General features: G+C 40.3%; 2 protein-coding genes, 1 long non-coding RNA gene and 1 pseudogene across 3 annotated transcripts; 1 reads left to right on the forward strand and 3 right to left on the reverse strand.

Annotated features, from left to right (window-relative positions):
• SMARCA5 (SWI/SNF related, matrix associated, actin dependent regulator of chromatin, subfamily a, member 5) lies at positions 14,780–50,522 on the forward strand. The gene is made up of 24 exons (XM_018061569.1): positions 14,780–15,414; positions 19,219–19,293; positions 22,673–22,839; positions 24,868–24,968; positions 26,693–26,793; positions 27,565–27,744; positions 29,024–29,179; positions 29,278–29,409; positions 31,119–31,187; positions 33,902–34,011; positions 35,729–35,955; positions 37,504–37,625; positions 37,703–37,855; positions 39,071–39,203; positions 42,136–42,284; positions 42,476–42,595; positions 43,393–43,503; positions 43,832–43,945; positions 44,124–44,246; positions 44,997–45,129; positions 46,106–46,224; positions 46,637–46,849; positions 48,364–48,471; positions 49,247–50,522. Exons 1-24 carry the CDS (start codon positions 15,238–15,240, stop codon positions 49,310–49,312), a joined length of 3,159 nt encoding a protein of 1,052 aa, XP_017917058.1. The 5' UTR covers positions 14,780–15,237; the 3' UTR covers positions 49,313–50,522.
• Positions 54,420–153,880, reverse strand: FREM3 (FRAS1 related extracellular matrix 3). The gene is made up of 8 exons (XM_005691247.2): positions 148,600–153,880; positions 146,968–147,057; positions 99,408–99,554; positions 92,389–92,619; positions 89,181–89,306; positions 73,236–73,487; positions 60,986–61,135; positions 54,420–54,814 (listed from the first exon to the last, which is right to left on the reverse strand). Exons 1-8 carry the CDS (start codon positions 153,776–153,778, stop codon positions 54,573–54,575), a joined length of 6,417 nt encoding a protein of 2,138 aa, XP_005691304.2. The 5' UTR covers positions 153,779–153,880; the 3' UTR covers positions 54,420–54,572.
• LOC102189058 lies at positions 58,650–59,126 on the reverse strand (annotated as a pseudogene).
• On the reverse strand, positions 241,922–247,059 carry LOC106503014. The gene is made up of 2 exons (XR_001296694.2): positions 247,019–247,059; positions 241,922–243,233 (listed from the first exon to the last, which is right to left on the reverse strand). It is a non-coding gene; the product is annotated as an uncharacterized LOC106503014 (long non-coding RNA).

Below are 288,358 nucleotides of genomic sequence, written 5' to 3' on the forward strand. Positions count from 1 at the left end.
GGTCTCTGTGTGACTTTAATAGCCTTCCGAGCAGTACGTACAGAACACTAGCTTCTCTCAGCTCCTTGAACTCTAATGACCTTTTCCCTCCACCTCCTTCAGCCATCCAGCGCCAAGTTTCCACCCGAGGGCTTACGGAATCAGACCAATTTACCAAATGAACAATTGGCAGAATCGACTTAATTCTCGCTGCTATTAATAAAGTTTACAATCATGTGCCATATTGGATGGGGCAGATTGAATAGCCTTTAATGACTTCCTGTGACATTTTAGTTTTACTTGGCTTTAAGTCTGTTCTAACTCCCTGCCTTTGTAGCTGCAGGAAGACAGAGCAGAGCAGAGATTGAGAAAAGCTGCAGAAGGGAGTGCGCAGCCCATGAAGACTAAATGGCAGGGAGGTGGGGGGCTGGGAAACAGACTCGGGAAGAGAGAGGTGCTGCTGACAACATTCGTTTTATCAATGCACGTTCTGTGATGTTTTGACTGTGAGGAATTCTTCTCAAACATTTTAAAACCCCTCAGTCTTTTCTCTCTACTCAATACACTAAATTCTCCTCTTTCGTTAGTCCATTGTCTTCTCTTCTGCTCCTGCGTTTTTTTCTCACCTGGCTCCTCTTAACTCTAGTTAGAACTCTATTCGGCCTGTCTGGCGCCTTATTTTTGTGTTTGTTTTTGTACTGAAGTATAGTTTTTGTGGGCCTCCCAGATGACACTAGTGGTAAAGAACCCAGCTGCCAATGCAGGAAACATAAGAGACTCAGGTTCAATCCCTGGGTTGGGGAAGATCCCCTGGAAGAAGGCATGGCAACCCATTCCAGTATTCTCGCCTGGAGAATCCCATGGACAGAGGAGCCTGGCGGGCTACAGTCCATAGAGTTACAAAGAATTGGAAATGACTGCAGCAATTTAGCAAGCACACATAGTTTCTGTACAATATGGAGTACAGCATAGTGATTCATAATGTTTTAAGGTTATATAGTATTTATAGTTATCCTAAAATATTGGCTATATTCCCTGTGCAATACAGTATATCCTTGAAGCTGATTTATTTTATACATAATTGTGTCTCTTAATCCGTTCCCCCTATGTTGCATCTTTCTGCTTCTTTCACTTGTAACCACTGGTTTGTTCTCTATATCTGGGAATCTATTTCTTTTTCATTGCATTCGCTAGTTTATTGAATCTTTCTGATTCCACATATAAATGACATCGTACAGAGTGTGTCTTATTCTGTCTGGCTTATTCCACTTAGCATAATGCTCTATGGGTCTATCCATGTTGTTCCAAATGGCAAAATTTCATTCCTTTTTATAGCTGAGAAGTATTCCAGTGTATATAGACATATATCAATCACATCTTCTTTATCCATTCATCTGTCGATGGACACCTAGGTTGCTTCCATATCTTGGCAACTGTGAATAACGCTGCCATAAACATTGGGGGGCATGCATAATTTCAAATTGGTGTTTTTTTATGTCTTTCAGATATATACCCAGGAGTGGAATTACTGGGTCATATGGTAGTTCTAATTTTAGTTTTTTGAGAAGCCTCCATACTGCTTTCTGCTGTGTTTGCACCAATTTACATTCCTAGCAACAGTGTACGAGGCTTTCCTTTTCTCCGCATCCTTACCAACATTTGGTATTTGTAGTCTTTTTGATGATGGCCATTCTGATTCGAGGTGCATCTCATTGTGATGGACAGTCTACTGAACGTGATAAAATCTGAGGGAGTGGATGAAAGATATATATAGGCTTCCCAGGTGGCTCAGTGGTAAAGAATCCGCCTGCCAATGTAGGAGACACAAAAGACTCAGGTTGGATACCTGGATTGGGAAGATGGACTGCAAAAGGAAGTGGTAACCCACGCCAGTATTCTCACCTGGGAAATCCCATGGACAGAGGAGCCTGGCAGGCTACAGTACGTGGTCTCACAAAGAGTCGGACACGACGGCACACACACACACACACACATAAAGATGTATGGTAGGGAGGCCTCACAGTATAGATGTATACAGAATCCTGGAAATGGACGAATACCTGGGGAGAATGTGCAGTTAGAAAAGAGAGTTGATTGCATGACTAAGTCCAACACGTAGACATCAAGCGGAGGATAAGGAGTCAGCAAAGGAGACTGAGAAAGAATGGATAGGAAAGCGGGAAGGAAACGGGGAGTTTGTAGTCTTATGAACACAGAATATTTCAGGGAAAAGGGAGTGATCACAAATGTGAACTCCTACTGAGAGGTATAAGAACAGAGAAACAGGCATTTGATTTGGTGCCATGAAAATCCTTGATAGACACAAGCACTTTCAGTACAGTGCTGGAGAGAGAGTGTGATTAGGGCAGTCCAGATGGTGCCGAAGTACAGACTTCAATCAGTATAACAGCCCTTTCAAGGAATGTTTCTATCAAAAGACTAAAAAAAATATGGAGGAGGGATGTAATACCAAAGATATTAGAGAGGATAGTTGTGTGTGTGTGTGTGTGTGTGTTTATAGAGTATCAGGCACTAACTCATGTTTACATGCTGGTGGCAAAGATCTAATAGAGTAGGAAAAAAAATTCTATGATACAGAGAAGAGAAGCTTTAACTGGGGACTTCCCTGGTGGTCCTGGAGGAGTAGCTAAGACTCTTCCAATGCAGGGGGCACAGGTTCAATCTCTGGTCAGGGAATTAGGTTCCACATGCCACAACCAAGAGTTTACATGCTGCAACTAAAGATGCTTCGTGCTGCAGTGAAGATCGAGGATCCCAAGTGCCAAAACTAAGGCTCGGCGCAACCAAATAAATACATTTTTTTTTTTTAAAAAAAAAGGACTAACTGTAGGAGTAAACTCCTTGAAATGGATACAGATGGAATTCGGAGCTCAAGAAGACTTTAATAGGAACAGGAATACTTCACACAAACAGAAAACTATTCAAAATTTCTATCTGTCCTTTTGTCAGTTTGAGATTTCATATTTTTCTAGAAATTTGTCCTTTTCAAAAAAATTCAAATTCTTAGAAAAATGTTCATAATAGGGTTTTATTGTCTTTTAAATGCCAGGTGACTCTGTAGTAATGCTGTTTTTCGTTCTTGTTATTTTACTGGGCTTTTCACTTTTCTTGCTCGGCCTTTCCAGGGATTTGTCAATTTTATTAGTCTTTCCAAAGAGGCAGTTTTTGGCAATGCTGATACTTACTGTACATCTCTTTTCTCTTTCATTAATGTCTAATATTACTTTCAGTATATTCTTCCTTTCAGCATGAATTTAATTTGTTGAGTTTTTTTTGTAATTTACAGAGATGAATACTTGGTGGATCATTGATTCTGGCTTTAGCTATTATTCTACAATTTTGGAATGTTGTATTTTTATTACCATTTAGTTCAAATATTTTGTAATTTCCATTTTTACTTTTTCAGAGTTACACTGACTAGTTACTGAACATGAGAGACTGATAGTAATTTTTAAATTACTGATTTCTAGCTCAATTCCTATATGATCAGAGAAAATGCTTTTGATTTCAAGTATTTGAAATTTATTAACACTTGCTTTATGACTCAGCATAGCCTCAAATTTGGCAAATGTGCTCCTGAAAAGAATGAGTACCTATGGTGGCAGGTGCAATTTTATACTTATATTAATTAGGTCAAGCTAGATATCAGTTTTACATCTATCCATACTGACATTTTTTGCTGCTTGTTGTATCAGTTTCTCACATAAGAATGTGGAATTTCCCACTTGATGATAGATTTCTCTAATTATTTTGCTTTGTGTATTTTGAGGCTTTGTCAATAGATGCATACAAAGAGAATTTTTATGTTTTCCTGCTAAATTGCTTCTTTCATCTCTATGAAGTATCCCTTTTTATTTCTAGTAATGCTTCTTGTTATTATAATGATACGTTTTCTCTGGGTAAGTATTTGCAAGGACTATCTTTTTCTATCTCTATTTTCAATCTTATAAGAATCCTTATTTTAACATGTGTCTCTTATAGTGGCATTTAGGCTAGTTATGTTGCATTATCCAATCTGACAATCTTTTCTTTCAGTTGGGCTATTTAGTCCCTTTCTTGATATCTCCCTTGGAGCTGAGTTGACATGCCCCTGGGGATATGCTTAGCTTTGAGTATTGCTCTTCTGAAACTGTATTTTCCATCTCCTCATTCCTGAGTTTGAATTTTTCCCTCACCAGAGAGCTGGGCACACAGGTTCCCTGTGTGTGTGTGTGTGTGTGTGTGTGTGTGTGTGTGTGTGTGGTGCTGTGTAGCAGGCAGGATAAGAACGTACCACTATAAAGCTTTTCCACTCCGCCTAGAGCAAGTGATGGCTGTGAACTTCCGTGGTATCGTCAGCTCTGAATAAATAACTTGTTTGTTCTCATTTGTGTAGTCTTCCCTGATTTCCACACTCATAATAAGCTACCAGCCTTGAACTATAGAGCTGCCTCTTTTACTCTGACGTAATTTGGTCTAACTTATCTGCCGTATCACACATTGGCTACACAATATATAAACCACTTTACCTTCTATGTCTGTTTCTCTCTCTGCAGAAGGGGAACAAGTATTACCCTTTCTCAAGGGCTAATGTGATCCCATGGACAGAGGAGGAGCCTGACGGGCTACAGTCTATAACTCAGCAACTAAACAACAACAATAACAGTGTGAGGGCCAAATAAGTAAATACTGTATTAATTAAACACTTGGACCAGCACTTGGCACAACACAGGTAGCTAACACATAAGCATTAGGCATCATCTTCATCAAAGTACAAACCTCCTTTCATCTAAATTTTACCTTCCTTTGAGTACCTGGGATCACTGTAAGTCCAAACTAAATGTTCGAGAATAAGTTGATGTTTTATTTTTCTACACTGAAGATTGTGTGTTTGTGTGTATGTCTGTGCTCTGATGGAAGATTACAGGCATGCTAAGTTGCTTTAGTTGTGTCCGACTCTGCGACCCTATGAACTGTAGCTCACCAGGCTCCTCTGTCCAAGGGATTCTCTGGGCAAGAATACTGGAGTGGGTTGCCATGCCCTCCTCCAGGGGATCTTCCCAACCCAGGGATTGAAACCCCATGTTTCTTGGGTCTCCTGCATTGGCAGGTGAATTCTTACCACTAGCACCAGCTGGGAAGCCCCACGTATGTGTATATTTGTGTGTATAAATTCATTTGAAATTAAGTAAAATTGGAAGACGCATTTATTAGAAGTGTATCTTTCTCTTTCTAAAACATGTCATATATGTTTGTGGCCAATGCTAGGGAAGAAAAAGATGTTCTTTCTACCATCCGAAGTTCTCTGCCTGGGGCCCTACAATATTAGACTGACAAAAGCTTAACAAGAGAAAAATTAAACAGCTTATTAATGTGTTGTGTACATAATGCAGGAGAAACCTCAATGAAGAGTAATTCTAAGGGAGTGCTTAGAACTTGAGCTTCTGCAGTATCTTAACAAAAGAACAGTACATTTCCTGAGAAGTGACAAGACAAAGGACTAGCTTTTAGGCTTTCAGGGGCTGCAAAATGTAGGAAAGTAAATATATGCAGGGAAAGAATGGACTAGGGTTTGTGTAGGTTCATTTTGGTGCTGACTTTCTGTTTTATTTTTTTAATTTTTACTGGAGTATAGTTGCTTTACAATGTTGTATTAGTACAGGAAAGTGAATCATCATGCGTATACATATTTCTCCTCTTCTTTGGATTTCCTTCCCATTTAGGTCACCTCAGAGTCTTCCCTGTGCTACAGTAAGTTCTCATTAGTTATATATTTTGTCAATATACATAGTATCAATAGTGTGTATATGTTGCCTTTCTGTCTTCCTCCTAGCTATAAAACTTCCCAGGGAGGGGGAAGTCATGGCTTTCTTCATTTTCAGAAGTTTCTGCTTTCAGCTCTAGGAAGGCTTCTTTCTGTATCTGTTGGTTCTGATTCTCATTTGCCTCCAGATCACAATAATAATCATGCCAAACCAGCATATTTTGGAGTGACAGCTACTGGTTCAACATCATGAAACTACCATGTGCTTCAAAGGTAGCCTCAGTGACTGCCCATCAAGGTCCACCTCCCTGATCCCCCGCTTATCACCCTCACCCCTCAAAACACCTCCAAACTACTCACCCCTGTGCTGCTGTGTACTCTTGCAGTCTGTCCAAACAGGCATTGGTATTAGAATAGGAGCATTAGCATGCAGCTTGCACTTATCTAACAGGAGACCGTGGCTTAAAAACTCCCCATCAGCCTGGCCGCCATCTTTCTTAGAGCTCTGCTGAAAACTGAGCGTCTTCCTTCCCAGTCCTCCATTCACAAGTGTTCACAAGTGTTCCCGCTGCATCTCTGAAGGTACTCCCCGCCTGCTCCTGCTTTCCCCCTTTATCCTTAACAGGTGTTTCTACCCAGTAAACCTTTTGTATGTGTCTGCTGCTATAAGGACAGTACGTCAAGGCTGTACATTGTCACCCTGCTTATTTAACTTATATGCAGAGTACATCGTGAGAAACGCTGGACTGGAAGAAACACAAGCTGGAATCAAGATTGCTGGGAGAAATATCAATAACCTCAGATATGCAGATGACACCACTCTTATGGCAGAAAGTGAAGAGGAGCTAAAAAGCCTCTTGATGAAAGTGAAAGAGGAGAGTGAAAAAGTTGGCTTAAAGCTCAACATTCAGAAAACTAAGATCATGGCATCTGGTCCCATCACTTCATGGCAAATAGATGGGGAAACAGTGGAAACAGTGTCAGACTTTATTTTTTGGGGTTCCAAAATCACTGCAGATGGTGACTGCAGCCATGAAATTAAAAGACGCTTACTCCTTGGAAGGAAAGCTATGATCAACCTAGATAGCATATTCAAAAGTAGAGACATTACTTTGACGACTAAGGTCTGTCTAGTCAAGGCTATGGTTTTTCCTGTGGTCATGTATGGATGTAAGAGTTGGACTGTGAAGAAGGCTGAGCGCCGAAGAATTGATGCTTTTGAAGTGTGGTGTTGGAGAAGACTCTTGAGAGTCCCTTGGACTGCAAGGAGATCCAACCAGTCCATTCTGAAAGAGATCAGCCCTGGGATTTCTTTGGAAGGAATGATGCTAAAGCTGAAACTCCAGTACTTTGGCCACCTCATGCGAAGAGTTGACTCATTGGAAAAGACTTTGATGCTGGGACGGATTGGGGGCAGGCGGAGAAGGGGACAACAGAGGATGAGATGGCTGGATGGCATCACTGACTGGATGGACGTGAATCTGAGTGAACTCCGGGAGATGGTGATGGAGAGGGAGGCCTGGCGTGCTGTGATTCATGGGGTCGCAAAGAGTCGGACACAACTGAGCGGCTGAACTGGACTGACCTTATGTAAATAAAATGCCAACTAGCTGGAAGATACAATTACAATCACTGTTTCTACCTTAAGGTTCTGGTTGGAATTCAAGTTGCATAAGATTTACCAGTTTCATAAAGGAAATTACAGCATCGTGAAAAAAAGCACATCATTGAGAGTTTAATCCAGAATTAAAATTTGGACTATTAGTTGGGAGAGTAGCATTGACTTATACACAATACCATGTGTAAAATAAATAGTTAGTGGGAACCTGCTGTATAGCACAAGGAGCTCAATTCTATGCTCTGTGATGATCTAGAGGGGTGGGGTGGGGAGGTGGGGTGAGAGGGAGGCTCAGGAGGGAGAAGATATATATATACATATAACTGTTTCCTGTTTCTGTACATCAGAAATTAACACGACATTGTAAAGCAATTATCGTCCAATAATAAAAATTTTAAAATATATGCAAAAACATTCAGACTATTTCCAAATATCAGTGGTCCATCAATTCAAAGTGCTGAAAGGACTATAGAAGAAGAAAATTCAATGGTAAAAGAGTTCAGATTTTAAGTGTGCACCAAAAAGGGTGATGAAAATGACAAGCAGGAATGGCCTGCAAAGGCTAGAGAGTCTTACAAACTTCTTTTAAAGTCCATAATTCCTGCTTCTCTTACAAAATAGTGAATGGATGCCCTCTTTGACTTCCCACCTTCTCTCTAACATCTGAATGTGAGACTTACATCATCTCCACTTCCTTCCTCTAGCTAGGCTCTGAAGTAGTCCATCTTCCCAGGACAGAACCAAAAGTGATGCTATTTTAAGAATGCAACTCAGTGGTCTCCTGACTCGTAACCAAGTGACAGGAATTCCCCCTCCCAAGCCCTCTGGGGCATTTACTGTGCACAGAAGATTACCTTCAACACTTGTGAAGAGCATCTATTTTGAGAGAGGTTGAAAGCTGATGAAGGAAGTTTTAGAACTGACAAGATACTAAGTTTATATCTGTTTTTATGAAGATCTCCTGGAGAAGCAAATTGCAACCTACTCCAGTATTCTTGCCTGGAAAATTCCATGGACAGAGGAGTCTGGCGTTCTACAGTCCATGGGGTCACAAAGAGTCGGACATGACTGGGCACACGCACACACACATACGCATACACATACCTAAAGAGCTCAGATATGAAATTAAAGCTCTCACAAAACATATTTCAAATACAATTTAGCTGAATGTACTTCAAATGCAATTGAGCTTAGAACTGATACCTTTGATGGAATTTAAACCGTGAATGAAAATTTAAAGAATCATAGTGCTTGAATGGGAACACGAGTAGATTTCTTTTTTAATAAAAATCCTAATTTTCTGTGACGCATATAGACTGCAAACATATGCTGGAGATGCCAGTCAATGGTTTGCATCTCCAACCCTTCTTCTTAAGAGAACCTGCCTCCCATCCTGGCTCCTGCTCAAGAGGCAGACCTGGGTAACTATATTTGTATCTAGCAGCTGGACCCCTTTTCACACCTAATAGATCTGGAATGAGCATCTGATCTGAGCTGGGTTAGTCCATTTCCCAACACTAGGAATTTGAAATTGAAACACTAATAGTAAATCTATGAAGTACCACAATGCACAACCAATTGGAAACTGGGACAAACCAAATACATTGTACTTAATCAAGAGCAGAGGAACCAAGAGAAAGTGGAGAAAGCCATTCTAGAGAGACATGCTGGAAAATGAATAAAAATATATCCCACAGTGGTTACCAGCAGGGACTTGAGTTGAATTCCAGCCAAAATGAATTATTATTCTGATTTTCAATAGAAGCTACTACATTTTACAGTATGTTAGCTTAAGGATAATTTACTTAGATAACTTAATATCTTAGACTTGTAACAAACTGATTCCCAGATATTCCTTGGATACCTAAATCATTTCTAAGATATGACATTGAAACATTGATCACTAAGCATAATTTTCTGTGTATACCATTTCACTTTGTATTTTAAACGCTATAAAGAGACTATTTATTTGTGTCTGTTAAATGAATATGCTTACTTTTGCCACTTTGAGAAGCCTTATAAAGGATGTGTGTGGCTGCAGAAAGTTGTGTTCTGTGTATTCATAAGCTCTGATAGTTTGCTAAAATGTAGATCATACAGTTCACAATGACTTACCCTTTAGTTTTCTGGAAAATAAAATTTCTTTGGTTAAAAGTTACGATTAAAGCAAATGCTTGGGATCACATACTTAGGAGCAATAGTTTCAGAGAAATACAACTATGCACATGCTTTTGTTTTTTGAGGAAAATGGTTTTTTCCTAAAGCACCCATTCTCAGGGTTTTAGGTCTACGAGTTCCTTAGCACCACATTTCCACCAGCAACGTATGACTGATTCATCTTCTTGGTATGCTCACTGGCATTTGATGTCATTGTTTTCAATTGTAGCCATTCTGTTAGGTATGAAGTAATACCTCATTGTGGTTTTAATTTGCACTTTCCTATGACTAATGCTTTTGAACATCTTTAATGTGCTAATTTGCCGTCTGTATGCCTTCTTCAGAGAAATGTCTCTTCATTTATTTTTCCCATGTTTTCCATAGACCGCTTGCTTTTTTTCCTGTTGAACTTTGAGAGTTCTTTATATATTCGATACTCATCCTTTGTTTGACATGTGTTTGTAAATATTTTTCTCCCACTCTGCAACTTGTCATCTCCTTGACAGTCTCTTACAGAGCAAAAGCTTTTAATTTTTTATTCAATTGACTAATTTTTCCTTCTACTGATCATGCGTTTGGTGTCAAAGATAAAGAACTATATGCCCAACCCTAGATCCCTAGCATTTTCCCCTATTTTTCTCTAAAATTTTTTAGTTTTCTGTTTTACATTAAGTCTACTATCTATTTTGAGTTAATTTCTGCACAAAGTGTGGACTTAGGTCAAGGTTGCTTCTCCCCCCACCCCATGGAGATTTCTCCAGGACCATTTGTTGAAAAACCTCTGCACTGAGTCCCCATGTTCATTGTTAATTCGTAGAAATAGTTGACTTTTGAATGCTTATTCTTTACCTTGAAAACTTTCAGAATCCACTTATTAGGCCTTTGGATTTTTCTGGCAGATTTCTTGCAATTTTCTATGTAGATAATCGTGTCATTGGCAAATGGAGAGTTTTATTTTTCCTTTCCAGCACTCACACAGGGTGTGAGCAGGATCTTTGCCTGTTCCTGATCTTAGAGGAAAAACATTCAGTCTCACGAAGTATCATGTTGGGTTGTAGGTATTTCAGATGTTCTTTATCAAGTGGAGGAAGTCTCCCTATATACTTTTTTTTTTTTTGCGAGTTTTTATTATGAAAAGATGTTGAAACTTTCTCAAATGCTTTCTCTGCATTGCTTGATATAACCAAGTGAGTTTTCTTCTCTAACCTGTTAATATGTCAGATAACATCAATTTTCAAATATTGAACTATTTTTTTCATCTCTGGAATAAATTATATTTGCACAGTTCTTTTTACACATTGCATAATTGTATTTGTTAATATTTTGTTAAGGATATTTACATCTATATTCATTAAGATATTGGTCTTTCATTTTCTTTTATACAATATCCTTGGTTTGGTATGAGGGTTACAGTAGCTTTGTAAAATGATTTGGGAAGTGCATCCTTTTCTATATTTTGGGAGGAGATTGTATAAAATTTCTGTAGAATTGTGTAGAAATATATGATAGAAATCACCAATGAAACCATCTGGGTTTGGATATTTCTTTTGGGGAGCTTTTAGGTTATGAATTTAATTTCCTAAATAGTTGTAACACTATTCAAATTATCTACTTCATATTGTCTGTTATTTTTCAAAAAAGTGGTATTTAATTTGTCAAATTTATGCTTGTAGTATTCCCTTTATCTTTTTGATGTTTTCAATGTCAGTAACCATGGGTTCTGTTTAATTCCTAATATTGATGATTTGTGTTTTCTTTGTTAGTTTTCCAAACATTTTGTCAATTTTATCCTGCCAAGAACCAGTTCCTTGTCTTATTTTGTCTAAGTTTTTCTGATTTTAATTTCAGTGATTTCTGTTCTTGCCTTTATTTTTTTCCTTTCTTCTGCTTACTTTGAATTTATTTTGCTCTTCTTTTTCTAGGCTTCTGAAATGGAAGCTTAGATTTGAGACTATTCCCCTTTTATGAAAGTAAGCATTCAAGTGAGCAGAAAATTTTTTTTTTTTTTTTTTTACCAGGGAGGAAATGCACAGAGAACTTGAATTTTTAACTTGTAAATAGCAGGGGTGGGGGGAAAGGCAATTTTAAATGATGGCATAAATACATGTACAAACACCAAGCAGACACAGAGTCACCCACTGATATGACCTGGTGACCAAACATGAGGGAGATGCATTGGAACTTTACTTAATACTTTTCTTTAATTGAAATGCCCTCATGTGGCAAATGACCTAAGTAAGAGAACTCTGAAAAAGATGTATATGTGATCATCGGTATCTAGTGTTGGAAACGCCCATTCTTAAGATACTCACAAACGCAATACTGTTTTATTGTTGTCATGTAGTAACCAGACTTACTTTCCTAGGCTTTCACAAAATCAAATGAGCATGGGATAAAGACAGGCTCAGCATATTCCTCCTGTGTTCTTGATAAACCTAATAAAATCCTTTTTGTTACCATTCAAGGCCAAAATGTTGAAAAAATCCTAGCTCTTTGGCATCGATTGTCCTCTGGTAAGTATCTGTTTGCTCCACTCTGTTCAGCACAGCACATACCGTTCTAGCACACTAAATCCAGGAGAGAGAATTTTCGGTGTAGACAACAGGTATTTGCATATTTGAGATAAACTATCATGACGTTACATTATAGTATTTATTTCTGGGAACATGTTTAAAGAAGTATTTCCTTCTAGTGTTTTCATGACACTATTCCCTTTACCCTCCTCCTTATTTAAAAAAAAACACACAGTGGATGATCCTTCTCTGACCCTTAGGCTTATGATCCTTCAGTATCAGAATACCTAACACTTGAACGCAGAGCTCAGTATCTACCAGGCACTGTATTAAACACCCTGCATACTCGATCTCATTTAATTCTTATGACATTATTATGTTATAATTAGGTTAATATAACTATTATCTTATGATTATTGTTATAATTATTATAGTTCTTTCAACATTATTATAAGAATGTCATCCAAATATAAAGTTTGAATAATATAATAAAAAGATGAGGAAAAGACTGATTTCAAAGAAGTTAAGTAATTTGCCTGAATTCACACAAATATTAAGTTCTCGTACCTACATGAAATTCCAGACTTGCCTGACTCTCCATCCTACTCTAACTACACTAATCTTATATAATGCTATCAATTTCAGAACCAGCTGGAAGTTTTAGCCCGTCAGCATTTGAAGAACACTAGACCTTTGTCCCTTGGCCACTAAGTGGGCACTACTGTCTGCCACTCAGTTAATGTTCCTATACCTCAGTTTTCAAACATTGTCTTTTCTGTAGTTCCTCGCTTCCTTCCTTCCTGCTCCTAGACCTTGCTCAAAATGTTTTTCTGTCCCTGTGGTTAGATTACTGGGTTCAAAAATTCTGTTTCCTCTTCCTCCTTTCTTTTAAGTATCTTTCCTCCATAATTACCTCCACAGGATTCTCATACAGCTTTCATATGCTCACATGAGAAACTCACTCATAGTATAAAGTCTATGTTAAGAAAGACAGGTGTAATTTTAGAGGTAATTTTATTGTTTGTCTTGCTACTTGTTTTTCTTAAATTATTGTCAGCCTTCAAGATTCATCTATTTACATATTCAGTATATTTTTAGGGTTTCTAAACCAAGATCCAAGATATTTACCTGTAGAGTGAAGAAATACTCTGAATATTAAATAAATGTTATATGCTTTCTTCTTAATGTCAATATTAAATATCTGTTCATAAGTATTTGTTCAGTGTCTGTATGTCAGTGTCTGTTACCCTAGACATTAACTTTTTACTTCCACATCATCTTTTTCTGGTAAAAGTGTTTTTTAAATATAAAAAATAAGTTTCTTGATATAGTAATACAGAGATTCACTTTAGAAAAAAATAAAAATACAAACTAAAAAGAATTAGGAAATATATACCAACAACAATCACTTTCAATACTTTTATGATTATCCTTCCAATGTTTCATTCATGTTTTTCAACTTAAGTTTTTTCAGTTAACACTATATAATAAACACTCTTCTGCATTAATGGTTGTTGAAGATAAATAATAGTTCACTGTGTGGCTGTACAACAGCTTTAAAATCACACTTTCTATGTTGGACTCACTACTGCTGGCTTTTTGCAGTAACAGGTGAAGACCACAACAAACCTCATTTGTGTATTTTTCTGTTCATATATCCTTAGATGGTTCCTTATAGTCTCACAAACAGTATTTCTAATGGGCTGGGGGGCATTTTTCCAGATCTCAACTTAAAAATTATCATGTGATCAGTTAAAAGTTTGCAGACTATAGATTCAAAGGAGAGCTCTTCTGTTTGAAATTCAACAAAATCAACAGTTTGCACAAATCTTAACTCTTGAAAAGTGTGTCTCCGCTATTCAATACATACTGATAGAATACTGGATATGGGGATACAAAGATGAATAAGAGCCTGTGCAGGGCAGATAACAATTCACAGCAGTACGATTTTCTATTGAGTAGAACACGATGTTCTTGATAACCTGCAGCAGATCCGTGCGCAAGACCCACAGGCTATGTTGAGGACAGTGGAAGGCGTAACCACTGGAGATTATTCGAAGTATTTCTTAAGGAGAAAGAAATGCACAGCAGTCGGTACATTTTAATATTTAGTGGTAGAGCAAAAGATACAGCCCATGGCCTCTCTTATCTACCGATTATCTATGACTCTTATCTATGACTCTCATTCACATGGTGATGGGCAGTTTGCTTGTTTAGCATGTAAATTCAGAGAAAATATCGTTTAACTCTGTAAGAGAAGTAGAAGGAATTTAGAAATGATTCTTATAGCTAACGTGTAGACAAAAAAATATTACACTAACGGGCCCTTTTGTTTAGACAACAAAACATAAGAGACGTCAACTGGGATAACTAAACCATCTTCAACACATTGGCGTCACACCTATGAGCGGCGGCAGCGAAAGTGTTAAGGCCTGCACAGGCCTCTATACTGCAGTAGGCGGCGCAAAACCTGGGCAAGTTTTCTCGGAGTGCCGCAGATCCCTGCCAAGCAGAGCAGACCAGGCGCCGGTGGACCCTGAGCCGTTAAGAACGCCTGGAAGACAGCGCTCGCGTCATGCCGGGAAGCCGACGCACAAACCTACGTCTCCAATCTCTCCCTCGAGGCCCCGCCCATTCCTTACCCAAGAGCTCTCTGGGGCCTCGAAGGAGGCGTGGCCCAGGGCAAAGAGGGAGAATGCGCATGCGCACTCGGAGCCCAGTCATGTAGCCAACTATCAATCTCGCGAGTGTTGATAGTCGGTGGCGTAGGTAGCAGACCTGAGTGCTGGCGAGATAGATGATATCTACCAGAGGAAGAAGAGGAGGCAGCTAAGCCAGTTCCCAGTCTCTGTCCCTCCTTTGCTTTCCTTTCTTTTTCCCTCAACCCTCCGCCCTCCTGTGAATCAGCCAGCCTTCCCTGACCTCAGTGACCCGAGTGGCCCCGCCCACTCTCGTCGACGTGATTCCCGCCGTGGGGTAAAGCGCCGGTCGAACCCGGAGCCCCGCGGAAGAGGAGGGCGACCAGAGGGGGAGGTTGCTGGGCCTGGTTTGGGCTCGTCGCCGAGCCGCGGCGCAGGGGGCTTTCAGGTAGTCCTCTCGCTTCTCCATCTGCTCGTTGCGACGCAGCCACCCAGGCCTAGGCCTCCTCCTCCTCCTCCCTGCCGGACCCGGCCTCTGGCAGCAGCGGGTGACGCAGACGGAACATCATGTCGTCCGCGGCCGACCCTCCGCCACCCCCGCCTCCCGAGAGCGCGCCTTCCAAGCCCGCAGCCTCGGCCGCCGGCAGCGGGAGCAACAGCAGCAACAAAGGCGGCCCCGAGGGCGTCGCAGCCCAGGCGGCTCCCTCCGTGGCCAGTGCCGGCCCCGCGGACTCGGAGATGGAGGTGAGGGCGGCTCGTGGTGTGGAAAGAGGGCAGGATGGGGAGGAGGAACTGGTTCCCTCGCCTCTGTGCTAGTGATGAGACGCAGAGCCAAACTTCACCCCTTCGCACTCCAACTCGGCCTCAGACCGTTTGGGTCGGAAATGATGCTCTCACCCTTGGGCTTAAGCTATCCAGGCAACCTCAAGTGGATTTCTGGCACTTCACGTTTATATTATTTGTCTCTTTGGCGAACCTTGCCAAATCCTCGAACGCTCTTATTAGACACATGTTCTTGATTACTGAGGCCGAGTGAGGATCTACCCTTTTTTTTTTAAGCTGGACTCCCATAATTCCCTCGCTCATCTCTGAATCTCGATTTTACTTTCCGCTAAACTTGGGGAGAGGGCGAGGGAAATTTCCCTCTATGTACGGGGGTAGACAGGCGGGGTGGGGAAGGCATTTAAAAGCAGCGCATCCGAGGACTTGGGCCTCCTTTTCTTCATCCCGTTCTTTGCGGGGGCGGTATCTGTTTCGCAGAAACAATGGCGAGGGCTGGATGGCCGAGGGCGCAGTGGGGATAAGCGGGGCACAGCTGCTCCCTCGGAGGGAGAGGAGGCTCCTCCCAGGCACTGTTCCGTGGGGAAGGGAAGCGACCAAGGCGGCGGCAGCTGTCTTGAACCCCCATTTCATTTTGTGGGGGGAGTGATGGATGGATGGATGAATAAATTAGTGAGTGAGGGGCGGTTAGTTTGCTTACAGACCAGCGCATTTCCTCTTTGGGGGCCTTGGCCTTATTTTGAAAATTGGTACCGTTCTCTATGGCTCCCTACTTTCTGGGCTGGGGCTAGTGGGTCAGGGAATGGTAACAGTACTGCGAGGGTGGAGAGATTGGGGAACTGCCAGGCGGGTCTTTTGGGTGTGCTCCAAGGTTTTGCGATGTCTGGGAACAAAGTGTTGCTTGCTCCTTCCAATTTTATTCTTGGCCTTCGATCTGTTTTGAGATATTTTATAGTCGCAACCCAGAGATTTCTGGAATTTTTCCATCCTTGGATAGATTGAGCAAAGGTAATACTGCTCTGAAAGGGAATGTTGCTGCAGAATTAACACGATAAGGAAATGGTAGGGCAGTTTACCATAGAGCGTTTGGCTCAGTAGTTTTATTTGGGTGCTGTACTAGGTCATAAGTCAGTTCAGTGGAGTCCTACTCTGTGTAAACCAGCGGCCTTATCTAGGGTGAGGTAATGTGTTATTAGTTTTTGAAAGAACTTTAAAGGTAAGGGTGGGTTTTGGTGGAATAGGACCTCTGGTATTCAAATTTCAGCGACTTGAAATTTGTTTTCAGTTCATGTCAGTGTTGCTTGTTTTCTTTTTCTTTAGGTTTTAAATGATTGTTTTGAATTGCTAGGGTTAACTTGGATTCCCGCTTCCTTGTTTAAGGGGGTTTGAAAGTTTGACACTGAAAGCAGTTGTGTTAATACGCAGTTCTCAGGGCTTCCCAGGTGGCGCTAGCGGTAAAGAACCCGCCTGCCAGTGCAAGAGACAAGAGAGACGCGGGTTCGATCCCTGGGTTGGGAAGATCCCCTGGAGGGGAGGCATGGCAACCCACTCCAGTGTTCTTGCCTGAAGAATCCCATGGACGGAAGAGCCTGGCGCGCTACAAAGAGCCTGGCGAGGTGGCAGAGTCAGACAAAGCTGAAGCGACTGAGCACGCACGGCACTTCTTTGCAAATTGCTGTCCACTGTTGTCAGCCTCTCGAAAGAGGCTATCATTCGAATTTTGGAGTAGCAACCAAAGTCTCAGTCTCACTAGAAGTGTTAAGGAAATATCAGAAAGCGGAATAATTTAAAGCCTAAACTAAATGTTTTGCCTTTCAGTTGCTGTTTTTAAGGTAAAGTGGAATTAGAGTTTAACTATGAATAGTAATGTTGTAACAAGTACCGGCTGTCAGTAGTATTTTTTCCAGATGGGGAAATTGAGTCTTGTAAGTAGAATCTGTGATAGAACCCACATCTGGCTCTGAAGCTGACCCTTCCCGGAATATCTTTCCCTGTCATATTTTTACCAAAAATGTGTTGTTTAACAATTTCATTTATTGAAAAATGGCTTCATTATTTTTCTTCTTCTCAGGATAGTAACATCAGTGATTTTATCTTTTACCAGTCTTTTCACTGACTAGTTTTTGTTTTTTTCCTTCATATTATAGTATGGTTTTTTTGTTTGTTTGTTTTTAAGCTGCATTTTTCCAAAATCATTTATTTTCTGACAAAGCCCACTTTCCTTGGAACATTAGTTAGCTTTCCTATGTATTAGGTTATTTTTTTTTTTTGCTTGGTATTGGTAGGTCATGGGAGCAGTCACATTTTTTAATTAGTATGATCTTTTTGGCAACCTGAATGGGGCCTGTCTTGGTTCATTCTCATTTCTCATACCTACCTGGACTGATAGGTAGGTACACTATATACCAATAGCCATATGACCTTAAGAGTCCTAAACCCAAATCTATTGCCTGTTTTAGTTAAGACTGTGAAAGAAATAATGACTGCTATTGGAAAGCACATCTTGACTCTGTTTAGAATATATTCGACTTTTCATAGTATCCCAGTACCATTTTGTGAATTATTCTAGGTAGGTGGCTTTGTCACTTTTACTCTGGAGACCAGAGATTGTGATGAGCTTAAGGTTACACAAGTTCGTAAAGGTCTTAGCACTGAAGATAGACTTAAATTTGGGTCATTTGATCTCTTATATTAGTGCTGTACCAGGCCCACCCCTCAGCTTTTTAATCATAGGTAAGAGATCCAACCAGTCCATTCTGAAGGAGATCAGCAGTGGGATTTCTTTGGAAGGAATGATGCTAAAGCTGAAACTCCAGTATCTTGGCCACCTCATGGCGAAAAGTTGACTCACTGGAAAAGACTCTGATTCTGGGAGGGATTGGGGGCAGGAGGAGAAGGGGACGACAGAGGATGAGATGGCTGGATGGCATCACTGACTCGATGGACGTGAGTCTGAGTGAACTCCGGGAGTTGGTGATGGACAGGGAGGCCTGGCGTGCTGCAATTCGTGGGGTTGCAAAGAGTCGGGCATGACTGAGCGACTGAACTGAACTGAACTTTGTTACAGTATGTAGCACCACAGATCACTACATCTTTAATGAAAATTGTACTTTTCACCAGCTGTTCTTGTGTTCTTTTAATGGATGAGCGAACTTTGCAGTGAAGTTGGTGCTGTTTTTTTGGTTTTTGTGACTTTCTGAATGTCAGGGTGAATAAATTTGTAAAAATAGCACATTTATTATCAGTTGAGTATCAATTGATTACCTTGATTATCAAGGAATCAAACTGTAGTTAAAGTATTCACTTTAGAGTGCATGATGAATTTTTTTAATGTTTTAGAAGATGGAAATCAGGGGGACTGTGTGACTTCCCAGGTGTACATTTGGGTAGTACTACAGTAGATACTGCAGTTTTATTAAAAGGGAACATTTCCTTCACAGTTTATATTGTTCAATTTGGCTTTATAATTTTTGATTAGAAAACAAAACATTTGCTTTAAGTATTTTTGTTCTAGGATGTTGGAGATAATAACCTTGTGCTTTAATCTTGGCAGTGGGCATGAGGTTTATGTATTTGGGTTAAGTGAATTGTTATTATTGTCGTATTTTGCATCAAGGTTTCCTATCAGATAGGATGGCAGCCATTTAGGTATCTAGGAAGTTCAGGACAGGAGTGTATTACTTTGAATGTGTTTTGGGCTGAAATCAGTGTAATAATGATATGTTGAGTATTCTTGAAGAACAAACCGTGGTTTTTCCCTCTTACCAGGAAGTATTTGACAATGCATCTCCTGGAAAGCAAAAAGAAATCCAAGAACCAGATCCCACCTATGAAGAAAAAATGGTATGTTCTAGGTATATGAATAGAGTCATAATAGCTTTTTATTAGGTGATTAAATTTACTAAAGTTGAGGCACAGATATCTAATTTAAATATGTGTACTATGGAGTACTGTAACTTTTTTAATCTTACTCGACTTACTTGATTAAAGCAAATGCAGATGTATTTCATGAATTCACGTAATATGTAAATATGTGGATTATATTAATACTCCTTTTTAGATTTAGCATTGGGAGTGAGATGAGTTAAAAGACCAGAGAAGTAACTATTCAACATGTGTTTATTCTTCATCTGTCTAGCATTGTACTCTACTGTTTATAAAGCGAGTAATGCATGTATAATTTATAATAACATATACAATATATTATGAGCTTCCCAGGTGGTTCAGTGGGTAAAGAATCTATCTGCAATGCAGGAGACACAGATTCGATTGCTGGTTAGGGAACATCCCCTGGAAGAGAGCATGGCAACCCACTCGGGTGATCTTGCCTGGAGAATCTCATGGACAGAGGAGCCGACAGACCATAGGGTTGCAGAGTCTGACATGACTGAAGCAACTGAGCACGCTCTCATGCACATATGCATACAATATATAATACAAAAATATATAGTAATAGTATTTCTTGCCCAACAAAAGAGAATATGAATATTATACTTGCAAAAGATCCAGCTCACATTTCACATCCTCTTGGGAATCTTTATTTTACTATGAGTTAACCAGTACCTACAAAGAGCTTTGAATTTAAGTTTAGATTAAATAATAATGACTAACAGTGAATGAATAGTATGTACTGGGCCTTGTTCTGTGTGCTTTATATAGATTAAACTTACTTAATTTTTTTTAAATCTTAAAAAGTTAAAGTGTAAGAATATCATCACTGCACAATACAGTATCCTCCTTAAGAGTGGAAACAGTGTCTTAGTCTCTCTGTCTTCAGCATCCAGAATAGTATCTGGCACATAGAATACTGATTTTAACAAGTATTACGTTCCCCTTGTTCTTTGACTTTCTCATCAATATCAGCAAATATTTTTGAAATTTCTAAAATGGCTTCAAAGTCCTGAAAGTTTGCATATATGTATCTGTATACACATATATAATGTGCATAATGTATATTGTAATATGTAAAGTATAAGTGATGTATTACTCTATGATTTCTGTTATGTTTTGTATATATACATTTTGTGTACATCTGTAACTATCCTGTCACCTTTCTTTGCTGTCACTCTTATTTGAAGAAAAGATGTTTTTCCATTTTTACTTTTCCCATTCATTCTTCTAAGCCTTCACAGCTTAGATTCTGTCATTAACACTATATTAGTGATTCTCTACTGATCTTAGCCAAAAGGCTGAGAAGTGATGCACTAGTAACTTTAATGGACAATTCTTTGGCTTAGTTTTAGTTTCATTCTCCTTATTCATACTTGTATTTGACCCCATTGGCCACTCCACAAATTTTTTTCTTGCCTTCAGAGACCTTTTTGCTTTGATGATACCTTATTTGATTATTCATTTGTCCTTCATTACATTTTGAATATTTGTTCTTGGACAGTTAGCCTTGTCACTGGTTTTCATCTGCCACTTTTAAATGAGTACTTCTGAATATTTATCTCTAGCTCAGATGCCTCCAATCATTGTATTTTCATTTGCTTGTTGAACATTTAAATCCCTTTGGTAAGTCTTATTTAGGAGTATCCGAAGTTGAATTCATTATCTGTTTCCCACACAGTTATTTAGTGTTCTCTCAATGAATGGAAATTTTTCTTAATAAATACCCAAGCTGTTTATAACAGTGTGTCATAGTCTTGGCAGATTTAACTTCATAAATATTTTTTTTATCTTTTACCCGCCACTCTAGTTCATTATTCTTCTGTTGCATGAATTATTTCATTGGCATCTTCATTTGGCTTGTTTCTCATGATCTAGCTTCTTTCTGATCTGTGTTTTTGTAAAGTCTATGACACTGATCTGATTATATAATGGAGGTTTTCAGTGGTTCTTTACAGTGCTTCTCATCTCCACAGCTCCCTTTATTGCAATTTTTTTCTCACTTCTTACAAATTTTTCAGTCTCCTGCTTTAATTTCCTTTTTCAAAATCATGACCTTGACAAGCAGTTTTCTTCTGAGCAGACTCCTTATCATCTGTTAGATCCTATTCATAAGTAAGTCTTAGAATACCTATGATCCTATTCATAGGTAAGTCAGTGAGAAAATCAGTGAGAGAATTTTGGAAATTATGAAATCTTCTGTAGAGCTTTCGTGAAGTTTATACTTCGTTCTTTAAGGTAGTAGTCTCAGACTTGACCTTGTAGAAGATAACAAAGATTTTGGATATTTCTGATCTAATGGATCATGAACCACAGTTTGACATCTAGAACCATTAAAGGATCTTGAGCACTAGAGAGGTGTGGTCACCGTGTGCCTTCAGTGTCAAATTGGGCTTCAGTTTTACACTGGTGTGATGTTTAGAAATTATGTTTTCATTTAAAAAGCACATTAGACTACCTCTGGTGTTTGCTAGGTAAAATGTTTTGTGATTCATTGTAAAGTTGACATTTTAAACATTTATGGGTAGAGATACTGAGTAACAGGCTTCTCTGTTTATTGAACTCTTGTCTTCTTGTTTCTGCTTATTTAAAATCAAAGTATTGATGTGTCTGTAAAAAATCTGTTGTCTAAAGGCTGTAGATTTCTATTGTTCTTTTTTATAAGAACTTGATTTCAAGGTCTTAAGTTTTTTTGGTCTTCTGTTCTTTTTGTGTGATAATAGGAAACACTCAAAGCCACAGATGTTAGATATAAAAATAAGAAATGGTATTAAGAACTACATAGGGTTAATGAATATTTCATGAACTTAATAGATGTTTTTCAAGCCTGATAGCTTTTTAAAATTTGTCACAACATTTTTCCCTCTTCTGAATAAGTATACCTGTATTGCAGTGTCTTTATTTTTTTATTTGATATTTTTTCTTCAACTACATTCAAGTATCACTGACACACAGTAGTTTTATGTTTTTAATTCAGTGAGTTTTGGCAAATAGTTGAGGCCGTTTAGACACCGTACAGTCACAGTGTAGACCAGTTCTGTCATCCCCCAGACATTTGCTCGTCCTCTCATCCCTGACACTTCAGCTCCCCTTTCTGAGACATCACTACTTAGAATTTCATATAGAAAATCACTGTTTGGAATTTGGATCGTATAGTGTGTAGTTGCATGCTTGCTTGCTTTCACATAGTATCATACTTTTGAATCTCATCTATGTTGTAGCATGTAGCAGGAGTTCCTTTTTATTGCTGAGATTGTTGTATGGAGACGTTGAAATTTTGATTTCTGAATTTGTATTGATACTTTGATAAAATGTGTTTTCATATTTCTTCCAGCAAACTGACCGGGCAAATAGGTTTGAGTATTTATTAAAGCAGACAGAACTGTTTGCACATTTCATTCAGCCTGCTGCTCAGAAGACTCCAACCTCACCTTTGAAGATGAAACCAGGGCGCCCACGAATAAAAAAGGATGAGAAACAGAACTTGCTATCAGTTGGCGAGTGAGTAATAGTTGATACTTAACAGCTGAACCAGAATTATTTTAGATAGTCTTCATTAGAAGCACAAAATCATTTTATTAAAAAAATAGTTAGAGTGCTGTTACTTATTTGGCCCAGTTGGCTTGGTAGGATATAGCCATACATGTATAAATAAATAAAAATAGGCATAATGCTTTATTTTTATATAGATTGAGTAGGGAATTCAGATGTTACCTTCTCCTTGGAGTGGAAACAAACGCAAAGGTTAAGTGGCCTACTTAATATCGTCTAGAAGGAATTAGAACAATCTGACTTTGAACTTAGATCTGACTTGGGGCATTCTCTAGTCTCCTAAACCACATACGTGGATTGGGAGTACTGCTGTTATCTGAAGTCTGTGCTTGTTTATAGATAATATGATTTATGTCATGGTAGTCTACTTAAAATTTTTGTTAAAAACTTAGTTTCTTTATATAAAAGGAAATGTCAAGTTGTATGATGCCATTGTTAGGTGGTGGTGCAAAATTTGTAAAGTAATTCTTACATGTTGAATTTATAGATTCTTTCTTAGAATTTGTGCTGGTTGGATAACTTAAGATGTTTGGTGGTGGTTTAGTTGCTAAGTTGTGTCCTACTCTTGGGATCGTATGAACTGTAGCCTGCCAGGCTCCTTTCTGTCCATGGGGTTTTCCAGGCAAGAATGCTGGAGTGGGTTGCCATTTCCTTCTCCAGGGGATCTTCCCAACCTAGGACTCGAACCTGGGTCTCCTGCATTGCAGGTGTATTCTTTACCAACTGAGCCATGAGGGAAGCCCTAACTAAGATGTTTGGTTAGTAATAATGAATTTAGGGCAACCTCGTTGCTTGAAAGTAACCATTAATTGAAGTAACAAAGCATATGCCAACTTTTATCTTTAGTTTAACAACCGTAATAATCAGTCATCTTGATAGTATATTATGAAGGAGATTTTATTTTTAAAAAAAAGAGCAAAGTTAAGTTTCTCTCTTGGTTTATGGAGAGTAACTTGAGGTTGAGGGGTAGATTTTTGAATTAAGTTTTTGTAAGATTGGAATGCAGAGAAACACAAGAAGTAAACACATATGACCAGCAAGAAGGGACTTCCCGGGTAGTCCAGTGGCCAAGACTCCACACCCCTGGTGCAGAGGGCCTGGGGTCCACTCCTGGTCAGGAAACTAGATCCCATATGCCGCACTAAGAGTTTGCGTGCCACAGCAAAGATCAGAGGTCCTACGTGCCACAGCCAAGATCCGGTGCGGCCAGATAAATATGAAAAAAAAAACTACTAAAAAAAAAAATCCTTGGATTTTTATTGCCTTCACTTTCATTTCTGAGGAATGTTTCTCTATCTGGGAAGGCTGATTATCTTTCCCACAAAGCATGTTGTTTTAATAGAAATCAAGCAATAATTTAGATATAGAGATCACAACAGTGGAATATAATCTACTGTTTTCTAATTTAAATGAAAGTATTTGCTGAAAGTAAACAAGTATAAGTGGAAACTTGAAAACTGGGGAGTAAGTAGTTTTACTAACCTGAGTCCTTAGAGATTAAGAAATCTGGCAATATTATACCTACAAAAAATTAGTTTTTAAGAGACTGTATCTGACTTGGTTGGGATGTAAAATCTGGGCATGCATATTTAAAAAGCTTCAAGTAATTCTGATGAATCTCTAGTTAAAGAGTCATTGCCTTAAGCCCTAAGTCTCTGTTCTGCAAATTCTGCAGCTTTTGGTGAAAGTTGTAGTTTTTAAAATGTGATTTCTGGGGGAACTATTTTTGGGGTGGGAGCAAAATACTTCACATTAAAATATAAACTATGAGGTTTTTCTTACTGCATATTTCATTGAAATTAGATTATCACATTTATGTTTATCAGGTTCTGGTTAACCTAAGGTATTACTCTATAGTCTTAATTTACATGCCTCTTAAGATACTGTGAAATATTGGTCAGCCTCTTGACTACTATGTTGAAAGCTGGTAGTTAAAGCCAAGACTCAAATCGCTTGATTTTCTTTTACACTTGGCAGCTATCGACACCGAAGAACAGAGCAAGAAGAAGATGAAGAATTATTAACAGAAAGCTCCAAAGCAACCAATGTTTGCACTCGGTTTGAAGACTCTCCATCATGTATGTTATATATATTTAATTACTTAATCTTTAAAACATCTACTTGTAGCCTTTGGTTAATGTTGGGGTTTTTCTTGGCTATAATTTATAAAGGGAATTTTAAGTAATCTTTGAAATTTATTGATTGTGAAATGAACTTCAGATACTTTTTTGGCTAGAAGTGATAGTATATCATTATGATAGTGATGCTGTATTTCAGAAGGGCATAAATCACCATTGTGCTTGATGTTTCCTGAATGTATATGTAAAAATGGGAATGGAATTTGCCATATATTTGCCCTAGAGAAGAAAGATGTGTAGGAAAAGGTAGTTATTAAAGACTTTGTTACTCATCTCCTGATTTTGTCTTTGTTTTAAAGTTTATAAATGGTTTCCCAAAAGAAAACATGGTTAACCAGGTTTAGGTTTTACTTATATAATCTCGGGTTTCCCGAGTGGCTTTAGTGGTAGAGTCTGCCTGCCAGTGCAAGAGACTGGCCCATGGGCTCGATCCCTGGGTCAGGAGATCCCCTGGAGGAGGTCATGGCAACCACTCTGGTATTCTTGCCTGGAGAGTCCCACGGACAGAGGACAGTCCATGTAGCCGTGTCAGGCTGCAGTCCATGAAGTTGCAGAGTCGGATATGACTGAAGCGACGTAGCATGCGTGCATGTATAATCTTGGTTGTCTGGTGGCACAGTTCTTTTACTGAGCCCAGTAATTTTTTTTCCCCTGATCGTTCTCTTTCTCACTTGGTGACAAGTTTGTACGATCATAGTAGTTGTGAGGAAAAGAAAAATTTATAGTAGTACAGGATTTATAATTTGGATTGGATGTTTTAATAATTAACTGTCATCTTGAACTCTTAGCAGACTAAACTTCAAGGAGGGTAGGATCTGGTTAGAAATGCATTAGTCTGGTTAAAGTGGTATCTCCAGATTTTTTTTTTCTTTTGGCTACAGAGTACCCAGTTTTCACTTCTTATTATGAAGCTAGAGGCCAGAGCCAGATTTGTGGTGCAGAGAGAAAGGAAATTTGAAGTATTTGAGTTGACTCTTTCTCACATTCTTACGGTGTAACCAGTTTTCCTAGTGTTGACTAACATTTCGTCTCAGAGCAGTGTTTTCAAAAGGGATGGAATATAGAATATACATGTATTTTTTTTTAAGTTGGGTTATTTGTGATCCATATACTTAGTAATTATTCTGGGATGGGAAATGTAAACCCTGAAAGATACCATTTCTCTTTGTAGGATCTCTTGGAAAAGCAAAGTAAGGAAGGGTAAAGGAAAAACAATCTTTTATTAATAATTTTTATTTATTTCCCCTTTGTTAAGAGAAAAACACAGGCCCCAGCAAACCTCTGTTTTGGTCATCAGGGAAGGTGAAAACTCTTGGTTAGAAACACTTGCGCTGACATTGAGAAAGGAAATAGGCCGGAGAGTCTCTAGAACCGATACATGATAACATAAGGACTGAGCGGCTGGGGGCCTCAGATGCCTTCCCCCTTCTGTCGTGTTTCTTGTCTTCCATATCCATCTGCTCCTTCTCCGCGCCACACCACAGCAGCTACCTTTCCTGACTTGGAACTTGCCACATTCCCGTTCTTAAAATCTAATGAACAAGGCACAGTCAAAATAAACGTGTGTAGGCCCAAGTTAAACCTCTGAGTGTCAAATGAAGGAGGGGCTGCCCACCTGTATTCTTGTCTTTAAAATGTGCATGTCATTTTTCTTTTGTTCTTAGATGTCAAATGGGGTAAACTGAGAGATTATCAAGTCCGAGGATTAAATTGGCTCATTTCTTTGTATGAGAATGGCATCAATGGTATCCTTGCAGATGAAATGGTATGTGTTTGATAGCTTTTGTAGAAGTCCACGTTTTATAATTTAAAACCTTGTATACCATTTAGATTTATAAAAGTTAAGACTTGTAAGATATAGTTTATTGATTATACTGTAGACTGTTAGCAAGCTAATCCTGTGTCAGACTAATAATTAGCTCACTTTAGTTGCCTAAGTGGAATCTAAATCTATACTTCAATTGTGAGGAATTATTATCTCTGAAAGTGTAATAAATTTAAAAATACTACGTTTTGAGAAGCATGCCTTTGGTTGACTTTTGTAATATGATTTGGCCATCTCCCGTCGCTCCCCCCACTTCTCTGAGACACAGGGGGGATTAGTTGGACGTCATCAGTAAATATTTTCTCTGTGATGGCACCTTGTACCATTCTATCTTGTAAAATATTGTATCTTGTTTCCTATTTACTAGTTATATAGTGAATGTTTTAAGTTTCTCTATAGCTACAGTGCTAAGGCACTTGCTTGGAGAAAGTAATGGAGTCAGAAGAAATTGGTTCTGGTTCTAGCTCTGCTGGGTGACCCTGGGAAAGCTTATATCTGAGCTTTGGGGGGTTGGTAATGGTACATCCTTCACAGACTGGTGAAGGTTAAATGCCGTAACACTTGTCCACTTGACACAGGTCAAGTTTCTGCTATTTGTTAGGTGTATATACAGCTTTTCTTTTAAATGTTTCTGTACCAGTCAGGAAATAATAAATACGGGAGTCTGTTTTGTTCCGTGTTTTATAGCGTTGTGGTTATTGTCTCTTTCAGGGCCTGGGAAAGACGCTTCAAACAATTTCTCTTCTTGGGTACATGAAACACTATCGAAACATTCCTGGTCCTCACATGGTTTTGGTGCCTAAGTCTACGTTACACAACTGGATGAGTGAATTCAAGAGATGGGTGCCAACACTTAGGTCTGTTTGTTTAATAGGCGATAAAGAACAGAGGGTAAGTTTCATATTTTGTTACATTGTTGATATTAAAAGAATTTGAATTTAGTTTTGGGGAAAGGGGATAACTAGAGGAGGGATAAAAGAAGAGAAAGGGTCCCAATAATAAGCCTGGTCTTCATAAATATCAGTAATTTGTAAGTGGAATATTATCTTGATGGCTAAGATTCATACTGGGGAAAAGAATTGTAGACTGTAGAAAGCTATAAGAGTATAGTTTGTTCCACCTGCTTTTAGGGGGTGGTTATAAAATTGAAGGCTTTATTCCCATTCTAGAGCAGTTTCTTCATAATAATGTAAGTAGTAGAAATGTAAATAGTAACTTGACAAGTTGGTATCATATCTATCAAAATAAGTTAAAATATTGATCAGTTGACACATCCTTTGGGGGAGAGGAAATGGAAGTAATGAGGGCTTCCCTAGTGGCACAGTGGTAAAGAATCTGCCTGTCTATGCAGGAGACATGGGTTGATCCTTGAGTCAGGAAGATGCCCTGGAGAAGGAAATGGCAACCCACTCCATATGCTTGCCTTGGAGATCCTGTGGACAGAGGAGCCTTGTGGGTTACAGTCCATGGAGTCACAAAATCAGGCAACTTAGTGACTAAAATAGCACCACCAACAATGGAAATAATTGACACTATTAAGAATATAAAATTTGGATTAAAAAATGGACTCATACTGTGTTGAAGGACTGTGTATTAAGTTTTGTTTTCCCTTCATTCCGCTATCAGTACGACTCTAGATTCCTTTTCTCCCTTTTTAGCTACTTCGGGTATTTTAAGTTTCAGAATCCTTACTATGCTTTGAAACCCAGTGGTTTAACCAGTCTTTGCTTTAGTTTCTTCACCTGTAAAATGAGAAAATTCATAGCAATGTCTTAAAAGATCTGTAAACTTAAAATGAATGAAAATGCTTACTGCAAACTAGTCCTTAGTCCTTATCTATCTTTATGTCAGAAAACTCTTTATCCTTTTCTAAACCTGTGTCCAAAAAATTTCAACACTTAGTGGAATTGTGGAAAGAAGACATTTTAAGAATTCGTCTATCAACTTTTGCACCAAATAATTTTGTCAGTTATTTATTACATGGCTGTGACATAGGATTAATGAAGTTACTTTGAGCTAGTTGTAGCTGCTTGTGTACTATAGGTAACTCTTAATTCTTTTTTAGTATTCCGCCCTCCCTCCCGCCCCCCCGCCTATGCTCTTGTTATCAATAAATTTAATGTATAGTTTATTTCTGCATGATAGAATTTTTTTTTCTTTTGTTAAACAGGCTGCTTTTGTCAGAGATGTTTTGTTACCAGGAGAATGGGATGTATGTGTAACTTCTTATGAAATGCTTATTAAAGAGAAGTCTGTTTTCAAAAAATTTAATTGGAGATACTTGGTTATTGATGAAGCTCACAGGATCAAAAATGAAAAATCCAAGGTAATTTGATATTTAGATTTGAAAATCATTTGTGCCTTCATTTAGAATTTGATCCATATGTAGACTACTCATTCTAATGGTGAATTTGGTTCTTTCAGTTGTCAGAAATAGTGAGGGAATTCAAGACTACAAATCGACTATTATTAACTGGAACACCTCTTCAAAACAACTTGCATGAACTTTGGTCACTTCTTAATTTTTTGTTACCAGATGTCTTTAATTCAGCTGATGTAAGTACTTCTTACTATTTTCTGGTTGGAGTAGTTTTTTGATACTTAATATTTTTGTAATAGAACTGGCCTGCTTCAAGAAACATACAAACTTATATAGAAAGAGATGAGAATTTCGGTAACCAGAGGTGGGAACCAGGGGAGAAGCAGAACTGGATGAAGGCAGTTAAAGGGTGCAGAGTTTATTGTACTTATTTACCTTCCACTTACAAGATTATTAAGTATTTAAGATGTGCAGCATGATAAATGTAACACTGCTGCATGTTGGATATGAAGATTGTTAAGAGTAAATAATGACTAAAAGTAAGTAACAGTAAATCCTGAAGTTCTCTTCACAATATTTTTTCTGTTTATCAAAAATGGTATATCTGTATTAAGTGATGGATGTTCTTTAAACATTGTCATTGCGCTGTACACTTCAAACCTCATCCAGAGCTGTCAGTTTATCTCAGTAAAACCAGAAAAATTAAAGGATTTGGCCTACCTTTTCGTACTGCTTGAGATAATCGTCACTTTTCACACTTTTAGGTAGTTAGCTGCCTGTAACCTACCAAGTTTCGTTTGCATCCTGAGAATTTACTTTTGTGCCTTTGATTTCAGTCTCATTTTTGAAATCATGGCTTGTTCTCTCTGGAATGTCGTAAATTCACATTCTTATTGAGTGGTCACGTTGGCGTGACACTGCTGTAGGTGGACTGCTTAAGTTCTTAAGGTGGTGCTCAGGTTATTCCCCAAGGGAATTTGGGGACTTCTGTTGCCTGAGTTTTAAGTCCCCAGGATGGCCTCTTCCCAGGATGGCCTTCAAATTTGGTGAAGTCTGTCTAGCCATATTTTCTGTGGTCAAGCATAGAGACTAATCCTTACTTTTGATAGGTTATTTGTGGTGATAGAAATGGTTAATTAATTGAACTCTTGGTTGTATTTAGCAAAATGTACATTATGTCGACAGTCTATGCAATTAGTAATTTTGGTTTTCTGTCAGGCTCGACTTCATTTTTGAACCTTTGCTCCCATTTCTGGAGTGTGTGAGTGTGTGTGTGTGTATGGCTTTGAAGAGCTTATTCAAATAAGTTCCCAAAAGGTGTTAATTTTGATTGGGTGTGTTATGTAAGGATCATTTTAAGAGTAGATTTTATTATTTTTACGTTTTAAAGTCTTTTGAGAAGATTGTATTATTGAAAGGCAATTTAATCAGTGTCAGCTAGCTACTTTAGTTCTGTTTTTAATGCTTGAACAATAGAAGTGGGTGGGTCCACATGCATGGTGGTCTTAGCAAACCGTAAAGTGGTTTTAACTTAAGATTTTCTGAAACTGAAGCATATTTTTTTTTTCAGGAATATTGATTTTCATATCTCCAAAACTGTCTCCAATTATTTTCTGTTCACTTTGAAACTTGTCATCTTGATGTTTAGGAAATACATGATTCTAAAATGAATTGCTAACAATAACACATTAAAAGGAACTAAATGATTTTTGCAGTTCACAGTTCAAATATTAAATTAATTTAGAAGTTGTTATATGCTATATAACCTAGCATAATAAGGTATTTGCAGTTACTATTATGGCTGTGAATTTGAGCGAACCGGGAGGTAGTGAAGGCCAGGAGGCTTGACGTGCTGCCGACCATGGGATCACAAAGAGCTGGACATGCCTTAGCGACTGAACACACATAAAATTAATCTTAATGTATTTTTTGTTTGTTAATCTAGGACTTCGATTCCTGGTTTGATACAAATAATTGCCTTGGGGATCAAAAGCTAGTTGAGAGGCTTCATATGGTAAGTATTTTGGAGTAGGGTTAAAAAAGCATGTTTCTAATGGGAAAAATGATACAGATTAGTAGATTATTTTTCTGTTAACAAAAAGCACAGTGGCTTTAGAGTCAAATCTGTTTGAATCTGCCCACTTTAGTACTTATTCTTATGATGCGAGGAGGTGGTAATGTATGGCAGTTTTAGTCTTAGAGCCTAGGGTGAAATTGTAACTTAGTGAATTAATTAATTAATCCCTTAGGGTTAACATACAGTGGGGGGAAGAAGAGTTGCCTAAGAACTTAAATATGAACAAGTTTTGGAAGCTTTAGTTCTGTTTACCTGCCATAGGAGAATCTAACAGATTTGCTTCCGAAAGGCTAAAGGTCCATCTGTTGTTCTTAAATCAATTGATTGTGTACAAGCAACTGCTAATAGTGCAATGTGAGCAGAGTTGATGTTTTTGCTGTGAAATATAGCTTTGTTCCTTCCTGTGAAGATTCACAAGGAAAGTTGGTAGGAAGATAGAAATTTCTCTAACAGACCCCAGGTTATAATACCCTGACCAGCAGGATAGAGCATGTAAGCATGACATACAAGGCCTTTCATAACCTAACTCAGGGTTTCTCAACTTGTGTTGACATGTTGGTGCAGTTTTTGGAGGATGGGGAAGGTGGTTCTCTTGTTCAGTAGCAGCATCCTGGACACTTCTGCTCACTCTGTGCCAGTAGTATGCCCTCATTTGTGACAGAAATGTTTCAAGGCCCTAGAAACATGTCCTGTGGGACAGAATCTCTCCTCCAAAGAGTTAATGTTTCTGTTAATAGTGTTCTCCAACTTCTGTCTCACTTCTTAGTCAAGCTTTACTTTGCTAAAATTGCTGACCCCACTGTCAGTTTTCTGTAACCACTGTGCTCATTTCAGTGTCTTTGCTTGTCTTTTCTTCCACATCTAGTATTCTCTTTCTTGCCTTTATGAATAATACTTCAGCCAAGACTCAGTGGCGATGTCACCTTCTCCATGAGTACCCAGGCCGAGGCCAGCCTAGAGACTGCTCTCTAGCCTGTCTTTAATAATCCAACATTCTAACATTGTGGGACTTTGCACAGGCTACTGAAATGACCCCCTTACAAACGCTTTCCCTCTGGATTGTAAGCACAAAGGCAGGATGTGTCTTACATTTGCCTTTGTATCCCTAGCGTAATGCCTGGCTCAAAGTGCATATTCGATTAAGGGGACAAATTTAAAAACTTTGGAGTGTTCAGATACTTGTATATAAATTAATTTTAAGGTTCTCAAAATTCTGTGTACTGAAATTGTATTTTGTACATATTTGAAGATAATGGTCTCCTAGACACCTTGTTTCATTTTAGATGGGGTTTAAACATGTAAGCACTCAATTTAGATTTATTTGTTCAGAGGGTTGTGGGGTATGTATGTGTAGACTTTGCTTAATAAATAGATAGGTGCATGTAGGTAAAGCATACTAAAGCACAACAGAATACCGGTTTTGGCATTTGTTTATTTTACTTAGCTAGCAGCATGAAGATGCTTCTCAAATCAGGGGATACAGGTCCGGTAGCTGCCTCGCCACGCTGTCCTGAGATTCCCACCATAGCTCCTGTGTCTTGTAATGAAAGAGTGTGTTCACAATCAACATGGTGTACTTGGGCATGAGAAAATTCTTTAAATGAGTTTTCTTTAGTTGCAAAAAATCCCACACCAAAGCCTAACTTGTGTATATTTTTAATAACCCCAAAATTTATAAGTTGGCTGAGTGAGTTCTTTGCTGGATTTACCCAGCTGCATGTACACAGATAGTTCTGGAAGAGGGCCAGGGGGGTTGAAGGTCCTCGCTCACATGGCTGGCAGTTGGTGCCAGCTTTTGGTTGGGCTCCACTAAGCTTCCTTATGTGATGATATTCGAGTGTTGTTTATTGTTTTTCTCATCAACTTTTGCTGTTTGATCACATTTTTATAAGCTAGTGGTAAATAGAACAAAGGAAGATAAAAATAAAAGGATATCTTTTGCTTTATAGCTGTCTTACAATTATTTTATGAAAATTAATTACCTATATACAACAGGGATATGCCTCATAAATATAATATTGTGTAAAAAAAACAGATATAAATTGGGCATATACTATGAATCTTTGTATATAAATAAAGTTAAAAACCATCAAAACTGATGTATGACGTTAAAAACTGAATATTGCTTACCTTTGGGAAGGAAGGTGGGGGGATAGTGACTGGGAAGGTTACAGAAGGATTTATGGGATGTTTATCTAGAAGATGGTTACATGGCTATGTTTACTTGATTAAAATGTATTGAGCTATATATTTACAGTGTGTATACTTTATATTTGTCTACTTGCATAAGAAAAAGATAAATTAGGGAACAGTAACCACGATGACATCATAATGTGGACATAGCCTTTTCTTAAATAGTTTTAAATTTGAAAGGCAGTGAATGTTGAAAATATCATCTTTAAAATTTACTGTTGTTTTTTACACTTTATGACAAGTGAATCAAGTGTTTACTTATTATATTGAATAGTCATCTTAACATACTCTTTAGGAAGTCTGTAATAATAAATTATATATTTGGAAGGGAGAAGTCCTAAGAATCTTTTCATATTCAAGAAGGCACATTTCTGTGTATTTAATGGACGCTTTTGAGATCCTGAAATATTACTTATGTTACCGATAAGGTCATCTCCATTTCTTTCTGCTCTTTTCAGGTTTTGCGTCCATTCCTCCTTCGTCGAATTAAGGCTGATGTTGAAAAGAGTTTACCTCCAAAGAAGGAAGTAAAAATCTATGTGGGTCTTAGCAAAATGCAAAGGGAATGGTATGTGTTTTGAGATGTTTTTGAAATAATTCTTAATTCTTCACTAACTTTCATTTGTATTTTGCTTTTGTACTTGTATTGTCAAGGAACTCAGTTTGCTGGTTTGCACTCAGCCTGAACAGTTTCCCAGGTGTAGAACCTAGGACTTCCTAATCAAATTTATGATACAAAGTATTTGTTAAAGATGAAAGAATCAGCTTGGGAAGTTTAAGAATTCAAAAGTTAAACTTGGCATTTAACAGAGATGGATGTAAAGCCCTCTACATGGGTTTTTAAAAAAGAAACTCTGGTGGCACAGACGTGAGACATGTGGTTAACCTGCTGGGTCATAAATACTGGCCCATGGGCTCATGCTAGTCCCTGATAAAGTCGGAGATGGTAGAGGTCTGAGAAAACTTAAGTGCTCTCTCCTATCTCAGAACGCTATATTTATTTAGTTTATAAGTCCATTTTGAGCTGATGTTTTATTTTAGGCAAGATTAAAATGTCCTTTTGTGAAATTGCAGTAACGACACATGATAGCTATTTTAAGGCCCCTAAATAGAGCATACTAAGAAAGGTGAAAACCTTGTAAATTCCTGTTGTTTTTGTTTTTTCTGTTTTCCTTTTTTAAAAGTTTTATGGGTGTATGAATCTTAGAAACTGCTGGCTTAAGTGTTCAGAGGAGGGAAATAATTAGCCACTCTGTTCTTACTGCATCTCAAGTATGTTCAGTTCAGTGCTCAGCATAATAAGTATTTTTTCAAGGGGCTGGAGTTGTTGGTAAAAGGACAGAAAAGATAAAAGGCAAAGAAATGGGCAAAAAGTAGCCCTTTCTAAATGTCCTCAAAAATTTTGAAAGGTCTTAATAAGAGTAGCAAAGAGTTCGGCTTGTCTTATATGGCTCTAAAATACAGAATTAAGACTTGAATCAGTACTGAGGTAAAGCAAATTTTTTTTTAGTTTATAACCACATTGGTGAATTTTACATTAGAATTATGCTGGAAAGGTCTGCCTTGAATATTTTGTGCCTACTAATTGGAGTTGTTAAGCATAGATGGCTTTGGTTATTTAAGTTGTTGCTCAGAGGATTCAGGGTCCTGAAACTTTGGTATTTGGAAAGATTACTCTTTCCTTTAGGATAATGTCTTGTCTTTTTAGTGTATACAGTCAAGGCTTTTCATAATCCAGCCTTAGCTTAACTACCCGCTTCTCTCCCCTCAGCCCATGTACTTTAACTTACACTTAAAGCTGTTGTATTAATTGTTTTCTCATCATCATGCCTATGCTCTCATAATTCTTGTTTCCTACCCAAATGCTGCCCTGGCCACATTGAATAGTAATGGAATAGTAGCATTCTTCTTTTGGGAAAGACTACAGATTAAAATTATGTTTAAAACTTACTTTTAAAGTTTGGCTTTATTACTTAAAAATGTTGTATCATTATAGTTTTGTTTCAGTTCATCCAAAGAAGGTGAATTTACTCTTTTGGGCCTCTAAACCCAAGTGTTGTAGGTGCACATTAGAACACTGAGGGTGGGGAAGGGGAAGGCAGTAAAGAGAAATAAGAAAAAAGAAGTTCGGGCGATACGCTCCTAAGCGCACATTAGAAGTTGATGGGTGGTTTCGTATGGGTATTCTGGGGTTGAGATGGGATTAAGTATATAAAATGGCAGGGACCCATCCAGGAACATTTGAGCCATCAACTTTTTCTTTAGAATGTTTTTCTTTTCACTAGGTATACTCGGATATTAATGAAGGATATAGATATACTGAACTCTGCAGGGAAGATGGACAAAATGCGGCTGCTGAACATTCTGATGCAGTTGCGGAAATGCTGTAACCACCCCTATCTCTTTGATGGGGCTGAACCGGGTCCACCTTACACAACGGACATGCATCTGGTTACCAACAGTGGCAAAATGGTGGTGTTAGACAAACTGCTCCCTAAATTAAAAGAACAAGGTACCTCTTTACTGGTATCAAATGGAGAAGTAGTGGAAACTTTTAAGATTCTGATGTTAAAGTGAGGGAGCTCCCCTGCATTGGCACTTTGTAAAGTTGAAGTTTGGGACATTGAAACACTCCTATCCGTTAATCTGAGCCTCACACCCCACCCTGCCAGCCTCCCAGTTTTAAGCCTCAAATTTTTTAGAAAGCAAGCTGTAGTTAGGGCAGTCAAACGCACTGGATTTTGAGGGGAAATTCTCATTTTCTATACACTTTCCTAGAAATACCATTTTTTTGGTTATAATATGCCAAGAGTGCCCTTCCCACTCATAGACAGTTCACAAAGCCTTTAATAGACAGTGGTGGTGTGTTCAGGCTGGTGGTCTTCAGTTATTTATGTGTAGTTTTAATTTAATTAAACATTATATGCATTGACCCAAAACAATTTCATTCATAATATGCTGACTTTTTGTATGAAAGTGTGTGTGTGTACAGATTTGTTTAAAGTACATGAGTGTAGAGCGAGTTTAGCATGAAGCCAGTTTCAGCAACTATCAGCTAGTGGCAAAGCTTGCCTTCATCTGTATTGTACCTATTTCCTCCTTTCAGACTTTTGAACCATATCCCAGATACCAAGGCATTTCATGAACAAATTATTCATTCTGTAAAATGAAGTACGCAGGCTTCAAATTTCTCCATTTGTGTTTCTCTGTATATTTTGATAAGAATGATAATTGTACCAGTAGATGACTCTGTTTTAGGATATTAACTGTTGAAAACATTGTTAGAGTTGTCAGTGAATTTTTCTTTTTATGCCTTTCTTGGGAAATGTATTTTCTAAAATGCTTTCCTTGAAAGTTGAGTAATTGAAGAAACTAAGTGTGCCGGGAAGGGTGGCAAGAACTTGCCAGGACACTCCTGAGCATCCTTGCGCATTTAGGGCATGAGAACATGGGACACGAGCAGAGTATCAGCCTCAGATTCTGAGACAAGGCAGTTTCATAATTATTTTCCAAAGTGATCCACTAGTCATCTTATATCCTACTGAAGGCATTGTGCAGCTGGCTAAAGAAATGGAGGAATTGGAAATTTGCATTGTGGCCTAAATGAAGGATGATGGTGCAGGTGTTAGGCACACCTGGATGGTCCTTCCATCTGGAGTGGGTCTTCAGAACTTGTGTGAAGTCAGGGTACTGGGTGTGTGTCAAGGGATGCCTGGGCCTTGTACAGGGAAGGGTGGTTGTGGTGGAGGGTTATTTTTAAGTATGTGGGATATAAAGATGTCTTTGGGATGGCAAGATTTCCCAGGCCAGAGGCAGATAGCCCTTCTTGTTTACCTTAGTGTGTTTTATAAATACTACCCTTTTCTGTTTGTGCCTTGATGGGAAAAATGTGGGGAGTGACTGACTTAAATAATAAACAATGTGTAGTTTTATTCTTGTAACTACATTACCTGGAATTAAGGGGTAATTGGTTAGTCTTGGTTTTGGTTAGTTGTAAATTTAAATAAATTTCTTTTTACTTCTGAAGCTTCTGACAATGGTCTGTTACATTTGCCAACAGGTTCGCGAGTACTGATCTTCAGTCAGATGACCAGGGTATTGGATATTTTGGAAGATTATTGCATGTGGAGGAATTATGAGTACTGTAGGTTGGATGGACAGACACCCCATGATGAGAGACAAGTGAGTAAAATCTGGGGAGGGGAGATTACAAAATTATCAGGTAAAATACTTTTCTAACTTTTATTTTATTTCATTAGGAGTCCATCAATGCGTACAATGAACCAAACAGCACAAAGTTTGTTTTTATGTTAAGCACACGAGCTGGTGGTCTTGGCATCAATCTTGCTACTGCTGATGTTGTGATTTTGTATGACTCAGATTGGAATCCCCAAGTAGATCTTCAGGCTATGGTAAGAGATAACAGATATACTCTGTGCTTAATAGATGTTTCAGTTAAAGTGAGCTAATGGGCAGTCTACAAATGTCGGTGACTGAATCCAATAGAATTGTATTTTTTCTGACCTGATAGTTCACTGAGGGTGTTTTGCAGGTGATCATCCATCTAAATCAGGGTATTTCCATCTTATATCTGCCATGTCTTAGGACCTTAGAGTCCTGTTATATCCTTTCCATCAGGAGAGAAAACTGGGGATTGCCCAGGGAGTTTTTCATGGGTCAGAACTGACAGTGTCCCCACTGTGATTGGCCAGCACTCAGTCACATAGTGTAACTGACTGCATAGAAGTGGGTAACTGATAGTATAGTATTGTGTCCTGGGAGGCACGGTAAACAGGTTTGGGGAGCTGCTAATGCCTGCCACATTTGATGTTTTAAAATCTTAGGCCCATGTATCTTGAGTATCTTGGCCAGATCAAGAGAATCGTTCTTATGTTGAGAAAACTTACGGATCTATAGAGTAATAGAAAAACATAAAAGTTTGTACGTTAGTACTGCTAATAACTTGGCCTGTGGTGTTTATATCTCCTTGTTGGCGACTTTCATCCTGCAGCTCTTTGTAAAGGTGGCTGGGAAAATCAATCAATTAGAAATAGGGATCTTTATAAGAGTGTGTTTTCTGAACTTAACAGAAGTGAAACGGAAAATGGAATTGAGATTAGTTTGACTTCTTATATGTAGTCGATTGGGTACTGTTTAGACTAGGATTTTTATATTGGTTGTGGAGTTTGTTTATATCACTTTTCCTCCCTGAATATAGTGAAAATTTAGATTTGATTTAGTAGAAAAACATTTTGAATTTAAACTTAAAAAAATATTTAAAAAATAGTTTCATTGTTATACTTAAAGATTATAATTTTGTCTGTTGTCTGAAGACATTATGTGTATTTTATTTCCATTAACCTAATAAAATTAACATGGTAAGTTTTTCACAGATTCAACATGTTCTATGCTTCTGGAAGGATTTCTTGTGAGATAACTGATTAATTTGATTGAAACTGAGACTTTAAGAACTGTTAATGAAATGTTAATGAATATGAATTCATCAGTGTTTTGTTTCATATTTTTAAAACCATCTTGTACTTGAGAATGTTTTCGTTTTGTTTCTCAAGATACACATTCAGATGTCATGTATGTGAATTTTCAAAGTAAACTAGCTGTTTTCCTAGGACCGAGCACATAGAATTGGACAGACCAAGACAGTCAGAGTGTTCCGCTTCATAACCGACAACACTGTAGAAGAAAGAATAGTGGAGCGTGCCGAGATGAAGCTCAGACTGGATTCCATCGTCATCCAGCAGGGTGAGCCTTAGGACTTTAAACATTTACCAAGTTGAATTTATAACACTTTCCCCCTGGATATTCGAGTTCAGAATTATTTATTGAACAGCCACGGATGCCAGGCATTGTTCTCAGTGCTGAGAATACAAAGGTGACTGAAACCAACCGGTGTTCTTACTTTCAAGGCGTTTATAACTGAGTGAGAGTGAGACACAGAATAAACGTTTATGTAAGGAGGACCAGAAGGTGAGAGTAAGATTTTATTTTGAATGAATGGAAGGGAACTTCAGGTTCTTGTGCCAGATAAGCTTTCAAGGAAGACATTTGTGTTTTCATGAAGCTTAAGGTAGATCTTTTAGTGATGGGATATGTAAAATGAAAAAGTGAAAAACAAAACAAACCCTCAACCTTTCGCCCATGTTGGTGTCTTTCCCTCGCAAATTGTGTTGTGACCAAATACATTTTCTCTGTCCCTGAAGCTAAGAGGTTACTGTCGTGTTCTTGTGTTAGTCGCTCAGTCTTGTCCAGCTCTTTGAGACCCCATGGACTGTAACCCACCAGGCCCTCTGCCCTTGGAGTCTCCAGGCAAGAATACTGGAGTGGGTAGCCTTCTCCAGGGGATCTTCCCAACCTAGGGATCCAACCTGACTCTCCTGCACTTCAGGCAGACTCTTTACTGTCTGAGCTACCAGGGAAGTCCAGATGGACTTTGTTGAAATTAGAACATTCTGTACGTCAGAACTTTTTTTCCTTTGGCCATGTAGTTTGTGGAGTCTCAGTTCCCCGACCAGGGACTGAGCCCAGGCCACAGAAGAGAAAGCCCAGAACGCTAACTCTGGGCTGCCGGGGGGCTGTGTGTTCTCCATTGGTGGCTCCATTTGTGTGTTCGGTTTCGTCAGCCAGGGTCTTAGGTGCCTTGTAAAGAAGGGAGTGTTACATTTCTTTGATATCCCTTAATGCGCCATCACTTCATGGCAGATAGGTGGGGAAACAGTGAGAGACTTTATTTTCTTGGGCTCCAAAATTACTGCAGATGGTGACTGCAGCCATGAATTTAAAAGATGCTTACTCCTTGGAAGAAAAGCAATGACAAACCTAGACAGCATGTTAAAAAGCAGAGACATTACTTTGCCAACAAGTCTGTCTAGTCAAAGCTATGGTTTTTCCAGTGGTCATGTGTGGATGTGAGAGTGAGAGTTGGACTGTATAAAGAAGGCTGAGTGCCGAAGAACTGATGCTTTTGAGCTGTGGTGTTGGAGAGGACTCTTGAAGAGTCCCTTGGACTGCAAGGAGATCCAACCAGTCCGTTCCAAAGGAAATCAGTCCTGGATGTTCACTGGAAGGACTGATGGTAAAGCTGGAACTCCAGTACTTTGGCCACCTCATGCGAAGAGCTGACTCATTGGAAAAGCCCCTGATGCTGAGAAAGATGGAAGGCAGGAAGAGAAGGGGACGACAGAGGATGAGATGGTTGGATGGCATCAGCGACTCAATGGACATGAATTTGAGTAAACTCTGGGAATTAGTGATGGACAGAGAGGCCTGGTGTGCTGCAGTCGTTGGGGTCACAAGAGTCGTACATGACTGGACTGAACTGAATTGAATGCCATCCATAGAGTTACCCATATGTCGTATACATAAAGACAATACATGATTGAATACTGTTAGTTATTTTTGTTAATAGTTGCTCAGCAGGCTTATTTTGTACCAGGCGATGTGCTCGGTATTTAAATACAGAGTATTATCTTTAGTCTTCATGCCAGCTGGAGGTTGGCATCAGAGATAGAAGTGAGTTGCTTGTCTATCATGTGTACAGCTAGGAAGTGACTCACCTAGGGTATCAAAAGCTGTATAAATTATTACAGTGAATGTTTAATTAGGAAAGTCTCTGAGGACTTCTGGGGCCTGCCAAACAGTGAAATTTCTCATGAGCGATGTAGTGGTCCTCACATTCATCCATGGTTTTAGAAAGACATCTGCCTTGTGGTTCTTGTTGGCAGTTATTTTCATCTCTGAAACACCTTTTTTTTTTTTTTCCTTTTTTTAAAGGTTAAAAAGCTAATTCTTTTACAATCAGCTGAGAAAAACAGTCTTTTGACTTTGGGTTTTTCTAGGGCAAATTTTGGAACAAACTTGTGCTAGTAGCTTTGTTAATCCCATTTATAGACATACTAGTCAAACAGCAAGCCTTCGGTGTATGCCTCTGGGTTACGTTTGGTGTACTAAGGGGTATAATAAAAAATATGGGAATATATAGAAGTACTTACGTCTGAAAAGTTTCTTTCCACCAACAGGAAAGTAATTCCTGTAAGCCTAAGAACATTTTTGTAGCATTGAGATAGCTTTCAAGAATCATATTCTTTGTATTGAAGATGTGTCTTAACTTTGAAAGTCACAGATATTTGATGGTGTATTCTGTGGGGGACCTAAAACCATGATACAAGGATTTAAGGTCCCAGAAAACAACTTGTATCTTTATCCACTCGTTACAAGTTGGTTGAAGTAGAAAAATTGAAACACAAGTATATGTGAATAACTCTTAAAGTTTGGCAGTGTGAAGGTTTTTGCACTTCATTTTCTAAGTAGAAAAGGCTGATTTGGGATTATTAGTAATAATACTAATTAGTTTCTGCTTATCAGAAACTTGCTGTGTTTATAATACTCTCATCTAAGGTTTGGTAATTTGATTTTCAAATATCCGAAATTACTGTTATTCTCACATGAGAATATATTTTATTGAGATGGTATTCAGTAGACTTTATTACCTAACATGTAAGCTTTAAGAAATATTTTAAATATTAACTTAAAATTTGGCATTTTATGTAAAAGTGAAAATTATCAAATGTGAATAAACAGAAATGATTATTGTTTGAGGTAAAATTATGTGGGCTTATATCTAACATTTAAAATTCCAGAAGTTTAATTAATATTACACATCAACATCTTTTTTCAGGAAGACTTGTGGATCAGAATCTGAACAAAATTGGGAAAGATGAGATGCTTCAAATGATAAGGCATGGGGCAACACATGTATTTGCTTCAAAGGAGAGTGAGATTACTGATGAGGATATTGATGGTATTTTGGAAAGAGGTGCAAAGAAGGTGAGATGCAGATTAAATGATTATTTCTAGTATATAAAATACTTTAAAGCAGAACTGAGGAAATAGCTATCTAAGTTACACTTTTACTTCCAAAGAAGTTATGTACTATAAAGTCCAATTCATTTTGACTATAGTTCTCGTGCTTTTATAGAATTCTCAAATCTAAAAAGATGTTTCTTTTGTTTCCTTAGACTGCAGAGATGAATGAAAAGCTCTCCAAGATGGGTGAAAGCTCACTTAGAAATTTTACAATGGATACAGAGTCAAGCGTTTATAACTTTGAAGGAGAAGATTACAGAGAAAAACAAAAGGTAATTTAGAAAGAGATTTTGGTTATTTTAAGACTTAATATTTTACTTGAAAATTGGAATTTAAGTCTTAGGTGTGATGCCTTATCTCAAACAGCAGTCATTTCTGTTTACTCATGTCTGAATTATTTTCATTTTTGTGTTAAATTTAATGCCAAATTTTCAGTTGGTAAATGCTGAAATGTTTTAAAAATTTTTGTATACTTTTACAGTAAAGTATATTGTGTGGGGTGATTATAGTAATTAGGGATATTTGGAAATTAAAACTATTGCCAAAAGTAAAATTTATCACAACATTATTAGATTTTTTTTTTCCCTAAGCAGAATTGGCTATTAATAATTAAAGGGATGAACTTGCTAATTTCTAGATTGCTATTTCCTTCCTAATTAGTATTATATAGAGAAATTAGAAAATACCTGCAGGGCAGAAGGAAAATAATTCTACCTAATGATTTCCGTTTTAACATTTAGACATTTATATCCTCTGAATTTCTTCTAGTCTAAATATTTATCTACATTTCTCTCCTAATTTTAGTTCTAACATACCATCTGTAGCATTTCTTTTTTCACCCAATTATCATTAATTTGGTCAGGAAATAATTACTGAATGTTTTATGCTATTCACTAGACATCCTCTTGTGTGTTAATTGCATTAGTCCCTAGCCTCATATAGTCTAGGGTGTTATGAATATCTGCATTTATAAATAAGTCATATTGAGGTAACAGTAGGAGTCGCATTCATGTAAGATTTGTGGCTGTGTAATAAAAGTTGCTGATTTGAACTGTTTCCCATGGGCTAGATTGCATTCACAGAGTGGATTGAGCCTCCTAAACGAGAAAGAAAAGCCAACTATGCTGTCGATGCCTATTTCAGGGAAGCTCTTCGCGTCAGTGAACCTAAAGCACCCAAGGTGAGCTGACAGAGCACAAATATCTAAAAATATTGGAAATGAAAATTATTTTTCTTATATTCTTGCAGTAAAATCAGATTGAGAATTAAATTTTGTGTGGTTTCTTCCAGTGTACCTCCTTCAGCTTTTGTTGAAAGTTTCTAAAAGTTAATTTTAAATGTAAGCATTTAAAATTTGCTTGATGTTTGTTAAATTTTATGGAAGATGCATTCAGTTGCTTGGAGAATTGACTGTCATGGTCTTATCGAGTGCAAAAAGATTTCAGATAGATTTAAAGCAAAATTGTTTGTTTGTTTGTTTTTATAAACAATGCCTTTTTTTTTTTTAGGCTCCTCGACCTCCAAAACAACCCAATGTTCAGGATTTCCAGTTTTTTCCTCCACGTCTATTTGAATTATTGGAAAAAGAAATTCTGTATTACAGAAAAACAATTGGTTATAAGGTAACAGAAGTAAAACTTTGTAACTAATTTCATTTGTTTTGACTTACTAAATGCATATCAATATATTTTCTTGGATTAAAACTTGTAAAATTTCATGTAGTTGGTTAAGAGTTTAGTTCATCACATATTTCCTGAAATATATTGGCTGATGACATAGAAAAAATATGTATATTTTTAGGTCCCTCGAAATCCTGACCTACCAAATGCAGCACAGGCACAGAAGGAAGAACAGCTTAAAATTGATGAAGCTGAACCCCTTAATGATGAAGAGTTAGAGGAAAAAGAGAAGCTTCTGACGCAGGTACAGCTTTCGATCAAAACCAGGTTTAGTAATGGTTATTTTGTAAGGTACCCCGTTAGGTTCTGTGGGGATAAACAAAAGAAGTAAAGTTTTTGCTTTCAGAAGTGGAATGATTGGAGTTGATGAAGCATGGGCATATGGGTGTACACTGTGTTGTGATTGTCATTAGTTGTGGAGGTAGAAGAGAAGAGGATAGATTTGCACCAAGTCTATTGTTGTAGAGTCAGTATCTTTGATCACCTTTCTTCCAGTGCTCCCGCCTTCCCTTTCCTGTGGATCTTCTCATTTTTACTATGTCGTCATTCTCAATTACAAGTATCTGCTTGGTACTTTTTTAAAACATCCTTTAGGATTCAGTCAAGGCCTTTGAGAATCTAGCTTTAACCTACCTTTAAAGCTTTATTATTACTTTATTCTGCCGCTTGGTGTATATGTTTGCTCTTTACGTTCATTCTGCCTCTTTATGTCCATTCCTCCTGACAATTTCCCCTTGAAAGCGCAGTGAAAATGTCACTTTGTTGTGCAGCATTTCTCACTCTCCCACTCAGACTTAGTTGCTTGGCTGCCTGAGTAATGTATATGATGTATTGCCAGAGTGCACATCTATGCATATGAATAGTTACCACTTTAAAATAACTTAGAACTCAGAGCAACTGAAATTTTTCTATAATACTTAGCAAGATTGGTAAAGTCTTAATAGCTTTTCCCCCAAGCTCAGTGATTATATGCTTTGTTTCCTTTGCTTTGAAGGGATTTACCAATTGGAATAAGAGAGATTTTAACCAGTTTATCAAAGCTAATGAGAAGTGGGGTCGTGATGATATTGAAAATATAGCAAGAGAAGTAGAGGGAAAAACTCCAGAAGAAGTCATTGAATACTCAGGTACTTCTGTTATTTTAGTAGGTGTAAGAATGTTCTCAGGCTTCTGGAGGGCTGTTGGAAAGTTGAGATTTTCTTACTCTGAATGATGTATTTGTTTTCTTAATTAAAAAAAAATTTTTGGCCATACATGTGGCATGTGGGCTTCCCTGGTGGCTCAGATGGTAAAGAATCTGCCTGCAGTGTGGAAGACCTAGGTTCGATCCCTGGGTTGGGAAGATCTCCTGGAGGAGGGCATGGCAGCCCACTCTAGTACTCTTGCCTGGAGAATCACCATGGGCAGAGGAGCCTGCGGGCTACAGTCCACGGGTCACACAGAGGTAGACACAAAGGAGAGACTAAGCACAGCACACACGTGGCATATGGAGTCTTAGCTCCCTGGCCAGGGATCGAATCCACACCTCCTGGGCCGGAAGCATAGAGTCTTAACCTCTCACCAGGAAAGTCCGTGAACGATGTTTTGATAAACTAAAATTTGCCACAACTTAGTATCTTGTTTTGTTTTTTAAAAATTGAGTTGGAAAAGCTCCCCTTCTTTAAAATGGCATCATTAATTTTTCTTTTTTTACCCTTGTTAACTAACTGTAACCAAGAAAACAAGAATAGGTCACTGAATAATTGTGCTTTCTTTTTACCTCATTTCACTTGATAACTTTTCAAATACTATATAATTCTGTGTTTCTTGAAGTCTGTTGGGTTGACAAGTGGATATGTGTAGTTGTGCTTCGGTGATTGCTGAAAATTTCAAAAGAGCAGAGAATTAGGTGTTGGGAGATGCTTAAATCATGCCGTTCACCTTTTTTTTTTTTTACAGTTAAGGAAACAGATAATTGTGTGACTTACTATATTAGATGTGGGAAGAAGGGAAACATTTCTTAATCCTTAGCAAATGAAATAGATCAGAGCATTTATAGAAACAAGTTACTTACATTTCTTCCCTTTCTCTACCTCTCCCGTTTGCCCAATCTTACTCCTACAGCTGTGTTCTGGGAACGATGCAATGAGCTGCAGGACATAGAAAAGATTATGGCTCAGATCGAGAGAGGAGAGGCGAGAATTCAGAGGAGAATTAGCATCAAAAAAGCACTTGACACGAAGGTACTTTGAATAGTAATAAGTATTGTAATTAATAAAATAACTCCTGTAAGTATAAGAGTTAAAGTAACTTTTTAAAAGGAAAAGAAATGAGTTAAAATTAAAAATTTCTTCAGAGAACAACATTGAAAATTCATGGGCATTTTCAACAGAATTTACCTCAGTATTTCAGTTGGTATATGTGAGTCAGTGTCTCTGTGATTTAGCTCTTTGCTACATAGTACTAGAAAGTCTGAGTCTGTATTTATTTTTATAATAATAAAGACCAGTTGTTTCAGAACAAAGGTGATACAGTGGAAGTGCGTTGGATAAAAAATGGATATGAAATACAACATTTATAGCCAACTTTACTGAGTTTGAAATATAGGTTCTATGGGATTTGTATTTTGTATAATGTGAAATCCGGTTTTCATAGATCGGACGGTACAAAGCACCTTTTCATCAGCTGAGAATATCTTATGGTACTAACAAAGGGAAAAACTACACTGAAGAGGAAGACCGCTTCCTGATCTGTATGCTTCACAAGCTTGGATTCGACAAGGAAAATGTGTATGATGAGCTGCGGCAGTGTATTCGCAACTCTCCTCAGTTCAGATTCGACTGGTTTCTAAAGTCCAGAACCGCAATGGTGAGTACTGGGGCCTTTTTGTGGACTGAAGCAAACAATTCAGACGAAGTAGATAATGTAGTATTGTTTAAGGTACCTTTTAAATTTTTATTAAGAGAAAATTTGTGTATCTTTGAAGTAAATTTTTGTTAGATTGCTGTTTGTATCAAAGGTTAAAGTAGTTCCTTAAGAAACAGTTCACCTCCACAGTTACAAACCTGATGTCATGAGTCACTTACAAAGTTTATTTTTTCCATCGTTTGATAGCACTTCTTTTAACATCACTATATACAGTAGGATTAGTTTTTTGTGTAAATTTTAATCTAGCTTTAAGTAGAAGAAAAAGTCGCATCAGTTTTAACTTGTGAATAAGATGATCACAATTTAAAATTTGACTTTTGCTTTTGTAAATATACACATTTTTATAAAGAAAGGACTTCTACTCATGCATCTGCCCATCAGAATACTGTATTTCCAGTTAATTAAAAAGAGCTTAGTGTGGTAAAATACTGTACTGTTTTAATGCTAGGTTCTGATCAGCAAGTTCCATTTTTATGACGTAAAATTAGAATTCATAAAAATTTAGCTTTGATGAATTGTTCTTCCCTTATGTATTTTGCCACCTTTGAATTTTTAGCTTCATCTTGCGTTCTTCAGGATGATATTAATGCCAAAAAAAGTTCTGTAGTCTTAATTTTGAGATATACTGGGGTAGCAAAGTTTAAACAATATTATAATAATAAACTTTCTCTCAGTATATTTAAAATACATTGTTGCTCTTCAAGATGGGGGATAGTTTACAGTCTTGTAAGTGTTTGACCACTGAAGGTTTTTTTTCCCATTAAATGTCACTGGAGGCTGGTGTTTTATGAAACTCTAGGTTGGGAAATGTTGCACTATAAATGCATTATAAATATACAATGAGAGGAGACTGATTCAGGTGCCATAAGCTCTGTATTATATCTTTTAAAGTAGGAACAGCTACTTCATAGTTAGTAAGGGAAACAAGATGCAGTGCCACCTTAATTTACTGGTGCTGTACCAGGGCCTAAAACTTGTTACTTCCTAATGTGGTTCATGTTAAGGCACACATACAAAGTGATAATATGTGTATTGCCCCTTCCCCTTGTGCTGGAACAGTTGAGGCGTGATCTTTGTCTATAAGCCAGGCAGATTCATACCATAGCACATCTCTAAAACGTTCTGGTGTATGTATCTCAGTAAATTCAGAACTTGGATGTAGCGTACTACCTTCTCTCTGTATGTACTGTTGCAGATATTTCCTGGCTGTGTCCTGTATGGTAGTATGGCCTATAATGAAGTGAAAGATGCACACATATCTTATTTTAATCCCCCTGGCATGGATTGTGTATGAAAATTAGTAGGTTTTTGCTTTAAAAAACTTGAATATATTTGGAGGGGGGTGTAAGTGATGATATGCTATTAAAACGTACCTTTGGTTTTGAAATTGTATTCATGAAACCTTATAGATGGAGAATACAGATTTATCATGTAAAGTTGTGTTTATAACTCAGGAACTCCAGAGGAGGTGTAACACCTTAATTACCTTGATTGAAAGAGAAAATATGGAACTAGAAGAAAAGGAGAAGGCAGAGAAGAAGAAAAGAGGACCCAAACCTTCAGTGAGTACTGATGAAAGTGTAAATGTCCTCTTGGGGGGCTTAACTGTTTTCAAGAATTTGAACATTACTTGGCTTATCACTGATGCATTAGTCTTTTTTTTTTTTGCTAGATCGTATAACATTAAATTGCTTAAAAAGTATAAACAAACCTGATTGCATTGTGTGGGGAAAATCATGTTATGATGGTAGTTCACAGTGTGAGGATTGGTAAAAATTTGGTAAGCTCTGTCTTGTGAGTGCCAAGAGCCTACACTTGACTTTGAGAATACAGGTTAAAATATTAGAATATTTAAATAAATATTAGGAAAGCAGTGACTTTTACAACCTTTACTGTTCACTTCTAAACTTTGGTTTCTTTCCCCAGTGATCTCTTAGCATTGTGAAGGCAAAAATTATGAGAGAGAAAAAGTCATTTTGTTATTTAGTAATAACTTACAGGGTCATGAGTAAATGAATGTCTGCAGAAAGTCTGGTGTTCATGTAACCTCACAAAGTATTTCTCATTACCGCTATTTCAAATACAAAGCATGTGTTTGGTGTATTGACTTACTGTTGTTAATTGTGAATTACTCATTACTTCATTAATAGCAGTAAATTCTTTGTGTTATTAAAATACGTAGATAAGATTATTTAGAGAATTAAGGTTCTTTGGGTTAAGAAAATTAATACCTGTTACCAGGTGGCAGTTATTAGTAAAGTGCTATCATGTATCTTCCAGTATATTTCATGTCAATATTACTCTTGTGATGAAGGAAACCCTTTTGTTTGTTTCTAGACACAGAAACGTAAAATGGATGGAGCACCTGATGGCCGAGGAAGGAAAAAGAAGCTGAAACTATGAATACATATTTGTTTCATAATCACTAACTTTAAACCAGTAGTTCTTTAATTTACGGGTCTTCATAAGATGTACTGTACAATGCTCAATTGTTATGTCATTCAACGACATCAGGTTCATCTGTTTACCGAGCTAGAGACATAGTATGTAGTTTCACTTTTTTAAATGCAACAGCTGTGCTGAAATTTTTTTATCATTAACACTTGAAGTAATAAAATAGGCTTCATTTATTAATAAATGTTTCATTTGATTTATTTTTCTATTATAGTTCCATTTGTGAGGATCGTGACTTTGTTTATGAGCTATAATTTCTATACCTGTGACGCTTAAAAGGAAGCAAACAAGTTAAAAAAAGAAAATTGCAGATAACACTTGTCCCTTCAGTCTTCACTTAGTTGTGTAATTGTTTTAATTCACTTTGCCTTTGCAGAAGTTTGGGTATCTTCTTTGTAGTGCTATTGAGTTTCATCCAGGAAGATTATGTACATTGCATTCTCCTTGCTTATATTATGGGTAGAATGGGAAAAAAAGGCAAGACAAATTCTCATTAAATTCTATGCATATTTCTGTTGCGCTGTTTCTATAGTTCTGAGGTGATGAATATGCCCTATTCTGTTTGGAAGAATGGCCTTTTAGTTGTATAGCCAAAGACATTTAGTATTTTCTGGTTCCTTAAGGTGTTATTGTACCATTTTGTAAAAGGATATTATTATTATTATTTTTAATTGTTTGGTAAATATTTTTGACAAATTACTTCTGAAGCAGCCACAACTTGGAAAGATAATGTCAAAACTTACGATGATTTTTTTCTTTTTTTCAAAAGACCCAGCCAAAATAAGGTGTCAATTTGTCATACTGTTAAATTGAAATTGGTAACAAAATGTATCCCCTTCGGGTTTAACCTTTTTTGGGTTTTAGAGTAATTGAAAATTTTATTTTATTATATTTAAAATAATTTCTAAGTGTGAACAGCAAGAATGACTTAATTCCAGTTTTTATTTTCTATGGACAGACTTGATAAACTGGAGACCCTGAAGCAGGATTACCCAAATTGTAGTGTCAGGATTTTAGCTGTACCAGAGGCCTTTATGTGCTACACATAATTTGTATAAAGTTTTATATGTGCAAATTGGGTACATAAATAGTTCTCCATTTTTCTAAGGGAATGCAATAAATGTAGCATCGTGAATAAATATAACTTTTATAATCCTTAAGTGGTCTTTTCTTTCCATTTCTTTAATTTTCTTTTCTCATTTGATTTTTATTCACTTTTTTCCCTTAGGATGCTATCTTTTTTCCTTAGATTTCCTCCGCATATCAGTTGCTTTTATCAGCCCACACATAATTGAGATTTCTATTTATAATGCTGGTTTCTATAATATTACTAATACTGTTTACTTCTAAAAAGTGGGGTTGTTGCCATCGGTGTCAAGCAAAATGCAGTGTTTATAGCAGTTTGTGGAGTGATTTGAGTGTGTTTTGTGACCCCGCCCCCCATTGACTTAACACCTAGGATTCAATTACGGATCTAATGTATGCAAAATTGAGGAATGGTTAATCTTTCCATGTAAAAAGCTATTAAGAGTGGTGGCCTTATTTTGAAAGAAAAGGGAAAATACAAGGTTGAAGAAGACTTTACAGAGATCACAGAAGTGTTTTCAAGTCAAAAACAGCCTAATAGTCCTTCAGAACTCAGGGACACTGGGACCTACCTACATGTGTAGACACTTGAAAAAAGCATGAAAAGAAACAATTTATCAGAATTTAGCATTGTGGATCACAGGTCAGTTAGGATATCACTGTTGCATGGTTATCTAGAATAAAGCCAAGTTTTTCTTTATACTGCTCCTTAAGGAAAAATGATGACTTAAGCCCAACCAACTATTTTAAAACAGGAATTGGTGGTAGAGTAGACTCAAAATTGGAACCGATTTGATTTCCTCAATTTACAGTTGAGGAATAGAAAGTTTAAATGGGTGGAATGAATGGTCCTAAAGCCAGCTTAGAAGAGGCTGGGTGTTTACCTAGGTGACCACAGGGTCTCAGTCAGTTGTTAGATTATTTCATTTAATAGATAATTATGTATTACTCTGTTGGGAAGATTATATTTTATTGGGAAGGTGTCCAGTAAAACTTCAGTATTTTAAATATTAATGTAACCTTGGAGGAAAAAATGGAAAATTTTCCAATAGCAAATTTTTCAAATTTCAAATTCATATAGTAGACTTAAAGTGTGTGCTTTAATTTTATTGCAGGGCTTACATGTACTCATTATAATGTGTTAATCTGAACTCAGTACCCTAATTTAGGGTAGTGGCATTTATGGATAGATATCTAGATGTTGGTCTTTGTGGAACATTCAGTGTCAAATGTGACAGGTACATGATAGACAATAAAGAGGGTCAATATGTTAATATTAAACCAGCTAATACCAATTTGTTGGTTTTAAGTAATTATTTCAAATGTGATTATGCTTTATAATATTTGACTGTGTACATGTGTTTTTTAAAAATTGTTAAAGATTCACGTGTCCTTAGTGTTGTGGATAAATTCAGTTGTAGTAACATTTTAAGGAACATACATAAATCCCATTTCTGAGAAACCACCAGTCCTTAACACTGGTGGACACTGTTCTGTCACTTTCCCTGGGGGAATTAACTCAGTGGACAGGCAGGTTCAAATTGGGAAAAGTATGAAGAGACAATGAAGTCCAAAATAATGCACTTGTTTCAGGCATAGAACACAGTTATCCTGGTTCCTGTAACCATTTTAAAGGCAGGTGCAGCAGCTGGTAAAGAATCTGCCTGCAATGTGGGAGACCTGGGTTCAATCCCTGGGTTGGGAAGACTCCTTGGAGAAGGGAAAGGCTACCCACTCCAGTATTCTGGCCTGGAGAATTCCATGGACTGTAAAATTCATGGGGTCACAAAGAGTTGGACACGAGTGAGCGACTTTCACAGCTCTTTGTAAAAATCATAGCATAACATGCGTGCTGCAATTCATGGGGTTACAAAGAGTCAGACATGACTGAGCGACTGAACTGAACTGAACCTATCTCAGTCTGTCTGAAGCCACAATACAGCATGGCCCTCACACTGTAAGTTTAAAGTACTGCGTGTGTTTAGGCAGTCACTCTGAACATTGGTGAACCTTGACAGCAGAAGCAATCAGGTTAGCTTTCTGCTATCCTCACCACGAATACCTCTCTCTGAAGCCACTCTTCTGCTTGTGTCTCAGGTATCAGTACTGCAAGCTTCACTTGGAAAAATGTATCAGCCTGAATCTGATGTATTTTGAAAACGAACATAGTCATCTTTGTATTTTCAGTGATAGACTAAAACCTTCACACGGGAGCTTGTTAGAAATGCAGAATCGAAGGCCTCATGTCAGATCTGCTGCTCTAGAATCTGCATTTTAATACGATGCTCAAAGGTATCTCATGCACAGGACAATTTGAAAAGGACTGCTTTAAACACATTTTACCAAAACAAAATAATGAAACCTTAATAGTATCTTCATATTAACATGAAGATTAACAGCAACAGGGTAACATTTTTAGTTTAGGTGAGGAAGATCAATATTATTTCAGAGTGTGCTAAGTTGCTTCAGTCATGCCCGACTCTGCAACCCTCTGAACTGTAGCTCGCCAGGCTCCTCTGTCTGTGGGATTCTGTAGGCATGAATACTGGAGTGAGTTGCCATGCCCTTCAGGGGATCTTCCTGACCGAGGGATCGAACCCACATCTTCATGTCTCCTGCAGTGGTGTTGAATTTTGGATCTGCAGATAATTTTAGAAGAGATTTTTCTGGTGAGTTGTCATGTACTAGCATCAAAATCATTGCCTCTCAGTTACTTTGGGACCGTTGTGTGGTTGGAGGAACAGCAGCAGTGGCACCACCTGGGAGCTTGTTAAAATTACAGATGATCAGATCATCCTCCATTTTACTGAACTGAAATCTGGTGGGGAAGCTTTGCATTTCTGTCTCAAGCCCTCCCGGTGATACTTAACAAAGTTTGAGATGCACTGGGTTAGTACCTTTCACTATACTTGCTGGTTTCCCTTTCCTTTACATGGAACAAATGTTACGTAACTTTGGATTGTGACTTGCTTTTTTCTACTCAATTTTATAAACCCAGTTATGAAACTATAAAAGGCAGCATGCTGAGTGTATGGGTCATTAAATGAATGATGGCTGAGTCTTCTCATTTTTATAGTGAAGATGAGATGTTCATTGGTAGAGCAATAAACACCTCTCCTTATAGGGATGATGTGATGGATTGACAGTGGTCAGCTGGACTCGGTGACAGGATGATTTTAGTTGATTGTGTCATCTTTCACAGAAGGGACCATTTTTTTTTACATGGAAAATTATTCTCTGCACATTTTTCTGGTGTGTTTTCACTTTGGAGACATGATTGATCTGGTTTGAAGTCAGAAGCATGTCCCCATGTTGATGCACAGACAATATCTCCTTCTAGGGATGGTCAAGGTCAACTTGGAGAGAAGACCTTTCACATTGCAACACAGTGTGCACTGACTTCTGAGAGTTGCCGACGCTACCAAGTGGAGTTCCTGTCTGGTTGCTGTTAGAGCAGCTTACAGATAGGTCATTTTCTGTGGCTTACGTCTGAGTAGAAGGGAGGCCAGTAACATGAGGCAGCTCAAGAGCAGGAGCCCAGATGCACCCCACAAATGGACGTGGTGCTGCCTGAAGGATCCAAACCTCCAGTTTTCATTCCTATTTGCTAGTGAGCTGCACCACCTGGGAAGCAGTCTGGAAGTCTGGCTTTTTTTGAATGGTTTAGGGTGATATGCTGAGTGTGAGTGCCCTTGTTTTTATCAGCTCCTATATCTGGAGAGAGAGTCAGGAGCGAGTGCTAAGGGCACTCAGCACTATAACCTGAAAAACGGGAAGAGGATGAAGGCATCACTGTAGTTGGAATCTGCTTGTCCAGCATCAGTGGACAAAGAAAGGTTGAGCCTTTTGTTCTTCACTGTTGACTTAATTGACGACTGGGTTTCATAGGCCTTGGTGACAAAGGAAAAGGAAAAAGGAAAAAGCAGAGCACAGTCTAATAATCCTTTCTAGGCTTATTCTTCCTCTTTATATTTTCATACAGTTGCGTAAACTACACTTGCACATATCACCGGAATGTATGTAACACCAATGACAATACAATACCATTGATACACCAGGGTTGCAGTGATCCAGAAACTTGTTAGGAGAACTGCTTTGGCTGCTTCCTCTCCTTTAAAGTCTTTCAACCGAAAGGAGGACAAGCACTCTGCTTACAGTCAGTGACGGTGTCATTGATGAAAATGGTGGTTTTATTGGGTTCTCCAAGTGCTGCACCCAGCGGCATCTGAAGAAGTAATTCAAACCGCTCTGAACCCTCAAAGATGGGCTGTCCCAGGTCAGCAAGGATTGTCACTCGGAACATCTGAACACGTACTCCTGGAGCGAAGTTCAGTGTTTGGCTGACGCCAATGTAGTCTAATCCAGCTAGTGGGAAAGAAAAGGCCAAGAGTAAGATGCGGGAGTCACTACCCACAGTTTCCCTTCAGAGAAAGGTGGCTGGTCCTTAGCATTTTCCTACGTATATGGCACCCTCAAACTCATATTTTGGCTTGATCCTCAGAAAGGGGAAATTTCCACGTTCCACAAAATGCCACAACCACCACACATCCGTCACCACGTGCAATCCCCACCAATGCTTCCAAGCACTTCCACAAAAATCCCACCGATACACTGAAGGCTCTCAAGGCAACTTCAGTTTTAATGAAGGCATTTCCCTTGTTCTATTTGGAACTGTTAAGACCACGATTGTGACTTTCGTTTTGACCAGGTTTCAATCATTCACCTTTCCCAGACATTTAGTTTAACCTTAGAATATTCTGCTCAGTTTTACTGGGCCATGAAGTTCCTGCCATTTTCTCAATTCTTAATCATTTTGTAAGCTGGCTCACCTCATTGTATCACTTCTTTGCTATTTATTTAAAAAGTCATCCAATGTCATGACAAATTATAATCAAAGAGAATAGAACAAGAAACCCTGAGTAATGTATGTAAATAAATGGAAGAATAGAATATTTATGTTGTCTCATTATCTCCCCATAAAAGACTTCTTGGGGGCTACCTCAGATGGTAAAGAATCTGCCTGTAATGTGGGAGACCTGGGTTTGATCCCTGGGTTGGGAAGATCCCCTGGAGAAGGGAATGGCAACCCACTCCAGAATTCTTGCCCAGAGAATCGCATGTACAGAAGAGCCTGGCAGGTCCATGCGGCTGCAAAGAATTGGATGCAACTGAGCAACTAACACAAAAAGACTTCTTAATTACAAAGGAAGAAAAGTAACTTCATAGTAAAGAAACCTGGCACATAGCAGCTTAACCACGTGAACAAAGTTAATATCACCAACAGCGGGATAAGTTGCAATTGTGTCCCATTGGCTAGAAGGCAGTGAAAAGGCAGTACCATTTCTGTGATATTCGTTCTGAAGATGCAGAGCCTGAATCTAATTATGAGGAAAATCAGACAAGCCCAACCTGGTGGGTATTTTACAAGACTAATTTGTAATATTTCTTTAAAATTTTTATTTTATATTGGAGTATAGTATAGTTGTATCTGACTCTGTGACCCCATGGACAGAGGAGCTGGGTGGGTTACAGCAGCCCACCCGACTCTTCTGTCCATGGGATTCTCTAGGCAAGACTACTGGAGTGGTTGCCATTCCTTTCTCCAGGGGGTCTTCCTGACCCAAGGATTGAACCCAGGTTTCCTGCAATGCAGGTAGACTCCTTACTGTCTGAGCTCCCAGGGAAGCCCCCCTAGTTGACTGACAATGCTGTGTTCATTTCAGGTGTACAGCAGGACATTTCAGTTACACATATATGCATATCTATTCGCTCTCAAAGTCTTTTCCCATTTAGGTTATTTCAAGACTATTAAGTACAATTCTTTGTGCTATACAGTAGGTCCTTGTTGATTACTTATTTTTATATATAGTAGTGTCCATCTGTTAATCCCAAACTCCTAATTTATCCCTCCCCCTGGTTTATAATCTTGAAAAATATAAGTCATGAAAGTCAAAGAAAGCCCAGAAACTGTCCAGATGGTACACAAAACCAAACGACACGGTACTACATAGAATGTGATTTTGAACTGAGCTTTTTCGCTTTAAGAATGATCTGGGGGACAGCTGGTAGAATTTGAATGAGGTCTGAAGATGAGAGTGTAGTCATGTATCAGTACCCTGATTTCAAGCTTGTATTGTGGGTACACAGGAAAATGTCTCTATAGGTGTTGGCCTCCACATTTTTGAAGAGATGGTTCCAGATTTATCGGCAACCTGCTCTCAATGGTTCCAGAAAAACTAAGTGTTTTTCTTTTCTTTTCTTTTCTTTTTACTGTACTTATTACTTTTCTGTAAGTTTGAGATAATTACATTATGAAAAAAATAAGCTGATGTTGGAAAAGCACCAAGGCAGGAGAGTAAAGGAAAGGGGATTTGGGATCTTATGAGTCTGGGTTCACATGTTAATTCTGCTGTTTACTTGTATAAACTATTTCGTTGTTTGAGTCTCAATTTCTTTAACATCAAAATGGAGAAGATTATTGCTGTTTTCCAAAGTTGTTGTGAAGATAAGAGATAATACAGCAAGGATGCTAGCACAGAGTCTGTCAAATAGCAAGCATTCAGTACATAGAAATTATAATTTTTATGTCATAAATAATGATGAAATACATATGGATACATCATCATTATTGTTAATTCACCAAACTGAGCAGATGTCAAGTGTTTTCTAGACTCTAGAGATTATCAAGTCTAAACTGTTACCTCTGCATAGCTCCTGTTCAAACCCATGAGTCATGACCTCAAGCATAGATCACTTCTATCTGTCCATCCCTCCCTGAGGGCTAGCAGAGGGTCATTATTGGTATGAAAAGGAGTTCACCTAAATAAAATTTTTTTTTGAGGTGCTTTATTTGATGCTATACATAAACCACACTAAAATGCCTTTCATTAGGTAAAAGGCTAAATTTTAGACAGAGAATTTTAATTAAATTGGCATAAAGTGGACTTTGTCAGTGATTTTCAGTCCTTGCCTTAACAGGCTAATGAACACAACTTGAAGCACACGTGAATCCTCTTCTGTTCTATGAGACAGTGAAGGGACCTTTTCAGTATTTAAATATATTAATATAACCAGCTCAGTTCAGTCGCTCAGTCGTGTCCGACTGTTTGCGACCCCATGAATCGCAGCACGCCAGGCCTCTCTGTTCATCACCAACTCCCGGAGTTCACCCAGACTCGCGTCCATCGAGTCAGTGATTCCATCCAGCCATCTCATCCTCGGTCGTCCCCTTTTCCTCCTGCCCCCAGTCCCTCCCAGCATCAGAGTCTTTTCCAATGAGTCAACTCTTCGCATGAGGTGGCCAAAGTACTGGAGTTTCAGCTTTAGCATCAGTTCCTCCAAAGAAATCCCAGGGCTGATCTCCTTCAGAATGGACTGGTTGGATCTTCTTGCAGTCCAAGGGACTCTCAAGAGTCTTCTCCAACACCACAGTTCAAAAGCATCAATTCTTTGGTGCTCAGCCTTCTTCACAGTCCAACTCTCACATCCATACATGACCACAGGAAAAACCATAGCCTTGACTAGACGGACCTCAGTCAGCAAAGTAATGTCTCTGCTTTTGAATATGCTATCTAGGTTGGTCATAACTTTCCTTCCAAGGAGTAAGCGTCTTTTAATTTCATGGCTGCAATCACCATCTGCAGTGATTTTGGAGCCCCCCAAAATAAAGTCTGACACTGTTTCCACTGTTTCTCCATCTATTTCCCATGGAGTGATGGGACCGGATGCCGTGATCTTCGTTTTCTGGATGTTGAGCTTTAAGCCAACTTTTTCACTCTCCTCTTTTACTTTCATCAAGAGGCTCTTTAGTTCTTCTTCGCTTTCTGCCATAAGGGTGGTGTCATCTGCATATCTGAGGTGATTGATATTTCTCCCGGCAATCTTGATTCCAGCCTGTGTTTCTTCCAGTCCAGCGTTTCTCATGATGTACTCTGCATATAAGCTAAATAAGCAGGGTGACAATATACAGCCTTGACGTACTCCATTTCCTATTTGGAACCAGCCTGTCGTTCCATGTAACCAGTTATAGAAATCTAAATATGAAGCCAGTCTCTCATAGGCTTTGAGAAGGAATGCACCATCTCCCTGAAAAGTTTAATGTTCCTTATTCAAGTTCAATCATCTCTCTAGAAAGGGAAAGTGATAGTACTTGTTGAACCGTAATTACTATCAAAATTAAAAAGGCTGACTGTATTCGTTTAGCCACAAACCAATCTTATTTAAATCAGGACTGTCCAACAGAATTATTCCATCAGCCGTTCATGATCTGAATTCTAGTGTATGAGAGCAATTTAAATATGGTACACGTAAAAAGTCATGAGACACTTCTGTTTCATAATAAATAAGGCAGTGGCCAACTATTACTCACTGGTAGCTTTTTGGGATAAGCTATCAAGTCCTCCCTCTCTCCCTTCTTCTTAATGCCAGCAAAGATCATCTTGGTTCCAGGGATGTACTTCTTGGGATTCTCCAAGTACTCCATCAGCGCCTCCTCTCCCCAGGTGAAACCTTTGTTCTTGTTGGCATCTGTGTAAGAGAATCCAGCAGCCTGACCCGTCTTTCATCCAAACAGACCATGGAGGTTTGGCCCAGCCTTGTGCTCACTTCCCTTTTCCACAGTATGGCACTGGGCACACTTCTGAACAAAAATCTTCTTGCCCTTCTCAACATTACCCATTTTTAAAGCGTTCTTTCTCTGTGCGCGACCGAGAAGTTCCCACGCACAAGCCGAACGTCCCGCTTTCTCCACCTAAATAAATTTTAATTCTTTTCCCCAACCATAAAAAGAGTCCAAGGAGCCAACTGGTCTATAAACTTATGGCTTCACAAATATATATAGAGTGAGAAAGAGCCTGGCCTGAAAATTGAGCAAAGAGGGAGGGAAGAAAGAAAAGCCAAAAAAAAAAAAAATAATAAAGCAAGACAACAAAAGAACTCAGAAGGAGTACCACTGGTGTCGTGTACAGTATGATGGGACATATTCACTGACGTGTTATAATATGGTAATTCTCCCAAGAGCAAGTTGTCTTCAGTTTCCTTAACTGTTTCTTGGGTACAGGATGAATCCGGGTGCACATTTCCATAGACACATTTTCTCTTCATGTCCTGTCAGTTCCTGTAGGTTTTCAGATTGCTGAGTTTTATTTGCAGGATTTGTGCTTTTACTTGGTTTCTATCTTAACATATCCTCATGTGTCTTGGACTGTACCATACTAATCCTGAATTATGCTGCTTGTCACATCCCAGGAGATTAAGGTCCCTGTTTAGCAATGAAACAAATGTGGATTTCAATGCAGATGGAAATTTCCCTTTCTCTTCCTGAATCCTACTATGTGTGTGTGTGTGTGTTTTTCTTTATTTGCTTTGGCTTCAACACAGAGAAAGTGATGTTCAGAACCATTTAACTATACTGCTAGCCAGGCTTTGCTTGTCCACATCAAGAAAGGCAAAGGGGAGTGGGATGTGAGAACATGCTGATTGGAGCCGAGGAAAATGCTGGAGAGTCAGAAGTGAGAGCCTCCTACCCTCCCAGGGGGCCAGTAGGTGCCTGGATTCTCCCAGGAGCTGAAATACCTGCTCAGTCATCTCAGGTACGCTTTGGTATGACATAGTGTTTATGAGCATCTTCAAGTCTCTACAAATGTTCTTTTTCGAATTAGTTAATTATTTTGGCCCTTGTCACTCTGCGTGAGCTCTCTCTAGTTGCGGGGAACGGGCTGCTCGCTGTGTGGCTCCTCTCGCTGGGGAGCGCGGGCTCCAGGGCACGTGGGCTCAGTAGTCATGACACGGGCTTAGCTGCCCTGCAGCGTGTGCAGTCTCCCCGGCCCAGAGATGGAACCTATGTCCCCTGCCCTGGCAGGTGGGTTCTTATCTGCTGGGTCACCAGGGAAGTCCTACAAATATTCCTTTTTTAAAAAATTTATTTATTTTTAATTGGAGTGTAATTGCTTCACAATATTGTGTTGTTATATGCCAGTACATCAACATGGATATCCTTCTGTCCCCTCCCTCTTGAGTCTCCCTCCACTTCCCACCCCATTCTACCTTCCCCCTAGGTTGTCATAGTGAATATTCTTAACTTCAGAAGGTTAATTTGGACCCAAGCAAGCAGTTAATGGGACTTCCCTGGTGGCTCAGATGGTAAAGCATCTGCCTACAATGCAAGAGACCCGGGTTCAATCCGTGGGTAGGGAAGATCTCCTGGAGAAGGAAATGGCAACCCGCTCTAGTATGCTTGCCTGGAAAATCCCATAGACGGAGGAACCTGGTAGGCTACAGTCCATGGAGTTGCAAAGAGTCGGACACAACTGAGCGACTTCACTTTCCTAAGCAGTTAATGAATCAACAAATCATAAGGCCACTACTCGAATATTCCGTCTCTTCCGTAAACAGCAGAAGTCATTCTATACAGCCAGGGAGGAGAAAATTTAAATCAGAGCCTCTCCACAAAGACTTGGCAAGCTACACTTGAACAGACTAGACCTCACCCTATATGAATGTCAGGATGGTGACACATTTTAAAAATGGGCTGCTTACCTTCTGCTGAGGCCGGCTCTGTTCTCTTGGAGCGCACGGTGACAGAGGACGCTTGGGAAAGGTCCGTGCCTGTCCTCCGGACGCAAACCTCCACGGAGCCAGCACTTTCCTCAACGTGATATTCAGCATCTCCAAAGTGCAGGGCAGGCTCTGGGGAGACAGGAAGGGACAGATTAAGAATGCTGCTGCCTTCCAAGACCCTCATTTCCTCTGGCCCCACGGGAGCCTGGGCATTTGTCTCCGTCACCAGACTTGGCAGGTCCCATGGGCTTGAGAGGAAACAGGCAAAGCACACAAATGACCACATCAAGGAGTCTTATGCCATGATGGCTTAGATTCCAGGAAGGGCAGTGAGAGAAAATCAGAATTCTATTCATTTTCCTCCTTTAAGAGAGATCTGTTGTGCAAAGAATTTTCCCAGTTGGGGAAAACTGGTCAACTAGCTGTAACTCCGGCAAGCCAGCTATCATTTGGGAAAAGATGGTGGGGAACTAGGGAGGCTTTTTTCTCAAGGGAGAAGGGCCCTTCATGCCGAGGCATAGTCCAGCCAGGGGTCTGAACTCAGCATCTGCTGCTGCACCTTATCCCATATGTTTCTTTGTCACAAAGACAGACAGAAATTAGAGGCAAAAAAAGGGGTCCCCTAGAATAGAAGGCTGAGGGCAGCCAGGGTGGGCATCAGACTCTGAGAGCAGGTGAAAGTGACTGTGTTAGTTGCTGAGTCATGGCCGGCTCTGTGTGACCCCATGGGCTGTGGCCCACCAGGCTCCTCTGTCCGTGGGAATTCTCCAGGCAAGAGTACTGGAATGGGTAGCCATTTCTGTCTCCAGGGGATCTTTCCCACCCAGGGATCAAACCCAGGTCTCCTGAATTGCAGGCAGATCCTTTACCATCTGAGCCGCCAGGGAAGCCTGAAAGCAGGGGGAAGAGAGGAATGCATCTAATGGGGGGAAAATCTGCCAAGTCAAGACTTGTCCAAGCAGACATACTCGTCCACTTCCAGTTCTCTAAGTTCTAAAAAGCAGCCTATGACTCTTCAAAGCTTATCCAAGTTTCAGCTGTTACACTTGACATGATAAAAGTCAGAAACGAATGCTTTCCCTCAGACTGTGACATTCAGAGGCAAAAAGATATCCATACCAGGCAGCAGCTTCACCACAGAGGCATGACCACTGAGCTGGTAAATGGAAAACGGTAAATCAGCACCACAGAGACGAAACCTCTGCAAGTACAATACAACACAGAAGCATATCAGAATGGAATTGGGATTTTGGAAGGTAGAAATCCACTGTAATAAACAGTATTTGCCCAGGATGTATTTTAGCAGATCTCTCCATGCTGCAGAGTTTTACCAAACGTTTCACGGTGGTGTGCCAGAGCTCTCATAATCTGACTAGCGTCCGTTCTTTCCGGAGTCTTCACGCACCGTTCCTGACCCTGTGCCCTGTTACACAGAACATCTCTCCAGGCAGCCAGCACAGCACGTGGTCAGGGCCTCCATCTCCACTGGTGATGCCCTCGGAGCTGAAACGCCCTCCTCAACATGCTAACCTCACACACTCCTTTTGTAAGACTTTGGCTGAGTGACCTGCTCTGGGAGGTCATGTGCGTGTCTGCATGCTAAGTCACTCGGTCGTGCCCGACTCTTTGCAGTCCTACGGACTGTGTGGCCCGCCAGGCTCCTCGGTCCATGGGATTCTCCAGGCAAGAATACTGGATTGGGTTGCCATGCTCTCTTCCTGACCCAGGGACCGAACCCGTGTCTCTTATGTCTCCAAGCCCCGGGAAGCCATATATATGCCCTTAAGGGGGAAGCTGTTCCTTATCCCGTGCTCCCCTGACACTTTGCACAGCTCACTAGTTGCAGTGATGGGTCATTCTTGCTATTTGCTGTCCTCAGATGCGTCGCAGGTGGGGGTCTGCACTCAGAAAAGGGTGTGGGGAGGTCATTCTCTCTTAAACATTTTTATTTCTATTTTTGGCTGCACCGGGTCTTGGTTGTGGCAAGCAGGATCTTCAGTTGCTGCAGGTGGGATCTAGTTCCCTGACCAGGGGTGGAGACCAGGCCCCCAGTGCTGGAAACACGCCAAGTCTTAGCCACTTAGACCAGTGAAGTCCCCATCCTCTCTTTTTGACTCAGAAGTTTCACTCCACCTCCCCATTGTTGCTGGCGGATGTTTTGGATACCTCTAAGCTTGGACAGGAAACAGGGTGGACAAGAGAAGCAGACAAGATCTTGATGGGTTTTATCACGGTGACTGCACTCTTGGGTCTTAGAAGATTGGAAGAGAGCAGATTCTGTTTCTCACGGGCACTTTGGTGTGTTCTTTGGAGATCTCTCATTCCCATGGCTGAGTACTTCTCATCTGCAATCCCTTTGATAAGGATGTGTGCGTGCTAAGGCCTTTCAGAATGCACCCCTATCCTGGCTGATCATCAATCCTTCCTCATGTATCAGCATTTGGCGATGCTTCTGTGGGGATTGTTCCTCCCTCTAGATGGCGCTATTGGACAAGGCCTAAGACGGGTCCATTCTGGATCTCTTCTGCGAGGGTGGCTCTCATCTGGTCCAGGACAAGCCTCCCGCATCCTTTGCTTGATACACCCTAGGGATACTGCCTCATCCTAATGCACTCCCTCTTGTTTGATCATTTTTCAGAGCAGCTAATCAGCATATCTCCTACACTGAGGTTTTCCAGATAGAGCCAGTTTCCTCCACACCATAGGTGACACACTTTACCCTTATCGTGGTCTCATGGTTTAGCACCTCTTTAAAGAGTTAAAATGTTAAAGCCACCATTTCTTATACACTGTTCTGTGTTATCAGAGCCTTACCAATACCTCAAGACCAGCGACCGCATTCCACATCCCCTTAGAAACAGTTTGGTTGGTGTGTTATATTCAAGAATGTGTCGAGTGGCTAATTTTAATTTCCTTCTGATATACTTTGAACTTACTACAAATTATATTTTTTTAAAGTTGAGACTAATGGATCTGCTTATTTAGCACAGAATTTCCTCTGTGTGGTATTAGGGAAGGAAGAAAGGTAAGATAAAAAAAATTGAGTTATGTCACTGTTCAGAAAAAAAAAAAGTAAGAATCAAGCTTCTCCGAATACCTTAAGATACAGGATGTAAGAAGAGGACAGTGTCACTTAGAAGAAAAAGCACTAAATTCTTCTGGGATGCTGTGTATACTGAGCATAAGGAGATTTGTTCAAATAGAGGAAAGAGATGCTCTGTGCAGCCCAGTGGTATCTCTAAGTAGTTGTCACTCAAGATCTGTTTAAAAAATTGAGATGCTGGCAATGATTCTTATGGGTGGGCAGTTATGAGAGTAGAATGTTTTGACCACTTATGTTAAATGGATTCTACAACCATAGCTGTGTTTTTCTTTCCTTTAAAAGAAAATGACCTTTAAATGGAAATAAGAAAAAGAAATATGACAAAGTAGAAAGGGAAACTTTCGAGAGAGGTATGACCATCATTTAAAAATGAGTTCACTGTGCAGATTCAGAGAAATTTCATACCAAGGTCCAAAGAGGACTTACCGGGGAAGGCACAGACACACTGTTGTGAAACTTTGCCAAACCACCCTGAACAGGAGAGAGGCCGAGAGATGGAAGACTGGGAGATGTTTTCTCAGTTATCTCGGAAGACAAAATAGATTCTGGAGACAAGAGGGAAGGCTTAATCACTAGAAAAACTCTGGACCCGTGTATTTCAACAGTTTCTGGATCTTTAGAAAAGGAAGAAGCAATGCCGATGAGTCAGCATCAGGTTCTTAACATCTGGTTTCATGAAGTTAAGTTTAATGTTTTTCAGTTCAGCTGAACAGACATCTTTTGAGCATCCTCTATATAGTCTAACTATGGGGCAGCCACTCTGATGCCCATCAGCTGACCCTGAGTGCGCTGACAAAAGAAGGGACCACCTCAAGGCTCAGAAGGAGGAGTTTTGGAAGAAAATTACTGTGCTAGCCTCAAAGAATGAATGAGAATTGATCCACGAGAACAGTGGAAGAATATCCCTAACAGAGTGGCTCATATGAAAAAGGAAGGCCCAGAAGCATGACAAAGCCTCGGGTTTGGGAAGGAATAAAAAAGGGCGTTTCTTGGAAACGTTTAAGGTGAGAGTAGATGAACGAGGGGATGAGTTTTGAGAGGAAGGGAGAAATCAGAGCCTACAGAAACTTGGATCCACTTTAACTAGATAGGACTTCACTTTCTAGACTCTCCTTAGAATATAGGGGCCAATTAAAAAAAAATTTTTTTTAATTTTATTTATTTTAATTGGAGGCTAATTACTTTACAATATTGTAGTGGTTTTGCCATACATTGACATGGATCTGCATGGGTGTACATGTGTTCCCCTTCCTGAACCCCCTTCCCACCTCCCTCCCCATACCATCCCTCTGGGTCATCCCAGTGCACCAGCCCCGAGCATCCTGTATCATGCATCAAACCTGGACTGGTGATTCATTTCACATATGATAATATACATGTTTCAATGCCATTCTCCCATATCATCCCACCCTCGCCCTCTCCCACAGAGTCCAAAAGACTGTTCTATACATCTGCGTCTCTTTTGCTGTCTCGCATACAGGGTTATCGTTATCATCTTTTTAAATTCCATATATATGTGTTAGTATACTGTACTGGTGTTTTTCTTTTTGGCTTACTTCACTCTGTAAGTGGAAATCCAGTTTCATCCATCTCATTAGAACTGATTCAAATGTATTCTTTTTAATTGCTGAGTTATACTCCATTGTGTATATGTACCACAGCTTTCTTATCCATTCATCTGCTGATGGACATTTAGGTTGCTTCCATGTCCTGGCTATTATAAACAGTGCTGTGATCAGCATTGGGGTACACATGTCCCTTCCTTTTTTTTTTCCTTTTTTGCTCAACTTTTTTTTTTGTATCTTTTGATTCTGGTTTCCTTGGTGTGAGAATGGTTTGAAATAGTCACTGGTGTATATACTAGTAATAGAGTGGGAGATGATGATGGTATGGGAGAGATGGATGTAGTTAGTGTCCTGACCAGCATCCAGGGATTGGACGTAGGTGGCTTCTAGGATGCCCTGCCAGTGTGGGGATGGGATCATCATAAACTCAGTTGGGAAGATAAGAGGGGAAACAGTCTTGGCTAGGGGTGGAAAGGCGTTAATGTGTGAATCTGGAGTTCGAGAATCAAGTCAGGGCTGGAGATTTAGGAGTCGCTAGTGTACAAGTTTAGAGAAGGCAGTGGCACCCCACTCCAGTATTCTTGCCTGGCAAATCCCATGGGTGGAGGAGCCTGGTAGGCTGCAGTCCATGGGGTCGCTAAGAGTCAGATATGACTGAGCGACTTCACTTTGACTTTTCACATTCATGCGTTGCAGAAGGAAATGGCACCCCACTCCAGTGTTCTTGCCTGGAGAATCTCAGGGACGGGGGAGCCTGGTGGGCTGCCATCTATGGGGTCGCACAGAGTCGGACATGACTGAAGCGACGCAGCAGCAGCAGCAGCAGCAGCAGCAGCAGTGTACAAGTTGTGGACAATCCTGTATTATTTTAGAGGGTATGATCATCCAGTGTGAATGAGTAAAGAGAATGGTTGTTGAGGTGTCAACCACCAGGGAGACTGGCAGAGGGGAAGAAATGCAAAAAAATAGAGACAGAGAAAGAGTGACAGAGAGAAGAGTGGATCCAGGAAAATTGATAGAGTAGAAACAATTGAGAAATATAAGTGACCACAATGCAGCAAGTATACGCAGAAAGATGTGTGCAAGCCACCAGTGCTAATCAGTGGCACAACAACCAAAATACACTTAGTAAACTTCCAACTGTGTCAAGTGAGCTATAATGCCTAAAATAAGAACCGAAATAAAACTTTTTCTGCATTTAAAACTGTTAACAACTGTGTTATCATATGACTAACCTTCTAAAGCATAGTGTTACTCTTCCTTCCGAACAGTTTTCTGGTTTTTACAGTACAGCAATGTGTCTTTCAAGTTTTAAAAACATTTTGTGTTGAAGTTTATCTTGGCCCATAGCAATAGTATTAAGCATATTGAAAAAAAATTGGATGTAATTTCACCAAAATAACACTTTGTTTTTGTGCAAGTTTTCCTTACAGAGTTTTCTTAAATCTGTCATTATTCTGTTAAATGCCCATTACTGATAAGACCCTCATCTAGCTGGCAATCTTTACAGGCAAATTTAAACTTTTTTTTTTTTTTTTTGTATTGGGGTATTGGATTGGGGGCAGGAGGAAAAGGGGACGACAAAGGATGAGATGGCTGGATGGCATCACCGACTCGATGGACATGAGTCTGAGTGAACTCCGGGATATGGTGATGGACAGGGAGGCCTGGCGTGCTGCGATTCATGGGGTCGCAAAGAGTCGGACACGACTGAACGACTGCACTGAACTGAACTGACTGATAGCCAATTAACAATGCTGTGATAGTTTCAGGTAAAGAGCAAACGAACTCAGCCATGTATATAAATGTATCTATTCTTCACCAAACTCCCCTCCCATACAGGCAAATTTTATGCATGTTATACAAATCTTATTACCTCAGGACAAAACTAAGAACCATCTGAAATTGGACAGCAATTCTTTTTTGTGACAGATACAAGAATTTCCAAATGGCATGTTAGAAGTGCAGTGTCCAGCAGATAGGTGGAGACCTGCTATAACGTATTAACAAACAGAACAGACACATTGTGCTGATTAACCAGGGTCTTTAGTTTCATCTTGGCCTTGTTAAGTGCAAGTAGCAGCTAAAGTCTTTAGTAGGTGAACGCACAGGAAGCGCACTGTGCATCAGTTCAGTGAACATTTACTGGCCATATTCTGTGGCCTCTGTGCATGGAGCTGGCGTATCGGGGTTTTCCTGTCAGTGTGGGCCAGGGGCTTGAGTTGTTAGACTGTCTTTGCTCCTGTGCAATTTTTTTGCTTAGCATCACCCCACAGTAGTTGCCTTTACAAATACATTCCTGCAGGTGACCCATCTGATGAGGGGATAGTTGATCTCTATTTAAGGAAGCTAAACATTTCCCAGAGTCTAGCTGCTGAGTCACTTCAGTCGTGTCTGACTCTGTGTGACCCCATAGACGGCGGCCCACTAGGCTCCCCCATCCCTGGGATTCTCCAGGCAAGAACACTGGAGTGGGGTGCCATTTCCTTCTCCAATGTATGAAAGTGAAAAGTGAAAATTGAAAGTGAAGCCGCTCAGTCGTGTCCAACTCGCAGCGACCCCAGGGACTGCAACCTACGAGGCTCCACTGTCCATAGGATTTTCCAGGCCAGAGTACTGGAGTGGGTTGCCATTGCATTTCATCCCAGCTCTAACTCTTGAGCTGCTTGGCTACATCTTTATGTTGCTATATATCGTGTCATCACTTGGCCTAAAGGAAAACAAGCTTTTGCTATAAGATGATGGACTTGATACTTCTGAAGAAAGGAAGCATTACTGGTATTTAACATGCGCTCAGACTGGCCTACTAGACACAAATGCTAACCCTGGAAAATGAGTATGGACTTTTCCCAATTTCTTTCAAGTAGTCAGTTTTGTAGGACACATGTTTTCATTCCTGGCTGAAAGGGCAATGGAACTACTTCCTGAGATGTGATAGAATTTGATCAATGTTTTTGCTTAAACGCTGAATTAGGAGACTTGTCATTTCGCAAAAGTAGTCCAAAAGATTATCATCATATAGTAGGTGTGCTAGTAATCACTGTGGTTGTTTCCTCAAGGCCAAATTATGATGGCACCATTCAAAGGAACCATTGGTATCATGAATGGCAAAATTTGTTCTTGGTAGACAGTCCCTAATATCTCTTTGGTTTCACAGGGAATATAATAGAAATTCTAAATTTCAGCATACTGAAAATTGAGTATACTGAGCAATATTCCATTGTATGTATATACACACCACATCTTTATCCCCTCATCTGCTGATGGACGTTTAGGTTGCTTCCATGTCTTGGCTACTGTAAACAGTGCTGCAGTCAACACTGGGAAGCATGTATCTTTTCGAATTACAATTTTCTCCGGATACATAGTCAGAAGTAGGAATGCAGGATCCTATGACAACTGTGCTTTTGAATTCTTAAGAGACCTCCATACTGTTCTCCAAAGTGGCTACACCAATTTACATTCCCACCAACGGTACAGGATGGCTTCTTTTTCTCCACATCCTCTCTAGCATTTATTAGTTGTAGGCTTTTTGATGATGGTTGTTCTGACTGGAGTGAGGTGATGTCTCATTGCAGTTTTGACTTGCCATTTCTAATAGTGATGTTGAGCACTTTTTCATGTCTTTATTGGCCATTGGTATGTCTTCTTTGGAGAAATGTCTATTTAGATCTTCTGCTTATTTTTTGATTGAGTTGTTAGCATTTTTTATATTGAACTGTCATATGCATTATTTTAAGAAAAACAATAGTTATCTTTATTCTAAGGGGGCCCTTTTTGAAAAGAAATGATACAATGAAGAATGCATAGACATCAGAAGTGAAGTGAAGTCACTTAGTCGAGTCTGACTCTTTGCGACCCCATGGACTGTAGCCCACCAGGCTCCTCGGTCCATGGGATTTCTGTAGGCTTGAATACTGGAGTGGGTTGCCATTTCCTTCTCCAGGGGATCTTCCTGACCCAGGGATCGAACCCAGGTCTCCTGCATTGTAGGCAGACGCTTTACCATCTGAGCTACCAGGGAAGTCCTGGTATAGACATCAGAGTCTATACTTATTCTTCTCTCTTGAGACTTGTGAAAATATATTTGGGAACTGAACTTAGTCCCTGGCAACTTTTTTTCTTTTTTGAGTAGAGCATTCTGAGATTTTGTCCACAGGATATAATATCAACAAACAAAATTTAGGAGACAAAACAAAGAAAAACCAAACCAACTTTAATCTCACTCATATTTTCCTTTGTCCTAGAACAATAGGACCCCTTGGACTGTAGCCCTCCAGGCTCCACTGTCTGTGGGATTTCCCAGGCTAAAATACTGTAGTGGGCTGTTATTTCCTCTTTCAGGGGATCTTCCTGACTCAGGGATCAAACCTGGGTCTCCTGCTTTGCAGACAGATTCTTTACCATCTGAGCCATCAGGGAAGCCCAGAATGATATGTTCAGTTGCTCAGTCATGTCCAACTCTTTGCAACCCCATGAATTGCAGCACGCCAGGCCTCCTTGTCCATCACCATCTCCCGGAGTTCACTCAGACTCACGTCCATCGAGTCCGTGATGCCATCCAGCCATCTCATCCTCGGTCATGCCCTTCTCCTCCTGCCCCCAATCTCTCCCAGCATCAGAGTCTTTTCCAATGAGTCAACTCTTCGCATGAGGTGACCAAAGTACTGGAGTTTCAGCTTTAGCATCATTCCTTCCAAAGAAATCCCAGAGTTGATCTCCTTCAGAATGGACTGGTTGGATCTCCTTGCAGTCCAAGGGACTCTCAAGAGTCTTCTCCAACACCACAGTTCAAAAGCATCAATTCTTCGGCGCTCAGCCTTCTTCACAGTCCATCTCTCACATCCATACATGACCACAGGTAAAACCATAGCCTTGACTAGACGGACCTTAGTCAGCAAAGTAATGTCTCTGCTTTTGAATATACTATCCAGGTTGGTCATAACTTTTCTTCCAAGGAGTAAGCATCTTTTAATTTCATGGCTGCAGTCACCATCTGCAGTGCTTTTGGAGCCCCAAACAATAAAGTCTGACACTGTTTCCATTGTTTCCCCATCTATTTCCCATGAAGTGATGGGACCGGATGCCATGATCTTCGTTTTCTGAATGTTGAGCCTTACGCCAACTTTTTCACTCTCCTCTTTCACTTTCATCAAGAGGCTTTTTAGGTCCTCTTCACTTTCTGCCATAAGGGTGGTGTCATCTGCAGATCTGAGGTTATTGATATTTCTCCCGGCAATCTTGATTCCAGCTTGTGTTTCTTCCAGTCCAGTGTTTCTCATGATGTACTCTACATATAAGTTAAATAAGCAGGGTGACAATATACAGCCTTGACGTACTCCTTTTCCTATTTGGAACCAGTCTGTTGTTCCATGTCCAGTTCTAAGTGTTGCTTCCTGACCTGCATACAGATTTCTCAAGAGGCAGGTTAGGTGGTCTGGTATTGCCATCTCTTTCAGAATTTTCCACAGTTTATTGTGAAACACACAGTCAAAGGCTTTGGCATAGTCAATCAAACAGAAATAGATGTTTTTCTGGAACTCTCTTGCTTTTTCGATGATCCAGCAGATGTTGGCAGTTTGATCTCTGGTTCCTCTGCCTTTTCTAAAACCAGCTTGAACATCAGGAAGTTCACCGTTCACATATTGTTGAAGCCTGGCTTGGAGAATTTTGGGCATTACTTTACTAGCATGTGAGATGAGTGCAATTGTTCGGTAGTTTGAGCATTCTTTGGCATTGCCTTTTTTGGGATTGGAATGAAAACTGACCTTTTCCAGTCCTGCGGCCACTGCTGAGTTTTCCAAATTTGCTGGCATATTGAGTGCAGCACTTTCACAGCATCATCTTTCAGGATTTGAAATAGCTCCACTGGAATTCCATCACCTCCACTAGCTTTGTTCGTAGTGATGCTTTCGAAGGCCCACTTGACTTCACATTCCAGGATGTCTGGCTCTAGATTAGTGATCACATCATCATGATTATCTGGGTCATGAAGATCTTTTTTGTACAGTTCTTCCGTGTATTCTTGCCACCTCTTCTTAATATCTTCTGCTTCTGTTAGGTCCATACCATTTCTGTCCTTTACCGAGCCCATCTTTGCATGAAATGTTCCCTTGGTATCTCTAATTATCTTCAAGAGATCTCTAGTCTTTCCCATTCTGTTGTTTTCCTCTATTTCTTTGCATTGATCGCTGAAGAAGGCTTTCTTATCTCTTTTTGCTATTCTTTGGAACTCTGCATTCAGATATTTATATCTTTCCTTTTCTCCTTTGCTTTTCGCCTCTCTTCTTTTCACAGCTATTTGTAAGGCCTCCCCAGACAGCCATTTTGCTTTTTTGCATTTCTTTTCCATGGGGATGGTCTTCATCCCTGTCTCCTGTACAGTGTCACAAACCTCACTCCATAGTTCATCAGGCACTCTATCTATTTAAGATCTAGGCCCTTAAATCTATTTTTCACTTCCACTGTATAATCATAAGGGATTTGATTTAGGTCATACCTGAATGGTCTAGCGGTTTTCTGTACTTTCTTCAATTTAAGTCTGAATTTGGCAATAAGGAGTTCATGACCTGAGCCACAATCAGCTCCTGGTCTTGTTTTTGCTGACTGTATAGAGCTTCTCCATCTTTGGCTGCAAAGAATATAATCAATCTGATTTTGGTGTTGACCATCTGTTGATGTCCATGTGTAGAGTCTTCTCTTGTGTCTGGTTTATCTCTTGACATGGCTCTCAGTTTCACGGAAGCCCTGCACTGTATCTATGCATTCACACAAATTTTGAGTCTGTGATAGCTGCCCAGTCTGATCCTATTTAGATCTGAACACAGCAACTCACAGCCACTCAAATCCTGACAGAGGTATATTTGAGAGATGAAGTGGTCAATCAAATTTGAGACTCATAATAAAATAGTCAGATGCTGGCCTTGTCTTTATCAATATTTTCTCTTAAAAGTGTCTCTTGTAGAAAGAGCAATTAGTAAGAAAGTAATACTGGGCTTGGTATTGGGAGTCGGGGGTTGGGAGGGGTTGGTTTTGAGGAGTGAAGAGCATCCTATTCTTTCCTGTCTCTGTGCTTCAGCTGGGACTAGAGCCAAACTCCCAGGCGGGTAGGGCTGGGAAAAGAGATCTGGATGGCCACACATGGGAGCTTCATGGCACCCTTGTACCACTTGTAGACCTCATGTTCCTATTGTTGGGAGGGAGGCTCCTTGGACTGCTAAGATGAGTGTCCTGTGGGGCAGTCCTGGTTGAGTGATCAGACATTTAACCTAGGTCCTCTTCTTGGCTTCCTTAAAGTCTTAGGTCACTTGCTTGGGATGTGCTTTTTAAAAATAATTTAACACACTCACACACAAATGTTTAATCTTTCTGCATCGCTGCCTTGTTCTCGGTATTGGTGATAATTATGTATCTGAAAAGCCACTCAGAGGTGTTAGAGAGGGAGCAACATCAACAATTTCTTTCATAGGTCACTTGAGCTTGATTTATCTTTCAACTGTTGAGGGAAAGGATGAGAAGAAAGCAGCCATAACCAAGAGTGGAAAACAGAAAATAGGCTTACCATCATCACGATCAGCCAGAATAATCACCTTGGCGGTGGGGAATTTGGCCCCCAGATGTCCTCCCTTTGGCAGGCTCAGTGAAATGCTGAAGGATTCTTCCTCTTCATAAAGAGAGTCATTGATGATCACGACCCGGCAGGTGTTCTCAGCCTCATCCTCGTCAAAGTGGAGGATGCTGGTGTGGTCTTTTGGACGTGAGATGTAGTCAGAGAAGGATAACTCTGCAGAAGAAATGGTGCCTATGGCAGAGCCTATGTAAACAGGAAATAGAACAGAGCAAGTAAGAAGAAACAATTCTAAGCAGGTAACCTGTTCCCCATGGGGTCTTCAAACTATTTTTAGATAATAGAGAATGAGAATAGTTGCTGTCGTGTTTGACTGGTGTTAGACTGTAGCCCGCCAGACTCCTTCGTCCGTGGAATTCTCCAGGCGAGAATACTGGGTATTCTTGGGGTAACCATTCCCTTCTCCAGGGGATCTTCCTGACCCATGGATTGAATCCAGGACTCCTGCATTGCACGCAGATTCTTTATTGTCTGAGCCACCAGGAAATGGCATTTTAAAAATAACAGCTCTCTGAATTATAAGGCACACTTGTCTCTTACTTGTCTCTCATGAGTAGCCATCATGGTCAACAAAAGTCCGAAATGCAGTACTTGGATGCAGTCTCAAAAATGACAGAATGATCTCTGTCAGTTTCCAAGGCAAACCATTCAATATCACTGTAATCCAAGTCTATGCCCCAAGCAGTAACGCTGAAGAAGCTGAAGTTGAATGGTTCTATGAAGACCTACAAGACCTTTTAGAACTAACACCCAAAAAGGATGTCCTTTTCATTATACAGGACTGGAATGCAAAAGTAGAAAGTCAAGATACACCTGCAGTAACAGGCAAATTTGGCCTTGGAATGCAGAATAAAGCAGGGCAAAGACTAATAGAGTTTTGCCAAGAAAAAGCACTGGTCATAGCAAACACTCTCTTCCAACAACACAAGAGAAGACTCTACACATGGACATCAACAGATGGTCAACACCAAAATCAGATTGATTATATTCTTTGCAGCCAAAGATGGAGAAGCTCTATACAGTCAGCAAAAACAAGACCAGGAGCTGATTGTGGCTCAGATCATGAACTCCTTATTGCCAAATTCAGACTTAAATTGAAGAAAGTACAGAAAACCGCTAGACCATTCAGGTATGACCTAAATCAAATCCCTTATGATTATACAGTGGAAGTGAGAAATAGATTTAAGGGCCTAGATCTGATAGATAGAGTGCCTGATGAACTATGGAATGAGGTTCGTGACGTTGTACAGGAGACAGGGATGAAGACCATCCCCATGGAAAAGAAATGCAAAAAAGCAAAATGGCTGTCTGGGGAGGCCTTACAAATAGCTGTGAAAAGAAGAGAGGCGAAAAGCAAAGGAGAAAAGGAAAGATATAAGTATCTGAATGCAGAGTTCCAAAGAATAGCAAGAAGAGACAAGAAAGCCTTCTTCAGCGATCAATGCAAAGAAATAGAGGAAAACCACAGAATGGGAAAGACTAGAGATCTCTTGAAGAAAATTAGAGATACCAAGGGAACATTTCATGCAAAGATGGGCTTGATAAAGGGCAGAAATGGTATGGACCTAACAGAAGCAGAAGATGGCAAGAACACACAGAAGAACTGTACAAAAAAGATCTTCACGACCCGGATAATCACAATGGTGTGATCACTAATCTAGAGCCAGACATCTTGGAATGCGAAGTCAAGTGGGCCTTCGAAAGCATCACTACGAACAAAGCTAGTGGAGGTGATGGAATTCCAGTGGAGCTATTTCAAATCCTGAAAGATGATGCTGTGAAAGTGCTGCACTCAATATGCCAGCAAATTTGGAAAACTCAGCAGTGGCCGCAGGACTGGAAAAGGTTAGTTTTCATTCCAATCCCAAAAAAGGCAATGCCAAAGAATGCTCAAACTACCGAACAATTGCACTCATCTCACATGCTAGTAAAGTAATGCCCAAAATTCTCCAAGCCAGGCTTCAACAATATGTGAACGGTGAACTTCCTGATGTTCAAGCTGGTTTTAGAAAAGGCAGAGGAACCAGAGATCAAACTGCCAACATCTGCTGGATCATCGAAAAAGCAAGAGAGTTCCAGAAAAACATCTATTTCTGCTTGATTGACTATGCCAAGCCTTTGACTGTGTGTTTCACAATAAACTGCGGAAAATTCTGAAAGAGAAGGGAATACAAGACCACCTAACCTGCCCCTTGAGAAATCTGTATGCAGGTCAGGAAGCAACTGTTAGAACTGGACATGGAACAACAGACTGGTTCCAAATAGGAAAAGGAGTATGTCAAGGCTGTATATCGTCACCCTGCTTATTTAACTTCTATGCAGAGTACATCATGAGAAACACTGGACTGGAAGAAACACAAGCTGGAATCAAGATTGCCGGGAGAAATATCAATAATCTCAGATATGCAGATGACACCACCCTGATGGCAGAAAGTGAAGAGGAGCTAAAAAGCCTCTTGATGAAAGTGAAAGAGGAGAGTGAAATAGTTGGCATAAAGCTCAACATTCAGAAAACTAAGATCATGGCATCTGGTCCCATCACTTCATGGGAAATAGATGGGGAAACAGTGGAAACAGTGTCAGACTTTATTGTTTGGGGCTCCAAAAGCACTGCAGATGGTGACTGCAGCCATGAAATTAAAAGACGCTTACTCCTTGGAAGAAAAGTTATGACCAACCTAGATAGTATATTCAAAAGCAGAGACATTACTTTGCTGACTGAGGTCCATCTAGTCAAAGCTATGGTTTTACCTGTGGTCATGTATGGATGTGAGAGTTGGACTGTGTAGAAGGCTGAGTGCCAAAGAATTGATGCTTTTGATCTGTGGTGTTGGAGAAGACTCTTGAGAGTCCCTTGGACTGCAAAGAGATCCAGCCAGTCCATTCTGAAGGAGATCAACCCTGGGATTTCTTTGGAAGGAATAATGCTAAACCTGAAACTCCAGTACTTTGGTCACCTCATGCGAAGAGTTGACTGATTGGAAAAGACTCTGATGCTGGAAGGGATTGGGGGCAGGAGGGGAAGGGGACGACAGAGGATGAGATGGCTGGATGGCATCACGGACTCGATGGATGTGAGTCTGGGTGAACTCCAGGAGTTGGTGATGGACAGGAAGGCCTGGCGTGCTGCGATTCATGGGGTTGTAAAGAATTGGACACGACTGAGCAACTGAACTGAACTGAACTGTCTCTTACAGTCATGAATATTAATATGGTAATTAGAAGACTTTGAAAACAGCCCCGGGTATTTTGGCGCGATTCACAGTTAGTGGTCTTTGAACTGTTGTTGCTGTTCAGTTGCTCAGTCATGTCCGACTCTTTGTGACCACATGGACTGCAGCATGCCAGGCTTCCCTGTCCTTCAACATCTTCCAGAGTTTTGCTCAAACTCACGTCCATTAAGTCGGTAATCCCATCCAACTGTCTCATCCTTTGTCGCTCCTTTCTCTTCCTGCCCTCAGTCTTTCCCAGCATCAGGATCTTTGAAAAGGATATATACTGAATAAGTTTTGTTTAGATTAGGGACTAAATAAACTGAGGGATCATAGGGTGGTTTAGCTTAATTTGTTCATATTATAGACTGGAAGACTGAAGAACAGATAAATTATGACCAGAGAATCTATACCATGATAATGCATGGATTTGCTACCTCCCCTACCCTTCCCGTGGCAGCTTAAGTTGTCACTCACGTTCCGTCTCTAAGTTGTGTCTGATTTTGCAACTCCATGAACTGTAGCATGCCAGGCTTCCCTGTCCTTCACTCTCTCCCTGAGTTTGCTCAAACTCTTATTCATTGAGTCAGTGATGCCATCCAACCATCTCGTACTCTGTTGCCTCCCTCTTCTCTTGCCCTCATTTTTTCCCACCATCAGGGTCTTTTCCAATGAGTCACATCTCAGTACTCTGACCCTCACGCCCTAGGTAGAGTTCTTTGTGTGATACTAAAATATAGCCATGGAATTACTTGCTATTTTATAAAGAATATAAGATTGACTGAATTTCAGTTTAGAGACAGTGCATTTAAAATTTTAATTATAGTAATTTATACATGTCAAGATTCCCTAATTTAAATGCACTATTTGATGAGTTTTAACAAATACATATAATCATGCAACCATTACCACAAGCGTAGTATAGAACATTTTTTATCCACCAACACATGTACCTCTGGTAATCCATCTTCTTCCTTGTCTCCAAGCCCTGGAAACCACTCATCCATTTTCTTGTCACTACAGATTTATTTGCTTTATGAGAATTCCGTGTAAGTAAAATCACGCAGTTATTAGTCTTTTGCATCTGATTTGTTTCATTTAGCATAATGCATTTAAGATTCATCAGTGTGTCAGGATTTTGTTCCTTCTTACTCTTGAATAGGGTTCTCTATCGTGTGGCTACATCACAATTTGTTTTTCCATTTACCGGTTGATAATTTAGGTTAGTTCCCAGTTTTTTAGCTATTCTGAATAACGCTGCCACGGATATTCAAATTCAGGTTTTTGAGTCAGTATGTCATGTTTATTTCTCTTGAGTAAATACTTAGGACTGGGGTTTCTGGGATCGAGTGCATTATTTTCCTTGTGATAAAATAAATATAACCTAAATGTACCGTCTTAACTATTCTTAAGTGTATCTGTTCATGTTATTGAACAGATCTTCATACCTTTTTTCATCTTACAAAAAACCTGAAAGTATGTACCCATTAAATACTTCGCCCCTCCTTCCTGCCCTGTCTCTGGCAGCCACCTTTCTACATTTTGTCTCTATGAATCTGTCTACTCTGGGTACTTCAGTTAAGTGGAATCTTACAGTACTTGTCTTTTTGTTACTGGCTTATTTCACTTAGCATAATGTCCTCCAGTTTCATCTATATTGCAAGAATCTTCCTTCTTTCTTAAGGTTGAACAAAGTTTCATCACATGGATATACCACATTTTGTTTATCCATTCATCCAGTCAGGGATACTTGGGTGGTTTAACCTCTTGGTTATTATGAATAATGTTGCTACAAACACAGGTGCAAATATATTGTGACCTTGCTTTTAATTTTTCTGGATATATACCTGGTTGTATAGGTATATGTTGGGTTTCCCTGGTGGCTCAGCTGGTAAAGAATCCACCTAAAGCATGGGAGACTGGGTTTGATCCTTGGTTTGGGAAGATCCCCTGGAGAAGGGAATATATATTCCCTCCAGTATTCTGGCCTGGAGAACTCCATGGACTGTATGGTGTAGGCCATGGGGTTGCAAAGAGTCAGACACGACTGAGCAATTTTCACTCACCTGGATGTAGGATTGTTGGACCATGAAAGTGAAAGTCATTCGATTGTGTCCGACTCTCAGGACCCCATGGATTATACAGTCCATGGAATTCTCCAGGCCAGAATACTGGAGTGGGTAGCCTTTCCCTTCTCTAGAGGATCTTCCCAACCCACGGATCAAACCCTGGTCTCCCACATTGCAGGTGGATTTCTTTACCAGCTGAGCCACAAGGGAAGCCCAGGAATACTGGAGTGGGTAGCCTAACCCTTCTCCAGCAGATCTTCCTGACCCAGGAATCAAATTGGGATCTCCTGCATTGAAGGCAGATTCTTTACCAACTGAGCTATCAGGGAAGCCATATGGTAGGTCTATTTTTAATTTTTTGAGGCCCCTTTGTAGTGTTTTCCATAGCAATTAGATATCATGTCACAATCCCACCAACAGCGCAATTTAATGCATTTTTTTTTTTTTTGGTGTTAAAAACATAGTAACACACAAGTATAGAGCTAAAAGAGTAAAGAGTAGTCACAGTAATTGAAATCATTTAGACAGAACAGTTTTAGGAGACAAAGACTCTTTAAAATAACTCTATAGGGACTTCCTTGGTGGTCCAGTGGTTAAGACTCCATGCTTCTGCTGCAGGGGGCACAGTTTTGAATTTTGGCTGGGAAATTAAGATCCCACATGCTGTGTGTGGGGAGAGGGAGTGAGTGGGGAGACTCTGACACCAGAATATACAGTGAACTCTTACAATCCAATATCAAAACTGGAAACACCCATTTAAGAAAAAAAAAACTCAATATATCAAATAAGCGATTTTTGTAAAGCACAGTTATTTCCCATCACACTTCTTAACAAGAAGCAATGGGGATATGACAGTGAGCTTCTAGATGGGACATTCGAGGTCCTGCAAGGGTCTGTCTTGCTTATAGCTAAGGTAAATGCATATATACATGCTGACGCCAATATCCACCTTCTTCTTGCTAATATGAATCAACACACGTACAAGTTGATGTCTATGAGCGTGCACTATACATATAAATATAGCTTGTTAAAACATAAGAATTGTTTCCAAATTGACTTCAGAGGACTTGCCCAGAAGAGCACTGACTCACAAAGTGTCTCAGGATGATTTTTCAATGGAACAAATTTTAGAATTAATAGGAAGCAACAAATTAACTGGTTTGTTGTTCCAGGAACCTAGAAAAGATTAGAGCTGGAAAAATCAATGAGCATAAAACATATTGGCTAGGGCAGAGAGAGAAACTGTTAGAAATGGATGGCTTACAAGGGGGATTATCACTTGGTGAGGAACTTCCAGGGCCAGCCTGTGCTTTGGCAGCGGTCCATGGGGTCACTGAGAGTCGGACACGACTGAGCGACTTCACTTTCACTTTTCACTTTCATGCATTGGAGAAGGAAATGGCAACCCACTCCAGTGTTCTTGCCTGGAGAATCCCAGGGACGGGGGAGCCTGGTGGGCTGCCATCTGTGGGGTCGCACAGAGTCGGACACGACTGAAGCAACTTAGCAGCAGCAGCATGGAACAGTCAAGAACATGGAATACTGGTATTTATTTTAGTTATAAAAAAGGCTCTATTTTATTGATAGCAAGTTAAGAATCCCCAAGAGTTAGAGGAGAAAGTTTTGTTTCCAAAACATAAAATGTGACTTGAGATATACACTGAGGTCTCTCGCTATGATCTGGACAAATCCCTTAAATAGAGTCTCCAAGGAGTACTGAGGTGTCATTTCCAAGTTGCTTTCATAAAGACACTTTAGCAGCTGGCTCTCAAGCTGTAAGGGAAGCTTCCCAGGTGGCTCTGGTAGCAAAGAATCCACCTGCCAATGCAGGACATGCAGGAGAAATGGGTTCGGTCCCTGGGTCGGGAAGATCCCCTGGAGGAGGAAATGGCAACCCACTCCAGCATTCTTGGCTGGAGAATCCCATGGACGGGGAAGTCTGGTGGGCTACAGTCTGAAGGGTCCTAAAGAGTTGGACATGACTGAGTGACTAAGCATGCAGGGCATTTTATCAATGAAGAAACTAAGGCAGAGAACACCCCAGTGTCTTGTCCAGGAGTCAAAGATTCATCTTCCGATTAGAGCATTTTTTAACTTCCCCACTTTGTCTTATTATATTACTTGATTATACCTTCTTGATTATACATGATACATTCTTTTAAGCATACAAATTTCCTTTAATATGTATTTTTAATAGGGCAGTGAGACAAGAAATCACCTTTCTTTAAAAGCACAGCATCTAATTCCTGATTAAATCAGACAGTGTCAGAAGCCCCCGGCACAGTTCATTTCATGCCTAGAAAGGTCCATGACTTGGGGGAGGGGGACAGGGTTGGAGCAGCGTGGGACTGTCTATCTAGAAGAGTCTTTGAGACTTCTGTTCCCAGCAATTTGGCTGGCTAGGTATTCTGAGATGCTCTCCCACTACAAAATATCTAGAAGAACTAATTACTCCATCTTTTCTGGGCTCATAGGAAGTAAGAGAAATCATCAAAGGGGAAAACAAAACAAAAATAATATCCTAAAACCACCGAGCCCTAACCCCTCTATAGCTAGAGAAGCAAATCCCACTCTAGCTGGAAGTCAGAGTCGACACTGAAGGGAGACTGGGCTGTGGCCCATCAGGGAGCTGAGCCTGAGACTCTGGGATCTGGTTCAGGATGCAGGGGAGCAAGAGTGTTTCTGGGTCAACATTGTTCTCAGATGCCAGGAGAGGCAATGCAAATCCTCCTTGGAGAAAAACTTCTTCAAGGAAAGTCCCCAGATCTTCCACAGATTCAGATCAAATCATGTGAGAAATAACTTAAATGCACAGAAAAGATAGTTCATTACAAAGATGACTTTCAGACTAAGAGCAGACTTCTTGACAAGACGATGGAAGCTGGAAGACAATGGAATAATAACTTCAAAGTGCTTTGAGATAGTAACTGTCAATCTAGAGTTTCAAGAGTGAGGTTGAAATAAAGACATGTTTTGATATGCAAGAGCATTTACCCTCAGTAGACCTAGAGTCAAGGAGCTTTTAAATCATCCAAAGAACTCCTCTGAGGTGCAAAGTAAAACTTCTCTAACTTAACATACACAACTATGACCAAATAAATAAACAGATTTTTTTTAAAGGAAAGAAAAAAGAAAGTCTTTTGCTGAATGTGCTTGGAAACTGCTTTTCATCTCCTCCTTAACTTTACCCAGAGAAACAACCAATCAGAGAAGTGGGGTGACACATGACTGTGGCTGACCACACCATCCCTTTCAACTGGATAAAGCTGATTATTTAAAAGCCTCAGCATGTTTGACTTGGGGTTGACCAAAACCACAGGATGATTCAATACTGTTCCTGTTCTCTTGGTTTTACATCCTGTGGTTTGCTCTTCATTGGCTGTCTTTCCAATAAAGAACAATTTCCTAATAAGAAAGTGACTAATGAGAAGAAAAAGACAGATGACATTTATCTTGAGAATAATACAGGGCTAGGAAGTGTCTAATTTGCATGTCCTTTTCCAACATAGCCAATGAGGGACAATTTATTCCTCTAGCCCTTTTCCTCTGCCAACCGTTTTTTTTTTTTTTTTTAATATAATACCTCTACATCATTGTCTGAGGACACATGACATTTTGGGACCTTGCGGTTCCCGTGAAATCAGAGCATAAAACTAGTTACTTCTTTCACCTGCTTGTAAGTGGAATACATGTTTAGCATCCGTAAATTATTATTAATGTACAAAGAATGAGTCTGCTTTCCATTCAACTGTTTACACATCAGCTTATACTTATTTTATTCATGAGAATAAGTAATTGGTAAGCATTTATTTTAGCAAGACTTTCAGAAAGGATTAAATAACCAAATTAAACTTTTATGTACTGAGATATTTAAGCATCTATGGAGAGTAGGTGACGACGAATACCACAATGCTGCTTGAATGCACATGCAAATTGTACAAGTTTTTGCTGTCTTATAATCTCACAGAGGTGTAGAAGAATCAGGATGCGACTGTGCACGCCCTGGTTTCATACTCTAGGTAAGGACTCTGACTCTGTCATACTGCCTCTCTTTAAACTTTTTGCTGCAAGCATGAGAACGAGAACAATCCTTAGTGTGAGGAATCAAAGGGTAAAGCTCAGGGGCCAAGCAGTCTGAGCTGCGTGTGTCAGCTATGCAGGGAGTTTTCTGGAACACCAGCTCTTTTGAACCTAATGCCCTTGCCGGGAGGTGAGTTTGGGTGTAACTTTTCCCACTTGAGGTGGAGACATCTCCATATCACACTGTCAGACCTTTTGAGCTCTCTATTTCCTCTGCTTGTCATTCCACAGGGTAGCTCTTTCCAGAGGCAGAGGGGTGGCCTCTCCCATTTTAGCAATTATATACCATCTTCCAAATTGGATTGTTTATCACTTTATTTCTCCCATGCATAGAATCATTGTCCTCCAGACACTCTGCTTGGGGACAGAAAATATGCCACCAGTACCGGAAGTAGCCCAGCAGGAATCCTGAGCAGAGGATGAGAGCACTTCCTCCATCAGTGGCTCCGCCCACCTGTGGCCACGGCCCCAAAGATCCAGGCCCTTGTTCCTCTGCAAAGACTCCAACTAAAGCTCTGTGTGGACGTGGGAGAGAGGGCTGGCACGTTCTTCTGGGGATCAACTAGCTAAGAAGTCCTCAAGGACTACCTCACCTTGTTTTTCTTCTTGCTGCTTTTCCCACATGGGGTAAAACCAGGGAAGAAGTTGAGTCATCCTGGAGTGTGAAGTCAAGTGGGCCTTAGGAAGCATTACTACAAACAAAGCTACTGGAAGTAATGGAATTCCAGCTGAGCTATTTAAAATCCTAAAAGATGATGCTGTTAAAGTGCTGCATTCAATACACCAGCAAATTTGGAAAACTCAGCAGTAGCTACAGGACTAGAAAAGCTCAGTTTTCATTCCAGTCTCAAAGGAATGCCAAGGAACATGTCAAGGAATGTTCAAACTACGGGGCAATTGCACTCATTTCACATGCTAGCAAGGTTAAGCTCAAAATTCTTCAGGATAGGCTTTAACAGTGCATAACCGAGAACTTCCAGATGTACAAGCTGGGTTTCAAAGAGGCGGAGAAACCAGAGATGAAATTGCCAGCATTTGTTGGATCATGGGGAAAGCAAGGGAGTTGCAGAAAAACACCTACTTTTGCTTCATTGATTACACTAAAGCTTTGACTGTGTGAGTCACAAAAAACTGTGGAAAATTCTTAAAGAGATGGGAATACCAGACCACCTTACTTGTCTCCTGAGAAACCTATATGGAGACCAAGAAAGAACAGTTAGAACAGGACATGGAACAATTGAGTGATTCCAAATTGGGAAAGTAGTATGACAAGGCTGTGTATTGTCACCCTGCTTAGTTAACGTCTGTGCAGAGTATGTCCTGTGAAATGCCAGGCTGCATGATTCACAAGCTGGAATCAAGATTGCTGGGAGATTTATCAACAATCTCAGATATGCAGATGATAACAATTCAATGACAGAAAGTGAAGAAGAACTAAAGAGTCTCTTGATGAGGGTGAAAGAGAAGAATGAAAAAGTTGGCTAAAAACTCAACTTCAAAAAACCAAGATCATGGCATCCAATCCCATCAATTCATGGGGGCAAATAGATGGGGAAACAATGGTAACAGTGACAGATTTCATTTTCCTGGGCTCCGAAATCACTGTGGCTTGTGATTGCAGCCACAAAATTAAAAGACACTTGCTTTTTGCAAGGAAAGCTATGACAAGCCTAAACAGCATATTAAAAAGTAGAGACATTACTTTGCCAATAAAGATCCATATAGTCAAGCTATGGGTTTTCCAGTAGTCATGTATGGATGTGAGAGTTGAACCATAAAGAAAGCTGAGCACCAAAGAATTGATGCTTTTGAACTGTGGTGCTGGAGAAGACTCTTGAGAGTCCCTTGGATAGCAAGGAGATCAAACCAGTCAATCCTAAAATAAAGCAACCCTGAATATTCATTGGAAGGACTGATGCTAAAGCTCCAATACGTTAGCCACCTGATGTGAAACGCCAACTCATTGGAAAAGACTGGATGCGGGGTGAGATTGAGGGCAAGAGGAAAAGCGGTGGCAGAGGATGAGATGGTTGGATGGCATCACCAACTCAATGGACATGAATTTGGGAAAACTCTGGGAGATAGTGAAGGATGGGGAAGCCTGGCATGCTGCAGTCCATGGGGTTGCAGAGAATTGGACACAACTTAGCAGCTGAACAACAGCAACAAAACTTGAGTTGCTGAAGGTACAGGTAGTTGGCATATCTGGTGCCTTTGCAAGGGGAGCAGATTACAGGACTTCCCAACTCTAAATATAGCCAAACATGAACATCGTGCTACAAGGCCTTGTCCTTGTATTTGGTTATGTCCTATGCAATAACGTAATAGTCATGAAACAGTGCAGGACCCTATGGTCCTTACCTCCCCACCATGTCCTTTACCTGCCTTTTATCTGAGGAAAACTTAAGTCAAAAAAATAAATAAATAAACGTAATCGGAGAGGTGAGAAATGCAGAAACAAAGGAAAACAGTCAAAGCAGACAGAATATCAAGGATGAGGTCATGAAGCATAGTCAGGGGCCTTTGGATCTTTCTCAAGGGCATAGACAATAGTTTGAGCCGTAGCCTATCAATGGTCTTACATATTAGAACACCAGGGTGAAGAAGCTGACTACACGATGACCAGACTGTACTCATGACATAAGCTGCCACAATTCTGAGAACTGGCCTCAAGAAATGGGAACAAACAGATCCTGGAACTGAAGATTAACTGTGCCTTAAACAGTCAAGATGATGCTGGTCAGACCACCAACAACCAGTCTGAAGATGACTGTCAGAGCTGACTGGCTATTTCTGCAGGTAGCCCCCTCTGTCTGTCTATAAAAGCTCTTGTCACTCTGGACACCAGTTGGGGCAGAGCAGGCCTTTGGACAGATGTCTGCCATCCATCCACCCCAGTTGCCAGCATCTGAAATAAAGCAAACTTTCTCTTCCACCGACCTGACTTGTCTTGCGGCTTTTGAGTGACAAGCACCCGGACTCCACCTCACTCTTTCAGTAACAGCTGGTATTTCAAAATGAATTCCTGACTTACTGCCCAATCCCCTGTCCCCTGGGGCAGAGGAGAATTCATTCCTATTTCTCTTCTCAACTTTGGCACCACTGATATTTTAGACACCAGCAGTGTTAGTTTCTCAGTTATGTGCAACTTTTTGTGAACCCCGTGGACTGTAGCCTATTAGGCTCCTCTGTCCATGGGATTCTCCAGGCCAGAATACTGTATTGGGTTGCCTTTCCCTTCTTCAGGGGATCTTCCCAACCCAGGGATCGAAGCTGGGTCTCCTGCATTGCAGGCAGATTCTTTACTGTATGAGCCAAAGGGAAGTCCCTGTATTTTAGATAGATAATTGTTTATTGTTGTGGCTATGCTGTGTGTTGTCAAGTGTTTAGCGAGTGTAAGCATAGATTCTGACAGCCTGGACATATGGAAGGTCAGATCATGTATAAAAATAGAACTCTGACACACAACCTGCAGCAACTAGCTGCTGCTAAGTCACTTCAGTGTCAAACCGCAACCGCTATTAATCATTTATCCCAAACTGTCAGAACTTAATCAATAACCCCCAGCTTTTCTGATTCATGCCTGGCTTCCAATTTGGGAGCAACCAGAGAAAGCCAACTATGCTCCCCTGTCCATCCACAGGCTGCCTCCAGTTTATCCAAGATGACAGCGTCTAATCAGGGCACACCCTTTCTTCACTATAAAGCTTCCCACTCCTCTGCCTGCCTTTGCCATTACGGCTGTTCAACCCCTAAGGCTCCTCTGTCCTTCACCATCTCCTGGAACTTGCTCAAACTCCTATGTCCATTGAGTCGGTGATTCCATCCCACCATCTCATCCTCTGTCACCCGCTTCTCCTCCTGCCTTCAGGCTTTCCCAGCATCAGGGTCTTTTCCAATGAGTCAGCTCTTTGCAACAGGTGGTCAAAGTATTTGAGCTTCAGCTTCAGCATCAGTCCTTCCAACGAATATTCAGAGTTGATTTCCTTTAGGAGTCTCTGGCTCTGATCTTCTTGCTGTTCAGGAGATTATCAAGAGTCTTCTCTAGCACCACAATTCAAAAGCATCTGTTCTTCAGCACTCAGTCTTCTTTATGGCCCAACTCACACCTGTATATGACTACTGGAAAAACTGTAGCTTTCGCTGTATGGACTTTGTTGGCAAAGTGATGTCTCTGCTTTTTAATATGTTGTCTAATCTTGTCATACCTTTTCTTGCAAGGAACAAGTGTGTTTTAATTTGATGGCTGCGGTCACCGTCCACATTGATTTTGAAATTCAAGAAAATGAAATCTGTCACTGTTTCCACTTTTCCCGGTCTATTTGCATGAAGTGATGCCTGCCTTTGAGTCTCTGCCAAATGCAGTGATGGTGGTTGACCCTCTTGCTGTGGTGAACTCTGAATAAATTAGCTTGTGATATAATAAAGTTTTGGATTTTGTCCTCATTTCCTAACACGCAGCTCCTAAGTCTTTGAAGCCAGGTACCTTCTCTATGCTAATGGGCTTACCTTGTGGCTCAGGAGTAAAGAATCTGCCTTTCAATGCAGGAGACATTGGTTCAATCCCTGGGTCAGGAAGATCCCCTGGAGAAGGAAAGAGCAACCCACTCCAGTGTATTCTGGCCTAGGAAATCCCGTGGACAGAGGAGCCTAGCAGGCTACAATCCATGGAGTGGCAAAAGAATCATGACTTAGTGACTGAAAACAAACAATGACTGGTAGCTGGTGCTCTCAGGGAGCCATCAGATGGGGACTGGTTGCCAGGGAAACTAACCAGGCGACAGTTGTAACTTTCAGTCCCACTCCCTGACCTCCAGGGAGAGGAAGGGCTGGAGGTTGAGTTAATCACCAATCATGCCTAAGTAATGAAGTCTCCATAAAATAGTCCTAGTCAAGGAGTTCAGAGAGCTTCTAGATTGCTGGGAGGGTGACTTACTCAGAGGACGTGAAAGTTCTGTGTCCCTTCCACCCTCCTTAGCTTATGTGTCTCTTCCTTCTCCCCGTACTGAGGTTCCTCTGCCCATGGGATTCTCCAGGCAAGAATGCTGGAGTGGGTAGCCATTCCCTTCTCCAGAGGATCTTCCTGACCCAGGAAACAAACCCAGGTCTCCTGTACTGTAGGCAGATTTTTTACCGTCTGAGCCACCAGGGAAGCTCATCCTTTCTGATAAACCTGTAGTCTAATAAGTGATCTGTTTTCCCGGGTTATGTTAGCTGTTCTAGAAAATCACTGGACCCAAAGAAGAGGTGGTGGGAACCTCCACTTTATACCCCATCAATTAGAAGCACAGGTGACAACTTGGACTTGCTTTTGGCATCTGAAGTGGGAGCAGTCTTGTGGGACCGAGTTCTTAAACTGTGGGTTCTCTGTTATCTCTGGGCAGATAGTGTCAGAATTGAATAGAATTTTAGAACACCCACTCGGAGTCTGCATAAACCGGAGAATTATTTGGTGTGGGAAAAACGTGCACACATCTGATGTCAGCAGTGACATGAGTACAGAAGAGTGTAGCTAACTTTTATAGAATCTGCATGTGGCTCCGTCATTTTTGCCCATCACATAATTCTAATGAGCTAGAAACATGACCTTTAGGGAGTGGACACAGCTACATTCTGACTGTATAGCAGTGGTGAGGTCAGAAAGAATAGGGCATTGTGGCCTATTATAATTGGGGGGCATTTTTAGTTGTTGGTGGGGCTGGAGGAAGGAGAAGAAAGAGATTGAGTATATAGAGACTATTTCACATTGTCTCCAAGATGCAAACATGACTATTAAAAATAAGAATCCTTACTATATTTTTCACCAGCATATATAAACTAGTCTCATTTGACCCTCACAAAATTTTGTGGGTAGTCACAACAGAAGTTTTTTATTACTGTTATCATCACCGGCTGCACTGGGTCTTTGCTGTGATAAGCAGGCTTCTATGCTTGTGGCCCATGGGCTTAGTAGCTCTACAGCACATGGGATCTTATTAATAGTTCCCTGACCAGGAATCGAACCTGCATCCCTGGCATTAGAAGCTCAGAGTCTTAACAACTAGAGCACCGTGGAAATCTCACAACAGAGGGGCTTATTTTTAAAATTATTTTGCTTTGCAATATTGTGATGGTTTTTGCCATGCACCAGTATGCATTAGCCATAGGCACACATGTGTCCCCCACATTCTGGACCCCCACGCCCACCCCCCACCTCCCTCCTCACCCAATCTCTCCAGGTTGTCACAGAGCAGCTGCTTTGGGTGTCTGGCACCCTACATCACACTTCCACTGGCTATCTATTTTACATATGGTAGTGCAATGTAATTCTGATTTTGAATACGATTTTATCCCTAATCTAGGAGACCAGGGCAGAGGAGTTAGGATACCTTCACGGGGTTGCACGGGAGTCACCGTGAATGGTCCAGGCTTCCCTGTCCTCCCCAGCATTTGACTCACCACCCAGCCACTCCCAGCATCACCGCAGTCCTGTGCTAAGGGCCCTATTCCTGGATATCAGTACCAGCAAAGTCCCATACCTTGATGTGTCGAGCAAATGACCGTGAGTTCCTGGCTTATGTCTCCAGACCGTCTTACAGGAATCAAAAGCTCCCCAGCATCCTCCTCTATTTTGTATTCTGCCTCTGGAATATAAACTGTCGATTCTAGAAAAGAGGATAGATAACATTTTAGCAAGACTTAAGTTTGATTGGTGATACTGGTGATATTTCAACCCGAGTGGAAATGTACATAACCTTGACCTCTATATATTCCAGCTCTACGGAATATAGTAAGAATAGGAAATATCTGTCATTAAGTGGAGTTGGAGAGGTAGTGAAATTAAGTTTAGGAGGTTCCTTTTGAAATGTTAAAAGGGTTATCCAGCACTGAAATGGGAAGGAATATCAGCAATTTGGTTTCTTTTTTGGACGTCACATTTTAGGTTTTCTAAATAAAGATCACAGATTTCCATGTTTTACTTTTAATTTTTTTTTAATGCTTTTAACAATCAGGTCATCTATTCATGAGTGTAAAGAAATGTTTTTGCTTTATTCAGCAAACATTTGATTCAACACTTATCAAGCAGACACCATGGGTAAGACACAGGGCTGAGAAAAATAAGCTACTCATATTGCTCTTAATTCTTAAAATAATATTCCCATTGAAATTTTCTGAGCTGGATGTGTGTGTGTGCACATCTGTTACATTACCGTTCTCTGTCATGCAGTTTGGGATGTAAAAACACACACATAGGCATCATCAGAACAGTGGCGGCAATATGAGTATGAATACTGGTCATTTCTTGATGTGTACTATTTTTCTTGGGGTTGTTCAATGTTTTCCAAGGCTTCTCATTAAGAATGCAATGTATAGTTGAAATACATGTGTTTGTTTTAAAAAAATAAAAATTTGAAGTGGATTGTTTCCACTCATAGAGTCAAGTGGCGAACTGAAGTGACTTTCTGAATCAAACCGCATTTAATAGACTGAAATCTCTCCTCTGTATGATATATACATATATATTTATATTATATACATATATTTATATATACACAAACAGTGCTCAGTCCGCTCAGTCATCTCCGACTCTTAGAGACCTCATGGACTGTAGCCCACCAGGCACTTCTGTCCATAGGATTCTCCAGGCCAGAGTACTGGAGAGGGTTGCCACGCCCTCCTCCAGGGGATCTTCCTGACTCAGGGATCGATCCTGCCTCTCTTGGCAGGCGGATTCTTTACCACTGCGCCATACGCACATAAACAAATTGTTCCTCTTGACATTGGATGCATGAGGAAAAATACTGTAGTTCACCATCCATTCTTCTTTTGAAAATACTACTAAGAGTTTGGGCTTCCCTTGTGGCTCAGGTAAAGAATCTGCCTGCAATGCGGGAGATCTGAGTTCAGTCCCTGGGTTGGGAAGATCCCCCACCCACTCGAGTATTCTGGCCTGGAGAATTCCACGGATTGAATAGTCCACAGGGTCGCAAAGAGTCGGACATGACTGGGTGACTTTCACTTCACTTCACTACAAGTTTACCCAGAATTCAATGTTGAATTATCTAGTTATCATATGTTAATTTTTTTCTCCTTTATTTTCCTGCCTAAAATGATCTCAACAGATACTGGTGTCAGTCTTTAGAAAACACTGGTCCCGATTACAGAGGGAAAAGACAGGTGATCGTTTTCATTCTGCCATTTTAACCCCCTGTGGTATTCTACTGTCTGGACGCCTCTTGATTCAAAAGACTGTTATCATGGAAGAAGCTAAAAGTAATGTTATTAATGTTAAGTGAAAAAAACTGATACACTGGGACTCAGTTATCTAGTCATGTTCTCTGTTTTCCCATTCTGAAAAGCCTGCTCCTATCCATCTATGAATCCAAATCCCATTTTATTCTTCAAGCCTCAGCTGGAATCCTGCCTACTACAAAAAGCTTAATAGTTGCAAATGGTGGTGATCTTTCTACTTTCTTAGCTCAGAACACTGGTTTTGGCATGTACCCTCACATGCAGCTTTCTTAATTGATTAATGTGTTTAAGTGTTTTTAATCACAAAACTAATGAAATACCTCTTCATTGGGTGGTGAGGGCAGTGTTTTCTACTTTTGTCTACTGGAGTGCCAAGCACGTGAAAAACAGTATTTCTCAAACTGTGTTTCAAGAAAATTAGAACTGAAAGATTTCAAAAGATATTTCTTGGGTACAACAAATTAAAAAAATATCTATATTCTAATTTGAGAAAACTGGTTAAACAAAGTTAAACAGATTTCTTTTTTACTTTAATTGAGATATAATTTATTTGCAATGTTGCATTAGTTTAAACAGATTTCTTTGTAGAAGCGTTTTCTCAGGAACCTAATAAGCTAGTGTGAATTATGATGCTTCAAAGGAGATATTTGAAAAGCTTCCTAGATTTCTTTGGTCCATGGAAAGTTTACTGACCGTATTGTATAAATTGTATTCTATTTTCTGCTCTGCAGTTTGGGACATGCTGATAGGGGGGATTCTTCAGCGATTCTTATGGCATTTAACTAAGACTTCCTTCCTGATAGTTAAGTCACCCACTTCTAGGGGATACGCAAATTCTTTCAGTTCTCATGATAATTGATATGTCTAATTAACATTCAGATGTGAACACTAAAATCCTCTATTAGGGCCTATTTTTCTACTTTCACAAAAAGGAGCAGGAAAAACGTGACAATCATTGGCTAATTACTTTTCTTTTTTAATTTCTCTGGGGAGATATTTGCTGAATGAATGAACCAATAATGAACTGATGAATTCAAGACTGTTATGCAGAGCTATAACAGAACTTTGTGGAATGCACGCTAAGGTGAACCAGTTGGCTGATTCCCAGCAGCCGCATCTAGAGTGAGGGATATATGAGGTCCCCACCTGATCTGGTGGGGAGCTCCCAGAAAATTGTGAGAAGATGGAGCAAGCCCTGAGGATTAGCCATTTGGGGTCAAAGCTGTGCCATACTGAGTATGCAGAGTACTGAGAGTGAGGACTTGGGCATTTGTTAAAGTAACCTTGGCAAAGTCCTGTGTTTCACTCTCTTGTATCCCTGAATATACAAAGATCCTAAACACAAAGAAAATTCCTGCACTGAGGTGGTTTACTGAATTTGAAATCCAAAGTGATATGAATGTGTCCAGTGGCGTATGGAGCTTGGCGGAGGAATAAATACCTGAAATGAACCCAGGAACCCATGAATAGATTGTACCAATAGGAATCACGTACCGTCTTCAGGGTCCACAATTTCCACAGTTGCCACTTCTGGAAACTCCAGTACAGCCTCGACAGGGTTTGTCAGAATGATCTGGAAGGTCTCTGAAGCCTCATATTCATAGTCTGATAGAATTCTCACTTTCCACGTGGCTGTAGTCTGCCCGGGACTGAACTGGACTTGTTTCTGGGCCTTTCCTTTAAAATCTTTATCTTTTTTTGCAGTTTCATCTTTGGTTACAACGCCTAAACAAAAATCAGGAAACTATGAATATAAAGCCAAGTAACTGAAGGGAGTTTTTTCACAGTGGGTTCTACTGCTGATGAAATGCTAACAGCGCAGAAATTGCTGCTTTTAATGTTCCCAGCAGACACTTATAAGCTAAATATATATTTTGGCTGTGTGGCATGTGAAATCCCAGATCCCTAACCAGGGACTGAACCTAGGTCATAGCAGTGAAAGTCTGGAATCCTAACCACAAAGCCACCAGAAACTGCCCCTTTTGTGATTTTTTTTTTGATTGAAATATAGTGGATTTACAATATTGTGTTAGTTTCCCATGTATAGCAAAGTGGTTCAGTTACATGTATCTATAATATATATTTCAGATTATTTCTGATTAAATGTTCTTATGAGGTATGGAATATGGTTTCCTGTGATATACAGTAACTCCTTGTTGCTAGTCTAGTTTATGTAGAGTTGCTTGTATCTGTTAATCCCATACTCCTAACTTATTCCTCCTCACTCCCTTCCTCCTTTGGTAACTATAAAGTTACTTTCTGTATCTGTGAGCCTGCTTCTATTTTATATATAGTTTCATTATTTTTTAGATTTATTATTTATATATATATTTCATTATTTTTTAGATTCTATACATAAATGATATAATACAGTATTTGTCTTTCTCTGTCTGACTTACTCAACCAAATACAATATTCTCTAGGTTCATTCACATGGCTGAAAATGGCATTATTTCATTCTTTTTTAGTGGCTGAGTAATATTGTATATACACGTACTCACATATATGTATGTACTACATTCTTTTAATCCAATTGTCTTTTGATAGGGACTTGGGCTGTTTCCACATCTTGGATATTGTAGATGGTGCTGCTAGCAACACTGGGGTACATGCATCTTTTCGAATTAGAGTTATAAACTACCTTTGGCCAAAAGAGTGTGTCTAAGCAGAGAGGCACACAAAAAGAGCAGTGACAGAGAAAGGGAATAGGCATTCACTTCCTTATTTTAGCAAATGTCTACTGAGAGCATCCGAAGTGCCACACTCTGCCGGTTGCCTGGGATTCAGAAATGAGTAAGAAACTGCCCCAGCTCCAGAAAGCTCAGAGTCTCTGTGAGCGAGGAGAGGAACAGGCTGAGCTGACTCCATCTGGAAAAAGAAGGAAAGTCGATCTTGCACTTTCAGTGAGCTTTAGACTATGTGCCTGGTAGCCGTGGGGATAAAATACCTAGAGCCGAACTGGCCTCCCGGACTGATAAACACCAGATTCCATACCAGGATTTTCCGTTGCCAAAAAGAATGTAATAATCCCCTATGCAGGCAATCACCTTTGTAATCTTTATGGCACCCATTGGTGTAGGCTACAATGTATAACCAGCTGACCCTTCTGATTGTGAATCATGGTTATAACCTAATTGTATCTCCCTTTAACACTTTCCAGGCTAGGTTTAAGGAATCTGGGGATGTGGGCTTGAGCAGTACACTTAAGGTATATAAGGTTTTCACAAAAGTCGGTCGGGGTCCTTGGCTAAAAGGAGACTCTGCCTTGGGCCCTCCGCTGTAATAAACTGCATTCCACTGTCTGCATCGTCCTTCTGAGTGAGTTGTTTGCCAGAACGCATGGCTATAACATCTGGACTCCAGAATGTGAACCCCATGGAGGTGGAGACCTTGGGCTGTTTGTTTCACTGGAGGACTCCTGGTAACTGCAACAGTGCTGGGCATCTTTGAGTTAATATTTTGGATTTGATCATTTCTGCAGTCTCTAGGAGTATTTATTGTTTAGTCTCTAAGTTGAGTCTGGCTCTGTGACTCCATGGACCATATCCCGCCAGACACCTCTGTCCATGGGATTTCCCAGGCAAGAATACTGGAATGGTTGCCATTGCCTTCTCTAGGGGATCTTCTGACCCAGGGATTGAATGTACATCTCCTGCATTGCAGGCAAATTCTTTACCACTGAGTCACTAGGGAAGCCCTTCTGGGAGGATAACTATAGGTTATTTTCTCAGACAGACACACAGTGGCTTGACTTTTCATGTATTTACTGTTTTTTTTTTGTCTTTATCTACTGATGTGTTTCTTTTGTGTGGGATTAAAAAGAAAGTTTGTAGTCATATTTTTTTTTAAGAAAAACTTTATTTTTACTTATTTATTTATTTGGGATCTTAGTTCCCTGACCAGGGATCGAACTCATGTCCCTGCAGTGGAAGTGCAGAGCCCTATCACACTCACTAGACTGCCAAGGATTTCCCCTATGTGTGACTTTTTAACCATTTAAAAAATCGAAGCATAGTTACTTTACAGTGTTGTGTGCTTACTGATTTTTGATGGTAAGAAAATTGTTAGTAATTTTCCAGACAATTAGGGCACCGTTGGTGGAGATGGAAAGCTGGGAATAGATTTCAGCAATGTTAGGAAATAGAAATTAATAAATTACTGAAGCAAATGAACAACACCACAGTAGTGTTAAAAATGCCCACTGTGAGTGGTTAAGACTCCACCTTTCAATACAGGGAACATGGGTTTGATCCCTGTTCAGGGAACTAAGATCCAACATGTGGCAGGAGGCAGCCAAAAATAAATAAATAAATACATTAAAACAAAAAACCAAGGGGGTTCCCTGGTGGCTCGGTGGTAAAGAATCTGTGAGCCGATGGAGGAGACGTGGGTTCGATCCCTGGTCCGGGAAGATGCCACATGACGCAGAGCAGCTGGGGTGGTGTGCTACCACTGTTGAGCCTGTGCTCCAGAGCCTAGGGGCCACAAATCCTGAGCCCACGTGCTGCAACTACAGAAGCCCATGCACGCTTGAGCCTGGGCGCCACAAAAAGAGAAGCCACCACAGTGAGATGCTGGCCTATGGCAGCTAGAGAGTAGCCCTCACTAGCCACAGCTAGAGGAAAGCCCGAGCAGCAGTGAACACCCAGCACAGCCAAAAGTAAATAATTTTTTTAAAAATCAAGAAAACTATTTATTGTGAGATACAAGGGTGGCAGATGGTAGTCCCTCAAGACTGAATTGATCCTCCCCTCTCCACAGAATGTTCAAGAAGTATTCTAGTATTACTTGGCTTTGATTTGATACCCCAATGAGTACCCAGTGGAGCGCAAACACCCATGTCTCACCACTTCAGGCCTCATTATAAGGTTTAGACTCTGCAGTTGTTTGAATGTGTGAAATCAGATATCATGACCTGACACCAGTTATCACGAACAAGCTTTACATAAAATGAGACTCATAGCCCCTTGTGCCATTGTCTCTGTCTCATTCTCAGAGAATCTGATGTCACGTAAAAGACACCCAAAGCTCTAACGCGTGAAAATAATTTCCAGGATAGAAGAGCTGGAGTTGACTTTTCAAAAGCGTTGAAGAAAGTCTGCATTAATCCTAGTTTGGTGACTGAGAATGGATGTCCAGTTTTGAAGCGCCTCCTTTGGTCCCATGTTGAGGTGAAGATATGGAAGAGGGGTGTATCCTTGGCTACACTTTATTTTTCTCATTTTTAAAAATTGGAGTATAATTGTTGTACAATATTATATAGGTTACATATGTACAATGTACATGTGCAAAATAGTCACAACTTTTAAAGGTTATTCTCCATTTATAGTTATTATAAAATATTGGCTACATTCCCCATGTTGTCCAGTATATCCTTTTAGCTTGTTTTACATGTAATAGTTTGTATCTCTTACTCCTCTATCCCTATACTGCTCCAACCCCTACAGATAACCTACTAGTTTGTTCTCTGTATCAGAGTTGTTTCTTTTCTGTTATATTCACTAACTTGTCTATATATATAGTGTCTACACACACACATACACACACATGTACACACAATACATCTTTACCCACTCATCTTTTGATGGACGCTTTGCTTGCTTCCATGTCTTGGCAATTGTAAATAATGCTGCTAAGAACATTGGGGTGCGTGTATCTTTTTGAATTAGAGTTTTTGTTTTCTAGATACATACTCAAAAGTAGAATTGCTAGGTCATGTGGTAGCTCTATTTTTAGTTTTCCGAGAAACTTCCATGCTGTTTTGTCAGTGTTCAGCCAGAGTTTAAACAGAGCTAGTGAGCACTGCTATATACATCGTGCAGGCAGGTGGCTGCTTACTTAATTTTGGGTGGGTACTGGCTACCAGGTGCTAAGGGTGTAACGCTGAATCAGGTCCAGCCGCCACTACCGCTGAGGGGTCTACAAGTCTGTGGGGGAGATAAAGAGGTGATTTCACCTCTGATGTATGAAAGCCATGAGAGAATAATGGCAGGTAATATTATTGAGTATTCCATGTGTGCTAGGGACCAGGCAAGGTCAGGGACCTTTGGTTCCTTCTCAAGGGGTCTAGATAATATTCTAACCCATGTCCTGGGAGCTGCCTTATAGACACTGCCAGATGGAGGAAGTTAACAAGCATGGCATAAGGTGCCACTAGACACTGCCAGACGGAGGAAGTTAACAACAAGCTGGCCAGACAGTAGACATGGCATAAGGTGCCACAGTTCTGAGAAGTGGCCTCAAGAACTGGAAACAAATCCATTCTGGAACTGACGATTGAAGTGAATGAAGTCGCTCAGTCGTGTCCGACTCTTTGTGACCCCATGGACAGTAGCCTACCAGGCTCCGCCGTCCATGGGATTTTCTAGGCAATAGTACTGGAGTGGGCTGCCATTTCCTTCTCCAGGGGATCTTCCCAACCCAGGGATCGAACCTGGGTCTCCTGCATTGCAGACAGACGCTTTACTGTTTGAGCCACCAGGGAAGCCCCAGTTGAAGATTAACTGTACCTAAAACAATCAAGACGATGCTGGTCAGACCACTGATGACCAATTTCAAGAAGACAGTCAGAGCCGACTGGGCTGTTTCTTCCTGTCGCCCCCTCCCTCTATCTATAAAAGCTCTTGTCCCCAGATTGTCAGGGGGGTGTTGGCCTCTGGACAGGCATCAGCACCTCCTCCCACCTCCACTATTGCTGGCGTCGAAAATAAAGCAAACCTTCCTTTTCACTCCCCTGGCCTCTTTATTGACTTTTGAGTGGTGAGCAGCCAGACCCTGCGTTCAGTAACAGATTTTGGCACTCTGCTAACGTTTAGACTACTAACTCCAGCATCAGACAGGGTAAGGGGATTAGGAGGGCTTCCTAGAGCCCTGAGTAAGGTATTTTATCGGTTCTCTTCTGTGGTTTGACATGTTTGTTTTTAGTATTTATTTATTTAATTTTTTGGCTGCATCGCATCTTAGTTACATGTGGACTCTAGTTACTTGACCAGGGATCAAACCCAGGTCCCCCACATTGGGAGTGTGGAGTCTTAGCCACTGGGGCACCAGGGAAGTCCCTGATGTCATTTTAGGTGGCATTTTAGAGGACAAAAGAGCTGATTGTAGTTTGCATAACAACAAATATTAGGTGACTACCATATGTCCTAGGCTGTTTTGAGGATTGGCCATCACCCAAGATGTTGTTCCTGCCCTTTTGGAGCTGGAAATCTGCTGAGGGAAGCAGAGGGCAGTTGGACCTGAGATGCCCGTCAGGGGTGGTTAGTGCTCTGAAGAAGCAACGAGCAGGGCACGGAGACAGTGTATAAAGAGGTGCCGAATCAGATAGGAAGACCTTTGCACCTCTCTGAGGAGTTTAGTTCCTCTACAAATATTCAAATGACTCTGGGAAGATGGACAGTGTTTTCCCCCTGAGTCATACAGGATATGAAAATACCTCTTGACATAAAAACCCAAATCTTTGCCTATAAGAAATGCCCAAGATAAAGAATTGTGGAGACAGAGCCCTACAAGAGAAGGGAAGCGTGTTTCAGCTGAAGTTCTTGGCAGAAAGTTCCACTGTGTGTTGATGAAGTAACCTCTGGGTAGTAACTGAGGCCCAGGGCCGTGCAGAAATCATGGTGCTCTCTGGCTGACCTCATCTCCTAGGAGAACTGTCCCAATTCAGACACCCTGAGCCTGGAGAACAGACCTGGGAAAAGCTTGCCTTTCCTTGATTGCCTATTCCCAGCCATCTGCCTCCTGGCTTCTCTCCAGTGGTTTTGGCAGAACTCTAATTAGACCCCAAAGGTCTCGGAAATTCACAATGCCCACTTGTAAAATGAAGGCATTTTATTGTCTTCTATTTGTCTTCACAACAGATTATGAAAAAGATAAAATGATCTCTGAAATTTCTGGCAGCTAGAGATGTTATAAAAATGTAATGCATCATTAGAGCAATTACTGTTGATTATTAGTGATGATAATGGGATGTATTATGTGGGCATTATACATCCATTTATCCCAAAGAGGCCTAGGTCTTTGTAGAATGCAGAAAAATTTCACACTGTACATATCTTGGAGGAATTTATAACCTAATAGCAGGGTGGAAACAATTATACATAATCAAAAGAAACAGCTACAACTAAACCCAATAATGTGTCATGTACTCATAAATAATTTTTAAAAAGAAATAGCTAGAACTGAGCATAATAATGTATTCTATGCTTAAAAACAATTGTGAAAGAAATTGAGTGATTTGGGGATTGTGGTATATGGTTACAAAATGTCTTAATTTTCCTAGAGTCCTTCAACTTAAAGAGGAAGGGGGAAAATAGAAGAAGAAAAATTGCCGTATATAAACCTGTAACTCACATGGAGTGAAAACCATGGCATAAACTCGCACATTAATCTTTTAGAAGTTCCCCCAAATATGTTTACTGGTTCTCTTCCAATCTATTCTCTTATACTTATTTTTAAGCTTTAATTTCATGTTTTTGTTACCTTTTGCCAATAACCAAATCAAAGTTACTTACTGATAAAGGATGTTTCTCCAAGGGATCCTCTGCGTGTCAGGGTAACTTCTAAGAACGTGGAGTCTTCATCCACAATGTAATACTGTTTCTCCAATGCAATCCAAGCCCAGGAGAGGCGGAAAGGTTGATTCGTTAGCTTATTTCCTCCTGTAATTGACAGGGGTCAAAGAGGTGCTACATGAACTGCTGGATGAAAAAATATGAATGACCAAAGTTTGCATTTTACTTCTGAAGTCAAGAATTTTTAAAAATAAGTGCTCATTTTTACATAGAGAGGAAAAGGGCTTTGCTTTTTTTTTTTTTTTTTTTAACAGTGCAAAGAGCACCATTTAGAGCCCTGTTTCCCCTGCTTGGTGTGGGATTATTACTGTGGGTCTGTTCCTGAAAGGCCTAAGGCACCAGAATTCTAAAGGGCTTCCCTGGTGGCTCAATTTGTAAAGAATCTGCCTGCAGTGCAGGAGACCTGGGTTTCAATCCCTGGGTTGGGAAGATTCCCTGAAGGGAATGGCAACCCACTCGAGTGCTCTTGCCTGGAAAATCTCAAGGACAGAGGATCCTGGCAGGCTACAGTCTATGCGGTCACAGGAGTCTGATGTGACTTAGCGACTAAACTACTACTAAAACTAGGTAGCTTAATTTTATTTTTTAAAAGATTTTTTTTGGTGTGGACCATTTTTAAAGTCTTCACTGAATTTGTTACAATATTGCCTCTGTTTTGTTTTGGAATTTTGGCTGCAAGGCATGTGGGATCACAGCTCCCTGACCAAGGACTGAACCTGAGGCTCCTGCACTGGAGGGTAAAGTCTTAACCACTGGGCCGCCAGGGAAGTCCCAAGCTTGGTAGTTTTCAATTCAATTCATTTGACACCTCCATCCTTCCCTTGCTGCCTCCCTTGTCTGCTTCCTTTCTCCATGCCTCTTTGCTTGGCTTTCTTCCTCTGCCCTCTGACCTACTACTTTGTATTATTTGTGTATCCATTTGCTTGCACACTGGTCTAGAAGTTTCTTGAAGACACTGCCCACTTTATATTTTCTTCTTTTGTCACTCTAGAAACCGAGTACTGCGTCTTGAACTCGGATGTGTAAAAGTCTAACAATTATGCAAGTAGAGGGCAGCAGACAAGGCTATAAGGTCTCTCTCTGATTTTGTCTCACCCACATTAGGTCACAGGTCTCTGCTGATGGTCAGCCTTACTGGCGAAGTGGAATGTGTACATTATAGAAGATTCAACAAACTAAGATCATGGCAACCGGTCCCATCACTTCATGGCAAATAGATGGGAGAACAATGGAAACAGTTACTTTATTTTCTTGGGCTCCAAAATCACTGCAGATGGCGACTGCTGCCACAAAATAAGAAGACACTTGCCCCTTGGAAGAAAAGTTATGACAAACCTAGACAGCATTTTAAAAAGCAGAGACATCACTTTGCCAACAAAGGCCCATATTTGTCAAAGTTATGGTTTTTCCAGTAGTCATGTACAGATGTGAGAGTTGGACCATAAAGAAGGCTGAGTGCCAAAAAATTAATGCTTAAAATTAATTAATTGTGGCACTGGAGAAGACTCTTGAGAGTCCCTCGGACCTCAAGGAGATCCAACCAGTCCATCCTAAAGGAAATCAGTCCTGAATATTCATTGGAAGGACTGGTGCTGAAGCTGAAGGTTCAATACTTTGGCCACCTGATGAGAAGAACTGACTCATTTGAAAAGACCCTGATGCTGGGAAAGATTGAAGGCGGGAGGAGAAGGGGCTGACAGAGGATGAGACTGTTGGATGGCAACTCTGACTAGATGGACATGAGTTTGAGCAAGCTCCGGGAATTGGTGATGGACAGGGAAGCCTGGTGTGCTGCAGTCCATGGGGTTGCAAAGAACTGGACAAGACTGAGTAACTGAACTGAATGTTCTAAAAAGAGAATGTAAGCTCATAATAGGCGATAGGGGTTAAGAGGGAGGAACATGCACCCTCCATGTGCCAGGCACTGAGCTAGGCAGTATAGTTTGCAAACAAAAAAGAAAAAGCGGAGGTAAACAAGATGAAAGAGACAGGTCAGTGAACAGGCACTGACCGGACCCACTAGGACAAGGAAAGCGCCTGGGTGAACAAAAGGTGAATTTTGGAAAAGAAATGATTGTAAAAGCAATAATTAAAATAATAATGGAGAAAAACAACCAAATGTGGAATTTATAGTTTGCTGAGTTTGAAAGGCATAATACATTTATGTTTCACAATGATATCTTATTAGGTTGAAGAAAAGGAATCATACAGTAAGCATTTTATCTAAACACTGTATTCAGGAATATTTCATTTTGATATAAATGATTTACTAATTCTTTCAAAAATGCAATGATTTAAAAATTAAAATGAAGTTTTAAAACCCCAAAGAAGAGATTATACATGCCTGAAGACAACTGTGAAAATGTGTTAAAGCAGATGCCCAAGTAGGCAAAATCAAATCCTGAAGGATAAAGTAGCAGCCGTCGTCAAATGTTAGTGGTTTATGACCCTGAACTTGGAAAAAGATTTAACTGAATAGGATATTTGATCTTAAATATTTAATAATTACCCAATGAAAATGTGTAATATTACATATACTTTTGTTTCTACTACTCCATTGCCATTTTCAAATAGCTTCATTATCATAAGCATTTAGCTTCTATGGCTACCTGCCTAACATAACTTGATAAAGTATTTGAACTCCATAAACACCTATTCATCATACATTTGGAAATAATACCTATAACTAACGATTGTCACAAAGTGTCAGTTAATGTCATTAGTCATTTGGAAAATGCTTCGTGGTGCCTCCTTGGGAGGAAATGTGCTCCTGTGGATTGTGACTTGATGTATACAGCTCCGGCTGTATGTCCACAGATTGTAAATAGAATGGGTTTTTAAAATAGAGTTATACATTCAGGGAAAAGAGAGTAACTTGGGATAAAAGAATTAGAAAATTGGGTAAGAGAAAAAGTCAAATTGCATATCAGACAGATCACCATTTTCAACCCCCTGTCTGTCTCCCTTTGACCTTGGAGCTGCAGGTGGAAATTTAAGAAATGTGCTTTGTTAGCTGAAATATGCCATGTCCCCTTCCAGCACAAGAATACTGATTACTTCATTCCTATTTCTTTCATGTAATTCACTTCTATTCGGTGATTCCTTGGCCTGCCTGGTTTTCTCCCTTTCAGTTCAGTTCAGTCGCTCAGTCGTGTCCGACTCTTTGCGACCCCATGAATCGCAGCACACCAGGCCTTCCTGTCCATCACCATCTCCCGGAGTTCACTCAGACTCACGTCCATCGAGTCAGTGATGCCATCCAGCCATCTCATCCTCTGTCGTCCCCTTCTCCTCCTGCCCACAATCACATCCATACATGACCACAGGAAAAACCATAGCCTTGACTAGACGGACCTTAGTCGGCAAAGTAATGTCTCTGCTTTTGAATATACTATCTAGGTTGGTCATAACTTTTCTTCCAAGAAGTATGCGTCTTTTAATTTCATGGCTGCAATCACCATCTGCACTGATTTTGGAGCCCAAAAACATAAAGTCTGACACTGTTTCCGCTGTTTCCCCATTTATTTCTCATGAAATGATGGGACCGGATGCTGTGAGCTTTGTTTTCTCCCTTTGCTGCTGCTAAGTTGCTTCAGTCGTGTCCGACTCTGTGAGACCCCATAGACGGCGGCCCACCAGGCTCCCCCGTCCCTGGGATTCTCTAGGCAAGAACAATGGAGTGGGGTGCCATTTCCTTCTCCAATGCATGAAAGTAAAAAGTGAAAGTGAAGTCGCTCAGCCATGTCCGACTCCTAGCGACCCCATGGACTGCAGCCCACCAGGGTCCTCTGTCCATGGGAGTTTCCAGGCAAGAGTACTGGAGTGGGGTGCCATTGCCTTCTCCGTTTCTCCCTTTAGTGGATGCAAATACTCATGTTCCGGGACTGGGAAGGATAACTGTCTCCTCTTGAAATTTCCAGCTGCAAAGGTTCATGCCCATTCTTTTTGAGAAATGATTGGCTGTTTTGTGTATGCTCACATCAGGTTTTTCAGAAAAGAGTCGGCAGGGATAACCCAGAGCAGACAGATAAGCTATCGGCAGCCATGGCTCTCGCTGTGTTCTCCTAAGGTCAGCAAGCTTCCTTCCATGCAATGCTTCTAAATCCCCTTCTTCAGTCTTTGGAAATTTGGGGGTAGGTGGTGGAGGAAGAGATCTTTGTGCTCACTTGCTGGGCAGTTGTGAGCCACAGAGGGTGGCAGGTTTAATGTGTTCTAAAAAGAGATATTTGGTATATTCTTTTTGGAGATGTCCCCAAACTGTTTTGATGATATATTTGGCTCTCCATTTCAAAGACTATGAACCCAACATGTTACTGCTATGGATAACAATACAAGTATTCTGTGCCCTCTGCCTCCTTCTTAGAGCTTTTCCAATATAAACTCAGTGGAAGCAGTGTGAAAAAAATACAGACCACGAGCTTTTCTTAGGTTCTTTTGTATGCCTTAATGGGGCCATCACTATATGCTGCTTTTGGCACAAAATAAAATTACCCCCCAAATTCTCACAGCAAGACTTTAGATAAGAATAGTAGTAAATTTTAAAAAGTTTCTGTTTGTTAATTATATGATTACACAAATCTACATACTTGATAAAAAGATACAGACCCAGTATATCAATGTCAATTTCCTATTTTCCAATTATTAATAGTAGGAAAGCAGAAATAAACTGATTGCATGACCAGCTGCAATACCGTTTCTGTTTGGGAGCTGGGGTTCCATATGGCTTAACTGAAGAGAAAACATCGTGCCTTTCTTCTCTAGAGTGTACAGGATTCAAGGAAGATATGAAACATACTGTTCATTCCAGAGAATGTAATGTAATATAGTATAGTGTAGTGTAATGTAATGTAATACAATGTAACGTAATATAGCAACTTCCTATTTGGTGATCAGAGTAATCATTCTCATATTTGGATACAATCTAGATAGATCCATACAAATCTAACCTCATGTATTGAACTAGAAAATCTTTTCTTCTAAATTTATCTCACGCTATTTTCTTTTCCCTCCCCATTGGAGGCAAACACTATATTTGATTACTATGCTTTAAGTCAGGGGTGTTAGGGATCTTTGTTCCCTCAACAATCTAGCAATTTAAATAAGTTGCCCTCACCAGAGTTCTGATTTATCATTATCAAGGAGACACTTGTGACAAATTCCAGTTCCACCCACCAGACTAATGGGGGTGTGGAGGCAGCAAGAGGGATCATGGCCCTCAGTATCCTGGAGAGCCAGTAGGTGCCTGACTAGGTAGGTACCACATCCAGGCGCATTTCATTTTCATGTTTCTTTATTACTGACTGTGTGAAACAAACAATTTATCTTGTTTCTAAAATGTTTATTTGGCATTATCTTAACACAATTTTTTTTTCAGAGATTCTTTCCTCTGTGTTGAGATTGTTATGAGGATCAAATGTGATAATGGATGTGGAAGCTTTGGAAAAGTTTGAATTTCATTCAACGCAGCCTGGCAGGAATCTGAATGGGCAGAGAGCCTCCTCCATGGGCAGAGGTCACGGAGGAAGAGGAATTCAGGCAGTAAGCTGGCCAGCTGGGCAGGTGGTCCTATTAGATCAAACGATAGGAAATGCTTGTTTTCTTCAGATCAAAAATGTCAGCAATTTTGTGTAGCTCAACTTGACACGTAGCAAGGTGGTGTCAGGATGCAGTGAGAAGACAGCTGGGCTCAGGGGAAGGAGATGGAGGCTGCGGTCTTAGGGGCACCACTAACTAGAGGTAGTCCTGGAGGAGATGCTTCCTTCTCAAGACCCCATTTCTTCTTCTCGCAAATGAACATGTGGAATTAGAACCTTTCCTATCCAGTTTTAACCTTTCATGATTTTTCTGCTTTACCTTATTAGCTGGTACCTTCACAGCTATAGAGAAAACATTAACTTATTATGTTCCAGTTTGGACAAGCAATAACATTACTAGTCTAAGCTGGTGTAACTTGATACATTAAATGTGAGTGGTTAGCTCTCCTGAGCCCTAGGCACAGACAAGGAGAAGGAAGCCTCTGGAAGGCACACAGACTATCTGGGCACAGAAGTGCACTGGCTTATCTAGAGGCATGATCATCACCCCAGCTGCGTATTATAACCCGGTCCTTTCATATCCATTACCTCACATGAAAATCCAATCAACAGCAACCTTGAAGAGGAGAGAGCACACTTGATATTATACAAATGAATCACCTGCTTGACAAATGAAGTACTTATGATTCGGTAACTACGCCTCACTCGAGGTCACAGAGCAAGTCAATAAATTAAAAAAATAGGAAAATTTCTCCGCAATCTGGATCCTCTCCATCTCTCTATTCTCTCCTACTCTCTTGCTGCCTTGGAATGCATAAGCTAACTATATACTAAGCTATGTGCAGCATGCCAAACTCATGGTGCTGTTTCTGAGTTCAGCTCTGAAAACTCTTATTCATCCTTCAAAGCCCAGATTGGGCATTACTTCTTGATGAAACTTCCCTGGGCGATCTCTCATCTCTGCCCCTTCCAAACATACTTCCTTGGTAGTACCTCTCCTGGTACTGCAGTTAATTGTTCCACGTCTGACTCTCTTTCTATTGTATATCTGGAGTTGACTGCTTGTGGCTTTTCATAATGCAGTCCCTACCACATAGCATGGTGGTTTGGTGGTTTAATCACTAAGTTGTGTCTGACTTTTGTGACCCCAAGTACTGTAGCCTGCCAGGCTTCTCTGTCCATGGGATTCTCTAGGTGAGAATATTGGAGTGGGTTGCCATTTCCTTCTCCAAGCACATAGTATAGTTCCCAGCAATTAACTGGGACTCAATAAACATTTATTGAATGGCTAAACAACCAAACTAATCAAAAAGATCACATGGACCACAGGCTTGTCTAACTCAATGAAACTATGAGCCATGCAGTGTAGGACCAACCAAGATGGACAGGTCATGGTGGAGAGCTCTGACAAAACGAGGTCCACTGGAGAAGGGAATGGCAAACCACTTCAGTATTCTTGCCTTGAAAACCCCGTGAACAGCATGAAAAGGCAAAAAGATATGACACTGAAAGATGAGTTCCCCAGGTCGGGAGGTGCCCAATATGCTACTGGAGAAGACTGGAGAAATACCTCCAGAAAGAATGAAGACAGGGAGCCAAACCAAGAACAATGCTCAGCTGTGAATGTGACCGGTGATGGAAATAAAGTCCGATGCTGTAAAGAACAATATTGCATAGCAACCTGGAAGGTTAGATCCAAGAGTCAAGGTGAATTGAAAATGGCCAAACAGGAGATGGCAAGAGTAAACATCAACATTTTAAGAATCAGCAAACTAAAATGGACTGGAATGGGTAAATTTAATTCAGATGACCATTATATCTGCTACTGTGGGCAAGAATCCTTTAGAAAAAATGGAGCAGCCATCATAGTCAGCAAAAGAGTCTGAAATGCAGTACTTGGGAGCAATCTCAAAAATGACAGAATGATCTCTGTTCGTTTCCAAGGCAAACCATTCAATATCACAGTAATTCAAGTTTATGCCCTTACCAGTAATGATGAAGGAGCTGAAGTTGAACGGTTCCATGAAGACCTACAAGACCTTCTAGAACTAACCCCCCAAAAGATGTCCTTTTCATTATAGGGGACTGGAATGCAAAAGTAGGAAGTCAAGAGATACTTGGAGTAACAGGCAAATTTGGCCTTGGACTACCAAACAAAGCAGGGCAAAGGCTAACACCCTCTTCCAACAACATAAGAGAAGACTCTACATATGGACATCACCAGATGGTCAATACTGAAATCAGATTGATTATATTCTTTGCAGCTGAAGATGGAGAAGCTCTATACAGTCAGCAAAAACAATATCAGGAGCTGACTGTACATCAGTTCATGAAGTCCTTATTGACTTACAGACTTACATGGAAGAAAATAGGGGAAACTGCTAGACCATTCAGGTATGACCTAAGCCAAATCCCTTACGATTATATAGTGGAAGTGACATATATTCAAGAGATTAGATCTGATAGACAGAGTGCCTGAAGAACTATGGATGGAGGTTTATGACATTATACAGGAGGCAGTTATCAAGACCATCCCCAAGAAAGGGAAATGCAAAACGGCAAAATGGTCGTCTGAGGAGGTTTTACAAATAGCTAAGCGAAGAAGAGAAATGAAAGGCAAAGGAGAAAAGGAAATATATAACCACTTGAATGCAGAGTTTCAAAGAATAGCAAGGAGAGATAAGAAAGCCTTCCTGAGTGATCAATGCAAAGAGACAGAGGAAAACAATAGAATGGGAAAGACTCCGTCTATGGGGTCGCACAGAGTCAGACACGAATAAAGCGACTTAGCAGCAGCAGCAGCAGCAGCAGAGATCTTGTCAAGGAAATTGTCAAGTGATACCAAGGGAACATTTCATGCAAGGATGGGCACAATAAAGGAGAGAAATGGCACGGACCTAACAGAAGCAGAAGATATTAAGATGTGGCAAGGATACACAGAACTATACAAAAAAGATCTTAATCACCCAGATAACCATGATGGTGTGATCACTCACCTAGAGCCAGACATCCTGGAATGCAAAGTCAAGAGGGCAATAGGAAGCATCACTTTGAACAAAGCGAGTGGAGGTGATGGAATTCCAGGTGAATTATTTCAAATCCTTAATGATGATGCTATGAAAGTGCTGCACTCAATATGCCAGCAAATTTGGAAAACTCAGCAGTGGCCACAGGACTGGAATTCCAATCCCAAAGAAAGGCAATGCCAAAGAATATTCAAACTACTGCACAATTGCACTCTTCTCACACAGTAGCAAAGTAATGCTCAAAATTCTCCAAGCTAGGCTTCAACAACACATGAACTGAGAACTTCCAGATGTTCAAGATGGATTTAGAAAAGGCAGAGGAACCAGGGATCAAATTGCCAACATCTGTTGGATCATAGAAAAAGCAAAAGAGTTAAAAAAAATCTACTTCTGCTTTACTGACTACACCAAAGCCTTTGACTGTGTAGATCGCAACAAACTGTGGAAAATTCTTCGAGAGATGGGAATACTAGACCACTTTACCAGCCTCTTGAGGTATCTGTATGCAGGTCAGGAAGCAACAGTTAGAACTGGACATTGAACAACAGACTGGTTCCAAATAGGAAAAGGAGTACATCAAGGTTGTATATTGTCACCCTGCTTATTTAACTTATATGCAGAGTACATCATGAGAAATGCTGGGCTGGAAGAAGCACAAGCTTGTCCCGGAATCAAGATTGCCGGGAGAAATATTAATAACCTCAGATATGCAGATGACACCACCCTTATGGCAGAAAGGGAAGAGGAACTCAAAAGCCTCTTGACGAAAGTGAAAGAGGAGAGTGAAAAGTTGGCTTAAAGCTCAACATTCAGAAAACTAAGATCATGGCATCTGGTCCCATCACTTCATGGCAAATAGATGGAGAAACAGTGGAAACAGTGTCAGACTTTATTTTTTTGAGCTCCAAAAGCACTGCAGATGGTGATTGCAGCCATGAAATTAAAAGACGCTTACTCCTTGGAAGGAAAGTTATGACCAACCTAGACAGCATATTCAAAAGCAGAGACATTACTTTGCCAACTAAGGTCTGTCTAGTCAAGGCTATGGTTTTTCCTGTGGTCATGTATGGATGTGAGAGTTGGACTGTGAAGAAGGCTGAGCGCCGAAGAATTGATGCTTTTGAACTGTGGTGTTGGAGGAGACTCTTGAGAGTCCCCTGGACTGCAAGAAGATCCAACCAGTCCATTCTAAAGGAGATCAGTCCTGGGTGTTCATTGGAAGGACTGATGCTGAAGCTGAAACTCCAGTACTATGGCCACCTCATGCGAAGAGTTGACTGATTGGAAAAGACTCTGATGCTGGGAGGAATTGGGGGCAGGAGGAGAAGGGGATGACAGAGGATGAGATGGCTGGATGGCATCACCGACTCGGACATGAGTTTGGATAAACTCTGGGAGTTGGTGATGGACAGGGAGGCCTGGGGTGCTGCAATTCATGGGGTCACAAAGAGTCGGACACGACTGAGCGACTGAACTGAACTGAACTGAACTGAACTGATTATTATCATAGTATAAACTGTAGTTTTATTCTGCATGCCTGCATGCCAGGCTTTTAGATTCTTAACTTTGAGCTTTTTCTTCTACAAAATACTATGCATATAGAGTATGAAACAATCTTCAAGTTTGATTGTTTTTTAAGGTTGATTGTTCTACGGAAATATTTGGCATGATAAAAAAATGCTTTGCATTTCCAGAGTACCTATTATTTAAACTTCTCATAGTCAGAATTCTTCTCATGTTCTAGAAACTGATCCCATGACACTGGTCACATCAATTTGTCCTTGATTGGCATTAGAAATGAGATAGCATAAGGAAAGAAGGAGGGAAAGAAGGGAGGAAGCAAGAAAAAAAAAAAGAAAAAGACCATTTTCTGAAAACCCCCAGTGCACTGTACGCTTTAGGAAGATGTAATCCCTTACTAAACCAAGTCGCTCAGCTCCTTCTAAGTGTCCAGTGACAGACACAGGCACCAGTGTGACTATGTTAAGGTCAGTGACAAGTGACTCAAATAGTGGACATAGCATCCAGAATCACCTTTTCTCCTAAGAAGAAAGAGATCATTTTCATATCCCAACCCAGCTTATGAACATTGCATGCTCAAAAGAGATACAAGACTGTTCCAAGCGCAATTTGATTCATACATATAATCACAGGGAAGGAGAAGCCACATGAAGTTTCACATGAGGAAAAAAGAGATCAAAAGGAAGCCTCATGGAGGTGTAATAATAAACTTCTACTGATCACAGACCAGACTTTAGAGCCAAGTGTATGGACATGATATTTTAAGTGAAAGTGAAGTCACTCAGTCGTGTCCGACTCTTAGCAACCCCATGGACTGCAGCCTACCGGGCTCCTCCGTCCATGGGATTTTCCCGGCAAGAATACTAGAGTGGGATGCCATTGCCTTCTCCGATATTGTAAGTGGGTTTGGTCAAAACTTGGAACCATCCAACAAATCTTCAAATGAATGGAGGATGACCCCTGGTGGAGAGCTCTTCTTGAGGTTTGGCAAAACAATAATTAGGGAGGAAAGACTGAGAGTTAAAGTAAAAACCACAGATCCAGCTCTGTAGCAATCATCTCCATTGTTAGTCAGCTCTTTACAGAAACGGTCAAGCCAGAGAGCCAACAGATGTCATTAGGCTCGTTCTTGGCAAGCGCTTATCAGGCTAAGAATGTAAGCTGAACTTTTCCTTCCAAGGGAAGTCTTCCACTTGTCAGCAGTTCCTTTTTGCCAGACCACCAATCAGCAACTGCTAGATAAATGAAAAGCTTCCACTCAACTTACAAACTCTTGGGTAGAATATTCATTTTCTAGAAAGTAAAAGTCCTTTTTAAAAATAGCACAAGCTATAAACAATCCCAGTGGTGTCCACTAAAGCGATCATATGTCAAATCCATAAATCTTGTGGACCCTTAAGGAAAACAGAAAGGAAATGACTAGCAAGAATAAAAGATAGCAGAATAGGTCATAGCTCATAGGTCTGTGACAATCCGGACTGAATCCCTGATACTTGTCTATATTAATGGTAAAGGAAAATTCAGTTTAAAAAATCATTTATAGCATATTCTGAAAGTGGAAGTGTTAATTGCTCAGTCGTGTCTGACTCCCTTGCCACTCCTAGCCCACCAGGCTCCTCGTGATTCTCCAGGCAAGAATACTGGAGTGGGTTGCCATTCCCTTCTCTAGGGGCTTTCCCCGACCCAGGGAAAGAGCCCAGGTCTTCCACATGGCAAGTGGATTCTTTACCATCTGAGCCACCAGGGAAAAATTATTTTGATGACTGTGGATTATACGTATTATTGTTTGAATTATGTCACTGTGTAATTGGATATGGGATACTATTATATAATGATCAGGGGACATTTAAAATGGAAAGAAATGTAACTGGGGCCAAACACACACAGAATAGTTTAGGCTTCCTGTCTTCTGTGTCTTTCTTTCTCTCTTATTCCCTTTCTGATTGTGTGTGGTTGTGACTGTGTGTGTGTGTGAGATGTGTCTATTTTTTTAAATTATTTTTTGCCAAAGCCCCTTCTCCTGTCTCTTTTGTCTTACCTTGCTCCCATGTATCTGCCTCCCCTTCTATAGTCCTATTTCTTTGTCTTTGTTTAAACATGAACTCTTGCCAGCTCTAGAACACTGGTTAGTATTTCTATACACTCTCTTTTTAAAATTTAAAACATAAGAAATTATTTAATAAGCAGCATCTACAAAGAAGTCTCTTAGTTTATTCTTTGCCTTTATCCTACCACTGGAATCCAACTTAATATTTCCCTTGAAGTTTGTGATAAGAGTTCAAGGTAAATCTCCCTTATCTTTCGTTGAACAAAGAAACAGAAATGGGTATAACCTGTGAAGTCATTTCCAGTCTTTAGATCTATGATTCTAAGTGAACATAATAATAACAATAATAGTTATTTCATTCTATTTTATGACTGGGTAATATTCCTGTGTGTGTGTGTGTGTGTGTGTGTGTATACACACATGTATATATATCACTCAGTCATGTCTAACTCTTTGCGACCCATGAACCGTAGCCCACCAGGCTCTTCGGTCCATGGGAGAATTCTCCAGACAAGAATATTGGAGTGGGTAGCCATTTCCTTCTCCTATATATAGGTAAATGTCTATCAACAGATGAATGATAAAGAAGATATAAGAGATATAATATATTGATAAACACTTAAGTTGCTTCCATGTCTTGCCTATTGTAAGTAGTGCTGCTATTGAGTTGACCTTAAGTGAAACACAGTGTGGGTGGATTTCATCCAATTAGTTGATGGCCAAAAAAGGACGGACTGAGGTTTCCTCGAGAAGCAATTCTGGAAGAGTTTGAGTAGGATAGGTGTTAGCTCTTCTCTAAATTTTTGGTAGAATTCAGCTGTGAAGCCGTCTGGACCTGGGCTCTTTTTGTTGGAAGATTTCTGATTACAGTTTCGATTTCTGTGCTTATGATGGGTCTGTTAAGATTTTCTATTTCTTCCTGGTTCAGTTTTGGAAAGTTATACTTTTCTAAGAATTTGTCCATTTCTTCCAACTTGTCCATTTTATTGGCATATACTTGCTGATAGTAGTCCTTATGATCCTTTGTATTTCTGTGTTGTCTGTTGTGATTTCTTCATTTTCATTTCTAATTTTGCTGATTTGATTTTTCTCCCTTTGTTTCTTGATGAGTCTGGCTAATGGTTTATCTATTTTATTTATCTTCTCAAAGAACCTGCTTTTACCTTTGTTGATTTTTGCTATGGTCTCCTTTGTTTCTTTTGCACTTATTTCTGCCCCAATTTTTATGATTTCTTTCCTTCTACTAACCCTGGGGTTTTTCATTTCTTCCTTTTCTAGTTGCTTTAGGTGTAGAGTTAGGTTATTTATTTGATTTTCTCTTGTTTCTTGAGGTTAGCGTGTATTGCTATGAACCTTCCCCTTATCACTGCTTTTACTGAGTCCCATAGGTTTTGGGTTGTTGTGTTTTTATTTTCATTTATTTCTATGCATATTTTGATTTCTTTCTTGATTTCTTCTGTGATTTGTTGGTTATTCAGAAGTGTGTTGTTTAGCCTCCATATGTTTGTATTTTTAATAGTTTTTTTCCTCCTGTAGTTGACATCTAATCTTACCATATTGTGATCAGAAAAGATGCTTGGAATGATTTTAATTTTTTTGAATTTATCCCAGGATGTGATCTATCTTGGAGACGGTTCTGTGTGCACTTGAGAAAATGGTGAAATTCATTGTTTTGGGGTGAAATGTCCTATAGATATCAATTAGGTCTAACTGGTCCATTGTATTATTTAAAGTTTGTGTTTCCTTGCTAATTTTCTATCCATAGGTGTGAGTGGGGTATCTGTAGGTTTAGTTGATCTATCCATAGGTGTGAGTGGGATATTAAAGTCTCCCACTATTATTGTGCTATTATTAATTTCCCCTTTCATACTTGTTAGCATTTGCCTTACATATTGCGGTGCTCCTATGTTGGGTGCATAATTGTTATATCTTGGATTGATCCTTTGATCATTATGTAGTGTCCTTCTTTGTCTCTTTTTACAGTCTTTATTTCAAAGTCTATTTTATCTGATATGAGTATTGCTAATCCTGCTTTCTTTTGGTCTCCATTTGGGTGAAATATCTTTTTCTAGCCCTTCACTTTCATTTCATTCTGTATGTGTCCCTTGTTTTGAGGTGGGTCTCTTGTAGACAGCATATATGGGAGCCTATTATACAGAGTGAAATAAGTCAGAAAGAAAAACACCAATACAGTATACTAACACATATATATGGAATTTAGAAAGATGGTAATGATAACCCTGTATGCGAGACAGCAAAAGAGACTCAGATGTATAGAACAGTCTTCTGGACTCTATGGGAGAAGGCAAAGGTGGGATGATGTGAGAGAATAGCACTGAAACATATATATTATCACGTGTGAAACAGATCAACAGTCCAGGTTAGACGCATGAGACAGGGTGCTCGGGGCTGGTGCACTGGGATGAGCCTGAGGGATGGGATGGGGAGGGAGGTGGGAGGGGGAGGGTTCAGAATGGGGAACACATGTACACTCATGTGATTCATGTCAATGTATGGCAAAACCACTACAATATTCTAAAGTAATTAGCTTCCAATTAAAATTAAAAAAAAAAAAAGAAGCAATTCTGCTTCAAGACTGCAACACAGAAAGCCTGCCGGAGTTTCTTGCCTGCTGGAAATTTCAGATTCACCAGTTACACAGCTATGTGAGTCAATAAACCTATGTCTCTGCCACACACACACACCCCTCTTACCATTCTGTTTCTCTGGAGAACCCTGACTAATGCAGTCACCACAATATTCTCTTCCAGCTCTTTTTTTCTGATACAATACACTTTTCTGGAACTTTTCTAGATGCAAGCACCTCCCCACATGTCCTGCCCTAGTTAATTTTCATCATATTTACACGTTCAGACCCTGTCTTCTTGTTTTATTTGCTTATTTTAATCCAGCCAGAAGTATTTAGCTTATAGGCTTTGTAGCAGAAACGTTCTATAGGGAGAATTCTTTCCCTTCCCCAGTGAGAGAGAGAAAACACTTTAATGCTACCCAGTTAGCAGCGAGCTATCAAGATGCTTTAAACCCAGATCAATCATAAAAGAAAACATAATGGGCAGAAAGAAAAATAAATCTGTTTCTAAAACCAATGAGCATTTAGAATGGCTTGAAAATACTATGAAAGATTAAAAATATAATACAAAGGCTTGAGTATTTTTATATAAAATATACCTAATGTATATAAAATACATCTAATATCCCTTCAAAGATCCTACAGAGGAAATGTTGAGTTGTGAAAGTGATGCATTAACAAGTTTATTTAAAGTGTTGTGTGGGGATATGTCCCAGTGTATTTTTTGCAGCTAAGGACTCATTTTTTATAAAATTAAATTCTGAGGCTTATGATTTTAATAAGGATAGTTAAATTAGGTTCCTGGCCCCAATTATAACATGTGTGCGGGAAAGCTTTCCACATAACATCAGGGTGTGCAAAAGTCCAACTCAGTTCTGACACTATCTACCCAGAGATGGCACCAGATTTCACACAGCTATCAACTCCTCATGGTAACTAGATTCTCTCTAGCCACACCGTATTTCACATCCTATGATCCTCTGCTCATCTTGTCCATCAGGCAACCTTCTGATCAGCACTTCAGTTTTCTGGAAGCCTCTGCCTTTCTCCTGACACTGTACATGGCTGTATAGACTCTTGTTTATTATTCTTTGTAAAATTAAATACAGTTGACCCTTGATATGGAGGTTAGGAGTACTGACCCTCGTTCAGTCAAAAATCCATGTATAACTTTTGAATCCCTCAAAATGTAATCATTAATAGCCTATTGTTGACTGAGAACTTCCCTGGTGGCTCAGATGGTAAAGAATCTGCAGACCCAGGTTTGATCCCTGGGTTGGGAAGATCCCCTGGAGAAGCGGATGGCTACCCACTCCAGTATTCTTGCCTTCAGAATTCCACAGAGAGAGGAGTCTGGTGGGCTACAGTCCATGGGGTTGCAAAGAGTCAGACACGGCTGATTGACTAAGCCTACACTGTTGACTGAAAGCCTTATCAATAACAGAGTCGATCAACACACATTTTGTATGTTATTTGTATTATATACTGCATTCTTACAATAAAATAAAGAAAAAATGTCACTAAGAAAATCATAAGGAAGAGAAAGTACATTTACATACTGTACTATATCAATATCATAAATTAAAAAATTTTTAAAATTGTTTCTTTGGCTGCACCAGCTCTTAGTTGGGGCATGAGGGATCTTTAGCTGAGACATGTAAAATCTCAGGGCATGTGGGATCTAGTTCCCTGACCAGGGATCAAATACGGGCCTGATGCGCTGGGAGTATGGAGTCTTAACTGCTGGACCACCAGGAAGTCTCAGTACCACGTTTGTCATCCATTTACAAGATGAATCATTTGTTGGGATCTACATCAACATTATTTCACTATAGATGTTACATGTATTTTTAACATCAGATACCAAAATGAAAATGTGAAAAAGAAGTTCACATTTATTTACAGGTGTAACAATTCATGCATTGATAACAAAGAAGCAGCAAAATGATAGCTTTATGGAAGTTGAGTGGAATCAATACAAGTGGACCTGCATAATTCAAACCAATGTTGTTCAAAGGTCAGCTGCACATTCATGCCAACCCAGAAATAAGGAATGTCAGCCTGGAAATGTTAACAAGCCCTTTCACGAGATTTAAATTTCCCATTGTCTTGAGGTATCAACAATTCATGCTGATCACAATTTACTCATCTTACTTTAACCCTTCCTGGAAGAGTTAGACATTTCACATTTTGAATGAGGCTTTCTTCCTTGGCTTTGAGTAGTTGAGTTAGAAAGCTGTGTACACACCATTCTCTCACCTTGCCTGTCAAATGAAACTCACTTGCAGTACAGGAGTGACCAAGGAGCCTCCACACTCTTGCTATAATGTACTAGGCAACAGAACTGCTCCACACAATTTACTGCCAAATCAAGGCTCTGCTTCCATGCTGGTTAATACCTTCTGTTGCTTCTGGATGAATGTTTCAGGACCAGTTGAGGGGAATTTGCATAAAATTAAAAATTTAAGAACAAACCAATTGGTTGTTCAAATTGAGTGAGTGATCAATGAAAAAATGTTGTCTGCCATATTAGTAAGTGAAGGCTATGGCAGCCATCAGTCCATCACACTGCAGACACCCTCAGGGATGTACCCTGAGGAGAGTCTGGATGAGAAGGCAGAGGATACTTGCCCCATATAGCTGAGGTGCATATCAAAGGAATAATTTCAGTAAGCCCAGATCTTGCATTTTCCCATACATGGAAAAACACTAAATTCTTTAAGTTGAGATGCCTGGTTTTCTTTAAGTAAAAGTACTTTTTGATGTTCTGACAATCTGGTCTTTGCTGCAAAAACTTCTTTATGTATACCCTGGCTCCTCCCTCTTGGGGTAGTCCCTTAGAGGTATCTGAAAAGGTTACATTTCAAATTTAAGTGGCCAGTTTTGTCCACTGAATAAAACATGACTCTCAACTTTTAGGCTGTGATTATTATTATTTTTTAAGTTGACAAAACCAATCCATAACATCTACATTCATGGTTTGGACTTGGCAAATCAGGAAGTCAATTGGGAGTATTTTATCCGGATGAATTACAAAGCTTCTATTATTGTTCCTCATCATTGCTATGGTCAGATTAGGTCAGTTCAGTTCAACTGCTCAGTCATGTTCAACTCTTTGCGACCCTATGGACTGCGGCACACCAGGCTTCCCTGTCCATCACCAACTCCTGGAGCTTGATCAGATTCGTGTCTATTGAGTTGGTGATGCCATCTAACCATCTCCTCCTGCCTTCAGTCTTTCCCAGCATCAGGGTCTTTTCCAATGAATTAGTTCTTCACAGCAGGTGGCCAAAGTATTGGAACTTCAGCTTCAGCATCAGTCCTTCTAATGAATATTCAGGACTGATTTCCTTTAGGATTGACTGGTTGGATCCCCTTGCAGTCCAAGGGACTCTCAAGAGTCTTCTCTAACACCACAGTTCAGAAGCATCAATTCTTCAGCGCTCAGCCTTTTTTGTTGACCAACTCTCACATCTATACATGACTACTGGAAAAACCATAGCTTTGACTAGATGGATCTTTGTGGGCCAAGTAATGTCTCTGCTTTTTAATATGCTGTCTAGATTTGTCATAACTTTCCTTCCAAGGAGCAAGCATCTTTTAATTTCATGGCTGCAGTCACCATCTGCAGTGATTTTGGAGACCAAGAAAATAAAGTCTGTCACTGTTTCCATTGTTTCCCCATCTATTTTCCATGAAGCGGTGGGATCAGATGCCATGATCTTATTTTTTGAATGTTGAATATTAAGCCAGCTTTTCACTTCCCTCTTTCACTTTCAAGAGGCTCTTTAGTTCTTTTTCACTTTCTGTTGCAAGGGTGGTATCATTTGCATATCTGAGGTTATTGATATTTCTCCCAGCAGTCTTGATCCTAACTTGTGCTTCATCCAGCCTGACATTTTGCATAATATACTCTGCATTATATGTTAAATAAGCAGGGTGACAATATACAGCCTTGACATACTCCTTTCCCAGTTTGGAACTAGTCCATTCATGGTTTGGACTTGTTCCATGTCTGGCTCTAACTGTTGCTTCTTGATCTGCATACAGATTTCTCAGGAGGCTAGTAAGGTGGTCTGGTATTCCCATCTCTTGAAGAATTTTCCACAGTTTGTTGTGATCCACACAGTCTTCCCCACCAGGACTTCCCTGGTAGTTCAGACAGTAAAGAATCTGCCTACAATGTGGGAGACCTGGGTTCAATCCCTGGGATCCTCTGGAGAAGGAAATGGCAACCCACTCCAGTACTCTTGCCTGGAAAATCCCATGGACTGAGGAGCCTGGTAGGCTATAGTCCATGGGGTTGCAAAGAGTTGGACACGACTGAGTAACTAAACTTTCACACAGTCAAAGGTTTTGGTGTAGTTAATAAAGCAGAAATCGATGTTTTTCTGGAATTCTCTTGCTTTTTCAATGAACCAACAGATGTTAGCAATTTGATCTCTGGTTCTTCGGCCTTTTCTAAATCCAGCTTGAACATTTGGAAGTTCTCAGTTCACGTACTGTTGAAGCCTAGCTTGGGGAATTTTGAGCATTACTTTGCTAGCATCTGAGATGAGTGCAATTGTGCAGGACTTTGAGCATTCTTTGGCACTGCCTTTCTTTGGGATTGGAATGAAAACTCACATTTTCCAGTCCTGTGGCCATTGCTGAATTTTCCAAATTTGCTGGCATATTGAGTGCAGCACTTTCATATCATCACCTTTTAGGATTTGAAATAGTTCAGCTGGAATTCCATCACTTCCACTAGCTTTGTTCATAGTGAAGCTCCCTAAGGAGCACTTGCCTTCACTTTCTAGGATGTCTGACTCTAGGTGAGTGATCACACCACTGTGGTTATCTAGGTCATTGAGATCGTTTTTTGTATAGTTCTTCTGTGTATTCTTACCACCTCGTCTTAATATCTTCTGCTTCTGTTGTTAGTTCCACACCATTTCTGTCCTTTATTGTGCTCATCTTTGCATGAAATGTTCCCTTGGTATCACTAATTTCCTTGATGAGATCTCTAGTCTTTCCCATTGTATTGTTTTCCTCTATCTCTTTGCATTGATCACTGAGGAAGGCTTTCTTATCTCTCCTTGGTATTCTTAGGAACTTCGTGTTCAAATGGTTATATCTTTTCTTTTCTCCTTTGCCTTTCACTTCTCTTCTTCTCTCAGCTATTTGTAAGGCCTCCTCCGACAGTCATTTTGCCTTTTTGCTTTTATTTTTCTTGGGGATGGTCTTGATCACTGCCTCCTGTATGATGTCATAAACCTCCATACATAGTTCTTCAGGCAATCTATCAGATCTAATCTCTTGAATCTTTATGTCACTTCCACTGTATAATCATAAGGGAATTGGTTTAAGTCATACCTGAATGGTTGAGTGGTTTTCCCTACTTTCTTCAATTTAAGTCTGAATGATCTGAGCCACAGTCAGCTCCTGGTCTTGTTTTTGCTGACTGTATAGAGCTTCTTCATCTTTAGCTGCAAAGAATATAATCAATCTGATTTCAGTATTGACCATCAGGTGATGTTCATGTGTAGAGTCTTCTCTTGTGTTGTTGGAAGAGGGTGTTTGCTATGATCAGTGCATTCTCTTGGCAAAACTCTGTTAGCCTTCGCCCTGTTTCATTCTGTACTCCAAGGCCAAATTTGCCTATTACTCCAGGTATCTCTTGACTTCCTACTTTTGCATTCCAGTCCCCTATAATGAAAAGGACATCTTTTTTGGGTGTTAGTTCTAGAAGGTCTTGTAGGTCTTCATAGAGCTGTTCAACTTCAGCTTCTTCGGCATTAATGATTGGGGAATAGACTTGGATTACTGTGATATTGAATGGTTTGCCTTGGAAATGAACAGAGATCATTCTGTCGTTTTTGAGGTTGCACCCAAGCAGTGCATTTCAAACTCTTTTGCTGACTATGATGGCTACTCCATTTCTTCTAAGGGATTCTTGCCCACAGTAGTAGACATAATGGTCATCTGAATTAAATTTGCCCATTCCAGTCCATTTTAGCTTGCTGATTCTTAAATTGTTGATGTTTACTCTTGCCATCTCCTGTTTGGCCACTTCCGATTTACCTTGACTCTTGGACCTAACATTCCAGGTTCCTATGCAATATTGTTCTTTAAGCATGGACTTTACTTCCATCACCAGTTACATCCACAACTGGGTATTGTTTTTGCTTTGGCTCCGTCTCTTCATTCTTTCTGGAGGTATTTCTCCACTCTTCTCCAGTAGCATATTGGGCACCTACCGACCTGGGGAGTTCATCTTTCAGTATCATATATTTTTGCCTTTTTATACTATTCATGGGATTCTCAAGGCAAGAATACTGAAGTTGTTTGCCACTGCCTTCTCCAGCGGACTATGTTTTGTCAGAACTTTCTACCATGACCCATCCATCTTGGGTGGTCCTACATGGCGTGCCTCATAGTTTCATTTGCTAATAAATGAATCAGGTCAATTGCTAATAAAGTCACGAATGCTATAGTGCAGTCGCTATTCCAACCATTCATACAGCGGATGAATCTACGATAAAGGAAATCTGGAGTTATGCCAATAAAGACAATTCTATTGCATGAATTTAGCCCCTACCCCCCATCAGAATCCTTGGAGAAGGAAATGACTGCCCACTTTAGTATTCTCGCCTGGAGAAGCTCATGGACAGAAGAGCCTTGTGGGCTACAGTCTATGCAGCTGCAAGAGTCAGACACCACTTAGCAATGAAACCACCACCATCCCATCGTAATAGTACTGTAGACTTGAAAATTTGATGATTTTCCTATCCTGTAGTCACTTGGTTTTGTCAGAGATGAAAACCAGGAGAAGGGACTGCAGAAGAATTTCCCACTTGCAGCAGCTCTTGCCTAAGAGAGATCAGAATTGGATACTGTACCACTCGCAGCTTTTTCTAACCAGCCAGAGAAAATAAATGACTATGAACTTAACCCTCCCACCTGCTGAAGACCATCGATGACTCTGATATGCTAGACCCTCACCAGACCCAGCTGAAGAGTCTTTCTGGTCACTGAACAATGGTGTTTGTTTTATCTATGACATCTGTGCTATGGAGTCATTCCACCTGCTCCTGTATCCCATCCTTAAATAGCAGCATCACAGTGAGCTGCCTACTTCTGGGGTACGTTGGCCCCTGTCATCTCCTCTCAGTGAACCTCTTTGCATCTCTTCACTGGTACATGTTTCCTTTCTTGGCAAGTCAGTGAACTCAGTGCTTACTGTTGTTGCTGTTGTTTTGATTCCTGCAGTGAATCAAAACAAATCAAAACTTCTTTTAATAATGTTTGTATGTTTTTCTATTACTCACTATTAAACAGGAGATAATGCTATCTGGCTTTTGCCAGAAGCACAAATAAGTAAGTCCGCAGTGTTAAACCAGGACTTGAGAAACAATGGAGCCTTGAGGGGTTTAAAAAGCACATCCCATTTCCCTGTTTTGAACCGTCACTTGTTTTCTCTAAATTGTCACAGACTCTACGACCAAATAGTCAATGCTCACCTAGTAGATGGCTTCTGTATTATTGTTTTGCTACATCTCTTTAAGCATTGGGCTTGCTGTACATGAATCAAGCAAGACACACACCTTTGATTTCCAATGAATTCAATAGGCATTCAGAGGATGGGTGAAAGTACACGACAAGAGACCAACATTTCAATTCTCAAATACTCAATGACAACGAGCAAACAGTCCCATTGCCCTTGATGGGGATGTAGAAACACGCAGCAGCACAGAACAGGATGCTAGGATGCTGTAGTGGGGTGGGAAAGGGCTTAGAATTCATTTGCCGCCAGAGGGTAATCTGGCTTTCAGTTCAGTGGTTACTGATTAGTAAAGTGGTCAAATAAGATGCTATAAATCTGTCTCTTTATTAAAAAGTTGGTCAGATCCTAGAAAAGCTCTAGCTTCTACATAATTAAAACTGTGCACACTCAAGAAGAACATCAGAAAGTATACTGACCTGTGAGAAAGCAGTTTCTCTTTGTACCTCTTGGAGGATGAAGGGGACAAGGGAGGTGAGTAAAGACAGCATACGTTTGCTTTTATACAGAAGAATCAGTTGAGTGCTGAATGAAACTGTATTTTAATTTAATAGTATTAATATTTTCATTTCAAAGGGGCAGTTCTTGGAGCTACATTTTTTTCAGCCTCTGAGAAACAAACAATTTACATTTTTCCATGTTTTATACTTCTGTGTAAGTCTCCAGTTGTGCATAGCATCTCACCATTTTGTACTTAATTTTAACTGTTACCAATTTCTTCCTCGTTTATTCATTTTTTTCTGGTGTTACCTAAAGACTTAGTTTTAAAAATAACTAAGTGATTCATTCAAAAGCGCTTTTATCTGCCTTGAAGAGAAAATAATAAAACATGAGAGTTCTTAAAGCCATGATGAACAATAGAAAATGAAGCTGGCAGGTGAAATGGAATATAGAAAAAAAGCCCATTCAGCCCTTCAGTGCCTTTGGATCTTGGATCTTGTGAGTTGGGAGGACTGAGGTAAAGACCATGCCTGTTATGATTCTGACACCAACTCCAGTGTGTGTTCTTCCCAACACCATCAAACAGTTCTTCGACCCTAGCGGGGTGTCCAGCTGTTTAACATGGCTCTGATACTGCTGTGCTGTGTGCTAAGCCGCTTCAGTCGTGTCTGACTCTTTGCAACCCTATGGACTCTAGCCCGACAGGCTCCTCTGTCCATGGGATTCTCCAGGTGAGAATACTGGAGTAGGTTGCCATGCCTTCCTCCAGGGGATCTTCTTGACCTAGGAGCGAACCTGTGTCTCTTACATCTCCTGCGCTGGCAGGTGGGTTCTTGACCACTAGCCCCACCTGGGAAGCCCAGTTCTGACACTGTCCACCTGGAAATAGCACCAGATCGCTCAGTCCTACAACACTGCGCCCCCACCCCCACCATCTTTAGAAGTCAATCACAAGTACATGTTGTCACCTGTGCTTCTGATCAGTGGCTATTGATTGAAGGTTCCAATGAACCCCTTCCTCGTCTTCAACTAACTTGATGGAGAGGCCCACAGAACTCAGAGAAACATTTTCCTAGATTATCAGTTTATAACAAAAGAAGGTAACTCAGGACCACCAGACGGAAGAGATGTGAAGGGCAACTTATATGGGAAAGGGCAGGAGCTCATGATCTCTGGATGTGCCATTCTTCTCAAATCTCTATGTGGTCACCAAGCTGGAAGCTCTTCAAACCCAGTCCTTAGGGTTTTATGGAAGCTTCATTACACAGGCGCAAGTGACCCAATCACTGACCACTGGTGACGGATTCAGTCCCTCTCCCTTCTGTGGAAGTCAGGAGGGTGGTACTGAAAGTTCCAACCCTTTAATCACATGGTTGGCTCTCTGTGTGTGTGCTAGCCCCTCAGTCATGTCTGACTCTGTGACCCCATGGACACGAGCTCCTCTGTCTCTGGGATTTCCCAGGCAAGAGTATTGGAATGGGGAGGCATTCCCTTCTCCAGGGAATCTTCCCAACCGGGGATCGAACCCACATATTCTGCAGTGCAGGCAGATTCTTTACTGCCTCAGCCATCAGGGAAGCCCAGTTGGCCCTCTGAAAGTGAAAGTGAAGTCACTCAGTTGTGTCTGACTCTTTGCGACCCCATGGACTATATCCTACCAGGCTCCTCTGTCCATGGAATTTTCCAGGCAAGAGTACTGGAGTGGGTTGCCATTTCCTTCTCCAGGGGATCTTCCCAACGCAGGGATTGAACCCGGGTCTCCCGCACTGCAGGCAGACGCTTTACCCTCTGAGCCACCAGGGAAGCCACCAGGTGGCCCTCTACCGCCATGTAAAAATTGCCACAAACTAAGGAGTTGAATCAAACACATATTTATTATCTCATAGCTTCTGTGGGTCAGGAGTCCAGACAAGGCTTCAATGAGTCCTCTGCTCAGGGTCTCACAAAATAGCAATCAGAATGTCAGCAGCAAGTACTGCATTCTCATCCAAATTCTTGACTAGGAAGAATCTGCTTCCAAGCTCTGTCTAGTTACTGGCAGAATTCATTTTCTTCTGGCTGTAGGACCAAGAGTCCCAGCTTCTTACTGTTTATTGGTTGAAGGCTGCTCTTAGTTCCTAGAGGCCTCCAAAAGTCCCCTGCCATATGGATCTTTCAGCAGGTAGCTTACTTGCAACATGGCAGTTTGTTTTTTCAAGGCCAATGGAGAATCTCTCTAGTGTGTGCTAGTAAGGTGGAGATTGCATATATATGTATACTACTACTAAGTCGCTTCAGTCGTGTCCGACTCTGTGCGACCCCATAGATGGCAGCCCACCAGGCTCCCCCATCCCTGGGATTCTCCATGCAAGAACACTGGAGTGGGTTGCCATTTCCTTCTCCTATATATATATATATATATGTAATATATATATTATATATATATATATGGCTTCCCAGGTGGCTCAGTGGTAAAGAATCTGCCTGCCAATGCAGGAGATCCAGTATACATGGGTTGATCCCTGGATCAGGAAGATCGCCTGGAGGAGGAAACAGCAACCCATTTCAGTATTCTTGCCTGGAGAATTCCTTGGACAGAGGAGCCTGGCAGGCCGCAGTCCATGGGGTCATAGAGTTGGACACAATTGGGTGACTGAGTACATGAGTGCACACACACCCACACACACCCACAAGTCAGGAAACAGATCCAATCTACACTCAAGGGAGGAAAGTTATACAGGAATTGCACACTCGGGTTATTTCAAAATTTTGCCTGCTACAGTTTTCAACTTGATTACACATCACATTTGCCTGGGGAGTTGCTAAAAAACATTGATGTGTAGGATTTACTTCAGACAAAATAAAAGGATTCGGAGGGTTGGAAAAAGACTTAAGTTTTTATAAAACTTTCCAGGTAATTTAATTATACAAACAAATATTGTCACAAGGATAATGTATGCCTCTTAAGTAATTCTGGAAGTAGCTGACCCTCCTCTTTTGCTTGTCAGAATGATTGAAACATTAAAAAATTTTTTAAAAAGCTCTTTTCAGTAGGTGGTACATATGGTAAGAATTTTTATACAAGCTAAACAGTGGCTAGCAGTGGGCTAATATCCTTAGGAGGACTACTGGTTTAAATATATTTAGTACAACACATTTTTGTCTACAAATTAACATTAGCAACTTGGAGTGTAATGGAAAAACAATAAAATGATTGTTGGGAGATGTCAGAGGAAGAGATAGTCAGAGTGAATCCAGTTCTTTCCAGCCTTCTAGCTCTACTTGCTTCCCATCAAGTGTGGCTTATAGATGTTGGCGTGCGATGTATATACCACGTTGTTCCTAAACAACTATGACTAATGCAGTGCCAACCGCTAATCTGGACTGGCCTTATTTTCCTTGACATTTTGAATTCCTCTGTAAAGAAAAGGAAGACTCAACCATCCTGAACTTGCCCAACAGAAACTTGTGAAACAGTATTTCCAAACCTGTTGTTTTTTCCATTATGCCATGCTACTTTGTGATGAACTGTGCAGAGAGTACGTTGGGCCAGGTAAGGAACCGGGTTGGAATTAAAGAGAGATTACAAGGAGCAACTGGCTGGTGGGAATGGCTGTAGCAGAGCTGTTCTCTTCACTCCCACATCAGGTGGTTCTTCCAGGTCAGTGAGTCCTAGAACTGTAAGGCTGTGGCTACGACCTACAGTCTCTGTAGAAATCTGTCACAGGTCCCCTCCAGATAACCCTATCATTCATGCACCAGCAATCCCCTACTTCGGACTCTTTTTCCTAACAAATGAATTCATGGGAGAGAAAAATCAGAGCTACAAAGGAAAATCAATTTAAAGCATGAAAGATGAAATTATGTAGAAAAATATCACCCCTTCATCTTCATGAATCAAAGAAAATGTGTTTGCCAGCATGAAGCAATTTTATCGAAAACAGCCCAGGTGAATGAGTTAAAGGAAAGGGCATTACCAAGTCCAACTCTGTCCCACATGACAAATTGACAGAAGAGACACATTGCGGACAACTAAACTGTGTTCAGAGGTTCGTGAAACTGGAGGGTTTTACATAGAGAGTAATTTTCATGAATCTCTTCTCAGTGCACCAAAACTAACATTTGGATGATTTCTAACTAACTGTTCCAGTCAACTTAATTTTTGAAATGAAGAGCAAAGGTGTAAACTCAGAAAACAACCCCATTTACAATGACAAAGAAGAAAGAAGAAAATACCTAGGAATAAATTTAACCAAGAAGGTCCAAGACCTGTACACTGAAAACTGCAAGACACTGTTGAAAGAAACTGGAGACGAAACAAAGAAACGGGAAGATATTCTGTGCTTGTAAAATGGAAGAACTAACATTGTTAAAATGTCTGTATTACCTAGAGCAGTCTACAGATCCAACATAAGCTCCATCAACATCTCAATGACATTATTCACAGAAATAGAACCAAAAAAAAGAGAAAAAAACCCAAATTTACATGGAACTACAAAAGACCCTGAGCCAGAACAATCCTGAGAAAAAAGAACAAAGTTAGAGGTTTCACAACGTTATATATTCACAGTATATTAGAAAGCTAATCAAAGCAGTGTGGTATTTGGCCAAAAAACAGACACGTAGACAAATGGACCAGAACTGACAGCCTTAAAATAAATCCAGAAGTACATGACAGTTAATTTACAACAAAAGGGAAAAGAACATGCAATGGGAAAGGATAGTCTCGTCAATAAATGGTGTTGGGAAAATTGGACAACCACGTGCAAAAAAAGTGAAACCAGACCACTACCTCATACCATACACAGAATTCAACTCAAAAAGATTAAAGACGTGAATGGAAGACCTGAAAGCATAAAACTCCAAAAGAAACCACAGGCAGTATGCTTGTTTATATCTTCCTGGATGTCTCCTCAGGCAGGGGGACAAAAGCAACAATAAATGGAACTACATCAAGCTAAAAAGCTTCTGTACAGCAAAGAAATTATCAATAAATTAAAAAACAACAACTTCAGGGAGAAGAGATTTGCAAATCATATATCTGATAAGGCATTAACATCCAAAATATATTAAAAACTCATATAACTTAACAAGAGTACAAGAAAGAATCTAATTTTAAAAAACTGGGCAAAGGAGCTGTAATCTGGTCCCGTCACTTCATGGCAAATAGATGGGGGAAATAATGGAAACAGTGACAGACTTTCTTTTCATATGCCCCAAAATCACTGCAGATAGTGACTGCAGCCATGAAATAAAAGATGCTTGCTCCTTGGAAGAAAAGTTATGACAAATCTAGACAGTATATTAAAAAGCAGAGACAATACTTTGCCCACAAAGGTCCATCTAGTCAAAGCTATGGTTTTTCCAGTAGTCATATATGGATGTGAGTTGGACAACAAAAAAGGCTGAGTGCTAAAGAATTGATGCTTTTGAACTGTGGTGTTGAAGAAGACTCTTAGAGTCCCTTGGACAGCAAGGGGACAAAACCAGTCAACCTAAAGGAAATCAGTCCTGAATATTCATTGAAAGGGCGGATGCTGAAGCTGAAGCTCCAATACTCTGGCCACCTGATGTGATGAGCTGACTCATTGGAAAACACCCTGATGCTGGGGAAGATTGAGGGCAGGAGGAGAAGGGGACAACAAGGGATGAGACAGTTAGATGGCATCACTGACTCAGTGAACATGAATTTGAGCAAGCTCTAGGAGATAGTGAAAGACAGGGAAGCCTGGTGTGCTGCAGGCCACAGGGTTGCAGAGTCAGACACGACTCAGTGACTGAACAACAACAAGGACTTTCCTGGTGGTCCAATGGTTAATACTCAGTGCTTCTACTACAAGGGGTATGGGGTATGATCCCTGGTCAGGAATTAAATCCCGCATGCCACACAGTGCAACCAAAAAAAAAAAAGAAAAAGAGATTACAAACACTATATGACTTCACTCATATGTGAAATATAAGAAAATAAATTCTTTAAAAAATGAACAAACCAAACCAAACAAAAGCAAAGATATAAACACAGAGAACAGAGTAGTAATTGCCAGAGGAGTGAGTGGAGTGGGGTGGTAGGTGAGCGTGAAACAGGTAAAGGGGATCAGCTCTATGATGATGGATGGAAAATAAGCTTTTAGTGGTGAGGGCCCTGTAGTGTATACAGAAGCAGAAATATAATATTGCACGCACAAAACTTATATAATGTTAATCCTCACTCCCCCAAAAGGGAAAGTGGTAATTTTGGCAAAATGTCTACAGGTCTATGGGCCACTGACAGTGGTCACGGTGTAAAGATTGTACAGGTGGTTCTAGTCTTTCATTTTGAGTCTAGTCTTTCATTTCTAGCCTAGTCATTCATTTTCATTAGAACTAAGAGAACTCTCTCCTCCGTCTGAGAAGTTTTAAATTAAACAAAACAAAACAAAACAAAACAAAACACCTGTACATTTGATAAACTCATTATTTCTTTTTTTTTAAAGTATTTTTAAATTTTATTTATTTTTTTATTTTTTAAATTTTAAAATCTTTTATTCTTACATGAAGAAACAATTCTTCATTATTTCTTAAATATACTTAAACACAGGATTTTTTTTTTTTTTTCCTTTAATGCAGACTCCTTTTAACAACTAGTTCTACAGGACTCCATTCAGGAAATAACATTTAAATTATTTTGAAGTCTTGTTAAAACTACCTGAAGAAAATAGATTCATTCCATCAGGGTTTTTCAAAACCAGAATAACCCTCAGGGCATATGAAAGTGAACCAGTCCTGAGGAGGGGAAGGGAGCAGGACCTGGGGCATAGCTACAGGCTGTGAGCTTGGAAGTCTCAGAGATACTTTTAAAAATTCCCTATGAATTTTGTTCTCTGCTTCGTAACATGTGAAAGTGAAAGTCCCTCAGTCATGTCTGACTCTTTGCGAACTCATGGACTATACAGTCCATGGAATTCTCCAGACCAGAATACTGGAGTGGGTAGCCTTTCCCTTCTCCAGAGGGTCTTCCCAACCCAGGGGTTGAACCCAGGTCTCCTGCATTGCAAACGGATTCTTTACCAGCTGAGACATAAGGTAAGCCCAATAATCCTGGAGTGGGTAGTCTGTCCCTTCTCCAGCAGATCTTCCTGACCCAGGAATCGAACAGGGTCTCCTGCATTGCAGGCAGCTTCTTTACCAACTGAGCTATCAGGAAATATAAGCACTTGTATTCAAAGGAAAGTAAAACTCTGCTTGCTGGATTTGTGCCAGATTTACTGAGTCTTCCCACACCCTCTTGCTCTTGGACACAACTCTTTTATTAAAGAACAATAAAGGGCTTCCCTTGTGGCTCATCCTCTGTCATCCCCATTTCTCCAGCTTTCAGTCTTTCCCAGCATCAGGGTCTTTTCTAATGAGTCAGTTCTTCGCATCAGGTGGCCAGAGTATTGGAGTTTCAGCTTCAACATTAGTCCTTCCAATGAACACTCAGGACTGATCTCCTTTAGGATGGACTCTTTGGATCTCCTTGCAGTCCAAGGGACTCTCAAGAGGCTTCTCCAATACCATAGTTCAAAAGCATCAATTCTTTGGTCCTCAGCTTTCTTTATAGTCCAACTCTCAGATCCACACATGACTACTGGAAAAACCATAGCTTTAACTAGATGGACCTTTCTGGGCAAAGCAATGTCTCTGCTTTTCAATATGCTTCCTAGGTTGGTCCTAGCTTTTCTTCCAAGGAGCAGGATGAGATGGTTGGATGGCATCACCGACTTGATGGACGTGAGTTTCAGCAAGCTCCGGGAGTTGGTGACGGACAGGAAAGCCTGGAGTGCTGCAGTCCATGGGGTTGCAAAGAGTCAGACATGACTTAGTAACTAAACAAACAACAACAGTCACTTGCAACAAGTATTATCGAAGCTTTGAACTCTCTTAAGAAAAAAGATCACTGCTGCTGCTGCTGCTGCTGCTGCTGAGTCGCTTCAGTCGTGTCCGACTCTGTGTGACCCCATAGACGGCAGCCCACGAGGCTCCCCCGTCCCTGGGATTCTCCAGGCAAGAACACTGGAATGGGTTGCCATTTCCATCTCCAATGCATGAAAGTGAAAAGTGAAAAGGAAGTCGCTCAGTCGTGTCCGACTCTTAGCAACCCCATGGACTGCAGCCCATCAGGCTCCTCCGTCCATGGGATTTTCCAGGCAAGAGTACTGGAGTAGGGGGCCATTGCCTTCTCCAGTGTTTATGTATAATGAGTAATATTCCTATAGAAACACACTCTCTCTCTCATACACACACATATCACATCTTATTAAACCAATTATCTGTTGAGGGCATGTGGGTTTTTTTCCATGTCTAGGTTATTATAAATAGTCCAAGCTCACTCTTATTCAATAACGTAGCATTTACACAGCCATTTTACTTATCCCCAGTTAAACTGCAAGTTCCTTGAAAGCAGAGACTATGTCTTTTTTTAATTTCCTGTCACATCCCATGTGTCTGGAGTAGGGCAGGTACTCAATAAATATTTGTTAACTGGATGAACGATGCTACAGTCAAGTCATAGCAGGACCATGCCTATTCTAAAGTTCTAGCTGTGTGTCTCTTTCCATACTTGATGACAATCATATTCTGAATCCTGAACAGTGAAATTAAGTGGTTAAAGAAGTTTTCTCTTTTAAAACAGAAGTTAGAGGAAGCCTATAGAGATGGCAGAGTAAGAGACTCCGTTATCTGTAAGATAACAGTAAGATACCATGTAATGGTTACAGGGTGTTGGTTGCACATTGTGAATGAATGTGTTTCACAATGTTTTACACTGACTACAGCTGTACACAAGAGATGCAAATTGTTGAAATACTGTATTTCTCGCTCTTTTTTTGTTCCCCATTCACTAAGTTGTGTCCAGCTCTCTGTGACCCATGGACTGCAGTACGCCCGTCTTCCCTGTCCTCCACTATCTCCCGGAGTTTGCTCAAACTCATGTCCATTGAGTCACGATGCCATCCAATCATTTCATCCTTTCTTTTTAGAATTCCAATAGTATCGACGATTAGATCAACCACATTTTAGGAACTGTCTCGCTTTTCAAAGTGTATTCACCTAACTGGCCCTTCAGTTCAGTTCAGTTCAGTTCAGTTGCTCAGTCGTGTCCGACACTTTGTGACCCCATGAATCGCAGCACGCCAGGCCTCCCTGTCCATCACCAACTCCCGGAGTTCACTCAGACTCGCATCCATCGAGTCAGTGATGCCATCCAGCCATCTCATCCTCGGTCGTGCCCTTCTCCTCCTGCCCTCAATCCCTCCCAGCATCAAAGTCTTTTCCAATGAGTCAACTTGCCCTTAGGCTCTGGTATACTTAAAAGCCTTAACTTATACTTACTCATTGAATTGCATGTTTTGTTTTCTCAGAATATGTTTGTTGGTAAAGATGCTTATTATATTACCAATCAGGAAAACTTGGCTCTGAAAGCATTTTTAAAATGTTATTAGTATAGCCCACTTGTACTGTACTTCTAAGATAATGCAAAATCACTATTTTTTTGTAATGACCATACATTTTAGTTCCTGACACCAAACACCTGACAGGATTTTACAGATTTAAATTATTTTCCCTTAGACGAAAGAGAAGGTGATGTGCAGATTCTGGACATTTTTGGGCCACAGAAGCCCTTTGGCAGTCTACGTTCTTAGAACAACGTCTCTAAACGCACAGGATCATGTAAATGCATAGATTACAGAAAATGCATAGGATTATGTAAAAAACAATTATGTTGTAACACAATTATGAGAACATTAAAAGAGAAATTTCTAACACTGCTGTGGGAAGCAGTTTGACAGCTGTTAAAAATAAGGAAGCATAAAATAAGCGTGAGACCCAGCAATTCCACTTTTAGGTATATACCCAAGGGGACAGAAAGCAGGGACTTGAATAGACATTTGTACATCAGTGTTCATTACAGCATTATTCACAACAGCTAAAAGGTGGAAACAACCCAAGTATCCCTCAACAGGATGGATAAAGAAAACACAGCACATGCAGGTTCAATGGAATACCAATGGCAATGTATTACAAGTCTTTCCCCAAACAGTCATTTAACTCCAGTAGTCATATCCAGTCACTTAAATGCGCGCGCGCGCACACACACACACACACAAAACTAGACCGCCACTGTCTCAAGGAACCTATTTTCTTTTCTCCTAATTCCTTGCCAACTAATACATATTTCACATTTCTTTCATCACAGGAAGCAGAGATCAAAGGCCATTTTCAATCTACATAAACTTTTTCAGTTGAGTCACTGCCAGCCAGAGACGCTTCCAGATGTAACACAGCCAGTCTCCAGAGGCTCTGCCCTAAGGATGGCTTGGTGCCTTCTTGGATTGCTAAACAGAAGATGGGAGCACCTTGAAGCTCAATGAACGAGTGAAAGATTTTACATACCAATCTCAAAGGGAATTCAGCTTCTCTCTCTTCCCTAGGACTTTATTTTTCTAGTAGAGTTTCCTAATGTTCTTGGCTTTTTAAAACATCATGACAACACATTCTGTTTCAGAGAATGTTTACTTCTAGAGATAGTAAATTAGGGACTTCCTGGGTGGTCTGGTGGTTAAGAATCCACCTTGATTTGTAGGGGACTTGAGTTCAGTCCCTGGTCCGGGAACTAAGATTCCACATGCCCCGAGGAAATTCAGCCCATGCTCTGCAACTAGAGTCTGTGTGCCACAGGAAAGATCCCGCAAGATGCAAAGAAGATCCTGCATGCTTCATCTAACACCTGGTACAGCCAAATAAATGAATATTAAAAAAACCCAATATCCTGCACACCTTCTTCAGCATATTTATTAGATACGACTCGGGTCAGATAGTTGTTATGTCAGGATTATTTGAATAGCAGAATTGTAAGCTTCCTGCAAACACTCTTTAATAAATTAATCAAAGGATGCTATAGTTCCTGAAAACTATTTTGCCAGATGAAAAACTGGGTAAAAGTAGGATTGAGTAATATGAACAAAACCACAGGTGAAGCATAGGCAGGGCTGGAAAGTGAACCGAAAACTGCAGAACAGGATAAACACGATGTACATCCAGAGCTCACTCCATACACTGGGCTGAAGAAATACAAAATGAGGGAGAAAATGAGCATAGAGATTAGAAGGAGAGTTAGGAAAAACGTGACAGCAAGAGCCAGGAACTGGAACACTGATGATGTCGCTGACTATGATCTGGAGCCCTAATGCTCCCTCTGCTATGCCACACGGTGTGACGGTAACTTCTGTACTCACCGTCTCAAACGACCGGCAAGAAACATAAGCAAAACAGAACATTCTGCTTCCATGTCAATGACGAAATAGTGTGATGCCTGATCACCTTACCTCTAATGTTGGCTTGAGATTTTATCAAGGGGCTGATATCATATTGCTACTGACTTTCTAGTTTTGTGCTATTGCTGGGAAATTCAACCAGGTTAAAATATCAGCTCTATTTTACATGTTTTACTATATGTATAGGGTTTGATATCCATTCTGCACTTCTTACATATATTTTGTTTCTCTGCCAGTGTCTCATCAATTTAGGCTGAGAGAAGCTGTATAGATGGATATATACCTATATTTGTTCCTATTTTTTTTTAAAGTAAATCACTTTAGAAGAGCCTCAGTCATTGTCATACAGGGAGACAACCCAGTGTGTCTGGGTCCTGATGAAGAAAGACAAGCAAAATGCCCAGCAGCTTGATTAATTTTAAGGTTAGTCTGAATATAATCTGAGGATAATTTTTCTTTGAAAAATATTGTCTTCAATGGCTCCAGTTATTCAAAACTATGGATGAGTCATCCAACCCGCTGTGATTTCTGCTTCCTGATAGTGGAAATGGCATCATTCAGGCATTCATGCCCCTTGTCATCCCCTTACCAAAGGATCTGTTTTATGTCTGTGTTATATATAAACATCAGCCTCCAGATGTTAGCCTATAATTTTTCTTATAAATTAAATGTCTTCTGCCTTCCAGAGAAACATGTAATTTTTGAACAAAAACCAGATCAATGCATTAAGGATAAGTTTTATAGTGACTTAGTTTTAGAAGGATTAGGATTTTGTGATTTTCTTATCTTTCCACATGACTCCCTCAGAATGTTTAAGTGCTAATAACTTTGGTAATAATAATCATTTTACTCAATGCCATCAGGGTTTACCTTCTTTATGCATAAAATGGGGGAATAATATCTATCTCATGATTTTGGAGATTAAATGAGAAGGCTTCCCTGGTGGCTCAGATGGTAAAGAATCCTCCTGCAATGCAGGTGACTTGCCCAGGTTTGATCCCTGGGTTGGGAAGATTCCCTGGAGAAGGGAATGGAAACCCACTTCAGTATTCTTGCCTGGGAAATCCTATGGATAGAGGAGCCTGGCGGGCTACAGTCCATGGGGTTGCAAAGAGTCGGACGCGACTGAGCAACTAACACTTCCTTCCTTACTAAGGTATTTAAATGTCTAGCATGATACCTGGGACAAGAGTTGTTGCTGCTGTTTAGTTGCTAAGTCATGTTCCACACTTTGTGACCCCCCTGGACTATAGCCCGCCAGGCTCCTCTGTCCATGGGATTCTCCAGTCAAGAATATTGGAGTGGGTTGCCATTTCCTCATTTCCTTCTCTAGCGAGTCTTCCTGACCCAGGGACTGAGCCAATGTCTCTTGCTTCTCCTGTATTGGCTGGTGGATTCTTTACCAGTAGTGCCACCTGGGAAGCTATATATGCATGCAGGTGGAATTTAAGACTTAATCTTGAGGTTGTAAACTTTTCTTTTAAATTTATCCCTGAAGTGACTATTTAAGGCCTCACATTAGGCAAGACAAGATCAGCCTTGATTCTTTCAAGGCATCAATTCTCTTTTCAAGCAATAAAATGTTTCTTAAATCAATTTGAGTGCAAATCAGGATATTTAGCAACTGGAAAATGAAAAGCAAGAGGTACGCAACAATGTGATCAAAATTACACACTATATATACCTGACTAGAGCAAGTATTGATTTACTAGTAGAGAATATTAAAAGACTCATCATTCATAGCATTTTTTTTCCTTCAAAAATGGTTTCTCCTTTCATTAATCATCTTTGAAAAGTGTGATTATTTTCTTATGCTGAAACTTTCTTAGGTTATTGCATGCTCAAACTGGCTTTCTATTTTTGTGTGTGAAATTCCATCATTAAAAAAAAATAAACTGATGAAAAATAAACTGTGTTTTATATTACAGGGGAAAACATTGAACAAAAATGCTTTCATGCAATACTCAAAGAGATCAAAGCTATTTTTCTTTGATGCTCCTTATTGTTGATCAGACAACACATGTTTATTTACTTATAAAAAGTCTCCTTACAAATAATCCACAATTATGATCAATGTTATTTAATTTTTTAATTTTTTAAAATTAAAAATATTAAACTGAGGTATGGTTGAGGTGTATGACACAGTGATTCACAATTTTTAAGAGAGCACTATTCTTTTTAAAATCACAGCTATAATTAAACATTCAACCTCTATCAGTCATGAAATGAATTTATCTTTGGAACTTTTTTCATGAATTTGTGTTTATTCGTCTATCAACCAACATGTTTGCACAACAATTATATGTCAAGTACTGTCAGGGAGGCATTTCAGTTCTAACACAGATCATGATCAGTATTAAATTATTTCACTGTTTGAATCAATTTAACTGGCCTGATTATCTTCTCTTCCTCTTTCCTAGTATACATAGGCCAAGGTACGATTCTAACCAGCTTCCTTTTACAGGAAGATTAAAACTTCACCAATAAGAAAAGTCTAAGTTTATCTACTATTTTCCAGGCTTCCAGGACTTTAAAAATTAATGGAAGACTTAATTACAGCTAGAGCTATGTATGTGTGCGTGCACGTGAGCACACACACACACCTATACACAGAGAGAGTTTTTGACTTCCTGTGAAATAGGACCACAAATGGAAACAGGAAAGAAAACTTGCGTTTCATCTTATGCTCTTCCGTATTATTTGAATTTGTTTTATTTAAGCACATATTTTTATTTTTTTGAAATACCGCAAAACCCAGAGAAAGCACTAGCAGAATCAAATAGAGAACCGAGAAAGTTCTCTGGAAATCACTTCACATTTGCCTCAATGAACAAAGAACATTTATCTCAAATCCCACTTAATTTTCTATGTGGAAACTAAGTCTAAAGAACTCTAATTGTTATAAGGATATGGGAAAAGTGGCTATTTTTTTTTTTCAAGTGCTGGCAAGCTACATCATATAAAATAAAGCATGGGCATTGATTTCAAATTAGAAGGCTTAAGAGCCATTTGTTTTTACATTATGAATAAGGTGCAAGAGTGAAGCACCAGGATGAATGTGTAATATTTTACAGAGGGTGGTGATTACACCCAACTCTGCTATGTGACACGTAAATGGACTCGGTTCTCCTGTCTCTTTCATTGTTCCTGCACATTCGTGCCCACAGCCCCTCTGACTAATGAGCTAGAAATTAATTACCAAAACTTGTTTTGATCTGTACTCAGACAAGAGATCTGTCTTGGGGCACACTGTAACTGCAGACTTAATTCTAAATTGCAGACTCAAATCCTTGCATGTTCAACACGACATACCTTGAAAACACTGGAGGTAGAGACTCTTCCGGGGCCAGCCCTGGCAGAGCCAGATAAGCAAGAACTACCACCTGTCTACAATTCCAGAGGTTTCTTGGTGCCTCTAACAGCAAAAATGCCTTTATTTTTTTCCCCCTTGCTCATACTTTTTTTTTTAACTTCTAAAGATTAGAAGTAAAATAACTATTAAATTTGGAATAAGCTGCTCTCGTATTTTCTGCCCCAGTTTCACGTCTGTCTGGGCATGTGTGTATGAAAAAGCCTTCTAATGTCTGAAGCAAGTATGACATTTAAGAAAATGTGAGAATGTTTTAGACGTTCAAGTAGCTAGATTAAATCAGCATTTTCACTGCTAAGTAAAAATATACACTTGTATTTGAATGTAAGTTAAGATAAAGTTCATAGTAGAATTAAAACCGAAAAAGAAAAAAATGCCTCTTACTCGATAACCAGTTAATTAAGCAAAATACAGCCATAAAATGAAATATTATATAACTGTTTAAAAAGAATAAGGCTGTTAAGGTAGATCCATTTGTTCTAGTTCATCATTGATAAGTACATATATCATATATAATATACATATATTTTAAGTTAAGCAGGCCAGGCTTAGAACTGAGAATAGAAAACAATCTCTTCTGTGTAAATAAAAAGGATATTCTGCTATGAGTAATTTTCTTTTTGTAAGGAAATATAGTGAACAGTTCCTCTTTGGAGAAAGGGACTAGGTATCAATACAGTTTAATTATTATTATTCTTTTTTTAAACTTTTATTAAAATATAAAGATATTTTTGGCTTGTGGGGAATCTTAGTTCTGTGAGTGGGGATTGAACTCACGCCCTTGGCAGTGAAAGCTTGGAGTCCTAACCATTGGACTACCAGGGAATTCCCTATTAATTATTATTCTTTAACCATGTACATGCATTTATTTTTTTTTAAATATTGATAAGACATCTGAGGAATTATAAGCACTTACATGTTTTTAGATTAGGTATGCTACAAATGCTTATGTGTTCGTGTATTTTAATGCAAAATTTTAGACTGAAAGCTTCAGTTGTATGTATAATTAACAATGCTAAAAACAAGGTTGTGGTAGTGTGTCATTAAGGTTGTTAACAATATGTTCTTTATCATTCTCCCATTCATTGAATGGGTTCCCCAATATGACTCAATCCTGGGTATTGTAAAAAGGTATTGCCACTTCTAAAATGATTAATTTGTAGTAGAAACAAACCAAAAAATTACCAGCAGCAACAGTCAGACTCCAGCCCTGGCCTCCATAACAGAAAAAGGAAGTGAGGCTGAGGCGGGACTCTGAAGAGCTTTTGAGGTGATCTAAAGATAAATAAGTAACGCTCAAAATTCTCCAAGCCAGGCTTCAGCAGTATGTGAACCGTGAACTTCCAGATGTTCAAGCTGGTTTTAGAAAAGGCAGAGGAACCAGAGATCAAATTGCCAACATCTGCTGGATCATCGAAAAAGCAAGAGAGTTCCAGAAAAACATCTATTTCTGCTTTACTGACTATGCCAAAGCCTTTGACTGTGTGGATCACAATAAACTGTGGAAAATTCTGAAAGAGATGGGAATACCAGACCACCTGGCCTGCCTCTTGAGAAATCTGTATGCAGGTCAGGAAGCAACAGTTAGAACTGGACATGGAACAACAGACTGGTTCCAAATTGGAAAAGGAGTACGTCAAGGCTGTATATTGTGATCCTGCTTATTTAACTTCTATGCAGAATACATCATGAGAAATGCTGGACTGGAAGAAGCACAAGCTGGAATCAAGATTGCAGGGAGAAATATCAACAATCTCAGATATGCAAGTGACACCACCCTTATGGCAGAAAGTGAAGAGGAACTAAAAAGCCTCTTGATGAAAATGAAAGAGGAGAGTGAAAAAGTTGGCTTAAAGCTCAACATTCAGGAAACGAAGATCATGGCATCCAGTCCCATCACTTCATGGCAAATAGATGAGGAAACAGTGGAAACACTGACAGACTTTATTTTGGGGGGCTCCAAACTCACTGCAGATGGTGATTGCAGCCATAAAACTAAAAGATGCTTACTCCTTGGAAGGAAAGTTATGACTAACCTAGATAGCATATTCAAAAGCAGAGACATTACTTTGCCGACTAAGGTCCGTCCAGTCAAGGCTATGGATTTTCCAGTAGTCATGTATGGATGTGAGAGTTGGACTGTGAAGAAAGCTGAGCACTGAAGAATTGATGCTTTTGAACTGAGGTGTTGGAGAAGACTCTTGAGAATCCCTTGGACTACAAGGAGATCTAACCAGTCCATTCTAAAGGAGATCAGTCCTGGGTGTTCTTTGGAAGGAATGATGCTGAAGCTGAAACTCCAGAACTGTGGTCACTTCATGTGAAGAGTTGACTCATTGGAAAAGACTCTGATGCTGGGAGCGATTGGGGGCAGGAGGAGAAGGGGACCACAGAGGATGAGATGGCTGGATGGCATCACTGACTTGATGGACATGAGCCTGAGTGAACTCCGGGAATTGGTGGTGGACAGGGAGGCCTGGTGTGCTGCGAATCACGGGGTTGCAAAGAGTCAGACACAACTGGGTGACTGAACGGAACTGAGCTGAAAGATAAATAGGAAGTACCTTTTCTATCTTTCTATAGGGAATCAATGGTTTCTAACCTATAAGGTAAAAGAATCTAAAACATATACATATATATGTAAGTAAGTAAGTAAGTAAGTAAGTAAGTAATTGTTAGTCACTCAGTTGTGCCTGACTCTTTGTGACCCCATGAAATGCAGCCCACCAGGCTCCTCCATCCATGAGATTTTTCCCGGTAAGGACACTGGAGTGGGTTGCCAGTTCCTTCTCCAGGGGATCTTTCCAAGCCAGGGATCGAACCAGGGTTTCCTGCACTGCAGGAAGATTCTTAACTGACTGAGCTACAAGAGAAGCCATATATAAATATATATATGTATTTTTAATATATTTTTATGTATAAAAATATATAAATTATTTTCCTGTATACCTAAAACTAATACATTGTAAATCAACTACAATAAAAAAAATCAATGGTTTCAGTATAAAACAAAAATGAACAAAATCTAATTGAATCACGAATGACACAAAGGGAAGTTATCTAGCGTATAGATCGTGTGATAGCTGATACAAAATTATATTTACACCAAATCAGCAAACTTGGCCCTGTGTGTCTGTATATTTCACAGCTCTGAACAGATTCTTCCAGAGACTGGCTCTGCTGAATGTGGAAACACTGGTAGTGAGCTCCCTCTGCCCCTCTAGCTGTCTTCTCTGTTCCTTTGCTCCTGCCTTGTTTGTTATCACCCAAGGGCTGGCAACTCATTTTTGGCCACCTTTTGCAAAGGAATGAAAAAAACAGCCAAGAAGGACTCATGAAGGAAAGAGTCAGCAAGCCTAACTGTTGATTACTTTCTGCCTGAGAAGCATCTGCCCTGATTCTCTTTTGTTTGAATTTTTGAATTCTTTGCATTATTAACTGGGACATTTTTGAATCATTTATAAGCCAGTATCACATGGTTAGCCACTTAAATCTATATTATTGAACCAGATGGTTCTGATGTATTCAAGAGTGCACTTTTGTTAAATGGAAATTGAGTTTTTCGGATAATAATCATGGTCATTGCAAAAGCATTTACCCAAGAAAATGTAAGGGAAAATCAAAAGAAAATAAAAACGACTTACAATCCATCATTGCCATTGTAAACCATTTTGACATCTTTCTATCTGTGTTTTAGACGTTTTCATGGTTATGTAGTATATAAATGTATTTTATATGAAAATGTAACATCCTTTATGACTTTACACTATTTTCCACCAGGGTTTCTTCATTTAATGATAAATATCCATTTATTATGACATCATCTTGAACGCCTGCAAAATGTCTTTTAGTCTTACTGAAGTTCTGACTTCTGCTATGTGTATTATAAGTAGCTGTAGACATACATTGGGCTTCCCTGGTAGCTCAGACGGTAAAGCGTCTGTCTACATTGCGGGAAACCCAGGTTTGATTGCTGGGTCATATCCCGTTGTTACATTGCCTTTTGAATTCTCATGGATTTGAGTTCCTTATCTGCTTATTTTAACCTATGTCTTCTGCATTCTGTAACTTTTTCTGCTTTTAAATCCTACTCACTTTTTCCTGCTACTTTTATTTAAAATTCAATTACACTTGTTTGGGAAACAAGAGTAAACAGACTCTAAGAAAAGGCTTCTTTGAATCAGGTGTGAAAATTTCAGGCCAAAGATTTTGATAATTTGACTACTCAGTGACATTTCTGCCTTGCTTTTGAATGTTTCAGTGGATTTTAGAGAGGTTAAAGTTGTAAATAAACGTGATATTACCTTAATTGCATGTTAGACAGATATACTGGATTTATGATTAGTTGTATTATTATTCCCCAAAGCCCTTTTTATCTGTTATTATGTATTTTATTTTCACACTTGCTTGAAAAAGTCAGCTCAGTGAAACAGAAAATTAGTACTCACATGAACCATGAGACAAGTATCAGGTCAAATTCAAATATTGAAATGCACAGTGTTGATCAAATTGGCTTTAAATACTGAATAATTTAAATTAAGAGAAAAATGAAATAATCTGTTTTTGGCCTTATGAACACAATTAAATATTCACAGTATATCCTCAAACTGAAATTGCCTCACTGCCATACAGCTATTCAGTTTGACTCATTAGGAAGAATTGACTTGGTTCCTCTGATGCTTTCTTTCTCTGAATCCTTTAACTCCTCCAGCTCATTTCCTCATCTTAAAATTTGAAATAACAATTCCCATCACACAGGTTGTGGTGAGGATCAAATGGAATAACATTTGTGAAACACTCTGTAGAAATATTATTGTTGTGGTTTAGTAACTAAGTCGTGTCCAGCTCTTTTGTGACCGCATGGTCTGTAGCCCACCAGGCTTCTCTGTCCATGGGGTTTTCCACACAAGAATACTGGAGTGGGTTGCCATTTCCCTCTCTAGGGGATCTTCTTGACCCATGGATCGAACCTGCATCTCCTGCTTGGAAGACAAATTCTTTACCACTGAGCTGCCTGGGAAGTGTAGAAATATTAAGTCATATATAAATTTAAGGTAATATTATTCTATGGTAAGTGGAAAAGACCATTCATCATTATGTATAGCAGAGTTATGCAAAACTTCAACATAAATCTGTGAATATAATAACTTTGGGAGAGGATGATAAATGAACATGACACTTTGCTTAACTGGCACAGTTCAGAGCTTTAGAAATCTAAAATGTATTTCCCATTTACCAGTGGCTTTCACGACAACCTTGAATATAATGAAATTTCCCATCGATGTTACAGAGTAGATGGTGATTTTATACTGAAATAATCTTAGGCTGGATAATTCAAAACTTCAGAAATTGATGGAATCTACAAGTTAGGTACATTGTAAAAAATTTTTGTTTGATTTCCCAGTTTATCTGTGTACACAAGTATAGTTACGTCCATAAATACGTGAAAGGAAAGAAAAAAAGAAAATTCAGATTTATTAGGGAATAATAATGCTAGGCCTTATATTTTTGATATATGTTACTTCATTTGATTATAGCAGAGCAGAAGGGAAAAGGCACAACTGAGAGGGAAAACAAGATGAGAACAGGCATGATATTCCCGTGTAAAGCAGCTTAGCGGGTAGTGGAAAAGACAAGAACGGTGGATTTAAGTTACTTCCTCTTTTTCCTTGGCCCCTTAGCGAACTTCCAAATAAGTCAGTTTAGAAGTGGGCAGAGAAAAAGAGATAAAAAACCAAGGTTTCCAGGCAGCACCCCAATAAAGAAATTTACCCTAATACTATAAAATTTGACCTTCTATAATCAAGTGATCTAAATATAGATTTCCAGGAATAAATGATTAAAATTCTCTCTATGTAGAAGAGAAATACAAACTTTGTATTTCTAAAGATAATTCTAAGGATAATAACATTTATTGAGTGCTTGCTATGTGCCAGGGGTTCTAAAGTGCCTGATGTGTGTTGATTCCCAGAATGCTTGTGGTAGGCAGAATAACGGTCCTCTAAAGATGCCTGGGCTTCCCAGGAGGCGCTAGTAGCAATGAACCCACCTGCCAACGTAGGAGACACGAGATGTGGGTTCCATCCCTGGGTTGGGAAGATTCCCCTGGAGGAGAGCATGGCAACCCACTCCAGTATTCTTGCCTGGAGAATTGCATGGACAGAGGAGCCTGGCGGGCTACAGTCCATAGGGTCACAAAAATGTCCATATCTTAATCTCTGGACTCTGTAAATAAGTTATACTACATGGTAACAAGAACTTTGAGGATATGATTAAATTCAGAATTTTGAGATGAGGGAAATTCGGCTGAATTACACAAGTGAAACCAATGTAAATCATAAGCATTCTTGTAAGTGAAAGAGCAAGGCAGAAAGTCACTGTGAAGCACCTTGAGAAAGACCCAGCTGCTTCCAGCTTCAAAGTTGGAGGAAGAGAACAGCCTTTAGAAGCTAGAAAGGGCAAGGAAATGGATTCTCCCCTAGAATCTCCATAAAGAAATACATCTTTATCCAAACCTTGATTTTAGCCCAGTAAAAGCCATGTTGGATTTCTTACCTGCTGAACTATAAGATGATAAATTTGCATTGCTGAAAGCCAGTAATTTTGTGATAATTTGTTATAGGAGCAATAGGAAACTAATAATATCCTCATAGTTATCCTATGAGGCAATTGCTGTAATTACCTCTGGTTCACAGATGAGGAAACCAAAGCAGAGTTTCTCAAAGACACACAGCCATTAAGCAGTGAAGCTGGGATTTGAATCCAGGTAGCCTGGTTTCAGAGCCTATGAGCTGGAAGCCTTCCTGTTTTCCTGCCTTCAGTCCTGGGGTTTCAATAAATTGCAACGCTAGGGTCATCTTGCCAGTACTTCCACCTGTAAGACTCTGGTGCAAGGTCTTACATGGACAGGCCTACTGCATAGTCCTGGAGGCAAGGCGCAATCTTCTAATGGCTCCAACGTTGGTGCCGCAAATAACAACAAAGTCTGTTTCCAACCCCGTAGTGAAAAATACATCCCTGGAAGAGTGTCCACCCCAAATTCCTTAAATAACCGGAAGCAGTACTTTATGCCAGTGCTACCTGTCGTTAGGAAAGACGATTATCAATAGGTCACATTGTGTTCACTGTAGCACTATTTACAATAGCCAAGAAAGCAACCTAAATGTCCATCAACATAGGAATGGGTAGAGAAGCTACAGTGCATATATACAATGGAGTACTACTCAGCTATGAAAGTGAATTAAATAATGCCATTTGCAGCAACATAGATGGATCTAGAGTTTGTCACACTAAGTGAAGTCAGTCATAAAGAGAAAGACAAATACCATATGATGTCAGTTATAGGTGGAATCTAAAATATGACACAAAGGAACCTATCCACAAAGCAGAAGCAGACTCACAGACACAGAAAACAAACGCATGGTTACCAAAGGGGAAGCAGGGGAGGGAAAAAAGAGGAGCTGTAGATTGACAGGTATACAGCATATATATGAAAAAGGTAAACAGCAAGAACCTTCTGTATAGCACAGAGAACTACACTCAATATCCTGGGATAAACCATAATGGAAAAGAATAAAAAAGGATATATGTATATATATATATATAACTGGATCACTTTGCTGTACAGTAGAAATTAATACAGCCTTATAAATCAATTATACTTCAATAAAACAGAACAAACAAACAAAAAAAAGACCACAGCGCAAGTTTCATTAAACATTCCATTTGGGAAATACCTTAAAAAGTGGGGAAATTTTAAAAAGAAAAAACGATTAAGTTGGCTATTATAAAGATAGACATTCATGAACTTTTAAAATAGCGAATACAAAAAAGTTTAGAGTGAGTCTTTCGTCAGAATTTGTAAGCTATTCCAAGAAGGTTCCACATAGATAGACATGGATTTTAGCTCCATGTATAGTACTTAGAAAACAATTAAAAGCATCCACTGAATTAAATGACTGTTAAGCAAATAAATATTAAAAATATTTAATTAGCTTATGGACATGCATACGCTTCAAGATCCGACTATGAGCAAGCATGTCCTCAAATGCTCTGGAATTTGTTTGGCCATTCTGACCACTTGAATTTATAAGGTGCTTCTTTGCCAGGTTAGGCAGTGCTGTGTGCCCTGTTCTCTGACTTCTGCTCATGATTTCAGTTTCCCAAAACAACGGCAGCATAGCATTAGTGGTTAAAAGCCCTGGCTTCGGAATCTGTGAGATCTGGGTTTAATCCCAGTTCAACTTCAGATGACTTCAGGCAAGTTATTCAGCCTCAGTGTCTTCATGTAAAAATGGGCCTACTAACATTTGCTTTTTATTTTGCAGTGACTGGCCCACAAAAGCACCCAACAATGGTAGCTATATAAAATTCACATTATTACCATCACTGATTGACTCTTGTCTCTGATGTTGCCCAGAAAGCACAGTGTCCAAGTTAGATGTACATCTTTTTATACCATCCTCAAAAACAGAAAAAAAATCATTGTAAACTATCTGAATCTTTAAGTGTTTACTTTAGTGAATCAGTTGAGAAGGCTTAAATTCATCCTCATGTTTGTAGTAATTTTGATTTTTGAGAACTTAGGGAAAGAAGGAAAGGTCTGTTAAATTCTAAGTGAAAAGATGGAGAGGAGGGATCAGTGGTTGCCACTGTGGTCAGTCTCATCAGAAACAGAGAAGGTAACTAACTCTTATTATGCATCTGCTGTGAACCAAGTATGGTCTTTCCAGGTGGCTCAGTGCTAAAGAATCTGCCTGACAAGAAGGAGATATAAGTCCAATCCCTGGGTTGAGAAGATCCCTTGGAGAAGGAAATGGCAACCCACTCCATTGTCTTTGCCTGGGAAATCCCATGGACAGAGGAGTCTGGTGGGCTATATCCCATAGGGTTGCAAAGAGTTGGACATGACTTAGTGACTGAACAACAACAACGTGAGTCAAGTGCTTTACATACATTATCTTGTGACCCTTTGGAAGAGGTATGAAGACCATCATTTTAGAGATGAGGGAAATGAATCACAGAAAGGACAAGGTAACCTGTTCAAGGTCACAGGGGGCCAATTGGGATTCAAACTCGGTATACCATATTGCCTCTCATTGAAGACTGTTTTTCAGTAAATACAGTCCTGACTGATTGCACATGATTCAGGCAGAAAATTCATGTTATTTACTGAGAATGAGTAATGATTTATACAGAAAAAGACTATAGAGTGGCAAGTGGTACATGGACATAATTTCTGCAATTATCCTGTCTTACTGCAAAATGATTGCTCTTGACCACATAATCAGTACATCCCTGGCTGAGTAAAGAAAGTGCCTTCTGTTAACTAGTTGCTGCCCAATATGCTACTTTGAAGACAGAGTACCTTCACAGAGGCACAGCATAAATAGGCATGTTTTTAAGTGAAAGCTTTCCTGTGGGCCAGTCATTCACCCCATCTAGGACTATTACACTTCTAAGATCAAGGAGTCACTAAGACTCAGTACTGGGGCTAAAATGCCTAACAACATCTAATGATCGATTTTTAGGTTTATTTATTTTCATTTGTTCTTTTATTTTATTTAGTGGAGTATAGTTGCTTTACAATATTGTGTTAGTTTCTGCTGTACAGCAAAGTGAATCAGCTGTTCATATACATACATTTGCTCCCTCTTTAACCTCCTTCTCACCCCCACCCCCATCCTACTCATCTGGGTCATGATAGAGCACGTAGCTGAGCTCCCCTAGCTATACAGCAGCTTCCTACCAGCTCTCTGTTTTAGGCATGGTAGTGTATATATGTCAATGCTAGTCTTTCAGTTCATCCCAACCTCCCCTTCTGCAGATTTGTTTTAGGTTTAGAGTAAGACAAACTACCAGCTACATTCTCAGATCCTCTTGAAGAGGAAATTTACTTGCCTATAGGATGTCACACATAACCTTGGTCAGGTAAAATACTTCATATTAATTACTGAAACTTTTCATTGCTTTCCCTTCCTAAAAAGTGATTTGTCAAGGATGCTTTGGCAGAAGACTACAAGTAAAACCAAAAGAATTCATTTGGCGATATTATGACATTACTGATTGTGATTACTATGTACATGATTTAATTCTTTTCCATCTCATGCTGACTTGACTTAACCAAGACTGCCAGGTATGGTCTCAGTACTGACTTACCATTGTCTTCGGCAGAGAAGTAGAAGATGTCTTTAGCTGCCTTGCTGCCTTCATTCAAGATGTAGTAGATCCTCATCTCATCAATGTCAGCTAGTAAAAGAGCAAGCATCGTACACACGCCGTGTTGGCACACAGAAAATGACTATGATGGGAACTTCAGTGTTTTAATAGGGCATGAAAATACTACAATTAGTAAATTTAAAAATGATTGAACACACATCTAACTTTTTAAAAAATAATAAGGTTACTAAGAATTTAAAGTTGCAATAGCAAAAAAATGGACCCTTATAATTTAAAATCGTGTAGCTGTGCTACTCTCTGTATGATCTCTGGGATGGCGAGATGGGCATCCAAGAAGGATGCCCAGGTTCTACCTACGCACACGTCACAATACCATGGTCCTCTACAGACAGCTTAATCCAGCTGGTGTCAGGCCTTCTATCCAAGGTTGAAATACTCGGATACTCACGAACTATTTGTTGAAACGAATTTAAACAAGAATAACTATTGCATCCTCAGTAAAAAGGAAACAAGAATAAAATCATGACGTTTTTCTATTGCCCATTCTCTTGGATATCTGAGAATGTGTCAGTTGGGTCTATACTTGTGTTTCTGTATTGCTAATACTAGTGTTTTCAAGACAATTTGCATTTTGGGGTATTCGTTTGCAAGAACAATTTTTATAGAACCTGATATGATTTCACTTGGTTTAGAAGCAATTCTGAAAATGTAAAGAAACTGCTTTTTAAACAACCTTCTTTAGTTTTACTCTAAAATTGCATCCAGCTTTATGTGTATTGGATGTGTAAAATTCCATGTATCTCTTCACATCTCATGCATAGAGCTACATGGAAAAGTTGCATGACCATGTGAAGAGCAGTCAAAGGTACCACTGTCTTATGGCCTGGGAAGCCAGAGGGACCTGCCTTTAGCTCACCATTAGTAGTAACAACAAATATAAAAGAAAAATGATCATTAAAACATATACTCCCATAGTTAGGCAAACTTCTGTGCATGTGTTTGTGTTCAGTTGCTCAGTCCTGTCAGACTATTTGCTATGGACTATAGCCTGCCAAGCCTCTCTGCCCATGGGATTTCCCAGGCAGAATACTGGGTTGCCATTTCCAAGTGGCCCTAGGCAACCTTAGTTCTATGCATTTTCTAGATACAGAAATTGAATTTGAATAGTACAATAAAATATGCAGTGTAATTTTTATATCTGAAATCAAGACACCAAACCACTATCTTCAGAAATCCAGACTTACTGGTAAACTATGCAAGTGATTCCTAGGTATGTGATTCTTTACTTAAAATTCAAACTTAAACTGATCTTTTCAAAATCATTGTAGTCTTATAATATTTCAGAAGCAGAAGCTGTCCACCTATATTTGGCAGTTTTAATGTATAACTACAAACCTGATTGAATGAGAGAACCAGTTTAAAGAGCATGCTGATGAAACAGCTGATAATGGATTTGTTGCCTTTGTTTGTTAATTTCTCATTCCATTGTATTTCATTAGAATTAGAATCTTTCTGCTAAAGGACTGAGGTCAGGACAATTTCATGCAGAGCTGGGAGATCTTATCTACTTAAGGAGCAGGAGAAGGGCATCAGGGGACACTGTGTACTAACCTTGCGTAAAAACTCGCGTGCTCTCATTTCCAAGGCCAGTGTTGATAATGAAGCCATGCACCGGTCCTCTGGTTACTTTATACTTATGGAGCCTGTGGGAACTATCCCAATCCTCTGTCTTCAGAGACCGGCTGGTAATCAGGAAGCCCACATGTCCAGGGTGAAGGTGCTTCAAGGCCAGGGCATCTCTGTTAAAGGCAGTCTGGGAGAACCTGCTGTCTAGGGAGTTTCTTATGTGGATCCACATTACCTGAGGTCGGTGTGTCTCCACAGCAGTGTTTGGGAAGACATAGAAATCAGCATGAGTGCCATCTGTCACAGTCAAGGAGAAACTATCTTCAGTTGTCTCACTGCCATCGTGCCAGTAGCAAACCCAGTTCTTGTTCAGGTCCCGTTGGGTGAAGGTGGTCACAGGACGACTGCCATTATACACAATCCTGCCATGGATGGGGACCTGGGTGATGGCAAAGAGGAGGAGGTCATCCGGGGTATCCTTGTCTTCTGCTGTCAACTCAAAGGGAGTGATGCATTTTCTCTCCCCTTCTTGCAGTATCAGTTTACGGATGGTCATGATAGGTTTCTTATTATTCACATCCGTGATGAAGATCCTGAAGGTCTGAAACACGGGATTATGCTCACCAGTCTCTTGAAACTCAAAGCTGTCCATCTTTATCTCATCATTTGAAGTGCGAACATAGACTATCTTGTTGCCAGCCAACTGCTGATGAGTGAAAGAGGTAATGGGCTCCCCAGGGTGGTCAGAGATTTCCAAGTGCCCCAGGCGAGGAGCCCGCGTGATGCTAAAGTGCAGCTGTTCATCAAAGCTGATGATGTCACTGGTGTTTAGCAGATCCGTGGTGAGGGTCACTCTGCCACCTTCTGTCAAGGTGACCCCTTTGCTAACCACCTCAGGGAAGAAGACCCTGTCTGAGGTGCCAATGGTGATGTTGAAATAGCCGTCTAGCAAAGTGTTAATCCCATCAGTCACATCAAACTTGATAAGGTCATGAAGTCCTTGGCTTCTGTGGGTGTAACAGATGAGGCCTCGGTCAATCTCGCCCTGGGTGAAGTTCATTCCCAGGGTGAGGTTGTTCCTCACCTCCCCTCTGGGTTTTCCCAGTCGCTGTAGAAGCCCTTGTTGAGGCCCAGAGCGGAGGATAAAACTGAGGCTCTTATCATCTGAGTCAAGATCTGTGGCTTTGAGGACCCGACTGGTGATGAGCTCAGTGTGTCCCATCTCTACTTCCAGCCCATTGTTGATGGTCAGCCGAGGGGTTTCATCGTCCACCAGGATCACCACAATGGGTACTGTCCTGTGGGTGGTGTGCTTGCCGTCACTCAGCCAGACCTCAAAACTGTCCTCTGTGGTCTCAGAGTCATCGTGCTCATATACAACGGTGGAGGCCTCCTGAATCTCCTGTAAGGTGAAGCTACGGATGGGCTGGCTCTCTGTGGCCAGCTGCTGTATAATTCGCCCATGCCGAGGGAGGGCTGTGAGCTGAAAGTGAAGCTCGTTTGGTGGCAGGTCAGCATCGGCTCCATTGAGCAGTGGGGTGTCTATGACGATGCTCATTCCCTCTAGTACCACAAACTCACGGGCAAAAAGTTCAGGCTGCTCATCATTGGTGGGTAAGATCATTATAGGAAAGAAGACATTTGGGGAGAAGTTGATGCCGTCAGAGCAATAAAAGGTGAATTGATCTTTTTGTGGTTCTACCCCCTTGTGGATACTCTGTACATAGTTGATATGTCTTAGCTGGACATCTCTGATGGAGAAAGCGCTGATGGGATAACCAGCCCGGGTCTCTTCTGATCCAGGAGCTGGTGTCATATTTTCCAGGTAGCCAGAGACTGGCTGACCAGTTACTGTGCAGAGAATTTCATCTTGGGGAGTGTCTGCATCTTCAATGCTGAGATGCTGTAAGGTCAAGGCACTCTTCCCACCTTCATGGACAACGTAAGGCTCCCTGACCAAGACCCTGGGGGCCACATTGTTGACGGGCAGCACAACCACCTGAACTTGCATCTCTTCCACTGTGCTCTCTCCCATCATCCGCTGATGAGAGTCCTTGGAGAGGGCAAGCCTGAAGGCATCATGCTGCTTCTGGAATCCAACTTCACCTCCTGTGGGGACATAGACTACTGTCCTACTGGTGAGGTCCTCTTGGGTGAACCGTTCTGTGAGTAAACCATTCACCAGAATAGTGCCCAATTTGGGGCTGTCTTTCACAGTGAAAGAGAGCATCAAGTCATCTGTGCCGTTTAGACCATGGATGATGTCCATGGTGATCTCAGTGGCTGTATTTTCTAGTACATCTATGGACACACCTAATAATGCACTACCTATAATAGAGGTCCTGGGACTTTTGTCAGCTGCTGCGGGATGCACAGAAATCTGGACAGTGATGGGTATGTGATGCACCTTGTCACTTACCTCCAGATGGAAAGTATCACTGCTGGCCTGGTTTCTGTGGTTCTGATAAGAGATACTCCCATTAACAATATCAGCTTGCGTGAAATATTCCCCTGGGACCATACATTTTTTTAAGTACTGCAAATGTCCATGTTGGGGACCCCAAACTAATATGAAGACAATCTGGTCGATGTCTGTATCAGGGTCTGAAACATGGAGCTCATTACTGCTGAGGCTGAAACTCTCTCCTTCTAAGACAGTAAAGCCTCTGTTGGTGACTTGGGGAGGCTGGTTGTCCACAGGCTTCAGGAACAATGTGAATGTGCCAGGTACACTATTGCTTGCAGCATCCTCTACCTGGTAGGTGAACTGCACAATCCGTGGTACAATACCCAGCTTCTTCTGGGGGGGCTGGTAGGCAACTTCATGGTGATTTACCTGGGCCTGGGTGAAGCGCACAATGGGTGTGTCTGGTGAATCAGTGAGCACAATTTCTCCAGCCCGGACTTGGTGGTTGCCATCTGTGTCAGTAGGGGGCATCAGCAGGGTGTACCACAGGTGCTGGTCATCTGAGTCCCGGTCAATATATTGGAGGAATTTCTTCTGGAAGTGAGTGAGCTGGTATTGCTGCACAGTCATTTCTAGGGTTGTTCCTGGAAACAGCTCTGGACTCTGCAGATCCACTGGTTGGACTCTGATGGTGAAGAAATGTTGCTTGGATAGATTGGGTGGGTCGTGGTCATCCTGCACGTGGAAAGTTATCTGGGCCATTATGGATTGAGGGCCAAGGGGTCCAAGATTGCGGTAGAAGAGTCTCCCTTCCACTATGTCTTGTTGAAGCCACTCAGTCACCACCTTCTCATAAAGTCCTTCCTTTCCCACGTAATACCAGCCCTCATCTTCAGGAGCCCGAGGTGGTTCCGATTGCCGCAGCAGTATCTCCCCCAGATGCTGCCTTGAGCTGGAGGAACCGGGAGCCAGATCCCCCCCTCTTTCTTCCTCTTCCTCCAGAGGCTGGTCCTCCAGCACAAAGTGGATGGTCGAGTCCTCAGAGTCAATATCCATTGCACTCAGGACAAAGGGGGAGATCTGGACCGCCTGCCCTTCTGTCACCGAGAGCCCGGCGTTGGCAGTGACCATTGGTGGTTCATCATCAACAGGGATGATGGTGAGAGGGAAGAGAAATTCCACCTGGTGGTGCCCATCCTCCATCCGGAAGACGATGTTGTCGCTGTAGGTGTTGCTGCCATCATGCTGGTACACCACTCGCCCTGCTGCCAGGTCCGTCGGTGTGAAATGCTTGCACCCTGCTGGCGCCCCAAGCACGACCAGCTGCCCATGTCTCAAGCCCCTGATGGCAGACACTTTCACCTCTCCCAGGCAATCACTATCACTGATCTGAAGGCTGTTGGCGCTGGAGAGGGGCCTTGATTGACCTTCAAAAAGTAGTAGTCCCCGATCATAGCTAGCCACCGGGGCCAGGGTGTTCAGGGGTTTCACGACCACCGTAAAGGCAAAGGGGTCTGAGGTGGCACCATCTGTGTCCACCACCTCCATCTCCAGTTGGAAGAGGTGCTCTGCATCCAATTTCTCCGTTGGGGGCTGATAAGCAATTTTCAGTTCCTGCAGCTCCCGCTGGCTGAAGAAGGACACTGGAAGGCCCAGGGGGTCGTCAGTGCTGACCACGTAGCCCTGGTGCCCCGGCGTAGTGATGGGAGCATTGAGAATGTTGAAAACCAGGTCATCGGCATTAGACTCCTTGTCCTCCGCAGCCAGGGCGTCGGGCGTTAGGGCCGTCAGCAGGAACTGATGGACCTCCAGCATCATCGGAGCTGCGAGGCTGGGCCTGGGCGCCGTGTTCTCGGATCCCTCGAGGATCCTCACCAGCAGCTGGAAATGTTCTCGGAGCAGCAACTCCCCTGATTCAGCTCCTGGGTCCCCTGGCCCTAGCAGCTCCGCCACCATGGGCACATAGTCCCGGTTGGGCGAGGGGGTGGGGGAGGTGTGCTGGTAGCGCACCCCAGCCCGGATAAATGCCTCACAGTCTATGGCCTTGGCCCTGGGGAGAGGGGCCCCCGCGGCGTCCACCAAACGCCCATACTTGGGCAGTGGGCCACCCTCGGGGGGAACAAGGGTGAGCCGGCACCTGCGCGTGGCCGCGGTCCCGGGCTCCGGGGAAGCAAAGGCCAGCACTCGCCTGTCAATGGCGTGGCTCCAGCCGCGCAGCTCCTCCACCGCCAAAGGCCGGTTGCGCGTCACCAGCTTCAGTCGGGGGAAGACCACGTCCACCGCGAGCACGAAGGGCAGCGCGAGCGTGGAAGTCCCGGCGTCGTAGCGCAGCTGCAGCCTCACCCGCGCGCGTCCGGGGCTGCGGGCGCCCCAGTGAGTGTACCGGACCTGGCGGGGCCCGAAGGCGCAGGGGAAGCGGCGCGGGGAGAGCGCGCCGTGGCGCGGCGGCAGGGCGTCCAACACCGTCACCTCGCACCGGTCCCCTGGCTGCACTCGAATCACCAGATCCCGGAGCGGGTCGAGCCAAAGCGAGCGGCCCACGGGCACCCGGAGCCCGGGGTTGGCGAGCAGGATGTTGGGGCCGTCGGGGCTGCTGCGGCCGAGGGCGCCCCAGGTGGGCAGGTAGGGCGCCCGAGGGGGCTCAGCCTCAGGCGAGGGTGTCTGTCCCTGTAGGGCAGGGCAGCTCAGGAGCAGGTAGGCGAGCGCGGCGGCAAGCTGCCGGGGCGTCCCAGCAGGGCGCGGAGAAATGCCAGCCATGGGACCCTGGCGCTGGGCTGCCTGGAGGGTATCCTGTCTTCAGAGTGGCCCGTTCAGCAGCAGGAGCAGGCGGTGGAGACGGTAGCTGCTGTCCACTCTGGAGCGGGCGAGCGGACTCAACAAGAGCCAGGGGCTGCGCTTCAGCTGCGGCAGGTAAAGCAGCGGGGGTGGATAGGGGCGTGCTGGTGGGAAGGCGGGGGGAAGGGGCGCAGCCACCCCTGCCCCTCCCCCTCTCCAGTCTGTCCACTGCAGGCTCCAGTTGTCCAGATGTGCCCCAGCGCTCAGAGACCTAGGAGCGCGCAGGAGCACTCCCCTCTGCCCCTTGGTACCTTTACCCAGGGTATCTTACCTACCTTCGAGCCTGGAGGGGTGGCCGGCCGCCGTGCAACCCTGAGCTGCCCGCCTCGAACCAGTCGGTCTGGATACTCTCCTTCCCGGCCGGCTGAACGGGATTGTCCTCCAGGGCCCGAGACGGTGACCATCGCCGGGTCAATTCTGCTTGTGTGAGACGCTGCGCTCCAGCGGTCCGTTCATCCAGGCAACGGTCTTTCTGAGAGTGGGAAGAAACCCCATTCCTCTCCCTTACCGCTGACAAGAGTGCATTTTCCAGCCAAAATCGAGTCTCACTTAGGACATAAAAGATGCTAGTGGGAGCTCTTTTGCAAATAGGGTTTTCTAGCTGTCTGCCTGATAAAGCAGCTTATTCCAAATCCTGTGATTCCTTGCTTACAGAATAACCCCGACATTTCTCCTTCTCAGTTTTGGGGGGAAGAGCACTAGCATCCAGACTGGTGAACTTGAACAGCTTTTGTTTCTAGTCAGTGGGTCTCACATACCACACAAATGGATGGACTGGATGGCTTTTATTTTCTTAGAGCGTGATTTCCATATCTGATCAACAGTGACTGCCTGTGAGTTTATTAGTTATGCTATTTCCTAATTACTTTCTTTTAGAAAAATATATCGTAGCCAGAGGTGAGGATGTCAAGAGAAACAGTAACAGAAAATACTCAGCACAGTTACTTGGATCAATTTCTGTGAATTAACCTATTTAACATCTGTAATGGAATTTGGCTTTCAGATGAGGGATGGCTGCCCTCCCCGGTGTGGGGTTAGGTTCTTAGCCTCATACTCATGTTTTAAGTATCAGTGTCCATTTAGCCACAGTGTGGAGTAATTTCTTCCTATAAATAAAATGGTAGTTAATGTGATTTTTAGAAAGCAATTAATGTAAATGTGAGAGAGACCTATTGATGATGGAGAAATAGATGCATCTAAAACTGTACCGATAAAAATGGCTTTAAGGGGAATATAAACCTGTAGAATATTATTCTAAGTTATTCTTTTGATTTTTTTTTACAATTTTTTTTAACAGCCTGTTTTATTCACTTGAGCAGCAGCAACAACTGACTGACTCCCAGAGCAGGAATAAACTGCTAGTGGATTGAAATAGTTAATTTCCTCCCTAAATATTTAATTTAACCAACCAGTGGCATGCTATGATAGCCTGCCACTGGTCTATATAACCCACCAAAGTAGAATGCTACTTAACACACAGATTTGTTCATATAACAGAACATTAAGAGATTATAAATTTGAAACAATATATATTAGCCTAGTTATGCAGAGCTACTCTGGTGTGTCTGGAAACTATTACTAAGAATATTTTAAATTGAAACATGGGTCAAATTTCACTGTAAATGAAAGCGGCATTATATTTTATAAAACTCCTACCTTGTCCAAATTTTTTTCAAAATAATAAAACTGTCATTTGTCTCCATATATTAAATTTTACCAAGTGAATATTCTTGTGTGAGTATAATTTTGGTTCCCATTCAAGCATCACTCAGTCTGGGCAACTAACTTGTTCACCTGCTATTATCATTATAGACAGAGATGGGGTGGGCTGTTGAGCTGACAGGTAAACTATGCTGATGTTTTTGTTCTTGGATCTGCCCCTTCCAGCTAACATTCCTTTTCTTTTTCTTCACTATGAAGCTTCTTGAAGGCGGTACTTTTTCTTCTTGTGTTTTGTTTTTGCTTACTATCTGCGTTTCGTAACCTCCTACCAACTCCCTCTTAGCATGCTTTCATTTCAACAAAACTGCTAAGGTCACTAGCAGTTGAGATGGAGAAATCCAATAGCCATGCTTGGTATTGTGCATTTGCCATACCCTTCTGGTTTTCCTCTTTCCCTGCCTCACTCAAATCCTAATTTTTCAAAAAGTCGTTTTTCTATGCTCCCCAAGCCACATTAAATCTCTGCAATTATACATTTACAGACCATTTGATTAAGATCTGTCTTCTCCACTAGACTTTAAGCTCCACGAGAGTGGGGAGTGTACTCTGTTCACACCTGATACCTAATGCTTATGCCCCCCACCCCCCGTAGAAGGTACATGATAGCTGTTTGTTGACTGACTGAATGAAGAAAAGAATGAAAGTCTTTGAATTAGTAACTACATGCTATAAAGCCAAGGTGTTAGGTAGAAAAAACCCAGTGCAAATGGAGGATCACTTCTTTCTTTCTGCTTCATACTATGGCAGTTTATTAGAGGCTGGTGATGGTTCTGTTCAGAGGACACAAATTTGATTTCCAACCAACTATTTATTAGAGTTTTCTTTGCACAGGGCAATTTCAGTTATCCATATTGCATTTCTTTTATCTCTTGCCTTCCCAAATTTCTCTTTTAAACCTGAGCTGCATTTCAAGTCTATGTTAAGTGGGAAAGAAAAGAACTACAGCATATATATGTGCATATATATAGAAGCTAGAAAAATGGTACTGATGAACCTGTTTGCAGGGCAGGAATACAGACGCTGACCTAGAGAATGGACTTGCAGACGTGGGGCAGGGTTGGGGGGTAAGGAGAGATTGGGACAAATTGAGAGAGCAGCACTGACCTGTATACCCTGCCGTATGTGCCATAGCTAGTGGGGAGCTGCTGTGTAGCACAGGGATCTCAGCTCAGTGCTCAGGGATGACCTGAGAAGGGGGAGTGGCAGGGAGGCGCGAAAGGGAGGGGATAGACTTATTCATATAGCTGATTCATTTTGTTGTACTCCAGAAACTAGCACAACACAATATTGTAAAGCACTTATAAAGAAGAAGAAGAAAGAACCACAGACTGTGTGCTATGCTGGTGGTTTTCATACGCCCTGTGGACATGAGTCTGAGTGAACTCTGGGAGATGGTGATGGACAGGGAGACCTGGCGAGCTGCGATTCATGGGGTTGCAAAGAGTCGAACACGACTGAGCGACTGAACTGAACTGAACTGATGTCATTGGATTCTTTTGGAACCCTGCAAGGTGGCTATGTGTCTTATTTTTAAATTATATGTAATGATAGACCCCATCTCATACAGCTATTATAAACATTAACTAGATTACTGCACACAAAAAGCTTTGAATAGTACCTGGCACACAGTGTTCAGTAATGAAGTTACAATTACAGATGAGAAATGGAGATTTACAGGAGTTAAGTAGAAACATTTTACCTTGTAAACGAGTTCAACTAGCACTAAAAGTGTGTCCTACGGAGAGGAGTCCTCACTTGCCCCTGTCACCCCAGGGGACTTTCTGTCATGCCCACTCCGTAAATACTTGGCTCTGCCTGAAGTTCGTAAGTGGTATTTAATAGGTCACTGAAAAGAGACTATATGTGCAAACATTGTGCTTGTGCTTTGGCAGGGAGACAGTCCATTTTCAGTAAAGTCACATCCAACTTCAGAAGAAATGACTGAGAACAGGTGGAAGGCTGTGCCTGAAGAACTAGGAAGCTCCACACCCGTCCAAGGCTAATGGAGACCAGTTATTCAATCTGATCTTTGCTGAAGCTGCTTTTTCCCTACTAACTGGAGAAATAAAAAGGCCTAAACCCTACATTTTGCAAGATGAGTGCCTCACCACAGTGAAACCTACCCAGAGGCTTCCCTCTAGTCGACCTTGGGGCCAACAAAGGATTCTTGAACATTAAAGAACATGTTCCAGTAAGGCAACAGTTTTTTAAAAAAAAAGAACCCTCTCCTCCCCAAAACTTTAAAATGACTTCCATTGGCTGTGTAGGTCCTATGTCATCTGCCAAGACAGCAGCTTCAAGAGGGGTTAAGCAAAGAGTCTGGCATCGGCCAAGCCAACTTTGCCCCCACTACACAAGGGTTAATTGGCATCTATGTTCCTATTGGTCCCTCCCAGCCTGAAGAATGCAGGGGCCACAGCTCCACCTCAGTGGCTGTACCCCAGGACCACAACTTCCTTTGCATAATCGACAACGGTCTCCCTGCCCTGCAGGCTGGGCACCACTGTCTTCTGTGCCTCCACATACTACAGGGTGTTGTTAAAGGCAGGCTCCACCCATCTGTGAGTGTGGCTACTCACCGTTGAGTTCACACAGCTTGTATCAGAGATATGATGAGTGTTACATTAACTTGAACTCACCCAATAAAGACTGCTGCTGTTGTTGTAGTTTAGTCACCCAGTCATGTCCCACTCTTTGTGACCCCATGGACTGCAGCGTGCCAGGCTTCCCTGTCCATCACCATCTCCCTGGAGCTTGTTCAAACTCATGTCCATTGAGTCAGTGATGCCATCCAACCATCTCATTCTCTGTCGCCCCCTTCTCTTCCCGCCTTCAATCTTTCCCAGCACCAGGGTCTTTTCAAATGAGTCAGCTCTTTGCATCAGGTGGCCAAAGTATTGGAGCTTCAGCTTCAGCCTCAGTCCTTCCAATGAATATTCAGGACCGATTCCCTTTAGGATTGACTGGTTGGCTCTTTTGCCGTCTAAGGGACTCTCAAGAGTCTTCTCCAACACCAGTTCTTTGATGCTCAGCCTTCCTTATGTTTCCAGCTCTCACATCCATACATGACTACTGGAAAAACCATAGCTTTGACTAAATGTACGGAGCTTTGTTGGCCAAGTAATGTCGCTGTCTAGTGTTTGTCATAGCTTTTCTTCCAAGGAGCAATCTTCTTCTAATTTTGCGTCTGTAGTCACCATCTGCAGTGATTTTGGAGCCCAAGAAAATAAAGTCTGTCACTGTTTTCATTGTTTCCTTATCTATGTGCCATGAAGTGATGGGACTGGATGCCGTGATCTTGGTTTTTTGAATGTTGAGTTTTAAGCCAGCGTTTTCACTCTCCTCTTTCACCAACATCAAGAGACTCTTTAGTTCCTCTTTGCTTTCTGCCATAAGGGTGATGTCATCTGCATATCTGAGGTAATTGATATTTCTCCCAGTTATCGATATTGATACTGCTGGTTATGTTATTAATCTGAAATCAGCACGTTTGGGAACTGGATGGTATGGGGAAGGAGAGAGAAGAGGGGATTCAGAATATATTTTCCTGCTCTTCTGAGATTCCAGCTAATGTCTGGAAGAGAGCAGATGGTTCTGGCTCTCTCATGCCAGAGAGAGTGGCCCTTCAGGTTGTAGGGTTCATGATCCCCCAAGAAAGGGCTCCTATGCACACTGTCGGAGAAGACAATGGCACCCCACTGCAGTACTCTTGCCTGGAAAATCCCATGGAGAGAGGAGCCTGGTAGGCTGTAGTCCATGCGGTCGCTAAGAGTTGGGCACAACTGAGCGACTTCCCTTTCACTTTTCACTTTCATGCATTGGAGAAGGAAATGGCAACCCACTCCAGTATTCTTGCCTGGAGAATCCCAGGGACAGAGGAGCCTAGTGGGCTGCCGTCTGTGGAGTCACACAGAGTCGGACACGACTGAAGTGACTTAGCAGCAGCAGCAGCAGCAGCAGCAGCAGATTGTAGCTGCTCAGGGAAAATGCTTGAAGGCTAAGGGTTAAGGGCAGGGGAGCTTATGGAGATGAGTGAGGAAAGGACTCTTCTATTTTGCATCAGGACAAAGAACTGATTCAAATGCTTTCATTTCTGATTGAAAATAAGATCCTGGAAGACCAGAAGGGATTCTTCTAACCTGCCACATGATATTTGATTATCTTACTTTAAATCATACAATACTTAAGGAAGTAACTATATTTCACTTCAAAGGAAGGCATTAAGAACATACGTTACAAAAAGAATCAGAGTTAAAAGATTGACTGATTTTTTAATCTAACTGATATGCTTTGCTCCCTGATTGTATATTTTGATATCATGTCCATTTAGCAGTGATTTCCTTTAAAATAGTTTCAGAGATTTAGGAGCCAAAGCTCACATGATGAGGAAGAGTGATACTATTTAATTAGCAGTGTTTTTCTTTTATTTTTTTTGAGAAATCTTAGTTGAATCTGATGTCACAATAATTTAAAGATGGCAATACTTTGTTCTTTATCCTGGCTTTCCATTAATAGAATTTGAATGATTTAATAGGAAGTCTGGCTTTTAAGCAGTTCTGTTTATTTGTCTTCAAGTTTTATGTGATGGAGAATTATTTATTTTTAGTGTTAGCATTTCTCTCTCTTAAGAATTGATCTGTTGCATGTTATAATCATGGTTTCTACTCCAAAATTTACAGCTCAGCCAAATTCTAAAAATGATTCATTACTGTATTTATCAATTACATATAGTTACTATTGTTGCTGTGGTTCAGTTGCTAAGCCATAGTACCTCTCAGCTTTTTTTTCTTTTGCTTATGCTTTCAGAGTATTATATTTTGACTTTTTTCCTTTCAATCAATAAGTATGGAATATGCATAGAAATACAGAACTAGTAAGGTATGATTCTACCTTTATTAAATATATTTTATAAGGAGATTAAAACTAGCACTAACTTACTGCAAGAAATGATCGATTGTTGTTAAACACGTTCAACTGTCACATAAATTCTATGATTTTAATATCAATATGTTTTCTATGTTGAATTGTTATAATTAAATGGTGTTGCGTGTGTTTTATGGGCTGCTGTAATACAGCGCCACAGACTGGGTGATTTAAACAATAGAGCTGATAGTCTCATAACTCTGGAGGTGCGTGGTTGGAAATCAAGGTTGATTCCTTCCAAGGGCTGTGAGGGAAGGCTGTGTTGCAGGCCTCTCTCTGTGACTTGTAGATGGCCGTCCCATCCCTGTGTATCTTTTTTTAAAAAATTTATTTGGCTGTGCCAGGTGTTTGTTGAGGCACGCAGGAGCTTCAGTTGTGGCAGGCAGATCTAGTTCCCTGACCAGGGATCAAACCCAAGACCCCTGCATTGGGAAGATGGAGTCTCAATCACTGGACCACCAGGGCAGTCCCTTTCCTGAGCATCTTTGTATCATCTTCCCTCTGTGCATGCCTCTGTGCCCAGATTCCACTTTTCTTGGGACACCAGTCATATTGGATTAAGGGCCCCTCTAATGACCTCACTTTAACTTGATTACCTGGGTAAAAATCTTATCTCTAAAGAAGACTGCCTTCTAAGGCACTAGGGTTAGAACGTCAACTTATGAATTCTGGCACAATTTAACCCAGAACACTCATGCTGCGGTCCCTCTAAATTCATGCCCTTTTCATATGCACAATACACTCACCCCATTTCACCATCTCTGAAAGTCTTTAACCCAATCCATCATCAGCTCTAAGTCCAAAATAGCCAAATGTCATCTAAATCAGTTATGGGTGAGGCTTGGGGTCTGATCTGGGCAAAATTCCTCTCCATCTGTGAACTTGTAACTGAAACTGAGCAGAATCCTGATTTTCCAGGGAACGGACATCTCTTGTTTGTAGAAAAACTCTGGCCTCCTAAATTTCCCCCAAGTTCCAAAGAGCAAATTTAATCAAAGAAATGAGAAACTGTAGAAACAAAGGGAAAAAAACAAAGGAAGACAAAATAACAGTTTAGCCAGAAAACAGTCAAGAACCTTCAGTTCTTTCTCAATGTCTGTAGATAATATCCTGAGCTATACGCTCGAGTAGTTTTGCAGATACTAAAATCTCTGACAGGTGGAGGAAGTCAACTGTGGGCTGAGCATCAGCACATTGACTGGTTGGAACTAGAAAGCTGATGAATAAGATTCTTGAAACATAGCCTGTTACCTCACCATCAACCGAGAGTTGAACACTAGCTGATCTTGCACCCTGTGACCCTCTCTCTCATACTGTCTTTAAAACACTTTCCTGAAAGCCATTGAAGAATTTGGGTCTTTTGACCCTGAGCTGCCCGTTCTCCAGGTTTCGTTCCTTCCAATAAACACAGTACTTTCTATCACTAAAATCTGGTGTTAGTGGATTGGCTTTGAAGTATTGGACAATGTTATATAAGTTTTAGGTGTACAACATACTGATTTCATTATGAGTTTTAAAAGTTGAATTATTCCAAAATTTATGTTCAGCTGTCATGGGTCACATGATTATACAATGTTCTATAAGTGGATTTTTCCAGGCTTGGCCTTATTCTCTGTGTAATACCCAGAAGAATAAATATGGTTTATGTTTTGAAGGGTGTTTCTATTTTTCTCTTTTCCTCCTCAGAACATTTTGAAACAGAAATCTTATAAACAGATGAAATATATAGTACACAAATTGCATTAAGTTTCAACCACATCCATTTAATATATTTGAACATGTAGACACTGCAATATGAACACTGCAATAGAACAATGAAAATTTATGTTTTCAATTTTAAAAAGTTACGTTTTTGAGTCCTAAGGGAAAATTGTTAAAGTGGTGCGAACGAATATCACATTTTGAAGTCCAGATCGCTCTGGTGTCAGTTGCAAACTGTAAAATTTCAATAATATAAAGCAGCTGCAGTGGAAGAGGAGCACACTGCGCCAGCTGCTTTCTTTTGCTCTTGTTGTGGGATGGGTTTATTTTTAGTGATGTGACATGTTGATTATTCTTTTAAAGTGATTGTAAAAGCAAATGCTGAATAGATGCTCTAAGCATATGCATGAATTCGCTATGCGTTTTCTTACTGAACACGTTATCTTGAATAATGTTTTTATTGGTTTACTTGCTCTCGAAACATTTATGGTGTTCGATACCGTTACTTTCACTTGTGTGCCTTATAATGTCAGATGTGCTAAATTAAAGATGTGGTTGGTAATTACATAGCTATTTGAATTGGTGAGCTAAGTTTGCAAACTGTGAGCTTTATGAGAAAGAGTTGGATAACATTTTCAGACTTGGTAGAATTAGAGAATTTCCTTTTATAAAAGGAAATTTCCTTTTCTAAAAAGGCCCACAGGGCATTAATAGAAAATGATGAACTGAGAGAATGCTTCCAACAAAACAATCTGTTTTCTGGAATAAAAAATCTTGTTTTGGTTTTACAATAGCTAAATTCATGGGTAGGACTCGTTGAGTAACAGTTTAACTATTTCTCTGTATCAGTGATGCAGTCCAAGACATGATAGATACGTTTCGTGTTTGGCATAATTACAGGTCCTTGAACTCCGAGGTCTGTAAAGCCGTTGCCAGGGTTATCTTTTATTTCCAATGTTTAGCATAGCCAGATGGCACTCCCACCTATTGGGCCTTTTTGGGTGCTGTAGTTTTAGGCAAAGCATGATCAATACATTTTTCCCTTTCTCTCCTTTATTTCTTCATACAGTCACAGAAGTTTTTTAAGGGTGTTAGGAAATTAGGAAAGAAGACATTGATCACGAAGAAAGCAGTGACTTGTATTATTGCAGAAATGATAGCAGGACCCAAGAATACTTTCATAGTTCAATTACAGATCATGGGTGTTTAAGAGAACCCTCTCACCACTGATTTTTCCCATTTTAATGAATAGTGACATTGTTCTTCTAAGTGGCTCACATTCAAAAGTGAGTAAAATCTTTCCCCTCCCTTGCCTTCTGTACATACTGGAGAATTCCATGGACAGAGGAGCCTGGTGGGCTACAGTCCATAGTTTCAAAGAGTTGGACATGATTGAAGCAACTAAGCATGCATGCATGCGTCTGTCCTGGAGGGGGCATAGAGTCTACTCAGATTTTTGGCTAGTTCTTACTTCATTTTCTCATATCGTTGCCTGCCTTTCCTTTTCCTTTGTAACTACCCTCTTTCAGATATTGTCACTTTATGCCTGGAGTATGATATTATTATCCAAGTCTCTAATTATCTTGCAAGACTACTGCTCTGATCATGCTTCTCTCTCATTTGCCATAAAGTGGTATAGACTTAGCATAATACCTTGTTTTCCAAATACCTGATTCTAATTTTGTATCTGTGTGTGTGTGTAGCTTGGGCTTCCCAGGTGACCCAGTGGTAAAGAATCCACCTGCCAATGCAGAAGACGCAGGAGACATGGGTTCGATCCCTGGGTCTGAAAGATTCCTTGGATAGGAAAATGGCAACCCACTCCAGTATTCTTGCCTGGAGAATCCCATGGGTAGAGGAGCCTGGCTGGCCACAGGCCATAAGGTCACAAAGAGTCGGATATGACTAAAAGACTGAGTACTCACACACACATCAGTTTAGTTCATACATATCTCTATATGCATCTCTATATGTGCATATATATATGTGTGTATGTATGTACATACAGACACTAACCGTGTTACAAAAGCAACAGGTACATTAGATTCTGTACCTTTGCTGTTGGAGACAATCAAGAATACAGTATGTGCAGTTAGCTGATCTCAGTTTTGTGCAGTTGTTGGAAAAATGCTTTTCCTGCAGTCTTTGTTTATTGGAATTTTCCTGAATTTGCAAAAGGAGCTCTTCAAAACCTGTTATTTACGACTGTGTATCTGTTTGAAACAGATTTCCTTCCATGCATAAAAAGAAACACACAGGATCCCAAGCCCATGAAACATCTAAAATTTTCATGGTGAGTAGGAGAAGCTGTGGTAGTTACCAACAGTAAAGTGAGGTGCCTCGGGTTATGACAGTGGGGTCCAAATCTGAGCTACTGGAGAGACCCCCAGACTTGTGGTGGGAGGATCTGGACCCTGCTTATTAGTGATGTTCCTGTAGGCAAGTGCCACAGATCACTGTCTCCTTCTGGGTCTTTATCCTACTGATGGCGATTTGTAGCTAATAATGTCCAAAAGTGAAAGTGTTAGTCGCTCAGTTGTGTCTGATTCTTTGTAGCCCTGTTGACTGTAGCCCGCCAGGCTCCTCTGTTTACGGGATTCTCTGGGCAAGAATACTGGTGTGGGTTGCCATTTCCTCCTCTAGGGAATCTTCCTGACCCAGGGATTGAACCTGGGTGTCCTACACTGTAGGTGGATTGTTTACCATCTGAGCCACCAGGGAAGATCTTAACAATGCCTGCCTTGACCCAGTGAAGTCTGGATAAAGTCATCTATGCAAACGCTCTTCTGTGACGTAAATGACAACCAGGTCCAGAGCCCCTTTCTGTATTCTTTCCCATGTTCTCCATTGCACAGCCACCTCTGTCCTCTGGGGCTGTCCCCTGACCTCTGACCTGACCTGGATGTTGGGAATTGCCCCATTACCCTTGGTGCTTTCGGCTTCCCTCTACAAACTGACTCCTCCCTAAGCCTCCCCTTCCCTGACAGATAGACAACATCTGTGGTGGGTTTTTAAATGGTGAATGTTGAACTTGAGGATTTGAGGCATGAGATATGTTGTATTCCTGAGATGAGACATTTGGTAAAGGGCTATGAAATGCTGCCCTTACCATACTTCATTTTTAACCTTTCAGTGATAACAAAAGATACAGCTTTCACATTACCATTAGATGATGAATTACAGGGAGAATTTGTCTCTGGGTCTCATGTCTGGCACTGAAATTTTACCCAGATTTAGAAAGGTTGCTGGTGATAGTCCAACCTTTACGATTTTTAAATTCAGAAATACATTTTTGAAGAATAATTAAAAATTTCTGAGTCTTCAGTGGAGATAAAAATTTCAGTTTCTCCAAAGGAGAAACTATTATAATGACAATGCTAATAGTTAAGAATTGATGCTTTCAAGATGAGGTGCTGGAGAAGACTCTTGAGAGTCCCTCGGACTGCAAGGAGATCTAACCAGTCAATCCTAAAGGAAATCAACTCTGAGTATTCATTTGAAGGACTGATGCTGAAGCCGAAGCTCCAATATTTTGGCTGCCTGATGGGAAGAGCCAACTCCTTGGAAAAGACCCTGATGCTGGGAAGGATTGAAGGCAAATGGAGAAGAGGTTGGCAAAAGGAGAAGAGATGGTTAGATAACATTAGTGACTCAATAGACATGAATTTGAGCAAACTCCAGGAGAGAGAGAAGGACAGGGAAGCCTGGTGTGCTGCAGTCATGGAATTACAAAGAGTCAGACATGACTTAGTGACTGACTAATCACAATGACAGCAATAGTTAAGAAGGTAATGGGATCTTTGTCTCAGTTTCTATATTTGAAAAAGTAGAAATGAGTTAAAATTTTCACTGTATGTTGGGAGAGAGAACAACAACTAAGCTTTCTAGAATCTGGAGCAAGTAAGAGAGATTATATATCAAGTGTGTGCTAAAGGAGAAATTATTTCATAATTATATCCTCAGTGTGCTATGGAAAAGTAATTTAAATCTTTGGGAACAGATAGAAAGAGCATGTTTAATCTTTCTGCAAGAAGAGTAGGAACTATAGAATAAAATGAAGTATTTGTAGTTGGGAGTAGACCTTTTATGAAGTATTTGATAATTTGTGTTACATTTGTGAGTAATGTAATCTTCAATGAATTTGTGAAGCATGATTTCATGTGATGTCAGTTTATTGATAAAAACGGAATAATTTCACAGCTATAGCACCAATTAATTAGGCAAACATCACAAATAAAATGTGCTGGAGAGAATATTTTTAAAATCTATAAACAGTAAATGCTGGAGAGGATGTGGAGAAAAGGAACCCTCTTGCAGTGTTGGTGGGAATGTAAATTGATACAGCTGCTATGAAGAGCAGTATGGAGATATCTTTAAAAACTAGGAATAAAGTTACCATATGACCTAGCAATCCCACTACTGGGCATGTACCCTGAGGAATACAAACCACAATTCTAAAAGACACATATGCCTCAATGTTCACTGCAGTATATTGACAATAGCCAGGGCATGGAAGCACTCTGGATGTCCATCAACAGATGAACAGATAAAGAAGTTGTGGTACATATATACAATGGGATATTACTCAGCTATCAAAAGGAAAGAATTTGAGTCAGTTCTAGTGAGGTGGATGAACCTAGAGCCTGTTATACAGAGTGAAGTAAGTGAGAAAAACAAATAGTGAATATTAACATGTGTATGGAATCTAGAAAGATGATACTGATGAACCTATTTGTAGGGCAGCAGTAGAGATGCAGACAGAGAGAATGGACTGTGGGCACAGTTGGGGGAAGGGGAGGGTGGGATGAATTGAGAGAGGAGCATTAAAGTATGTGCATTTTCACATGTAAAGTAAATAGCAGCAGGAATTTGCTATATGATGCAGGAAGCTGAACCTGGTGCTGTGTGACAATCCAGAGGGATGGGATGGGGGGCGGGAGGGAGGTTCCAGAGGGATGGGACGTATGTATACCTATGACTGATTCATGTTGCTGTGTGGCAGAAACCAACACAACACTGTAAAACAATTATACTCCAGTTAAAAATAAAAAATGAAAATCAAATCAAAACAAAGCAAAATATCTACCTTTTACTATCTGTTGCATACCATGTTAGCTGAATTTCCAGTCGGCTACTGGTAGAAAGGGTTTTACGGTTTCTTTATCCTTTAAAGCATTTCCCCTCGGCTTTATTTTTTATTTTTTAAAAAATTTTCTCTCTTTCTTTCTTTCTTTATGTTTTTTTACATTTTAGTTGGAGGCTAATTACTTTACAGTATTGTGCCCATACTCAAAGGAAGGGGAATTTGGCTGTCCCTTTGGAAGAGAAAATGGTCAATAAATGTATAAGCATATTTTTAAAACTACTATAGTCTGCTCTTTGGCTGTGTTTGCGTGTGTGTGTTTATTGTAGTAAAATAAAACATAATAAAATTTACCATTTAAAGTATTTTTGAGTGTCCAGTTCGGTGACATTAAGTACATTCATATTTTTGCATGGTCATATATATTACACCTTCTGTCCACATTCAAACTACACTCACTTCTTCCTACATCCCATTAAGATCTCACCACATAGCTGTCAGCTCTGGGGTTTGGTTTGACCCTCCTGAAAACACTTCAGTCAGCCTGGTTGCTGTTTCATGGAAGCTGGATGTGAAATAAAGAATTTTATAACTCACCTAACAGCAGGAGCAGGAGCAGCAAGTTTACATCAGTTCCCTGGCTCTCTAAGTCCCAGAGAGTGACTCAGAAGGGTCCAGGTGGGCCCCAGGGTGGCAGAAGGCAAATGCAATGGGTTTCTGTCACAGTTGTGGAACCCTGAGTTTGGGGAATCCACCCTTTTTACATCCAGCCACTCCTCCTCTGGAGGGAGAGTACTTCATCCCTTCAGGTTGCTTGCTGAAAATACGACCCCAGGAAATGGTCTGGGAAAGACTGGTCAGGACTAGGCTTTCCTGGTATATCTGGCAGAATAGGACAGGCGCCTTGGGTTTTTCCCCCACCATCCTTCTTTCCCCATTTAGAGAAAAACTATGGTAAAAAACAACCATTTAGAAAAGCAAGAAGAGAAAACACATAGCAGTTAAAAATCCACAGTAAGAGGAAATCATGATGAAGAGGGCTTGACCTGGCTGTGGAGTACATTCTCAGGTTAGATTGGCTGGTTCTTCTCTCTGGATGGACACCAATATCTATTTCCCCCATTCCCCAGCTCTCCACTCTGTGTGTTTCTTCATTTTCTATCATCCTCCGCACACATATCTGATGAAGATACTGGAGAATATGCCCTATAAAAGGGGTACAGAACTTCTGTAGCCTGTTTATTTCTTTTCCTGGTGCAGATTTAGGGATGTGTGCAGCTTTACTATTTGAAGGCCAAATAGTTTCAGGTTTTTCTTTAGCCAAGCTTGCTGTTTTCTTGACAATACAATTGCAGTAAGATTTAATAATCTTATGGGCTATTTGCTTCCAGTCATTTCCATGTCAAAGGAACAGCATTTAAAATTCCCTTCTATTCATGGATTTTACATATTCTAAATCTCATCTTTTTCAAAAATTTACTGGCTTCTGTTCAGATCGTTTCAGTTTCCCCCAAATAAACGGAGACCACCTTGAGGGTGGGCTTTCCTGGTGGCTTAGATGGTAAAGAATCTTCCTGCATTGCAGAAGAACCGGGTTCAGTCTCTGAGTCGGGGGGGATCCCCTGGAGACGGGAATGGCTATCCACTCCAGTGTTTTTGTCTGGAGAATTCCATGGACAGAGGAGTCTGGAGGGCTATAGTCCCAAAGAGTCAAACACTACTGAGCGACTAACACACACACACACACACACACACACACACACACACCTTTTGGGGGCATCTGAATCGATCAGCTTGGGTGCAAAGACAATAATCTGGTCTTTCTTTTTCTTTTCTAAATATTTTGGCTGCACTGGACCTTCACTGTGGCGCTTGGGCTTCTCTTGTTTCAGAGCTTGGGCTCTGGATTGCCCCGTCTCAGTAGCTGTAGTGTGCAGGCCTCTCTAGTTGTGCCCTGTGGGTTTAGTTGCCCAGCAGCATGTGGGATCTTAGTTCCCTGAGCAGGGACTGAACCTGAATCCTTTGCATTGGAAGGCAGATTCTTAACCACTGGACCACCAAGAAAGTCCTACAACAATCGATCTTTATAGCAAGATCAGCTCCCCTTGACCATGTGGTGATCTTATCTCCAGTTATTTGGGGACCAGTACAGATGGATTTCCCAACCCTGCAAGACACTAAACTGACTATACTACCAGGCCACCTATCAAGAGCAGTCCTTAGAATAGCTGCGTTTCCTTCTACATCTGCTTGTAAACTGGTTAATTCTTGCCAGAGCTCTTCTCCCTTTCATAGTCTCTTTCTAAGAGCAACAAACCACCCACTGGCCTGCTGGCTTTTCCTAACCTCTTCTCAGAGAACACACAGTGTGCATGGGTGTGAGTGGCATGCTGTTTAAAACACTGTAGGTGATGGTTTCACCAGTTGCTTGCACAGAATAACAAGTGCCACCAACTTTGCAGCCTGCAATGTTTTTTAACCTGATCAACTGTGGTCTGATATTAATGGCTCTGAGATTCTGTTTCCTCTTTTGTAAAATGGGAATAATAACTTACTACCTATCTCATTAGTGTTTTTATAAGAATTAAACTAGTTAATACACTATATAAAAATCTCTAAGTGTGTATTAGGTACACCATAGACATTGATTTGTTTTTTCTTCTTAGTAGGGTAATGTTTGGGTATTTTATTATTGGTGGTGTTGGAGTAACTTTTAAGATATAAATATAGCAATATAAATAAATAGATAAAAGTTAAAAAATATATATAGCAATACAAATAAATAGATAGATAAAAGTTACTCCAACACCACCAGTAATAAAATATCCAAACATTACCCTACTAGGAGGGAAACCCAAGTTAATGCCTGCTGTGGACCTACTATACACTTGGAGGGTTTTAGATAGTATACTATCTCGTTTAATTCTTATAAAAACACTAATGAGACAGGTACTAAATTATTATTCCCATTTTACAAAAAAAGGAAACAGAATCTCAGTATGTGGGGTTCCCTGGTGGCTCAGTCAGTAAAGAGTCTGCCTGCAGCATGGGAGACCTGCATGCGATCCCTAGGTGGGGAAGAGCCCCTGGTGAAGGAAATGGCAACCCACTCCAGTATTCTGGCCTGGGAAATCCCATGCACAGAGGAGCCTGGCAGGCTACAGTCCATGGGGTTGCAAGAATCAGACTTGACTTAGCGACTAAACCACCATATTAAAATAGTATGTAGTGTATTAATCTATTTTTAAATTAATTTTTATTGGAGCACAGTTGCTTTGCTCTGTTAGTTTCTACTGTAGAGTAAAGTGAAACAGCTGTACATATACACATATCCCCTCTTCTTTGGATTTCCTTCCTATTTAGGTTACCACAGAGCCCTGAGTTTGGTTCCCTGAGCCGTACCGTAGGTTCTCATTGATTATTATTGGGTAGTTTTTAAAACTACTTGCTCTCAAATTCTCTCATATTTTTTATGAAAAATAAATTCAATAAAGGTATAGAGGTCAACTTTGATGACCTCTTTGATTCTATAGAGCTGTCATTACCAACTTTAACCTTTCTTTTCAGCTTTCCAATGCCTGTTCCTCCTACCCTCAACAGAGAAAACTAAGGCCATCAAGCTAGAACTCTCCCAGTCAACTTTTCTCCCTATTATAAATCAGAAACCCTCACCTAAAACTCCCTTACCCCTCTCATCTCCTCTCCTCTTATCTCAGAGGATGTGATGATTCTCCTGTATATGGTTTAAAATCTAAACTTTCTCTTCTCTGAAACTTTCCTCCCCAGACCATCACCTTTCTCTTCTATTGCCTGCATCACTGAAGCTCCATCAGCAATGTTCCCTCCTTCTTCCTAGCAGGGATTCTGCAGTCTCTTTTATATTAAAAATGTACATCAATCCTGCATCTTTCTCAGCTCCACCTGTAGCTTTCTTTTCCTTCCCAAGTTTTTACAAAGAGTGAGTGCCTTTCATTTCTCCTCCCTGATTCTTTCCTTAATCCACTGAAATCTTAGCCTCCACTCTGCCTCTCTCTGGCAGTTTGACAGTTTTAGTGACTTTGACAATGTTGATCTTATGTGATGTTATGAATCATTCTGGAAATGCTCCTTTGTTCTCTAGAACATCACTTTCTGACCTATTCTCCCCTTACCCCATGACTATCCACTACTGGTTCTTTTTCACAGTTTCATCTTTATTTGCATGCCATTAAAAGTTGGTGTTTTCTGTGTCTATTCTTGGTCTTCTTTTTTTCTTTTTCTTTTTTATAAAGACTTTATTGAATTTGTTACAATATTGCTTCTGTTTTATGTATTTTTTTCATTTTGGCCACAAGGTATATGGGATCTTGCATCCCTGACCAGGCACTGAACCCACACTCCCTGCATTGAAAGACCAGGACTTAACCACGGCGCTGCCAGGGATGTTCCTATCTTTTTTATTCATTTTATGTCTTCTTTCTAGTCTACATTATCCGATTCCATAGCATCAATTCTCAGCTGTATACTAATGAATCCCACGTCTGCACGTCCAACCTAACCCTCTTTCCTGAGCCCAGTTTGTCTAACAGCCGTATGGACACCTCAAAGTCAGTAGGACATTGTGCTGCCCCATTTGTGTTCTTTCTCAGTAAATGTGCTACCACCCACTGTCTTGGCAGAAAGTTTGGACTCATCAGTAAGTGCTCGTCCCTTTTCTTCATTTACATGTGTGGTTAATCCTCGACTCCTGCGGACTCAGTTCTCTAAATGCTTCTTAATCCTCTAAACTTGTCCATTTATGTCCATCCTACTGCTACCATTCCCTTTGTCTGAAGTGTTCCCCCCTTCTCTTCCTTCCTAGCAGATTCTTACTCATCCTTCAGATTTTACCTTAAACACAAATTCTCTGCAAAATTTGCCTGAATTTCAGATTGGGTCCACCCCCACTTTCCGATGCTCCTATAACTCCCCGTATCAGTTTCCTAGAGCTGCCATGAAGAATGCACCACAAATTGGGTGATTTCAAACAACAGAAATTTGTTTTCTTTTCAGTTCTGGAGGCTAGAAACACAAATTCAAGGTGTCGGCAGGGCCACGCTGTCTCTAGACTGGATAGAGCCCTTCCTTGCTTCTTTCTGGCTTCCGGAAGTGGCCAGCACAGTCGGCATTCCTGGCCTATAGCGGCATCACTCTATTCTCTGCCTCTGTCATCACAGGCCTCCCCTCTGGGTCTCTGCATTCATATAGTGTGTTCCTTTTCTTACAAGGATACCTGTTATATTGGATTAGGGCCCACCTGAATGACTTCAGCTTAATTTGATTACATCATCTGCAAAGACCCTATTTCCAAATACAGTGGCATTCACGAGACTAGGGGTTAAAACTTCAGTATATCTTTTTAGGGGGCACTGTTCAATTCAGAAGACCCTCATAATTTTCTTTCAACAAAACTCATCACCCTGTATTGTAATTATTCAATGTTACCTCCCAGGGTAAGCCATTCTTCCCTATTTCAGTGTACTCTCATTGCTTGAGATAATAGAGCTCAGAGGCAAAGTTATGGGCTGAAGACTAGAGAAGCAGGTCAACCAAGAAATTGATGCTGGAAATTTCCAAGCTGAAATAAACAGCAGGATTCAATCACAAATTGGAGTTAGACACAGAGTGGGCAGAGATGTGGGGGAGGTACAGAACAGTGTCAACTGGAGCACAAATTTTATGAAAGCAATTACTTTTTGCAATTTGCTACCTCTTTTATTTTTGTGTGTGTGTGTGTATGGAGGTTTGCCAGCCTCCTGGGCAGGGGGCAGAGCCTTAAATTTTTGAATTTTTTTCCTCCAGAGTTGCTGAAATATTTTTTCTATGTCCTTATACATCTCTTAGTCTAAAGGGTGTGATTATGTTCACACAATCTGGATTCCTGAAAACAAACTTTACGATTCATGGGGAAGAGAACAGAACTCAGAGAACATGCATGATATTTATGAAGGCATTGTTTTGTTCCTTTAGCTTTTATTTATTGCCTTTTCCTGGAAAGAGAAGCTTGCATGTATGACTCAGCAGCTGATTAATCATGCCCTTGTCTCCCCATGTCCCAGCTCACAAATACTTTAGCTTTCAATTCACTACCTGAAACAATTACAATCAAAGTTTCATAGTACATGATGTGAAATCTTTCAACTTTTAGTAATTTTAAAAACACTTTTACTAAGGTGCTGGTAAAAAACTGATGCTATTGACTAAAACCAGTTAAAATATTTTGTCTGTTTACTTTATGTGTAATTTACTTTCATATTAGAATTGATCTAGACAAGATGAGAATTCAGCTGTTTATTGATTGTAATAGAATTCCTTTTTGTGATTTTCTATAGGACACAGGGATTTGGGGGTCTAATTATAGAAGGGAGAGATGGCAATAAATAATAAGCAAACAAATAAATAAAATATAATTTGAGGGAAAATTTTGAGAACTACTGGTTTAGTTAATGAAGATCTATTGGCCTAATGTTCTCTGAGATAAATCTAACACGTATATGCATGCATACATGTGTACATATATATGATTATATTTAAACAGGGTAACTTTGGGGCTTCCTTAGTGTTTCAGCTGGTAAGGAGTCTGCCTGCAATGCAGGAGACCTGGGTTCAATCCCTGGATTGGGAAATTTCCCTGGAGAAGGGAAAGGCAACCCACTCTAATGTTCTTGCCTAGAGAATTCCATGGACAGAGGAGCTTGGTGGACTACAGTCCATGCAGTCACGAAGAGTCAGACATGACTGAGTGACTAACACTTGAACCCCATAAGCAATCTTACATATGTACATATATATGAGTATATTTAAGTCATTTATAATTTACATAAAAGTGCTATTAGGGTAACTTGAGAGCAGTGGTTCTCAAGCAGGGGCATTTTTCCTCCAATGGAACACTTGGTAGTGTCTCGAGACATTTTTGGTTATCACGCGGATGAGTGAGGATAGTGCTGGCATCTACCGTAAAGTCCCAGGATGTAAGAGGTTATGCAACATCTTACGATGTACAGAACAACCCCTACAACAAAGGATTACTGAACTCAAAATGACAGTGTTGCTGAGGTTGAGAAACCCTGGTTTAGAGGATAAGCATTTAGTTGACATGAAAAGGAATTTTCTATTTGTTTTTCACAATCTTCCCCCACCCCCTTTTCCCTTATATTTCCACCACCCTGGAGAAGGGAAAGTCTACCCACTCCAGCATTCTGGCTGGAGAATTCCACGGACTGTACAGTCCACGGGGTCGCAGAGTCGAACACGACTGCGCGACTTTCAGTCACCTTCTTCACTCACAGAAGAGAAGGTGCAGATAACTTTATTTACTGACTTTCAGTCCCTAGTTCCAGTTCTTTTTGAGATTTGACTGTTGAAATTTGCCATTGAATTTTACAAGACATTCTTTTTCTAAACCTTTTTTGTATTTACTTTGTTATTTATCTTTTGGCTGTGTTGGGTCTTTGTCGCTATGAGGGCTTTTTCTTTGGTTGTGGCGAGTGGGGGCTACTCTCTAGGTGCAGTGCACAGGCTTCTCATTGTGGTGGCTTCTCTTGTTGCAGAGCAGGGCTCCAGGGCGTGTAGCTTTCAGTAGCTGTGGCACTTGGGCTCAGTAGGTATGGTTCACAGCCTCGAGAGCACAGGCTCAATAGTTGTGGTTCAGGGCCTAGTTGCTCCTTGGTGCGTGGGATCTTCCTGGACCAGGGATTGATCCTGTGTCTCCTACATATGCAGGCAGATTCTTTTAATTATTTTGGCAGCCAGATTCTTTATAAATGAGATGCTGGGGAAGCCCAAGAGACATTCTTACATTTCTTCTTTTGCTTAGACTTTATTCACTGAGTTTTGTTGATAGTAACCCAACAGTCCCTAAGTTAGAAAAAGAAGTAATGTTAACACCAAAGAATTTGAAAGCAGAGAAATAAAATGCAATTTGTATATATATATATATATATATTTATAAATAGCATATTAAAATTTGTCCTACATTGTATGGTACACTTTGAAATATGTTTATTCATGATTAGAATAGAAATATGTGATAATGTAGGCTCAATTGAAATAATGAGTATTATATATTCATAAAACTATGAGACTAAAAAGACAACTGAGATCATCAGGTCATCTTATGTTCCCAACCTATTTCTTGTTGAGGGGGCATTATAGACATTGTAATGGAGAAGAAATATTATTAAATATTAAACATTTAATTTTTAATACAAGATTTAATTTCTTCTTGGCTTTTAAGAGGTTCCTTTTAAAACAAGTTATCTCTCAAGGGTTAGAATCTCAGGGGTTATTTCTCAAGCAGTTAGTTGTCAAGTGTTAGAATTTCCATTGCAATAAGAAGTTGGAACTTCCAAGATCATTTGTTGAATAGGCTCTATTCTACGAACATTTACTAAATGCCTCTGAGCATAGTCCTAAGCCCATTTGGTGTTTAATAGCGGTAGGCCCCAGGAAGTTGTTTTTAGGTAAATGGAAAACTCAGGAGAAAGCAAAGTCGCGGGAACAAACATAAATTGCCAGCCTGTGAGGATCAAATTCAGGTCAGATTCTATCTGGGTCAATCTATCTCCTCACTTCCTGTTCGGTTTAGCCAGGGGGGTAAATCTCTGACCTTTAAGTCCAAGGCTCCCAGAAGAGCTAAGACTTCCATGAGCTCTAGAAAAGCTCGTGTGTGTGTGGGTAAGACAGATGTAGAGGCGCCATTAAGAATACGAAGGTAAACTATGCAGTGCAGTTTACTAAGCTCTGTAGTGTAGGATATCTTACCTCTTGGAGAATAGAATTCTATTTCCTGCTTTGTTGTAACTGTATAGAAGTGAGAATTGGGAATAGATATCATAGGCCTCTTAAAGCATGCTTTGAAATCTCCAAAGAAGAAAAAATATTGTAAATATTTCTGAGAGGTGGTGTCTGATTACATCTCTGCAATAAACAATTGCAGTCTGGACCCAGCAACCTTATCTCTATCAGTTTTTCTTGCCTCTCCATTCCTTTTAAAACTCAAGCCTAATTAATGATGGATTATTGTTTATATGTGAATAATTGTTCATATGTGAAATGATGTGAATATGAATATAATAACCACCCAATAATAAGGCTTGGGGCTTGATAACAGTTTCTTCAATGTAAAATTGATACCACTTTATGCAGAAACAGGACATTTTTGCTGACTTTTGTAAATTAACCTTGTATCTTGTGCTGTGTTAGGACATTAATTCTAGTAGTTATTTTTTATATTCTTTATAACTTTTTAGGCAAGCAATAAACAATCTAAAAGTAAAGACAGTTTTATTTCTTCTTTCCTCACTTTCTTGAATTTATGTCTTTTTCTTGCCTTACTGGAAGGGTTATGTCAACCAGCATAATGTTGAGTGGAGGAAGAAAGAGTTAACATTCTTGGCATGTTTCTATCTTAGGGAGAAATTACTCAGTATTTCACTGTTAAGTATGGATGGCATCACTGACTCGATGGATGTGAGTCTGAGTGAACTCGGGGAGTTGGTGATGGACAGGGAGGCCTGGCATGCTGCGATTCATGGGGCTGCAAAGAGTTGGACACGACTGAGCAACAGAACTGAACTGAACTGATCTGATGATACTAACTTCAGGTTTTCTATATGTAAAGCTTTCACATAAAAAAAAATCTGTTCAGAAAAATCTAATTTATATGTTATTAATTTCAGTTTTCAAGTATTTAAGTGATGAAAAACAAGTAATTTCTGTTTTAATAACACTTTTATAGACTGAGCTTCAAAGACAGGAAAAATAAAATTAGAATAATGTGTATTTATTTCCCTGTCCAAAGATATCAAAACCAAGAAACAACACTATAATCACAGAAGTGGTATGCAACAGAAAAGAAAAAAAAATCTTTCAATGTAATGACTGTCTTCTTTGAAAAACAACAACAACAACAACAAAACATATCGTCTTCTGTTATGCCTCTAGCCAAAGGATATTCTAAAATCTAATGGGCTAAAGAAGAAAAATCAGAGCAGATCTATTTGGAAATAAAGATAAAGCTGCTTTACCAAATATTTTTAATTCTTGTTTTCTCTGCACAAAATAATTACTAGCACTTGCCTCCTTTTTTGTACAGTGATGCAAGTGGTGTAATACCCGGAAGCTAGCCACAATATGGACGGAGGGAAAGGGAACTGGAGAGAGTACGTGTATGGAGTGAGCTGCTTCTCTGCTGACAAGGCTGTGGGTAGAGGAGCGCAGAAAACCCGCTAACCCTGGGGATCCAAAGAGCAGAGTCTCAGTAGAAAATATCCCACTTTTACTCTTTTTCCAGATCCTGATTATTCCCCTGCCTGCGCCTGCCATTGGCCAGATCTAACTGAAAGCCAAAGCAAAAGGAATCTTCTGATGCAATCTAAACAGCCCAGCCTCTCATTATATAAAGCAGGCTGGAAAGAAAGGGGCAATCTCTTGTGGGTCAAATGAGAATATCTAGCATATTTGTCTTTCTGCAAATTTTTACAATTTTTTTTTGCCCAAAATTTATTTTTGGTATTTCACATTAATTCCTCTTGGATATATTTCCAATAGTGATATTACTGGCCCAAAGAGAATGAAAAATTTGAAGGCTGCTGATGGACTTGTAAATGCCACATCGGTAATATCTAAAGTTTTGCCTATCATGGTTCTAAAAGCCTATGATTTCTCTGTTTCACCATCACTGTTGACATATATATATATAGCTTCCCTGGTGACTTAGTCGGTAAAGAGTCTGTATGCAATGAAGGAGACCACCCGCAATGCAGGAGACCCAGCTTCTGTTTCTGGGTCAAGAAGATTCCATAGAGAAGGAGATGGCAACTCATTCCAGTATATTTGCCTTGAAAAATCCCATGGACAGAGGGGCCTGGAAGGCTACAATCCATGGGGTCTTAAGAGTTGGACATGACTTAGCAACTAAACCACCACTATACATATATATATATATACAAAATATATAACTCCAACACAATTAATTTTATATATTTCCATAGATATCATCATGTTTTTCTTTCATCAGTGGTTAATATTATTGGCACATGGAAATTTTAATTTAAATTGGGGACAAAACTGTATATGACAGGGGTCCCCAACCTCTGAGATCTAATGCCTGATGATCTGAGGTGGATCTGATGTAATAATAATAGAAATAAAGTACACAATAAATGTGATGCACTTGGATCATTCCCAAACCATCCCCTCACTCCCTGCTTTATGGAAAAATTGTCTTCCATGAAATCCATTCTTGATGGCACAAAGGTTGGGGACTGCTCTTATATGACACAAGGGGCCAGGGACACATTAGAAACAAGCATTAGTAAATTTTTTTCTTTTAAAGAAGGAGTAAGTTAAACATATCTATTTATGTATCTACTGGTACAAATAGAGGTTTTTTTTTTTAAAAAAAAGATAGTGGATAAAATGTTTTCATAAACATATGTTAATTTGACTCACTTTCAAGAAATGACTATGGCTTTAAATGTGTGTTCAAATTGCTTATCAGTGTCTTTAACACTTGCTGGTTATGATAAGTGCATTGCTCATGAAAACTAAGTTGGTAGACTGTTTTTGTGTCTATTCATTTCAGATTTTTTCCAGTAATGGTGATTTCCCTGGTATTGCCATGGGCTTCCTGCTCCTCTTGCCTTTCTTGACCATCTTCACTCCAACTGGAGAATATGAAGAGCTCCGGTGGTTACTGAAGGAAGTCAATGAAGAGGCTGTGTGATTTTTAAAAATCCTTTGTTGTTTCTCATTTCACAGAAATAGGCATCTTTTCATGCCACTGAAAGTGTTCTTGCCAAGGTCACTGATGACTCATTTTTTGCTAAATCCAGTGAACACTTTTGAGTTCTTATTTAATTATTTGACCTTCCAGAAGCATTTGGCACTACTGATGATAACCCTTTTCTGGAAGCAGTGTCATCCCTTGGCACTGAAGACACTGTGTTGCTGTGTGTTTCGGGTCTCTGAAGGCAGACTGTGTGGTCTCAGTTCTGACACTGATTAGCTGCATGTCCTTGGGAAGCCACTCACCATCTCTGGGATTCAGTTTCCTCATAACTCTTAGTTGCTCAGTCATGTCCAGCTCCTTCCCACCCCATGGACTGCAACCCGCCAGGCTCCTATGTCCATGGAATTCTCCAGGCAAGAATACTAGTGTGGGTAGCCATGCCCTTCTCCAGGGAATCTTTCCAACCCAGGGATCAAACCCATGGGAGATCTTTACTGTCTGAGCCGCCCAGAAAGCCCCAGTTTTCTCATAGTTAAGAATAATAACAGGACCTACCTCTTAGGGCAGGTGTGAGGACTCATGTAAAAGCATATGTAAAATGATTTGGAGTTATACTTGGTACCTCAGCACCCTTAAGTAACAGCATATGGTGTGCTGATAAACCAACTTTTTGAAAAAGAAAGCCCTGACTTGTAGTGTTGACAGTTTCTTGGTGTAAATACTTTCATCATGGCCTTAAATATGCCTACCTTTCTTTACTGTTTAGCAGTTGGTTTTCCCAGGAGTGGCTCACATGGTAAAGAATCTGCCTGACATGTGGGAGACCCAGATTTGATCCCTGGGTTGGAAAGATCGCCTGGAGAAGGGAATGGCAGCCCACTTCAGTATTCTTGCCTGGAAAATTCCACAGACAGAGGAGCCTGGTGGGCTACAGTCCATGGGGTCCCTAAGAGCACAGCATGACTGAGTGACTATCACACTCCCAGGAGTTGATTTCAGCACGCTCCTGACAGCAACCTTTCCTCTTGACTTTTCAATGTCCTCTGCTTGGTTTCCACTGTGACCTTCTCTTCTTTCATTTCTGAAACATCTTTGTTCTTCAGCGGTCTGTCTGTCTGCTGCTGCTGCTGCTGCTAAGTTGCTTCAGTAGTGTCCGACTCTGTGCGACCCCATAGATGACTGCCCACTAGGCTCCTCTGTCCCTGGTATTCTTCACGCAAGAACACTGGAGTGGGTTGCCATTGCCTTCTCCAATGCATGAAAGTGAAAAGTGAAAGTGAAGTTGCTCAGTTGTGCCCGACTCTTGGCGACCCTATGGACTGCAGCCTACCAGGCTCCTCTATCCATGGGATTTTCCAGGCAAGAGTACTGGATTGGGGTGCCATTGCCTTCTCTGGTGGTCTGTCTAGACTTTCCTATTGTTTTACTTCGTACATTTTTCTAGGATCAATCTCATCCACTTAAAAAATTGATATATAATTCACAGATTATACAATTCATCCACTGAAAATGTAGAGCTCAGTGCCTTTTAGTATATTCATAGCATGGTGTAGCCATCACCATCTTTAATTTCAAAACATTTTTATCATTTTCCAAAGAAACTCAGTACCCATAAACAATTGGTCACTCCTCATTTCCCCCGCTCCTCCCCATATCCAACTATTAAGCTACTATCTGTTTCTAAAAATTTGCAAATTCTGGACATTTCATGTAAATGGAATCATATAATACATGGTCCTTTGTATCTCCTTTCACTCAGCACAGTGTTTTCAACATTCAGCTATGTTCTGGCATGTGTCAGTACTTTATTCCTTTTTAATTGCTGAATAATATTTCATTGTGTTGCCATGCCACTTCTTATTTATTCATCAACTGATGGATATTAGGTTTTTTCTACTTTTTGGCTGTTACAAATACTGCTGCTATGAACCCTTGTGAGTAAGTTTTTGTGTGGACATATATTTTTTTTTCCTCTTGGATATATATCTAGGAGTGGAATCACTAGGCCATAGAGTAAATCTGTTTGACTTTTTGAGAAACTGCCAACAGTTTTCCAAAGAGGCTACATGACATTACCTGCAGTGTACAAGAGATTCGATACCTCCATATTCTTGCCAACACTTGTTATCTTTTTTTTTTTTTTTTTACTATAACCATGCTGTGTTATGTCTTCAGTTACTCAGTTGTGTCCATAGGGTCACAAAGAGTCGGACACAACTGAGCGACTTTCACTTTCAGGCCAGATGAAATTTGTTTGATGTTTATGCCTCAGTGACAATCAAGAAAATAGAAATTACATGAAGAGGAGAAGTCAGTTTTAGATTTCATGATGTTAAATTGAGAGATTTTTGAGAAGTAGAGCAGTTTTGGAAGAAAAACATTTAAAAATGAATACCTGAACAGAAATGTGTTCTAAAGGATCAAAATTTTAATTGTCATAGAATCAGAAAGATCACTGGGCTTAAGAAAGAGGGATCCATGTGTGTGGAACATTTCCTAAGATGTTAATGTTTCTTTGTACTGTGGATAAATATGTGAAGCTGTTTTGCCCTGATTTCTCAAAAGTTTAGGAGGAATCAACTTTCATGGATGTGAGAAGGAGAACAGCAAGGTATGTGTGAAATACATGTGAAGTGAGTGAAGTTGCTCAGTCGTGTCTGACTTTTTGCGACCCCATGGACTGTAGCCCGCCAGGCTCCTCTGTCCATGGGATTCTCCAGTCAAGAATACTGGAGTGGGCTGCCGTTTCCTTCTCCAGGGGATCTTCCCAACCCAGGGATCGAACCCAGGTCTCACACATTGCGGGCAGATGTTTTATCCTCTGAGCCACCAGGGAATCCCTGGTGAAATACGTGGGAAGTATGTTAAAGTTGAATGCAGAATGGCCAGTAGAAATTCTGGGCTCAAGATTTTGTATCTGTAAGAGATTGTTGGGTAGTGCCTAGAAAGTTATACAAGTTTATTGACACTTAATTAATTTTTAACTCTAAGTAGCTGATATTATTTTCCTTAACTTCATATTCAATAGATTGATTCCCCTGGCATGTTTGTACAGAATGCCATCTCCTAGAGTATAAGCTTTGTAAAAAATCTGGAGACATTTCTCTTCTGGGTGGAAAGGTCAGGAAATTGGCATCAACCCCAAAACTTGCAAGCTGTTGCAAGCTTGCTGACAGCTGGCTACATTTCAAATGAACATCTCATTTAAAAGAACAGAGGAATCAACAAATACTATATATTCTGCAAACAGTCGAACCATAGTAGGCTAAAATCTTATTTGGCTCACAAAAATCAGTGCATTCTGTACTATGGCTCACCTATTCTCTGTGTGTTTTCTGTAATCTCTCTCTTCATCCTCATATCATTTTCAGCCTAGTATCACTCTGGAATAGTAATCATTATGATATTGTTGGATGACCTGGTGTCTTCTAACCTTTTGTGTTCTGTGAACCAGCAAAACCAGCATCATCTGGGATGGTGTGAAAAATATAGGATCTCAGATTGCTTCACAGATCACCTAAATCAGAATCTTTGTATTAAAAAGATGCCTAGTTTGAGAAGTACTGTTCAAGGCAGTGTTGGTTCTTAGGCAATCCCCCTGGTAATCATAGTAAGAAGACCCTGGCCACCTATTAATTTTTTTTTAACATGGTCTCAGAGGTGAAATAGAATGAAGGAATCGATCATTTATTCAAACAACCAACATTACTAGTCACTTATTAGAGTAAGTCCCCTATATATACAAACCAGTTCCATTTGGAACCAGTCCAATTTTTTTGTAAGTCCAAAAGTTAGCCTAGGTACCTAACTAACACAATCAGCTATATAGTACTGTTCTGTAATAGGATTTGATGCTTTCCACCAAAAAATACATAAATAAAAAACAAACACAAGAAATAAAGAGACCATTTAAAATCTTACAGTACAGTACCTTGAAAAGTACAGTAGCTCAGGACAAACAGCTGGCATACAGGGGCTGGTACGCATGCTCACATCTTTGCAAACTTTGGAAAGTTTGCAGCTTAAAGGTTCGCACATAGGGGACTTACTGTACATGATAAACACTGTGTCAGAAATATAGAGATAGGGACTCTTGCCTGGAAGAATGCCATGGACAAAGAAGCCTGGAGGGTTAAAGTTTATGGGGTCACAAAGAGGTGGACATGGCTTAGGAAACAAGCCATTTAAACAGTGTTAGAAATATAGAGAAAGGGATACAAGTCTATGTGATAGATAATATCTATACCTATAATATCTAATTACATATCTATAATATCTATAAATATCTATATGATAAGCACTATGGAAGTATAAAGATAGGGATAGAATTCTTGCCCAAGAAGCCCATACCTCATGGAGAACCAAAGGACTGGAGGTTGCTCCACACATCTCCCACCCTTTTGAAGTCCTTATTTCCTTTAGTGGTCAAAGTAAATCATGTGGCTTCCGCCTATGCTACCATACATAAACCAAAGCCTTCCTTAGTATTTCAGAGGGTTGCTGGGCATACTATGTCATCTTCTTCCAAAAGATCTTGAGGACCACTCCCCAGAAATCTCATTTATTTAAAGCTTCTGTCAGCTACTGTTCAATGTCCACCCACTTGGCCCTACATGCATTTCATGGGCAGGACCTCTTCTGTGGAATATGGGGGTGTAAGGTTGGACAGAGGGGAGGAGTTAGAAAGGTGGGAACTGGGCAGAGCTCAGAAGCCTTGCTCTAGTTAAGCCAAAGTTCACAGGTGAACACGGCAGGTTCTGTGGGTGGTGCAATTGGTGTTGAAAGCAACTGAATAAATGTTTAATTATATTGTAAGCATTGGTTTCAGGAAGAGGCGGGAACTTGAAGGGAACGGAGGGCTCATGTCTAGTTCAGTAAACATTGCAGATTTTCTCCCAGCACCTCTGACTTTGTCTTTCTGCTTCCGTTTCTTATTGTTTCTCTTAAATTGCAGACTTCCTTTAAAACTATTACTGTGTTCCATTGCTGACCTCTGCTCTCAGGCTGATAGCTGAAGCAGCTGTGTAGAGAAACCACAGGCAGGTTTTATGTGCAAGTCTGAAGCTGAGATGAATTTCTAGATCTACAGGTTTGCATGTGGTGGATAAGCAGGAAGCGCTTCCTATCTGGGGACAAATGGCAGTTTTGGATGGTTTTGTGGAATTCTGTGGCAAGGGCAACTGTTTATAAAACAACATGCTGACCCGATTGCACTATGTTTATTTATCCCTCAAATAGAGGCCCCCTTTCTCTCTGAAAGCTGAGGACTTAGAGAATACACACAGACTTGGTCTTCCTAGATACATTCAATGAATGGTGATCAGGCTATAAAATGGAAGTGACAACCTTTAGGCCAGGTATTTCAAGGCTGAATGTTTTTCCCAAGGCTGAGTGCTTGACTGAAAACAAGAAAACAGGCTGGCAGTTGCAGACAGTACTTGACACATTTTTATAAATGATGAAGTGCATTGCAGTCCTGTGGTTCATCTCCTTGAGGCATCTGAGAAGCAGTGAGGTGTCTGGGTCACGTGAACCAACCAGCAGCCGGTGGAAACGCAACACTTACCTTCTTGTCATCAGCTGCAGTTTCCGAATAAAATCAAGTGAGCCCCAAACTACCTCTTAATGAGACAAAGTGCCACTTCATCAATTCCAAGTCACCCTACTGGGATACACTTAATTTCCTATTTTCTCAGGAGAAAGATGAGAAAAACAAAGAATTATTGCTCAATACATGAGGTTGACTTTTGCACTAAGCATAAAAGCAAAATCTAATTCCTTCTCTGAACCCCGGGAGATCAAATCTGGGTTTATGCTCTCGCCACAAATTGGAAGACACATTTATTTCAGAATTCAACAGAAGATAAAGGAAGATTAATGGGGAAAAACAAATACACGCACAAGGAAAACTAGTACCCTACAGTAGAGGGAGAGATAGATGTCTTTTCACATTGTACATAAGATTGTTTCATACACATTTATGAAAGATTAAAAACTCTTGAGCACATCAAGGCATATCTCTGCATTTATAAGGCATTATCAAGTTATGACTTGGAACTCTGGGCCCTAATCGGGTGATATTGACAATAGATGTGAAACTTCTGGAAAATTTTCACTTTGAATAAAAAGGCTCTATCTATCTGCCTGCGTATGGACGTGTACATGTGTGTCTGTGAGCCAGCCAAATAATTATAATCGTTTACCATATAGTCAGATTCTTATCCAGCTAAAATTACACAAACCAGCAGGCTTTCACATAAGTGGCCTGATTAAGCCTCCCAGAAAGCCTGTTCTCAGTAGCTTCAGTTGTGTCTGACTCTCTGTGACCCTGTGGACTGTAGCCCACCAGGCTCCTCTATCCACAGAATTCTTTAGGCTGGAATACTGGAGTGGGTTGTCATTTCCTCTTCCAGGGGATCTCCCCAACCCAGGGATCGAACCTCTGTCTCGTTTGTCTCCTGCATTGCAGATTCTTTACCCACTGAGCCACCTGGGAAGTCCCACAGTAAGCCTATGAGATGGGTGTTAAGATTATTTCTCTTTTGGAGATAGAGGAAGTTGAGTTTCCCTCCTGAGTGGTTGAGGGTCACGTGACTACTAGGGCAGGACTGGGGTACCTGGATGCAATGACCTTTCACTGTCCTGGGATCTAGCATCCATTCATTCACCTACCATTAATTCAATACTTCATCCACGTCATGAGGCTTTGTATATTGTTTCATGTAATTATTAAACAGGCCCACAAGGTGTGTGTTTCGTCACCATTCCCACTTTACAGAGGAGGAAATCAAGATAGAAGTCTTCAGGGGAGCTTGTCTTTAGGAAGTGGCAATGCCATATTGTCATGGAGGATTTCTGATACCAAAGTAGCTGCTCTTCCTACTACAGCATACTGCCTGAACATGTTTCATAAAAGAACTCTGTCCTTTAAAAGTGAAAGTGTTAGCTGCTCAGTCATGTCTGACTCTTTGTGACCCCACGGACTGTAGCCTGCCTGGCTCCTCTGTCCATGGGATTCTCCAGGCAAGAATACTGGAGAGGGTAGCCATGCACTCCTCCAGGGATCTTCCCAACCCAGCGATCAAATCCGGGTCTCCTAATTTGCACGCAGATTCTTTACCTTTGGAGCCACCAGGGAAGCCCCCAAAAAGGGACAGAAAGAGAAAAACAAGTCAACAAAACACTTGACAAGTGTCAGACAGGTATAATCATAATGAAGCCAGGTTTATAGTTGGACATAAAAATAAGGGTTATGGGAGAATGTGACTATGTTGGATCATGAGTAGAGGGTGGTTTCAGCTTTCTCATGTCCTCCATTTAATGTTTCTTAAGATCCTGCTTCAGGGAGCTTCCTATATGTCTCGTCTTTCCTGCAGTTTCTGGCAACATTTTCCTTGGCTAAACATCAGAGCATTTCTTATTTGCTGGGGGACCTGTGGACATTCAGCAGGGTACAGCTCATATTCCCGGGGAGCAAAGTTAAGGAAAGCATCCTCAATAAAAGTCTGTAGAACATATTTTCTTTGATCCTTCAAAGTAAAAATGCTATTGAAGTGCACAAAATTAATTTTCCATTAATTTAAAAGATGCTAAACAACAGAAGACCATGTCTAATTACTTGGATGCCTGAATCTCATATTGTTGACTTCATTTACTTTTGTAAAGACAAGTATTTCCATGAAACAAAATTCTTCTGCAGAAAACGCCAGTTTCCTGAGAGAGGAAACCAAATACCCAAAGCATGAGGAAGATGAAGAAGTGAAAAGATCTTCAAAGACATGAGGTCCCAGACCTAAATGGTATCTCCCAGAGACTCCTCACATTTCCTCTCAGCCTCATAGCCCTTTCTTAGAGATCCAACTCTGAAAGCTGCCCCTACTGTTTTTGCTGAGACCCCTAGGGACCACCTCTACCTCCCTGGGTCCAGAGTAGATAATAAATATTTGTTGATTTCCTAACAAAGTAACACACACTTCATGGTTTAAAACAAGAATACATTATCCTACATTTCTGAAGGCCAGAAGCCCAAAATGGGTGATGAGATCAAGGTGCTGGCAAGACTGGGTTCCTTTTGGAGGCTGTAGGGATGATTAATTCCCTTGGCTTTTCCAGTTTCTAGAGGTCACTCACATTCCTTGGCTTGTGGCCCCATTTAATAGCCAGTGATGTCAGACCAAGTCCTTTCCATGCTGCCATCTCTCTTGTTCTCCCTCATCTGCCTCCCTTTTTCACCTTTAAGGACACTTGTGATTACATTAGGCTCACCCGCTAGTCCAGGATAGTCTCCCCATCTCAGGGTTAGCTCACTAGCATCCTTAATTCCATCCATAATGCTGTTTCTCCTTTGCCATGTCACATAACATATTCATGCATCCCAGGGATTAGGACACAGACACCTGTAATGAAAAGGAAGAGTGTAGGTACAGATTTCACACCTTGATTAGCTGAATGAACAAGATCAGAAAAAAAAAAAAAAGCTTTGTCTAGTCATCTGTCTTTTTAGTCAAACCATGATTTTGAATTGACAGTGAACATAGACCTAAAATTTAAAAATAACCCCGAATACTGAAAGTTTGCATTTATCCCTTTGAAAAGTCCATTGACTATCTTGTGACTTAAAAAATAATATATTGTAATGATACAGGAAGATCAAATGGTTGATGTCATAGAGTATTTAAATCTCTGTGCTATAGGATTAAAAATCAAACACCATCACCAGAAAAAATAGAGTATGCAAAGACTCAAAGTCACTCTATTTTATATCTGGCTTCCTATGATGATAATATAATTAACTAACTGTGGAGATGACCCAAATTCCAGGTATATCATTTCCTATAATCCTTGGATGTAGATCCTCATTAGAGCAAAGTCAAAGGAACTGCACTGTTTTATCACTATCCTGCCAGGAATACTGTTTAAATATATGTATTAACAATACATTTTTAAGAATTCTTATAATGTACAGCAGTGAACTTGCTTCTTTCCTGCAATGACCTCATTGATACCTATTTCAGTAGAGAGCAAAAAGCTAAGCATTTAGTTCACTATTCCACCCTTACTCACTTGGATGAGTTTCACATCATAAAGTATCTCGGTTTTATACATTTTTCCCATCAGAGAAACAAAATCCTAGAGAAATGCAGCTTTCTGTATCCAGTTTGAAGGGCATGTAAAAGCAGACATTGAGATTCTGAAAGACAGTTAAGGTTACTATGAGCACTTAGTATTTAGCATCCTTTCACATCAAAATAACATTTTGGATGCAGTTTTCCAAAACCTTATCAACATCCTGATTCATTCTGTTATCTGTTATACCTATGTGACAAAATTGACCAGATGAAGAGAAGCAATCACCTTATTTGGAATCTAGAATCTCACATGATCCCTCTAATATCATCTTGGTTTCAAAAGTCTTTCTTTATCAAGTTTCCTTTTGACATCTTATTGTTGTGGATGACTTCTAGGTTTTAAGGCACAGTTGAAAGCTGCTCTCTTCCTCCCCACAAAAGAGTGCATGCTTTTGCTCAGTCGCTTTAGTCATGTCTGACTCTTTGCAACCCTATGGACTGTACTCTGCCAGGTTCCTCTGTCCGAGGGATTCTCCAGGCAAAAATACTGGAGTGGGTTGCCATACCCTCCTTCAAGGGATCTTCCCAACCCAGGGATCAAAGCTGTGTCTCTTACGCCTCCCGCATGAGCAGGGGAGTCTTTACCACTAGCGTCACCTGGGAAGCTCCCAAAGAAGTGGGTTCCAGTTAAATTTCTAATCATTGCCATGTAGCTTGTATTTTTGGACCCTTGTCATCTGCCATTCATGCAGGTGTATTTCTGAAAGCCATTAATTTTAGCCAGTAATTTCCCATCTCCCAGATTATCTTTCTTCTTGTTACAGTTCAAATTACTCAGTTAAGAACACCGTGCACTATCTTATTTACTTTAATACTAAGAAAACTATCCTCAATTTACAGATAAAGATGATGAGGCTAAGAAGAATTGATATACTTAAATCTTACTGCTAGTAGTGGTGGAGGACGGACTTTGACCCAGGCTACCCAAGGCCAGCATCTGTGACTTTGAACCAAGTAAATAAACTCGACCACTTCTAGGAGCTAGTATGTTTCTGGCTTATTCTTTTATAAAGAAATGCAATAAAATAATAATTAAATATTTAATATGCTCTATGGAAGAATAAGATCTTTCCAGAAGCTACCCTCAAACTGTCATGCATCATTACTGCTGCTGCTCCTAAGTCCCTTCAGTCGTGTCCGACTCTGTGCGATGCCATAGATGGCAGCCCACCAGGCTCCGCTGTCCCTGGGATTCTCCAGGCAAGAATACTGGAATGGGTTGCCATTTCCTCCTCCAATGCATGAAAGTGAGAAGGGAAAATGAAATCGCTCAGTCGTGTCCGACTCCTAGCGACCCCGTGGACTGCAGCCCACCAGGCTCCTCCATCCGTGGGATTTTCCAGGCAAGAGTACTGGAGTGGGGTGCCATCGCCTTCTCTAGCATCATTACTGGTGTACTGTTAACTTTGTTAATAACTTAAATATATCTTTGTTGTTGTTCAGTTGACAAGTCATGTCCAACTCTTTGAGACCCCATGGACTGCAGCACACCAGGCTCCCCTGTCCTTCATTATCGCCCAGAGTTTGCTGAAATGCATGTCCATTGAGTCGATGATGTTATGGTAGCAAACAATTTGAAATAAGCAATTCAAGGAAATTCAAGAAAAATTTCAGCCTCTAGATCTTGTAAAATGACAGAATTTTCTCTTTATTTCTCCTTGAATTTTCTAGATTTTACTGTCTTGTTTCAAAAATCACAAATTGATACACTATGGGACTATGTATCATTTTGATCTTTTAAAATGTAAGCAGGTATGTTATATAATTGTTTGTATTTATATGTGACATAGTCAAAATTAATTTTAATTATAGTAAAAAAACATAATTTAAAATTTACCATCTTAGCTATTTTAATTGTACAGTACTGTTAGTTTTATTCACACTATTGTGCAACAGACCTCCAGTACTTTAATCTTTGCAAAACTCTATCCCTATTAAATTAAAAACAAAAAAATCACCATTTCTCTCTCTCCCCTCACCCCTTGGCAACCACCAATTTATAATCTATCTCAATGAATATGACTACTTCATATACCCCATAAAAGTGAAACCATACACTATTTCTCTTTTGTAATCCGTTTATTTTACCGCAAGCTCCGTCCATGCTGTAGCACGTGACTGTACTTTTTCCTCTTTTAGGGCTGAATCTCCCCTTTGTATGCATGCACCACCTTTTGCTTATTCATTCATCTGTGGGTGTGCCCTTGGTTTGCTTCTGCCTCTTAGCTATTGTGAATAATGCTGCTATGAACATGAGTGTGCAAGTATCTCTCTTTGAGGCCATGCTTTCAATTCTTTGGATCATATGCTAATTCTAGTTTTTATTTTTAAGGAAGCTCCATACTGTTTTCCATCATGGCTGTACCATTTTCCTTTCCTATCAAGAGTGCACAGGGTTTCAATATTTTAACATTCTCACCAACACCTATTTACATGCACAAGAATGAAACTGTACTTTCCCTGACACCATTTACAAAAATTATCTCAGAATGGACTCAAGACCTAAAGGTAAGACCTAAAAGTATAAAATTCTTAGAAGAAAACAAGGGAAATTCTGCACAATACTGGATTTGACAGTAATTTCTTGGACATGATACCAAAAGCATAACAAGACAATATGAATAGAATTCCCAAAGAGCCAATTATGTGTTACGGTATTTTGGCCATAGAGACAATTACCCATTTGTTAGGGCAGGACTCTGATCTTCAGCAATGCGCTACCTGTTCTGAGGGTTTTGCTTGAATTTAACTTTTACATGCATCTGAAGTCTTATTATTCATTTGTTGGCATACATCTTTTCTTCTTGGAGGGCATGATACAGAATTCTCCTCTGCTCAGAGAATTAAATACTTCAAAGAGGAAGTCAATACATTCTTACATTGTGCTCAAGATGGTAGATACAATACAGGCCAAATAGATCTTGTTGAGTGTCTGACTTAATTTTACAAATGAGAAAAGCTGTAGCTCTTGATATGAGTGGATGGAATTGAATCTTTACGTTTTATTATTTTTAATCAATATTTTGCTCTAAAAAGACCATTTCAGGCCATGTGTAAATGGATAAAAAATACTGAAATGTTAAGACCTTAACTTTCTCAGACTAAATTGTCAAATATATTATAATCTATCAAGCATTGAATGTTTCTGAAGTTAATTTGATGATTCCAGAGGGTTACTCAGAAAATTTAAAATTGCAATTTAAAATAATAATTTTTGAAGCAGCAAAATTTGTATTTTCTTTATATTAAATATTTTAATACTTATAAAGATATTACTTACATCTGAAGATTTATTTATAGTTATAATGTCATATGAAGGAAAACATACACGTTAATAAATAATACTCATTCTTTAACTATATTGGTTGCTCTGCCATATGATTTTGGTTTTTATATTATTTTTGTGCTATCAATTCACTTAATAGTTCAAAAGAGTGAGATAAAGTGAGATAAAGAAGTTCAGACATTTCCCTGAGGTAATTTAAGTTTGAATCTATACAAAGCAAGAGATTGTGCTTTCTCACTACAAATATATTTCCTTAGAACAGGAGATGTTTCCTTAAAGATAGCCTGGGAAACAGACTCAGAGATGCCAAGATGAATTGTTAGTCTTATCTAAGAAACACAAGATCTCACCATTTCAAACAAAAATTAAATTATTTTTATGCATATTTTCATCTCAGTATGTTAATTATATTCTTAGTCAACCAAAGATCTATCTAATCTGAATGTCAAATACTACTTTCTGGTATTACTGATTGCAGATTGTAAGCCAGATCTTATTGTAAGGTTTTTGGTTTTACATCTTTCATAGGAAATACAATTTAACTCCAGTTTTGCCTACTTGCAGGTGCTTGTAAATCTATTGCTAAAAAATGTTTAGAAGTATTGACTGGTTGATTATTGATTACCCTTAGCAAACCACTGGCCTGAAATACACTTAAATCAATCTTCATGCTTGCCTGCTTTGACTACCAATTCCACCACAGACAGATTTACTTACAAAGGCAATGGGCTGTTTGCTTTAAGATTTTAAATTAATTTTGGGTTAGCTGTGCTTGACTATGTTAGAGCAGTTATTTTTTAAAAAATTATGAAATGACTACAGTATACTGTAGTCTACGGTATACAGAGTATACTGTAGTCAGAGTATACTCTGAGAACCAAGAATTCAGAATGAGTATTGTGTGCTTTGATTTGTGTAGGAGAAATATGTTTCTCAAAAGGCATAATGATATTATACATTCAGTGTAGGCATGACTTTTCCATAATTGATGTGGGCAGAGATAGGGTTAATAATAAAAGAAAAAAACTTTCTATCGCTATAAAATTACTCCTCCTATTCTATAAAAATCCTCCTATCCTATAAAATCACTGCAGATGGTGATGGCAGCCATGAAATTAAAAGATGCTTGCTCCTTGAAAGAAAAGTTATGACCAACCTAGACAGCATATTAAAAAGCAGAGACATTACTTTGCCAACAAAGTTCTGTCTAGTCAAAGCTATGGTCTTTCTTGTAGTCATGTATGGATGTGAGAGTTGGACTATAAAGAAAGCTGAGGGCCGAAGTATTGATGCTTTTGAACTGCGGTGTTGGAGAAGACTCTTGAGAGTCCCTTGGACTGCAAGGAGATCCAACCAGTCCATCCTAAAGGAGATCAGTCCTGGGTGTTCATTGGAAGGACTGATGCTGAAGCTGAAACTCCAATACTTTGGCCACTTGATGTGAAGAGTTGACTCATTGGAAAAGACCCTGATGCTGGGAGGGATTGGGGGCAGGAGGAGGAGGGGATGACAGAGGATGAGATGGCTGGATGGCATTGCCGACTCAATGGACATGAGTTTGGGTAAACTCCGGGAGTTGGTGATGGACAGGGAGGCCTGGCGTGCTGCGATTCATGGGGTCACAAACAGTCAGACATGACTGAACGACTGAACTGACCTGAACTGAAGAAGTCACTAAAAATAAATTCCATAGTGTGAGAACTGTCATCTTTTAGGCAAGTAGTTTTCAATTCTTTGAACATTTACTTTATTTAACTATTGAGACAAAGGGGTGTAGTAGTCAATTTAGCTATGGCTTTAAAATTTGAGATAGTATGAGTATAGCAGATAAAGCAGAAAAAAATTCTTTCTAGTCTGAACCTCATTCATTATAAGAGTTAATATACAATTGAATCTCTACTGTACTTTATGCTCATTGCTTTTCAGGCATTAGCTCATTTGATTTTCCAGTTCTATGAAATATGTAACATTACCCCATTGTATATTGAAGGAAATTGAAACTCAGGGATATTAAGTAGCTCTTCCAAGTCCCAATGAGCTGGGTTTTGTGGGTAAACACAGTGATAAGAAGCTGTTTATGACCAGGATGATATCTGTGGTTATCGTGATCTTAACAGGCAAAGTATGTAGAAAGTCTGAAATAACTGGGAAAGCCCTTCTAGCTCCAGCTCAGGTGCTCTGACAGAGAATCCTTATGTTCAAGGGCAAATTCAGACACACAGCCTTCAAACCGTGAAGAGATGGGTAAGGGCCTGTAGTGGAAATTCAACCATCTTTACTAAGTGGCTTATACTCTGGTTTCTCTTCAGATCCTATAAATCTTTTGCCTTTTACTAAGTGGCTTTTCTGAACCCCTTGTAAAGAAACAATGACCCCCTCCACAGGAACTGCAGTCCTTAGGATATCAATTCTTGCAGCTTTGTGGAACATTTAAGGCTATTTTGAAGGGAAACTCAAGAAAGAAGTCAAAGAGAGTTTTCTTCTATTTATGTCAGGGAGATAACCATGTTTACACTCTGTCAACTTTCCTCCATTGTAATAGTGGAAGGAATTAAGTTCATCATATTGTTTTAACATGGAATTGCCTTGTGTTGACAAAATGTTCTGAGAGCTGGCTTGCTAATCCTGTTAAACAAACCAACTGAAAAGGATATATATTATTATGTATTTTAGCTCCAGAGGACTCCTGTGAGTGAGGTTGCATTTTAAAAATATGCCCCTCAAACCCTAGTTGAAGTGAAAAACTAACAGATTTCATATACAGACAGGATGAGAATGCATTTATGATGTTTTTAGTTGATTCTATTCTACCTGATTTTGAATCGCTAAACAAATAATAGAAAAACAAACATTAAAAACTGTTCTTTAAAAATAAAGAGCATTGCCAAAGTTGCCTGTAACCAAACCAGGTTCATTGGCCAAACTCTGAGATGCCAAGACTTTTCGGTGGCAAAGATTTTTTTAGGAGGTGGGCAATGGAAAAGAGGGAGAACAAACTTCAAATCTGCCGGCATAGAGGCGAGGGGCTTAGAGTATTTATGAGAAAAGGAAACAGGGTGATCTGAGGTGTAGGGAGCTTGGGTATGTTAGGTAGTTAGCATAGGGAAAAGGAGTCCAAAATGGCGGTGGCTAAAAGACAAGGAAGGGAAAAGCCCGCGAAAATAGAACAGAGGAAGGTGAAAGGAAGGGCCGAGGACCGGAGTGAAGACCTCAGGAAGAAGGAACAGCACTCTTGGCTAAGCCCAATTTGCACAGGGCAGGCCCAGGGGGAGGAAAAGACATATAAAAGGAGGAGCCGAAGCGCTTTATCTCTCTCTCCCTAGTGTATGTGTGCTCTTTCTCTCTCTCTCCCCCACGTGTGTGCTCTTTCTCTCTCTCTCCCTAGTGTGTGCGCTCTTTCTCTCTCTCTCCCCGTCTCTGGTGCACGCTGTTGCACTCCTCCACTCTCTTTGCATCTTTGGGTTGGCATGCCCTCACGCCTCGAGGATGGGTTCTCCTGCAATCTTCTAAATAAAATAGAGCTGTAACACTGATTTGTCTAAGAGCTATAACACGGTTTGTCCAAGACCGGAGAGCTGTGATATGCTGAGGGCTTTAATGTCCGTCGCTCCAAATCTTTGTTGTGACGAGACAGAACTGAGGAGCATACACTCGCCTGCCAGGTAGAAGTGATAGGAGATAAGAGCAAAGTGCAACTAAGCCACAGACTTCTTCACAGATGGATGTTCAGAGAAGGGCTGTGCCAGCAGGCTCAGAGGGTGGAGGTTTGGATTCTCTGATGTCAAAAAGTCACCAATATGAGGATTGCACGTGCCCAGTTGGAGAGTCAGTGGTCCTAACCAATCTTAACTGGCTTGAGCTCAAATTGTTCATAGCCGACTCCGAATTTGTGAAGAATAATTCTGGCAACCATCTTTATTGTTTCTAGGCTATGTGATGGCAAGTTTTTGTGAAACAAAGCCAGTTTGGGCTTGATCAGTTACAGTTTATTATTTATTAAGCAAGTAACAGTTTTAAAGAACAGCTTGTAATTTTTTTTCCACTTCAACTAGAGCTTGAGGGATGTGTTTTTTGAATGCAGTCTCATTCACAGGAGTTCCTTGGAGCTAAAATACATAACAGGGTCTAACTGATGACTATTCTCGGTTTCAGGTCTTGAATAAAATGTTGTTGTGGGTGTTTGAGAGTGTGTGTTCTGCAAAGAATTCATCTGCATTTACTCTAGGAAATAATTTTGAATCAATGCAATTTCGTCACTCTGACTTAAAAAAAAAAAACTCTTAAAAGTTTAGAAAGTTTATCCAGTGTTTTCCAAAACTTTTTAAAAATTACACTTCCTTTATATTGATTTGTCTTTTTGAAAATCTATATATTTCTGTAGCACATTATTTTGAAAGAATGTGATCATCATTACAGTGGCAGCATTTTCTTATTAGCATTTTAGAACAAGAGAAGAAGCTTCTTGACAAATTCCAGCCATGGAAAATGAAAAAAAAAGAAAAGGGAATATGTGTGAGTCCAATTGTGCCCTAACTGCACTAAATTTTTTTAGTTTGTTGGCTGGTGTGTGCATCTTCTTCTGCTATAATTCCACTCTCCTATTTCCTTGGGGATAGCAAAGAAGTAATGAACCAATCCTCTAGTGAAATATGAAGCCACAAGTCAGTCAATCCAAAGTTTCCAGATCACGTTAGGAAAATCTTAAAAAGTAAATAAACTATTGAGTTTGTCTTAGTAACATGAGTCATCCCTGGTGGCTCAGATGATAAAGAATCTGCCTGCAATGCAGGAGACCCGGGTTCAATCCTTGGGTTAGGAAGATCACCTGGAGAAAGAAATGGCACCCCACTCCGGTATTCTTGCCTGGAGAATTCCATGGACAGAGGAGCCTGGCAGGGTGCAGTCCAAATGGTTGCAAAGAATTGGACATGACTGAAGAGACTCAGCATGCATGTATGCAAAAATTATCAAGGGTAAAATTGCACACCAATCAGGTTATCTTTTTTTAAAAAAATTATTTTATAAGTTCCTATATATTTTTAACATGAGTTCTTTGTTATTTATATTTATTGCAGGTATCTTGTCCTACTCTGTGACTTTCTTAATGATGTCTTCTGATAAACAGAGGTTCTTAATTTTATTACAGTCTAAGTTTTCTGTGCTTTCTCTAATGGCTAGTGCTTTTTATGATCTGCTTATGAAAATTGTACCCACAAGAAAGTCATGAAAAATATTTTCCAATATTATTTTCTAGAACCTCTTATTTCTTTCACATTGGTCTTTAATGCAACAGAGTGGAGTGTGTTGTAAGGAATGTTAGGTTGTGTTGTAAGGAAGCATTAATCTTAACAGTTACCACTATGAATTTAATTGACTAAGCATTATTTCTTTAAAAATACAGTTACATCTCCACTGTTTAGAGTAGTAGCTTTGCCATAAATCAAGATCTTGTGCATATGTGAGTTTGTTTCTGAATTCTTTTCCTATGCACTGTCATACGTGTTTATTTTTAGTTCTGTCTTAATTACTGTACCTTTATGACGCATGTTGAAATCTGGTAATGTAGGTCCTCTGGTTTGTTTTTCTTCTTAAATATTATTCAAGTAGTTGTTGGCTATTTGCATTTTCATTTAAATTTTATAATCAATTTGTCGATTTCTATGAAAAATCCCGCGGGGTTATAATTGGGATTACTTGAATTCTACAGAACACTTGAGGGATAATAGACATCCTTAGGATATCAAATGTCTCTCATTTGTTAGGTCTTTAAAAATTTCTTCAAATAATGTTTCATGGTTTTCTTTTTTTTTTAGCACAAGTATATGGAATTTATTTTTTTCCATTTGATGCACAAATAGCAAAATATTTATTTAATACAGAAGTGGTGAGGTGGTAGATCTTTCCTATATATTTTTTTAATTTTTATTTTTACTTTATTTTACTTTACAATACTGTATTGGTTTTGCCATACATTGACATGAATCCACCACGGGTGTACATGAGCTCCCAAACATGAACCCCCCCCTCCCACCTCCCACCCCACACCATCCCTCTGGATCATCCCCACGCACCAGCCCCAAGCATTCTGTATGGAGTTTCACATGTTAAAGTATTGCTAGATATTTGATATTTTTGATGCAATTGTATGTGGTATAACAGAAAATTATAATTTTTAATTGTTGGCATAGAAATTTACAATATATTTTTATGTATAGACCTTAAACTCTGTAGCTTTTCTAAATTCACTTATTAGTTCCAATAATTTCCCTATATATTAATTTGCATTTGGTTAATAATACAATCTATAAATAATGACTTCTTTCTAATCATATATATTATACATTTTATTTTTCTTGCCTTACTATATCTGCTAGTATCTACTTCCTATTAATGTTAAATAAAAGTATTGATAAGGGCCATCTATCCCTTTTCCAATGTCAGCAAGAAAGCTTTCAATATTTAACCATTAAATATGATTTGTCACAGGTTTTGTAAATCCTCTCTATCGTATTATTGAGGGTCCATTCTAACACTAGTTAAGAGTTTTTCAAATTGAAAATGTACACTGAATTTTGTCAAAAATGTTTTTGCATCTATTGAGATAATGATATTTTACCCTTTACTTTATGAATGTAGTAAATTACATTGATTGAAATTTGAAATTCTTTTCCTAGAATAAACTTACTTGGTTGTGACAAATTATTATTTTTATGTATCAGTGGATTAGATTTCTACTATTGTTATTTTCTTTATTATCCTGCTGCTGCTGCTGCTGCTGCTAAGTCGCTTCAGTCGTGTCCGACCCTGTGTGACCCCATAGACGGCGGCCCACCAGGCTCCCCTGTCCCTGGGATTTAGTAAAACATTCTTGGTTTATTAAGGTCTAAAATAAATGAGTAATTTTACCACTTTTGGACAATCTAAGGAGCTTAGAATGATTAACTTTATTTTCCACTTCCTTTTTCTTTTTTTCAATTGTTGGTATATATTTTAGTTCTGCATGTATTTTATTCTAGAAACCTTTAAATATATTATTTTTATATACATTTAATGTTCATTTAGATTAGTTGATTGTATATTTATTTTTTATTCTCATGTTTTTGTTTGGAATCATTTTTTTTCTGCTTAAAGAAATTCCTAAAAAAAAAAAAAAAAGAAATTCCTTTAGCATTCCTTTTGGTGTAGACCTGCTGGTAACATATTCTTTTAGTTTTTGTTTGTATGAAAATATTTTAATTTAACCTTCACTTTGGAGGATATTTTTGCCAGATACAGACTTCTAGGAGGCTATTTATTTTCTTTCAGCATTTTGAGGATGTCATTTATTGTCATCTGGCTTCCAATATTTAATTGTGAAATCAGCTGTCAGTCTCATTATGTTCCTTAAAGCAATGTCCTTTTTTTCCCCCCCTCAATTATCCAAGATTCTCTGTCTTTTTCAAAATCTTTTATATGTCAAGATGTGATTTTCTTTGAAATTATCCTATCTGGACACTACTGTATCTCATGAAGGCTTCCCCAGCGGCTCAGCGGTAAAGAAACCATCCACAATGCAGGAGCTGAAGGAGATGTGGGTTCTGTCCCTCGGTCGGGAAGATCCTCTGAAGTAGGAAATGGCAACCCACTCCAGTATTCTTGCCTGGAGAATCCCATGGACAGAGGGGTCTGCAACCCACTCCAAAAGGGTTACAAAGAGTTGGACATGACTGAGCAACTGAGCACAGTATTTCATGAATCTGTGACTTGGTATTTTTTTTTTACCATTTTGGAAAATTTTTGCTATTATCTCTTCACATATTGCTTCTGCTCCATTCTCTATCCATCTAGGACTCTAATTACACGTACTTTAGATCTTTTCACAGTATCCCACATGTCTCTTATGCTCTTTTCTGTGATTTCTCAAATTTTTAATTTTTTTCTTCTTGTGCTTCAGTCAGGAATCTTTTTTCTGACTTATTTGCTAATTTCTCTTCAGCTGTTAATCCCATCTATTGGTGTCTTATGAAGTGTGGAAGTCACTCAGTCGTGTCCTACTCTTTGTGACCCCATGGACTGTAGCCCACCAGACTCCTCTGCCCATGGAATTCTCCAGGCAAGAATACTGGAGTGGGTAGTCTGCTCCTTTCTCTAGGGGATTTTCCCAACCCAGGGATTGAACTCATTCAATCTCTCCCGCCTTTCAGGCAGATCTTTTACCATCTGAGCCATGAGGGAGGTCTACATTGATGTCTTTAGTTCAGTTCAGTTCAGTTCAGTCGCTCAGTCGTGTCTAACTCTTTGCGACCCCATGAATCACAGCACGCCAGGCCTCCCTGTCCATCACCAACTCCCGGAGTTCACTCAGACTCATGTCTTTCAAGTCAGTGATGCCATCCAGCCTTCTCATCCTCTGTCATCCCCTCCTCCTCCTGCCCCCAATCCATCCCAGCATCAGGATCTTTTCCAATGAGTCAACTCTTCGCATGAGGTGGCCAAAGTATTGGAGTTTCAGCTTTAGCATCAGTCCTTCCAATGAACACCCAAGACTGATCTCCTTTAGAATGGACTGGTTGGAGCTCCTTGCAGTCCAAGAGACTCTCAAGAGTCTTCTCCAACACAATTCAAAAGCATCAATTCTTCAGCACTCAGCTTTCTTCACAGTCCAACTCTCACATCCATATATGACCACTGAAAAAACCATAGCCTTGACTAGACGGACCTTTGTTGGCAAAGTAATGTCTCTGCTTTTTAATATGCCATCTAGGTTGGTCATGGCACCCTACTCCAGTACTCTTACCTGGAAAATCCCATGGGCGGAGGAGCCTGGTAGGCTGCAGTCCATGGAGTTGCTAGGAGTTGGACCCGACTGAGCGACTTCACTTTCACTTTTCACTTTCATGCATTGGAGAAGGAAATGGCAACCCACTCCAGTGTTCTTGCCTGGAGAATCCCAGGGATGGGGGAGCCTGGTGGGCTGCCATCTATGGGGTCGCACAGAGTTGGACACGACTGAAGCGACTTAGCAGCAGCAGGTTGGTCATAACTTTCCTTCCAAGGAGTAAGCGTCTTTTAATTTCATGGCTGCAATCACCATCTGATGTCTTAATTATAGTTATAATTTTTGGTTCCTTTTTATGACTAATATTCCATTATATATATGCACCATCCTGGAGGAGGGCGTAGCAACCCATTACTGTATTTTTGACTAGGAAATCCCACAGACAGAGGAATCTGGCGGGCTACAGTCCATGGGGTCACTGACAGTCAGACACGAGTGAGTGACTAACAGTTTCACTTTCAGTGTTACTCCCAGAGGCTTTCTTTTTCTTCTAGTTGAAAGGCTCGGTGCAGATAATGTTATCCAGATGGGGACTGAGTTGATTAGAAGGGTCTGTATCTTCATGAGAGTCCTTTTGTTTCTGGTCACCCTCATTCTGAAGATGAAACCCATTTGGGGTTTCAACTGACAACCCTGAGCTATTTTGTCTGCTTCTTATTGCATCTGACTGCTGTTTCATCCCTCAGTCCCATAAAACTCCGAGAACATTTGCTCAGTGTCTTCATCTATAGGAGTTGGCAAATGTCTCAAGGAAAAGTGAAATTAAAGGTTAAGCTCACTTCTCTACATATCCTTTCTTTCCGGAATTTTGGCCCCTCAGAATTTTGGAGGCAGGAAGAAGGTATGGAGTGGAGGTGGAAGTAGTTAAGGGAGACCTCAGCAAGCCCAGAACAATCTTTCTTCTCTGGTAAGAGTAAAACATATGAATGGTGTGATTTTTCTTATCCCCTGCTGGGTCATAAATACTGATGGCCAGAGCCACCAGCCCCTTACCAGGGCCTAGAACAGAATTGCTGAACTCTTTGCTCCCCATTCCTAGGTATTCCTGAATGTGAATTTTATAGCAGAGTCTAGAAAAATGTGGAACATTTAGTTATAGGGAAACAGACTAAACATAAATTGTGTGGTCTCAGGCTGAGGCTGTGTTCATCTCAGGATGCATACATATCTGGAAGAGATTGCCTAGCACCTTCAGGAAGGGTTAGAAACTCTCCTGGGAAAATGTTTAGTTTATTATTTTTTAAATTTTTATCTTATATTGGAGCATAGTTGATTAATCTGTTGTGCTAGTTGATGGTTTCAAGTATACAGCACAGTGATTCGGATACACACACACACACACACACACACACACACACACACGTATCTGCTCTCCTTCAATTTTTTCCCCATTTAGGTTATCGAATATTGAACATAGTTCTCCGTGCTATACAGTAGGTCCCTGTTGGTTATCTATTTTAAATATAACGTGTGCATATAATCACAAACTCCCAATCTATCCCCATCTCTGACTCCCCCCCCCCCCCCGGAAACCATAAATTTGTGCTTTAAGTTTAAACTTAAGTCTGTGAGTCTGCTTCAATTTTATAAGTAAGTTCATTTCTATCATTTTTTAGATTCTACATGTAAACAATATCATATGATATTGTCTTTCTCTGTCTGACTTACTTCATTTAATACTATAATCTCCAAGTCCATCCATATTACCACAAATGGCATCATTTAATTCTTTTTAATGGCTAAGCAATATTTCATTGTATATATGAAGATCCCTTGAAGAAAGGAAAGGCTACCCACTCCGGTATTCTGGCCTGGAGAATTCCATGACTGTATAGTCCTTGGAGTCGCAAAGAGTTGAACATGACTGAGTGACTTTCACTCTGGACACTATCTTCTTTACACATTCATCTGTTAACGGACATTTAATTTAGGTGGCTTCCATGTCTTGGTTATTGTAAACAGTGCTGCAATGAACACTGGGGTGCATGTATCTTTTTGAATCATGTTTTTCTCTGGATATATGCCCAAGAGTGGGATTGCTGGTACTTCTATTTTTAGTTTTATAAGGATCCTCCATACTGCTCTCCATAATGGATGCACCAATTCACATTTCCACCAACAGTGTAGGGGGGTTACTTTTTCTCCACACCCTCTCCAGCATTTATTGTTTGAATATTTTTGATGATGGCCATTCTGACTGGTGTGAGGTGATATTTCAGTGTAGTTTTGATTTGTATCTCTCTAATTCTTAGTGATGTTGAGCATCTATTCACGTGCCTGTTGGCCATCTGTATGTCTTCTTTGGAGAAATGTATGTTTAGGTCTTCTGCTCATTTTTTGACTTTTTAAAAAATATTGAACCACATAAGCTGTTTGTAAAATTTGAAGGCTAATCCCATGTTGATTGCATTGTTTGTTAGCATTTTCTGCCATTCTGTGGGCTGTCTTTTCATTTGGTTAATGATTTCCTTTGCTGTGCAAAAGTGTTTGAGTTTAATTAGGTCTCATTTATTTATTTTATTTTTATTTCCATTATTCTAGGAGATACTTTGGAAAAGATATTGCTGTGATTTATGTCAAAGAGTGTTCTGCCTATGTGGAAAGAGTTTATTTAAAAGAAAGATATAGGGCTTCCCAGGTGGTGCTAGTGGTAAGAACTCTCCTGCCAATGTAGGAGACTTAAGAGACATGGGTTCAATCCCTGGGTTGGGAAGATTCCCAGAAGGAGGGCATGGCAACCCATTCCAGTATTCTTGTCCACACAGTCACATGGACAGAGGAGCCTGGTGGGCTACAGTCCATAGTGTCACAAAGAGTGGGACATGACTAAAATGACGTAGCATGCTGGGTCTGAAATAAGGTATCACTTGAGGGGTGGGATACAGAATCATCCAGCATATCCTCCAGCACAAACTGGTCTGCCAGCCTTGGTTGCCATAGGTGGTGTGCTGGCGCCAGTTTTTGCTTCCACCCCCTTGCTGATGCTCTCTGAAACTGCATGATGCCTCATTAGTACCATGTTTCCTATGCCCACCTTAGAGTAACAATGTCAAAGCTACATGGATTATTGTCTGATGTTCTCAGTCATCGGCCTTTGAGGTGCATAAGGTATTTGTTTCATCTTCTCAAGTGGGTTTCCTACTTTATCCCTTAGGAACATAACAAAGCTTATACCCCGAATTTCACATAGCCCTTCCAATCGGCCCCCCAGCATCTCCATCTTTCATTTCCCCTTCTGGTACTCAAGTCCTTTTCTAAAATCTTCATCATCTTCTTTTATCCAAAAGCAAAATCCTTGTACAAATAAGCTTATGCAAATATTATTGTTTCAAACAGCTGACTGTCTCTGCAGTTTGCTCTGTGTAACTAAAGATAATCCCAAATGCCAAGACTGTGTCAGTAGCAGAGATCATGCTCCAGTTTCAAACTGGGGTTCTTGTATCATAAACCTTTGCCATAACAGTAGTCCCTAACCTTCTTAATAGATTCTTATATTGCATTCTTATATATATATATATATTTTTTTCTTTTTTAAATGACTTTTTGAGGGTGTCTGTGCTTTTGTACATTTCTAGCTGAGAGAAAATAATGCCAGAGCCTCGGGTGTGGACGGGGGTGTTGGCGTGGATCTCGGGCATGTGGCCTGCACCCAGGTAGCAGCAGGTCACTGATATGCAGGCTGCACCCCACAGCCTTGGAGATGCCCCCCGTGAAGCTGAACCCTCCTAATTTCTGCAGAGCTCGTGAGTACATGGCTGCGTAGGTCTCAGGGCTACATGCTCTGCGCTCCGCCTGCTGCTTCCCTGAGGACGGCATTATAGCATGTTATAAATGCATCTATTGCCCCAAAACCTGCAAGATTTGTATTAAGATGCTGCTGCTGCTGCTGCTAAGTTGCTTCAGTCGTGTCCGACTCTGTGCAACCCCACAGACGGCAGCCTGCCAGGCTTCCCCATCCCTGGGATCCTCCAGACAAGAATACTGGAGTGGGTTGCCATTGCCTTCTCCAATGCATGAAAGTGAAAAGTGAAAGTGAAGTCGCTCAGTTGTGTCCAACTCTTAGCGACCCCATGGACTGCAGCCCACCAGGCTCCTCCATCCATGGGATTTTCCAGGCAAGAGTACTGGAGCAGGGTGCCATTGCCTTCTACATGACTATTAGTTGTGTCTCACCTTGAAAGAATTTGTTGTACTCAGTCAGAATAAAGGCTAACATTCTGCTTTTATCCACACAAAAAAATCCACACAAATTCCATGAAATTAAAATGTTTATGATATTTGATCTAGTACAGTGGTGTTAGACTAGGAATACATCAATTTCCTTTTATGATAAAGCAAGAGTAAATCCTCTTACTTAAAATATTTTTTAGGATAAAACATGAGGCATTTTCATCAGAAACCGATTGAAGTCCCTCATCATATGTGTATATATACAACCCAAAGGATAAAATATCTGTGTAATGAAAAATAGCATGGTACAGTGGCAAACAGAAACCCCACAAGCCTGGAAAAGGGAGGGGATACACATACATGCCATGTGCTCTGTGAAGTAGCTCAAGAAACAGAATTAATTCTCTGAATTTTGGAGTCTTCATATGCCAAGTAGGGATAAATAGCTAAAGGCACTTTGTGAAGATGAAGTTGAGGTAATGCTCGTAACATTTCGGATGCTTGGTAGGACAAATGAAAGGCCGGATAGTTTCCTTCATTCTTGGAAGTTTGAAGTGGAGTTGCATGGTAAGTGTTTCAAACCATCTGGCACTACTACAGTTCTCTTTATTGGCCTTGCAAGGTTTATATTTTAGCAAACTAGTAGAGATATGAATTTTTCTAGAATAGTTTTTGGGAATTGCTTCATAATTTTCTGGTATTTTTTGAATCAAAAGATAGAGAAAGATTGGTCCAGGCAGAGCTTCTATCACTTAGATTTTTATAGGTGAGAGAAAGAGAGTAATTTTTGAGGCACCATAAAATAGCAGATAGGTGATCATTCTTCTGTTATTATGATGATTATCATTATTTGCATAGAAATGTTTTTGAGAGTTCTGAAATTAAAATTCTGGGCAATTGGCTGAATGAGTGGATGCAGAGGGGGTCCATGCTTGCTGAATATGCTTGAAAATACTGGAAACAATAACAAATAACAAAACCAAAAATGATCCTGGACCAATCAGACAAAGAAGAGAGAAATCCTTGGATGCCATAAGCAAAGTGAAGACAAGTGAAAGTGTCACTGGCTCAGTGGTGGCCGACTCTTTGCGACCCCATGGACTGTAGCTCACCAGGCTCCTGTGTCCATAGGGCTCTCCAGGCAAGATTACTGAGTTGCCATTTCCTTCTCCAGGGCATTTTCCCAACCCAGGGATGGAACCCAGATCTTCAGCATTGCAGGCAGATTCTTTACTGACTGAGCCAGCAGGGAAGTCTAAGGAACTTAAAAGTCAGAATGTGTTCTAGGAGAGATATTTTGTAGGAAAACTTTCACATCTTAGGACAAACAGAGTTCCTGGAGAACAATATACATGCGCTGAACATGAACTCATAATAAAACATCAAGGAGACAATGAAAAAGCACCATGAGGAAGATTCAGCAAGTTCACAAACATTTCCTCTCACAAAGGCATTCTAAGAATTGCAGATATTAGAGTAATCTGAAAGAGGCTACAAATTAACTATGCTGGGCAAAAATATGGAGAAAGAATAAAACCTACAATGAAAGAAAGGAACACTAGGGAAAATGTATGGGGTAATTTTCTATGTCATCCTTTAGAAACATTTCCTCCTGGATTTCTAGTTCCTTTGCATCAACAGATATGTTTGCCCCTTAAGACACCTGTATGTTTTTGCTAGAGCTGCTGTAAAAAATTACCACCAAACTGAGTGGCTTAAATAGCAGATATCTGGTGGTGGTGGTTTAGTCGCTAAGTCATGTCCGATTCTTGCTCCCCCATGGACTGGGAACCTACCAGCCTCCTCTGTCTATGGGATTCTCCAGGCAAGGATACTGGAGTGGGTTGCCATTTCCTTCTCCAGGGGATTGTCCTGACCCAGGAATAGAACCCAAGTCTCCTGTAATACAGGCAAATTCTTTACTGACTGAGCTACAAGGGAAGCCCTGCTGCTGCTGCTAAGTCGCTTCAGTCGTGTCCAGCTCTGTGCAACCCCATAGATGGCAGCCCACTAGGCTCCCCTGTCCCTGGGATTCTCCAGGCAAGAACACTGGAGTGGGTTGCCATTGCCTTCTCCAATGCATGAAAGTGAAAAGTGAAAGTGAAGTTGCTCAGTCGTGCCCAACTCTTAGCGACCCCATGGACTGCAGCCCACCAGGCTCGTCCGTCCATGGGATTTTCCAGGCAAGAGTACTGGAGTGGGTTGCCATTGCCTTCTCCACAAGCGAAGCCCAGCAGATAGCTATTGTGTCACAAGTCTGAAGGCTAGAAGTCTGAGATCAAGGTTGGTTACTCTGAAGCGCATGAGGGAGAACTTGTTCCATGCCTCTCTCTTGGCTTCTAGTGGTTTGTTGGTCATCTTTGGTGCATCTCTGTTTTCATCTTCACATGGTGGTCTCTCAGTGTGTGCCTGTCTGTGTCCAAATCTTATAAAGACACAAGTCATATTGGACTGGGGGCCACCCTACTCTGGTATGACCTTATTTTAACTAATTGTATATACTGTTGTGGTTGTTCCACAGTTGCTAAGTCGTCTCCAGCTCTTTGTGACCCAATGGACTGAGTATGCCAGGCTCCTCTGTCCTCCACTATCTCCTGGAGTTTGCTCAAAGTCATGTCCATTGAATTGGTAATGCCATCTCCTTCTTCTTTTGCCTTCAATCTTTCCCAGCATCAAGTTCTTTACCAATGAGCTGTCTCTTCACATCAGGTGGCCAAAGTCCTTTTAATGAATATTCAGGATTGATTTCCTGCAAGATTGACTAGTTTGATCTCCTTGTAGTCGATGGGACTCTCGAGAGTCTTCCCCAGCACCATGGTTTGACTCAGTTTTTTGGCACTCAGCCTTCTTTATTGTCCAGCTCTCACCATCCCTACATGACTGCTGGAAAAAACATAGATTTGACTAGATGGACCTTTGTCAGCAAAGTGATGTCTCTGCTTTTTAATACATTGTCTAGGTTTGCCATAGCTTTTCTTCTAAGGAACAAGCAGTCTTTTAATTTCATAACTGTAGTCTCTGTCTGCAATGATTTAGGAGCCCAAGAAAATAAAATAAAATCACATATGCAGTGACCTTATTTTCAAGTAAAATCTTAGAAGGTTTGGATGTTAAGTCTTCAGCATAGGAATGAGGGGGCACACAGCAATCCATAGCAACATTTAAATAAATGGTGATTATTTTTAGAATTTTTCAGTCTTATTAGAGCAAGAGAACTGCAGAAATCCTCCAAACTCCTCATTCTGTACCAAAAATGGATTGCTTTTGTATAGAAAAGAGAGGTATTTCAGACAACCTCCAGACTTGCATAGTATATACCATCAAGATGCAAGACTCTGCCCCATAGTAGCCAGAAAGACAGGAAGCTTCTCTATTACAAACTCCTAGGACTTATAATGTTCAATTCAGTTCAGCTCAGTTGCTCAGTCATGTCTGACTTTTTGAGACCCCATGGACAGCAGCACATTAATCCTCCTTGTCCATCACCAGCTCTTGGAGTTTACTCAAACTCATGTCCATTGAGTCAGTGATGCCGTCCAACCATCTCATCCTCTGTTGTCCCCTTCTCCCGCCTTCAATCTTTCCCAGAGAGAGGACTTATAGCTTTCAGAAAACTACTTTTGTCACTAAGTATTTTCAGAATTCTTGTGTCCCTTATAGATCTGAACAGATAATATCAGAATTAGTAATATATTTAACAATGAAAATGGACATTTAAAATATGCTTGTTTGCTTTTAAAGTCCTAGCCAATGACTGGATGAAAATATTAATAGTGACTCCAAAACACACACACACACACATATATATATATATATATATATATATATGAGATAATTCCATTGCTATTGACCTGACATCAACCCTCTGCTGCAGGAGTCCCCCAGGGTTGTTGTGGGTGTTCATTACTAAATCATCTTTAAATAATAACATTAATAGAATTTTCTGGAAACAAATATGGAGAGGGTCCAGTAGATACGAATATAAAGTTCTTACTAGACTACTTGAATCATAGTAACTGCTCAGCAAATGCTGACTATTATTCTTAAAATATAGCAGGTATCATATTTTTTAAAAAATTCTCTGTGATGCATTTCCCTTTCCTGGTAATATGATTTATTCAGTGGCATTCTTTTGCCATTTTTTTTTTTTTCTCAAAAGAAAGAAGGGTCAACATCCCCCAGGGAAAGGAGAGTCTGTAATATAGTGAAGTCAGAAATGTAAACATAGGATTAAATTATGTGAATAGTCTAGGAAGTGGGGGAGCCACTTTGACCTAAAGGGAAAAGGTGGTGGGTCTGTATATGTTAGATCTGGAGGATAAAGAGGGCTTCCCTGGTGGCTCAGATGGTACAGAATCCGCCTGCAATGCAGGAGACCTGGGTTCGATCCCTGGATTGGGAAGATCCCCTGGAGAAGGAAATGGCTACCCATTATAGCATTCTTGCCTGGAGAGTCCCATCGACGGAGGAGCCAGACAGGCTATAGTCCATGGGGTTGCAAAGACTTGGGCATGACTGAGCAACTTTCACACTTATGTATACATATTTTACATATGTATAGAGAGAAAGAGAGGAATGAAAGAGAATTGGAGAAGCTCTTATCTTGCAGTTTCCATTTTCTCTGTGAGGTGTGAAACAAGATCATTGGTAGAAAATTTAAAGTGTAAATGGAGTAAAGAATTTTTTTTTCTTTTGGCTGCATTGCATGCGGGATCTTAGTTCTCTGATTAGAGATCAAACTCATGGCCCCTGCAGTGTAACTGTAGAGTCTTAATCCTTGGACTGAGAAAAGTCCCTGGAGTAAAGAATCTGAGAAGGTTAAAGAGCTGGAACCACTAGTCAAACAATATAAATGTCAGCCACATCAAGAAATTTCTGAGTCCAATTAGACCAAAGAGTCCAATCGAAGCCACCGTTTTTTAGCTGAGACCAGTAAAGACAGTGTTATTTGCTTAACTTTATCCTATTCTGTCTTATCTTTTATTCTTGTATCTTTTCTTTCTTTCTTTTTTTTACTTTGCCCTATTTGATTTAATTGGTAAAGGCAAAGTTGGGTGTCTTGTGGACACAAACTGAGAAGTGATTAGATTCAATCTGGACTGGGTGGACTGTATGGGAGCAGAGGGAGAAGGGGAGGATAAGGGAGCTTGGGTGTAGTTGAAGCCTTTGACTAACCAAGTAGGAGAGAAGGAGTTGATACCAGGATGCTCTGATGGTGGAAAAGCAAATATAATATCTCCATGGAGGAATAACATATTTGATGTCAGGAAAGGGAAGAGGGAAATGGAAGGACAGGACATGTTGCCAAGAAAGTGGGAGTTTTGAATTCAAGAAGCTGAGGTTGGAGAAATTCCAAATAGTTGATCCAGGGTCTGAGATGCAGAAATGGAGTGTCTCCAGGCAGCCAGAGGACAGGGTAAAGAAGGATTGGATGCCTTAAGAAGAGGTGAAGGTGTTCACAAAGGCAAACTGTCCATTTCCCAGTCTTAAAGTCCCTGGCTGTTCTTCTGTGAGAGTGTGATCTCAAACTGGTTGCTTTCCTTACTTCTCTGTCCTCACCAGCCCCCTGTCTGGCATGTTATATCTTTTCAAGGTCATGTAACAAATCACATTCCCAATCAGGAGCAGCACAGGGACATAAATCAATGTAATTTGTGCTTGCTTCTTTCTTCCTCAAAGACTTGTCTAAATGAAATATTACAATATATTTGAGTTGCACAAATTAAATGCTGGCTTAAAAAAACTTAGTGCTTGTACTTTTTAACCTTCAAAGAACTTCATATATATTGAGGTCGTTAATCTTTTAACACTGCTAGAGGTAGTATAATTCAGTCTTTGCACTGAACTTGTTAAAAAGATTAGCACAGAGGGTGAGGAACTCTTTTTCTTTGCACTGAACTTGTTAAAAAGATTAGCACAGAGGGTGAGGAACTCTTTGGTTACCAGCTGCACGAACTGGTCTTGGAGATGGTATTGCTTTGGCCACTTCTGACACTTCTCACCAATTCAAAATCGCAGAGGTAGTTTTGACAGGGATTTGTATGACATGTTGGAGTATGAAGGGTAAACAATAGAGGATGAAGTAAGGAGGTTCACTGTGTGTTTTGCAGGAACCATGTCCTAAGGAAGGATTAAGACCCCACAGCTGAGACGGGAATTGGTGTCCCAAAGTTGTCAAGTAGAACGAACAAGTGCCTCATGATTAAATAGCTGAAAAACGTACAGTTGCCTCTGTTCTTGGCAGAGGTGGGGAGAACCGTGAACTGCTGGGATGGATCTGCAGATGGGAAGCTTCAGGAATCATAGTGCTGATGAGAGAGGGTACAGTGTAACTCTTCAGAATTTCAATAAATGAGACCAGAACAGCAACCACTGCCCACAATTTCACTCAAATCTTGGTTTTCTACTTTTGTAACTTCTTGTTAGTGAGGCAAGTAGTTGCATATACCCACCTTTTCTGGAATTCCTGGCACAAAGAGGTGCTTAAAAATCTTATTTGACATTAATGGTTCTTTATTTTCTTTATTCTAGTTTAATTTTAAAATGTTTTATTTTTAATTAAATTAAATTTTAATTTTTTTTTGGCCACTTGATTCTCATCTGGAGCAGAAGCAAAAGGAATAGAGAATCAAAGTTTTTAAAAAAGAGTTGAAAATGAAACTTCAATTTTTTAAGCATTTGTGTCTATGAAGAAGTAAGAACCAGGAGATGGTGATGGAGGAGTTAGATGCAGTCTCTGTCCTCTCTGGTCAGTGTCTGGAAAGCCTTTGATGGTTCCTTGATCACGAAACTCCAACTGGTGGACACTGGAAGGTAGCTAGGTTTGGTGGCATGTCTTTTGTGTGTTGCTCTTCCTGAAAAGGACAGAAACTATGGAATAGACTCACAGGCAGAAAGTGAGAGCAAAGAATGATTGTGTCAAGCAGCTCATCCTTGTGACGAATCAAAGCCAGCTGCTCTTTATCTGTGGACGGCTTCACTCAGGAGACCTATGAATCCCATGTCCACTTTCCTGATCTTTCTCCTCCTGCCTCCATCCAGGATGAAAAAGAGAGGCAAGAGAGCAAGACAGAAACGAATTCTAATCCTGGGTATGTATAAACCCTATTGAAAATAGATCTTAATTAGACCTAATTTTAAATAATCACAAGAGTCCAATGAAAAAGTCGATGGTTTAAAAGCATGACTGCTACAAGCTGTGAGCTATGGGAAGACAGGTTAAGTAACTTGTTAGCAAGAAGAAAACCAGGCTTGGCAATAAATATCACCTACTACAGGGAAAATGTGTCTTGGAGACTGGTATTTTTTTTAACTCTTCAGATTATCAGTACTTAAAAACAAATGATACAATCAAAAGGTTTTTTGGCTTGCTTTTTATTTTCAGATTTCCGGGCACAATTTCTCCAAAGGCCCTGAGAAAGGTGCTCATATTTACCCTCCATTCTGAGTGGGAGAGCTCTCTTGTGTGGGTGGCTGGGAAAGATTGTTTGGTGGTGGTTTAGTCACTAAGTCATGTCTGACTCTTGCGACCCCATGAACTGTAGCCCACCAGGCTCCTCTGTCCATGGAACTTCCCAGGCAAGAATACTGGAGTGGGTTGCCATCCCCTTCTCCAGGGGTATCTTCCCAACCCAGGGTTCGAACACCAGTCTCCTGAATTGCAGGCAGATTCTTTACTGACTGAGCTACCAGGGAGGCTCGAGAGATTGTTTCTATCTATATCTATCCATAGATCGCTCAGTCGTGTCCAACTCTTTGCGACCCCATGGACTGTAGCCCACCAGGCTCCTCCATCCATGGGATTCTCTAGGCAAGAATACTGGAATGGGTTGCCATTTCCTTCTCCAGGGGATCTTCCCAACCCAGGGATTGAACTCAGGTCTCAGATGCTTTAACCTCTGAGCCACCAGGGAAGATTGTTTAGTGGTCTTCAATTCCTAGGGTGCCTACCAGGGTAATTCACTTATAACTGACTGGCATAATTATTATACCATTTTGGTGAACACTATAATATCCCACAGAATATTTTTATTGCTGTTAGAATGACCACAAAATGAGACATACAGTTCCAAACATACTTAGTCATTTCCAGAAGGGGTGCAAATTATTTTGCATGGAAGATTCAAGGGACTGTCTGTATGATCAATGAAATTTCCTTTCTGATTTTGCCTGATATTAACATTCCATTAGAGGCCATACATAAGTGGGTTTTTGGAAAAAGCACCGAGGGTGATTTATTGATATTTCATCCTTAGGTGTAGTGAGAAGAAACTTTCCTCGATTCGAATTTCTGAAGTGAAGGCTCCAGAAGACTTATCAACCTCCCTTCCTCCACCCCTTGCCTGCCAAGGTTCAGACTGAGAACAGGCACAGATTCTCCCACTTAGGACACATGCCATGTGGCCAGGAAAGGGAAAGCTGTGCAAGAGTCTGAGTTACTATTACCAAGCCTCTTTTACTGTGGGAGAGCTGGGTTCCATCCCTGGGGTGGGAAGATCCCCTGGAGAAGGGAAAGGCTACCCACTCCAGGATTCTGGCTGGGAGAATTCCAAGGACCGTATAGTCCATGGGGTTGCAAAGAGTCAGACACGACTGAACGACTTCTGTCCCTTCTTGTGCATTTCTACTGGGCTTTCCTCTGATTAGTGTTGCCACATTAGAATAGGAGCCAGCATCCTCTAGTATGTGTAACAGAGAGAACACCAGAGTCTTTGGCTTATGGGTTGGCCACCACCTTGTAACCTTCCCCTGGCCTTCAGAAGCCTCACTTGACAATGCCTGCTTCCTTGAGATGCTTGGAGAATCCTCAAGGGAGAGTTCTGACTCCTAGCTCCATAGTTGTGAATCCACAGTTGGGAATATCAAGATTTCAGGATAGTACTTGGTCATGTTTTTTCTAGGCAGTGGCCAGAAATCTTATATGCTCAGTACCTCTGAACTTGGCAAGATGAAGAGGCTTGAATAGCAGAAGAAAAATGATGGGATATCATCCCCCCTTGCCATAATTATATTGCATTTATTTAGCTTTTCCCAGTTTTCCTTGAAAGGAGACATATGGGAAACTTAAGACCTAATTTCTTCCAAGAAGAGATTTCTAGTTTTGGAAATTTATTTCATACCATAAAAGTAACAAAACTCATCATCCACAATAATGAAAATTATACCACATAAGCTACTTTACAGAATTCTTCGAGGAGATTTTGTTTTATTCTTTTCCTACCTGACCCTTTTCCCTCCTTCTGGCTATGGGTGTCATAAACTCTGGATAGTAGAGGGAGGAATATTCATAGGAATTTTTTATTTCATCAGAAGCTTTAAACCTGAGTTAAAAAATTAAATATTTTAGAATTTTCATTATCTATTAGTGTGCAAAGATACCTCTGAAGGACTTGGAGGGCCAATGCTCTGAGCCTGGCACTTCTTGGGTGATGGTGCTGCCCACTGATTTCTGTGAGAAACTTGTGGGTTGTAGTTATATCATACAGTTTTTTCTAAATCAAGGAGATCTTACTTACTTTAGCTAAGAATGTTAAAACTGAGGAGTTTGGATCAAGATGGTGAGGTAGGAAGATCCCACACGTTCAACTTCAGAATATTATTTGGTGATACTTACTCAATAGCCCTTTTAAATTACTCATATATATACATATATAATGGAATATAAGCCATAAAGAAGAATAAAATCTTGCCATTTGCAACAAGCTGGATACACCTAGGGGTATTATGCTAAGTGAGATAAGTCAGACAGAGGGGATTTGGGAATTAGGCAAAATATGTGAAGGTGATTAAGAGATACAAACTTCCAGTTATAAAATGACTACTGCTGTTCTTGTTCAGTCGCTAAGTCATGTCCGACTCTTTGCGACCCTATGGACTGTAGTCCACCAGACTCTTCTGTCCATGGTATTTTCCAGGCAAGAATACTGAAGTGATTTGCCATTTCCTGCTTCACCACTATCTCCTAGAGTTTGCTCAAATATATGTCCATAAAAGATGGAATGTAATATACATCCTAGAGAACATAGTCAATAATATTGTGATAAGTTTGTGTGGTGACAGATGGTTATTAGACTGCATATAAATGTCAAATCACTATGATATATACCTGAGACTAATATAATATTGTATGTCAACTATACTTGAACAAAAAAATAAAAATAAAAAGGGAAAAAGAGAGTTAAAAATGTTGAGGCAGGTAATTGGAAGGTGGGTGTGATTGGCCAAAAGGGACTACAGAGAAATTGTGTTATTATAGGTAAGCCAGTGGTTGCCAGTATTTTAAACATTAAGTCATATAATGGAAAAGTGTTTTATACTTTATAATTTTGGAAAAATAGTTATAGCATATTGGAATTTGAAGGATTTTAAAGTTCACATTAAATGACTAATTTGAATTATTGGAGGCTTCGACAGCTTTTATAATACTATGATCAGTCAAGGTAATTGTCAAGTCTATGAATACTTTCAGTGGTAGGAAATGTACCACTTTCTTTGCTTAATCCTGTTCAATTTAGAGCATTAAAAGCTGTTTCTTGTAATAGCCAAAGTTTCATTCTCTAATATATATATAGTTCTTAGATCCATGTCTTCAGCCTTGTAGAACAAATCTACAGTCTTACAGTTATTTCTAGATTGCTCAGTTCACCTATAGATTTTTTACTTCCACAGAAAACATGTCTGCTTCATATGAAAAGGCTATGCAGTTGTTGGTGATTCTGGTTTCTTTCTAGTTTTCCCATATCTGGGGATGATCTTTTCACAAGGAACAGAATGGTGCATCCCCTGCCTATATCCTTGGATCCTGGATTTCATTATTGCAACCTAAAATTTGTGAGGGCTTTGGATGGGGAATCATCAGTGAGTTTTATGTGGAGTAGTGCCACGGTGTGACTTTTAAGTTATCTGGTGGCCTTGTAGGGATCCATTTAAAGAGAAGAGGTTGGAGGGTGAGAATAAGTCACTGCAGTGGGAGAATTTCCATCAGAGAAGCAGCAATGGTGGGGAAAAGAGACTGGATTTTAGAAATAATGGAATATTGAATGTGAGTGAAGAAGGAGAGAAAGGAATCAGGACGATGTCAAGACTTTTAGCTTGGATGTTTGGTGGTGAGTGATAGCACCACAAAATAAAGAAAGAAATCCCTGCAGAAAGAGACAGTTTAGGTAAAAGATAAAAATCGTTCTGATTTTATTTAGCTCATATTCCTTCATTGCTCTACAAGAATATAAAGGAAAAACAAACCCTCTTTTTGTTACAAATACACCATGTAGCCACATTCTCCTAATCTACCAACCTAGTGATCCGATTGGAAAAAGGGAGTGGGTTTTATTTGACACAACTAAGTTTTGACTGGTCTTTGCATTCCTCTTCTGTATGTTCCTTGATCAATAGTAATTGACTGTTATTAAGCACCTAGATTTGGAAGTATTTTATATTTATTGTCAAGTGAAATAGTTTGGATTATAGTCTGACGATTTTACAAATGTGTTTCTGAGACACAAAAAGATACAAAGCATACCAAGTGCTTTGTGTCCTTACACTTTCGTTAACGACAGCGAAACCAAGGTCTTTATTAGCAAGATAAAGCAAGCCTGGGTTTTTATTGAAATTTTAGGAGACATGAAATTGTTCATCTGAAATCCAATTCTTGCTGCAATTTAAGGGCAAGATGTTTGAAATAATAACACCTTGTAAAGAGGCATTACGGTAAATCATAAGGAAATGACACAAGAAGCACTACTCTTTCTTAAAGTGGTAAAATATTCTCCATTCTGCTTTTTTTTTTTTTCCTGTGGACAGCGTGTTCATGCCATTTATATTCATTTCCAAGTCACTTTTTTATATTTGAAACTGTTCGTACTTATACCAACCATTTATTTGCTTTGTGGATGGTAACAGAGGCTTGAGAAACTCTAGTTAAGTAATTTAAACTCACAGGAAGCGTGAGGCTGCTCTCTGTCATTTGGCTAACTGAACTCTAAACAGCTTCCAAGCTCAAGTGTCCATAGGCAAAGCAGGGTCTTTAAAATTGTAAAACAGAGCTGGTGGCAACTGCATCCACGTGTCTTTCCTGAAGGCAGCAGCTGCTGGTCATTGTTGTCATGAGGCATTGTGGGGTCGTTTACTCATAGATCTTTGATATTTCAAGGGAAACCAAAACCTTTTATGTGAAGTGTGCCTGCGTGCTAAGTTGCTTCAGTCTTGTTCAACCCTGTGTGACCCCATGGTCTGTAGCTTGCCAGGCTCCTCTGTCCATGGGATTCTTAAGGCAAGAATACTGGTGTAGGTTGCCATGCCCTCCTCCAGGGGATCTTCCCAACCCAAGATCAAACCCTCATTCTCTTTATGTATCCAGCACTGGCAGGAGGGTTCTTTACCACTAGCGCCACCTGGGAAGCCTATGGGAAGTCTGAAAGTGAAAGTGAAGTCGTTTAGTTGTGTCCGACTCTTTGTGACCCCATAGACTGCAGCCTACCAGTCTACAGTCTGGTAGAGATTTTTCCAGGCAAGAATACTGGAGTGGGCTGCCATTTCCTTCTCCAGGAGATCTTCCCTACCCAGGGATTGAACCTGGGTCTCCTGCATTGTAGGCAGATGCTTTACCATCTGAGCTACCTTGCTACTAAATGTTGTCAATTAATTCACATTAAACCATGATGTGCAGTCTATGGACACCTTGCCCTCAGACCAAAAATGCCCCATTGGTTTGCAGCATTGATATTAGAACATTCCTCAATATGACCAATGAAAGAATATGCATCCTTACCATTGCAAGCATTTATGTTAAAGGTTTAGGGGGGAAAGATAGCATATGAACCCTTATTGTTTCAGTCATTTTACTAATTTTGCCTAAAATCAGGGCTGATATTTAGCTGGCCTGCACTGTTATGTCAGCCAGTAATCATTCTAATTAGTTGGTAGTATGTGGTCCAAATGATTAAATATTTTGAATATTATCCATGTTCCAAATTAATAAACAACACATACAACTGGAAACAGTGGCTGACTTTATTTTTCTGGGCTCCAAAATCACTGCAGATGGTGATTGCAGCCATGAAATTAAAAGACGCTTACTCCTTGGAAGGAAAGTTATGACCAACCTAGATAGCATATTGAAAAGCAGACATTACTTTGTCAACAAAGGTCCATCTAGTCAAGGCTATGGTTTTTCCAGTGGTCATGTATGGATGTGAGAGTTGTACATAAAGAAAGCTGAGTGCCAAAGAATTTTAGCTTTTGAACTGTGGTGTTGGAGAAGACTCTTGAGAGTCCCTTGGACTGCAAGGAGATCCAACCAGTCCATCCTAAAGGAGATCAGTCCTGGGTGTTCATTGGAAGGACTGATGTTGAAGCTGAAACTCCAATACTTTGGCCACCTGATGCAAAGAGCCAACTCATTAGATAAGACCCTGATGCTGGGAAAGATTGAGGGCAGGAGGAGAAGCGGATGACAGAGGATGAGATGGTTGGATGGCGTCACCAACTCAATGGACATGGGTTTGGGTGGATTCTGGGAGTTGGTGCTGGACAGAGCAGCCTGGCATGCTGTGGTTCATGGGGTCACAAAGAGACAGACATGACTGAGTGACTGAACTGAACTGAACTGAACCACAGGAAGTCATGTGCAAGTCTCCAAAGAGCAAGGAAAGGAGAACCCTTATTGAGAGGAAAAGGAAGTTGGGAGGATTACAATACATAATGAGTCCATGTTGTTTCACTGGCTGAGTTATTGCCAAGAAAGCAGTCTTTTTCCTGTTGGGCTCTGCTGTCTTCACAGGGCGTGAGATCTCCCTCTTTTCGTCTCTCAATTTTATTTAACTGAGGTTTTTGCTCATTAAATTTTTTGCAGAAATTATTTAGGATAGTAATGATCTTTGTAGTACCTAAAACATCCAGTCAAATGAGGCTGTAGTGGAAACAGCCCTGGACTACAAGGCAAAAAAGACATGGGCCTGGTCTCTTTTGCCAGTCAATGTGACTCTCTGTGTTTCTTTAAGCATTATTTTTTAAAAATAATTTAATTAATTTATTTTATTTTGGTTGTGCTGGGTCTTCATTGCTGAGTGGGCTTGTCTCTAGTTGTAGTGATCAGGGGCTGCTTTCTAGTTGCTGCGTGTGGACTTCTCATTGCAGTGACTTCTCTTGTTTTGGAATGCAGGCACTAGGGCAAGCGGGCTTCAGTAGCTGTGGCATGGGGCTGGTAGTTGCGGCCCCTGGGCCTAGAGCAGAGGCTCCGTAGCTGTGGCCCACGGGCTTAGTTGCTCTGAGGCATGTGGGATCTTCCCGGCTCAGAGATCAGACCTGTGTTTCCTGCATTGGCAGGCAGATTCTTTACCACTCAGCCACCAGAGAAGCCCAAACATTATTATCAGTATTAAATATTTTTAAGTATTATGAGCCAGAGACGTAACTATTTCCATGGTGGGATTTTTATATTTATCGCATACTTGCTTTTCTCAATAAGAAGGAGGAAAACTAGAGTCTCTGGAGTTTGAAGTGTTTGAAACTTATTAACTATTGCTTCTGGCTATAGAGATCAAAGTGAGATTTTCACGCTGAGTTCAGAAGAGCAATCTGTCTTTCTGAGCTGTAGTGTTGCCTGTAATTGTAAACCAGGTGTTACACCTGGGAAATGAAGATATTTGATTACTAAAAAAAAAGAGAGAGTATGGTTTGTAGAGTGTCAACAGCAGGGCTTGGAGCTGTTTACATGCATGAGGGACAACTTCTCAGGTCAGGAGTGATCAACAAATTAAACTTTTCAGACTCTATCCTTCCGTCTTTTAAGATATATTTTTTAAAAGTGCCTTGCCTCAGGGGTCTCTTTCAACAGCTGTCCACCGTTTGAATCTGGAATGTCCTAACTGGCTTCCCTGGTAACTCAGTGGTAAAGAATCTGCCTGCCAATGAAGGAGACACAGGTTTGATCCCTGGACTGGGAAGATCCCTTGGCGGAGGAAAGGGCAATCCACTCCAGTGTTCTTGTCTGGGAAATCCCATGGACTCTGTCCTGGCAGGCTACAGTCCATAGGGTCACAAAAGAGTTGGATATGACTTCTTGACGAAACAACAATAACTATTTCAATGTCCTTTCTTAAATTATATTCCCTGAGCAGCTTGCCCTTGTGTTGTTGGTTTGTTGACTATTAGACATTGATTTACAATAGCCTGAAAAAACATAAAGAATGAAAATTAAAGCCTGCGACTAACAATATGACAATGGCCATCTGCCAATACATTCTTGGCTCTTTTCCAAGAGGTTGCAATGGTGATATGATACAAGGTATGAACTTCCAATTTGTGCTTGAGTCTGACTCTAGGTCATCATTTGGGATATTTGCAAACCCCAGAAGGAAGAAATTTTATCTGGATCATCTCAGATTCTTTCCCTATTGTCTATTATTTCTCTCAGTTCCTCTTTGTTACTGCATTGTTGATTTGTTTGGCTTACCCAGTATACTTTTATTAACTACCCAGCATTGCATTTGAAAATTTGGAGGTGATCTGGATTGTGTTATCTCTTTCCAGAGAGTTTACTGTATCCTCTGTTCGATACATCTGGTGGTGGTTTAGTTGCTAAGTAGTGTCCGACTCTTGCGACCCCGTGGACTGTAGCCCGCCAGGCTCCTCTGTCCCTGGGATTTTCCAGGCAAGGATACTGCAGTGGACTGCCATTTCCTTCTTCAGGGGATCTTCCTGACCCTGGAATCGAACCCAGGTCTCCTGCATTGCAGGCAGATACTTTACTGACTGACCTACAAGAGAAGCCCAAGTGGAGGCAAATCAACCTACTAATCAATTAAACCAAAATCTGGGTTTCAGTTTCCTGAAGATTTAGCCACCTTCCTGGTGGTTTTGAAAGAGTGTGTTAAGTGGTCACTATAGCGCCTCTCCCTTGATGGATCATGCATGATCTCCAGTTTTATCTTCTCAACACTGAAAGATTTTTTAAAAATCTGTCTTGATTTGCAGTGGCTTTACATTTAGCCTCTTAGCTTCTTGCCCTAATTAGCCCTGTTCAGAAAATGTCTTGACAAGGAAAACCAACTGAGTATCATGCTCACCTTTTACACCTCTCTTCCCTTCAGTCTATACTCTCAAATCTTGGCTGCCTTGTCAGGACCAAACTTGATTTTTGTTTACTGAGCCTAGTGAGATTACAAAAATTCTTGCTTAGTTTATCTACTTGTGTGTGTGTGTGTGTGTGTGTATGTGTGTGTACTCAGTCATACCTGACTCTTCTGCAACCCCTTGGATGGTAGCCTGCCAGGCTTCTCTGTCCAAGGAATTTTCCAGGCAAGAATACTGGAGTGGGTTGCCATTTCCTCCTCCAGGGGATCTTCCTGACCCAGGGATGGATCCTGTGTCTCTTAAGTCTCCTGTCTTGGCAGGCAGATTCTTTACCACTGTGCCACCTGGGAAGCCCCACTGCTTTTTTAGTGATGGCTAAAGATTCTAAACCTATCTTTTGAAATCTGTAATTGGCAGATGCCCCGAGAGGCAAGCAATGTTCAGAATTCATCTTACCTTTCTGCACCTCTCTACTCACCGGGATCTTGACCCCTGAAGTGTTGGTTGCCTCAGCAGTGTTCCAGCCTTTAAACAAATTGCTTAAAAAAATTTTTTTTTAGTTGGCTTTTCTTATTGTTCTTGGCATGTGGGATAGTTTGCAACAAGCAACTTTCATTAAAGGTAAAAGCAAAATTTCCTGATTTCCAGTTTAAGAGTGATCATAGTCATTCAACTGTTGAAACAAATATTTATTAAATATTTGCTCTATTCCAAATAATGTATGAAGTGTCAGAGTTTTAAGGATGAAGAAAATATAATTTATGGCATCAAAAGGTTCATATTTGTTTGGAGGGATAAGAACTGTAATCATGGATTATCTTAGTTGGATAGTCCCATAGCCCCCGGATTAAGCACTGTTTAGGTGGATACAGGTAGATTATGGGGAGAGGAGGATACTGGGAAATTGGAGGGGGAACACTGAGAAGAGTTAAATAGGGAAAGGAAAGAAAATTCAAGGGAATGGGCTAAATTGGGTTCCTGGTGTAGGCAACAGGGGTTCAGTTCCACTGGGGTCTCTTATGGGGAGCCATGTAAAATGTTTCAAGAGGGCTTGCCCACAGTGTGCAAGAGGGGAATATTTGTCCACTGGCTCTTTCCTCCTGAATGAAGTATTGAGCCAAAGGGGATTAAATTCTCACTCCTTCATATTTTCATATGAGTCAGAAAGCTGAAATGTTCCTGCAGTCACCCCCTACACTGAGGAAGAGCAGAAACACCAGGGAAGAAAGCGAGAGAATAGTTAGTATAACAATCACTGGAGAAAAATGGTAAGCCTAGAGGTTGTAAGACAGGGAATAAAAGATTCTCAATATAGGAAGCAAAGAAAGACGAGGGAATTTTTAACATAACATGGGTGCATTTGTTCAAATTCATTTAATACTTTAGAACAGATAAACTCATAAATATGAGAAAATGCAATCTTGCATCAAAAAGAAAGAGCCCGAGGCATTAAAACAGTAAAAGCAAAACAAACAGATGGGTTAGCTTAACCCAAATAGTAGTGTATAGTGTCTACAATGGTCTATAGTGTCTATTCAGTTTTAAAGGAAAGTAATTGTCTGGATTTTTGCATAGTCTTGACCACAGAAGGAAAATATGACGTGTACACACTTGAAAAGAGAAAAAAACCCAGAATTCGCATCAGGGTTTTACAACGCTGAAGGAGAAATTGATTGGGAACCTGCAGAAGTTCCTTCCTGCACAAGGAAGCAATGCAATCAGGACTGTGATTTTGTACTAATATATACAGGGATGCGGCCTGGTTAGATGACTTTTGGGATAATACATGTATGTGGCTTCTTTTAATTCTTTCGATTAAAAATTTACATAATTTAATATTTGAAAAAAATTTTAAATTGGTATTATCAAAGAGTAGCCTTAGGTCAGTTTTATTAACTCTGGTTGTGGATAGTAGATTATAAAGCCCTAGGTTGCGTGCTAAGTTGCTTCAGTCGTGCCTGGCTCTTTGCAACCCCATGCACTGTAGCCCGCCAGGCTCCTCTGTCCATGGGATTCTCCGGGCAAGAATACTGAAGCGGGTTGCCATTTCCTTCTCCAGGGGATCTTCCTGACCCAGGGATTGAACCCATGTCTCTTATGTCTCCTGCATTGGCAGGTGGGTTCTTTACCACTAGTGCCACCTGGGAAGCCCCTAGGAGAGTATAATGGACATATGTTTTTCTTGACCAGCCTCTGCGCTACTTTTTCTCTGATTATTTCATCATTCTGATTATACGGAAAGCCACTTCTTGTACATGGTCAGCCCATGTGATTGGAGGTAGAGCTGACATAGTCCCTGGGCCTGATATTTGGATGTGGGTGGGTGTGGCAGGCATGTGATCCAGGTTGGCCAATGAGTGTGTGCTCCCTCTCTCTCTGATCAGAGGACTTGGTTCAGGGGTAAAAAATGGGTACAAATCAGCACAAAGAAAGTCCAGGCTGGACTTGTATCAAAGTTCCTGGGAGAAGTTCCCTGGTGGTCTAGTGGTTAGGATTCTGGGTTTTCACTGCTGCAATCAGGGTTCAGTCCCTGGTTGGGGAAGTGAGATTCCACAAGCCATGCAGTGTGGCAAAAAATAAAAATGACTGGGAGAGAGGTACTGTTTCATCTGGGAGAATAAACCCAAGTTCCTGGTAGCCTTTTTGCCCCTGTAAGAGTAGGGCCTGTAAGTGGCAGTGTGGCAGGTGGAGTCCTCTGGTGGAGACAACAGGGTCGGAACAATATCATTTCACCTCCTGAATTCACATATACCAAGAGCTGGTTTTCCTTCTGAAATTTTTGGCTATATAAATCAGTTCTTTCTTTTCTTCCGCAAGCCACTTGCAGTGAAAACAAGCCTGACGACATGGAGAGTTTCAGTGGGTGTGAAGCGAGGAGGTAAAGACCTCCTAGGAACAGAGTCAAGAGGACCCGACGACTTGATTGGCCGGATATGGAGGGTGTGGGAAACAAAGAGGAGGCTGAAGTTAAGTTTGAAGTCATTTGAATAGTTCATGATGCTTTTAACCCAAGAAAAGACATGGTTGATGAAGAAGCAATTTTTCCTTTTGCATATCCAATCTGCATAGAAAAATATATTTAAATCATAAATTGTGTGCTCAATTACTCAGTCATGTTCAACTCTTTGCAACCGCATGGTCTATAGCCTGCCCGGCTCCCCTGTCCATGAGATTTTCCAGGCAAGAATGCTGGAGTGGGTTGCCATTTCCTTCTCCAGAATCATAAACTATAATGTAGTAAATGAGAAATACATAGCTGCTTCTCAACAGCATGGTTTTTCTTTAGTTACCATTGGCTTAAAGCTTGGTAGGTTATGTCTCTGAGGTTAATGAAAGTAATTTGTTATTTTTTCACAGTGTCTTGTAGTTTTCAAATAACTCTGTAGCCTCTTATCTCGTTTAATCCTCAGAGGAATTGTATGTAGCAATTGGGGTAGTTATCATCATTCTCCATTTACCAATGAGAGTATGAGGCACAGAGAAGTTAAGATAATTAACTACAGAAACTCAGCACCTAACTTGTAAGAGTGGTGTGAGAACTCAAATTTCCTAATCCAGTGCTTTCCCCATATATCATTCAGCTTTCCTATCCTTAAGAATTATAATTAGTTATACTCAGTGATAAAATTATCATCAGTGATTAAATCACAAACAGGTGGCACTCAAAAAAAAAGTCATTACTTTTTTTTTAAACATTAAAAATATATTTAATCCAGTCAGAACTATTCTAAAAGAATGCTAATTTGGAGAAATCTTGGATGACTGGCTTGGCCAGAGCCCTGATATGGATCTGAGTGCTCATCGTGGGTCATTTTCACTGTCCAGCACCTCCAATATTCTCTGGAATTCTGAAAGGGAGAGAGGTGGAAATGGGACAGGATTCTGGCTCAGAGGAGACGGTCCTATAAATTGGGAAAAGTCAGTGTAGGTGAGTAAACATTTCCTTGCTAGAGAAGCAGTTCTAATACTCTCTTATCTTCTAGTTCCCAGGAAACACATGTTGTTTCACCTCTTGTTGAGGAAAGCATAAAGGGACCTCAAGGAAGGAGATAAGGGCCAGTTGCCTGCCAAACTGATGATGATATGAGTCAGCCCCAAAGCCAGTTGAGCAAATAGGAGTTCTTACATATATGTGTGAAGTTTTGGCCAAGGGAAAAATGTAGATAAAGTACATTGATAAAGAGCCATATATTGAATCAATAAGCACAGCCCATTATACGGTCCATGAAACAAAAACACCAGCATCAAAGGAACTCATTTTCCACAATAACCACAGGCTGAATGTTTAAGCACTCAAAACAGGGGGCTTGATTTCAAGTAAAACTGAATAATTTGATGCCATTGCCCATTTTAGCTTTTCTGTGGGAATGTGGGAAATGTTGAGGCTAATGCAAAAAGACTTGCTTAGTAAAATTATATGATTTGATATTTTGCTCCTTTAATGAAACTGTTGTTTATATTATGCAACTTCAGAGCCAAAATATAATATTGAATTTCATTTAAGTCATGTAGTTAAGCCCAAGTTTTTAAATGAAACTAATGGTCTGGCCCTTTTTAAAGATATTGATTCTGGATTCATAAGGGTGTGTCAAAATGTGATTACACATTCTCCAATTTCTACAAATCCCTCCCGACCATTAGCTGTAAAGAAATCTTTGGTGTATTGATTCTTCATTTAACCTTAAACTAGTACTTAGGTAAGAAATATGAATGCAGCTCTCTTTCCACTCTTGAAAAAAAAGAAAAGGAATTAATCTAATAAATCAATGTTATCCTAAACAATAGCAAGGTATGGGGCAATGTTTTTCTCATTCTTGTTGTATCCTGTTAACAACAACTGGAGGTGATCTCTGGGTTAGCTGGGAAGCACACATTCATTGCTCTCTCTAGAGAGCTCTATTTTTTTTAAACTGCTTTAAAATGTTTATTTATTTATTTATTTTAGGTAATGCTGGGTCTTTGTTGCTGCTCGTGGGCTTTCTCTGCTGTGGCCAGCGGGGGCTACTCTGTAGTTGCGGAGCATGGCCTTCTCATTGCAATGGCTTCTCTCGTTGTGGAGCCCAGGCTCTAGGGCACGGGCTTCGGTAGTCGTGGTCCATGGACTTGGTTGCTCTGAGGCATGTACAATCCTCCTGGACCAGGGATTGAACCTGGGTCCCTTGCATTGGCAGGTAGAGTCTTAACCACTGGACCACCAGGGAAGTCCAAACTCTACTTTCTAACTGAAGCAAACAATGAGACACACAGAGTGCCTGCAGAATGACATATCTCAATGTGAAAATATTAGGGCTGGCAACTGTCAGATCCTGGCACTAGAAATGTCTTGCAGACGAGGACATCTTTTCTGTAAACAGCAAAAGGAGAAGATGGACTTCTGCAGTCAGTTTTATGACCTTATGAAGAACCAAATCAGTTTTATTAATATTTCTCTAGGAGAGGGAACACAGACATAGTAATCACCCAAGATATTTTCTCGCCGGATCAAGGATCTGTTGGAACTTGCTTATCTATTCCTACAGGAAAGTTTTGTTCCTCTGTTACTGAAGCTTCCCACAGAGTTTTACAAACTCCATATGCTATTTTTCACATACAATTCTAGATCAATCTTTATACCTTTTATTTAGAAGATGACATGAAATTAAAAGAGGAAAAATATCCCATATACACATAATACTTCTTGATGAACTACACTCTTATGAATGGGGGTAGGTGGGAGGATGAGGGAGTAGGGGACCCACAAGAATAAAAAGTGTGAGTAACTATCATTTTTTAACTGCAGCCACTTGGACACCAACTTGTTGCCTTTATAAGAGATGTGTGCTCTGTTCAATCTCCTTATGCAAAGAACTTGTTCCTATTTCCATGTTCCCACCCACAAAAGTACTAAAAGTTCTAAAGGGTATGAAAGACATAAGAACACGATCTAGTCAATCACTGCTGCTGCTGCTGCTGCTGCGTCGCTTCAGTCGTGTCCGACTCTGTGCAACCCCACAGACAGCAGCCCACCAGGCTCCCCCGTCCCTGGGATTCTCCAGGCAAGAACACTGGAGTGGGTTGCCATTTCCTTCTCCAATGCATGGAAGTGAAAAGCGAAAGTGAAGTTGCTTCTATTCTTTAATAAACTTAACCCTCATTTTTATATTTTTTAATCCCCATCATAACATAGTGTGTAATTTCTATTTAGAATATAGGTAGATGATAGAGTTTTAGTGGTCTGAACTCTCCTCCCCAGCCCCCGAGTTACATGCTTTATTCATTTCAGACAACTTGGGGTCCTGAATAGAGCGTACGGTTTGTGTCTCTAATGGGGACCATTGTGGATATGTCTGAACTGCAGTGTCTTCAGCCCTAAAGTGGGCATGATTTCATGGCATTTTTTTTTGTTAACGTTTTTTAGTATAGTAAAGGTCACAAGTCAGAAAGAAACAAACAAGTGTCATACAATTAATGCATATATGTGAAATCTAGAAGAATAATACAGATGAACCTATTTGCAAAGCAGACATAGAGAGAAACATGGCAAACATATGGACATCAACGGGGAAAGGCGAGGAGGTGGGAATAAACTGGGAGACTGGGATTCACATAAACACACTACTACACATAGACTAGGTAACTAATGAGAACATCATTTTTAGCACAGGGAAAGTAAAAGAAGATACCATCTGTTTTTAGGACATATATTAAGTTAACCTTTAAAATGCATTGCGATATACATTCTGTGCAGACAAATGCTGTTTGATTCCACTTATATGAGGGACCTAGAATAGTCAAATTCATAGAGTCAGAAAGTACACTGGTAGATGCCTGGGGCTGGGAGGTGGGGGAATGGGAGGGGGATGGGGAGTCAGTGTTTAACAGGGACAGAGTTTCAATTTAGGAAGGTGAAAAATTCGGGAGATGTATGATGGTAAGAGTTGTACAGCTTAGTGTCACTGAACTGTATATAGTTAAGCATGCTTAAAATAGTATGCTTTTAAATTTAAGGTACGTCTATAGGGCAGAGAAAGTTTGTGTTTTATATTATTGTAGCTCTGGATAACAAGAAAATTTCTGTCCATTGACAGACTAAGCATGTGAAAGTAAAAGAATGTGCCCTCCAGCTGGCTAAATCTTAGGAGAAAAACAATGAAGAAGACGAAAGTATTTCAAATTGGTGGTGTAGACATGTAAAGACATGATCAGCCTAGATAATAAAAATCAATTTCCTACCCTTGTACTAAAACCTGGACCCCACACAGCAGCATGATGTAATGCTATTACCATGTTTAATTTCTTGGCATTTGCACTGGGCTTTTTACTTTGTGTTACTATTATTCCTGGCAAATGAATAAATTTCCCTCGGCAGAAATAAATTAGACAGCCTGCTGCTCAAATTAATCACTGTGGTGTTTTGCTTCCCCGACTCAAAAGATAGGCTGACAGCCCCTGGGCATTTCTCTAGCCATTTCTTGATAACAGAGCATCTATTTACACAGGGGTGTGAGGAGAGGTATAAAGGTTTTAAAAGTAATTATTAGGGGGTCTCCCTAGGATTTGAAAGTCTGATTAAAGAAGATTTAAGACACTGTAAGTCTTACAGAATTAAGTCTGCAGTGTGCAGTCCTGTCAGAGCTTGAGATTAAATCCAGAACTGGGTATGTCGAAGAAGATGGAAGAAATGTTTATGTCAACCAGGGTTTAGTTGCTCACAGCACTGAAATTTCAATAAAATAAATGAAAAGTGGTAGGTGGAGAGACTCAGGGCTATGATTAATCTGAACAAAGAGAACTAAACCCGGATCTCTTTCTCACTGGCTTTAGGAAGATGTCCTGGAACAGGCGTCTGTCAGTGATGGATGCTGTCTTGCGTTGCACCGACCACAGAATGCATATAAGGCCCAGCTGGAAGCAGCCATGTAAGAAGGGCTGCATGTATTCCTGCAGATGACATCTGTCCCTGTGCATCAAGTTTACGCTCTCCTGTATCGATGCATACAATTTACTCTTAGAGCCTCTCTTTGCTTTGTTTCTTTTAGGCTACACGTTTTCTTTAATATGTGAGCAAAATCTAATGGTTTAATGTACCCATTATCCTAAGACCTAGAGGATATTAAAAAAGACTTGAAGAACATAGGTAAAAGCCTAGAAGAAGGACTTCCCTGGCCAGCCAGTGGCTGGGACTTTGCCTTCCAATGCAGGAGGTGCAGGTTTAATCCTTGGTCAGAGGGCTAAAATCCCACATGCCTTGTGGTCAAAAAATCAAAACACAAAACAGAAGCAATATTGTAACAAATTCAATAAAGAGTTTAAAAATGGTCTACATCAAAAAATCTATTTTAAAAAGCTTAGAAGAAAAAAAATCGATAGATTTTTACCTGATAGAAGTTCCACATTTAAGGTCATTTTGTTGGAAGGTGTGTCTTTGAAATAGCTGGATATATTTCCTTCAGGCAGATGCATTGTGAAATCTCGGGTTAAAAAGATGTAGAAATCTGTGAGAATCATGAGAAGGAAGGAAGGTGATACTTATTAATTTGGCTGAGGTGATGGTAGGCAGATCTGTTTTAGTTTTTGGTGGCAAAGGGATATTTGAAAAGTATTTATGATGTTATCTCATCTATTTTTCCAAATAATATTCTTCATGTTCTCTAAACTTGGGAAAGCTTCATGAAAAAAAAAAAAAAGAGGACTAAATAGGCTCTGTATCAGACTGGATGATCTTGCTAGTAGTATGACATGCATTTTCTTGTATTATTCATATTTAAGGTAAAATTTATTTCTAGATGTCTACATAGTAATTAAATTTTTTTCCTTCACCCTTTTCTCCAATCAGTATGTTGTATAGTTGGAATTATACAGTGTGTCCTTTTCAGAATGGATTCTTTCACTTAATAACATTCATTTAAGTTTCCTCAATGTCTTTTCGTGGCTTAATGGTTCATTTCTTCTTACCACTGCACAATATTACATTTTTTGGAGGTACCTTGTTTTATCTATCCATTCACCTACTACTGAAGGACATCTTGGTTGCTTCCAAGTTTGGGCAATTATGAATGAAGCTATTATTAAAATCCAAGTGCAGGTTTTTGTGTGGATATAAATTTTCATCTCCTTTGGGTTGAGTTAAATCCAGGTTTGACACTATCCCAAGAACATTCAGCTATAGACAGCAATGTCAGTGTGGGCAGGAAGGTTGAAATTCCACCAGCTTCTGCTATTACCATTTCCACCTCTTGATGCAGGGGTGGTATTTAAAATAAAAAATATAATAGGGCGCTCACAAAGTCACCTTGCTGAAGAGATATCTCTAAAGTTTTGTTTGTTCTGCATGTTCACAGCAATTTTTTGAATTTTAATATATGCAAGTACAGTATCTACATGTCCAACTTTTCCTTTGATAGGGTCCCTTCTAGAACAGGCTGGAAATCGCAATCAGGAAAATGAAATAAAATCCTGAGCTTTCACTCACCCATATTCTCATGTATTCTCAAGAATCTCACTTTTGTCAGAAACTCTCTTTGTCATCACTTCGTTATCACTCTTTTTGATGACAGTGACAAAATTAACTACAGACAAAATGAATTAATATCCTCTAAGTTTTCTCCTTTGTTCCTGTACTTTCCTATGTTTTTGGAAACGTTTTGAAAACATCTGCATTGCGACCTCTGGGTTTATTGCAATGAGTGAAAGAGAGTTATTTAAAAAGATATCTATATTTACTATGCTTTTCCATTTATGCTTTCTGCTCTTGACTTTAAGCACTTGTTTCCATGAGGGACAAACCTTTTCTAATATTCTGAGGCTTACTCTTCTCTCATGACTGGAAGACTTTGTTGGTATCCAAAATTACCCTTCGGAGAAGGCAATGGCACCCCACTCCAGTACTCTTGCCTGGAAAATCCCATGGATGGAGGAGCCTGGTAGGCTGCAGTCCATGGGGTCGCTAAGAGTCGGATACGACTGAGCGACTTCACTTTCACTTTTCACTTTCATGCATTGGAGAAGGAAATGGCAACCCACTCCAGTGTTCTTGCCTAGAGAATCTCAGGGATGGGGGAGCCTGGTGGGCTGCCATCTATGGGGTCGCACAGAGTCGGACATGACTGAAGCGACTTAGTAGCAAAATTACCCTTGAAAGGTGGAAGAGCTGCAGGGTTATAATGAAAGACACCTTGGGAAAGGCTGAGTTTCTATTTCTTTCACCTGAATTAGAAGCAAAAAATATTGATGTGTATGCCTTCCCCCAACTAAAGAACAAAAAGGGATCCATTTAAAGAAATAGCTTACCGAAAGGTCATAGCATTTTAGTGCTGACAGAGTCATTCCACCCCCACCTTTTACTCTAAATGAGAAAATGAGGGCCCAGAGGAGGTTCTGGACATTTAAACTGGTCATTATGTTATTAGAACGGTTTTGAAACATATGCCTAGTGTCCTCAAACGCTAGTGTGCTATTCAGGGGACTTCAGGAGACTCTCTGAACATTTCTGGAGTCCTCCGTGCAGGATTTTCCCCTGGGATCCCCTGCCCTATGAACTCCAGCTGCCTTAGCTTTTTGTTGGTCTCAATTCTGCTTTCCTATTTTGCAGAGACCATGCTGGAGGTTGGGAAATGCTTCAGGCTGTAAGAGCCCGCATCCCCTCTCTTGGGAGTTGCTGTCCTGCTGCTGCCTGGGGTCCACTGTCTGAAAATCATTGTTTTATGTGTTTTGTTTGTTGGTTTGTTTATTTAGTAATGTTTCACGCAGAATAAATCCCAACCGTTTTTCTCCATCCTCCCTCCAGCTGTCTGATCCAGGCAGTTCACTTTCTGTTTTATTAACTTCTGCTCTTTGTTGTTTTCTTCCTTCTCCTTGCTTTTGGTTATTCTGTTGTGTTTTTCCCTAACTTTTAAAGTTCATATCTAGTTAACTTTTAGCTTTTTCCAAATGATGTACTGAATGGTTTAAAAGGTTTACTGTTTTCCCGTTTGTTGCTTTATTTTTTGGTAAACTATTTAATGATTATTTTGACTTCCTAGATAATTTTTATTTTTAGCATCACATGGTGGTCCTCTTTATCTCTGAAAATGCCTTGTTTGTAAGTCTTTTTTGTCTGATATGGGTGTATCAGCTTTATATACTTTTTATGGTCTCTTTACCTTTTTATTGAGGTTTAATATACATACTGCAAACAGCATGGAGGGTGCTAATCTTCAGGGTTGAGCTTGATGAAATTTTTCTTGTACCTGCCACTTGGACGAAGAGAGAGAACTTTTCCAGTATCCCAGCTAGTCATCAGCCTTTTACTTAACTTGGTGATTTCTGTGTACATCTTTTTCTACCTCTTTACATTCAATCCCTCTGTTATCTTTGAAAGATTTTTCTTTTAAATAGTATGACTTTTCCCAAAGTTATAATAAATATATATATTCAATCAATAAAATGTTTTTGTTTACAAAATAATCACATGGATCACAGCCTTGTGTAACTCAGTGAAGATATGACCCATGCTGTGTAGGGCCACCCAGGATGGATGGGTCATGGTGGAGAGTTCTGACAAAATGTGGTCCACTGGAGAAGGGAATGGCAAATCATTTCAATATTATTGCCTTGAGAACCCCATGAACAGTATGAGAAGGTTAAAAGATATGACACCAGAGGATGAACCCCCGCCCCAGGTCAGTAGGTGTCCAATATACTACTGGGGAAGAGCAGAGCTTCTAGAGCTAACACCAAAAAGATGTCCTTTTCGTCATAGGGTACTGGAGTGAAAAACTAGGCAGTCAAGAGATACCTGGAGTAATAGGCAAGTTTGGCCTTGGAGTACAAAAAGGTAACAGAGTTTTGCCAAGAGAACACACTTGTTATAGCAAACACCCTCTTCTGATCAAACCAGTCAATCCTAAAGGAAATCAGTCCTGAATATTCGTTGAAAAGACGGATGCTGAAGCTGAAGCTCCAATACTTTGACCACCTGATGCAAAGAGCCGACTCACTGGAAAAGACCCTGATGCTGGGCAAGATTGAAGGCAGGAGGAGAAAGGGAAGACAGAGGATGAGATGGTTGGATGGCATCACTGACCCGATGGACATGAGTTTGGGTGAACTCCAGGAGATGGTGAAGGACAGGGGTAGCCTGATGTGCTATAGTCCATGTGGTCACAAAGAGTTGGACACGACTTAGTAACTGAACAACAAGATTAGCATTTTGAAATTGAAATTATTTTAACAATAAAAGAGACTAGAGAATTTATTCTCTCTCCAAGAGGTCTCTAAGGAATAAGAAAAATATATTCCATATTGGGTAAATAAAGAAAAGACTGAATGTTTTTTACCTTACCAGAAGGAGACTTCTCAATAACCAGTTTACAAATAAACTGTACGAGGATAGTCCTAGGGACTGAGTGTTACGAAGAAAACAAAGGAAACAAAAGAGGTAGAATTGAATAGGGAGGGGAGAGAGGAAGCTGCTTTGCCTCCACTTGGCTGGGGAGACTTAACTCATTCAACAACATTTTCTTGAGTTTTTCTGTATCCCACTCTCTGTTCCCAGCTTTGGAGATAACAGTAGTAAGTAAAGCAGACAGACAGACAAGCAGACTCAACAGGCTCTTGACTGAGTGTGTGAGGGAGGAATGATGTGAAGGTACCATCACATCGTTCAAGCCCAGCAAAGGTATGAGACAAACAAGAGAAAAGAAGAATAAAATTCTTCGGGAAGGAGCAAGTGTGCTGGAGTTTCAGGGAAAGGGTTTGACTGGAAACCAGTGAGCAACGAGAGAACTAGAGAGGGATGGGGCTGGCGGAAAAGGCTGGGCAAGCCCGTGAAGGGCACGCTGAAGAGTGGGGTTTACTCTGGTGTAATGGGAGGCCCATTGGAGATTTTAAGTATGGGAAGTACACGACATAATTTATGTTCTAGAAAAAGTATTCTCATTGCATTGTGATGGATAAAATGTAAGAAATATGAGTAGAAACGGAAAGACAAAATATGGCGCTCATACAGATAAACTCACCCATAGGTTTCAGTAGAATAAATGATGTTGGTCATTTTGCAGTGCCCTCGTTTTCTTAATTTCAAAATACATAAGGAAGGGAGTACTTTGACCTGAGGAAATTAAAATATCCAGCACTTTTATGTTTGAGTGGGCCTAGAAAGGATCTCATTGATTTAGGTTAAGTAAGACTTACATTAAACTGATTGCATTCGATTTAAAGATAATATCCTTCAGGTGAGAATGGAAATAATGCTCATATGGTTGGAAATATTTGAAATATTACTCAACTTCAGTTGAAAAAAAAACTCTAAAAATTACTTTATTAGGTTTCCTCAGAGCACATCTTATTACAAATAATACCGCCATGAGAGACAGGAGCCATGAGATGGGTCAAGGACATTCTGTAACTTAAGTAGAGATTGGAATAACATATTCTCCTAATATATGATGCCCTGATCGAATTTGGCAAAATCAATTGGAAGAGACCCAAAGCGAGGCAACAATCCTAGTTAATAAGCTCCATTGAGTGATGTTCATCAACTGATAATGTGAACTCAGGGTGAACTCTAGTCATAGCACTTGGGAAAAGAAAGTTTGAGAAATTGTGTATTGTTCATTGCAAAATGATTGATCTGAGCGTGAGATCCATTCTAAGAATGACTCTAAGGGGGGCAGATAAGTTAAAAAAAAATAAGAATCACTCAACAGATGTTCATCTCCAGTTCTATTCCCAAACTCATATTTACTAAACAACTTTTTGGATCCCCACTGTGGAAATAAAACTCTTGTGTTTAATATGAACTGACATTTTGAATTCTCAGTAAGACACAACTAACCATTCTCTGAAACATTTCAGACATGCAACTGAGTCAAAGAACATAGATTTGGATGATCATTTTTACCAATTATAAATAAAATCCCATGCAGGTTAATGCAGTCTGTCCATTAGACAATGTGCTTAGCAACTGTCTTGTCATGATTTTATGTTTTGACTTTGAAAAAAAGTTAATGACTTCTATTGTACTTTTTCTTGAAAAATGTAATACAAGCTTACTATAGAAAATTTGGAAGCTAGAAAAATATGCAAAGAAAGAAACTAAAATTAGTTGTTATATCATCACCTAGATGGACACACACATATACACACATCCATGAGTTCTTTGGGATCTATCTTCAAACATGGGGCTTCCCTGGTGGTTCAGATGGTAAAGAATCTGCCTGCAATGCGGGAGACGAGGGTTTGATCCCTGGGTCAGGAAGACCTCCCGGAGAAGGAAATGGCAACCCACTCCAGTATTCTTGCCTGGAGAATTCCATGGACAGAAGAGCCTGGTGGGCTAGAGTCCCTGGGGTCGCCAAGGGTCGGATATGACTGAGGAACTAACACACACTTTAAACATATCACAAACATTTTTCTTTATTACTGAATTTAACAAATTACAACATAATGTGACTGTTCGGTGTGTCCTGAGGTTTCTAAATTACTCTAGATTTTATACACTCAAAGTAATGCTTTGAGTGGTCATAGCATACATCGATTCAAATGCTGGTCTTGAGCAGCACAGATATGTGATGGTCCTCTTGGTGTCTATCAAGGGGAGCATGTGGCTTGTGGCTAGAGCCTCCTGCCTTTCAGGACAGGAGCAGAGCTGTCTCAGACAGCCCTCAGCCCCTTGTAGGGCAGTCATAATGTGTCTGGTATGTGTGTGGGGAAGGGAGTGCCGCACAAGGTGACTCTAGATCCTACGGTTCTAACTTTCCTTCGTGGACATGTGGGCCTCATGGAGTCCCTAGAAGGCTTCTGACTCAGCATTCTCAGTGGGATCTGCCGTCCTCCCCAGAGCACCTGGGAGGTCAGCCCCTTCTCTGGCTGCTCGCATCCCTCTCCTTGTTCTACTGCTTATGGTTGTAAGACTCTAGACTTCAGCCACGTGAATTATAATTGAGGTCAATCCATAGCAATGGAAACTGAAGTCGCTCAGTCATGTCCGACTCTTTGTGACCCCATGGACTGTAGCCTACCAGGTTCCTCTGTCCGTGGGATTTTCCAGGCAATAGTACTGGAGTGGATTGCCATTTCCTTCCCCAGGGGATCTTCCCGACCCAGGGATCGAACCCGGGTCTCCCCCGTTGTAGACAGACGCTTTACTGTCTGAGCCACCAGGGAAGTCCAATGGAAGACAGTCAGAAACCCTGGCTTAGGGACAAAAATTTGAATAAAACTCAGTTCCTGCCCTCAGGGAACTCACAGTATGAGATACTTGACCAATGCAGTTTCAGCAGCCAGGCTCCTGCAGTACTTGAATGAATCTTAATTTTTCTGTAACATTCCTATTCCATCCACTCCTGTGTGATTCCATTTGCTCTGGGACAGCCGCCCAGCGAGTTCAGTCTGAAGCCTTCATTCCCTTTTGCATGTTCTCTGCTCTTGTCTTTGAAGAGGACTTCATTCCATCTCACCTATCCTACTGCAAAGGGCTTCATATTTTAAAAACTGGATGAAAGTAGCAAATCATCAAGGTAATATAGGTACATTTTTTTCAAGAATATATATTTTTAATAATTTATTTTTAATGAATGAAAGATTTAAAAATTCTATAGTGCTTTACAATTTTCAAAAATTTCACACACATAATTTCATATAAACCCATAATTAAGCCCTTTTCCCACCTACCCTTATATTGCTCCCTCACTGGTAACCACTGGTTTGTTCTCTATACCTGTGTCTGTTTCTTCTTTAGTTTGTTGTATTTTTTAGATTCCACTTATAAGTGATATCAAGCAGTATTCATCTTTCTCTGTTTTGCTTATTTCACCTTAGTGTGGTAATCTCTGGATCCAAACGTGTTGCTGCAAGTGGCAAAAATTTCATTCTCTTTTATGGCTGAGTAGTATTCCATCATATGTCTATACACCCCATGTTTTCTATCCATTCGCCTGCTGATGGACCCTTAGGTTGCTTCCATACCTTGGCCATTGTAAATAATGCTACTCTGAACTTTGGAGTGCCTGTGTCTTTTTGCATTAACATTTTTGTTTATTTCAGATACACACCCAGGAGTGGAGTTGCTGGGTCATACGGTAGTTCTATTTTTAGCTTTTTGAGAAAGCTCCATACTATTTTTCTAAATGGCTGCCCCAATTTAAATTCCCACCTACAGTGCATGAGAGTTCACTATTCTCCACATCTATACATGAACATTTTTTTAGAGACATTGCTCAACGTTTTTTATGAAAATTTTTGCTGGTATAGAAAAGTGATTCAGCTATATACATACACAGAATATTTAAAATAGCATATATATACTTTTTAAAATATATATTTTTTCATTGTGGTTTATCACAGGATACTGAATACAGTTCTCTCATCTATACAGAAAGACCTTGTTGTTTATCTAGTCCATATGTAATAGCTAACCCAATCTCCCAGTCCATTTCTCTTCCAACTCCTTTCCCCTTGGAAACCACAAATCTGTTCTCTATGTCCTTGAGTCATTCCTGTTTTGTACATAGAATCGTTTGCCTCATATTTTAGAGTTCACATATAAGTGACATCTTACAGGATTTGTTTTTCTCTTTCTGACTTATTTCACTTAGTATGATAGTCTCTAGGTCCATCTATGTTCTACAGATGGCATTATTTCACTTAACTCTTTTAAACTAGGATTTGAATGCTGTAAAATTTGTGGAGTTGATGCAAGATTATATACATACCTTCTGCTAACATTACAGCAAATAGATATACATCTTAATATGAAAAAATAATTTTTAGGACTGCTCAGTTGTGTCCAACTCAGCTCAGTTGTGTCCAACTCTTGTGACCCCATGGGCTGTAGCCTGCCAGGCTCCTCAGTCCATGGATTTCCCAGGCAAGAATGCTGGAGTGGGTTGCCTTTTCCTATTCCAATGGATCTTCCTGACTTAGGGATTGAACCCAAGTATCCTGCATTGGCAGGTGGATTCTTTTCCACTGAGTCACCTGGAAAGCCCAGTTTTTAAGACTACAATACATTAAAAACATAGGATCATATTCTTCCTAAGGTGTATAGACTAAATTATCTTATTGATGAATTAGCAAACAGAAATCTTTCTATTTCGCCCTTTTTCAAACCATTTATTTTTCAAGGACTATTTTTGCTATGTCACCACACATTTCAATCACACCTCAAAAAATGTTTCATGAGATACAGATAATGGTATCCCAAACTGTCTCTGATGTTCAGTTTTGAGAGCTCTAGATCTAACTTAGAGATATTTAGCAGAAACATACAAACATTGGTGGCATTCTACTTTTAAACCAGCAGCCATAATTCTTCAGCAACAACAGGAAGAAAGAAACTGTTGAATATTGGCACCCGTTTTTTTTCTGAACTTGTTTATTTATGCACCTGTACTTCTGCTTAGTTCAGAGTAAACATGCTATGTCTTCTACCTTTCTGCTTGAAAGTGATTTGTGTACACATTTTTGCATGGAAACGGAGTAAACAGACTTGTTACTTTTCATGGCTGTGGAACCGTCTATTTTGTTAATGTACTAACAAGAAAATTATGACTGACATATAGACAGTACCGAGTTGTTAGACATTTGAACTTTTCCATTATTAGCTTCTGCCATGAATGCACAAAATAAATGACAAAATAATGAATTCCAAATTGCTCTTTTGTGTTTTTATTAGTGCACATTCTTCAAAATGAAAATGCAAGCCAAAATATATGAGCAAATTTTTAAATTTGGGGATACATTTTTCTACTGTTTCCGAGTCAATTTACAGAGTAATTCTGACAATGTGTAAGTGTTCTTTTCATTATGCCTCATCTGTTTTTTGCCAACAAGTCATTCTGCTACATTAATAATTCTATCAGTATAATGACTGGGTCTTCCCTTATGGTTCAGATGGTAAAGAATCTGCCTGCAATGTAAGAGATCTGGGTTCGATCCTTGGGTCAGGAGAATCCCCTGGAGAAGGGATGGCAACCCACTCCAGTACTCTTGCCTGGATAATCCCATGGATAGCGGAGCCTAGCAGGCTACAGTGCATGGGGTCGCAAAGAGTTGGACATGACTGAGAGACTAACACACACACACGTAATGATTATACTGAATGAATATGATTCACAAAATAAAATTAAAAATAACTTTATATCTCCTGTGTCACTTAAAATTTAATCTACGGAACTGGTCTTCCATTGTTCCTCTGTCAAAATCTGGGTAGACTCCATTACTGTCTGATCACTATTAAGTAATACCAATCATGCTCCAGTTAGTTATTAAAATATCTATACTATATTACTCAACAATACCAGATATATATCTGAAAAAAACAAAAACACTAACTTGAAAAGATACTATGACCTCAGTGTTCATAGCAACATGATTTACAATCACCAAGATACAGAACTAACCTAAGTGTTCATCAATGGATAAAGAAGATATGATATATATATGTATATACATATGTTCAGTTATATATATATGTTCATACATATGTTATTAGCATATATAAATGCATATATAAAGCATTCTATATTAACTTATAACACATATCACATGCTATATATGTATACATATATAGCATATGTAATACATGTAACATGTATCATACATGTTAATAGCTCACACATGTTATTAACATAGGTATATAATATGCTATGTGTGTATATTAACACACGTATGTTATATAACCTGGAGAAGGAAATGGCAGCTCACTCCAGTGTTCTTGCCTGAAAAATTCCATGGATGGAGGAGCCTATAGTAGTAGGCTATAGTCTATGGGCTCGCAAAGAGTTGACATATAGCACACGTGTAAATACATATATGCATCAATATATGTTCAGAATATATATACATATATACATATGTATATACATATATACATATATATACATACATACACACACACTGAACACTATTCAGCCATAAAAAAGAATGGAATCTTGCCATTTGCAGCAACATGAATAGACTTGGAGGGCACTGTGCTAAGTCAAATAAGTCAGACAAAGACAAATATTGTATGGTATCAGCTATATATGGAATGTAAAAACTACAGCAAACTAGTGAATACAGCAAAAAAGAAGCAGATTCACAGATAGAGAGAGCACACTAACAAACTAATGGTTATCATTGGGGGGAAAGGGCAATATAGTGGTGAGGGGGTGGGAGATACTATTGGGTGTAAGATAAGCTACAAGGACATATTGTACACATGAAGAATAAAGCCAATATTTTATAATAACTGTAAATGGACTGTACAACAACTAAAAATCTTTTTATTTTTAGTTGATTTTGATTACCAATGCAGTAATAAAACTTCCCATTCTGATTTTGAATTGAGGCTTTTACTCCTTCCACTTCCCCAGCATTAGGAAAGAGATAATCATCTTCCTTCCCCCATCCAACCTGGAGCTTTCACTCCTCTTCCTGCATCTTGATATGTGAAATTTCTGATCCCTCCCCCTTGCATTGGAGGATAGTAAGGGAAAAACAGGTAAGAGAATGGGAAAGTTTTGACTACACCGATATCTTCATAGTGGCCCAGCGTTCTACTCTCAGCAGAGATTTTTCGTTTGAATCTTTCTTTTGTAGGTGCTTTTGCAGGTCATGCAACTTCCCCATCACTGGGGACCTCTCACTTCCCATTCTCTTGGCATTTCTAAATCCATCTCTACCTCAATTAGTTGCTTCCATCTTGTTAAGTCCTTAGTTGTCTGGATGTACTTCTATTTTCTGTTAAAACCTGTTCCTTCCTCTAGGAAGCCATCTCTGCTATACCCAACAGCACCCTTCCCCCATCTATCCCATATAAAGCCCACAGGAAAGCCTTTTCTCATTGCCCCCCCCAACCCAACTTCAGAAATGCTGTCACACCCAGATAGCTACCCTTCCTGGCTGCACTGTCAGGCAGCACTAGAGCATCTGCCGTTTAGATTTCTCAAGTGAGAATCAGACTTCTATAATGTTCAGAGGACACAAGCACCCCCTTGGTGCTGGCCACCCTATAGACTTCATTTTGAATAAATCTCAAGACATTTTGCAAGGTAACTATTCTCATCCTCACATTGCAGACCAGGAAACAGAAAATATGTGGATAAATAAGCAAAGATTTAAACTCTGGCATCAAGATCAATTCTCTTTCCACATCATGCTGTGTGAAATCTTTATGATATTACTATGCATAATGTTATTTTAAATATTAAGAAAACTGTCATGAAATAAGAAACAAGTTTTGGAAAGCCATGGAGGAATTACGAAATGAATGAAAGTCCTATCTTTCAATGACACCCAGTTATGGAGGGAGAGAAGTGAAGTTGCTCAGTCGTGTCCAACTCTTTGTGACCCCATGGACTGTAGCCTGCCAGGCTCCTCTGTCCATGGGATTTCCCAGGCAAGAATACTGGAATGGGTTGCCATTTCCTTCTCCAGGGAATTTTCCCAACTCAGGGATTGAACCTGGGTCTCCTGCATAGCAGGCAGACTCCTTACTGGCTGAGCCATGAAGGAAGTTCTTTAAGGAGGGGATGGAATTCAAATCATAGGACAAGCAACACATGAGAATTTAGATGCCTTGTTTACAGCTAGCAGCGTAAAGTCCTTTTTCAGTTTCCAGTGGACATATTCCAGCTAAATAAAGCTAAGGGCACAAACACATTAGCACTGGGTTAACATAATAAGAAGTCTATACATAATACTGGGTAGAATTTTGTATTAATTTTTGCCTAAGTGCTCTTAAGATTTGCTTGTGTGAAATTTGCAGCATTTGATAAGACAAATGCTAAGAATAAATCAGAAGATTCTTCCTCGGTTACTATCATGGGCACACTACAATACCCCTTTCACCACGTCATTCCTAGCCTCTCCATGTTCTGCCTTCCAGCATCTTGCCCGTTCTCCATTCATTTTCTGTCCACTGTAGACCCTTTGCTCACACCTATACAAGCAAACACCCAGGCCTGAAGGATAACGTTTTCTAATGAGCTTCACTCACACCCCATGGCTCTAGTCCCAAAATTTAAGAAGTTCCAAGTTCACCATTTATAGGGTAATGTTAGCTTTGTAGGTAAGATTTCTTTACTATAATCTTATGATGACTTAATTATAAAAATATGAGAAGTCAAGGTCATTTCTTCCCACAAACATTAAATTTAAATATGAAAAACTCATCAATAGAAGTACAGAGAAATGGAGGAAAAGTTCAAGGTTACAGTAATTCCTGTTTTAATTTTTCTCTGGACTCTTGCTCTGGTATAGATGGCAGGGCCATCTGATGTCTTATTGTCTCTGACTTGTAAATCGCTTTAGAGACAAGGTTAATTGCATGTTCTCTCTTGGTTCAACATTTTGTTTTTACTGAAAAGAATACAATTAAAGTTGTCTTGATGCTTGGGCCATTCACTTGATTAATTTAACACAATAATATTGTCATAACTACTTTCACAATACATATACCAACAGAAATACATTGTTCTTATTCTTTATTTTTCTATAATCAATTTGGTACAACCAACACTCTCTGAACATGCAAGTAGGTTAAGAATTAGATTTTTTTTAACATATAAAAAAGTACATCTAAGCTGCCAAGCTCAAATATGTACATAATACTATTTACTTAATTATCATGCAATAATGAAAAGCCATATGGATGTTTAAATGGAATATCACAAGAATACACAATGTTTTTACATTGCTTTTCAAGTTTTACTACAAATGAGTGATAACTGTACAGTCACAAAACCTTAGTCTCCAGGATTCAGAAATTTCTTTTAAGTTATTTAAACCAATTTCCAAAACTTTATTAAAAATAGAAACTAGGACTGGACAGATTAAAGCATTTCATGGAGAATACAGGGTAACCTTTTTATATATTCAACTACATGTCAAATTTGCATATCTTATTGCGTGTACAGAGTTATTCAGAAGTTTCTTTTTGTAAGCAGTCATTAAGTCCTTTTCTCAGGATACTCTGCCCACTGACATAATTAAATATTCCAGTGGAACACAGTTCATGTCTGTGCCCTGAATGAGTTAGCACTTTAGACTTTCAGACAAGTTATCGTAAATGAGTCATTTATACATGTGAAGTATTCCACTTCTTTTAATAGGAAAAAAATTTTGTGTTGATTTATGCATCAAAGGATGAATGTGTATGTCATTCTATATATTTATATCTATTCCATGTCTTTATCTATGTATATGTATATATGTGTATGTATGTATGTATGAAAGGCATTTCCAAGCACAAGAATGATTAGTGTGATTAAAACATCATCTTTAATGTAACACATACCTTGCCTGTTCAGCAATGAAGGAAATAATAGCATTTTGCTCTCCTTTTAATTTATTCAAAATAATGAAAATAGACTCAGAAGTTTAGAATGAGAAGAAAACTTAGATTTTATCTAGATGTTACAAACCTGTTCATTTGAAAGCATAATCATTAAAATGCCAAAGAATAGAATGTCAGTCTTAAGGAACTGTGGACAAAGCCAACTAAAGTTTTGAATAAGAATGCTAAGTCATTTAATTATAAAAATTATGTTAACATACCAAAGCAAGCATAAAAGAAAACATTTCACTGGACTCATTATGATGAAATCTTTATCCTGAAATCGTACAACTTGGGAAGGTATACAGCATATTGTTCTTTTGACAAGTTCATTTTTCACTTGACCAAAACGTACATGTTTATTTTTCACATGATTGAAGTCTTCGAGTTCTTCCAAAACTTGATTTGGTGAACCGACTCTCATTGATTATGGTGCTGAATCTTCTAGAAAAAAAAAAACAAAAAAGTGGTATAAAACACAATTATATTTAAATACAACAGGAAATCAATTCATAAAATAAATTTCAGGATTCTATATTGTTACCGAGTTGTCCTTGAATACACGTGTTAGGAAATGAAAGGAATTTCTTTTCAGATTAGCTCTATTAGAGTTTTGTGTAGTGAAAAAGAATTTCTTAGAAAATTTATCCCAAAAGCCTTAGAACTTAAGGAACAAACATAACTGCTCTTTTCCTAATTTCTGCAGAGATGAGAAACTAACAGAGAACGTGTGAAGGGGTGGAATAGAGTGGGAAAGCAGTAAATGATAAGTGAGTGGAATTACACATATGTGTTTGAATTTAAGACAAGCTTCCTAGTTTGTAATCTCTTTCAGAAGTAACTGTTTTTTTCTTAGACATAAGCATGGCAAGGCTGTATAGAAACTCACTGCTAAATTCCTCTTTGATACTAGCATATGAAAGAAGGGCTGGCCTCCCCCACCAAGTGTGATGTCCCACTTTCCTTAGCTGCTACTGCTAGTAGGTTGGATTTGTGTTACTTCCAGAAACTGTGTGAAACAGATGGGCTGAACCTTTGCTGTTATGGAAGCAGAGCATTTCCCATAGTCTCCTTCGATTGGGGAATTACAGGAACGGTGCAACCCCAAATTCTGCCGTGGCAAATGGACTGGTAGAAGTCACATGCGGCCATCACTGTGGGCAGCTAACTCCGACTCACTTATTCTCATTTCCCACCAACCATTAATCCTGTGCAAGTTCAAGGAGGTAAAAGCAATTCGTTCTTTATACCCCAACATCTCTTGTTCTTGTTGAGATGGCATGATCACTCCCATCTTTTTGACTTGTGAGTTACTTTAGAGCAGTATTCTACAAAAATAGGGCTAACCCACTTTCTGGAATCTTGTGTGTTTTCCCAAATTTCCTATGAAGTGGGGTCTGATTTTGTTAACCCATTTTGTTAGAGCAGGCAGATAGCTAGAAATGAGCAGACAAAGGGAGGAAGGTCAAATGGCAGGAAACCCCACATCTTGTAAACTAAGCGGGTCCTTGGGCAGACAGAAAACAGGAAACCTCTGGACTGATAAGAACCCAGACATTTTGGGGTAACAAGTGCCCTGGAGGCAGACAAAGAAAGGTAGGGAAAGGCAGAATCTCCAGTGTCCAAATGTAACATTTTGCTCATTATGTTCTCATTACAATAAAATTAGCCTTGCAGAAGAAGTTTCCATCATGTACTGATGCTGTGGCACTTCTGATCAAGACTGAATAAAGACAAAGATCCCTCCTCTCCTTAGAAAGGTGGAGTTGGAAAAAAAAAAAAGAAGGAAAGGTGGAGTTGGGGTGAAAATCAGAAAATATCACTCCAAACCTCTCCCCTCCCAATGAACATTCTGTCCACTCATTTTTACAATCCATATAACCAGCTTGCTAAAGGAATTCAGAGAAGCTACCCACCTGAATGTACTCACGTTCCCCCTGAGAACATCCTATTATTTATTAATAAACCCTTTATTTTCTTGACTTATGTGTCTCATCTCCTAATTCTTTCTGCCAAGAATCTACTCTCTGGTAACAATTTCACTAACTTACTAAGACATATTTAATAACTTCATTTGCACAAATAAGGAAAGGTGAATTGAACCTAAAATATGATTCATCTCACTTTCCACTGCCTTTATGTATATTTGAGACATAAATGAAGAACTGAGGCATTAATCTTGCTAATGTGGAAATGCACACAGTTCCTTGACTACACCATATTCTGTCTTCTTTTATGCTTTTGCTCAAGCTGGACTTTTGTCTAGAACTGACATTCCCCTAGAAACGTCTATCCACCCTTTAAGGCTGACCTCTGGTGATTTCATCTGCAGAAGCCTTTGCTATTAATACCTGCCCCAGACTTTTTAGATGCTAATGCCTCTGCTACCTTAAACCTGTTCCCTACAATGACCACAGTCTGTTTCTAATAGATGGTCAGCTTCCAGAGGACAGAGACTCCTATTGGTATATCTAATAAGTGTGTAGGTGCCCAAACCACAGTAAGCATTTGGAAAATGTCTGTTGCACTTAAACTAACAAGGATATTTTAATGAACTTTGATGGATTAAATTATCCCAAATTTTTGTGAGCTATTGCACAGAAAGGCTCAAGATTATATGAAAAAAAGCAGACAAAACATTAAACATTAAAATTGTCACCAAAATAAATCAATAGTTAAAAGCATATGGAAATTTAGGTAACTAAACATTAGGTCTTGACTAGTAATTGCTCCATTTTAAAAACATCTTCAAACATTTTTTTTGAAACAATGCAGAATGTAGGTTAAAAAAAATAACACATACTTGTCTAAGCTGCAAATCCTATAATGAAGTAACCTTAGTTTAAAAAAGTGAATCTGCAAAAGGACTCAAAACATTTGCTGTTTTACGTATCTGCACATTGAGTCTTATTAATCCTGGTAGCTGAGAATGACATGTACACTATTCACCCTTCCAAGCATGAAACTCCCAGTACTAAACAATTATATACTGATCATCTTTAATCTTTAAGAACCTACAAGATAATGTGATGAAGCTAGTTCTGCATATAGCTTATATGGCTGGGGTAGAGAGTAGAAAAGTCTCTGTTTTTTATGACCCCAAAGTCTAAAAAACCTAGCAAGTCCTTTGAAGATAGGTGCTAGGTCTAGGGTTAAATATTGGAATCTGGAAATTTACAGCCTCTAAAATCTGTTATGATTTTGTATAATTATGAGAAAAACTTTAATTTTGTAGAAAGCAGAATCAGTTCCCTTTTGCTCGAGCATTTAAAGCCCATTCTACAGAGACTTGTGTTTGGTGATTATCTCCCCAAACAGATGTCATTTGAGTTCACACCTCAGGCAAAGTTTAATGTTAATAGAACCATATACTCAATTAGTGAAATTGTGTAACAGGCCATAATTAATAAAATTGGTTAGGTATTAAAACATATAGTAGAGGCAGCAACTACTACTCAGCTCTTATGAATTGCTCTCATGCTGGTAATGGATGCTCCAATGTTGTTAGAGTTTACTTTTTTTTTCCCTGCAAGAAAGTACTAATATCTGGATACTTTCAAATATAAAAATCTCACACTTTTTAAGGTTGTCTCTTTTTGGAAAACACTACTTAAGTCAATACTGTTCTGGGTGAACAAGATACTCCTGCTATTTTTTCCATGTTTATGTATCCCCTTTCCACCTGACAGTGGAAATGATAAGGGAGCCTAGTGACTGGCCGTTTGTGCAGAGGTCATTGAGTGTGGAGCCTGTAATACTTATAACAGCTACGAGGCATTGGGTGCTTACTCTGGCCAAGAACTGCTCTAGGCACTCTACTACTTATGGTAGTTCATTCAATCCTCATGAAACTCTGTGAGGTGAACACCATCATTATGCCCATGTTGAATTATCAGCCCACTCACTGGTATTATCTCCATGAGAATAGCTGGCTTAGGGTTACACAGCTGATAAGTAGTGGAATATGGATTCAAACCAAGGTCTGGCTCCAGATTTGGGGCTATTGAACTAGCCCCTTACAGGTTCTCCTATCCTCAACTTTGCAGTTCGGAAAATGAAAAGTACACAGAAGAACTTGGATTTCGCTTTACGTGCAGTATTTGTTTTACTTTTTTTAAAAAAGATAATTTACACCTAAGAGAAAATTTCATTATATTGAAGAGTATAAAAGTAAATCATTAATTTATGTTCCTTCCAAAAAGGCAAAAGGCAATAAAAATAGCACCAACCTATTTCTTGTACTTGTTCAGAAGTTTTAGGAGCACTTGTTTGTTCTCGATATCTCTGTGAATAAAAGGCAGAAGAATGTTAATGCCACAATTTTATAAACTTAGACACAGTAAGAAATATACCTCAGATTAAAAGCACATTTTTTTGGCTAAAGTTTGTTTTCTTTCACTTAAAATTCACGTTGTAGAGTTCTTTTGTGGAAAAACCTGTTATTTCATAGATACCTACGAACTTTGGTTTAAAGTTTTATTTCTAAATAGTTTTTGTCATTTCCATAGGAGAACTATTACCCCAAATATTGATGCATCATAGTTCCCTGGTGTAATGAAAAGCTGAACTGATAACCATGACCCAATTCTACTGTATTTGTATGCAAGATGTTCTTTGAATTTTTCCAACCAAGTATGTCGTTGTCTTTTTCAGATTTAGAGCATCAGCCAAGAGAGAAGACAACTAAATTTGTCGTCTGTGCCCAAAGACAAGGGGATGACTTTGTTCCCAACATTTAAACTGCAAACAAGAGGAGTTATCTTCCATTCAAGTCTTTACAAAATCTCTCATATTAGAGCAGATACTCTCACTTACTTTACTTTCATTAAGAAAATATTATTTAGAAAAGATAAATTTACATGGAGTAATGCGAATCAATCATAGATTTGAATGATTATCAAAGTCACCTAACAAAAACAGTTAAAAAAGAAAAGGACAAGGGAACTTTATGTAGATTTACTTTCAATCTTGTTGTTATAGCCCTGACATTGCAGTTTTGTGAGCTCTCTAAAACAAGCATTTTATAAAGAATATATACATATATAGGATGGCTGCGGTATGGAGATCACAAAGGAAGATAAAAATAGAGGGTGAATGAGAACTTCTTTGTGTGACCACTCTTTTGTGACTAGGTACTTAATGACCTATGATTATAATTACAAATTACTAGCATTATAATCACACACACAAATGTTGTGTCTGAACTACCTCAAACAGGAGGTTATAGCAAAGGTGATGTGCTTTGGAATGCTGTCATACAGACTCAAAAGTATCTTTAGTGATGAAAAACATCATTCATGGCTGAAAATTCATAGGTGGAATTTGAAAAATCTGTCCCAGGAAGTAGAATAAAAAAGCAAATATTTTCAGCATTAGTAAATATATCATGTTATTTTAAAGATTTTTCATATGCAAATTAAACTAGTTCCTATAATTAGACCTTTGACTATTTCATCCACATCCATCAAAATATATTAAACCAAATTAGAAGCCTTGGAGGATGTTTCATTGGAAAACAGGTAGATTGGTATTTGCGGATTCTTTATAGGCAAATGCAAATAAAAAATTCTGCTAGAGTAACTCAGTGACTTCTCTGTGTCCAGTTGAAAAAGATGGAGTTTCATGCAGTTTTGTTTTTCTTTTGAGTTTAGTTGAAGCTGTAGAGTTAAACCCTCCTGGAGTTATTTACACCAGCACCTAAAATTAAAAACTGAGTCCTCACCCTTCTCAGGAGGAAAATAAGGCTGGCACATCCGATGATAATTCCAATGACAGCAGCAATCACCGCAAAAATTATGACTACCGTTACTACAGAAGAAAAACAGAAGAGCAAATTATAAAAGTGTGAAGTAAATGACCGCACAGCATTTGTAAAATAAAGCAGGTAAAATCAGGGTAATATCACTTTGTCTTTTTATAGGTGAAAGTGATGGGAAGGTAGCTTCCCAACAGTGTTGGGAAGGCAGCTCCCAACTGGTAGCACAGGGTCTAAAACGCATCTGGACTAAGACAGGAAGGATCTGTATTTATTCTGGATGTGCCCACAGTAGGTTAGAGAGCTGAAGACATATAACGTAAAATAAAAATGATGATCAGATTATATACTGCTGTTTCTAAAAAGTTTAAGGAAATTGGAAATGCCTATTTTGATTCTGAAAAGAGCATATTGAATTTCCTTTTACAATTTGTGTGACTGAAATCAGTAACACTCTTGTGTTTAAAATTAGCTAGTGGTTCCCAGTGGGGAGAGGGGAGAGGGAAACGCAATATGGGGGTAGGAGAAGAAGAGGTACAAGCTGTCATGTGTAAAATGAGCTGCAAGGATATATTATTGTACAGGGCTTCCTTGCTGGCTCAGACAGTAAAGAATCTGCCTCTAGTGCGGGAGACCTGGGTTTGATCTCTGAGTTGGGAAGATCCCCTGTAGAAGGGAATGGCAACCCACTGCACTATTCTGGCCTGGAGAATCCCATGGACAGAGGAACCCGGCGGGCTACAGTGCATGGTGTCACAAAGAGTCGGACACGACTGAACAACCAAGTACAGCACATATAGTGTATAGCACACAGGGAATATGGCCGTATTTTATAACAACTATAAATGGAGTATAACTTTTAAAAGTTGTGAATCATTATATTCTACACCTAGAGCAAATAATAACTATACTTTAATTAAAAAATTTTAAAGCAAAATCAGAAAGAAAAACTTAAAAAATAAAATTGATGCTTCTAGTTCCAAGGCATTTAAAACTCGCAAGACAAATGTTAAATGGAATGATCATCATTCTTTGTCAAATATTAACATACCTGACTGTGACAAACTATGTTCCAGTACTGGGATTTGTCCTAAAAAGACAATATTTGAAAATAAGGTCAGAAAACATATGGCATATTTAAAAAATACCCCTTTGGAATTAGACTGTCTAGCGGCTGTTTGTTATTCCTTAACTGTGTTTAAAGAACTACATAGTTCAACTTTCAACAGCGAGCAAGTAAAATATATGAGGTAATGTGTCAGTCTTAACATTAATAATCCCAATATCTGTTTTCAGCTGCCCAACAAGTTTCCATTCATCAGGAATTAGTAAACTCCCTCATGCACTAAAGGGAAGGATATGAGAAACTATTGGAAGAACCACTTATGGACTTCCACAAGAAGCAGTGCATTTTTGAAAAATGTAAAAATGGTGATCAGAAAGAGACATATTGAGCTGTAATCCCACATGAACATCAGTCCAATCCTCAAAAAGAGCCCGACATGACTGAATGTAAATTATGTTGCTATCCATTTTCCACCATCAGAATCCAAACCCTTACTTTGTCCCAGCTGTGTTTTTGCCATCAGTCTCACTGGATTCCTTTCTGCAAACGTTCTTAGTATAGTTGCCTTAAATGGTATAGTCCTAACAGAAACCGAAGATATTAAGAAGAGGTGGTAAGAATACACAGAAGAACTATACAAAAAAGATCTTCATGACCCAGATAATCACGATGGTGTGATCACTCAACTAGAGCCAGACATATTGGAATTGAAGTCAAGTGGGCCTTAGGAAGCATCACTACAAATAAAGCTAGTGGAGGGGATGGCATTCCAGTTGAGCTATTTCAAATCCTAAAAGAGGATGCTATGAAAGTGCTGCACTCAATATGCCAGCAAATTTGGAGAACTCAGCAGCGGCCACAGGACTGGAAAAAGTCAGTTTTCACTCCAGTCCCAAAGAAAGGCATGCTAAAGAATGCTCAAACAACTGCACAATCAGAGGAGAGTGAAAAAGTTGGCTTAAAGTTCAACATTCAGAAAACGAAGATCATGGCATCTGGTCCCATCACTTCATGGCAAATAGATGGGGAAACAGTGGAAACAGTGTCAGACTTTATTTTTCTGGGCTCCAAAATCACTGCAGATGGTGGTTGCAGCCATGAAATTAAAAGACACTTACTACTTGGAAGGAAAGTTATGACCAACCTAGACAGCATATTAAAAAGCAGAGACATTACTTTGCCAACAAAGGTCCGTCTAGTCAAGGCTATTGTTTTTCCAGTGGTCATGTATGGATATGAGAGCTCGACTATAAAGAGAGATGAGTGCTGAAGAATAGATGCTTCTGAACTGTGGTGTTGGAGAAGACTCTTGAGAGTCCCTTGGACTGCAAGACATCCAACCAGTCCATCCTAAGGGAAATCAGACCTGGGTTTTCATTGGAAGGACTGATGTTGAAGCTGAAACTCCAGTATTTTGGCCACCTAATGTGAAGAGCTGACTCATTTGAAAAGACGCTGATGTTGAGAAAGATTGATGGTAGGAGAAGATGACAGAGGATGAGATGGTTGGATGGCATCACCGACTCAATGGACGTGAGTTTGGGTGAACTCCAGGCGTCGGTGATGGACAGGGAGGCCTGACATGCTGTGGTTCATGGGGTCCCAAAGAGTCGGACATAACTGAGCAACTGAACTTAACTGAACTGAACACACGCTAATAGAGCAATGCTCAAAATTCTCTAAGCCAGGCTTCAATAGTATGTGAACCGTGAACTTCCAGATGTTCAAGCTGACTTTAGAAAAGACAGAGGAACCAGAGATCAAATTGCCAACATCTGCTGGATCACAGAAAAAGCAAGAGAATTAAAAAAAAACATCTATTTCTGGTTTATTGACTATGCCAAAGCCTTTGACTGTGTGGATCACAACAAACTGTGGAAAATTCTTCAGGAGATGGAAATACCAGACCATCTGGCCTGCCTCTTGAGAAATCTGTATGCAGGTCAGGAAGCAACAGTTAGAACTGGACATGGAACAATAGACTGGTTCCAAATAGGAAAAGGAGTACATAAGGCTGTATTCTGTCATCCTGCATATTTGACTTCTATGCAGAGTACATCATGAGAAACACTGGGCTGGAAGAAGCACAAGCTGGAATCAAGATTGCCAGGAGATATATCAATAACCTCAGATATGCAGATGACACCACCCTTATGGCAGAAAGTGAAGAGGAACTAAAAAGCCTCTTGATGAAAGTGAAAGAGGAGAGTGAAAATGTTGGCTGAAAGCTCAACATTCAGAAAACGAAGATCATGGCATCTGGTCCCATCACTTCATGGCAAATAGATGGAGAAATAGTAGAAACAGAGTTGGACTATAAAGAAAGCTGAGGGCCGAAGAACTGATGCTTTTGAACTGTGGTGCTGGAGAAGACTCTTGAGAGTCCTGTGGACTGCAAGGAGATCCAACTAGTCCATCCTAAAGGATATCAATCCTGAATATTCGTTGGAAAGACAGATGTTGAAGCTGAAACTCAACATCATCAGATATTTTCACCACCTGATGTGAAGAGCTGACTCATATGAAAAGACCCTGATGCTGGGAAATATTGAGGGCGGGAGGAGAAAGGGACAACAGCGGATGAAATGGTTGGATGGCATCACCAACTTGATGGGCATGAGTTTGAGTGAACTCCAGGAGTTGGTGATGGACAGGGAGGCCTGGTGTTTTGCAGTCCATGGGGTCACAAAGAGTCGGACATGACTGAGCGACTGAACTGAACTGAAACTGAATGCTCTGCTAGAGATAATCCCCCCATATCAGTCCACAATAGTATTTCTTTTTCTCCTGTCTCCTGATGCCATTTTATGTTATTTCTTGAATTTACTACTAATAACATATTGCACTACATACCTGACCTCGTCAAAGATGTGATTATAGTGGGTCATTCTTAGCTGCTCACTATTCACAGGGTTCAGGGTGTGTGTGCTGTGTGTGTCTGCAGCTGACCCATGAGTGTTCTCTGGTTTCACACTATCATGTTGGCTTCACACTGAAATCACTTTGAAAAGTAGATGATTTAACTGGACCCAGAAGTTAGTAACTGGTTCTAAGCACTTAGCCTAATTTTCCTCTCTTGGTCTCTGTCCTTCAGAAAACCCATTGCTTCCCTTTTTCTCAGTGTTTCCACTAGCTAATGACCCAGTGGCTATGCTAAGTCTTCCTTGAGACTTTACTTTAAATCCAGAGGACCCTGCCAAATCCCACCGACAAAAGACCTTCTTCTTTTCTGCTTTCAACCTGCTCTTTCAAAGTCATCTTCTTCTCCATAGAAGAATAATCAGAGAGAGTGAATGCCACCTGATCATCCTTATCTCAGGACCCAGATGGCTTATAGTTTACTGGGCACGTATGATGTATTGAGCTCTCAGTCAAGCAATTTTACACACATTTTCTTATTTAATCCTTAGAGAAACACTGTGAGGGAGGTATAATGAGCCCTATTTTAAAATTAAGATGGCAGAGACCCTCTGGAGAACTCGGGGTTCAAGCTACTCAGGGTCAGCACCTGGGACAGGGCCAAGCTCAGGGCTGAGTCCAGCCAGGTTTGACCGTAAGCTCCTCCTCACCACTGCACTGCTGGATCCCTTTAACCTGGCCCACCATTTCGTGGTCACACTCATCATTTATGTGTTTTGCTAGAATGCTTTAATTTCTTCAATCTACAGTATTATTCTTGTGCAACATTCCAGAAGCGAGAATTCCTCTAGAGGAGAGAGACTTTGTCTATTTTGCTTCCATTTCTTGGTCTTTGTCAGTTTCCCTGTAGTAGTCCATCCCATTAAGTAGAGCTGCATCATAACAGTGACTCCAGAGAAAAACTGTTTTAAAACATGCACAAACCTTCTGGTGGTGCATTAACAGTAGGCCCAGGACTGGTCGCAGGTTTAGCTGTACAAAAGAGAAGTTGAGAAAGGGATTAAGGCTGAGGTAATGAGTGGACCACAGAGCACATCACAAAAGACAAATTCACCCCACATCTCTCCCAGTGGCAGCTCCAGAAATTTTCATGTAGCAGGGCCTTACAGGTGAAGAAGGCGAGCCTTGATTTCCCCATCTGTAAAATGACAATACCTACTTCAAAATGTCATTGAGAGGACCAAGTTAGTTTAATATATAATTTTGTGCCTTCACACACACAATCAGTTAGTATAGTGTGTACTTGGTCGCTCAGTTGTGTCTGACTCTTTGTGACTCGTGGACTGTACCACACGAGGCCTTCTGTCCATGGGATTTTCCAGGCAAGATTACTGGAGTGAGTCGCCATTGCCTTCTCCAGGGAATCTTCTCAACCCAAGGTCTGAATTTGCATCTCCTGCATTGCAGGCGGGTTCCTGACCACTGAGCCACCTGCGAAGCCCCCCCCCCCCCCGATTCATTACATGTATGTAAACAATTGTTACACAGATTAGGTATATGGTATGACAAATGACTAGTATCTCTAAGGTATCCTTCATCATTCAGATGCAAAGCTGTAAAATATAATGTAAGGACAAGTGATTTTCTCAATTGAAATATAGTTGATTTACTATAATTCAAAAATAATTCAGTTATACACACACGGACATACATATGCTATTTTCAGGTTCTTTTCCATTAAAGTTATTACTAAATATTGAATATAGTCTCCTGTGCTATACAACAGGTCCTTGTTGTTTATGTATTTTACATATACCAGTGTGCATCTGTGAAGAACAACTGTTTTTAAACAATAACTAGATCATAGAAATGTTGAGGTTCAGCAACTATTGAGATTAAAATTATGGAAAGATTTTCAATAGGAATCAATGAAAGTATGTAAAAATAAAGAATAGCTAATGAACAGAAATGATCTCTGTTAGTTAATGTTACTTCTTCCTTTACACCTTTCAGTTCATTCACATTTAGGGCACGCATTTATAACCCCTGTGGATACCAGTGAGCTTTTCTGAAACAAGCTTCCCCGGGGCTCCTAGATCCCAGGCCTGGCGCATTTTGAATCTCTTCCACACTAGAACAGGGCTCTGTACATAGCGGGTATTCAGTGAAATACTAGCAGTTGTAAATGTCTGGCCAATTTCCTTTCTTTTTTAAAAAGGTCTTCTGATTTTCTTGAGATATAATTCACATACAGCAACGAACTGCTTGCCCAGGTTCTCATGGAGAGACAGGTGGGTGAGTGTCTGGATCGCGCCTGAAATGAATGTGCTGATGAAGGAAACAAGCCGCCTGCAACCGGGCATGCGCGGAGTGCGTGTAAGCGTGGAAACCCGCCTCCAAGCAGACTACACGATATTTTTAATGTTTCAATAACAAGCACAGAATTTTACAACTAGAAGAAAAAAAAAATCCCAAAGTAAAAAACAAAATGAAACCACACCAAATTTAAAGTTTTTAAGTAGTGCACGCATGCTAAGTCACTTCTGTTGTGTCCGACTGTTTTCAACCCTACCGACTGTAGTCCACCTCTGCCCGTGGGATTCTTCAGGCAAGAATACTGGAATGGGTTGCCATTTCCTCCTCCAGGGGATCTTCCTGACTCAGGAATTGAACCCGCATCTCTTGTCTCTTGCACTGGCAGGTGAGTTCTTTGCCACTAGTGCCACCTGGGTAGCTAAAATCTTACCTGAAGCCATCTAGAGTTTTGACTGAGTGCAAAGATTGCGCTACCCCAGGCTTTCTGCCTCTCTGAGTCAGGAGTTTCAGTGGTTAGTTAGGGAGGTGTGCTCAGTCTATGGACGGTGCCCCCTCCTCTGTATGAAACCTCCAAGACCCTGCCTGCCCCAGCCCCTGCCTGCCTCCCCATCAGTGCTTGCAACTTCACTCTCCTTTGGGCTCCAGGCATCTGGGCAGCTCTTGGTTCCTCAAATGCAGCATACTCTTCTCCATGCCCACACCTTGGTACCTAGTCTTCTCTGCCTGAAGTATCCTCCCGTGGTCCCCTTCTTGGCTGGCTATCCACTTCTCAGGTCCCAGTTCAAGGCCATTTTTATTGGGAGGTCTTCTCTGACCTCACCTACTTCGGTTTAGGCTAAAAACTCCACAAGATCCCAGTGCTTGGCATAGTGGGGTAAAGCTAAATGAAATCTTATGATTGACTGTTTAGAATCCAGATGTGTTTCATAGGCCTTGATGGTGTGGAGGAAAGAAAATTGCCTGCCATACAAGTGAACAAAGGGTGTTGCGGACACCATGCTTTCAGCCATTGTACCACCGCAGACAGTAGACCCTGAGGGGATTCAGGATGCTGAGAAGCAGGCTACTGGCTCTAGATGGTTAACGCGTGTATCAAAGGAATGATTGTAGTAAGCCCGGACTCTTGCATCTTCCCATAGAGGGAAAATGCTAAATTTATTAACTCGAAATGTCTGGCTTTCTTTAATTAAAAGTAATCTTTTGACATTCTGACTACTTGACTTCTGTTGTAAAACTCATATAAATCCTCCCTTACTTCTTCGATGCAGTCCCTCAGAGCTATCTGAGAGGCTTTTTCTGGGCTTAAGTTCAGAAATTCTGCCAAATAAAACATAATTCTCAACTTTAAGGCTATTCATTCTTTTTCAGCCAACAATGGTTCCTCACTTGTTTGTTCCTTTACACGAATGTTTAGGCATGTCTCTTTTGTACTAGGGATACAATGAAATAATAAATAATTCATGTTTTATCCATATAGGAAATCCCAGCTTAGGAAAAAGAGACAAAATTTTAATTTAAGTGTAATTAAGTATTTTAAGGGGATGGTGAATTGGTGGCCCAGGAAACAGTGGTCAGTTCTATTCAAAAAAGGAGGAAATGGAAAGACCTCATGGAGGGGTTCTCTGAACTCACCTTGAAAGTGGTCTAGGGTTTCACCCGGCCAACTCTGTGGACATTTAGGTACAGAGTCAGCGGTGACAGTGATGCCCCGGTACTCTAGACATCCTGGTGGGATGCGGGAACCACAGAAATCTATGTGGCTGCACCACAGGGTGTGAGAAGCAGAGAAGGCAGTGATGCGCCAGGTGTTGTGGACCACGGCATGAAATTTCCACTGCCTAAGGCAGCTGGAAAGATGAAGTGTTTGAACCAGACTTTCATTTGGGGAAGATCACTGTCTATGGCACGAAGGAGGACGTAGGAAAAAGAAAGAACAAGCCAAAAAACCATGCCCTGAGCCCTTCATAAGAGGACCCCATCTTGTGTTCAGTAGTGGTCAAGATAAGTCGTTTTGCAAATAGGCCGCTCCTCCTTAGAGAGGGTCCTTATCACTTGTCAGCACAGCCTTAGGTAGAGAAGGCCTGTGGACTAAGACCTTAAAGGGACAGAAAATTGCAGCAAGTTGTAAAAAGAATATGCCAAAGAGCCGACGGTAAGATCTCACACCTCTAAAAACTGGCACTTTCAAGCCTCTAATTTTAAGCAAAGTCAGAGAAGAGGAACATGGTGTTAACCAGGGATAATCAGCTCTGTGTAACCTTTTTGCTATCCAAATAAGAAAATGCTTAGGGAGAGACAGCTCATTAAAATTAATTTGAACTTTAGCAAAACAATTTTAACACTCTAGCCTAAACCTCTTATGGGCTGGATTCAAGGAAGCATTTCTTTCCTGCTTTTTTTTTCCCGTCTTGTGCTCTAGGACCTTCCCTTTCTGTTACTTGTTGTTCAGTCGCTCAGTTGCGTCTCTGTCCTTTGTGCTCAGACTCTGTGCGACCCCATGGACTGCAGCCCTCCAGGCTTCCTTGTCCTTCACTGTCTCCCGGAGTCTGCTCAAACTCATGTTCACTGAGTCAGTGATGCCACCTGACCATCTCATCCTCTGCTGCCCCCTTCTTCTGCCTTCTATCTTTCCCAGCATCAGGGTCTTTTCCTGTTTGCCTTGTTCATTGACTAAAAGTCAATCTCAATTTTGTCCTAATTAATTCAGAATATACTTTTACATTTTACCTACAAGTCCCTTGGAACAGTTAATCTAACCTGCTTACTTTATAGATAATAAATTTGAAAATTAAATGATTGGCTCAATTGAACAAAGTAGGTAAAGAATAAAATTGAGACCAAATTCTGCTGTTTTCCAATAATATTCCACCTTCCCAGATTGCCACCTGGTTGAGATCTTGTCAGCAGGATTTCTTCGATGTTTTAGCATATTAGCCGGTGAACACTGGGATGCACTGTACGTACAAAAATGACAACTAAGTTCCTTGAGATTTTCAGATACCCCAAGGGCTAGAATTGATAGAATAATCACGTAGTCTTCATCTTGATGAGTTGTTCACACCAATTTATTGTATTACTTCCTTTATCTCTCTTAGACTTCCATGTCCTCTTGTTAGAGCCTCTAAGAAAAACTGTTTTCTGCCCTAGCAATATTGACCTGAGGGTCTTTTCCTTAATCCTTTTACTTCTTTTTCAGGAACATATCCAGACTATACCTGAAAAATTCCACCTCTTTCTCCAAGAGAAGCACTTTCACCTTGAGGCATAATGGGAGATATATACAGTATCAGACTACCTAGGGAACACATGGGTCTTAGACCAACACGGCACATTTCCTTAGCTTCACTGGGCTCTGAAAACTTACTCTGAAGTCCTTACCTTCTGCCTGCTTACACTGAGTCACTGGCTGAAACTTGAAGGATGGGTAGAGTTTTAGGTGGTAATGTGAACGAGGTCGAATTAAGGTAAAGAAATGACCATAAAATGTGCTAAAATATGAAGAAAGAGAATACAGTGTGCATTTATGTGGACGTTAGAGGGCAGCCAGTAGGCAAAGATTGGCAAACCTCTCAGACTGACATGAGTTTCATGTTCAAGTGGCAAATTAGTGCAAACTAGAATAAAAGGGCAGGTTTAGCAAGGCCTCAAACTCCTAGTTTAAAGAATTTTTTATAGTGCCCAAATACTAAAATGACATTTGCTTTGGCACTTTGCACAAAGTATGTATTTGTTACTTGGACTGAATCACTTAATTTTAGGTTTCGTAGGCAGGAATGAATGAATGAATATACCATCCAGAATATTAAACATTCCAAATCTGTGTGGCGGTATCACCTCATCCTTGCAAAACATCTGAATTGTTCCAGAATATTCATCTCTTTTGTCTAGTATTGTCATGTCTCTGACCTCACAGTTGTTCAGAAAAACTCTACCAGCCTGAGATGTCTGGGTATTGCAGGAGGGAGCACGACAGGCCCCCTGTCCCCAGGGTGCGGGAGAGGTGGGTTGACTTGTGGGTTAGAGACACAGTTGGGCATGGAGATCTAGTCTCCCAGCCCTCTGCACTATGCTCTAACTACTAGGCACACAGCTCTCCCAAACAACTGTCTTTCTAACATGGAATGTCATTAGAAAGACTATAAAACGCAACGTTGGACCAACACCCTGCAGTTTTGCTCTCTGCCCAAATTTCCAGCTGCTGAGCCCCTGTCACGATGTGATAAAGTCATCTCATGCAGTCGTTGGTTTTAGCTTGGTTCCCTCCCGCCTTGCAACTGATGGAAGTCTTATCTCAGCGAAGCAAACTCTTACAAGGATACACCCTGCCTATGAAAGGCCTTCAATAATTTCCAAGTCAGAAAGTGACATTTTCTAACTGTTAGAGTTTTCTGGCAGTGGGATGACCAGGAAAACTGATTGGTAATGTATTTGTGGAAGTTCTGAACAGCTTATTTGTGGTAAAACTGGGAAAAACTCACATTTGCTGGCTTCCAACTCAATGCCTTTTCTTCCAGACCTTATTATTTTTTTACAGAATGGACAGGGCTCTTCCTTATTCCAAAAGATATTTGGAGAAAATATTGCCATGAAGCAATATTTTAAAAGAAATACTGAGTTTTGCCCTTGAACCAAAGGGTTGACAACATCAATCTGATCAAGTTATGATAATATATGATATATATGATATTATATATATATATGATAATATAGTTAGATGTCCCTTTTGTCTGCTGTTGTTCACTTCATTTTTTTGGAGAGATTTAGTAAGTCAAAGTAGCTAGTTACAATTTAGAAAAATTGAACTTTCTAAAGGATAAAAAGTTGATGGGATAACATTTGCACTTAGTGTTTTGAATAGCCCTCAAAATTTTGTGTGAAGTCGCTGGTTAATGACTCATAGAGAGCATGTCCACTGGTGCAATCAGTGGGCCAGATGTCAAATGCAATGACCCAGTTTCTGCTCACCTACAGAGTGGCCTGCTTGGACAGTTCCCAGCAGCCAATGGGTCACAACTCTGCCTTCCCCAGATTGGTAGAGAACAGCTCCTCACTAAGTCTGCCTTGAAGCTGTTATTGCCTAGGAGGACAGTGGTTTCCCTGATGGAACTTCATAGCCTGGCTCTGTCAGGCTATGTCCTGCCCAGATTCTAGTCATTCTCATTGTTCCGAACTATTACTGAACCAGCCAGTGAGAGAGAAAAACCAGCCTGTAATCCCAGCCACTGTGCGTTCTTTAGCCTGAACAGATAGAAAGAAGAGATATTTCTGATCATTGCCCCAGGGAGAAAGGAGATCAGGATTCTAGCCCTGGCTTTGCCACCAACAGATGGAGACCTGAGTAAGTCACTGAATTTTCTAAGCCTCCGTGTCTCACTTATAATATGAGAGTAAAGACTTAGGTGTCCTCAAAGGCAGGGGTCCCCAACTTCTGGGATCTAATGTCTAATGATCTGAGGTGGGGATAATGTAATAATAATAATAGAAATTAAGTGCACAATAAATGTCATGCAATTGAATCATCCCCAAACCACCCCTCCCACTCCTGGTCTATGGAAAAGTTGTCTTCCATGAAACTGGTTCCCAGTGCCAAAGAGGTTGGGGACCACTGCCTAAGGTACTTCATTATTCCAAAATCATAGACATTTGCATGTCTGAGACAGTAATATTCATAACAAACAAATTGTGTATTAACTACCTTCTAGGCATTTTTTTCTTCAAAACGATTACCTGAGAGTATTTTATTATGTATTAATTTATTATGTGTAGAGAAAAAAAAACAAAGATCAGAAACATCACCTAACTTGCCTAAGATCATGAAGCTGATAAATGGTGGAGGTGGAGTTTCAATTCCCACCTATTTGACTGCAGAACTGTCTGCCAAGTTCTGCCATGATCTATGCAAAATAAAAAGGTTGAGAGCACCAAGTAAATGTCATTGAAAGAAGATGAAACTCTCACCAAGTTATGTAACTAACTCTCAAGTAAGCCTTCCCTTCTAGCAAATCAGGGCTAACTGAAAGATGAAAAAATAATAATTTACGTTGTGCAGAAGCTGAGGGTGGGAGGGTTATTCCCTTAAAATAGAGGTAGAATGACCTCCAGTGTCAGATACAGATTATGGAAGGACAGATATTTCTGGTTGGTAACAATTCATAACCTGAAATTTCATGTTTTTTCCTGCTAAATATCTCTTGGTTTACCATGAATCCTCAGAATTAAAGAAGATTTCACATGTTTTAGATTTGCCAACTTTATTTTAAGATATGGGCATTTGTGTAGTTGAACTCCCTAAACATATTAGATATGGGATTTAGGAGGGTAGACTGGATGAGAAAAATTCTAATTAAAAATGAAAGTTCTTACAGCACTGATGCTTCTCATCACTGGCTGGATGATAATGAATGGGAAATAGAAACTAGATCAGCATGGTCGCTCTTGATGCTGTGTATTAGAATCATCTGTCTACTCACACATTGGAGTCTAATGCACTGCCTGCAGCAAGAATATTGCTCCAGACTAGATAAACATGTAGAAATTTCATTTTCCTAATCATTAGGATCTTTTCTTAAATTTTCAAAGGTTCTAATATGAGTAGTCCCCAGTCTTTCAGGCGCTAGGGAACAGTTTCATGGAAGACGATTTTCCCACGGACGAACGTTGGGAGAAGAGGGTTTGGGGATGAATCAACCACATTACATTCATTGTGCACTTTGTTTCTACTATGACTACACTGTGATTAACCTTTCCACTAATGATAGTCTCCATTTGCACCGCAGATAATCAGCCATTAGATTCTCATAAGGAGCACACACCTGGGTGCCCTCCATGTGCAGTTCACAGCAGGGTCCAGGCTCCTGTGAGAATCTAAAGCCGCTGCTGATCCTACACGAGGTGGAGCTCAGGTGGCGCTGTGAGCGATGGGAGTGGCTGTAAACCAGATGATGCTTTGCTCACTCCTGCTGTGTGGCCCGGTTCCTGACAAGGGTTGGGGACCCCTATCTCACATCACCCTTATCTTGTGTTGAATAGATTTATAAAGCAATGGGATATTGGCCTGATTTGCTGAGAAGCGTGGGATATGACTCAGCGACTGAGCACCTCTCCTGGTCAGACACAGTGCCATTGCCATGGTCCATCTTCCCAGTCGCCTTCAGCAGACGCGCCATGCTCACTACATGCTCTGAGTTTATTTTCTCGCCTTTTGACTTTTAAATATCATCATGACCGAGAAATAAGTAGCGATATCAAAGGGAGAGCCCTAGAGGAAAGGGTCACTTAACCCAAATGAAAATGAGCAAAAGGTTACCATTGTAGTCATAAAATTAGGGTTCATGAGCTGTACCAAAAGAAGACAGACCATGAGCCTTTATACAGGCTTGTGTTCTTGCCTGGAGAATCCAAGGGACAGAGGAGCCCGTCTATAGGGTCGCACAGAGTTGGACATGACTGAAGCGACTTAGCAGCAGCAGCACTTTAGGGAAAGCATGAGTAGAACATTAAGTGACAGTGTTGCAAGAGCCCGGAAGAGCCAGGACTTCCTGACAGCTCAGTGGTTAAGAGTCTTCACTTTCAATGCAGGAGGTGTGAGTTTGAACCTTGGTCTAGTATTAGGATCCCACATGACAAACGGTGCAACCAAAAAGAAAAAAAAAAGTTAAAAAGGAAAAAAGAATAAGATAGGGCCAACTCAGAACATCAGTGTGGATGATGAATAAGTGGTATCATGTGTGGATGAAATGCACAGACTCTAGAGCCTGAATGCCTGGTTTCAAACTAATTTCACTAGTTATTAGCTGAGACCTTGGGCAGCAGACTTACACTCTGTACTTTTGGTTCATAATTTACAAAATGAGGATAATAATTGTCAATCATGTAGAGTTACTGGCTAGTTAAATGAATTAAGTATACACAGATATACTTACCTAAAGGTTGACACAAATAGAAAAATTTGGTCTTCAAATTCATATGAAACTTGTAGGTACCCCAAATAGCCAAAATCATCTTGAAAAAGTGCAGAGCTGGATGACTTGCATTTCATCACTTCAAAACTTACTACACAGCAATGGCAGTCAAGACAGTATGGTGCTGCCCTAAGGATCAGTGGAATAGAACTGAGAGTCTAGAAAGTAACTCCTATACCTGTGGTAACTGGCTTTCATCAAGGGTGTTAAGACCATTAAATGAGGAAAGAATAGTCTGGTCAAAATATCAAGGAAGACAAGGCTCTAGACACGCTGAGATTGGAACTCTCCTCCTTCACTATGTACTGGAGGTTGGTATGGTGTTTGGGAACCAGGAAAAGAATATATAGTGTTTTGTGGCTTGGGGCTTTGAGTATTTTTGCAGTCAATTACTTTTCTGAGACAGACATGGTCAGAACATTGCCCGCCTCCCAAGATGTGGTAGAAGTCTCTCCGTGAATAAGGCTTCCTAAGATTCTATACGCTGCCACTTTCCCACTGCTCTTAGCAAGTAGAGTGTGGCCGCTGGGGACTGTAGATGAGTTACTGTATCATAAAAGAAACAAGTTCTTCAAAAGAAAAAAAAAGCAGAAAATGGGCCTTTTCCAAAGAAGACGTATGTATGGCCAACAGACACATGAAAGGATGTTCAACACAGCTAATCATCAGAGAAATGCAAATCAAAGCCACAGTGAGATACTACCTCACATTTATCAGAATGACTATCAAAAAAATCTACAAAAGTTGGCGAGGATGTGGAGAAACCAGAATCCTTGTATACTGCTGGTGAGAATGTAAACTGGTGCAGCCATGATGGAAAATACTATGGAAATTGCTCCAAAAATTAAAAATAGAGCTACCATGGGATCCAGCAATTCCATTCCTCGGTATATACACAAAGAAAATGAAAACAGTAATTCCAAAAAATATATGAACCCCAATGTTCATAGCAGCATTGTTTACAATAGCCAAGGTATGAAAGTAAGTGAAGAGTCCATCAACAAATGAGAGGATAGAGAAGATGTATAACACACACAGAGACACACACACACACACACAGACAGGAATATTATTCAGCTGCAAAAAAGAATGAAACTCTGCCATTTGCAACAACATGGATGGGCCTAAAATGTGTTCTACGTAGTGAAATAAGTCAGAGGAAGACAAATATTTTATGTCACTTATATGTGGAATCCAAAAAAACACATAAACGACTATAACCAAACAGAAATAGACTCCCAGACACAGAGAAGAAACTAGTGGTTAGCAGTAGGGAGTGGGGGGCAGGAAGGGCAAAATAGGGGGTAAGGGATTAAGAGGTATGAAATATTATATATAAAATAAATAAGCTAGAAGAATATATTGTAGAGAACAAGGAATATAATCAATATTTCATAAAACTCTAAATGCAGCATAATCAATAAAAATTTTGAACACTATGTTGTACACTTGACTACTATATAACACTGTAAATCAACTATATTTCAATTAAAAAAAACAAAATGGGAAAATATTAACCCTGGGTTATCTCTTATGTCTACTGTCAATTCTTGCTCTTTTCTCTATCCCATCCTTGCAATCAGTTTCAGTATCCATCACAACCAAGTTTATTTGAGCGGCAAATAAGGACATGAAATGAGCATGCTGATATCTAGGTTTTTCCCTGTTAGTGTTTGTCAGCATTGCTTAATGATAGAGACAGCTTAGAAAGCAGAGGTTGTATGTGTTTGGCTTAATCTGAAAAAATTTAAACCTTTTCCTAATTATATTTTATGATTCATTTCACAGAGAATTTAGAAAGAATTAAAAAGCAGAAAAAAATTACCCCAATTCGAATAGCCAGAGTTAACCCTGAAATGTTTCTTTTCAGTGTTGTTGCTTTAGTTTGACTCATGTATCATAGAAAACCACACAGATAGGTGCTTATTAAATACACAGATATGATACTAATGGCTGGAAATCTATTACCCACCTCCTTTGGTTGGTAACTTACCTGGTGAATCAAGAGTGCCACTTGTCCCTGAAGTCTGTGTTGCAACAGGTTTTGTAAAAATATAACCTATAAAGACATTTGGGAAAATTATCTAAAATGTGCTTCCCAAATAGGTTCATAGATGTTAGCAGTCATCCTCTAGAGACCAAAGTACAGAGAAATTCATCACAATGATGTTAAATCCAACTTCCCAATTTGAAACCAGTGCACATTGATTTTGAGATACTGTGCCTCCTTCCCCGTCTTAGAAATCCTTCTCCAGGAGTTCAGAGTGAGAGTGTTCATTTCTTTCTAAAAACCCAACTTTACACCAAGCTAGCAATTTATAGATTTGGAAACTAGCCTATGGATCATCTCAGGCTGACCTTTGAGGCATCACTGAAGATTAGAGATGAAAAGGATTTTGATGCCATCTAGTCTGTGTTTTATTTGATAGGCAGGACAAAAATGAGACCCATGTGAGTCAATCAATTCTCCACACTTAAACTGGTCTGCAACAAAATTCTGATCATTTGTTGTTTCTGCTACTATTATTAATTGAGAGCCTAGAACATGCCTAGCAGGCTTCCCTGGTGGCTCAGATGGTAAAGAATCTGCCTGCAATACAGGAGATGCAGGTGTGATCCCTGGGTCAGGAAGAATCATGGAGAAGGGAATGGCAACCTACACCAGTATTCTTGCCTGGAATATTCCATTGACAGAGGAGTCTGGTGGGCTATAGTCCATGGGGTCACAAAGACTAGGATGAAACTGAGAGACTAAGCGCATACATATGCCTAGCAGAGTTGGGGAGACAAAAATGAAGACACAGATTTGGCTTTTAAGAAATTTAGAGTGCAGTGGTCCCTGAATCCCAGTTCAGACTCAGTCCTGTAACAATTAAATTGAGAGAAAAATTCTCTCCCTAGGTTACTGAAGGCAAAGGAGAAGACTTACTTCTTTGCTGAGTCATTGCAACAGTGTGCCTGCAGGCGTGTGTGGTGAGGTGCACACAGATAACCAAGGCCTGTGGACCCAGAGCTCTCTCCAAGTGCTGTTTAGCATCAGGACCCTATTCTCAAACCAGAGCTTTGGCTTTTCCTTGAACACACTCTGTCTTCTTCTGCCGCAGAATTTTCGTCCTTCATCTCCCTTCTACCTCCACCACCCTTCCCCAGATTTTGCAAGTTTGGCCTCTTCTCATTGTTCAGCTTTCATCAAAATGTCACCAACTCAGAGAAAAAGGTCCTGCTACCCTTCTCTATGTTGGCCTCTCCATTATGTTCATCAGCTTCCCTGGTTTATTTCTGGGTGCTATTTTTCACTCTTTTTTGTTTCAGTACTTGTTCTGCTGAATGTCATGTTCCCTCCCTCTACCTGCCCCCACCCGCCCTGAACATGAACTCAGGAGCTCATTCATGTCCCTGTCGTGGCCTTGGTATAGGTTGCCTCATGCACAATTACTGAATACAGAAATGAGTGAAGGAATTGAGGGATTGGGCATCAAATCATAGAAAAGAAAATTACTCACCACAGGAGGATGACCTCTGATACACTTAGAAATACTGGCTTTATCCTTTAGATTGTTGGAGAAAGCAAACAAACTCTTTTTCCCCCCTTTCCTCACACTTTTCCTGTTCTCATCATCTAATGAATAAGGGTGGTGGCAATCATTTCCAACATCTTCCTATTATTCTATACAGTAGTCACATCAAGAGAGTTTCTTTGGAGGATTCCAGAAATGCAAAGCTGATGACAGCCTTACCACTGGTTACTAAGGCAGTCTTTGGAGTCACTTAAACTTGCTGACCTCATGAAGTCTCATTAAGGCTTTAACTCACTCTGCCTGAGCATTTGTAGCATGAATTTCTTTCTTTTCCAGGAGTCCTTTCCAAAATTGTGTCCCTCCCCTTCCCCAAATGGGTAACGTGTCTACTTTGGGGAGGTAACCCCATTCTGCCCTCTGGAACTACACCGTGAATAGCTCTGGTCTCCTCTGTGTGAAACCTTTACATATATATGAATATATTTAAATATTATGTCATATTCCTGCCATGTATTTCCTTTTCCTTATTCTTTGCTATTTACAAAAACTCGAGGTACTCTGTGCATGCATGCTAAATCCCTTCAGTTGTATTCAACTCTGCAACCCTATGGACTGCAGCCCACTAGGCTCCTCTGTCCATGGGATTCTCCAGGCGAGGATCCTGGAGTGGGTTGCCATGCCCTCCTTCAGGGAAATCTTCCCGACCCAGGGATCAAACCTGTGCCTCTGGCACGTGGATTCTTTACCGCTAGGGCCACCAGCATGGGTGCTAAGTCGCTTCAGTCGAGTCTGACTCTTTGCAACGCTATGGACTGTAGCTAGCCAGGCTTCTATGTCCATGGGATTCTCCAGGCCAGAGTACTGGAGTGGGCTCCCATATCCTTCTCCAGGAAGATAACTCTGCTAGTTTTCTGTTTTCCTGGAATTTCCCCCTTCTCCTTCACTTCTCAGAAGTCACCATCTTATACCCACATTTGTTTCCTAGTTTATAATTGTTATCATAGCTAAATACCTATTCACTATTGCCAGACGCTGGAGTAAGGACATTATGGTAATTACTTTGTTTAGTCCTTAGGCAACTACTCATAGGCAGCAGTAGGTAGGTACCAACATTTTCTGCATTTTACAGACAAGAACACTAAGGCTGAGGGAGGGAAAGTAACTTGCCTTAATGCTCCCTGGCTTTCAGATGTGAAGCCAGGTTTGAAACTAGTTCTTCCCTATGTGTGCTTTAACCATTACACACTTTATCCCCTAGTGCAGGGTCAGGCAAAAAGTTTGTTCAGATATTTCCATAACATGAACGAGTGAATTTTTTAGCCAACCTAACTGAACTGAACTGAATATCTAAGAAATTCCTGAATTACTCCTCCAATTCCTAGAGGTCTCAGTTGATTCTTGAGACTCTTTGTAATAATTGCCTGCTCCCTATCTAGGTGCTGGGCACTAGTATTTCTGACACATAAACACTGTATTTGAGAAGAACTTTTAATCCTAACACTCTCAGGAAGAGGCCAAAAATAATGCTAATTTGATACTTCATAATACACCTATGTTATTTTTTATTTTAATGAATTGATTTCCATTTCTGCCTAAACCATATAATCCCTCAGCCAATAAGAGTTCTTTCTTTCTTTCTTTCTTTTTTTCCCCTGTATCACGTCTCAGTAATGGACCACAAAATGGAAAATGACAATATCCCCACCGCCGCTGCCACAGATTCAGGGTTCATACTGGTGGCTTATAATTTTTTGGCAGGTGAAGGAGGAAATTATAATTTTGGGGAAAACTTTTTGAAAAATAAAGAACATAGACCTACCATCACCTTCATTAACAACTCTAATTTAGAAGTTAAACTCATGAAAATGCCAATAAAGCAACACGTTCTTTCACACAGACTTGTTTTGCAGAGTATTTGATTACATTGTTTCTAGGCTGGCTAGGCTTACAAATGAACAGCAGGCCTCTCAAGGTGATCCAGCCATGGGTAACTTCCCCCACCTTAACAACCCACTCTCAATAAAAAGTTATCCACCAGACTGGGCTGGGGTCCTGGTGGCTCAGTGGCAAAGAATCTACCCGCCAATGCAGGAGATGTGGGTTTGATCCCTGGGGCGGGATGATCCCCTGGAGAAGAAAATGGCAACCCACTCCAGTATTCCTGCCTGGGAAATCCCATGGAAAGAGGAGCCTGGCGGGCTACAAAGAGTCGGATGTGACTGAGTGACTAAACAATAAGATGGGGTCTGAATACTACTCATTCAGTTATTCAGCTAAGTCAGACAGGACTAAAATGAGATGGTTTTTCTTCTCTCTATAATCCTATGTCCCATATAACAGAATCCTGCTAAAAAAAAAAAATTCCACCTACCTGACAATAGTAATACAAAGATCATTTTTCGGTCCATCCTGAGATCATAAGCTGGGCTTCCCAAGGTCAGTGCAAGAAAACCGCCAAGGATGACTAATGTGACATCTGTGGCCTCAGCCCACACATTGTTATCTTTCAGGCTCACATTCTCTAGGCATCAGTTGATAGGCTGGGTGGCATTTTTAAATGATGCAAAGTTGCATACCATCTGTCCATGAAGATATGTGGGTATCTGCTTAACCAGGATTATTAAAGCCTTCAGTTGAGTCTCCACTTCAGGGAACTGGCAGATATCTGTTAAAATTACTTTGCATAAACTCAGTGGGCAGTTCAAGGTAATAGCAGTCAGGAGCCACCCCATTGGACAAATGAGAATGAGACTGTGAAGGCCTGAAATTGGGCTTCCCGATGGCTCAGCTGGTAAAGAATCTGCCTGCAATGCAGGAGACCCCAGTTGGGTTCCCTAGAGAGGACAGGCTACCCACTCCAGTATTCTTGGGCTTCCCTGGGGGCTCAGATGGTAAAGAATCCTCCCGCAATGCCAGAGACTTGGGTTCTATCCCTGTGTTGGGAAGATCCCCTGGAGGAGGGAATGGCAGCCCACTCCAGTATTTTTGCCAGGGGAATCCCATGGGCACAGGAGCCTGATGGGCTACAGTCCATTTGGCCACAAAGAGTTGGATACGACTGAGCGACTAAGCACACACAAGGCCTGAGACTAAGGGCCTGAGTCAGGCTGAGGTCACCAGGACAACTCTGTTTATATGTGGAGATTCTCGTGGGTCACAGAGAAAATGGCTGCTTACATGAAAGAAGTATGTTTGAGAACTGGAATTACTATTAGAGCGCTCTGAGGTTTGAAAAACTCTCTAGCTCATGGCAAGTCCATACAGCGTTGTAATAATACATGAGATGCAAGAAATCTCTAATTCAGAATAGAATTCGAATGAAACAGCCAGGGCTTACATGAAACTGGTGAGATGATTTCTCTCCAAACATGCCTCATTACGGAGGCATAGGGTGGATAATTAGGAGATTGGAATTGACATATAACCAATGGGAACCTACTGGATAGCTCAGAGAACTCTACTCAGTGCTCTAAAAGGGAAGGAGAATCCAAAAAAGAGGGGATATATGTACTGTATAGCTGATTCACTTTACTGTATAGTGGAGACTAACACAATGTTATGAAACAATTATGTGGTGATGGTGTAGTCACTTAGTCATGTTCAATTTTTTGTGACCCCATGGACTTAGCCCACCAGGCTCCTCTGTTCATGGGATATCCCAGCAAGAAGACTGGGATGGGTTGCCATTTCCTCCTCCTATAGTTGATTCATTTTAGTGGAGACTAGCAGCCATGAAATTAAAAGACGCTTACTCCTTGGAAGGAAAGATCTAATCAACCTGGACACCATATTAAAAAGCAGAGACATTACTTTGCCAACAAAGATCTGTCTAGTCAAGGCTATGGTTCTTCCAGTGGTCATGTATGCATGTGAGAGTTGGACTGTGGAGAAGGCTGAGTGCTGAAGAATTGATGCTTTTGAACTGTGGTGTTGGAGAAGACTCTTGAGAGTCCCTTGGACTGCAAGGAGATCCAAGCAGTCCAACCTAAAGGAAATCTGTCCTGGGTGTTCATTGGAAGGACTGATGCAAAAGCTGAAACTCCAATATTATGGCCACCTCATGCGAAGAGTTGACTCATTGGAAAAGAGCCTGATGCTGGGAGAGAATGGGGGCAGGAGGAGAAGGGGACGACAGAGGATGAGATGGCTGGATGGCATCACCGACTAGATGGACATGAGTTTGAGTAAACTCTGGGAGTTGGTGATGGACAGGGAGGCCTGTCATGCTGTGATTCATGGGGTTTCAGATTCGGATGCAACTAAGCGAATGAACTGAACTGAACTGAACACAATATTATGAAAAAAATTACACTCCAGTAAAAATTAATTTAAAAAAATCTAAGCCATGTTAGACATGTGTCAATCTCAAATAAACAGACTTTGCGTTAGCAAAAACAAAAGGAAGCATAAACGAATGAATGATGAGACAATAAATGTGAACACTCAGAATCAAAAAGGACGACCCAAAAAACTCGTTGCAACGCAGAGTAAAATGAGACGTATGACAAGGAGGTGGAACAGCAACAACATGAACTGGATCTGAGACAGCCCCAAAGCAGCTTTTTGGATGCTCCATTACAAATGTCTCACTTCCTCTAAGACTTGTGGGAGTCCCTCCTGCTTGACTCAGAGCATGAGTTTGCTGGGTCAGCAACTTGTTAAATAGAGTCTACGCCTGTTTTCACCCACGTATTTTTCTTTTTCTTTTTGGCTGTGCTGGGTCTTCGTTGCCCTGTGGGCTTCTCTCTGGCTGTGGAGAGTGGGGGCTGCTCTCGAGCTGTGGTGCTTGGGCTTCCCCTGCAGAGACTTCCCTTGTGGTGAAGCCTGGGCTCTGGGGCTCACGGGCTCAGTAGCTGTGGCTCCTGGGCTCTGGGGCTCACAGGCCCAGTAGCTGTGGCTCCTGGGCTCTAGGGCACACGGGCTCAGTAGCTGTGGCTCCTGGGCTCTACAGCACAGGCTCAATAGTTGTGGCAAACAGGCTTAGTTGTTCCATGGGATGCAGGATCTTCCCAGATCAGGATCAAACCTGTGTCTTCTGCACTGGCAGGAGAATGTTTTACCACTGAGCCACCAGGGAAGTCCCATATATGGTTTTTTGTAAATATAAATTTATTTATTTTAATTGGAGGCTAATTACTTTATAATATTGTATTGGTTTTGCCATACATCTACATGAATCTGCCACGGGTGTACACGTATTCCCTATCCTGAACCTCCCACCCACCTCCCACCCCATCCCATCCCTCTGGGTCATCCCAGTGCATCAGCCCCAAGTACCCTGTATCATGCATCAAACCTAGTCTGGAGATGCATTTCACATATGATAATATACATGTTTCAATGCCATTCTCCCAAATCATCCCACCCTCGCCCTCTCCCACAGAGTCCAAAGACTGTTCTATACATCTGCGTCTCTTTTGCTGTGTCTTATACAGGGTTATCGGCACATGTGGTTTTAAAGAAAACTATTTATGAAATTGATATTTGCAGCTTCAGGAAATGGAGCCACCGTGAACAATATATTTACTGGGGAAAAGATGGAGATAGATATCTGTTGACATCCCAAGCTCCCTGAAATTGGGGGATAGAGGGGATATTGAGAGGCAGACATGGAGGAGGTTGAGGGGCACAAAGGAGCACCTGAGGACCAGTGCAAAGTCTGAAAGCCCCAGAATCCTGGAGCCTCTCTGAAGGCCCCACCAATGCCCATGAGACAACTGCAGCAAGGTTTACAAATAAATCCAGTGTAACCAATCTTCAGGAAACCAATAACTTGCTTAAATTCACTATTTGCTGCTGGGGTAATACCAGGTTGGGCTGCAGAACTTTTTCTCAACAGATCACCAAGTCAAAGAGACCTGAGAGGGAATTAATATGAGCAATAAATATTATTTCAGATAGACATTTGCAAGAGGAGAGCAATTAACATGAGCCTTAAAATGCTTATTTCCTTTTGAAAATGGGTATATAAATGAGTAACTATCCTCACAAGAAACTAGTAAACAGCTATTAAAATCATGTTTTCAAAATAGTTGATATGTTCACCGCTACTATTCAACATAGTTCTGGAAGTTTTGGCCACAGCAATCAGAGCAGAAAAAGAAATAAAAGGAATCCAAATTGGAAAAGAAGAAGTAAAACTCTCACTGTTTGCAGATGACATGATCCTCTACATGGAAAACTCTAAAGACTCCACCAGAAAATTACTAGAGCTAATCAATGAATATAGTAAAGTTGCAGGATATAAAATCAACACACAGAAATCCCTTGCATTCCTATACACTAATAATGAGAAAGTAGAAAAAGAAATGAAGGAAACAATTCCATTCACCATTGCAACGAAAAGAATAAAATACTTAGGAATATATCTACCTAAAGAAACTAAAGACCTATATATAGAAAACTATAAAACACTGATGAAAGAAATCAAAGAGGACACTAATAGATGGAGAAATATACGATGTTCATGGATCGGAAGAATCAATATAGTGAAAATGAGTATACGACCCAAAGCAATTTACAAATTCAATGCAATCCCTATCAAGCTACCAGCCACATTTTTCACAGAACTAGAACAAATAATTTCAAGATTTGTATGGAAATACAAAAAACCTCGAATAGCCAAAGCAATCTTGAGAAAGAAGAATGGAACTGGAGGAATCAACTTGCCTGACTTCAGGCTCTACTACAAAGCCACATTCATCAAGACAGTATGGTACTGGCACAAAGACAGACATATAGATCAATGGAACAAAATAGAAAGCCCAGAGATAAATCCACACACATATGGACACCTTATCTTTGACAAAGGAGGCAAGAATATACAATGGAGTAAAGACAATCTCTTTAACAAGTGGTGCTGGGAAAACTGGTCAACCACTTGTAAAAGAATGAAACTAGATCACTTTCTAACACCCCACACAAAAATAAACTCAAAATGGATTAAAGATCTAAATGTAAGATCAGAAACTATAAAACTCCTAGAGGAGAACATAAGCAAAACACTCTCAGACATAAATCACAGCAGGATCCTCTATGATCCACCTCCCAGAATTCTGGAAATAAAAGCAAAAATAAACAAATGGGATCTAATTAAAATTAAAAGCTTCTGCACAACAAAGGAAAATATAAGCAAGGTGAAAAGACAGCCTTCTGAATGGGAGAAAATAATAGCAAATGAAGCAACTGACAAACAACTAATCTCAAAAATATGCAAGCAACTTATGCAGCTCAATTCCAGAAAAATAAATGACCCAATCAAAAAATGGGCCAAAGAACTAAATAGACATTTCTCCAAAGAAGACATACAGATGGCTAACAAACACATGAAAAGATGCTCAACATCACTCATTATTAGAGAAATGCAAATCAAAACCACAGTGAGGTACCACTTCACACCAGTCAGAATGTCTGCGATCCAAAAATCTGCAAGCAATAAATGCTGGAGAGGGTGTGGAGAAAAGGGAACCCTCCTACACTGTTGGTGGGAATGCAAACTAGTACAGCCACTATGGAGAACAGTGTGGAGATTCCTTAAAAAATTTCAAATAGAACTACCTTATGACCCAGCAATCCCACTGCGGGGCATACACACCGAGGAAACCAGAATTGAAAGAGACACATGTACCCCAATGTTCATCGCAGCACTGTTTATAATAGCCAGGACATGGAAACAACCTAGATGTCCATCAGCAGATGAATGGATAAGAAAGCTGTGGTACATATACACAATGGAGTATTACTCAGCCGTTAAAAAGAATTCATTTGAATCAGTTCTGATGAGATGGATGAAACTGGAGCCGATTATACAGAGTGAAGTAAGCCAGAAAGAAAAACACCAATACAGTATACTAACACATATATATGGAATTTAGGAAGATGGCAATGACGACCCTGTATGCAAGACAGCAAAAAAGACACAGATGTGTATAACGGACTTTTGGACTCAGAGGGAGAGGGAGAGGGTGGGATGATTTGGGAGAATGGCATTCTAACATGTATACTATCATGTAAGAATTGAATCGCCAGTCTATGTCTGACGCAGGATACAGCATGCTTGGGGCTAGTGCATGGGGATGACCCAGAGAGATGTTATGGGGAGGGAGGTGGGAGGGGGTTTCATGTTTGGGAACGCATGTAGGAATTAAAGATCTTAAAATTAAAAAAAAAAACAAAATAGTTGATATGGAGACTCAGGATAAAATAGAGAAGTAGAAAACAGCAACCTCAAAAACTGTATATGCAGAAATAAAATCTTGCTTGATTCTTTTCTGCTTGATGCTGTGTGCAAAGTATATGACCACACAGCATTTGTTAAAAAAAAAAAAAAGCAGGCAAAATCAGGGTAATATCACTTTGTCTTTTTACAGGGGACATTAGAGTTCAGTTCAGTTGCTCAGTTGTGTCCGACTCTTTGCGATCCCATGAACCGCAGCACGCCTGGTCTTCCTGTCCATCATCAACTCCCAGAGTCCACCCAAAGCCACATCCATTGAGTCGATGATGCCATCGAACCATCTCATCCTCTGTTGTCCCCTTCTCCTCCTGCCCTCAATCTTTCCCAGCATCAGGGTCTTTTCCAATGAGTCAGTTCTTCTCATCAGGTAGCCAAAGTATTGGAGTTCCAGCTTCAGCATCAGTCTTTCCAATGAATATTCAGGACTGATCTCCTTTAGGATGGACTGGTTGGATCTCTTTGCAGCCCAAGGGACTTTCCAGAGTCTTCTCCAACACCACAGTTCAAAAGCATCAATTCTTCAGCGCTCAGCTTTCTTCACTGTTCAACTCTCACATCCATACATGACTACTGGAAAAAACCATAGCATTGAATAGACAGATCTTTGTTGGCAAAGTAATGTCTCTGCTTTTTAATATGGTGTCTAGGTTGGTCATAGCTTTCCTTTCTGGAGAAAGTGTCTTTTAATTTCATGGCTGCAGTCACCATCTGCAGTGATTTTGGAGCCCAGAGAAATAAAGTTTCCACTGTTTCCCCATCTATCTGCCATGGAGTGATGGGACCGGATGCCATGATCTTAGTTTTCTGAATGTTGAGCTTTAAGCCAACTTTTTCATTCTCCTCTTTACTTTCACCAATAAGCTCTTGGTTCTTCACTTTCTACCATAAGGGTGGTGTCATCTGCATATCTGAGGTTATTGATATTTCTCCTGGCAATCTTGATTCCAGCTTGTGCTTCCTCCAGGCCAGCGTTTCTCATGATGTACTCTGCATATAAGTTAAATCATCAGGGTGACAATATACGGACAATTAGTCAATCTGATCACACGGACCACAGCCTTGTCTAACTCAATGAAACTAAGACATGCCGTATGGGGCCACCCAGTACAGACGGGTCATGGTGGAGAGGTCTGGCAGAGTGTGGTCCACTGGAGAAGGGAATGGCAAACCACTTCAGTATTCTTGCCTTGAGAACCCCATGAACAGGGGAAAGTGACAGTCCTCAAATACAGTGCTGGGAAGGTAGTACCCAACTGGTAGCGCAGGGTCTAAAACGCATCTGGACTAAGACAGGAAGGATCTGTATTTATTCTGGATATGCCCACAGTAGGTTAGAGAGCTGAAGACATATAACGTAAAATAAAAATGATGATCAGATTATATACTGCTGTTTCTAAAATGTTTCAGGAAATTGGAAATGCCTATTTTGATTCTGAAAAGAGCACATTTTATTTCCTTTTACAATTTGTGTGACTGAAATCAGTAACACTCATGTTTTTAAAATTAGCTAGTGGTTCCCAGTGGGGAGAGGGAAGAGGGAAAGGCAGTATGGGGGTAGAAGAGTAAGAGGTAGAAGCTGTCATGTGTGAAATGAGCTGCAGGGATATATTATTGTACAGGGCTTCCCTGCTGGCTCAGACAGTAAAGAATCTGCCTCTAGTGCGGGAGACCTGGGTTTGATCTCTGAGTTGGGAAGATCCCCTGTAGAAGGGAATGGCAACCCACTGCACTATTCTGGCCTGGAGAATCCCATGGACAGAGGAACCTGGCAGACTACAGTCCATGGTGTCACAAAGAGTCAGACACGACTGAATAACTAAGTATAAAACATATAGTGTACAGCACACAGGGAATATGGCCGTATTTTATAACAACCTTAAATGGAGTATAACTTTTAAAAGTTGTGAATCATTATATTCTACACCTAGAACAAATAATAATGTACAGTAACTGTACTTCAATTAAATTTGTTTTAATCAGAAAGAAAATCAAAATCAGAAAGAAAATAAAATTAAAATTGATGCCTCTAGCTCCAAGGCATTTAAAACTCACAAAGCAAAATTTTAAATGGAATGATCATCATTCCTTGTCGAATATTAGCATACCTGACTGTGACAAACCAGGCTGATGTTCTGGGTTTGGTTCTAAAAAGACAATATTGCAAAATAAGCTCAAAAACATGTGGCATGTTTAAAAAACACCCCTTTGGCATTAGAGTGTCTGGTGGCTGTTTGTTATTCCTTAGCTGTGTTTAAAGAACTACATAGTTTAACTTTCAACAGTGAGCAAGTAAAATATATGAGGTAATGTGTCAGTCTTAACATTGACAATCCCAATATCTACTTTCAGCTACCCAACAAGTTTCCATTCATCAGAAATTAGTAAACTCCCTCATGTACTAAAGGGAAGGATATGAGAAACTATTGGAAGAACCACTTATGGTTCTTTAATTTACTCACACGCCAGTAAAGTAATCTTGGAGCTCAAAATTCTCCAAGCCAGGCTTCAACAGTACTGTGAACTTGTAGATGTTCAAGCTCGTTTTAGAAAATGCAGACGACCCAGAGATCAAATTGCCAACGTCCTCTGGATCATGGAAAAAGCAAGAGAGTTTCAGAAAAACATCAATTTCTGCTTTATTGACTATGCCAAAGTCTGTGACTGTGTGGATCACAATAAACTGTGGAAAACTCTTCAGGAGATGGGAATACCAGACCACCTGGCCCGCCTCTTGATAAATCTGTATGCAGGTCAGGAAGCAACAGTTAGAACTAGACGTGCAACAACTGACTGGTTCCAAACTGGAAAAGGAGTACGTCAAGGCTGTATATTGTGATCCTGCTTATTTAACTTCTGTGTAGAGTACATCATGAGAAATGCTGGACTGGAAGAAACACAAGCTGGAATCAAGATTGCCAGGAGAGATATCAATAACCTCATATGCAGATGACACCACCCTTATGGCAGAAAGTGAAGAGGAGCTAAAAAGCCTCCTAATGAAAGTGAAAGAGGAGAGTGAAAAAGTTGGCTGAAAGCTCAACATTCAGAAAACGAAGATCATGGCATCTGGTCCCATCACTTCACGGCAAATAGATGGGGAAACAGTGGCAGACTTTATTTTGGGTGGCTCGAAAATCACTGCAGATGGTGACTGCAGCCATGAAGTTAAAAGATGCTTACTCTTTGGAAGATGCGTTATGACCAACCTAGACACCATATTAAAAAGCAGAGACATTAGTTTGCCAACAGAGGTCCGTCTAGTCAAGCCTATGATTTTTCCAGTGGTCATGTATGGATGTGAGAGTTGGACTATAATGAAAGCTGAGCACCGAAGAATTGATGCTTTGAACTGTGGTGTTGGGGAAGACTCTTGAGAGTCCCTTGGACTGCAAGGAGTTCCAACAAGTCCATCCTAAAGGCAATCAGTCCTGAATCTTTATTGGAAGGACCGATGTTGAAGCTGAAACTCCAGAAATTTGGCCACCTGATGCTAAGAACTGATGCATTTGAAAAGACCCTGATGTTGGGAAAGATTGAGGGCAGGAGGAGAAGGGGATGACAGAGGATGAGGTGATTGGATGGCATCACCGACTCAATGGACATGAGTGAGTGAACTCCAGGAGTTGGTGATGGACAGGGAGGCCTCGCGTGCAGCATTGTATGGTTTCACAAAGAGTCGGACATGACTGAGCAACTGAACTAAACTGAACTGAATGCTCTGCTAGAGATAATCCCCCCTTATCAGTCCACAATAGTATTTCATTTTCTCCTGTTTCCCAATGCCATTTTATGTCATTTCTTGAGTTTACTACTAGTAACGTACTGCACTACATTACCTGACCTCGTCAAAGACGTGATTATAGTGGGTCATTCTTTAGCCGCTCACTGTTCACAGGGTTCATGGCATGTGTGCTGTGTCTGCAGCTGACCCAGGAGTGTTCTCTGGTTTGACACTATCATGTTGGCTTCACACTGAAATCACTTTGAAAAGTAGATGGTTTAACTGGACCCAGAGGTTAGTAACTGGTTCCAAGCACTTAGCCTAATTTTCCTCTCTTGGTCTCTGTCCTTCGGAAAACATATTGCTTCCCTTCTTTTCAGTGTTTCCACTAGCTAGTGATCCAGTGGCTATGCTAAGTCTTCCTTGAGACTTTACTTTAAATCTTGAGGACCCTGCCGAATCCCACCGACAAAAGACCTTCTTCTTTTCTGCTTTCAACCTGCTCTTTCAAAGTCATCTTCTCCAGAGAAGAATAATCAGAGAGAGAGTGAATGCCACCTGACCATCCTTATCTCAGGACCCAGATGGCTCATACTTTACTGGGCACGTATGATGTATTGGGCTCTCAGTCAAGCAATTTTACACACATTTTCTTATTTCATCCTTAGAGAAACACTGTGAGATAGGTATAAAGAGCCGCATTTTAAAATTAGGAGATGGAGACCCTTTGGAGAACTCAGGGTTCAGTCGACTCAGGGTCAGCACCTGGGACAGGGCCAAGCTCAGGGCTGAGTCCAGCCAGGTTTGAATGTAAGCTCCCCCTCACCACTGTACTGCTGGATCCCTTTAACCTGGCCCACCTTTTCGTGGTCACATTCATCACTTATGTCTTTTGCTGGAATGCTTTAATTTCTTTAATCTACAGTATTATTCTTGTGCAACATTCCAGAAGCTAGAATTCCTCTAGAGGAGAGAGACTTTGTCTATTTTGCTTCCATTTCTAGGTTTTTGTGAGTTTCCCTGCAGTAGTCAGTCCCATTAAGTAGAGCTGCATCATAACAGTGACTCCAAAGAAAAACTGTTTTAAAACATGAACAAACCTCTTGTTGTTGTTTTGACAGTTGTATGCTCAGGAGCGAGTGACACTGTGCTAGTAATGGCACTGGTCGCAGGTTTAGCTGTACAAAAGAGAAGTTGAGAAAGGGATTAAGGTTGAGGTAATGAGTGGACCACAGAGCACGTCACACAAGACAAATTCACCCCACATCTCTCCCAGTGGCAGCTCCAGAATTTTCATGTGGCAGGCCTTGCAGGTGAAGAAGGCGAGCCTTGACTTCCCCATCTGTATAATGACAATACCTACTTCAAAATGTCATTGCGAGGACCAGGTTGGTTTAATATAGAATTTGTGCCTCACACACTCATCAGTTAGTACAGTGTGTACTTGGGCGCTCAGTCATGTCTGACTTTGTGACTCGTGGAATGTAGTGCACGAGGCTCTTCTGTCCATGGGATTTTCCAGGCAAGATTGCTGAAGTGAGTTGCCATTTCCTTCTCCAGGGAATCTTCTCCACCCAGGGTCTGAATTTGCATCTCCTGCATTGCAGGCGGATTTTTGACCACTGAGCCACCTGGGAATTCCCCAGGTAGTATAGTACAGGCATGTAATGAACATTACGTTCAAACCGGCTATTAGTATTGTCCTTATAAATGGGGCCTTGAAGCTGCTTTTCCATAGCATTTTACATAACTTTGGAAAACTGCCCATGAAAAGAAAGATGGAGACCCATGACTATTACACGAAGACTAATGCTCTGCTCCATGCCTCCCTGCCTCCATCTCTCAGGGACAATCCTACGTCCCCAGTAAAAATGAAAACAAAGACACCATTAAATTTAGTTTTCTTCTAGCTAGATAGTGGGTGAGGCAATACAAAAACCATCCATCATCCCACTACCCAATGATAGACGTTTAAACATCGCGGTATACAACTCTCTGAACTTTTAGCTATTGTGTCTAAATATGGAATAACAGTGCTTAAATGTATATAAATATGTAAACAGCATTTTTAAAATATATATTCCCTGAGCATATGCCCAGTATTTTGAATCCTCCTCTATTACAAGATTTCCGACTGCTGCATTCTGTGCCATTGTCTGAATATTGTACTTTATCATTCTCTGAGCATTTATGGTGTTTTTACTCTTATGAAATTTCATACCATTCTCTGATAAACATCAGTGCACTGAACTTTGTGATGTGTCTCTGCTCATTCTTTAGGACACTGTGTAAAGGAACCAGTGCTCAGGTGTGATGCGGTAGGGCTGGGACGACCTCACTTCTCAGGGCAGCATCGCCTTGGCTCCTCAGCTAAATGTGCATGGATTCCTGGAGAATCCGTAAAGAACAGAAAATGTCGTTCACACTTCTGCCCGGTCTATGTAAGGATTGATTTCCAAGGCTTTCCTCTTTCTACCAGCTGCCAGCTACTCAGTTCACCCTCAAATAATTCAGACCAGATTCATTGCCCCTAAACTAAGGTCCATCTAGTCAAGGCTATGATTGTTCCTGTGGTCATGTATGGATGAGAGAGTTGGACTGTGAAGAAGGCTGAGCGCTGAAGAATTGATCCTTTTGAACTGTGGTGCTGGAGAAGACTCTTGAGAGTCCCTTGGACTGCAAGGAGATCCAGCCAGTCCATTCTGAAGGAGATCAGCCCTGGGATTTATTTGCAAGGAATGATGCTTAGCTGAAGCTCCAGTAATTTGGCCATCTCATGCAAAGAGTTGACTCATTGGAAAAGACTCTGATGCTGGGAGGGATTGGGGGCAGGAGGAGAAGGGGACGACCGAGGATGAGATGGCTGGATGGCATCACTGACTCAATGGACGTGAGTCTGAGTGAAGTCTGGGAGCTGGTGATGGACAGGGAGGCCTGGCGGGCTCTAATTCATGGGGTCGCAAAGAGTCGGATATGACTGAGTGACTGAATTGAACTGAACTGAAACTAAACTATCTCTCCCCTCTTATAAACCCTATTTCCACCTTGTTCCTTGACTTGTCCTACTACCTGATTCATTGTTGTGGTTGTTGAGTGGCTCAGTTGTGTTCAAGTCTTCTGCAACCCTGTGGACTCCAGCCTGCCAAGCTCCACTGTCCATGGAATTTCCCAAGTAAGAATACTGGAGGGGGTTGCCATTTCCTTCTCCAGGAAATCTTCTCCACCCAGGGTCTGAATTTGCATTTCCTGCATTGTAGGCAGACTCTTGACCACTGAGCCACCTGCGAAGCCCCACCCAATTCATTACATATATATAAACAATTGTCACACAAATTAGGTATATGGTGTGACAAATGACTAGTATCTCTAAGGTATCCTTCATCATTCAGATGCAAAGCTGTAAAATATAATGTAAGGACAAGTGCTTTTCTCAATTGAAATATAGTTGATTTACTATAATTCAAAAATAATTCAGTTATACACACACACATGTATATGCAATTTTCAGGTTCTTTTCCATTAAAGTTATTACTAAATATTGAATATAGTCTCCTGTGCTATACAACAGGTCCTTGTTGTTTATGTATTTTACATATACCAGTGTGCATCTGTGAAGAACAACTGTTTTTAAACAATAACTAGATCATAGGAATGTTGAGGTTCAGCAACTATTGAGATTAAAATTATGGAAAGAAAGATTTTCATTAGGAATCAATGAAAGTATGTCAAAATAAAGAAGAATAGCTAATGAACAGAAATGATCTCTGTTAGTTAATGTTACTTCTTCCTTTACACCTTTCAGTTCATTCACATTTAGGGCACGCATTTATAACCCGTGGATACCAGTGAGCTTTTCTGAAACAGGCTTCCCTGGGCTCCTAGATCCCAGGCCTGGTGCATTTTGAATCTCTTCCACACTAGAACAGGGCTCTGTACATAGAGGGTATTCAGTGAAATACTAGCAGTTGTAAATGTCTGGCCAATTTCCTTTCTTTTTTAAAAAGAGCTTCTCATTTTCTTGAGATATAATTCACATACAGCAACGAACTGTTTGCCCAGGTTCTCATGGAGAGACAGGTGGGTGAGTGTCTGGGTCGCGCCTGAAATGAACGTGCTGATGAAGGAAACAAGCCGCATGCAAGGGGGCATGCGCGGAGTGCGTGTAAGCGTGGAAACCCGCCTCCAAGCAGACTACACAATATTTTTGATGTTTCAATAACAAGCACACAATTTTACAACTAGAAGAAAAAAAAATCCCAAAGTAAAAAACAAAATGAAACCACACCAAATTTAAAGTTTTTAAGTAGTGCACACGTGCTAAGTCACTTCAGTTGTGTCCGACAGTTTGTGAACCTACTGACTGTAGTTCACCTCTGCCCGTGGGATTCCTCAGGCAAGAATACTGGAATGGCTTGCCATTTCCTCCTCCAGGGGATCTTCCTGACCCAGGAATTGAACCTGAGTCTCTTGTCTCTTGCATTAGCAGGCGAGTTCTTTGCCACTTAGTGCCACCTGGGTAGCTAAAGCTTACCTGAAGCCATCTAGAGTTTTGACTGAGTGCAAAGATTGCGCTACCCCAGGCTTTCTGCCTGTCTGAGTCAGGAGTTTCAGTGGTTAGTTAGGGAGGTGTGCTCAGTCTATGGGACGGTGCCCCCTCCTCTTTATGAAACCTCCAAGACCCTGCCTGCCCCAGCCCCTGCCTGCCTCCCCATCAGTGCTTGCAACTTCACTCTCCTTTGGGCTCCAGGCATCTGGGCAGCTCTTGGTTCCTCAAATGCAGCATGCTCTTCTCCATGCCCACACCTTTGTACCTAGTCTTCTCTTTGCCTGAAGTATCCTCCCGTGGTCCCCTTCTTGGCTGGCTATCCATTTCTCAGGTCCCAGTTCAAGGCCATTTTTATTGGAAGGTCTTCTCTGACCTCACCTACTTCGGTTTAGGCTAAAAACTCCACAAGATCCCAGTGCTTGGCATAGTGGGGTAAAGCTAAATGAAATCTTATGATTGGCTGTTTAGAATCCAGATGTGTTTCATAGGCCTTGATGGAGTGGAGGAAAGAAATTGCCTGCCATACAAGTGAACAAAGGATGTTGCGGACACCATGCTTTCATCCATTGTAGCACCGCAGACTGCAGACCCTGAGGGGATTCAGGATGCAGAGAAGCAGGCTACTGGCTCTAGACGGTTAACGTGTATATCAAAGGAATGATTGTAGTACGCCCGGACTCTTGCATATTCCCAGAGGGAAAAGCACTAAATTTATTAACCTGAGATGTCCAGCTTTCTTTAATTAAAAGCAATCTTTTGATTTTCTGACTACTTGAGTTCTGCGTAAGGTACTTCATTATTCTGAAATCATAGACATTTGCATTTCTGAGACAGTAATATTCATAACAAACAATTGTGTATTAACTAGATTCTAGGAATTTTCCCTTCAAAACAATTACCTGAGAGGATACTATCACATATTAATTATTACTTGTAGAGGAATAAAACAAAGATCAGAAACATTGCCAAGCTTGCCTAAGATCACGAAGCTGATAAATGGTGGAGGTGAAGTTTGAATTCCCACCTATTTGACTGCAGAACTGTCTGCCAAGCTCTGTCATAATCTATGCAAAATAAAAAGGTTGAGAGCCCCAAATAAGTGTCATTGAAAGGTGAAATTCTCACCAATGATGCCGCTAACTCTTAAGTAAGCCTTCCCTTCTAACAAATCAAGCCTAACTGAAAAAGATGCAAAAATAATAATTTACGTTGTGCAGAAGCTGAGGATGGGAGGGTATTCCCTTCACATACAGGAGTAGAATGACCTCCAGTGTCAGATCCAGTTTATGGAAGAACAGGGATTTCTGGTTGGTAATAACCTGAAATCTCTCTTTTTTTTTTTTCTGCTAAGCATCTTCCAGTCCAGTTACTCTTGCCTACCATGAATCCTCAGAACTAAACATTTCACGTACTTTAAATGTGCCAGCTTTGTTTTAAGATATTGGCATTTGTGTATCTAAACTCCCTATACATATTAGATGTGGGATTAAGGAAGTTAGACTAGATGAGAAAAACTCTTAAGAAAAAGTGAAAACGTTATCCCAAACTTCTCACAGCACTGATGCTTCTCATCACTGGCTGGACGATAACGAATGGGAAAATAGAAACTAGATCAGCATGGTCGCTCTTGAGGCTGTGTATTAGAATCATCTGTCGACTCACACATTGGAGTCTAATGCACTGCCTGCAGCAAGAATATTGCTCCAGACTAGATAAACATGTAGAAACTTCATTTTCCTAATCATTAAGATCTTTTCTTACATTTTCAAAGGTTCTAATAGCAGTAGTCCCCAATCTTTCAGGCACCAGGGACCAGTTTCATGAAAGACAATTTTCCCATGGACGAATATTGGGAGAAGAGGGTTTGGGGATGAATCAACCACATTACATTCATTGTGCACTTTGTTTCTACTATGACTACACCGTGATTAACCTTTCCGCTAATGATAGTCTCCATTTGCCCCGCAGATCATCAGCCATTAGATTCTCATAAGGAGCACACACCTGGGTGCCCTCCATGTTCAGTTCACAGCAGGGTCCAGGCTCCTGTGAGAATCTATAGCTGCTGCTGTTCCTACACGAGGTGGAGCTCAGGTGGCGCTGTGAGCGATGGGAGTGGCTGTAAATACAGACGATGCTTTGCTCACTCCTGCTATGTGGCCCAGTTCCTGACAAGGGTTGGGGACCCCTGTCTCATATCCCCCTTTTCTTGTGTTGAATAGATTTATAGAGCAATTGGATATTAGCCTGATTTGCTTGAGAACAGTTGGATATGACTCAGAGACTGAGCATCTCTCCTGGTCAGACACAGTGCCACTGAATGGTCCATCTTCCCAGTCGCCTTCAGCAGACGTGCCATGCTCACTACGTGCTCTGGGTTTATTTTCTCTCCTTTTGACTTTTAAATATCATCATGACTGCGAAATAAGTAGCAATATCAAAGGGAGAGCCCTAGAGGAAAGGGTCACTTAACCCAAATAAAAATGAGCAAAAGGTTACCATCATAGTCATAAAATTAGGGTTCATTGAGTTCAGTTCAGTCGCTCAGTCATGTCTGACTCTTTGTGACCCCATGAATTGCAGCACCCCAGGCCTCCCTGTCCATCACCAACTCCCGGAGTTCACCCAAACCCACATCCATCGAGTTGGTGATGCCATCCAGCCATCTCATCCTCTGTCATCCCCTTTTCCTCCTGCCCCCAATCCCTCCCAGCATCAGGGTCTTTTTCAATGAGTCAGCTCTTCACATCAGGTGGCCAAAGTACTGAAGTTTCAGCTTTAGCATCATTCCCTCCAAAGAAATCTCAGGGCTGGTCTCCTTCAGAATGGACTGTTTGGATCTCCTTGCAGTTCAAGGGACTCTCAAGAGTCTTCTCCAACATCACAGTTCAAAAGCATCAATTCTTCAGCGCTCAGCTTTCTTCACAGTCCAACTCTCACATCCATACATGACTACTGGAAAAACCATAGCCTTGACTAGACGGATCTTTGTTGGCAAAGTAATGTCTCTGCTTTTTAATATGGTGTCTAGGTTGGTCATAGCTTTCCTTTCAGGAGTAAGTGTCTTTTAATTTCATGGCTGCAGTCACCATCTGCATTGATTTAGGAGCCCAGAGAAATAAAGTCAGCCACTGTTTCCCCATCTATCTGCTATGGTGTGATGGGAACAGATGCCATGATCTTAGTTTTCTGAATTGAGCTTTAAGCCAACTTTTTCACTCTTCTCTTTCACTTTCACCAATAAGCTCTTTGTTCTTCACTTTCTGCCACAAGGGTGGTGTCATCTGCATATCTGAGGTTATTGATATTTCTCCTGGCAATCTTGATTCCAGCTTGTGCTTCCTCCAGACCAGCGTTTCTCATGATGTAGTCTACATATAAGTTAAATCATCAGGATGACAATATACGGACAATTAGTCAATCTGATCACATGGACCACAGCCTTGTCTAACTCGATGAAAATAGCCATGACGTATGGGGCCACCCAAGACAGACGGGTCATGGTGCAGAAGTCTGGCAGAGTGTGGTCCACTGGAGAAGGGAATGGCAAACCACTTCAGTATTCTTGCCTTGAGAACCCCATGAACAGGGGAAAGTGACAGTCCTCAAATACAGTGCTGGGAAGGTAGTACCCAACTGGTAGCACAGGGTCTAAAATGCATCTGGACTAAGACAGGAAGGATCTGTATTCATTCTGGATGTGCCCACAGTAGGTTAGAGAGCTGAAGACATATAACGTAAAATAAAAATGATGATCAGATTATATACTGCTGTTTCTAAAATGTTTCAGGAAATTGGAAATGCCTATTTTGATTTTGAAAAGAGCATATTTTATTTCCTTTTACAATTTGTGTGACTGAAATCAGTAACACTCTTGTTTTTAAAATTAGCTAGTGGTTCCCAGTGGGGAGAGGGAAGAGAGGAAGGCAATATGGGGGTAGGAGAATAAAGGGTACAAGCTGTCATGTGTAAAATGAGCTGCAAGGATATATTATTGTACAGGGCTTCCCTGCTGGCTCAGACAGTAAAGAATCTGCCTCTAGTGCGGGAGACCTGGGTTTGACTTCTGAGTTGGGAAGATCCCCTGTAGAAGGGAATGGCAACCCACTGCAGTATTCTGGCCTGGAGAATCCCATGGACAGAGGAACCTGGCAGACTACAGTCCATGGTGTCACAAAGAGTCCGACACGACTGAACAACCAAGTACAGCACATATAGTGTAAAGCACACAGGGAATATGGCCGTATTTTACAACAACCTTAAATGGAGTATAACTTTTAAAAGTTGTGAATCATTATATTCTACACCTAGAACAAATAATAATCTACAGTGACTATACTTCAATTAAAATTTTTTTAATCAGAAAGAAAACCAAAATCAGAAAGAAAATAAAATTAAAATTGATGCTTCTAGCTCCAAGGCATTTAAAACTCACAAAGCAAAATTTTAAATGGAATGATCATTATTCCTTGTCAAATATTAGCATACCTGACTGTGACAAACCATGCTGATGTTCTGGGTTTGGTTCTAAAAAGACAATATTTCAAAATAAGCTCAAAAACATGCAGTTGTTTAAAAAAACACCCCTTTGGAATTAGAGTGTCTGGTGGCTGTTTGTTATTCCTTAGCTGTGTTTAAAGAACTACATAGTTCAACTTTCAACAGTGAGCAAGTAAAATATATGAGGTAATGTGTCAGTCTTAACATTGACAATCCCAATATCTACTTTCAGCTACCCAACAAGTTTCCTTTCATCAGGAATTAGGAAACTCCCTCATGTACTAAAGGGAAGGATATGAGAAACTATTGGAAGAACCACTTATGGACTTCCAGAAGAAGCAGTGCATTTTTGAAAAACGTAAAAATGGTGATCAGAAAGAGATATATTGAGCTGTTATCCCACATGAACATCAGTCCAATCCTCAAAAAGAGCTGGACATGACTGAATGTAAGTTATGTTGCTATCCATTTTCCACGATCAGAATCCAAACCCTTACTTTGCCCCAGCTGAGTTTTTGCCATCAGTCTCACTGGATTCCTTTCTGCAAACGTTCTATAGTTACCTTAAATGGTATGGTCCTAAGAGAATCAGAAGATATTAAGAAGAGGTGGCAAGAATACACAGAAGAACTATACAAAAAAGATCTTCATGACCCAGATAATCACAATGGTGTGATCACTCAGCTAGAGCCAGACATCCTGGAATGTGAAGTCAGTGGGCCTTAGGAAGCATCATTACAAACAAAGCTAGTGGAGGTGATGGAATTCCAGTTGCGCTATTTCAAATGCTAAAAGAGGATGCTGTGAAAGGGCTGCACTCAACATGCCAGCAAATTTGGAAAACTCAGCAGTGGCCACAGGACTGGAAAAGTCAGTTTTCATTCCAATACCAAAGAAAGGCAATGCCAAAGAAAGCTCAGACTACTGCACAATTGCACTCATCTCACACGCCAGTAAAGTATCTTGGAGCTCAAAATTCTCCAAGCCAGGCTTCAACAGTACTGTGAACTTGTAGATGTTCAAGCTGGTTTTAGAAAATGCAGAGGACCCAGAGATCAAATTGCCAACGTCCTCTGGATCATGGAAAAAGC

Source organism: Capra hircus, chromosome 17, assembly GCF_001704415.2.
Source record: "Capra hircus breed San Clemente chromosome 17, ASM170441v1, whole genome shotgun sequence".
Classification (NCBI taxonomy): Eukaryota; Metazoa; Chordata; class Mammalia; order Artiodactyla; family Bovidae; genus Capra; species Capra hircus.

Excerpts from the sequence above, each read along its gene's own strand:
- SMARCA5 (XM_018061569.1), top strand. The coding sequence starts at position 15,238 with ATGTCGTCCGCGGCCGACCCTCCGCCACCCCCGCCTCCCGAGAGCGCG. Across the intron at positions 22,840-24,867 it reads AACTTGCTATCAGTTGGCGA|CTATCGACACCGAAGAACAG; the intron begins GTGAGTAATAGT and ends TACACTTGGCAG. Across the intron at positions 44,247-44,996 it reads AAGAGAAGCTTCTGACGCAG|GGATTTACCAATTGGAATAA; the intron begins GTACAGCTTTCG and ends TTTGCTTTGAAG.
- FREM3 (XM_005691247.2), bottom strand. The coding sequence starts at position 153,778 with ATGGCTGGCATTTCTCCGCGCCCTGCTGGGACGCCCCGGCAGCTTGCC. Across the intron at positions 89,307-92,388 it reads AATTGTGGACCCTGAAGACG|AATCGACAGTTTATATTCCA; the intron begins GTACGTGATTCC and ends CCTCTTTTCTAG. Across the intron at positions 61,136-73,235 it reads TCTGGCTGATCGTGATGATG|AGCCTGCCCTGCACTTTGGA; the intron begins GTAAGCCTATTT and ends CTGTCTCCCCAG.